The 288358-nt window shown below is 35.9% G+C and overlaps 2 protein-coding genes and 1 long non-coding RNA gene across 4 annotated transcripts; 1 reads left to right on the top strand and 2 right to left on the bottom strand.

Moving 5' to 3' along the window:
* Window positions 1–108564: 108564 nt before the first annotated feature.
* On the bottom strand, window positions 108565–229404 carry LOC148657464 (uncharacterized). 2 transcript variants are annotated; one of them, XR_015940975.1, is made up of 4 exons: window positions 228674–229404; window positions 192268–192438; window positions 146425–146498; window positions 108565–109872 (listed from the first exon to the last, which is right to left on the bottom strand). It is a non-coding gene; the product is annotated as an uncharacterized LOC148657464 (long non-coding RNA). The 2 variants fall into 2 exon arrangements; XR_015940976.1 differs by lacking the exons at window positions 192268–192438; window positions 228674–229404 and adding an exon at window positions 149953–150109.
* A 12692-nt stretch (window positions 229405–242096) lies between these two features.
* On the bottom strand, window positions 242097–287829 carry LOC148657462 (protein disulfide-isomerase TMX3-like). The gene is made up of 16 exons (XM_088643760.1): window positions 287740–287829; window positions 287426–287480; window positions 286299–286338; window positions 283781–283904; window positions 281365–281410; window positions 279256–279336; window positions 274824–274923; window positions 272976–273053; window positions 271238–271304; window positions 260439–260537; window positions 257865–257922; window positions 257628–257681; window positions 248727–248783; window positions 246286–246415; window positions 245791–245859; window positions 242097–244512 (listed from the first exon to the last, which is right to left on the bottom strand). Exons 1-16 carry the CDS (start codon window positions 287771–287773, stop codon window positions 244234–244236), a joined length of 1371 nt encoding a protein of 456 aa, XP_088499886.1. The 5' UTR covers window positions 287774–287829; the 3' UTR covers window positions 242097–244233.
* On the top strand, window positions 262984–266996 carry LOC148657463 (uncharacterized). Its single transcript, XM_088643758.1, has 3 exons — window positions 262984–263126; window positions 264632–264731; window positions 265122–266996. Exons 2-3 carry the CDS (start codon window positions 264707–264709, stop codon window positions 265514–265516), a joined length of 420 nt encoding a protein of 139 aa, XP_088499884.1. The 5' UTR covers window positions 262984–263126; window positions 264632–264706; the 3' UTR covers window positions 265517–266996.
* Window positions 287830–288358: the final 529 nt, after the last annotated feature.

Below are 288358 nucleotides of genomic sequence, written 5' to 3'. Positions count from 1 at the left end.
GATTTGGACTTTTCTTTCATATTAACATACAATAACTGTTTGAAAATATGTTGTGTGTATTCACCAAAGTGGTTTGGTGATTTTTCTCCTTTCCAGTAATGCATTTCAATTGTTTTATGTATCATATCTTTATTGGCTGTTTATGGTCAGCAACACAAAAAGGAATACAGTAGTTTCAAATTTCATAAGATTACATATGTACAACAATACAATTTATATTTATTTCAGCAAAATGATGAAAAACATAATTACTTTAGGATTTTTGGCCCCTACCCCTATCTTAATATCCCATTCACCTATCTCCAAATACAGTATATAGTGGGGGATTTTTATGTAGCAAGTAAGTTAAGTTTTTACATTTTTTTTATTTGTAAGAAAAATTGAATAAAACTTTAAAATTTAATTATTTATTCAAAATAAACAATAACAATATTAAATTAATTCACAATACAATTACTGCACACTAGAAGACTAATTAATTAAATTAAATACGTACTCAAACAGTTTCCCCAAGCCTATCAACAACTACTACTACTGTACCTTTTTATTGAACATTATACACTTATGAATGATCTATAAAACTGTGTGCATCCCTTCAATAAATATATTTAGAAACCTTTGGTTTGAATGAATGTAAATCTTAATTAAAAAGTAATTTTTAAGCATAATTTAAAACATTTGTTTCAAGCTGGACGCCAATGACTAACACTTTGCGGTAATCTGTTTTTTACTTTCACCAACTCTTTTTTGCTGAGTATTTGGTCCCTCTTTAATAAAAGTGAAATGTATTATGCATCTAGTACTTACTGAATTAGTTATGGTATATACTGTATTTTGTGTGGTGTATAACTGTATAATAAATACTGTTATGTATATACACTAGAGTATTTTCACAATATACACATTGTTTGTTATCCCTGGGTTGTTCAAGAACATCCCCCTCGAATAAAGAGGACTGAATATTTATGTATTTTGTTTTAATGTACTGTATGCATTTTTTCAGTATTTTTTTCTATTATTATTGAACGTAAAACTCACAAATAGCAACAAGTAAGTGATACTAGCTTAAAAATAATTAAGATGTTATTAAACATATACACCTGATGTTGATGGGTAAATTAAACTTAAATTAAATTAAAGTGCTCTTGTTACTGTCATTTGAAAGTAAACAAAAACATTTTGTCACATTACAGTAGTCTCATAAAGACATATACAGAAACCATCAGATCAGTTATGGAACATGAGTTATAAAACCATCGACTCCAGGGCAAGAAAGTTATTCCATTTCTAATTCCATTTTATTGATAAAGAAAACTAGTTATGCTTAAAATAAATGATGACTTCCAGGAAGTTTAACTTTTGAAGTTCTTCAGTATATAGTCATCAATATCTCCAGTGTAAACCAAAGAGATAAACATTTCTGGAAGAATAAACACAATTTAGGTGTTTCCACTCATTAAAGAATGCAAAAAAGTATGTAAAGATTTGAAAGTTATCTCATACAAGTTTGCATATTCTCATTGAGCATTTCACATTCTCATTAAGGAAGAGTAGAGGCCATTCAGTATTTCTAGTTTGGTTGGTACAGCAATACTGTTGTCTACTTTTTAGTTTAGTGCAATAACCCAGATAAAAAAGTTTAAATTGTAAATTTATAAATTTATATTTTGGTCACATTCCCATCATATTTTCTTACTTGATTGTGAATGTGTGGACATGGTTGAAGATTAAATTGGATTTTTATTGAGGCTTAAACTAACATCTGTGAATTTTCTGTCAGTGTGCATTCAATCTCTGTCTTGTTTTTTTTTTTTGCAGTGAATCAACATAAAGAAAATTATAAAATGGGAATGTTATCAGTTGTTTGGTTGATGCACACGCTAACAGATGAATACCTAACAATGTGGTCAGATTAAAAAAATGTTTGTTCTTTTAAAAGCAGATGATGAAAAGTTAAAATATATTCAGTATATACAGTCTTACAGAAGACAGTGGAAATTCACTCAATGAGTAGTCTCTTGAACTACCACTTTGTTGTCTTTTTACCTTGACGCTTGATTATCTGCATATCTACCCATACTGTAGGTTAAAAGAAGAAGCAAAATAATAAAGTAAAATACCCACATCTCCTCACAAAAATAACGCATCATATAAAAATATGTTATTCCCAGTCCTTATTCTAGTAAACATGTGGGAGGGATGCAGAGTATGGATGCAGGGCTAATTAATATAGCATATTTAGATTTACAGAAAGCTTTTGACATAGTTACAAATAAAATGCTAATTTCAAAGTTGAAAACTGTTGGAAATTGAATTAATGAATCCCATTGGATCAGTGTTGAAAACAGAGTACTTTGAGGAAGAAACCTCTAAATTCACTTGAAGTAATTAAAGGAATATTACAGAGACAGTAGCTTTACAAAAGAAATAACTGATAACAGTTTAGCAACCCTGGGTGATACTGTACACTTTAAAGGCCAGACTTGTGACACTAAACATGTTCAGAGAAGTACAATTTGTTTTTATTTACATTTTTAATTTGTATTTGGTCCATTTACGTTTTGTCCTCACTTCCCTCACATAAATAAACAATTGTTAAACTGCACACCAGTAAATTCTTCAACCACAAACTTTATAGTCAATTTAACCTTCATTTGAAAGGCAAAGGTTCCACATTTAGAATTTTTTTTAAATAGCTCTGCATCCAGGAGACACAGAGTCACTCCTTTATCAATTCTTTATTGCACAGCTAACATTTTTTAAATAAAAAATATGTTTCTATTGCATTTTACACCAACAAAAATACATGATGCACAACATAATATTATTTTTGGTGAAGTGTTTCAACTAAGAACATTTCTGAATATGAAAATATTTCCAATTCCTTTCCCATATCCGTCTCAAAGTGTCTTTACAATAAGGAGTAAAAGAAAAGGAAAGGGAGACAGCCATCAAAAACACTGATCTCTAGGAAGCAAAAAAAATGGAAGATCAATCATTTTAGGGTTCATCATAATAGCCAGTTGGTAACAGATTGAGATCTAGGGTTTAGAAGGGAGACTCAAAATCTCAAAGTAGTTTGGAAATGGTTGCCGATCTTTATAAAACTTAATGATGAATCTGCTAAGCATGTATCTAATTTTCTCCATTTTAAGAAACTGCATCATATAATAATAATGACAATAATATAGTAATAATAAAAAACTTTGTTTTGTATAACACCTTTAATAAGTGTTACGTCCCAGTGTGTGTTCTGTGTGTGTTTTTTCTGTTATGTCCACACTGCTGACCCTTGATTGTTCTCCCTTCCCCATTGGCCAACCATCACACCACTGTTTCAATATGATGTCATCATCAATCAGCTCTCAGTCAATCAGAACTCATTTTATTCACTATATAACATGGACGCTTTCAGGAAGAAAAGGCCCTTTCGTTTGACTTCGGTCCCGTTTGGTTTTGGTTATCGCTTCGCTTCACTTCTGGTTATTGCTTCAGCTTCGTTTGTTGGTTTGTTTTGCTTTGTGTGTGTGTGTATTTTCGTATAGCTTCGGCTTTGTTGTTTTGTTGGTTTTACGTTAGTTTCTTTGTACTTTTGTTTGTTTGTGTGTTCATCTTTGTTTTGTCATTACCTTGCCCCAGTGTTACATGTTCAACTTTTGTGTTCTTTTGTACCCTGCTCCTGTTGATTACTCTTGTTTTCCCTTATTTGTATTCCTGGTTCACTTGTGTTTTTGTGTGAACTTTTGTATATAAGGTTAGTTTAGGTTGTTGGGTACACTTACACACTTAGTTGATTTTGTATTAGTACACTAGTTTAGTACGGGTGAGTGCCGTTTGTATGGTTTTGGGTAGTCAATGCAGGTTAGCTAGGGTGTTGAAGACGCCGAAGACCGTGTGTTTCGGGTTTCCTTTTGTAGTCAGATTAGCTTTCCCTCACTGTCCTAGCCAGCTCCATTTTGTTTATTTTCTTTCCTTTGGCACCACTCTAGTTCCTTACCCTTGTTATCACGCTTCCTAGTCCCTCACCAAAACCCCCTGCTTCCAAAAGAATTATCCTAAATGTTACACCCCTTTAACCCTAGACACTTGGGGTCGTAACAATAAGTATACATTAAAACTCTGCCTGGCACAGATAGAGGAAGAGTGAACCTGAGCTAAAATGGACTCCCACTGGTTCTTTTGTTGAACTATGTCCAAGTAGTATTTTCCTGTAAAATTTTAATATTGATAAGGATAGATAATGTAAAGAAAGAAGCAAATAATAAATCTATAAATATATTAAATCTTTGTCTTCAGGTGAGAGCTCAAGAAGAAAATCTCTGTCAGTGTTAGAGGAGGTGAAGGGAACTCTGCCAATACATATAGAATAAACCACATCTACTTTTACATTTTTAGTTGCTGCGATATACTGTACAGAATCTTCCCATTCACTTTTCAATTTGCTACACCACCAAAACATTGATGAAGCCCTCCCTCAGGATCTGGAAGCAATTTAAACACTTCATCTAGTCTTTCTCATTCATTTTCCTCATTATGTAAACTGTTTATTAAGATGGTTTTCACAGGATAGGCTTCATGTTGATGACCTCATGAATTCGGTACATTAATCCCAAGTTGCATGTTGATGTGTGTCAACAACAAGGTAACATGGGTCCTTATACAGGTGTTCTGAAGCAGTTTGCTTAATAGTGTAGGATTGAGGGTATAGTGTTTATTGGGTCTTCATTTTTCCCATTAAACAGCTGGTGAGTCCTTATTGGGGTAGTGAAAAAATAAGTTGAAATACAAAAAATAGATGCTGAAGAAATAATTATATGTATATCGTAAAGGAAGCGAAAAGCAGCAGCACAAATGGGATTAAACAACCTTTTCTCGATTAGAATTTTGATTTTAAAGTTCCTAATAGAGCAATTTATAAACTACAGTTATGAATCAAAAATGATTTGATATAATTCTGGAAAAGAAAGCTCAATAAAATAAACAATGGATTTTGTGAGATAACTCAGTCATGGATTTGTCAGCAAACACCATTTTACTTGTGTAGTTAAAATCTTAATTTGATGTTTAGAAAGACTTTGTAAAAAATATTCTTATCTTCTTGATCACAAAGGACCATACTGCATTGTGTAATCAAAGGCATATGAACTGTTTTCAGTTGCTTCTAGCCCTAAGTATTTTACCTCAAACTTTGCTGCAGTTTGTTATAAATACACAGTCGTCTTTGCAAGTGCAGAAAAGAGTATATTAAATAAATGCAATAAGCTTAAACCGTGGATACCAATGATTTTTGCACTACCCTTCAGGTTATATTAAGCTATCCAATCACCTGTGTTCTGCAAGTATTCTGTATTCAATTGTTTCAGTAAGTTTCCCTTAAGACATTTCAATTGCTTTAGAAAATATCTGAATTGTAGCATTTAGCAGCAGCTAAATTATGAGATGGAAATTTCCTTGCTTTAAAACCAAGCTCAAACGGATATCATTCATAAGTCCTTTTGAAGTGTGCATGGTTAAGACCATTTTTGACTGTGTCAAATTAAAACTCACACATGCCACAAAAAGAAACACTTATTCTTGGTGCAGTAACCTCACAATACTAAAAAAAATACAGAAATGTCTACTATGCATTCACAAATGTATATTTTTTTATCCATATTTGAGTACACACAGATCTGTCATTAAGATGGAATAAATGTGTAGAAATGCATACTATTCAATCCGTTTTAAGAATTCAGTTGTTGATAATTAAATTGCATCAACTATAGTTCTGTAAAATTAAATGGGCTGAGCAAATATGCAATAGACATAGTCCCAGATTATACAGTATACTACTCTGTCAAAACAATCATTTTAGAGAATTATTGGCTTCAGTTCTTCTGTCTTGCCAGCTCTTGTCAATCAACATGCTTATCAATCACACTGTTTTTACCTTAAGGTGACTTAAATCTTTAAAAAAATGAATTAAAGCTGTATCTAGAGACTAATTATCGTTATAAAAGATTTACATTCACATACAGTATAGTTTCTTATTACAAAACAACAATTTTCAAAATAGAATCATTAAATAGGAATATCTGAAGTGATGTACTGCATATAAAGTGTATGTTTCAGACTAAGTATTTTGACAGATAGCACAAAAGGAAAATATACTGTAAAATTCTAAGATGTTATGTAGTGGATGATGCTGCTGCCTCTTATCTCTTAGAACAACCATGATATAATTAATTTATTATGCTGATGAACATTTATTACCTAAAAGGTTGATCAACGGGGAGTCTACTGTGAAAGTCACAGGCTAGTAGTATATGTACTGTAACTCCAGCTGGAAGCAATACAAGCTGTGTATCTGAAACTCCTACTTTACACCAAGTTTCAGGTGTTGTGTGGAATCCTGACCCTTTCCTGTCAAACAGCTTGGTTATGCCTGTTTACCAATCTGTCTCCCTGGGCTGAGGCTAGTGAGTAGGGAATCAATGGCAAACTGTTACATTTTCATTTTCCAAGAAAGTTGTTGTCATAGGTCAGACTAGCTCCAAAATCAGTTCAGTTAGATGCTCAAAGATGTCTGTTGAGATACAGTATGTGGTATTACAGTGCTCTTCTTAGCAGAAATAAAATCTGATATACTTAAGTTTTAATAGCTTTTTGGAGCTGGAATTCAACTTCCTGTTGGTAAATGTATCTGTCAGTCACTGCCTGTCCAACCTCAAGGCTATCTGAATTGACACATTCTTTACAGTAGGTTTGCTTTTGCCTTCAGCAATGTAACAGAGACACGTGCATCACACCATGCCTCTTTCAAGGTCAATCTCCTTACTGATAGCACAGCCTACTAAGAAAAAAAAAGTCTGGTCTGTTGGTTTTTTGTTACCACTGTTATACTTTGTAAACATGATTCACTCCTATAGAAGGCATTATATGGTATAGTATGAGGTATAGTAGACATATAAAGGATAATGACTTTATAATATTTAATGGAAAATGATGTAATTTAATCTACAATTTCTGAATTATATATCAGAAATTAACTTTCATCTTAAGCATAGTGTATAGGGGCAGCACAGTAGTGAACTGCTGCCCTACAGTGCTGGGGCACTGGGTTCAGTACGAGACCTGGGATGTTCTGGTTGATTAAATGGTTTCTGGTCCTGCAGTGTACATGTCTGTGTGTGTGCTGCGATGGACAGGCATCCCATCCAGCGTGTATCCTGCCTTGTACCCGTTGCTTGCTGGGCAGGCTCTGTCTCCACTACAATGCTGAACTGGATGAAGCATTTAGAATATGGATGGATTAAGCATACAGATACAATACGTACAGTAAATACATTTGTTACAGGCTATGGGAGATTGTTGCCTTCTGTAGCCTGGCTAAGGGACCTTCATTCATAAAACACACACTTGATTGTTAAAAAGATGTATCTTTCTTTAAAAATATAACATGACATTAATTATATGCACAGTCAGTATCCTGCTTACAACCTTACTGCAAATTCTAACCAAATTCCCTTTGGCTCTGACAAGCTTTCATATACAAGACTAATGTGTGCACCCCACATTCTAGACAAATAACAGTTATCATCAATACAGTCAGTGGATACACCCAAGAACTACTGTATATACTGTACAATACAACAAAACTTTGTGGACAATTCTGTGCCAGTCTCAAGGCGAGGTCTCACAGTTACTGAATCTATGTGTGGAGCAATATTTGGCTGTTCACTTGTTTGGAAAAATTATTTGCCTCTCTGTTGTTCTTAACTAAGATTATTTGTTGTTTATTTGTCCATCTTCAGTTACTCATTAAAGATGGCACATGGAAATCCTCCCAGCTAGCTGGCGACATCCCAGATTAGGAAATGGAATGAAGAAAATGATTTATTATATTTTATTATATATGTAATACCTCACTCCTGTAAATAGCAATGCTCTGTAAAGCCTATCAGATAAGAACAATTAATTATAGTGCTCCTGAAATATTAAGATTATCCCTGTGTACTGTGGGCCTGTAGGGACCCCCAATTGGCATATTTCTTGCTTTTCATTGTGAGGGGGAGTTCCTTTGTAACTTTTTCACCAAATCCCCCATTACTAAAGGCCTTTTTTTAAATCTCAAGTCTTTAACTTAAGTTATGTTTTAAAAAGCTACTTCTTATTGCACACTAACCTTTTCATTTCATTTTCTAGCTCATTCGATCTCAATGTACAACAAAGCTTTAAAAAAATGCTTGGCCTTTCCCATACCCCTGCATACTTAAAGAACTTATCAAGAGGTTCATTGTCTTTGTGATCGTCTTCCTTTTTTGTGAAGTATCTTGTGTTGCTACTACACAATGTAGCACTAAATTAAAATTGTATGATACATTTACAATATATTTGCAAGCAGTAATATTCTAATTGTAGGTTGTATACATTACATTAATACAGTTTACGTAAATATCTACTTCTTATTTTTAGAATGTATAGCTCCAAAAGGGTAGTAATATTTCCTTAAAGAAGACTAACATCACAATATGCTTTGAAGTAAGAAATATTTAAAAAAACAAAGGGACCCATTGGGATATATTTGATTAACTTATTATGTTCTAATTGGGTTTTTAAAACACAAGATTTCTTTTTGTTCTCCTACAAATGAAAAAAAAACTGGTTCATGCAACTGGGGGAAAATATCCTGGTGTGGTAAAATTTTATAATAAACACATTAGTTGTCTTGTCTCTGTAGGATATTACTAATTACTGCAAAACATCAGTTGGAAAAAAAATTCACTTGGGCTACATGTTATTTTCAGACTAAGAGAGGACTCGTTGAAATGTTTAGTAGCATTTCTAGAACCTCATTAGCAGCACTAGAGAAATCATATCTTTATTTTCTGAAAGGAGATGGTTTGACTTAGCATTCTATGCATTATCATTCAATAGATAAAATATACCTATTTATATAGTGTAAACACATTGCCAAAAAGTAGAAGAGAAAATTCTTAGCCTATTTTGCCACTAAATTCTCAAAGACATGAGGGCACTGAAGACATAGCAACTGTCACCTATTTAAGCACTATGAAGTAGAAAAGAAATAGAGCTTAAGCAACAATAGTCTCAGAGGTACAGCTCATACTGTCCCCATTCTATACTACAGGTGCCAAGTGAGTCAGTTGAATCACTTTTGACCTCCCGCTATCTCAAGCCTACCTAATCCTAGTATTTTGTCAATTTAGTGCCACAGATGAAGCTGCCTGCTGGCTTAAAATGATTTAGGACCATCAATTTCTAGATTGTGGAACTCACCCTACACTCCAGGTGAAGGGATTTACAGGAAGAGCCTCTTAGAACTCGCCTTATAAAATCTTCTGTTAAAAATGGCATTTCATACTATTATTTCTATTGCTTGAGATAGTGACAGTGCTTGAGATAGATAAAGTAAGGGCAGGATAAAAAAACAACAGAGAAAGCTACAGAAGCTCTGAATTTCACAATCCTGAAACATTAAGAAATCCAGTCACAGAGAGCTGCCATTAGGACCTGAGTAGCCTTTACATAGAGTTGATAAAACTGTGGTAAATAAAAAGCAAAACGGGGAGGAGATATCCTTGCATTTATATCTAGAGTGGAATCAATTAGTCCTCTTTTTCTCATTTAAATGCCAGTAACTAAATTATTTGCTTTTTCCTACACTCCAACTTCAGTAAAAGATAGTTTTCTTTGAAGACTAAGCTGAACTTTTAAGCAAATAGGTTAAGTCCAGGCAGGACTCAAACAGGGGTGTCAAACCCTATTATCAGCATTTGTGGGTGCTGTGCTGCATTTGACAAGAGATAGGCACCAAGCTGTAGTGCAGCTGACTGCATTACTGTACAGAACAAAAACCAATCTTGACTTCAAATCCTACGTCATCCTTTATTTAAATTATATTTGCTTTACATGAGAAAAATCTGTAAGGTTTTTAAAAAACTCACTATTGAGTACAACAAGTTAAAAAGTATACATGTTCTATGATATTATATATAATATAAACATTTGTAAAGCTGACACAGATACTGATGTATCCATAAATACATATGTGAAAAAAGGCATATCCAAATGCATGTACTGATTCTAAATCAAACATATCCAGTAATCCTTCAGAAACTGTTTAGATTCATTTGTTCATTACCCATTTCTTAAGGATAAAGATGATTTGGTTTTTTTTTATGAATGCCAAAAGTGTCTGATAAAGTCAACATTGAATCTGCACATTCTGGCACTTTGAGCAGGCATTCTCTGAGGAAATATCTACTGTAGCTGTGTTCTGCACAGTCTTGTCATGGTGAGTTTTCTGTGACGCTCTTTCTTTGCTGCCTAATTTTGATATGCAATCTTAATGTGATAGTAGTAAATTATCTAACGATAATTAAGTTTCACAAACTAGCAAAGTGAAATGACACCATTTTGATGAGATACAAACCAGATGTTAATGCACTGGTGTAAGTATAAAAATTAACGCCTGAATGATTTTCACATAACCAAGTCATGTAAGTTATTTTTAGTGAGGATATAGGACATGAACATAAATAGATTGTCCACAGCCACTCATATCCATTAGGAAATGATTTAGGTTAAATATTTCATTGGAAAGGAATGACATTTCCAAAAGCATTACATTACATGCTTTGACACTTCAAAATGAGGAATTATGGCATTTTGCTCACATACTGTAAACCATTTCAAAACTTGTCTTAAAATAGTGTAGAATGTGTCAGCTAAAACATATATATATTTTTTTAAATGTGTACACAACAATGTGATTCACAGATTCACTTATTAATCCATTCTCCCACACGTTGCAAAATATTTCTGATTAACTTTCATTTGTTAGCTTTTGTAGTTTACTACCACCTGGATGTGACAAATTAAATAATTATCAGAGTATTGTATCAGTTGTGAAAAATATTGTTCGATGTTCTCATTGAAGTTCTACATACAGTATACAGAAAAGTAAATTATCTAGAGCGATGACTTACAACGAATACTTGTTCTGTTCTACACATAAAAACAAATGCTAAAAATACATGTCCCTTGATTGTGAAATTTAATTACTGAGGGGGTATGGAAAGTACTGTACTTACAGTTTTGTAGCATAAAGCTAGATTTGAATCAAGGGTAAATCTTTGATGTACTCTGTATAAATAGTATTGTTACATCACATTTATTTACAGTATATAAACATTCTCAACATCATTGTGCCTATTAAACCCTTTACGCAGATTTATTTTTCCTGAAAACCCTGCACCACACAAGAATAAGCTACTGTATCTGTAACAAAATAGAAGACAGTTATTTTAAATTTTACCTTTCTTTTGAATGATGATTTACACATTACATAAAAATGACATTTTGTATATACATGCATAGAAATTTAACATTTTTACCATAATTTATGTGCACTTTTCACACAGCACATACTTATTTCAGAAGTAATTATCGGTAACAGATTAGAATCTGAAGGTTGAAAATGACATTAAGAATCCACAAATGAGGAGGCTGGAATACTTAAGTATGCATTAACAAAACAGTTATACAGCTTAACAGTCCGACCTTTGTAAACAAACGTATTAATCATTACTATGGATCCGTTCCTACAGTAAATGGTTATTAACATTTTTCCATCCATCCATCCATTTTCTAACATTCAATACATTTTTTCATTCCATAAAGGGTTGCAGAGGAGCCAATGTCTATCCCCTGTATCAAGGCAGGGTGCACACTGGATGTGAATTTAAAAATAATAAAACTACCCATTTTAAAGTGTTATTGAAATATTTCTATGGTAGATAATGAACATGTGCTATGAAAAAAAATAATTGAAAGATCACAATAATTCACAATAATACTATAAGAAATCATTTTAAAAGCAACATATTGCTGTTTTCACAATGTAGTGAAGACCAAGAGTGGAATTATATTGCAATATTCTCCTTGGACCAGAATGATTTGAAAGTCACTTCACTTTTAAGTTTATTTGTTCCACGTCCCATGTCAATCATACACTCATGATAGAGATTCATTTTAAACTTAATACAGTACATTTAGAAAATTTGTGTTCCTTTGGTGCAGGGGTTACCAGCCCTGTTCCCGAAAGCCCCACTCCATTAAGTTTCATAGAATGTTTTTTAAATCATTACTTTTTAGAGACCTTGAACAATTTGACTGTAAACAACTGTAATGATAATAATAATAATTATGACAGTAATTTAAAGGTCATTTGGAACAGGAATCTCGATATCCTTCAGCCCTTGAGAACCAGTCTTCCTTTCACTATGACATTAGGTCAATTATACATATTATTAATATGTTAAATTGTCATGTACAGTACATTCTGTATATATATTGTAGCGCATTCGCCTGGTGCTGTGGCCGAAGAATGTCCAGCTGGGGTATGCAGCAAAGGGCAGGATGGTAGAAGTAGTGGTCAGGGCGGGGACTAGGAAAGCCGCTGACCAGTGCAGCTGACCCACTCCAAAATGGGCATACAGTTTGGTGAGATCGCCCGGATTCTTGTAAATAGTTCCCTGGTTTCACACCCCTGTTATACATGTACCCAATTGCTACCCGATCCCTGTGTAACTACCCGAATAGACCCAGTGTGTTGCTGTCTCTCTCTTGCTCTCTGGCGCTCGCTTGTACTCTCTTTCTGCTGGTGCAGGGGTGCAGGGGTGCTGTGCTGGCTGTACCAAAATTCAATACAGCACTGTTTTCACTGTGTCTGAGTCACTGTGTCCGTCATCGCCGAACCCGAATATTCTACAATATATTTTTATAGTCCTTTGTAAATTCTACACAAATTAATTAGAATAAGAAAATTCCATGGAAAAATAATGAAAAAATGTTTCAGTACATGGGTACCTCAATTTATCAGTAAACGTTTGACATGTTAGTAATAAACATCATCCTTGGGACTCTCTCATGTATTTTTCATGTATGTATCTCATGTATTAACAATCATAGAAGTTTTAAAGAAATGCCATCTACAGTAAATATACAGCAATTGATAATCTCAATTCCTCCTAATTATGCTCCCATCTCCACCTCTACAGTATTTAGGTCTGTGCCGTAGCCATCCCCTTGTGGATACATTACCTTCATCCTAATCTCAATTTCTCAAAGTCGACCAGTTTTTCCCTTCCCATCTTCTATCCCTCTGCTGCCTCTGAGGACAACCTAATTAATTCCTCTTGACTTATCTACGTGTACCATCTTATCTTCCTCCTCTGCCAAGAATCTGTTGTGGATCCTGATCCCATTCTGTCTCCAGACCAACACACCTCTGGCACATTGCCGTTGCTTCGTCTTGTGCCACATTGACAGAACCCATACCTTCTAAATCTACACATCTTCTAGTTCAGGCCCTGGAATTCTTCCATCTAGACCATTCTACTGTGACTCCCTCTTGGCCAGCCTCCCTCCCTACTCAAACCTCTTCAGAAATATGCAATTATGGGCTTTTCTTCTTGCATGCTTCTGTCATGTTGCTCCATTATTCCAGTCAAACCAGCTTCCCTATTGCTCCATGTAATCAATTCAAAATCCTAATTTTCTCAACCATACTACTCCTGGCTCTAAACTCTCCCTACACCTTCTCTTTTCTCCTAGTCTCCTGCTACACTCTCTGTTACGTAACTAATAGTAGTTACTGTATTCACTGTAATACTGGATTGCTGAACCTTCCAACAGGTTGTCCACATTAATGCTCTGTACGTAATATTTTGGTTCTTATGGTTTTATTCACTGCACTTCCAGATTGTCCAAGTTTAATGTTTTATTTTGTGTATGTTTACCATATTGTATAATAATAATAATAATAATAATAATAATAATAATAATAATAATAATAATAATAATAATAATACAATACTTTAATAAAAAAAATATGCATTCTAATTAAGCATGGTTTGGAAAGGGAAATGTATAACCCAAAACAATCACTTAGTATAGACTGATTTTTTTATTTTAAGATCTTTCTCTCTGACATTGTGATGATAAATTCCAAAAGTGCTAATCTGTTCAAAAAGCAGTAATCCCTTCAAAATTGTCTAGATTCTGAAAATTAGTTTTTGGCAAAGCCCCAAAGAAAGCTGACTTTGGCACAAGGTCAGTACCTATCAGGAATACTCTTGATTTGCCAGGGATTCATCCTGAAAATGGTTAATCTTGAAAAAAAGGTCTAAAATGTGCAATTTACCAATACAGCTATTTAGTGAAAAGTTTACAGATCCTTCGAATGTCCCTGTCTGTCTGTTTCCACAAATTAGTTTTATATTGTATGTCTGATTTGTTTCATTGTGAATTGATGCGAGAGTACAACTGCATAGACAGTCATATTTGAGGAATTGTATTTTTTTCTTTGCTTATGGATTTTAGAAAAGTGGCAGCAGCTCACTAAAATAATCCTTGAGGTTTCAAAAAATTCAAGTGGCCTAATTATTACAGAGGAAATAAATGAAACTTGTTTTGTAAAGAAAATAAAAAATAATTTAGCAAACCTCTTGCAGCAAGTTTGTGGTAAATATCATGGTTATTTCTACTGTTCACAACCTTGGCAGATAAAATGGTTACGGAATGAGGAGGAGGCAAAGCCAGTCTGCTGTCTGATAGGGGGACACTCTACTCCTTTGGTTCGAAGAAGAAATTGAGAGACAAGGCGACAGGAACTGGAGCAGAATCTGCCAAGGAACACTGGAGTGAGAGAATGTTTACACTACAAGCAAGTGCTCACAGGTCCATGGATTAAAGGTAATTTATCCAATATCAGGCAATCACAAACATATTTTGATTCTTATGCTGGAGGTGAGCAAAAGAATCTCAGCTATTGTAGAACTGAGAACTTCCAACATCCTTCCATGGATGGTCCCAGATGAAGGACAAATAAATGTCCATTTCATGGAAATGCCCAAGGCATGTGTAACCTATAAAGTTCACCTATAAAGTTAAAATACCAGTGAAAACGCAGATATGCTTAATGTTTTAAACATATAAAGGTCAACTAAATCTTATTACAATCCAAACAACGCTACTTTACACCCTGGGACAAATACACACAAACACAACGCAAACTGGAATGGTGATGGACCCTAAAAAGAGAATACACAAATACAAACTGACTGAGTACTTGAGTACTTGACCACTGTGGAAAGCAAAAGGAGAAAAGACCCTGACAAAGTACAGGGCTAAGTGATTACAGCTTGGTCGGAGGAATTGGGTGACTCAGGTCAATAAAGCGCTTTGGAATTGAAGGGAACTGGAGGAGCATGCTGACATACAATAGGCAGTGGGTAAAATTAAGCCTTTGCTGTGTGGGCACAGAATAATATACTGGACTGACAAGGTTGTGGGGTGAGGGATGAATACTCACAAGGAGACTTGATAGAAAAGGTTGTGGTTGGGGCAAGAACAGGATAGAGGGGGTAAGCACAGAAACCAGAGACAAGGAGAGAAACTGTTAGGAGCAAGAACTCCTATAAATTCATATACATGTATTTAGAAAGTGTCAGGACTTTCTGAAAGAGGACTGGACAAAAGTTAACTTTTATATTTGGGAACGTGATCCAAAAGTTTGGTCAACAAGATTCATGAAGGTATCTTTGTATTGCAGAGGACAAGAGGGATTTTTAAATATGCTGTGGAAGTAAATATTGGTGTATTTTACATAAATGAAGGAGAGAGCGGGTAATCAGCTGAACTGAGTGACTAATCTTCTTCCTGAAACTTTACTGCAAGCTCCATAGAGTGCACTCATCAACTTTAGGACACATTACCATCTTTTTTGTGAACGAAATCCCAAGTTTATTGTTTTCTGTTGTTATGATTTTCTGTGAGTACCTTGAATTTTTTAAAATAATGTCAGGATCTTGAGAAATAGACATACTGTATCAAGAATTAACAACCAACATTCTTGGAGAAAGGAAAACAAAAGAAAACATCATAACTGTGTCAATTCTCTTTGCTGTTCTATTTTTGCTCACTTACTGTAGATCAAAAGGGAAAGGAGTATGATGTTCTGAAATTTTTTGGCATACGTAATACTTTTCCATTGTTTTTTACGATATTCTCCAGAAAAAAGAACTTTCAAGTATGCTTCTAAAAATCTTTTCATTTCATTTTTCACATTATGGCTGTCTTAGTTAAATTCCTCTTATGTAAAAAAACATATCTTAGAGAGTGGCTCCAAAAAGGAACAAGAAGTTTTACAGGCTTTCTTAGAGATGAAACAAGTTTAAATTTCAGAAAGCAATCTGATACAATATACAGTAGAACGCACACATGTAGAATTTTTACAAACGTGTACAGTACCTTTCTTCTTTACCAATACCACTGAAAATAATACTGTCAGTAGAGTTAAGCTGTATGAATGTTACATCAATGCTACAATATCTACATTGATATTGTAGCAATTTACGGTATATATTTTGCCATAATGTCACAAAAGAAATAAGAAAGAACTCTATATTTAAAAACACAACAGGGATATCTGTTACTTAAAATTATAAGGTTAACTGAGAAGATATACTTTTGCTTTTGAAACATCTTTCTGCCTGTACCTGTCTGGATCTGGGTAACTTGAATCCTTTGCAGTTGGCAAATCTAAATTAATTTAGGTGCACAAACTTATTCTTTGTTCAATTACAGTGGTTCTCAGGATATCCAAATAAAAACAGTAAAGACTCAGCAATAATGACCTGGAAAAGTTCAAAGCAAGTCAGGGACAAAATGACAAAGTGAAAACTATATTTCTGAAAATGGATGCATTTCCTTGTGAGTATAGTTGACTTTGTCAATCACCAAGAAATGGAAGGTGCATCGTACCAACAAGATAAAACCATCCCTCCAAACTCAGAAGCCTGAAAAGAAGGAAAATGCTGAGGAATGTCACTGTGAGGCCAATGACAACATTTAAAGAGTTCAGTGGTCGAAGATGGAAGAAAATGTGCAGCAATTCATGGTGAGTCCACAAAGCAGGCCTGTTTGTAAGAGTGGAAAACCCATCTCATATCCCATGTGAAGTATGCAAGACAATGCAATAATCCTGAAAAGCTGTGGCAGATGAGAGTAAATTAGAATTTTTTGGTCTAATTACACCATACAAAACGGAGTGCCTTGGGGTTTTTGGATGAAGCTCAGTATTTTGTTACCATAACTGGGTAATTGGAAATAAATAGGGTAGGAGGAGAAGCATCAGGGACCATGTTGATAGGGACAGTCAGTCTAAAGAGGATGCCTAAGAACCACCAAAGGAACAACACTACAAGAGTTTCATCCCTTCATTTGGTGTGGCAGAAAGAGATGTGCCAGGTCACTGACAAGAACTGGTTCCAGAAAATAATGCTGAATAATGCCAGAAAATAATGGACTTTTTCCTTTGGGACATTGGATTCACTAACTTGTGTACCTGTGCAGGTCTGGAGTTGTGCCCTTTGGAGATACGTTTGTATCTTGGATTCTGTGTTTTTGGATAGGCATGAATGTTGGAATTACTAGAAAATAAACAGGGCACTACTAGTGTATGCTGCTGGTCTGTGGGTGCACTGGTGATGCTGGGAGATAAAATGAACCAGTGGTAAGGGAAAAAGGGTCCTTTATAATTAGTAGGTGGCATAGTTGCCTACAAAGCAAAATACGTTTCTGTATTTAGGATAAAAAACGTTGACATTTTCCAGTTTCAGATTTAAATTATAATGAAGTCTTATATGATGATGAAGAAAAGGAAGAAGGGTTAATTTTGGAAAAAATAAACTTTGCTGAAATATATTGGAGGAATAAACAATAGAGGTGTCATCAGCTGAATCTGAAATGGAAGACATGGCTACAAACTCCTTCCTTATGTTCTCACAACTGCTTCTAATTTGTATAGTTTCAGTACAGTATACACGTATACCATTGGGAATACCTGATTATGGATTTAATTCTTTCAGAAAATCAAGATGGAATAAGGTAGACAGAATAGAGAGAACTATGCGAAGCATAGTTTGAAACTGTACAGGTAAGAGTCCAATATACAGTAAATAAGTTATAAACTGTGAGTATGAATGAATGAAACTGAGCAAAGGAGAATTAAAATGAGACAAGACAGATATGGAATCAGGACAGAATATATTTATATTCTGCTTGAAGCACAGAGTACCAAGAATAGGCAAGATTATAAAGCTGAGCCCTATATGATTTAATAAATCAATTAAGAAAAATGTAAGAAAGAAAAAGACTATACTGAGCATCACTTTGAATAAATGCTTATCGCTTCATATAATGAATATAAAGGAACATGATCCTTGTGAAGAAAATTGTTAAAACTGTAAGAACAACTTAAGAACAAGTGAAAGGACATTGCAGAATTCTGTACTTGGATCTGAATAGTTTTGTCACAGATGGTAACCCTTAAATGCAGGAACTGGTTTTCCTTTGCAGCTAATTATACCACCTAGCAGTTCTAAGGGTGCTAGGACTCTGTTGACAAGTTCTATTTATCTCCTAGAAACATCCATACACCCACAGACCAGACAAGACAATTATCCTATATATTTTTCCTTCTTATTACAGTCACTACACTATTAGTCTAACTGCCACGCAGAACACATAACACAATTTATTCACAAGTGGTACTTACTCACAGAAGAGTACGAGAAACCCAAGGACCCCAGTTACCAAAAACAATGACCCAAAGGAAAAGTCCAACAACAGTATTCTCCTGAAATCCGTTCCACTCAGTGTGGTGTGCCTCCTTCCACCACAAGAAGTGGCTCTATAGAGTGGAAGGTTGTCTCTTCTCATGGCCTTCTTGGTTCTGAGTTCAAATCCCATTGAAACCTGAAGTTTGTTTCTTTCCTTCGGATGAGATGTAAAACCCAGGTCCTGACTCTCTGTGGTCATTAAAAATCCCAGGATGTTTCTTGAGAAGAGTAGGGGTGTCACCCTGGTATCCTGGCACATTGGCCTTTACCAATCATGACCTCTTAATAATCCCCATTTATGAATTGGCTTCATCACTCTCTTCTCCCCACTGACAGCTGATGTGAGGTGTGTGTACTGACTCACTATGGCTGCTGTCGCATAATCCAAGTGAATGCTGCACATTGCTGGTGGTGGAAGTAAGTCCTTATGCAATCCCCACTTTATACCTGTAAAGTTCGTTGAGTGGAGTGTCCAGAAAAGCACCATACAAGTGTAAGCAATTATTATGATGATGATGATGATGATAATGATGAAAGGAAGGGATCAAACTTCATGAGGTCCTTCTGTGATTCTTAGGCACCCTCTTAGTCCTGGCCATTCGGAACCATGTGGTCTCTGTAGTGTGTCTGGTATCCATGTCTTCCCCAGGGTGCTGTGGTACAAACTGTGTTCCTCAGTTTCTTCTGTCTCAATTCTCAATTCTTTCTTCTCAAATCCTGTTAAGCCCTCCTGACTGGGGCTTTTAAACTCTCTCCTTCCAGCCAGGGATCAGGACTCCTTCATGTGGGGGACGAAGTGTCCTTTTGATGGTTTGGGTTTGGGCTCATTGATCAGCTCGTTGTAGCCAGATTGCCAGGTACTGTATAACAGTGCAAAATGTATTCGCACCCTGTTCCAGAGCTCACCTCCCGGGCCTTGTAACCTCACATATGACCTCTGAACTTTGTGGTAATTCCTCATCATCTGTATAAAGAGAGCCCTTGATCAAGGCAGGACCTTCAGAGGACAAGATGCAAATTCACCAACATTTAAACCCACATTGCCCATTCAATGTGACTCAATGTCAATACAGCCCCAGACACCTGGTGCCACCACACCCAATTTTCCACTCTGCTACTGTATTTAAATGTTAAACTGCTGAGGTTATACTGAGGCTTTGACAATGTTTTACTGTTTAAAATTAATGTTGCACTGTTTAAAAAAAGAAAATACAAAGGGTGTTTTTTTTATTAAGGAGCCGTAAATTCGTAAATAAAACTAAATTAAAAAATCTCTCATTTAATATTCTTTGTTGTCACTGATGTCAATGCCATTTCAGTAATCACGTTGTGATTTGCTTCATGTGTAGCACATATCCTACCGCAGGCAACTGCTTTCCTTAGGACCAGAATGCCTGATCTTAGGGATGGATTAAGAAAATTGATGTTTCCATGTGTAGAGAGATAGTTTTTTTTTCCACACACATCAACATTTCTTTTTTTTTCTTGTTTTTTAATCAAATGAAAGTATCCTGTTTGGTTTCAGTATAACTGTAGCACAAACACTTAACCTGTAAAAATGCTATTAATGTTGATTTTTTTCAGCTTCACTTCCTTAATTGGATTTGTTTCAAGTGTCAGTTCAGGTTTTAAGAGCTGACATACTACAGTATATAGTAAACTGATCAAACTGAGACTAGATTCCAGTCTTTATACTGTACAGAAACGTGGTTTGCCATAGTGTTGTAAACAACACTATTTACCCATGCAGTTCACAATCTAACCACATAAAAAACTGTAGGTAAGTGGTTTGTTTAAAAGCCAGTTGTTTTGTCAGTTTTTATAGTTATTCAGCAGTTCCTCTGGTAAACAGGCAGGATATTAACTAAAGCTGCCATGCTGGCAGGCAGACTGTTCATCCACTCAAGGACTGTCAAAACCTTTACTGTAAACAATGACAAGAGAGAAACCTCAAAGGAAAATGACTGAGGTATAAGAGACTTTTCAACTGTTAATCTGAGCAGGGGTATCAAGAAATATGGATAGAAATGTTGTGGGGAAGCATGACAAATATGTTCAAAAGTGCAGATCATTATAGAGGAATGTACAAATAAAGAGAAAACAGGGAGACATACAAATTGCTACAAAGGATATGTTGGAAAAGACATACAGCGTGAAACCCAATTCAAAATTTCTCTACTGATTATGTAATACCCACATTAGTGCACTTAAGAAAAACAGCTAAGATTATGAAAAAGGATGCATAAATTGAACTGCATATTTATCTACCAGCATCATGTGTTTATTAATCTGCCGGTTGCATTTTGGAAGTCTGAATATACATTTTCTAAAAAAAGGAACCTAGAGTACGTCATGCAACAAAAACCTCTTGCTTTTACAGAACTCTGTAAAATATACACAGTTACAATATGTCTTGGTATTCTCTCACAAACATACCTGTGAAAGTTCATTGTGAATTTTAATATAATGTTTGTGCCATGTTTGTGAAGCATCTTTTCACCAAACAGTAAAATTATCTGTCACTTTATGTCTGCATGAACAATTGCTGCATGCTAGCAAATACATTTTACTTATATAAATAGTAAAATAGAAAAAACTAGTAAAAGATTTCTGATAATTTGATAAGACCAAACAAACATGGTTTTATCTCTATTTCTAGCAATGATCAAGCTCTTTCATGCAAAGAAAAAAAGAAGCTGGTTGTAACTGAAATCAGTAAATATTATCTGACAGTTAATTTAGGTTGCAGAAAGCTGAAATTGCCGGGATTTGGAGGTTAGGCAATTATTGTAGAAAATACACAGAATTCCAATATCAGCGTGGGAATGATGAGACATCAAACCATGGTGTAATTACACTGACACTAAAGATGTGTTTTCAAAATATAAAGCCGATATGTGGAAGAAATGAGATGCGAATTTACCATAAAATGGAAAAAAGGGAAAAATACATTATTCAGCAAAATAAGGCAACAATATCCATTCAGATAGTATTGTAAAACAAAAAATATTTTTAAAAATGAGGAGCACATTAACAATTGTACGTAAGTTCCTGTAAATCATTGTTTTTTATATCCACATTCAGGTTATTTCATTTATTTTTATAGCTCTGCTTGTAATATGTCAAATGTTTTTAATCTTTGTTTATCTCTGCCTCTCGCCATACCTACAGTCAAGCATATTGACATTTCCATTATGTTGTGCCCTTTTCTAGGTCTTCAGTGAGGGAAAGGGATATCAGCTATTACCACTAACTGAAATCATACTACATTGGTACAGGACATTTAGGTTAGTCTTCATGATTACCTGACCTGCACCCAAATGTTGTGGGTGGTTCTGAAAGACGAAGCTGCAATTGCCTGGAAACATAATGTTGAAATGTACACAAAGAAGCTTTCATCAAAGAATCTTATTTAAAAAAAAGAGTCAGAAAGATGAATGAAACAACAAAATGAAGAAACTTTTTATAGCCAATCATTTATTAAGCAGTACTCGCTGCTGGTCGGTGTCACCATTGCTTTATACATACAGTAGTAGAGATATAATTAAAATAGTGTTATAGGGAGATTTTCAATTCCAGCACCTACTTAAGGACCCCTTTCAAAAATATTGACAATGACCACTCAACCTTGTACAGCAGATTGGTCAAAGCAGAAAAAGTGCTACAGAAGACAGTTATTAAAGAATAAAACAATTATCAAAATTTCAGCTCCAAGAGAAAACAAAACACAAAGACAAAGAGAGAGATCAGAGATTGTCATACACTGCCCTGCAAAACTTTTAAGACACTTGCACAGTTTTCAGGTACTGATGCTTTAAGATATTGTTGTTTTGAGGCTTGTAGTCACAACATTTTAAAGTAGGAATCAATATTTGTTACATCCACAACATAATCAAAACGAATAATGAGTTAATAGATAATTTATATGAAATGAAAATGGAAAGGGATGACTGAATTAGTGTGCCAGTAGAAAGCCCCCAGCTACTGCCTAGATCAGGCTGTCCCTCCAAAATGAGCATCCAGGCAAGGAGGAAACTGGTTGATGGATAGTTAAGAATGGTGCCATGAGGCCAATTGCCATCTTGAAAGAGTTACAGTGTTCAGTGGCTGAGATGGAAGAAAATTTCCATGGGTCAACAATACACTGTACAAAGTTGGCTTGTATAGAACTGAAAGAAAACATCTCAGAATCCTGCATGGGGTTTGCAACAAAGCACCTGAGTGCTTCTGTACCGGTGGGAGCATACTTCATGATATCACATCTGCCCATGGACAATGTTTTACATGGTACCTGTAAAAATATTAAGCTTGTATTCAATGATGACACGTTTTACACATCTGTCCACCGTAATCAGTACAAGAAACATCCTCATTTGGTAGATGCCTAGTATCCAACATTTTAAGCCAGCAGCCATATCACCCTGCAACTCACAACTGGCAGCCCACTGAAGCTAAGCAGGTGTGAGCCTGGTCAGTACCTGGATGGGAGACCTCCTGGGAAAAACTAAGGTTGCTGCTGGAAGAGGTGTTAGTGGGGCCAGCAGGGGGCGCTCACCCTGCGGTCCATGTGGGTCCTAATGCCCCAGTATAGTGACGGGGACACTATACTGTAAACAGGCGCCGTCCTTCGGATGAGACGTAAAACCGAGGTCCTGACTCTCTGTGGTCATTAAAAATCCCAGGGCGCTTCTCGAAAAGAGTAGGGGTGTAACCCCGGTGTCCTGGCCAAATTTCCAATTGGCCCTTACTAATCATGGCCTCCTAATAATCCCCCTCTATGAATTGGCTACATTACTCTGCTCTCCTCCCCACTGATAGCTGATGTGTGGTGAGCGTTCTGGCGCACTATGGCTGCCGTCGCATCATCCAGGTGGATGCTGCACATTGGTGGTGGTGGAGGGGAGTCCCCATTACCTGTAAAGCGCTTTGAGTGGAGTGTCCAGAAAAGCGCTATATAAGTGTAAGCAATTATTATTATTATTATTATTATTTTCAATATTCATTTTTTGATTATTTGAAGTTTGTAAGCCCACCCACATCTTAAATTATATAACAATATATGACAAGTCATATCACTGCATACACGTCCATTTCTTTGTTTCAGTTTTCATTCCTTCTGTACATAAAAGCTGAATTATGGTGCATGTCTGTTTGACTCTGAATGCACAATGTTTGCCATCTTTAAACTGGACCACCAAAAAATGGATGGCATGTTGCCATGTGTTCATGACAAAGCAAACAATGTATTACAGTGATTTACCTAATCCAGCCTGCTGGAGGGACATCAATTGATTGTAAGAGATCTTTATTTATCGAAACATACCTTTTAGTTTCACAGGATATGCTATTCATTTGCTTATCAGATGTGTATCTTAAGCTACAAATATAATATACAGTACAGATCAATTAAATCAATGTAAAAATCTAGAAATAATTATAATATTTATATTCAATTTAGCCAGTAAATCAACTTCAATAAATCTAATCAATTTGCTGTCCAGACTTATACTATTGGTTTTAATAGGAAACAAGGCACAAATATGTGTAGTAGAAGAAATACATAAATTAAATAGCTCACAAAAGGAAATTAGGAAGAATATTAAACTCTTAATGTCAATCACTCATAAATTCACCAGCTTACTGTATTAATGTTACCCTTTATCTATTTCATCCAGATGACAGTATCCAGTTGCTAATAATACAAAACATAAGGTTTAACAAGTAAAATGCAAGTTAACCTGAAACACAAACTATAATACCCAAAAGCATAGGTTCGAAAGGCGAATGCAATTTTAAAGTAATTTTGCTTTTTAATAGAATGAAAATGCCACCAAATTCTCTGAGAAAGGTGTGCAAGGAGAGATACAGTTCAATTCACAAGTCAGTAATGACTTTCATTCTTATCACTGCATTTCTGTTCAAACAGTATCTGTGGAAATATGAATTTTCTTAACAGTATTCTCAGATGTAGACTAAAGCAAATTATATTTATGCATAAAAATGGGAAAGACTGTGAGGCACAATTTGTCTGTTTCCTGCTTAGATGAGTAGACAAGGTGTTGTCAACATGAAATCAGCATATTTATAGGGTCAAGGATAGCTGATGGTTACAATTTAAGAAGCTAGTTATTTGCATTTAGTATGTGTGCTGGTGACATTTCCCATGTTTTTGGATGATAAAGGTCAGAACAGTGAAAATGACCCTGCTTGACTGCTTTGATCAATAGCCAGTTTCAGACTTTCAAATGAACAAGATAGAAAAAAACAAGCTGTAAGAATGATTTCCTTAAATTATATTTTATCATGGTGCTATGTATCAGTGGATCTGCAATAAAATGAAAACCATTCTGTACTTTTCATTATTGAACTGCTGTGGTGTGGTTTGATACTGGTGGGGTTTGTCTATATGGAATGTATGTATCAGCATGCATGTGTGCCTCTGTGATTGATGTATGCTGGCTCCCTGGTAGGTGGATGGGTTTGGCAGGGTTCCCCAGGAGTATGAGTAATGTGTTGCCACAGAGAAATCCCAAGTCTAATAGAGGGAAGGAAAACGGAAGGAGTCGCCCTTGAGATTCATTCAGAGACTGGATCAGCAATAAGAGAGACAGATTGCCATGGCCCTGTAGAGAGTGACAGAGACTCCCATGTGTCTGTCTGCTGTGAAAGACTGGTAATCCTGCTGCATCAATGTTTACTATCTTTCAAACCATTCAAAAGAGTGCGGGGGCAATGCTCCTGAATAAAAGCCCCATCTATTAATGGTTACCTTTTAACTGCATAAGCTACTGTATGTGAATGCCGTGACTTACAGTATTTTAACAAAAACACAAGGAGCAAAGGAATCCATTGGGACATCTTTACGTGTATAAACTCAGTAACAATTAACTTGTCTTAGGAGAATAATAAAAACATCATAATTCAGATTTTCTTTCCAATTCCAAAATGTCTTTACTGTGCTAAACCACAGACTGACATTGTTAATGTTTCAAACTGCCTTGCTTTGTAATTCTAGCATGAAAGGAATGAGATTGTAGGCAGAATCTTGGAGTCTTTGTAGCTTCATAACCACCATGCTGTTTCTTCATTTACACTGCTGGAAAAGCTAAAGTATGGTATCATCAAGGAGGTTTTGTAATTGAAGAAAAATCATTTTGATTCCAACAGAAAATTAATCATGTTTCTATTTGTAACTTTTTCTGACTTGTATTTTGTACATGCAATAAAATTATTTCTTCATAAACATTTGCCTGTCAAGTGTTTCATATCCATAAAGTAGCATTGCAACTGTTCATTTAATTGTGTCTTAAATATTAAATTTAGATAAAACTATAAGATTTAAAACTTACAGTATTTGCAACAATGCAAGATGGAGTATGCTGAAATGTGTGAATTAAACAAAGCTTAAAGCTTACAAATAGCATCTGACATCAATGTCACAATTTATGTGCTGGACAAATACTGTATAACTAGCTGCACCTCTTTCCATAAGAACAATTTCTGTGACCAAGTACAATATAAGGGTATCTTAGTCTTCACCCAACCTTGGAAAAGAGATGTTTTGCCTGCAGTCAGACCTGTGAAAAAACACTGTAGAGTTTTAAGATTTTTGCCTGAAGATTGCCATTAACTTTGAAATCAAACTTCAGAAACAGAGAAGGAGCAGTCAATGGCTCAGCAGCACATTTGACAGCATATAAGTCATTTGCAATATAAAGCATAGAAGCTGTACATTATTAGGAGAAAACTGGCTCTTCAAAATATCTTAGAAAGAGAAATAGTTTTATTTTTTAAATTAAAAGCAATAACAGTCTTACAGCAAGAGCATTCTAATGTTCTTTTTTTCATGTACGAAGAAAAATGGGTGATATTAGAACTCTTTTTGGTCTATAATAAAAATAATTAGTCTGTAATGAAAATTGTTGCAGAATTTAACATTAATGGAACAACCTCACATCACCAGCAACCACTGGAATATCATCTAAGCAAATTACCACTTCTGCAAAGACTGAGCAGCTGCCTTTAACTCCCGAGTAACCTTTGGAGAATCTAAAAGCTCAGTATGTTCTGGATTCAGCTATGGCAATTTCACTAGGTGTTAGCCATCTCTATTACTTGCTTCAGAAGTTTAAAGATGCAAATAATGGAAAACAATTATGGTGATCAGGGTTAGAGAGAACAACATTATTGCTTGAATAGTAACTAATCATGTTTTTTTTAGTTTCTTTTGTATATAAGGATTTCTCCTCTAACATAGGTGAGACTTCTACATACAGGTACTGTATGGTTCAGTTATGAGGTTTCTGTAATTATATAGTAATAGTAATTATAGTACTTTAGCTATGAAGAACATGAAATTATCACTGTTGTGATATAGAGACCACAAGAAAAGGTGTTTTCTCCTCCCACTTTTATGAAAGGGAAAGGTGTAAATGACCTGGAAAAAAAGTGCTATTGCATAAGTTAAATCTTCATTCTGACTATCACAGCTGGAGCATTACAAAATAGGTAATTGATTGCTCTGAACAGATTTGTTTGGAATATCCCTTCTGAATATTTAATTTATTGCATTTATGACATCTCTTCCCTGCAACACAACATCATTAAAAGTCATCAAAAGAGGCTTTTTACATTTTTTTTTAATATACAGTATCATACATTAAATTGTCATGAGTATGAGTCATGAGAAGCTGAATGAAGTTGGCTTCTTGGTGTTAAGTCATATTCTAATCAGAAACCTGTGATGCTGCTAAGGCTGAAGTCACCATACAGGACATTTAGTAGGAGGGTCTTGAGACAAACCCTTCCCAAAGCTGTGATATACAATAGTTAATGGCGCTTTTACAAAAGACAAAAGAGCAACAAAAATAAAGAAGCAAATACAAGCCTCGCTCATTGCTGGATCTACTACCTCACTTTGTCTTCCAACTTAATATCAAGAATAGTTATTCTGATTGCAGACAAGATGGAAAGTGTGGAAACTGGGACATGGCCTTCCTCTCCAAGCTGTCCCCTAAAGTATAATATTCAATTTCCTTTGTTTCTCAGTCCATCTCTCCCTATAGTGACACGGACTCCAGACAGCAGACAAGCAATTGGAATATTGCGGTATTTCTCTTGGCACCTCTTTTCAGTTCACAAACTTCTTGCAACAATCAACAATGGCGTAGCATTCATTCAAGCCTCTGTTTTGGCATATAGTGTATTCTTCACGTTCGATCTTGTTCATCCACTCTGCTGTTGATTAGTGCTTTCTGGAACAAGACACACCTGCGCCTAGTTTCAGAAACATCATGCCACCATTCTGGTGCAGTTATATCACAGTTTCTGTCCACAGCAATCTTAGTGCAGTCAAAAACATCAAACCTGACCTGCCTGGAAAGTTACATCCTTCTATTACCAGAACCCTAGGGGCATCACAATTATATTTGTCTGTTATGAATGGACAGAGATAATGACATAAAATAAACTTCCACAAAAAATCAACTTACCAATTTTAATTCTGAAATATGTTGATGTTGCACAAGTTGGTATTTTTGTTTGGCTATGTTTCTACCAGCTGCATTATATTTATAGGAGTAAGGGATGCCTATTATAAATATAAAATATTAAAGAAGCATTTGTGTTTAAAAACATCTTTTTTCATGATGAGAGAAAGAGTATTACATTTATAGAAATAGCAACTCCCTTGCAGCCACTTTGAAAACTTAATGAGCTACTGGTGTAGAAAGCACTTGGGTCGATTCCCCACACTGCCTCCTTGGGATTAGTTTTAATATTTATTAGGCTTTAATGGAGTTGAAATAATCTCTCCTCCAACACACATAAGAAAAAAGCACTTGTTTTCATGCGTTTGAAATTCCCAGTGATGATACTGTTTGTCCATTTTTCACTTTTTTATTGCCATTTATTGTTCTTCTTTTTTAAACACCATTATTTAAGTGCCAATTACAAAGTTCCATACAAGCCAAGAAGCAGCTCATGCCAGTAGAATGCAGACAATACCAAGACACAATACAATATCAATATCAATATCATAGCCATTCTTATTCCCATGAGGCCAGAGTACAAAAAACATGGTCATCACATCAGGCAGGTGACTGGCATAGCTCACATGTTTGCAGGTGTCTCACCATCAGCAGGCATTTCTGTTGAGCAGTAATTCGTCCTATACAGCCCTGACATTCCCTAGAGAGGTGTCAACCACAGTCAGGTAGTGACATATTTTTAACTATGGGTATACTTGAGTAAGCAATCTCCAAGTCATCGGGTAACAAAAGTGATAGTTGTGTTTTTTTGCCAGTCATGTTACTAGGAAGCCTAATTTCTTTTTGATTTAAATGTATTTTAACTACTGCTTTCAGCAATAGCTGTATACAAACACGAGTATTGTATACAAACACAATTAAAAATAATTTTAGAAAAGCAAAATACAAAAGGCATATTGAATTGGGGCTAAAATAAACAATGCAAGCTTGTTTCAGCTTTGATACAGCAAGAATAATGTAAAAAAATAAGTAAAACATCCCAAAATAAGAAAACGTCTCCAACTCTGAGGCAAACAGGGCAGAGGTAGGGAACACCAGGGACAGATAGCTTGGGATAGCCGGAGTAGAAACATGTCTAAGGACTACCAAAGAGTTACAAAGAGGACAGAACAAAAAAAAAACTTTGGAGAAAGCAAAGCAAGGAGGAACAGACTGCAACATTAGTAAGGAGCCTAGTACCCTTCTTGATTGCTAGGTGGATTGGTCATTCACAAGCAAGAATAATTCTTGTTTGAGAGGTCACCTTGCTGTTACACATACAATATGATACATTCAAATTTTGATAAAGTTTTGTTAAAATATTGTTAAAGTTTAATACTTACTCTCAAGCTGAAAGCAGTAGGCATTTAAGGTGTGTTTGGATTGAGAGCAAGTTGTTTGAAGATACAGAGTGTAGATATGGGCAAATGCACTGTTTGCAGCCTTTTAATTAATGGTGTACCATAGGGATATTTCCTAATATATTATCTATTATATGGATTCTGGTGTAGTTTGCAAACAACAGAGAACACAAAAGCAGAAAGAATGTTAAAATACTGCTAATATATAGTGTAAAAGGAAAAATAATTTCAGCCAAGGGCACAACTAGAAACCATGTGAATGTACATTTAAAGCAGAGGAAAACAGGCACTTTTATGCACTAGGTGTAGAACCCAAAACCCTAAAAATGCCTGGATGAAATGTTCACTTTTTTGTTTAAAATGACTTGTTTGGTGTTGTTTCCACCCTCAAACATTTATTATTTACCTTGAATTGTTTCTTATGCAAACCACCAAAAAGATCAAAAAGGGATTTCACAATATGATTATCCACTCATGCAGGTGGCAGGGGTGCCTGATTCAAAGTGCCTGATTCCCTTTAATACAGCCTAGAGAATGAAAAGCGATAACTTAATCTGCCCACCAGGTTTTGTAGTTTCAGTTTGGAGTGTCCTTTGCAGCCTTCTTGTTTGGTTCTTTAAATTAACATAATAACTTTAGAATTTCATCGATCTTACTGATGTACTCTCCAGAAAAGGGGTATGAATGATCTGTACTCTATAATGTATCCATAATTTAGAAGGTCCTGGAGACATTCCTTTAATTCCTAGTTCCATGTCAGCAGTCCTTTCCTTTTTCTCACCAGTGTCCTGGGGCTCAACATCTTCTTGTGAAATGCTTCTCTTGATCACATCTGTAAGTGCTCACAGTCAACTCCTTCACCACAATGTTCCCTTTCATTTTTTTTTTCAACAAGTAGAAAAGCATTAGTTTTTTTATGAATTCTGTATGCCCAATACTGACAGAGCTGACAAAGCAGGCTTTGAAGAAGAACAAGGAAATTGGAACATTCAGCTGCAAATTGTGCAGAACATCCAAAAGAAAACACATCAAATCAAACAAACAGTACAAATCAAGATAAACACCTATAACAGTGGAGAGTTAGAGACTATGTGCTCAATTTTTTGAGTGCTTAAGAATGTCATTGTTTCCTTAGATTTGATAGATTGATTTGTAATTTTGTTTGTGTGTGAATATTACACTGTCAGTGTACGATTTATTAGTTTCCTTATTATAATTGCACAGATTGGTTCAATCAATTATAGTGCATGTTGAAAAAAGTAACCCATATTCCATGAGTTCTCAGTAAAGAATATGGTTTAGAAAATGTAGTCAGAATATCTCATTCCATCCATCCATTCTTTTTTTTTTCTATATCCATTACTGGATCATGGAGGGAGCCAGAGCCTGAACTGGCAAGCAACTGACACAAGGCATACACCCTGGACAGGACACTAGTCCATCACAGGGCAGACACAAACACAAATGCCCACACTCACAGCAGGGGCAGTTTTTCAGAAGCGTCCAACTGCTGCAAGGCAGCAATAACTACCACTGTGCTGCCATGCCATCTAATTCATATAATGTACAGTAAATATGGTTTTCCAATTATCAATGACTGGTATAGATTAAGAGGTACATACTGAAAATAAAGAAAATAATGCAGAGCCCATAGCCCATTTAACAATCTTGAATTCATTTTGTTTATTCCAAAATCTTGATTAATAATATTAATAATAATAATTGCTTACACTTATATAGCGCTTTTTCTGGACACTCCACTCAAAGCGCTTTACAGGGAATGGGGACTCCCCTCCACCACCACCAATGTGCAGCATCCACCTGGATGATGCGACGGCAGCTCACCACACATCAGCTCTCAGTGGGGAGGAGAGCAGAGTAATGTAGCCAATTCATAGACGGGGATTATTAGGAGGCCATGATTGGTAAGGGCCAATTTGGCCAGGACACCGGGGTTACACCCCTACTCTTTTCGAGAAACGCCCCGGGATTTTTAATGACCACAGAGAGTCAGGACCTCGGTTTTACGTCTCATCCGAAGGACGGCGCCTGTTTACAGTATAGTGTCCCTGTCACTATACTGGGGCATTAGGACCCACATGGACCGCAGGGTGAGCGCCCCCTGCTGGTCCCACTAACACCTCTTCCAGTAGCAACCTTAGTTTTTCCCAGGAGGTCTCCCATCCAGGTACTGACCAGGCTCACACCTGCTTAGCTTCAGTGGGTTGCCAGTTGTGAGTTACAGGGTGATATGGCTGATTAAGTAGCATTAGCGTCCAGTAGCAAGTCTCCACTGGTAAATACTGTACATTAAGAATGGGACGGTTTATGTCATCACAGTTAGAGACCACTACTTACACATATACTCTATAGCACCTATATTGTCATTAAAATAATGCAGTTTAGCATAATTTAAATTCACTAAATTATTTAATATTCTAATTAATGTCCTATTTAGAGAATAATATATTCACAAATTTCATGCAATTATACAGAATATATACTGTACTTAAGTGGATCTGTGATTAATGGCCTTAGTTTTACCATGACTTCATATGTCACTGTTTGCTTTTTAAAGTCACATGATTTCATGGCAGCTAGAGATGATTTTATTGCGTGCTCAGAAAACATAGAATCATTCATTTCTGAAGTATTTTTATAGGACGCAGAGTAAATAATATAAAATGGTGGGGTTGGCACAGGCAAAATGCTACTTATTTTCTCTAAATGTTTTACTGGTCCATTTCACAAAATGTGTTGCTGTGCATTTCCTTTGTAGGAACAAACAAGTGCCAATACAAATTGTGCATTAGTTTTAAGCTAATTAAATGAGTGTTCCTTTAATTTTCAGTTATCCACTTTAGACTTTTTTTCAGTTAGATGCCTATATGCAGATTTAATTTTACATGTGAACACATTTAATAAAAATATGACAGGTTCATATAATTTGTTCTTTGATATGACATTACTGAAATCACGTGATGATCAAAACATCAGTCTGCCACCTGTTTATCCACTAAATTTGAGATATTTTAAGTGTAAGAACATGATTCACCCTGCTTTTTAAGTAGTTGTGTCTAAATACCACATTTCTCCTTTAGTGAGTGTAATGTACAGTACATACTGTATATAATATGTACAGTATATTATTGTGGCTGTGGTTTCTCTGTAAAGGTAATTTTCAAGTGTATATAATCATGAGAAACACCAGGATTCATCAGGAGAAACTCGCACCTGCCTGTGCTAGAGGTCAGCTGTCCAAATCAGACAATTAAGCATTGTTTTTATGGATGATGGTCCTCAAAGCTCCCAAAGACCGAAACAAAGTAAGGATTTCACAACTTAGTCATAAACTTCAAACTCATAGCCCTTGAAGGATCCAGGATCACTTGCACAAGGTGCAAACAATTCACATTGTGCCAAAGCAGATCACAGTTTCATAATAAAAAACATTTTGAACATGCATGTTTATTGTCGTTTGTGAAGTTTTTCTCTTCACATTATGTATAACATAGAATTCTGAGAAAGTTATAAGTATGCATGAGTTACTATTAATTTCATTCCCTTTCCTACAGTAATTTCAGCAGTGTTTCTGCAAACTGGAGGAAAATGTGATGAATTATACCTGCTGACAATGGAAAACACGTGATACTGCATGGATGTAGGATTTCAGCTATCTTTTTATCACACTCTAACAAAATTTATTTGGCCATTTATTACTCTGCATAAATGTAAATGACTTTCATCCTGCTGAAGTTTTTGTTAAACGACTTAATAAGAAAAAAAAAACAGACTGCATTAATTTTCAATCCAATAACAACTGTGATCAAGATTTATTGCTATACTTGTATTGAATACATCTTTTCCTCCCCCTCATATCTGATTTGTATGCTAATATTGTCCTGAAATGATGATGAATATATTGCTATTAAATTGCTGTCATTAGAAAAAGCTATGTTAGAGTATCATTATTATCAATAATTAAACTAATACATATTTTCCAAAATAACTTTCAGTAAATTTTGGATACAGTGCTTCCTTCACATAGTACCGGCACGGATAACAGCTTTGAATTTGACAATTTAGTGGCTGAATAAAGATGGACAGTGGTATTATATAGTAATACTGGTAATGAAAAGAGATGTGATAATAGCAATAAGGAGTCAACTGTAAGGAAAAACTAAAATTGACCCCTTCTGCTAACTTTAAACTTAAGCAGATTTTTTAGATTTAACTGTGAGTAAAGGGTGGTGTATAACTGAAAGCAAATTTCAAATCTTTAAACTAACAGCAAGCCAAGCTGCAAAGCAGTGACTGAAATAAAATATTAAAGTGACTGAATCAATAAACCATGCATTTGAAAGTGCTTCACCATAATATCTCAGCTAAACCAGCAATCACACAGCGAATTTCAGTTCACAATATGAAATGATAGATACATTATAGTATATGTATCACATTAGATATATTATAGTATCTAGTAGGTTGCTGTAAAACATAAATAACTATAAACAGAAATAAACAACTATGAAAGTTATAAAAGATATGGGCAATTTCAAGTAAATTGTCTCTGTAGAAATTTGGGTTCTTAACTTAATTTGCTCCTGTTACACATAACTTTGAGTCATACAGCAAAATACTTATTATGGTTGGTCATTTTTTTACAGGTTTTAAAGATTTTTTACATTTTTTTACAAATGTATTTATGTATATTTTACAGGTGCTTAAAACATTTAAAATTTGATCAGCATTTGAAATTGTATGGCTCTTTTATAGTGTCATATCAATATATTTTTCCAGGTAAAGTAAAATAAAAGACTAAAAATATTACTCAGACCTAAACCTTGAATTGCCAGTAGGATGACCATGTATCATCAGGTTTTAATTCTCGTCCCACACTGAATAAAATTCTCCACTCTCCAAAGGCAATGAACGAGATTTACCGGCAATTGCAGACCACTCCTACCTGTTAGACCTCCTATTGCTAAAAAGCCTTAAAGACATATTTGTACATATTTTAATTACAACTTTACATTGACTTCACCCCACTCTTTACCCCAGTCATCATGTCTGGGTATTGAATTCACTGTTTTCCCATAGTAGGTGTTTAAAACCTATTATGAATAGTTTATACATTTTATTATTAACCGTTCCTTACCTCCAAATTTACATTCTTTCCACAAGCACTTAAGACTTCATTTTACACAGGTTTTTGGGAAGCTCCAAGGAATTTCTGTTTTGTATTCCAAAAAACAACTTTCACATCTGGAGCTCCTGTTAACTCTAATTTAAAGCAGGAAAAATATATTTTATTGTCTGGCTACACCACTGCTAAGAATAACAGAACTTCCACATTCCCGTCGCTAGAAATTTTATGAATAATTAGTAGAGGGTTAATAATAAAATATACAAAACAGCAAACACATCTCACTATAGATACATTTTCACAATAATGACTCTTCAAATTCTCTAAAACATTACTCATATGTATATTGTTTTCATACATTTACAGTATATCATAATTTTAGGCACTCTGTTGCTTATGGTGCATAATGGAAATGAAGGAATTCATCTATACTGTAGGTAGGATGCCTATCTGACATTCTAGGTTCATTTCTTTGTGGAATTTACTACCATTTTCAAAATACAGAATCCTTAAAATATCACTTTTCATAAATTATCAACCTGAAGTGTGTGCAAAATAAAGATATATTTGTTGTTTGCGCACGTATGTTCCTTTACAATGGTACCTTACAAAGCTTTGTTCTTTGATGTTACTGTGGTATTGTGAAGATGCAGATTAGTCATTACTGTTCCAAATAGAACTACATCCCTGAAATACTATTTTGTCATTTACTCCATATTACTTTATGCAACCCCATCCCTGTTGCTATCAACAGATGAACATCCAACAGGAAAAGAAAAATCTTTCAGAAACTAAAATACAAATTTGCATTCCTTTCTGAACAACTGGTTGTGGTTCTATTTTATAACTCATTCCCATGAATCATTTGAAGGTATGCTAGAAAATAGTGTTTTGTACATATTTTTAATTGCAGCTTTACAGGATTTTTCTCATTGATTTTTAACTGTGGTTTAAAAAATAACATCAAAGCCATTGCTATTCCAGATGCAAATGTTCTTGGAAATCCTTGTACAGCAGCACCTCCTGAATTTTCTAAATCCTTTCCAACAATATTTGATTAACTGGCTTATGAATATGAATATAATGTTTAATTGCCAAGTGGAGGTGCTCAGAGTGATTCTCAACACTTAGCAGAAATACCATGCAAACTAGTAAGCACAAGTAACATCCCATAAATTGGAAAAATCCAGACCTTCCTTTTCCGAGTGTAGGGTAGAAAATCAAGCCAAGGAACTCTTGCACATGAAGCAAAAAATAAATGTATTTGTTCCATAAACCCTCCTTATACAGCCTCAAAGCTGAACATTTGACTACACAGTGGTAAAGTACAATGCATTATGGTATACATAGTTTTAAACTAAAGTTCATGTGGAGGTTAAACCCTAATCTCGTTCCTTTCCACTCTCCTGCATATACAGTACAGTACATATTTAATCACCAGAGGATAACTACAGTATGTCGTCTTCATTCAAAATCAGTGTTCACTGATACAAATAGACAGGTGAGTACTTGTACCAACTCTGCCAACTTTGTGATGTTAACTGAAGCTGGCTTAATGCCAAACAGTTTTCTGGGCCTTCATTTTGATTCTACATACAGTAGGCCTTCCACTGCTCATGTAATAATATTGAATCACTCTTTATTTATTACTAAAGATTTCTGTTCTGTAGCTGTGATCTGTGTAATGATACTGTATAATTCTTATCAAATTCAGTCAGAAAAAAAAAATAAAGGCAATGCAAGGTTAGAGTGGGAGTCAGACTATCTTTATTCATAAACGTAATCAGCATATTAAGTTAAGAAAAGGATCGGCACAGCACAATTTTCAGTTTTCAGTGATCTTCTAGGTTTCCTTCCCTGATTGCCATCTTTATTCCTTCCAGGCTACAGATGGTTTTGTACATCATACTACCGAATTCAGATCTTCTGAAAAAAGCCTGTATTTGTCACTTCTTGCCATGCTTGATACTTGCTTATAAGCTACTGTAGATGTTTTGACTGATAGAGGAAAGAAGAGAAGTAGCTTTTAATCATATGTTTGTGGAAATTGAAAATCATAATAACTGATCAGTCATCAACTAGAAGATAAAACTGGTCCCAGTTTCATACACAAATAGGCAATGACTCCCTGGATACTCTTGGTTGAACCAGATAGCAAAAAAATAAAATAAAGTGATTCTTATGAATTTTGAAAGTATTTTTAAGACCATGATATACAGTATGTGTTCTTTGTTAACTTTATTTAACCTCAAATAAAAACTCAAATGTTCTAGTACTGTAGGTGCCTGGTCAAACTTTGTGCTCCATTTTGTTTTGGCTGCACAGTAATAAAATTGATTTACTAAATTTGATGGCTGTGATTGAAGGTTAATCATTACATTGTATATATGTGCACAATGAGCTCACAGTGCCTTGTAAAAGTATTCAGACCTTTCCTATGTTGTTTAATTCTGTCAAATTACAAAAAGGTTCATGCACATGTTTTTAACCTTAATATTTTTTTCAAAAGTTCAATGCTGATACTTAAAACTTCAAATAATAATGATTAACGGCAGAAAAATTAAAGCAAAACCAGAATTATTATTAAGTAAAAATATGTTAATTACACAAGTAGCAAACTCATTATGGGGTGGAAGCACCTTTGGCAGAAATTATACCCGCGTATGTTTTTAGATAGGTTTCTAACAACTTTGCACACAAACTTGGTGCAATTATCACCCATTCTTTTCAGAAGATATGCTTATGCTCTCTTAATTTACTTCTGAATCAGTTATGGAGAGCAGTTTTCAAATGATAGGTGTATTTATTCTGACATTATGTGAACCACAATTATTATACACAGACAGTTAAGGTATTTTTTTTTCAAATTTAATTTAGGTTTGTCAGAGCAAAAGGATTTGAATACTTACAGTATGCAATCATGAGTTTTCTAATTTTCTTTCATAATAATGATCTATTTCTTTCTTTCTTTTTGTTTTTGCTTTGAATTTGTGGATTAGATTGTGTATACTTCAAAGTGTCATGACTACAAACGACAAAATGTGAAAACTGTGCAATATTTTAAATACTTTTGTAAGTTGCTAGATGATTTGTGATAATTTTTGAGAGGGTTTGTAATAGGTTCAGTGGCACATATTTTGGCCAGGGTAGGCAGACTGTTGCTTTATTTTCAGTTTTTATCTTTTATCACTTAAATTAGAGAAGTGTCAACACAGCATTGGTCATCTTATGAAAGACATGGAAATGCCTAACATAATGTGTCCATGCTGAATGTCATGAACGGTCAGGTGGTAAATTTAACAGCAATGCCCTCACATGCTCAGTTATGGAAACTGTCAATTATTTTACTGACATTCACAGTTACACATTGATTAACATTGATAAAGGGCAGTTTTAATTTAGAAAAACAATAAATTAGCAGTTTTCAAATGGTAGTTAAATATCAGATATGAGGGGGAAATAGCATAATTCAAAAATTATATTTTGATTTCAATTAATATGTGGCAGACACTTATACATTTCCATATTAATTAATTTTGCAATTTAATATAATGACATGAGCAAAGACCAGCCACCCACTGAGCCCTGTCAATGTTCCATACATTTCAGCCATATGCCATTGCCACAGAAAAGATGGCAAATGGATCGTGTTGTTAAGCTTGAAAGCTGGCGGGTGAATCCAATCTCCCCATGGATAATTTGCAGTTCAGGGAAATCGCTACATTTAACTTTGAGCAGGGAAAGGAGGCAGATCTGTGGTTGCTCTAAATTCTCCAGGGAAAGGTAAGAGATTGAGTTCTATTAATTTCAATTCTCTTCCTATCCTACACTACACTCTGGCCTCAAACCATTTATCAAGTCCAAAACATTTTGAGACTGTTTGCTGTGCTCAGGGTTTGGAATTATCATCCTAGAAGCCTCTTGCACTTCTGCTTTACAAGGCAGTTTTATTTAGACTCATGACTATAAAGTATTGTGCGTATAACACTCAAGGGCTAACACTGGCGTGTTCTAAGACACAAATTCTTGCAGGCTTTGGCAGAGATCCTTCTTATAAAGGAAAATCCTTCCCATTCCTCAGCTGTTATGTGTCCTATCTAATTCAGCCTACTGGCTTAATCTTCTGAAATGGTCTTAAATTCCCAGTGTCAGGCACTCATATGCGATCCCAGAAATGCACTTGAAAACCTGACTATTTATGTTATCTACTACCTTAGATGAGGTGTTTTAGTAACCTGCATCTTTGTGCTTTGCTCACTTTGAGGAAAAGATCTACCACACAAACCCCGCAAATAAGTTATTGCATGCTTTACTCATCAGGATTTAAATTATTGGGACACCTTTACCTTGACTTATATAAAATATACTCTTAACTATTTAACTTGTAAGTTTTTTTAAGGACTGTGGATAACATACTTTATCAAAGGTGAAAATGGCATTGTAGGGTTAGTTGTTGCTGATGCTCAGATGTCTGAGGCACTCCATTCTCCACTTCTTTGACCAAACCAAATATTTACGCTTACCTGCTGCATGTTCTCCATCTCAATGACCAAGTACTGTAAAGTGCTTACAGGGCAAGCAGAATTTAGACTACAGTTTTAAAAACAAACAGCACAGCCTCCTTTGAGAGCAATTTTCTCCTGGACCAAACAATTTCAGAAATAAACTGCACATGCCATACTCTCTCCTTGGATTCAAACTCCAGGATGCATTAGATCGTTGCATTCAATGAATGTTATACATGTAATAGCATGGTATAATATTTATTACTTAATACAGTACAGGTCAAGATCAAACCTTAAAGATGACAGAGTGTATGGAACAAATTTGCTTTTTTCAATTTGTATTTCAATTTGCTATTTCAGTTTGTAAACATGATCAAATAAATTCAAATTAAACAATTAGTGGGCCTGTGTTATCCAAACAGCAGCTGAAGCAAAACTTGTACAGCAGCAACGCTTGAGCTGAAAATATGTCAACAGAGAAACAAACTGTTACTTGCTGACAAGGTAAAGGTTCAGTAAGAAAATAACATGGCTGAAGTAAAGATTTGTTCAGTTCAGTTTATTTGTCATATTCAATGGAATGCTTGTGCCATTAATAAGTCCTGTGCATAAATATATATTTGTATATATATATAATTTGTTTTTGCATGCATTGTTTGGTGTATGAATCAATCCATTGTTCTGTGTGTTGAAATGCACTTCTCTTTATCAGAATGGCTATACAGCTTCTGTTGTAATGATATGAGTGACTCACACTCCAGTAGGGCACAGGCAAAACATGTACTGTAATTAAATATTACCTGATGCACATAACAGCTTGTTACATGAAGTAATTCAACAGTCATGCGCAATGCCTACATGAGTATACATACAGTATAAAAAACATGAGAACTGTTATCCCAGCTGTAACTAAAAGCATTTTCTAGACATGCAGGTGCCAAACCATGGGATCATTTACTATGGCAGCCAGATTGAAAGTCTTTTATCTGTCAATACTCTTGTATGCTCCCATGGATTTGTCTTGGTAGAATGATGGATTTTTTGGCTAGTATTAGCAAGATAGTCACCAAACTCTAAACTTGGTAGTTTCTCAGCATTTTACAGTGTGATAAATAACATCAGTGTCTACAGGTTGCACCTGTCAGTAATGGCAACATTTTATTTAGAAACAAGTAAAGGCTTATTCCATGTTGAAAAGAGAAGCAAAGAAACAACATTTTGGCTGTGGAGAAGGCTTATTAATTGTTCCTTTGCAGCCTACGCATGCTGACGCCACTACCTACTTGAACATTCTATTTAGATGGATGTTACTGTTCTTCCTCATATACTACTGTATATACTGTAGATATGACATAGAATAGGTTTTAAAAATGACTTTTACTGATTTAATTAATTATTAGAAAGAACTCCGTGATATGCAATACATTCATTATTGAACAGAGGCAAAAAGCATAATTAAATGTAAACATTTCATAGATCAGCAAACAATAACAAAGTCTACTGAAAAAACAATAGAAAACACATTCCATAAAAGAGATCCGGTCGATTTAACACCAAGGAAACATCAAAGAAGTAATAAGAAGGGTAAACAAAATGCTTGTATACAGGCAAAGAGTGCAGAATTCATATCTGTGGATGCTTAAACTGTAGAATGCCTTTATTAAAAAAAACTGGAAATACTACATGAAGTCCATGTTGGTATATTGAACAAAAGGCTAAAGAAGCCTTAATAAAGTGAAGAGAACACCAGTAGGACCAGTTTTGGTGAAAAGAGTTATATTTCTGGCACACTTGGTTAAACAAATGTTTATTAAAAATGACCATACACACACTAAATGACACACAACATAAACTTACAAGTTAATATATCTACACGTTTACAGACAAAGTTTCAGAGGCCTACGTCTAGACCCCACAGAAAAACTCCAGATTTCTACCAAGTATTCAAAGTAATAACACCTCCAAAGACCAGAATAAGATAAAGTGGCCCTCTAAACTAAATAGAAGTTTAGTACAACCTGCAGATAAATCTCTCTCTCTTTAAACCTGGATGCCACCAAATGAAAGGAAATCAATTTCCCTATTCTAAAACACATTCACTAAACAGGTAGAGACATTTGTAACAGAAGGATTTTTTACTCAGGAAATCAGAGTTACCTAAAAACTACTATACAGAGTGAGCATGGTAAAACTGCCTGCAGGTGATACATGTTTCCGGTCATAACATGTTTCTATGGTGACCATCCCTGAGTGACAGGTAAGTGGGGGTGTGGCCAGCTGCTATGGTACATTAGCATGTTCCTCAGCATTCCAGTGGACGTGAGCCTGACAATATTCTGTTTCTATATATGATTGTGCCTAGTGATTATATCAGTGAATTAAATATAAGGACACTACTGCATGTTTTTTACATGTCAATTTTTCACCAAGACTAAAAACTATGTTTTTGCTAAGAGAATTATCAAAGCATGGAATGCATACACTGTATACACTATTAAGGCAGACCTGCAGGGATTTTTCAAAGTTAGGCCTGACACTGTGATAGAATTACTTAATCTTGTAGAAATGTATGAGTCCTAATGGCCTGAATGGCTTGTTCTTGTTATTAACATTTGATGTTCTGTCTTTGCCTTTTCTTGGAAAGTTCAATTATTGCTTCTACAAATTCTGCTTTTTCACGCCCATTGACTTTCACATACTCAAGTTCTTAAGCACTATTTCTACTTCATTGCTGGTGATACGGATATTGCTTTTAGGGCATGAAGAGCTTTGTTTCCACGGTTGATATGATACAAAACATGATATCCTATAATACGATATAGAATGAAGCACCATGAACCTGTATTTTGCTCAGCTTTCAGCTTCTGATGCACCCACGCCTTTCAAAGACCTGCATGTAAGAGAATACCCCTACAATTTACTAAAATAAATAAAAATGTGTCTTTAAAACATTTTCCCACTGGTAACTTCAGGGCTCTTTCACAATAAATGCCTTATTGTGAATATAATAATATAATATAGACCATCACTGAGAAGAAAAGACGAAAAGCAAATAGAAAAAATAAAAATTGGACGTAACTAAAGACAGCAACATCCACAAGAAGGAATTTATGACTATCTTCTAAATAAACTTTTTTTTAATAATCTCTGGTGCATGCCTTTCTTATTGTGATCTTTCAGAGTGCAATATCAATATTAATGGTACTGAAACCTTGCAGGGTGTCTTACAGACCCTTACAAATGGTGAATTAAAGTAAAATAATTTTTGCTGAAGTTCAAGTCAGTAAGCATCCGATAGTGATTTTCCAAGTCTGCATCTAATCTACTTGCAATTTTTTGTTGTTGTATCAGTCAGTCTGTAATTACAAGATGTATTAAGATTAAACTCTTCAGGACCAGATTCCTGTACTACCTGGGGGAGAGTGAAATCTTTGATTATGCTCTTCCAGCACACCCACCTGTAGAGCCACTCATCATTTCACATCTTCTAAGGTTCTCAACTTGAAGATTGGCATGTCTCTCAGTGGATATGACTGCAAGACTGCAGGTGTCTGGCAAGTCACAAGACTCAGTTTTCTGAAATGCTGACCAAACCAATTAATTCAACTACATACCACAGGTACTCTCTTACTCAAAACTATGATCATGGCTAAAGAGAAAACTACTAAAAATTACAATCACAGATATTGAGGGAGGAACTTCTGTTCAGAATGCCATTTGTTTTAAGGGGCAGGACTTCCTGTGAAATACTTAAACTGATTGATCCAAAATTGATTAGACATACTATAAATCAAGTAGGTAGCTGCGTCATCATGCGCAGGCTGCAAAGGAACAAGTAAAGGTTTTCATTCCATATTGAAAAGAGAAGAAAGGAAACACAATGTTTTGGCTGTGGAGCCTTCTTCGGGTGTGAGCCGTAAATCCACTTAATACACATTCCTCAAAATTAGACTATGAAGTAAAAAAAAAACTTTCATTAAATGTTTAAAGTACTTCCAAAGCTTGTTTGCTAATGATTTTTTTTGTTTTGCTTGAATAAGATATACAGTATAATAAGATAGAGATAATGAGATTATTTGATGATTAAAATAATATCAGGAATATAATTTATATTATAATCATTTAGATTCAGAAAAGTAAATCAATTTCTATAAGGCCAGGTTATTTACAGTTAATCGTAAAAATATTTTCATGTTCTTACACTCTGCATGTACTGAACATTACACACTGCACTGCATGTTCTTACACACTGGCTTAACGTGTGTTTTGAATGCAATCGTCTTTACAAGACACACCTTACCAGTTTTGTTATTGATACTGTGACAGGCTGGCCTCTGAAGGCACCTGAAATCCTGATTAGAGCCACAACAGAGTGCCAAGTGCCACACAGGAGAAGAGTCATGTGGTTTTACAATAAATGTACAGGTACTTGTGTTTTAATTAAATTTTAACTAAGCAGAAAGGTAATTAATGGCACTTCTCAGAGAAAGCTGCAGTCTGAATCTATACAAATTGGATACAATTTGAGGCAGAAAGCTTCAAAGACTCTCAGATTACTGCTAAAGACAGGGGGCTTCTACTCAAAAGTAAAGAGTGTAGAGAATAAAGAGATTACCCTTTACTACATGTACAGGTACTACAGATGTACAGTATAGCTTTGGATCAACACTCCACCAGGCAAAAGGGCAGGTAGCCAGGGTGAATACTTTTCTGATTATTTTTACTAGCAACTAATATGCTAGAAGTCATGGATTTCTAAAACTACCACTTTATACCAAATACAAATTTAGTATAAAGGAAGGGAAATAGTCTGAGAAAGAGATAAACCAATTGAGTGGGGGAATATAAGACCATGGAATTTGATTTAACAGAGTGAGGCAATTTTACAGCCTCACTGATCTCAGCAATCAATGTAAACCCAATAGAGAGAGATGGACCCATCTCAAGCAAGGGTTCTAATTTATAGAGCCGTTGCTCTAAGATAAGCCCAAGGCCTAGTCGATTCAGCATGTACCGTAACCTTAGCAGCTAGGACATTGATGATCCCTGGGCAAATTAACCCTAGGAAACGTCTGCGCATTGCCTCTGTACATTACCACACACACACTTATACCAAGACTAATTTTTCCCAGAAGCCATTTAACCTCCCAGTATGTCTTTAGACTGTTGTATGAAATCAGGGCACCTGGAGGAAACCCATGTAAATATGAGGAGAATATACAAAATAATACACACACAAATAAAACCCCAGAGCAACTGCTTTACAAAGCAGCAATGCTCACCACTGTGCCACCATGCTTATCATATCATAACCTGTGAAAATCTTAAATTTTGGTCAATGTAATATAAAAAGTGCTGCTGCCTCAGCTCTCAGGACCTGAGATAATTTGCAGACTCGGGCATCTTTTGTGTGGAGTTTACTTGTTCTTCCTGTGTAGTCCACATGTAGCTGTGCGTGTGATAGGCTTGCATCCCATCCCATCCTGGATGTAGTGGGTGTAGTCCTGTATAAAGTATAGGCTCTGGGTTGCAGTGATCCTTATCAAGAATAAGGAGGGTTGTGATAGTGGATGTCTGATACTGTATATCATACCATAGCATACTATAAGTTTTACAATTTTCTTTTCTTTTTAACGTTAAAGTTTAATCTTTCAAGGATACACTGTCAAAAGTATTTTGAAAATCTAGTTATATTATGTCACATGCACCAGATTTTAGAAGTTCTAAATTTCCAAATTGAAAACAACAAAAAAAGTTAAAATAGGCCTACCTAATTTTAAACATGTTGGTTGTTGTCCAATGTTGACTGTGTAAATAATCAACTGTTTTTCCTTTTTTTAGACTCCAAGATTTTGCTTAAATTAATGTCAACATTATAGATCTGTAGTTTACAAGGTCTAATTTATCTCACTTTTTGTACATAGAAAATATAAGGCTGATTTATTGTCTAGAGGAATGCCTATTTTTACAGATTGATTGGATATGTAACACACTGGTTTAAAAATCTGTTCTCTAGTTTCCCTGAAGATACTTGGATTAATGCCTTCAGGTCCTGGTGATTTGTTTCTTTTGAATGATGCTTGCTGCCCTGGTCCTTTATTTTCTATCTCTGGTGGTAATATTTTCAACCTATTCAATTAACTGTGGTGTATGAATGTTTTTGCAAACACTAATTTGCTTGTCCTCCATAATGAAATTACCATTGCTATCATGTATCATACAAACTTCCTCTAGTTTTCTTTGTTTTTTAGCAATGTAGGGGGAAAATCCTCTGAGATTATTGTCAGTGTTTATCCCATTGTTTACAAATTCCTCTTCTATTCCTCTGTCATCTTATCTCCTTTAGTTTTGCCATAGCACTGTCTCAAAAAATATTACCACTATTAAAGTTTTTTTTTTCAGTCGATGACTTATTATATAGTACTTCATGCACTACCTGGTACTGCAAGCCCTTTTGTCTTCAATATGAAGTACTGTATGAGATGCATGTAAACTTTTTTTAAAGAAAATAATTTTATAACACACCCTTTGCCTTTCTTATTGTGATGAATAAGAAAGTCACTTTGGTTTTTGAAGGTTCTGATTTGTGATCTGACCTGATAATGTGATAACTATAATCTTGAATGTCCTTTCATATTACTTAAACATCAAAAACACAGGTGACGACATTTGCATGTCAGTCACAAAAATCAGAGTAATTTTGATTTTATTGGTGTAACTTTTAAGCCAAGACAGTTGAACAATAAGAAAATTGTATATACTGTACAGCCTCATCCAAAGGCAATGATGGCAGTTAATTGAATTATCTGTAATACCCTTTCAAGGGCATCCCTAAATATATTTTTGTTTTTTTTCCAATGACAGATTGGATTATTTTATTCTGATGCCAGTCATCCTCTGTCTTGTCATCTCTGTGCAGCTGTTTAGTTTTCAGAAACAAAGAGTTAAAACACATAATAATAATTACCTATACTTATATAGCGCTTTTCTGGACACTCCACTCAAAGCGCTTTACACACATCAGCTCTCAGTGGGGAGGAGAGCAGAGTAATGAAGCCAATTCATAGATGGGGATTATTAGGAGGCCATGACTGGTAAAGGCCAATGGGAAATTTGGCCAGGACGCCGGGGTTACACCCCTACTCTTTTTCGAGAAATGCTGTAGGATTTTTAAAATGACCACAGAGAGTCAGGACCTCTGTTTTATGTCTCATCCGAAGGACGGCGCCTGTTTGCAGTATAGTGTCCCCGTCACTATACTGGGGCATTAGGACCCACATGAACTACAGGGTGAGCGCCCCCTGCTGGCCCCACTAACACCTCTTCCAGCAGCAACCTTAGTTTTTCCCAGGTCTCACATCCAGGTACTGACCAGGCTCACACCTGCTTAGCTTCAGTGGGTTGCCAGTTGTGCGTTGCAGAGTGACATGGATGACAAAGTCAGAATTTAAATGACACAAAAAAGAAGTGAGCATTATCCTTGAAATATAATTAACATTACAAGAATAATATTCACCAAACTTAAAAAAAGATTTCAATCTCTATGTATGAATAAAATATGCATTTTCTTTTTTGGAATTGATGATGCTTTTAACTACGTTTCACCTGCAGTGCAAGTTTTGCATTCATTAGAAGAATGTAATTTCATCGTTGGTTTACAGGCTAGTTAAGCACCTACTGTAAAATATTATAATTGGGTTCAGGTGGGCATGTCCTCACTTAGAGATCTCTACTGGTGAAGTAATTTGACTAATGACTAGGCTAAATACATTTTAACCTTTTTGTTACCTTCATCTGCTACCCATAATTCACTTTAATTCTTTGTAAAATTTTCAGCATCGAAAACCACTGCAAGTTATCTGAATAACTCAAGTAAACATGACACCAAAGTCACTATCCTACTCCCATATTTGTCACCCCATGACACAACCATCACTTCTTTTTTTAGAAGTCAAGACCAGTGATCTGATAGTAGTCAAGACCTCATCTAATGTCAGGTCCTGGAGTGAGATAAATTTGTTTGACGATCTGCTGCTGGGTGGTATTATTTGAATAGATTGGTAAATCTACATGTATATCCTTTCACCACTGGAGACCACCTGAGCTTTTTAAAAATATGGAAATGTGCAGTATCTTGCATTTTGGACATGTACTGAAGTTTTAAATCTTGTAAAAACAATGTATGTGATACATCCATCTTTAAAATAGATGTGACTCTACCAATACAGGTGTTAGCTAGCAGATTTGCCCTATAACCATGCTTTGGTTAAAATATTTTCTTTTAGTTTAGCAAGACACTGTCCAGGCTAATCTAGTCCGCCTTGAATGCATGTTTGCTCCATTGTTCTTCTAGAACAGCTACACAGAAGAACTTAAACATTACAAATAGCAGTATGCCATTCATTGGTTGCAAATAACTTCAATTCAAGAATCTCTTCCACTTTTTTTTAAAGGATCCTGAGAATCCTTCAGCAGCATTAATGGACAGTGTTACATACTGCACCTCCACACCCCTTTGTGTCAAGAAGTGCCACCTGTTTTCACCATTAAATACTATCCATATTAGTTTCCTTTAAGGCCTTAGATCCTTGTTTCACTCTTTTTACTGAAAGATTCACTAATTTCACTTTGTCAGTACCTTTCAAGGTTTGCATTAAGTCACTTCAGTTTACCTATCTTAGTAATACTGTACATTGCTTTGATGCTAAGAATTAACCCTGTGGCCTTTCTTTGAAGTCATTCTACAGCAGCGATATTTTTTTAATGGTACACAGTATCCAAAACTGGGGTCATTGCACACTTACAGTACCACTGCATTGTAAAAGTTTAATATAACACCCCTTGATTTATGTTATACTGTACAGTATATCCTTAAAGTTTCATCAAATGGGGCCCTAGCCATTACGTCTGTACTACTGATAAATGTGTTTATTCCATCTAATAAATCAGCATGCAACACATAATGAAATTATAAAATCTTTATTGTTAATATTCCATATCATTTTATTAGACAGATAGCTCATTAAAAACGACATTTTATCCTTTCAGAAAAAAACAAAATTTTCACCATAATATCTGCATTATAATGACACTGTGTTGGCTGGCTTTAAAAGCAGTGCTTTGAAGTTTCATTTCAAAGGAACATCAAAATCAGTTAGGCAAGGCAATCCTTTTTAACACCACCATACTATATACTGATGCTCAAGCTTTTCATTTTGAGAAATATATAGTATGCAACTGCTAAATTACATCCCTTCAGTAATAAAACATTTTGTAAACACTGCTAATGCCCATTCTGTTTTTCGATAAAAATTGTGATAATTGATGTCACATAAAGGATAATGTGAATTTATTTCATAAAACTCACAAAGCAATTGTACAAATTTCCCCAGAGAAATCATGCTTAAACAACTGAGCTATTTTATACAAATATGAATAATATTGGATACCCTCAGGGTCAGACTTCTCTTCTGTAATTTTGATGTTTATAGAAGAATGAATAAATAATGTGTAAATAATATCTGACATTACTGGCAAGCTTTGACCTAATCCCTTAGTGAAATATATTTATTTATGGAGGATTTAACAGTGCTGGAGTTATCAAGTAATCATATATGTCCCTTTCTAATTAAGCAGGAGGAAAGTGCTTACCACTCTAGTTCTGTACCATCTTTCTCATTAATTTTAATCAGAGATATCAGTTTTCGTAACAAGATCCATGAATAGTATTCCAGTACAGCTTTGAATACATCAAAAGCATGTTCACTTGCCTTAAAGGAGAGTATTTTCTTTATAATGAGGTAACAAAATATTAGCACAACTTAATAACAGTATAAGATAATGTAACCACAAATAGCACTTAATGAGAACAATGGTAGGTAAAATGCAACAGTAGCACTGATTATTATTTTATTTTATGGGGAGACTAAATTAAATTGAAGGGCATGTTTAAACACACAGAGCTCTGCCATACAACAAAACATTGCCAAGCAGTGTTCTACTTTGTGTCCTGAGTGGCTTAGCTAAATCAGCGAAGGCAACATATTGTAATGCAGCTGAAGCCCTTGCATCCAGAAATTGCTGACTATGACTAAGAATTTTCCAAAGCAGCCCTCATTAATTTAGTGAAGGTATTGCTGGTTTACCAAGTAACAACAGCAGCCCAGGTCTACTACGTATCTGTGATCTCACCAGATTATTACTCACAGCTTCATTTGTCATCTTTCAAATGCCTTGGCTCTGTTGTTGGTGCTATGCAAAATGAAGATGGTTTAAGACTGCTTGTTTTTGTCAAATATTTACAAATATTTCTTTGTCTTGTCAGTACTATTGTGGGATTTATAATAGTCATATTGATTAAGACAATTTTAGTTTGCTGAGAGCTGACCTTTATCTGGCAGTCAAGAATGAAGACCAAGGTAAGAAAATCCATCTCATAGAGAGGGAAACATCCCTCAAAATAGGTGTCTGTAATGCTCACCAATTACATTCTGAACTCACAGGCCCTGTGCAAGCTGCAAGTTTTACTAATGCATAGAATACTTTGGAAACTGTGGGGTCACTACAAAAATTCTATACATTATTGGGTAATGACGATAGTAGTTTAGTATGGACACAATTTACACTGTACATTCAGAACATTTTTTACCAGATGGTGTATACCCTTTTTCTTTGACTCGGGGATAGATGACCTCAGTTCACAAGTCAGGTACTTGAGAAATTACTGCATGTAGGGTCAAAGAACAGCTCTCAAATTCTTCTAAATACAACAGAACCTAATAGAAAGAAAGAACTCTGCAACTATGACAGCCTCTATTTTAGGTGAAAGCTGAATCAGTTGATCTTCAATTTCTACTTGGCCTTCGGTTCCGCTAGAAGTAGAATACAGGTTGTTCCTTAGATAAGCCGTATGTAGGGCAAAAATCAAAGGATCAATTTTGTCATCTTTTTGCTTCTGTAAACTCCTTTAACTGCACAGTACTTTTAACATGGGTGGCAAGATGTGCAATTACCAATTAGAGTAACAAGAGGTCAAACATTAAAGGATAAACACAGTAACATAATTAGGTGATTTTCAGTGTCAATGATTTATTTTTATACCTAATTGTTATCCATTAAGGAAATATGATAACATCATCAAGAAACCTTGGTCACTTACAGTATACTGGAAAAATGCATAACAGAAATACAGTACATCCCACTATATAACATGCATTATACTCATTCCTCATTGAAGATATTACAAATACAGACAAACAAATCACTACCACAAACAGGACTAAATATGACAATGAGGAATAATGGCAATAACAATAATATGCTCTTGATGGGGGTCAGGTCTTATCTGGCCTCAAATGTAGGTAAAGGATCAGGCTGGCTTTAAAATAGAGCGCCAGTTACAATCACAGCTAAGATAGTAAAGATATTTAAAGATATTTTTCCATATTTTGGAAAAAAACATTTTAAAGTTCCACTGGTGTAGTAAAGGCTACTGTATGTGACTTCTGTTTAAATTCTGTGCTAACACTGCTAAAAACTTATTATATACTTTTCTGTAACTGGTCATCTGAAATATAGACTTTCAACACAATATAAACAGCCATACTTCTCCCACTTTTAGCTCCACTGCATCAGTTATTTGCAGATTGTGTACTGTAGGAGAGATTTTATGCATCTTTGTATCAAGACTGTACTGTTGAAACTTGAGACTAGAAATATACAGTGCCTTGCAAAAATATTTAGACCCTTCCTATGCTTTCCCATTTTGTGAAATAAAAAAAATGACCCATAAAAATGTTTAAACTTAATATCTTGTTTAAAGCCTGAATGGTCAAACAGAAGACTACTCGGAGTAAGAGAAGGTATATTAATAATCAATAAAACATAGAGAGTAAATAATGAAATGCATTGATTCCATAAGTGAACTGTCATATTTGTTACTTATATTTTCCAGATTCTGAAATGTGAACCATTATCATTTTCCACAGACTGAGGCCACTCAACTTACTACAGTATGGTTTGCCACAGTAAAGAGTTTGAACACTCTACAGTCATGATTTTATTTCATGTTAATTATATACTTCCTTTTCTTTTTTGCTTTGAATGTGTGGAGTAGGTTGCATATACAAATATTAATTCCTACTTCAAAGTTTTGTTACAGTGAGCAAAATGTGAAAGTAACAAATGTAAAACTACGCAAGGCTCTGAGTACTTCTTTAAGGCACTAAGTGATTTGTGATTTTAGAGAATGTTTTGGGGGGTGTTGTGGTGTTGTAGGATGACTTGTGTATTAGGTGGATTACTTTTGCATGGTACTGTATACAGATTGCAGTGTAGTGAACCTCACTACCCTCTAATCAAATCTTAATCTCAGCACTTCCATCTAATAAATCAGCATCTTCTTCTTTCGTCTTTCTCGGCCAGCTGCCAATTACCATATCAGTTTGTTATTGTTGTCTCTTGCTTTTGACTTCATATATACTTTACTTATGTAATTCATATTGCTGTTTGATGTACCCTGTATTATAGCCAAGGATCTTATTTTAGCAGTTGTTTCATAGAACCTTGTTAATTTTAAATTTTGTATTGTTATTTTACGGTAAACAAATCTGGTGCTGTAATTGTGAAACCACAATCTGAGCAGAATGTAATTATCGTTTCATTTATTTTCAAGAAAGGGCTCAGTAAGTGTACAAATACAAACAGATTTTTTGTACCATTTTTTTCTGTTCTACATTTTCCTTTTTACTGTTATTCTTTTATTTCGTGCTTGCAGAGATAATGCCAGTTGTGCATGAGTGTTTCCATTTTTGCAAAAGCAGTGTTTTGTTTTCAAACACTGTTTTCTAAATCTACATCTAGGCTTTCAGTGCACACTGCCCTACAGCAGTCATTAAGATAACCCATTTAAAATGAAAGCCTGTTCTTCCTACCTAAGTAAGTAAATGGTACTGTTATAAATGTCTCTTCAGCAACACGGCTCTGCGCCATTATTCTTCCAATTTGTGAAGCAAGAATTTGTTGACTGTCACCATTCACATGAAATGAATAAATCAAATACTTCACCTAGGAAGAATGGACTAAAAGGGTATATGGTGGGTGTTTTTTTATTTTTCTTGTTTCCTTGCTAATTATAAGTGAAAGAAAACAGCTCCACTAACGTACTGTATACCTGTACATACAATATGCTTCTTTGACTAATAGATACAGTGACTTTCGATAGTATTCAACCCTTCCCACAACATCTCATTTTGGTTAATTACTGTACACTTGATACATAGAGCTTTTTTATAATACATATTTTTAACTAAATCTTGTTTGAAAAAAATCCAAAACTAAAATATATTGACTGTCTAAGTATTCACTCTTTTTCTATGACAAACCTAAACGAGTTCAGGTACACAAAATTACTTTGGCAAACAACACAATAAGCAGAATGGAGTCTGTCTATCTACAATAATAGTGGTTTGTATGATTCCAGAATAAATGCACCTGTTTCTGTAAAGTCCAGGGATGTACAGTATTAATGCACATAAAGGAGAAGGTTTAAAAAATGAAAGACACTAAATATCCCTTTGAGCACAGTAAAACTGATCATTAAGCCATTGAAAGTGTATTGTACCATCCAGACACTACCAAGATCACACTGTCATTCCTAATTGAGGAGCTGGGCAAGGTGAAAACTGTTCACCTGCCTACCATAAGGCACTTGTGAAAGAAATACAAAATTCTGAAGCTGAGATGGGAGAAAATATCTATGAATTAACAATATCCCACATGTGAATTAACAGTCATTACAAAAAGCTAGCCTGTATGAAAGAGTGAAATACCTATTTCAAATGCATCTTGAAGTTTGCAAAAAACATTTTAGTGATTCTGCATACAGTACATGTGGAAAAAGGCATGCTGGCAAATGACACAAGCCTTTTGGTCTAAATGCAATATGTTCCATCTAATACAAACAAAACATTGTCCATCACCCACTCAGCATCATCCCTATTGTCACGTTTTGTGGCAATATTGTGTTATGGGGGTGCTTCTCATCAGCAGTGACTAGGAAGCTTGTCAACATTAAAGATAGAAAAAGTCCAGAGCAAAGTACAGCAGGATAATTACCCAAAGCAAAAGCTCAAAACAATACTGGAGTGGCATAACAATAAGAATATGAATGTCTGAATGGCCCAGTCTAATTTCGAACTTGAAACCTGTAGAAAATCTGTGGCAAGACTTTAAAATTGCTGTCTATCAACAATTGTTGACCCAGACCCAACTTGACAGAGCTTGAGCAGGTTTTAGGAAATAAGGGCAAAATTGCCTCATCTCAATGTGCTTAGTTGGTATTGTAATGTATCATATCCCAAAACACTCACAGCTGCCACCAAGTATTGACTCAAAGGAGTGAATATTTATGCAATTAACTTTTTTAAAAATATTTTGATATTTTCTTTTCTGTTTTTGTTGACACTTAACATCTCTAACCAGATTAATTTTAAGTGGTTCAGTTTATAATTTGAGTATTTCACTTTTATATAGACCTATTGTTATTCAACAAAATAGGGCCTCATTAGAAGGGGTGGAAACCTCTGTAAAACATTTTACCATTGACAATCATTTACTCAAAGCCCACATCATACAGAAGAAACTTCAAACAATTTTCCTAAAAAGTTATATTTCATGCAACTTTTTACCACATAAGTCACACAACCAACCAGTATGTAGCATTTATTTGACAAATAATTCAATTCAGATTTTGGTTTACACTTAAATTGTGCATATATTAATTGTATATAGTATATACTGTACACTGTATTTTTATTTTATCTTCATAATAGATTAAGTTCTCTTAGAAGCTGGTCCAGTATGTATTAGGTACTGTTAAATTGATGTATGGCTTTAAAAGCAATGCAGGTCTAGCAAACGTTGAGAGATCCATTCTTCCTGACGTGCAACACTCACATCCTGTGCATACAGTACTATGGGAGTAGATGACCTTTTTCAGAATGTTTGCAATACATGTCCTAAAGATTCTGGTGTTGATATAACCTTATAGGACTACTGATTATTTTTATAGTTGCAAGGTGTCCTTTTGGCTTGAAGGACAATGACAGAATCTCAGCTCAGTACTTTTTATTGATTCCATGTCGTGAATAACCTTGGATAATGAAGTTCTAACAGGTTTCACAATAACATGAGACTACCATGGTGACAACCATTTATTCTATGGTGGTGGTGTTTTTTGGTGTAGCAGATTTAAGCTCTTCAACTATGTACTGTAGCTCAGGACTGAGTATGCCTGAGAAACAGACTGACTCCAAGCTTAGGGCGAGCCTTCAATGCCACATTAAACAAAATGAGACGTGAATAGACTTTTTCTGGAGGTGGTCAGTTATGTGTGATATGAACATAATTCTACTGGACATTTGAATCTTAGAGAATACATTTAACAGTATAATGATTCACAAAAGGGCATGGAGCTCAGTGTTGCTGTTTAATTCATAGGAAGGAGTTTGATAAATATAGGAAAATAAGGAAACATTTCTAGAGACTGATGTTTTTTTCACAAAATGTCACACATTAGTATTATAATTATGGGGTTGTAGCAAGAAACGTATCACACAGGGACTCCTCCTCCTAGCTACTGTCTAGGGAAGAGGAGGATGCTACAAAATAATTGATGTAACCATACAATTTACATATAAGCTACATCATTCATAATAGATAATTTATCATTGAGAATACACAAAGCTAAAAATATGATTAACTCATTTATTGTTGTGTTTATAAATACTAATCATTCATTATTATTCCTTTTTAAAGTGTGTATGTTTCATGGTATTAATTTTCTGAAGTTTTTTTAAACTCAGCTTAATCTCAGTTGTCTTCACTTCCATTATCTCATTTCTCCATGGCAGTTTTGTAATTGCATTTTGAAAATTTTAAATATATATATATATGTGTGTATGTGCAGAATCAGATTTATCACTTTCTAAGACATACATTACAATGAGCTCCTGAGAGTTAATGATGAGCTTAAAGAGATTAAAGGAATTGGTTTGTGGCCACAAGGGTATTCCTGGTACTCTCAATGATAAATGAAAAAAAAATCCAGTCTACTTCAAATTAATTTTAAATTTATTCTTTATATTACTTTCCAAATATACACTCTTTTCCCATAAGGGAAAATCAGTTTGATTGAGGATTTAAGACTATTTATAATTACAATGGACAGCATTAGCTTTATAACTCCAACCAATTAAACTACTTAATTAGTAAATAGAATATGAAAAGCTTAAAACACAAACATTTTCAAATAAAGGCAACCAAATGATTTCCTAATTAAAGTGGAAACATACCCATTTTGTTTAGCAAAAACTAGTATTGTACAGTATGATAAGCAAACATTTTTTTTGTTCCTTGTTTTTCACAGAGTTATACTGGGAACAGAACGTTTGTTTTGTCTGTAATCTGAATGTAACAAACAATGACTATAGTCGCTTTAGCAGAATTATCTGTGCCTAATTAAATTTTATTTTGCGGGAGTATATTCTGCTAAGAGGATTGTTTTTCGAGGAGATAATACAGAAGGTTTGTTTTAAAATCTGAATACACCTACACCTATGATTGATTATAGAGAATGAAGTAACTTTTTTCTGTATCTGTGGTGTGCATTATAATAATAAACAAGACTGTCACATATCTGTTCTTGCGTTTTCAAATGAAGTTTAAAACAGGGAATGGAAACTGCAATCCAACTGAGTTCATTTAAGGTGTTGTAATACAGTACATTATCAGACAACTTTGAAAAGGTAAACAAGATGTGTTGAAACATCACATTTATGTCACTGCAAGCATTTTGCTTTGTTGTGTTTTGTCTGACAGTACAAGTATTCATTGCTATCCTAATATCCTTTGTCTTTCACCTCTTTTAGGTTTTACACAAAACTTTGAAATCCTAAGACATTCAGACTGATCAAGACAGTCATCAGCAAAATGTGGAAAAAGTGTTTCCCTTCAAATTTGTGCTTCGTGCAGTAATGCAGAGTGTTTTTAAAGACATTAATGTTCCATTCTACCATTGACAGTGCTGCTACAATTTCCAAATCTGCAAAGTGTCTTCTTCCCCCAAGCCTCTAGAAAGCTATTAAGGCCCATTAGTGTGAAAATACTAAAGCTCTGGATGAAGCATGGTAAAGGTGCAATAATTTTATTTACTTTGCTCCGGGATAGGCTCCAGGTAGTCATGGCCTTTATCAGAATAAGAAGCTGATATTCCACCAGAAAGAATTCTGGTAATGGACTAATTAATGAAATAAGAAAGGCCTGGAGATCACAATACACCAGTATCCAATTGTTCACCTTAGTAGAATAATCCATCATGAATTGAAAGACGTCAGTCCAGTAAAAGAACCAATGGATAGCATCTGGAAACACCTGCATTTAACACATTCCTATTTTCCAAGAATGCCATCCTCTTGGGTGTGGAATAGCATGTTATCAGCCTCCTTCAATGATTCTTGATGCTAAATACAGTGCCTCACTATGACTAGCAGAACTGATCTCCACATTATTGAAGACCATATCATGGCTGCATAACCCACTGATCATCATCTTATACAATAGCTCTCATGCACCATCCCAGTGGCATATTCATATTCCAAGATCATGATACCCAGGAAGACTATAGGTACACACTGTACATCAAGAATGTCAATTTCTGGAAAATAAAAGTGATCCTTGTTGAACAGTCTTCAGACCCTTTGCAGCAAAACAATGCTATATACTGTACTTACAGTAGTTGAAACATTTTCAAAAACATTAACCAAAACCAGAAAACCTGATACACCACCATCTCTTACAAGAATATGAAGCTGTTGTGAAGCCTACAATACCTTACTGCTAATAAACCCACTGATTACTGATGGCATGTGAAAAGTGAACTCTTGCCTCATCTGAAAACCCACAACATTTAGTGCCAGTTTTTCTTTAACATTTTAGAATGATATTCGTATCCCTTCTGTCTGATTTATTAGAATTCTTTGACTTTTACGTATTGCATATTTTGCAAAACGAGCTGGATAGCACCAATGTCTTGAGAAGTACAGTATGTCAGCCATTTACATAGCTTCTGGGAGAGGTTAAATACATGCTGTATATTTACAATTAAAATGGATATGAAGCACCTGATTACATTTATTTTCATTGCTACTTTATCGGGTGCAGTTCACAAGAACATGAGTATATTGTATTTGATCTGTAATAACAATCATGTTTCATTCTACTGATCACTATATGCAAACTTACCATTTAAAGCTTTTTTATATCTAAAATACAGTATACAGTAAATTGTTATGAAATGTAAACATTTAGCTTAGTCAAATTAAGACTTATACACTAAAATCCTGAAGTATAGTTCACATTTGCATTTGTGTGTATATCAGTAATGTGTTCTTTGTCTCCTTGCACATCTAATTATTAATAACATTTTTCTAAAAATAGGTGCTTTGAAAATAAGAAGTACAGCAAAATTTTGACCTTAAAATGTAATGCTTGTGTTAGGCTATATCAGAGCCAGCTGTCAAATTTTCTGTTTTTCCTCCAGGTGTTCTAGTTTCCTTTTATATCCCAAAGACATGCTGGTTAGGTAAATTAGTGTCTCTAAGTTGTCCATGTGTATTTATGTGTTTGACCTGTAATAGGCTAGAGTCCTGTACAGGGTGTGTCATTTGCTATGTTTCTTACCAAGTGTAAGAGGTTTTCTGATAATGTATGACTGGATGAACTACAGAAAGTGTTACAATGTCATAGTTTTTTTTAGTAGTCTGAACTGCACAGATAGTTATGACTGCTCTCCTACATCGACCTTTGGCTTGTGGTTCCAGAAGAAACTGTCACATTCTCACAAGGGCTCACTGTTTTCCAGGCCTTGCTGCCTCCTTCTGGTGATCTGTCTTTTATTAGTAATTATCAAATCAATTACTCGATTGCTGTTCTCTCTATTTAATGCCAAGGCACCTCTTAGACAGTGTTTCATCATGATTCATTTCACCCCATTTTTGTCCTGGTACAGTACTGCTTCCACTCTCTTCATTTTTCCAGTTTTGTGGACTGTAGCTCCGAAGGGCTGAAGCTTCAGCAGCTTCCTCAAGTAAGTATGCTGCCCTGGGAAAGCCAGACCTGTGCATCCTTTAGTTTGTGGGAGGCTGAGCATCCACGGTTCTGTTTTTGAGGGCTCTATACGAACTCCCTTCACCCTTTCGCTGAGCCAGCCTGCGCTTCTAAAGACCGCTGTTAGTCCTCCAGTGCTGCTGCTTCATGGCAGGAAAGGGGCTACTAGGCAGAGGGAAAGATGGCAGCTCCTTCCTGCACCCTGGACTCTTTTCCACTGGCCTCCTCCTGTGGTGTAGGACGCAGCTTTGGTCATCCAGGACCCCAGCGCTCTCTCCATACCGTCATCCTTCACTCTGCCTAGCAGCCCCTTTCCTGTTCTGTGGAGTCCTGCCTGCACTTTAGTATTTTCTCCAACTGCTCTTTCCTCTGAGGATGTGTTTTTCTCCAGACCGTTAGGTCTCTTTCTTTTCTCTCACTTTCTGTATTTAAGGCTGTCAGGGTCACCTTTTCTTTTTCTGTTTTACTCAATTTCTAACAACATTCCATCTCCCCAGCAGAGCCTTCCCCTTTTTCTCCTAGGGAGCCAGGCATAATGTTCCCTTTCCGATTGCCTGGTGAGCATCACTTCGTTAGCCTGAGCTCCCTGAGGATTCCGTTGTTATCTGGCTCTGACTTGCTGTCCCTTGCAGCTGTGCTGAACCAGGGCTCCTGGACTTGAGAGGGGACTAAGGACGGGTTTCTTTGTCACCCATTCCTTGCAGATGTTTCCCCCAGTTGATCCAAAGGGCCTCTGGGTATCCGATTACATTCGCACCAGGGCACTACTGTCGAACTAAGGCACCTAGGCGACTGAGCTGACAGTGCATGCCTGGCCTGGTCTTTGAGGAGAACCTGCATTAGGGCATGTGACTGGCTCCTGGGCCCTCTGACTGGATCATTGAGTGAGGATTTCTAGCCTTGCAGCTATTTGGTTAGATCCCTCCTCTCAGAAAAGCCTTTGTGGCTTTTTTCTGTGGCTCTTTTCTGTTCAGCGTGTCGGTCTTCTAGCTTGCTGGTGTGCACCACTGGCTACTCAAGAGGGCTGCCCCCCAAGATCTATGCAAATCCCTTTTTTCAGGGAGCTCAAAAATCAGTTCCATCCTTAAGCAGAGGCTCCCTGATTCTGACTGATGGGCTGTGTTGAGCACTTTGTACAACTGACATTTTGCCATGCTGGCCTTTTTCCTGTTTTTGCACAGGATGCAGGGAGTTGGTCTCTCCTAGGACTGTCGCGTCTCAACTGTTTTCTTTCTTTGCTGACCAGCTGGGGCAATCCTTGCTCTGGTGGCCAGTTCTTTTTAATTTAATTTTTCTATTCTCTGTTCCATTGATGACCAGCCTAGACTGATCCTCTAACCCCCTCCGGCCAGTAATCAATTATACTATCACTTCCTCTCTCTTCAGTTTCCCTTTGTCCCAGAGCACTTTGGCCCAAACCAGTCAGGTCGTTCTACCACTCTCCGGTCTCTTGTACTTGGGTTCTGACAAATCACCACCTGCATGGCTGTATCTGGCAACATCGTAACAGTAATCTTTTCATTCCTTTATATAATGCATTTTGTCAATGTCCATAAGATTGTCAAAAATCAGATTGTTTTTCTTAGCTTTCTCTGGTTTGTCTCTATTAATTTAACAAAAATAAAAAACAACATAATGATCCTGGTTAAAGCAGCATTTCTGTGCTCCCTTACTTTCCTCCTAAATCCCCAAGTTGAAGAGATTTCCTACAGCAAAGCATACAGTACAGTACCTCCCTTTTACATTAGTTAAGTTTTTTTCTGACTTTAGACTGTTCTCAGGCTTAAACTAATCACATATGATCAGGTGCTGAACAGAAGGGCTGAATGCACTTTGTGAAATATCTTCCTCACTGCCTTGCTGCCCCTTGCAAAAATTGTCCCCATTTCAGCCACAAAATTCACAGATATGCAGATGATTGTGTGAAATGGCATGTCTACTTCCATTTAGTGACAGGAAGGTAAAACTTGCCAGAGAAACCATTCACCTTGTGAAATACCCACTATCTCCACACTCTTCTGTATAGCAGATTAACTTTGAAATGGGTGGCACATTTACCAAGATCCACACTCCTTGCCTTTGTACTAAAGGTACTGTGGGCAATTATAGGAAAACTAAAGTATCAGTTAGAATGCAAGAATATGATTATGCATTATGATGACAAGAGGTCATTCAGCCCATCAGAGTTTAGCACTTTCTTATACAGTATAAGGGGTGATTCTATTATAATATCGACGCTGATCTCCAAATACCCATCATATTAGCCTCTACAGAGAGGAATCAATAATTTATTCAATGCATTAACAATGCTCTATGTAAAAAAAAATGCTTTTAAGAAATTTCTAATAACATTTTTGTTTATGTTCTTGCAAGTGCCTGCTTTATGTACTACCATCTTAACCAACATTTGACATCTCTTAGATTTATTTACATAATCGTCTGAGTTCCTCACTTTCTTCAGGGCATATTCTAACCTTTTAATGATGTGAAGTCCAGAAATATTCACAATACTTCTTATGCACAGCTATTCTCTTTAGCTTCATTAAAAAAAAATGTCTTTGAATGCTGACCTATCTCATTTACATACAGTATCTTACAAAAAAAACAAGTTTTAGCACAAAACCTGATGGGATTCTGCTTTTTACATTACCTGACACTCTTGATACTCCTATAATATTGCCTTTCCCTAAGTTTAACCTAGTTTTGTATTCATACACAAAGAACACCCTGAGTTTCTTTATGTTTAATAATTAATCACTCTGGAGGTACCTTGTCAAAATATTTCTGAAAATCTAACACCCCTATAGGGATCATGGCTTTTGTAACTTCTTCAAAATTCCAAAGATTTAATAAATAATATCTGCCTCTTCTTGCCATGACACCTATCCCCCATTTTACAGATGTTAAGAGTCTCCTGTAAATTATTGGTTATACTGTTTTTATACTCAACAGTTTCCAATATTTAAAGATAAAGTGATTTAATTAAATATCAAGAAGAACAGTTGGTACAACTTATCTCCACAAGAGAAAAATATTTAAAATCACTGTCAGTTTTCATTTTCTTTTTATTTATATAGATTCTCCTCTCCTATACCTTACAGGGTGATTTTCAAAGCTGAGCTCTCCAGAAAAAAGTGCTCCTGATTTTCTGAAAGTAATCATTAAAATTTAATGTGCCAGCATTAAAATAGCTGGATTGTAAAAACCACCAAAGATAAGACTGTTAGAAAAAGTTCTTTGGATTTATCCAGGGATGGAAGAAGTTGATAAAATCTGGCCTTTGATAATAAAACTTCAAAAATTGCTCTGTTCATGTCTCCCTCCCTTAATACAACTTTTAACAATAATATATTAATGTACAGTAGATATGTGTATTAGAAGGAATGTTTTAGCTTCTTTGATATTTTTCTTTTTCTCGTTCAATGTGTACAGTATTTGTCCCAAAGAAATTATTATATAGTGTATTGAATTATATACTGTAGTATTTACTTTAGAGCTCTCTCTTTTGTAAATCTAATACGGCATCCTTTCGTAGATTTGAATATTGGCTATAATTCCTGCAGAGGGACAACAATCGATATGTCAATTGGTTGTCTCTCATCATACTACAATATTAACTACAGTATATTATAAAACTTAGTACATATTTTGGCAATGGGCAGGTAAGGAAATGACAGTAAATGGATTTTTTGCATGCTTAAATTTAAAAAACTTATGGGTTTTATATGGGTATATGAGACCAAAATTGAACTTTATGTTTAGTGCAAACCTAACACAGCACATCACACTGAAAACACCTTCCCTACAGTGAAGCATGGTGGTGGCAGCATCATGCTTTGGGGATGCTTCTCTGTGGTAGGGACTGGAAAACTCATAAAAATAGAAGGAAAAATGGATGGAGCTAAGTACAGAAAAATTCTGGAGGAAAACTGCTGTAATCCGCGAGAGCACTGGAACTTGGAAGACGATTCATCTTCCAACAGGACAATGACCCGAAACATACAGCAAAAGCCACACTGGAGTGGCTTAAAACAAAAAAGGTTAATGTCCTGGAGTGGCCCAGTCAAAGCCTAGAACTCAATTCAATTGAGCATCTGTGGAATGACTTAAAAATTTCTGTTCACAAAGTCCCCATCCAACTTGATAAGCTTGAGCAATTTTGCCAAGAAGAATGGCCAAACATTCCAGTGTCAAGATGTGCAGCGCTGATAGAGACTTACCCAAAGAGACTCACAGCTGTAATTGCTTTCCAAAGGTGGTCCTACTAAGTATTAACTCTTGGGGGGGGGGGGGGGGGATACTAATTAATTTAGTAAAATGTCTGGACTACTTTGTGTTAAGTAGCAAAAATTCTCAGTTAAATACTGTACATCATGGTTCCATACTGTAACACAATAAAAGGTGAAAAAGTCCAAGGGGGGTGAATACTTTTGCAAGGCACTGTTGATTCAAGCCACAGAGATCTGGCCCAGAAGACTCCTTTACTTTGTTCTATGAGTCTCCACATTGCTTAATCTCCCAATGTAAAAGAGTTAAAATCACATTTCTCTTACATAATGATTGTGTGGTGTTCTCCTGAGGTTTCTTGTAAAATTTGATTTTACATATTTCCTTAATATGCCAGATTATATAAAAGTATCAGTATACTATATAATCAGTATCTGAAAAGATTTTTAAAGAATAGAGGAATTACAAAAGAGATTAATTTAACATTGTGCTTCTTAAGGGCTTTCTCTGTGTTATTGTCTTTAATTTGCTGTCTTCATCTTGGAAGCATCAGAAAACGACCAAGTGATGCATAGTTAACCTTATTTCCAAATTCCAAATCAATACCCCAGTAAGGTGACTGGTGCCATGGACCAAGGTCCCAAGGCACTTGTTGTAAGATGAGAAGTGTTAATGGTCTGGTCTACATTTTACTCTGGGCTTGAAAAGCTGAGGTTGCCCCTTAATTCAAATGATGAAATAATTTCTCACTACTCTGCATGTTTTCCTGTGAAGCAGGGCTAGAGTTGCATAATGACTGATACATGTCATCCATGTGTGTGCTACCCTTCAGTGGAATATAAAACAATTGTGACAGAATCTTTGGTAAAAAATAGAGGGAACCTATTCTGGAACTAGAATCATGCACAATTTATACCCTATGTACTTTTCTGAGCTTCCAGCCTAGCTTGATCATTTAGCTTTTTTTTTGTTGTTGCTATTTTAGAGTTTATAATTGAAGTTAATTAAGATGGTTACCAGGAGGGCTAATTGAACCCAGGTATACCAGGGGTTTGTTGGGCCCAGGCCCTGTTCATACAGCTTCAATGTAAAGTGTTTAAGGGATGGACTGGGAAGGGTTAGGGATTGGTGTTGTTTTGTTTTTTTTTGGAGATCAAGGAATGTTAGGGTGGTTTCAGCAAAGGTTTTATAATTGTTTTCTCATTTAGCAGTTGCTTATTAGTGATTAAGCTACCCAGTATTTATTATAAAAAGTCAAGGGAATTCAAGACCCAAAATTAGGAGTAGTATTCAGCTTTTAATAATAATAATAATAATAATAATAATAATAATAATAATAATAATAATAATAATAATAATAATAGCTTACACTTATATAGCGCTTTTCTGGACACTCCACTCAAAGTGCTTTACAGGTAATGAGGCTCCCCTCCACCACCACCAATGTGCAGCATCCACCTGGATGATGCGACAGCAGCCATAGTGCACAAGAACGCTCACCACACATCAGCTATTAGTGGGGAGGAGAGCAGAGTAATGAAGCCAATTTATAGATGGGGATTATTAGGAGGCCATGATTGGTAAGGGCCAATGGGAAATTTGGCCAGGACACTGGGGTTACACCCCTACTCTTTTCGAGAAATGCCCTTTTTTTCCCCCCTAAAATTATTTTAGTTAAAGGGACCTGAGTTTACTAACTCCTGAGGGGAGTGACTGGGATTCTGGAATTTTATTTGTCAACAACACAATGAAGTAACTTTTAATGGGATACTAGTATAATAAAGCAAAAATATGGCAAAAAATCTATACTGTATATGTAGTGCCTTGCAAAAAATAATCAGACTCTTCCTATGGTCTTTCTATGATACATTAAATGCCAGTAAAAATTAAGAACAAAATACAACGTTATATTGCAAAAGTATTCAAAGTATTTAATGCCATATTAGGTGGAATGAATTGGCTTCTTCACTTTTTATCTTCCCACCTCACTGACAGCTGATGTGTGGTGAGTGTAGTGGCCCAGTATGACTGCCGTCAGATCATCCAGTTGGGTGCTGTATATTGATGGTGGTGGAGGGGAACCTGCAAAGCACTTTTAGTGTCCAGAAAAGTGTCATGCATTATAAGTATAAGAAATTATTATACAATATATACAAGTGAACTGGACAAGAATCTTTAATTAAAGCATCCAAAACCTTGTGCTAAACAAGTGTCAGCTGCACATGCTACTAACCTGTGACCTTCATAGCAAGCTCACTATTGATAAATCAACCCTATTGATGACATTTGTTAATCCTCATTAAGAACGTACTTGTAACATGCCTGTTCTATAAAATGTCAGTGATCCTGCAACAAAAAAAGACTAATTTACATGATAAATTTGTGCATTTGATGCAGTTATAAGTCTTGTTTCGTTTGATGTTCAACATATTAATAGAAACTGGCAAGAAATTTCAATTTAGAGGATGTAATATATTAACTCCCCTATATACCTCTGCTTGCCATTATTCTACTTGACACTAGACTCCAGAATAAGCCTTTGATGAAATGTCACAGCCTCGGGTAACTGCCAGAGAAGACTGGCATAAGTAAAAGAATATTCTGTGAAACATTGACAGAATATTTTGAGCTCATTTGATAAATGGATGGAAATGAGAAACAGCTGCCTCTTGACATTACTTTTTCAAAAGGTAAAGCAAGCTCTTAAGCACTTTAGTAGTTTGAGTGGTACAAGGGATTTTAAGCATGGTACAAGAAAAGAAAATTTAAATCTCTGGAACCTTGCCATATAATTGTGAGAATACTGTATACTTATGGTGAGGATTAAAGACCATTGCAAGAATGAAGATAGCAAGAAAGATAAAAGACCAACATTTGGGATTTTACTACACTAATTAACTATGGACATCATAGATTTAGAAGCTGGAAGTGGGGCATCTAATAGAAACAAGTTAAGTGAAAGACATGTTGTATATCATAAATGTTACAGATAAAAAAAACAGGGGAGCTAATCATACATTGTAATGTTCACAATATTCCTCTTAATATGTTTTTTGAATTAATTCGGAATTAGCATTCCAATTAGGTACTTACTCATTTGCACTTCGCTAAACTTGGCTTAATACTACAGCTACAGTACTGCTTCACATAGGGCGAATGAGAAAGTGATGTGCTCCTCTGAAATGCCCAAAGAGCTGTTTCACTTACTGTATATCACTGCAAGCTTTCAGGTGCCTAGTATGAGCAAGAATTCACTCTTATAGTATACGAGAAGCTAAAAAAATCCTGCCTGACTGAAGCCTACCCTTGTCAGGAAATACATAGACAGCTCAAATTGATAGATTTTAAAGGTTTAAAAGTTAAAGGTTTTACAATTGTTGCATTGCCACCGTTCTCCAAAATTAATTGTCGGTTTGAAGGATTATGATTTTGTGAACATTACCAGATTAGCATAGGTCATACTGATCCCCTGTTGCTTGCATGTTGGGAAGATGGATTGAGATGTACAGCTTGGTGACCAAACAGTAAATTATTTACCTCAATAAAAAGGGTAGATAATCAATTTAAGATGATCACATCCAATTTTCAATGTACAGTTTGGTATACAGGGATGTTAATCTTCATATATTACTGTAGGTAAAGTCTACTTTGGTAGTGCACAATCTGGAGAATTTAAATTTCTGCTTAATTCAATTTGCCAGTTTATTTTCAAAACAACTACACAAAAGTAAACTGATGTTAGTACACTGGAGACAATTGTCCCTAGGGTCCCCGTATGGATATCTCTGGCAGAGGGCAACTGCACCCTGGTTTTGGTTACTCAGGAGATGATCCATCACATTTTTAAAGCAAACTAATTTACTGTACATTTGCCCACCCCATATAAAAGTCAACATGGTCCATGGATTGCTTTTAATGGACACTTGGTGAAAACCATAATTCAAAACACTGGAATCCCATAGTGTGCCTATCAGTTAACTACATACAGTATGAGTAACTCAACACATGCAAACATGGATACTGTAGGTTCCTGACAATGCTCATGTGTAGAATCATGCACCAATAATGGCTGAATTCAAACTGAATGACAAACCCCATGGCATTTCAAGGCAGAAGGAATAGGTTATTGAGATGTTTAGGATAGGAATGTCAATGTCCAGAGTAGGTGGCAGGTCAGCATGCTTAGGCTGCAAAGGAACAAGTAAATATTTATTTAAAAAAAAAGAAAAGAAACAACGTTTCAGCTGTGGAGCCTTTTTTGGGTGTGGAGAAGAAGCCTTCTTCTTCACACACGAAGAAGGCTCCAGGGCAGTCATACATAACCATCTCTGGAGGAGATCAGTATAGCCAATTAAGGTATTTCCAGGATCAATTTTGCCATGCCTACAGTATTTAACCAACCCCATTCCACTGGAACAGGAACAGGAGATGGAGTTGTGATGGTATAAGATAACACCCTGTCAGCCTGCCATCACTGGCTTAGTATGCCAGTCCATCACAGCGCACACACTCACACTAGGGCCACTTTTCCCAGAAGCCAATTAATCTACCAGCATGGTTATGGAAAATGGATTACCTGGCAGACACAGACATCCGCATGAACATGGGGAGAAAATTCTAACACTACACAGCATAGCACCTCAGGAATGGAACCCAGGGACCTAGCACTGCAAGGCAGAAATGCTAACCATTTGGCCGCTGTCCAACCCCATTTAATTAGCCATTTTAGTTTATTTTAAATCATGTTTTGGTGTAATATAGTTCTATAGATATTAAAGTTTTTGTTTATAATGTTGTGGAAAAATGCTGAAGAATCTACAAATAAGCATTACTAAAACATTGTTCTGTTGTCACAACAGGTCCAGTGATGGTGTCCTTAAAACGATGACTTACTGTAAACTCATGATGTATTTTGATGCCTTTTAACAGTTTTTGAGTGTTTATTAATATGTTGACATCCTGTGCAGCATTATGCAGTATAAGATTTTATACTTAAAAAAGAGAAGTGCAACTCTGCTGAGATATTACCACAATGTTTGCTAGTAATGTTAGAAAGAATTGACTCCTCACAACAATTTGTATGGCATTTCTTGGGGCATTTGCTTTATATTTCATGCCATTAAGATTCCAGTGTTGAAACTTTTTTCTTCACTTTTTAGAACAAAATTAATCTCTACTTGTTCCTTTGTGGTTTACATCATAACACAGTCTGCTTTAAAATTCATTAAACCCATAGGAACTCACCAGTTGTAGAGATTTGTTGCCCTACACACTCGTGGTCCCCATGCTAGCAATTACCTTATAAAACATGCTTACCCCTAAAGCAATGTACTTCTCTTGATATTGTGATCTGTTGACCTTTAAAATATATTCTGCAAATGTTTACTAGATCATCTTTCTTATCTCTACTCATTAGAAATGCTTCTCAGGAATATAAACAAAATCATGGACTAAACTTTTATCCATCCATCCATTTTCTACTAGTGCCTCACAGGGCAGATACACAGATACACACTAGGGCTATAACTAGAACTAGGGCCAAATTTTCAAGAAGCCAGTTCACTCACCAGTACAGTATGTTTTTGTACTGTGGGAGGAAATCAGGCCCCTGGAGGAAACCCATGCAAACATGGGGAGAGCAAACACCATACACATACTGTAGCACCCCAGGTCCAGAAATTAACCCAGGGCCAAATCAGCAATCCTACTATGTCACCCAAAATTATAATCATAATTTGGAAAATAATATTATTTTAAGCATGAGCAGTCATGTACTCTCAGCCACTCATTTTGCATTGTGCTTTTGGGACAAGCTCCAGGTTGCCATTAGCCTCCAAGCAGCTTTATAATAATGGATGAAATTAGGATATTTTTTATTACATTAACTGCAACTTTGATAGTTGAAGATCAGAAGAATTAAATAGCATGTTGCTCACCAAATCTTTGAAGCAGGGCAGGCATGCATATACACACACACATTTGTAATTATGAAAGAGCAATGGTCACACAGCAACAATATCAGAAGTTGGGACTCTGTATTAAATTAATTGGAATCACAGTGTGATTCCAATAGGAGATAATTATCCATAGAAGATAACGAGTGAAGAAGATGAAAAACAAACGAGATGAGAGAGAGGTGGCGAGAATGTTTTTTCAACATAATATGAAGGATGTTGTCTCAGCTACATTTCTTTAAGAATGTGGAGAATGACTTGCCTTCCACTGTCACTGACAATCTGACAATTAGGTTAGGTTACAGTTTCAAACTGCAAAGGCTTCCCGGGACCTGGTATATTTCTGCTATCAGAGGAAGAGAGCAGATCCTCTGATACAATATTTGCAGCACCAGGGTTAAAAAAGCTAACATTGTGAATTGTAAACCACAGCAGTGCTAGGTATGTGATACTGTACCTCCCAAAAGGAAGTACATCCTCCTGAAGTAATGACCAATGAGGAAAGGTTTAGAAGCCAAAGAATGAGCTAGAGACTGAGTAGTTTTAGTTGGTATTTTGATTACAGCTTCAGACTTGTAAAATATTTGTTTGCCTTACTAGAAGCAGCTTAGATGGCTTGCTTTTACTTAAGTAGGGAGAAGTGAGCTAGGACTCTGAAATGAAAAGGGTTTCATTATTGGGTTTTGCTTTTTACTATATTTACTTTGGCAATTTATAGCTGCCTCCAAGTGCCTGTTTCCCAAGAACTACTTTAAAAAAGATCCCTCACACCATACCACCCACATGGTGTCACAGTTTATAAATATTGTCTCATTACTATATTGCCACCAAAAGTTACTTGAAAATAAAATTAACCATGTTACTGCTATTGTCATTCCTTGGTAATGAGGATATTTTGGCATTTTGAAATAATACGTTGCACAAGATTAGACGTTTGTTTACGCCAGTGTTAGGATGAGTGTTTCATTTACCAACACCCCTTGTTACAGGAAAAAAAAATCATTGTTAAGGTCATTCTAATCTAGGAACTACTGGATGTCATTTTGAAGTTGTCTGTGTTGGTTCAATCATTTCCTTGCACATTCTAGTAGTTTTGACAAATTCATAGACTCACACAGAGCCAATACACCGACTCTCACTTATTTCTGAGGAAAAGAAAGTGTGCTGGAGTCATCCAGCATCTGTTTTTTCTGAAGTGAGGACTTAGAAGCAAAATCAGTGTGGCTGTACTGTATATTCAATACATTTAAATAACCGCTACAGTATGTGTATATTGTAGTGCATTGTGTTCAGAATTTAACTCCTGTATTTTATAATCACATTTGCCTTAAAGTTAGTGAAGTATTATTTTGGAAGATGAATGTTGTTTATCTTGAAAAGTCTGTCACATTAAGCACATTTTTGCTTCTATTTACTAAAGGAATTTGCTTAATGACCTTCCACCCATTGAGCACATTTAATGTAGATTGTATTGTAGGCTTTACTGTAATGATATGCCGAACGTATGGGTGTCTCTGAGCAGCACTAAAGCACTTACAGTATGAAGCCAATAGTGTTTAAAATTAGAGCTATGATGCTCCAATTAGAGATCACACTTACAGTATGTCCTTGAAATCCACCTGAGACATCCTACTGTAGCTTACAGGAAACATTAAAGAAACCAGATGTGTCCATTAGAAATATTGTTGTTAATTTCGTTTCTTATTTTGTGGTTTTTCTCTGTATCATCCAAGAACATGGTACTCATAGATAATCTTCATGTTTTATAGCCTTTTTCAAATTCTGTTTATATGTATTTTTTAAGTTTTTCCTTCAAAAAAAGAATTATTTTGCTGAAGGGGTTTTACTGTAGTATTTATCACTGTTTTTTAATTGATTTTCTCCACTCATATTGGTTTTTTTTTCTTTCACACCTGGATGCTGTTAAATAAGAACTGATTTGAGATGGTTTGCAATGAGGAAAAATCTAATGATGAAAACTCAAAACTTATATTTATTTTTAATAACTCACTAAAGACTCGATGGAACATCCAATCCACCCATTTTCTTACTGTTTTATCCAATATAGACTTGATGGGAAACCAGTGCCTACCCTGGTAAGCAGTGGGCACGAGGCAGGATACACCCTGGACTGGACACTCTATGGATTTTTAAACATTATTTCTAGTTTGTTTTTTAAATAATTTGTCTCTTTTGATTACAGTGGCCTCACAATTGAAATTGCAATACAATTCGCACAAAACTGTATAAACTGTAAGCATTATATATTTTATTGTGAATTTAATACCACTTCGTATATTTTACATATGTAAATAGACACTTTTCATGGTTTAATTTGCAGTGTTTTCACTCACAACGTATGTGAGGCAAGACCTAATGAGGTGTTAGGAAGGAGCAGGACATAAGAAATCAAAATACTGAAAATGTACATATTAATAATCTATTTATCTGTTAGCTCGAGCTGTTTTCACATTCCTGAAAAAATTCTAATTACTGTATAGTCCAAGTTTACATAGTTAAACAGTGGTAGATGGCTGTTTTGCCCTTAATATATACTATATCAAACATACTCGAATATGAAAAAGCATGTACAGTATGACTGGAACACATTCAGTTGATGACAGCATCTTTCATGTAGCAGATGCACTAACAAATTATCAGCCATATATGACATAGATACATTTATTATGCATATTAACATTTGTCATCAATGGGGCATGTGACAACCAGTGGAAGCAATACAAACAAGCTTTACCACTGTTGCAGATGCTGCGTTGAGCAAATTTGTCCCATTCCTCTTGTTAGGTCAGTACACTGGTATCTGAGCCTTAGATGACACAACAGCAAACATGTTCAATGGTGATCAAAGAGGAACATCCATGGCACAGGCACATTTTCATCTCACTAGAAAGTCATTGTTACACAAGCAGTGTGGGGTTTTGTGTTGTCTTGATGTAATATTTTCAGTTCAGGATGAGCCTACAGAAAGGGCAGTAAGTATTGTCATGTACTGTACTGTATGTACATGACAGTTATCACTAATCACTGTACAGTTAGTAGAGGTCTACAGAGTAGACATCCCTGCACAGGCCACCATACATGAATTTCCTACTAATCTGTTGTAAACAATTTAACATATTATTCCGCATCTTCATACATAGATATCAGGATGGCTCCACCAGTGTACAATCCTCCTGAAGTGACTTAGTCTAGCTTCCAAATGATTGAAGGCACAAAGGTATTTGCTCTCTTGGCATTCAGGACATACAGTATTGGTTTCTTTCTGTGTTTCTCACCACCTGTGTCTTTTTGTTTGTCCTTCTTGATTTTCACCAGAATTGAAGTGCAAGAGGTTAATCAACCTCATCACTTGCACCCATTAAAATCTCTTACTAATGACATGATTTAGTTCTGGTGCAACAGTCAAATCACTAAAGAAACATATTGACGTATTTTTAGGTGGTGTTAGTTGTTCTCTGTTCTTTTTGTGGCCTTTATGACTGAATGAATGTCAAGTCTATTATCAGAGCTCACCTGATACAAAACTTTTCTTGGTGATTATGGTTCCATCCTGATACAAATAACTTAGAGAAGTATTTCACACAAAAAATAATGAGAATGTGTAAAAATGTAATTTTAATTTATTGGAGTCAATTTTAATTAATAGTAAACCTTTTGTTGCAGGAAAAAAATCATTTATGATTATTTGTGGATAGATTTGCTGTAGATAGCAAAAACAATTAAGTAAAGGTCAGTGAATTAGGATTCATATTGTTAATCAATACCTTGAGTCTTGAAATTACACCATGAAATGATATGGACATCAGAAGCTAGTATTTTTGCTGGAAAACACCTTTGGGCAGTGTTTGGAAGTGATGACAAAACAAATACAATCTCTTAGCATCAGGGTGGTAGCACAAAACCTATTAAATTATTAAATTTACAATGCTAGAGGTTACATATGAGTCACATTTTATATTTCTGTGAGGTTAACAATGCTTAGAAAAATAGTGTTCTGGAATAAAAACAGGTTATTAGCAGTTACAACTCCACAATTGCAGTTCTATTTGGACCATGTGAGGCATAAAAGGCATTTAAAATGTATTTTTTTCTTGCTTTCCACTAAGGACAATTTACTTTTAAAAATGCACTAGTACGTGTTTTTCTTGTCTGACACATTTGCTGAACTCATTTTTGTCAAATTCCATGAGCAGAAAGAACACGATGGGGATAAAACAAAACAGAATTGATTACTTTGGACTTTCTCCATTTATGATGCTACAGTATTTTCAACATTTAAACAGCATTTTTGAGATATGCAGGAGTTATCACGCATATGCATTTGGAGTTATGGAAAGATTTTGTCATCTACCTTAACACAATCACTTAAAATAGCACTTCATGTTGCTATTCTAAACTAATTTGTTATATAAAGCCATCTGTTGAAGAATAAAACACTGAGATCAAGCTTATGCTGTATGTTTTATGCGAGACGTCACATCATATAACAACATATTTATTTGCACCCACAGTACATAATAAAGATGTTGCAGATTGTTGGCAACAAATTTCTAAATCACCAGGATGGCCTGCAGGTGCAGGTGAAATTCTCAAGAAATCATCATTACCAGCTTTCAATGCATGAGTACTGGTATTGTGTTGATAAGGAGCTGAGCCAAGAAAAATACAATGCGTGAAAGAACCTTGAAATTAATTCCATGATTTACTCTTTTAGCTATCGCCACACTAGCGATGCATGAGGCGGAGTAACACAACAGAGAAGGATTGTATTTACTCAAGATGTAGGTGATTTATAGATCTGAGATAACCACTGCCTTTGTATACTTCCCTTGATTTACTGATTTTATCTAAGGGCGGAAAATGAACTATAGCACACGACTACTCTTGTTTGCTAGACTGAAAAGTAGTAATAGTCTGATTAAAAATAAACAATGATAGTTCTCAAGATTGATATTGATTTGTACCATTAAAAATGTACTAAAATAAAACTATACATGTCCACAAAAATCCATAGAAAGATTGTGAAAATATATCATATGTACAGGTTCTATTTTTATGTTTTTTTTAGGATTTATTTTTCAGGCTTTTTCAGGAGATTGTTTTAGAGTCCTTGATGTAAATAAGCTGCAATGAGCTTTACTTGTGAAAGTGTACAAGTATAGTGTATAAACTTTTTCAACAGTAGTTTAGTATTTAGAGATGCAACTTTTCTTGTTACACGTGTAATGTTATTCTGTCATGCATCTTCAGATCTTCCTAGCCTGTGCACTGCTACAGACATTTTCATGGTCAGACCTTTTCTGTTCTCAACAAAAGGTCTTTCTTCTGCACAACATAAGACATTTTAACAGGCTTAATTTACCAAATTTCCAATATTCTCTGTGTTTGTATTTGATTGGCAGTTTAATTCAGGTAATATTTTCTTTGATTAAGAAAAAATGCTTTTACTATGTAACTTAAGATATTATTATCCGTTGTTGTTCTTTTTAATTGCTAATTCAGGAAATTCCACCAGAAGACTGGCCATCAGATTTTCTTTACCTTTTCTAATATTATTGCTGATATAACATCAAGGTGTCCAGTACACTAAAAAAGGAGGTGTGTTATAGGAAGATAAGAGATGAATCTTTTTAAAGCACTACTAAATCTTGTTTAGTCTAAGAACTTGCTACTCTAACAGGCATTCTTACTAATAGGACAATTGCATTATTTCTCAGTAATTTTGACACACTAGTTTCATTTCAATACTTAATGATCTTTTATGAATGGATTTTGAGGTTGAAGCACTGTTTTCTTAGTAGCAAATTTTGTGGAAATTAACTCAGACTCTAAGCAATAAGTTTGTTAATAAGTGATCTTCAGTCAGTGCTAAAAGTGATATTGGCAATCACATTGCTTATCAACCTATGAACATTAAAGAAAAAACACAGTATGGTTTGCCAGCATTCCAACCGATAAATTATTATATTGCAAAAATGCATTCAGCAGACAATATTCCACAGAGAACCAAAATATACACTGAGTGGCTGAATATGAAACAAAACTAGTTCTTATGTTTCCCTATAGAAAAACAAAAGCTATCTCTTAGGAAAATGCAGGCAATTCAAAAAGTCCTAGTAATACTACTGAAACACTTCCATTTTAGATTACTAATTGCTTTTTAAATATTAATTGTGGCAATCCAAATCTTAAAATGCAAGCTTAATTTCAGCCATTTATGGTTCATATAAAGCAAAGGCTGCTGAATATACTATAAGACTTTCTTAAAATCATTGGTTGCTTAGGAACAAAGATGTTAAGCTGAGAACTTATGTTCCTGTCATGAGGCAGACTTTATTGTCAAATCCAGACATTTCAAAGTGGCTGATAAATCTATTGCCCTTTTAAGGAAAATAATCCATCTGGCTTTGCCATTTCTGTAGAGGTAATGAGAATGCCTGTTGCCTTAAACACAGCCTATGGGGCTTTAGAATTTTCAGTAGAATTTGATCTGCACTTCCAAGTAGAATTTAATTATACACATCAGAACAAAATAACATCAGTGGTCATATGGGTTTGGTAAAAACACCAAATGATGTGACTTTTCCAATTAAAAATACTGGTTACTTCACATGTCTTTTTTTTAGTAGGTGCTGAAAAAATTACTGAAAATATTTTTCTAATGAAAAAAACTGAATAATGAATTATATGAAAATATTTCAGTATGCTGTATCTGGGAAGGATGCTTTCTACTTAAAGTAACACAAGACATACAGTGCCTTGCGAAAGTATTCGGCCCCCTTGAACTTTTCAACCTTTTGCCACATTTCAGGCTTCAAACATAAAGATATAAATTTTTTATTTTATGTGAAGAATCACCAACAAGTGGGACACAATTGTGAAGTGGAACGAAATCTATTGGATTTTTGAAACTTTTTTAACTAATAAAAAAATGAAAAGTGGGGCGTGCAAAATTATTCGGCCCCCTTGCGTTAATACTTTGTAGAGCCACCTTTTGCTGCGATTACAGCTGCAAGTCGCTTGGGGTATGTCTCTATCAGTTTTGCACATCGAGAGACTGAAATTCTTGCCCATTCTTCCTTGCAAAACAGCTCGAGCTCAGTGAGGTTGGATGGAGAGCGTTTGTGAACAGCAGTTTTCAGCTCTTTCCACAGATTCTCGATTGGATTCAGGTCTGGACTTTGACTTGGCCATTCAAACACCTGGATACGTTTATTTGTGAACCATTCCTTTGTAGATTTTGCTGTATGTTTGGGATCATTGTCTTGTTGGAAGATAAATCTCCGTCCCAGTTTCAGGTCTTTTGCAGACTCCAACAGGTTTTCATCCAGAATGGTCCTGTATTTGGCTGCATCCATCTTCCCCTCAATTTTAACCATCTTCCCTGTCCCTGCTGAAGAAAAGCAGGCCCAAACCATGATGCTGCCACCACCATGTTTGACAGTGGGGATGGTGTGTTGAGGGTGATGAGCTGTGTTGCTTTTACGCCAAACATATCGTTTTGCATTGTGGCCAAAAAGTTCGATTTTGGTTTCATCTGACCAGAGCACCTTCTTCCACATGTTTGGGGTGTCTCCCAGGTGGCTTGTGGCAAACTTTAGACGAGACTTTTTATGGATATCTTTGAGAAATGGCTTTCTTCTTGCCACTCTTCCATAAAGGCCAGATTTGTGCAGTGTAAGACTGATTGTTGTCCTATGGACAGACTCTCCCACCTCAGCTGTAGTTCTCTGCAGTTCATCCAGAGTGATCATGGGCCTCTTGGCTGCATCTCTGATCAGTCTTCTCCTTGTCTGAGCTGAAAGTTTAGAGGGACGGCCAGGTCTTGGTAGATTTGCAGTGGTCTGATACTCCTTCCATTTCAAGATGATCGCTTGCACAGTGCTCCTTGGGATGTTTGAAGCTTGGGAAATCTTTTTGTATCCAAATCCGGCTTTAAACTTCTCCACAACAGTATTACGGACCTGCCTGGTGTGTTCCTTGGTCTTCATGATGCTCTCTGCGCTTTCAACAGAACCTTGAGACTATCACAGAGCAGGTGCATTTATACAGAGACTTGATTACACACAGGTGGATTCTATTTATCACCATCAGTCATTTAGGACAACATTGGATCATTCAAAAATCCTCGCTGAACTTCTGGAGTGAGTTTGCTGCACTGAAAGTAAAGGGGCCGAATAATTTTGCACGCCCCACTTTTCATTTTTTTATTAGTTAAAAAAGTTTCAAAAATCCAATAGATTTCGTTCCACTTCACAATTGTGTCCCACTTGTTGGTGATTCTTCACATAAAATAAAAAATTTATATCTTTATGTTTGAAGCCTGAAATGTGGCAAAAGGTTGAAAAGTTCAAGGGGGCCGAATACTTTCGCAAGGCACTGTAAGTCTTCTGTCGCATTTAACTGTTTCAATTCATGTCTGCTGTCATAATTATTTAGTTAAATTAGCAAGAGTGATGCTAGGTTTTGGACCTGAGATAATTGTGCCTACAATTCCAGAATGAAAAAGCTTAGACCATTTGTACCTCTAGTGCAAAAAAGATAAAGCACACAGTGCTGGATACTTGACATTCTGTGACTGTTCTTACAGGAGGTGGACCCTCTACCAAAGGATGTTGTGGTACACAGATTTTAAATCTGAATTCTGAAGATCAATACCCTGCTGGAGGTGTATTCAAACTTCAATAATAACACTGGTCAAATACTGCACTTTAAAATCAACTTGCTCCAATGACCACACAAGCTTGTAATTACTTGAAATGTATGGACTACAAATGGGCAATCTAGCACCCTAGGACTACTCTGTAGTTAACTGAAGTGGCTTGAGGCTTTGTTAACAACAGTCATTTTAGATGTTGTAGTTTAGTAATCCAAAAATTTTGGAAATTGTGTGTTCTACTTTATATTAAAATTAAGTAAATGTCAGGAAAGATGGTGAATTCAACCAGTTCCGATTTTGCAAGATATAATTTTCTAAGGTTCAGTTTTAAAATATTTATAAGCATACACGTCTTATTGAGAGCTACTTATTAAGCCACTTTCAAGAGACATTTGAGGTGCTCTTAAAATAAACTACACTTCTGCTCGCTCTCCACCTCAATGTCTAAGTGAGTGTTCCCAAGGAAGTAATGTTGACAACATTAATAATATTGTTCAGCAGATACTGTTTGTTATGCAGTTTCTAGAGAAAAATATTGCAAATTAATAAATTCCATTCCATTATGATACTTTATAACATAAAACAGATAAAAATAAAACAACAAAAGCTAAACCAAAAGAAATATAAATTTTTTGAAATGGTGATAGCCATAACATTGAAATTTGCTCTCCCCAAATAAAATCTCCACTCTCACATCTTATTATTAATATTAAAATGAAGATTATCATGATAAACCTCATCAGTTATAATATTCCATAATCTGCATTATTTTGATATTGCACTAACAGATAATTACTGAATGTGATATTATAAAGTACATAACACTACTACAATTAATAAGAAGAATCATTCTTTGCATTTATATAATGCTTTTCATCCCAAAGAATCCCAAAAGCACTTTAAATTTATGAGTGTACCCACTTCATTCACCACTGAAGTGCAATACTCATCTGCGAGACTAGTGACAACCCCACTTATCTGACAACATATTAGATGGACTAATAACAATTCCAGTTCTTCAGCTGAATTAATGGGGATTTTTGGGATAGCAGTTTGTGCAAACCAAAAGTGAAATTTTAGTAAGACCTTATAAATGGTCAGTCTTGGTTTAACAGTCTTGGTTTAACATTTCATCCAAAGGATGAAAAGATGGCACCTACAGTTCTACGGCACAGTGCCTTAACCACCATAATAGGGTATTTGTTTAGATACACTTACTGTATTATGTGTCAATACCACTTACAGCAGCGACCTCTCTCATCGCAGTACTGTCCAGTCCTAACTCTGTTCAGTTTCTTTGATCTGACATCAGACATATCATATAAAAGCTGTCATATAAAAGTTATCCCATCATGCTGTGGCTGTGTGAGAATCCCAGTTTAGTGTTGTGTGTAACTTAGTGATAACACCTTTTTGTTGATTCAGTTACTAAAAGCTCCTCTCAAAAGTTCACTCTTGTGATATAAATACTTTGTGTAAGATCTCTACTTTTGCTTACAAAGACACAGAAGAGAACAAAAGTGCTTGTTTTTTTACCTGGGATATTTATACTACAGATTTTTTTTACAATCTTGAACATAAAGAATGTTTTAATTAGTTTTGTGTGGTGTTTAATTGCCCTAGGCTGGTTTAGGTGAAAAGATATTTCAATTATAATAAGGCTGACATGAAGCTGCTGAGAGGTGGCTACCTTCTTTTGCCTTAGTTTACAATGTTAACGTTATAGAAAATTCAAACATGACTTGCCCATCTTCAAACTTGCACAGTGATCTTTATATAATTAATCAATGGACAATAACAGCTTATTAACAAGCAATGTGACCTGTGAGACTGTATTTTCATGTACCAAGGGAAGAGTTTTATCTAATTAAAACTGAATGCAATAGATAATAGCCCACTATTTCAGAATTTCCTGGCAATTAAAACATACCTTTATTTGCTCTGAACAAAAAAATATGGAACGAATGTAACTTTAAGGGCTGATACACTTACTGTATTTCTCACTGGAATTTAAGTCATCTAATGATAGATTACAAGCTCAGCTTGCATTGTTACTAAGATATACTTTACACTGATTTCTTATGACTTGCATGGCATTTACCCACTACATTCATAATGAGCATTTGTTCAGGTGACTTACCCTTGATGCAACAGGTTCCTCCTTTTAATCTAAAAGGAAACGTGTCTTACACAGAATCTTTCTATTGCACTGTCGCTCAAAAAAACCTAAATGATGGAATAGCATTTTAATTGAAAAAAATAGATGTTCATCAGTAATGTTAAGACAGTTATTTTTATGATTGTTTAATAAAGCACTACATTAGTGCATCTTTGCAATTCTTTTTTTCCTTCAAGTTACCACTGTACTTTCTCTTGGCCTTCTACCACAGCATCATCTGGTCTTTTAACAGGAGATCAAGCAGCAAAAAGATGAAAACATAGATTATTAGTTGTTGAAGTGCGTTATGTATTTTCACCAAGCACAGAAACAAATTACACAAATGAACTGTCCAGAAAACTAAAAACTGTTAATGTTATATAATGAACGTATTCTTTATCTCCAGCTGCTATTTTATGACCCCAAAATATGAACAGTTATCAAAAGCTAATACTACTCATGCATGTTGTTTCATCAAATACAATATTTTTGGTAACACAATTGGTAAGGAGAAAATTTTCAAGCTGAGCCTTATTGTTCAGATATTGCCAGGACAAGTGTGTTCCATGTCTATAGGTACAGTGCCCTCCATAATTACTGGGACAATGAAGCAGACATTGCTAATTTTTTTGGGGTGCATACTCAAGCAATTCAGATTGGAGATGTAAAGACTAATATGAGCCCAAATTACAAAATGTCACCTTTTACAGTATATTTGTGTTTATATTTTGTACAATTTTAGAAGAACATCACCTTTGTGTGTTCAATCGCCACATTTCAGGTGAGCATAAGTATTAGGGTATTGGCTGTCAGGTGCTTCTTGTTGCATTGATTGTACACACAGCTGTTAAATGTGTGGTGTTGTATTCAGCTTTTGTTCGTCCCCTTGGCCTAAACCACATGAAGACTAGAGAACTGTCAGACAAGAGAAGACTAGAGAAAAGCAAGCAATTGGGATCCCGAAAGAAAACAGATGATGGACAGATGAGACAAAGATAAACCTCCACTTGTGGCATGGGCATGCATGACTGCCTCTGGACCTGGTTCACTCATCTTTACTGAAGATGTAACTAATGATTGTAGGAGCAAAATGACTACAGAAGTGTACAGAAGCATCTTCTCTGCCTACATACAAGAAAATAACAGACTCCTTGGCCTTCACTTTATCATGCAGCAAGACAATGGCCCAAAACACCACCAATACAACCAAGAAGTTAATCAGGAAATCAAAGTGGAAAGTCTATGACTGGATTCAAATCTTAGATTCAAGTCAATCTCCATATTGAAATCCAATTGAGCATACATTTTGCTAGCTGAAAAGGGTATTGAAGTCAATACCCCCTAAACCAAACAGCAACAGAAAATGGCTGCAGCAGAAGCTTGGCAAAGCATCTCAAAAGAATAAACCTTAAGTTTGGTAATGTCACAAGTTTGATGCAGTTATTGTGTGCAAAGGACATGCAACCAATCACTAAGTTCTATGCTACTTAATTTACTTTGATTTAATTTGTCCCAATAATTTGCTCACCTAAAATGGGCAAATGAAACACAAAAGTGGTATTATTGTAAAGTATTAAAGCATGTATGTGCAGTAATACCCAGAAATAAAACATAACATTCTGTACATCTGCATCATATTCATCTTTTCATCTCAAATCTGAATTGCTTGAGTATATGGCAAAAATAGCAATATTGACTTCATTGACCCAGTACTTGACACAGAGGGCACTGCATTTGTCTTCAGAATTTTGCATGTGGCTTTCAGTGTGTAAATATCTGGATTATTGTCATCTATTTTTTGCATGCTTTTTTATCAGAATGTATCTGGATTGATTCTAGAGCAGCAAATCATTTTTGTATTTTGGTGAGCAAAATTGAGCATGGGATTTTACTAGTGCCATTGATAATCTGAACATCATAAAATCATCTACACATTCAGCTACAGTATATAATTTAATCCAATGTTATGTTGGGCTGATTTATTATTTTCCAAAAAATCAAAATATTTAGAAGATAAAACATTTGTGCCATATCAATACCTAATCTTTTTCTCATACATACAGTACAGTAGTCTTGGGGTTTCACATTTTTTAGTGGTAATTTTGGTTCTTGCTACTTACATGCAACACCCGCACTTAGAAACATTAAATGCCATCTGCCTTTTTTTTGGGGTTTTGAATGTAAACTAAGCCTTTTTCAATTTCTCTCTTTCAATAATTTGTGAGTCCCTGTAGTACTCCATTAGTTATGTCATGCAAATTTAAACATCTAAACCAGGGATGGATAGTCCTTACCTTCTGGGTCCAACCCTTTAGGATCAGGACAGCCTCCTCCTTACCTGGAGCCTTATCTACCTTATCTGGAGCCTCTGTTTCCTGTCCATTAACCAGTTTTTAATCATTCTTTATGATGTAGTCAGGCTGTGAAACCCATTTACCAGGTGAAGGCAAGCTGACCGGAGAGAGTGGGGCTGACTAACAGACTAGCAGAATGGGCAGCCAGATAGAGGGTGGACAGTAGAGGGAAGCTGCACAGTGCAGCCAGGCAGAACAGAACAGGGAAGCTGTGGAGCCAAGCTAGTCAGGTTGGTTGCTAAGGAAGCCATGGACACATTGTAACAAGGACATAGACGGGGATCTGTCTGGCTGTCAGGTTCCGTCTCTGGCTCAGGATCAATGATTTGGATAGGTTTAGGCAGAGCACAGAACGTAATATACTGGCAGACTGGTTCATGCAAGGAACACTTCCATGCATCAGCAAGAAGCTCAATTAGAGAGTTTCTGACTGTGGAAAGGGCAAACTTTTACATGTAAATATCCTGGAACTAATGAGGTAATCACCCATTTAGTGGGGGCAGGTGGCAGAGACAGCAGCTCAACCAAGTTCTCACGGCACCAGGAGGTATCTGAGTCCACATGCAAACGTGGCGTGTTGCCATGGAGACCAGGGAGTGTGCACTCTGGCTTACCTGGGTGTAACAGTCTTAATGTTTATGTATTATCTTGAAAGCTTAATTTCTTCAATGTTACCATTTATTGTTTGAATTAGAATATTCGTTGTATTAACACTTTTATCATTGTGTTTTAATTGTTGTTAGATTTAACACTTTTTGTAAAAAATCCCTTTTCTTTAAGTTGTGCACACAGTAAATAGAATACTTTCTTGAGGTAACGAATCAATTATCTCACCTCAAAAAGAGAATTATGTCTGAAAAGACATAATAAGGGAAATCTGAATTAAGTATTTACGAGGTTTAGCAGAATAAAAGGGTAAGAGGGAGGCATGCAAATGGCTGTCTGTGAACATGAACACATACAGTAGAAAAAATGTAGTGAAGACCTGTGAGAAGATACAGAACATGCTTCAGAGAACTGGTATACAACAATACTGATTAAGAAGAAGAGAATACTGATAGAAGGCACAGCATTAACTTAAGGTTAGAGCTGCATTTTCCTTTTCTTTCCTGCAGGGAAGGAATGAGCCCTACCCAGTGGGGTTAGTATAATTAGTAATCTTAGATCGATTTATAGCAATCTCACTCTCCTCTGGTATTTTATTTTTTATCAGTTCTTATCTTTAATTTCTCCAAGCATCATTATACATTTCGTTTCTTATTTTGCTATTTGGTTTGGGAAGTTTTTCAACTTCTATGTGCTGTTAGAGACTGATAAGGAGAGGACATGTCATCATCTCCAGGATTGTGGAGAACAGACATGTGATCCTTCAACAGTGTTATTGAACTGAAGGATGTGCCACTTACAGGGAGCCTTCCAAGTAGCAGTAGATGTAACTGTAGTGTTGAAATGCGTCTCACAGCCGTACAACCATACCCTTATTCAAACGGATCACTGATCAGCAGCTTTTCCGTGCACCCAGCAGAGGAACCAATTTTAGTTGTGGAAGCTCTTACCCTTCTAAAAGGTGTAAGCATCGCAGAGTAAAGCTAAGGATTCTGAGACATCCTTTGGCATTATCTTGCAGTGGTCTTCAACTGCAAAGCTATATTTTATCATGCCCTTATCCCCACCTACGGTTCTCAACATATGATCAATGAAGTACACTGTAATAATTTCATGGGGGTTTTACCGGGGGTGTTTAAAAACAACTGGTTATTCCATTACATTGTTGTTGTGCATCTAAGCAAACAAGCTCCTAAAGAGGATAGGCTTACCTGTTTAGTTTTACCAAGATACAAACTGAAAAAAGAAGCACTGAGATCTGCAAATATCATAAATTAATGTTTCTTTCAATTTTTCTTATTGCACACACCTTTTACACCATGCCAGTGTCCATTATTCTTGTCAGAGGGATACATACCTCTGACAATACATACAATAAATACATACAGTAAAAAAGGACAGACTTATAGTTTTAAACATTTATCTCATGCTGGTAGCATTCTCATTTGCTTTATGATTTTCCAGATTTTATAATAGAACCGCTGCTGAAATTCTGAATGCTTTTACTGAAAAAACATTAGCATGCCAACTGTGCATCTGCCAAATTAATGTCATTTTATGTTCTGATTTTTGAATAAAACATTGTTTTTGTGCAGCCGCTATTGGTAAGATGTAATAATTGTTTCATTAAATGAGCAAATAGCAGGTTTCAAAATATTGTGCTTGCCCATATGTTGTTACAATTGCTTACATTACCTTTATTTTATGTCCCCTATTACAATTATGACTGTTTTGTTTGAAGACTCATTCCTTTTATCAAGACATCTTGTCTCAGTCATTGCTTTCTGAACAGAGTCCCTTTAATATTCTCAAGCTGACCTATTCAAAACACGTGCTTTTGCTGATTAATGCCCACTTTCCTGAACTGGTTCAACTGACTGAAAATTATATTAGTGATTGGAGACAGAATCTTTGACTAAAAAGGGTATCTTGATTTTTGTCTATTCAGTTTTCTGGGCAATGCAATTTTTATAAACTGATTTAAAATCAATTTCTTGTATAAAAATGGTGGTTCAGCAAAATGATCTTCTTAGTAAACCCTTGCTGGGTCAAAATGGGGTTGTAAATTAAAACTAAAGAAGAAAAATATTGCAATTGTGGCACATTCTCTACCAATTAGCTACCACAGAAAATGTCAAATTCTTTATTCAACAATATTTTTTTCTACCTTTTAATTTGTATGAAACACTATTCAAGCAATCAAAGTTATTGTTGATTGCCAAAAGCCAAAGAAAAAGCATACTACAACTTTTTACTTTCTTAAAACTTTGTAAGATACATGCCCGATGGACCACATGATTTCTTGTACATCATTCTGAGTTTAAACAAGGACAGAGTTGAAAAGTGGAGAACTCAAGCTCTGCTGGGAATCAATGCTCTTTGTTATATCTTTTGAGTGAGTCTTCTGAGCTTAGATTTGCCTTTTTTTAATAGAACCAAATGATGGAATTAATTAAATACGCATCTGAGGTTGGTTTGACACATCAACTATAGACAATACAAACGTCTGATGATTAAACTAGTATATAAACAAAAGCTGTGGTATGCATTTGCGTGTGTTATTCTTATTTGATACAAAGTAAAAAAGCTTGTATGAAAGAATAGATGCTGTTAAGAGCAAAATTCCTGTCACTTTCTGAAAAGGAGAAAATTAAAAACGCCTGTGTAAAGAAAGGAAGGTCATTGAATTATGGCATATGAAACTTGCAACCTTGAAAGGGTTGTGAGAATGCTGCTTCCTCAGATTTGTGGTGAAATAAGTGCATAAGGATAGATAGAAATATCATATTCAATGTTAGTGGTAGTACGCTCAGAAGACTCACTCAAAAGATATAACAAAGAGCATATTTTACTATACTGTTCTCATCTGTATTTAAACAACACTATCTTCCCAAACTGTGATGTTGTTCCGATAATTTATTATCGAAGTTTAGAACAACGTCATGTGTTAAGTAATGGAAGATTTCAGACATTTGTGTATGTACAGTAGCTCCCACTCTAAAGATACAGCAGAGATATTCCCTGGTTACTTTTGGGTCTCAATCCACTTTTCCTTACTCTTGATTGTTTCCCATCCTAATTGTTTGAAAAGAATGAATAAATACAAGTATTCCCTCTAGAAGAAGTTATGACAAACTGAGTAATAAAGCTGTCAGTAGCCATATCTACCATTTCAAGTTGAGATGCTGACATTTCTATTTTATTCTACATTTATTTGACGAAAATTAAAATCTCACATGAGAGCTACTTCTTTACAGATACATCTCAATTTCATCATTAAAAGAATCAAGTATAATTCATATCTGATATTGGTTGTCTACATTGTAGTGATGTGAGGGTTTTAATTTATAGTAACAATCAAAAATTGTAAATTGTAAAAAAGCAAAAATTGTATAATTGCTTGAGTACTTAACGACTCTAAGGAATCAATCAAACATAACAATTTACATTCTAAGACATGGTTTCTAAATATACAATAAAATGATATAAAATCAATCATAACAGAATATTATGTATTTTCAAAATGATCTGCTGGTACAAAAGGCTGACTTTCACTAAGCAATAACAAAGAGAAGAGTTCATATCTTCCGAGTTAATATACATTGACTACATACAGTACATATAATACATTGTATTACACTGAAACTCATAGATTTTATCAGTCTTGTATACAGTAATTACATCACATTCATATTCTCAGATACAAGTAAATATGCATTTTCTGTCATGAACTAAACAAATGTTTTTGGAATAATAGTTCTCTACAATTGTAATGTGGATAAAGACATTTTGTATTCAAAAACCTGTTGGCCAAAAGCCCTTGATGAGTTCAACTTCCCACTGAGAAGATGGGGATTAGCTGGTTTGGTCCATGACTTTCCAGTTGCTTGCTCTAGACTGGGAGTGCCTCAATTCCAGAGAGAGCTTTGCCTTGTGTTGGGGTTCAGCAAGCAGTGTTGACCCTCAAGCAGCTCTGCCAGAAGTTAGTGCCTTGCTGAAATTCAGTCTTTAAATGTAATCAGTGCTCAGTTTGTCTTCTTGTGTACATGGCCGCAAGTAGAAAGGTGGAAGAACTTGGTTTGTCCTGGCTATAGCTTGGTACTGAATATGGTCAGATATTCAGGATGTCGACAAAAAGAAAGAGTCCAACTAACTTATTTCATTGATCAGGCGAAAAACAACAATGGCTTAAGGTTAAGATTTCTTCTTTTACAGCAAGAATATCCTAGGCATAAATCTGTACTTTACTGACTCACTTTCTTGGCCTGGCATCTTGGAAAAATGTGTAAGTCCTGTGGTTGGAAAAGTCAAATTGCAAGTTAAATTGGAAAGAGATGAGGAGCCAGTGAGTTAACCAATGAAAAATGTGTTGGGTTCTTGCTTTAAGGTGTGACATCCCAGGTGGTGATTGGTCAGGATATTATCAGATATAGTTCTGGTACCCACCCTTCATTGGTGGATCTTCCTTTGGATGATGAACAGCAGACCTGATGGAGCCCATATGCACTGTATATCATTAAATGATTCAGCCTTGATATACAGTAGCTTTACGATGTCTCTTATCAGAGAGCACTCTTACCACATTCCTTTGCACTTACAGAGGACCACCAAGCTTCTTAGTCAAGGCAACACAAAGATTATTAGAAATCTTTAATAACACTTGATTCCAAGTGTGATATTAGCCTAGTCACTAAAATAGCACACTCTTAACACTATATCTTTTGATTTTTTTATAAGTTTGTCCCATAATGGCTCTGAGACTTGAGGTTATCAAGGTAAAGCACTTATACTTGAAAGCTATTTTTGATGTGCTGTCCTTTCCTCTGCTCAGTATTTCCAGTCATTATAGACTGATTAATATGCACTAATATTTATTATTTATCATCACAATCCCCTGCTAGCTATTTTTCAGTTACTACAGTTGTATCATACAGTAATTTTATGATAGTAGAGTACCTTCTATTTTTAAATGTTTGTTTCTGACATGTTCTAATTTGTTTTGTTGGTCTCTCTTTACCTTTAACCCTGTGGGTCTATCTTTATTTTTTTTAGAATATCCTCCTTTCCTTTCTAGTTTAATTTCTTTTGTGAAGAAACAACTGGCTTACTAAGGCCCTACTCAGTTAACTGTAATCAATTGTCTGTACAGGTGGCCTTTACCAATTAAGGTTTTAAGATGGCCACAAAAGCTAAAGCCATCTTCAGCACACCATGTGTTACACTGACAGTTCAGTTTTTGAAGTTCACTTGAGTCTCTTAGTAGATCGTCTCTTCCTCTGCTTATTAGGGGGTACAGAATCTCAGTGTAAGAGGAAGAGTGGAGAAAGGAGGTGGTGAGAGATGGGTGACTTCAGATTAATGGCTCCAGAGTGGTAGGCAAGACTTTTTAATTAGATGTATATAGCAGCAGAGGCATTGGAGGGACTGGAGTAACATGAGAAAAGTGAGGAAGAGAAAAGACAATGAAAGATGGAGAATTCTGAATGAGTTGGCATGGACAGATGGTGTCAGCAGGCCCAAGGCATAGTCTAGGCAGACGAGTATCTGTACTAGGAGTAGTTTAGAATTGTTGTTAATAATGTAGATGAAGACTCTGTAACATTGTTGAAGTAGCAGCATCAGGAATGTCCCATAAAACATGTTACAAATATGTAATATTACAAGTATGAGAAGGAGGAAGGAAGTATGTGAATGTATCCAGGAAAAGATAGCTGTGAGACTGACAGAGATATATGGGGAGACATTAGTGTCTACAGGAGGAAAATAAACCATCTACATCTGGTCTTCATCTTATTTATTAATCTAAATCACAAGCACTCTCTCTCTTAATTGCATTTACCAATAGCTGAATATTGATTAAATCACATAAAAGTATAGTTTATATTTTTAGTATTTTCAATGTATTTCCTACAAAACCAGTGCTCTAGGAAATTATTCAAAATGATCTTTTGTGATGGGGAAAATGCATTGTGAAAGATTCTCTTTATTTAGTCAAATCAACTTTGCTGTTTTTTTTTATATACACCAAGCTTTTTACTCATTAATAAAGACATTTTGTGCACTGAATTTAAGTGCCACACTCTAGAACATTAAGCACTGGTGCACACATTGCATGCTTGATCTTGCTAGACCTGTTATTACCATTAGTACTTTAATGTTTTCTGTTTCCTGATTGTTTTCAGATTTAGAACAAGAGTAAAGTATTGTGCAGCAGAATATAGCAAGTGCCTGCTGACAGCCATGACAGCCAAGAATGTGATGAAATGAATAATTGAAGTAATAAAGGCAAAGCTCCTGGGAAAGCAGTGCTCTCTCTATTAAGATGGGTTTAACCCAGATCAACAACAAAAAAGTATGATACAGTAACTTCTGAAAGCATCATGAGCTACAGGAGAAAAGAAAATTGGTGCAGAGTTCCTAATGACGTCTGCATCCTACTGTAGTTTTAGGATGATGCTTTTTCATGATTAATAATAAAACTGCTTTAGATAGGTTAGGGTTTTATTTAAGTGATTTAATCTCTGAGTATGCTTTCATCCATCTGTTTTATTAAAATTTAAGGACATATTGTGTTTTGTATTCAGCAGGTTTGTAAAGGGGTTTGTTTGGTATGTTATACTGTCACCTTTCAAAAGGAATGCTCTTATGTTATAATTTATTTCCCTCATATCAATCTCAACACCCATATTTCATTTTTCCCTTTTGTGTTATTTATTAGCTTCTCATCTATCCATCCATTATCAGAAAGCTGCTTGTACTATACAACATACAGTATGCATGAATATCACTCTTGGACTTAGTGTATGGTTATAGTCAACAAAAGCAGTGTTATTACCTTCTTGTGCCAGTCAGAGCCTGGTCAGTAATGGGAGGAGGGAAACCTCCAAGGAAATAAACTTGCTGCTGTAAGAGGTGTTGAAGGACCATTAGGTTCTTATCCCTCTAGCGAATAGTTCTAAAGCAATGACCCATTATGATGACTAGGACACAGATTGAGATCCTGACTGCTTTGGTCAATAACGGCACTGTTCTTAAGAGTACAGGTGTTAACCCTGTATATAGTACAGGCAAACGTCCATGGCCTTATGCAATCTGGCTTTCCTAAAAGCATTTTTTCACTCTACCTAATCTTCTGTGTAATGCAGGTGCTGGTATATCATCAAACAGATGTACAGTACAGTAGATTGTTAAACGCTTTTCCAAAAACTTGTTGGAATCCTTTGGGATAAAAAGCACTATATGCTATAGTATGTATTTTTTTATTCATGCCACCATTCAAAGCATTTAAATCTTTATGTATAATGTTAGAAACAAAAGAAGAATATGAATTTATACAGTGCCTATGTAGTTACCACAAAACACTATAATACTTCTTTTTTCAAGATGAAAAAGTTTTATTGCAGAAAAAAATCTGAGTGGGGATTCTGTTGTGAAAGTGCAAAGGAAATCAACTTATGGAAATGGAAATTTGATTCTTTTTTTTCTATGATGTACCAACAAATTTTGACAGCAAAAACTGTTTCTGTTTCCATGTACAGTAATTATAACCTTTCAGGATACTTTCAGAATGGCACAGTGAATCATGGTTAGCGTTTCTGCCACACAGACCTGGGGTGTTATCTGCATGGAGTACAGTATGTAAGTTCTCTTTGTATTTGCTTGGATTAATTTGAAGTGCTCCAGTTTTCTCCCATAGTTCCAAAAAATACTGGTAGGTTAATTGGCTTCTGTGAAAATTGGCCCTGGTGAAAGTGTGTGTATGTTTGTGTTTGTGTGTCTGCCCTGCAATGGACTGGATGGACACCCCATTCAGGGTGTATCCTGCTTTCCACCCATTGCTGGCTGGGATAGACTCAAGCACCCCTGTGATCCTGAATTTGAAGTCACAGTTAGAAAAACTATGGATGAGATACCTGAAACCAGGTGACAGGTCAACATTGGAGTGATTACAAATTACCTAACACTTTAAACAGCCAGGATCTGGGAATCAGTTAAAACAATTTGGAAGTGACCAGTCAGACAATGAAAGAAAAGAAGACTAAACAACGTCAAATAATAACAATGAAAAAAAAACCCTGTATACAAATATTTTGTGGACAAATAGTATGCAAAAAGCTGAATTGTAGAATATATCATTAAATCAATACAATATTAAAGTTGAATTTTCTATTATATGTGCTCATAATCCGAGAAATGACCCTGTCCTTTTGCTGAGGGAAATAATGCCTCCCTTAAATAAATGCTGCATGCTGTTGTCTTTGTAGTTTCAGGGAATATTGTAATGTAGGTAAACAGCATTGCTGCCCAAAGCTTTAAAGATAAATAAAAACAATGAAGGCAGAAACACTGAGCGATCTTAATGAAAAATCCACTTTCACTTCACATTGGTCTCTCACAGAACTCAAAGTTATCATTCCTTTGTTTTATACAGTTAAATAAAATGAATTCCAATTTTATGGCATTTTCATAAAATAATCTATTACATAAATACATTATACAAATGGATTTAAGAACAACAATGGATGAATATGTTTGAAATATGCATGATGTTGTGTCTTGGCAAGACAACAGACCCTTTTACCCTAATCATCAACATTTTGGTACCAAGCTGTGAAGTGACATGGAAATGTACAGTATTGTAAGAGAGCTCTATTAAGAGAGCAAAAAATAAAACCCTTAAAAACCCTTTCAAATCCTTGGATGACCACTCAGTCCCCCAGGAGGGCAAAGACCAACAGATCGAGTGCGTTGTGCAGATACTGTAGCTTTGATGATCTAGCCAGCCTGTACTTGAAGTGTGCCCAGCTCATGTTCAGAGCCTGAAGAAAAAAAAACCCTAAAACTTAAAGACCACAGTACAACAAAAGTGTGTGTTGTGTACCATGACAAGGCACAGAGACTGAAAAGCCTGTTAGGTATCAGTCAAATTGGAAGAGAGGGAAGGCCCCCAGCATTACCAGCAGGTTAATGCTGCTGTAGAAAGCTAGGGTTTTAGGCAGCAAGGCTAGGATTGGCCACGACGGTGACCACAGAAAGGGTAGTAGTCACGAAAAATGAGGAAGGACTGACCATAAAGCATCAAGCTGATGTGATGGCCAGAAGCATAGCAGTCAATATTCACACTAGGCTATTTGTAAAAGAATGAAAGAGGATTTGTAAAATATAAAAGTGAAAGGAAATCACTATATGGGGATAGTGGAAGTTACAGTGAATTTCAGTGAGATGTTTATTTGCTCTGCCTCAAAGAGGATGCCATATGTTATCCCTGCTCATCCCACACATGATCAAAGGTGTTCATGTTTGGTAAGTAGGGCATCCACAGTAAACAGTCACATGCTCATCTTGCAAGAAAGGTCTTGTTACAGAGTTCAGCATGAGACTGTGTACTGTCTTACTGGAATGATTTCAAGTCAGGAAGGGCAACAAGTCGGGTACCAGGACTGGACCACCACACTCACTCAAATCAATACAAACCTTGATTCAAAATGACTTTATATGTACTTGTTCATACAGTGTAATATGTTGATTCACAGTAAATAATTCTAGCAATGTAATATTAAGATGTTTAATAACATTCAAACTTGGTGGAAAGTGTGTTCTTTAAACTGCTAAGTCATTAATATTCCAACTTGGTGAGGGTTGTTTCAATCTAGATTGAGTATTTTGTCAGATCATGAATCAGTACTCTTGCATCTTTCAAGTGTTGCTCTGTTTTGTTTGTTAGACACTACATATTTTCCCTCTTTTAGGTTATTATTCAATTTTTTGGGGGGAAATACAAAATAGAATTGAAAAGGACATTAAATAGACTGTAGTCCACCAAATAATTCAGGTGACAGGAAAGACATTTCTTTCACACTGCCAATATCATACAGTAACAGATAAAATGTGTAGGAATAGAGCTTTGAAAAAGGACAAAAATTACTTTGATTAAACCAGCAGAGATAGCAGTGATGTATTTATTGTGAGTTGTATGCTAGACAACTTTCAGATAAGGACCAGAAGCATTGAATTAAATGTGACTTGCTATACCAAAATGAGTTTAATAACAGCTAAAAAATAATAAAAATTATAACTGTTGTAACAGAACAAATAAGGTTCTTGATCCCGAGATGAAGTAAAACAGATGAGTTTATTGCATGCAAGGAACAATAAAGCCAAAGTCTTGTTTCCCGCAAGAAACAACAAAACCGAAGTATTGTTCCCCGTACTGTTACAAACTTTTGGGTTATATAGTGTCTTCTTCTCTGTTTCTGACGTCACTCGGTCTGATGGTAAAGAGGGGGGTTCATGGTATTTGGCCAGTTTACGATGTTCTGGACAAATGGTCAGTTTAAGATTACACCCAGGGGGGTTCCTAGCTTGCATCTGCAATCCTAATCAGTTAACCCCCTTTCCTGCCATAAACCCCAGCTTGTGACTTAGAAGTCTAAACCCCCTACAGAAAGGATTAAATTCAAACCCCAGTCTTCACATCTTTCTTCATAACCAAAAGAAAACCTTGAGCGTTTTACAAAATATAGCAGTTATTCAAATAAACAAGAATAAAAAACAACTGACAAATCATAAACTCTATGTGTACTCGATTGTTGTACTTTCAAAAGGAAATACCTGAGGTTTGTTGATGACCAAGTGTCTCTACAAATGCTAGGGAAAATAATGTACACATTAATGTTTAGCAGTTTAACAGAGGAGGAGTAATGGTGTGCGGGGAAATTAATGCTATTTTCTGATCAGAACAGTTCTGATCATTACTGGGTAGAATTACTGACAACTCTATGTGAACAATCTTTATAACTTTCATTGTCAGTGCATCACAGTTCATTTTTCAATGCAAAAATTCTTGAAACAGCCAGACTTACACAGATATTGATGTGTACACCCAGTTTTGGAGTTTTGTATTGCCCAATATGAATCCAATAGGATGCATGCAAGATGACTTTGGTTGTTCTTTCTGACAGTATCATTCATCAAAGACCGACACCAAGCTCTTGCAGGGCTTGCAGAATCATTCTAAAATTAGTCCCTGGTGAGTAACTGACAGGATGAAAACACTGCAACATGATAGACAAGTTTAAATTTTACGGTCTGTGACAGCAATAATAATAATAATAATAATAATAATAATAATAATAATAAAATAAAGGACAGGCTAGGGTATGATGGCATGAGGGTATGGAAAATAATAACTAACAAAATTAAAGATACATAGAATTATCTTGTACTAGAAAACTATACATTCAATCTTAGACACAAATGTGACAGACTTCTGTTTTAAGGTCACTCAGGGTTTCAGATAATGGACTCATAAAAAGAAAAAAATCTTCTTGAAGAGTCTTCACTCTTACGGTCACAAGAGAACTAGGATCATACAAAATAAACAAAGAATAAGGTAAAACAACAAAAAGTAATAACATACAGTAACAGTAAACTAACCATGATCTATCTTTCCTTTTTATCCTTAACATGATTTCGGTGCAGTGGCTTTGACACTGTCAGTTGTGTCAAAAGAAATTGTGTTTAGGGGTAACACCAGCATGAGCTAGCAGTTCTTGTTCAGCAACATAGAAGAGGTAGAAGTGTTTTTGATACTCAGAACAGTCAAGATCTCATACAAATCTCTGGAGACAAAGGTCATAACCATGCAGTAAAGAATTGCTAATATAATGCCTATCCGTAAAAACAGTGACCAAACTGAACTATGTAGTTATAGACACATATCTGAGTTTTATTTACATGCAGTTTATCACTATGAAAACAATTAGCACTAAACTAGAGCTTCACCTCTATGGAAATAAGGTCACAGGGATTAGTCAGCATGAATTTAGAAAAGGTAAGTCTTGCTTAAATTACGCATTTGTATTCTTTGGTCAGCAAAAATGAGCACACACATACTGTAGCATTTTAATATTCTATAATTTTAATATAGAATATTAAAATTTTCAGATGAGTTTGGATTAAATACCTCCTCAAAAATAATTCTCAGAGTACAGTACAAGTGGTGGAGATCTGGTCAACTGTTTAATTAACATATCTTCCTTATTTATATAATTTGTTTAGATTCTTGTATGGTTGGGACAATTTCCAAACTAGCAGGATTAGCAAGCAATGCAAGAGCAGCAACAAATTCCAAAGATTTAGAGTAGATAACACTCAGGACTGGACAAAAACCTTGCAGTTAATGTTTAAGTGCAGATTGTTACATGAAGATACCAAAAACAAAAAACTATAAGTACTGTAATAGTGTGGGTTTGCGTGGACTGCCTGAGCACCAGCAGAGTGCTTCTTTTCCTTAGCCAGGGAGCGAGTGGTGTGCAGATGTATCATAAGTCAAGACTTCTTCACTATATACAAAGAAGAATCTTTCCACTAAGGGGAAAATAATTTCGTAGCTGTTTTGTTAGAACGTTAGTTCAGAGCTTGAAAAACGTCCACAATCTTGTGGGGATCTTAAATACCAAACCTGATAAGCCTCAGGTGCTGTAGCTACACATTCCCACAGACCACGGAGTATGGATAGAACTGGGAAGTGTGCTCCACTGCCACAGTACATAAATGGGAAATACTGAGGTTGAAGAGGATCCCTTCAAAATGTCAGAATTGTACAATACAATAATAAGACCACATCATCACATTATAAAATATATATCGATTTCTAGAACCAGGGCAGAGAAGAATATCTGGGTTTAAAGAAATGGCCTATACTGACAGATTAAAAAAGCAGAAACTTTCTATATTGTACTAGAGGACCTGATCAAGCATTCATATTCTTCGAAGGCAAAGACAAAGCCTTTTGACCAATACAGCGAAATGTGGATCAGAGAACACAAATGGAAACTACATGAAAGTGAATTTAGTATTATGAACAGAAGATGCTTCTTTATGCAAAGGGTTTTGGTTTACATTCTTTTAAAAAGATAAATACATTTAATTGATAACAGGACAAGAGCGCAATGAATTAGCAAGAAATAAGTATGGTACAAGGTACCCAGGCATAATAATAATATACCCTACTTTCTTTCTAGAAATGGCTGGATGAGATTCTCCAGACACTAGATGAACTGAATGCCTTCCTCTTCTTTATAAACTTTTTTTTTAGCTTTTCATGAATCAGACAACCATCTTGAACAACAGAGGAGAGACGTATGAAGGTAAACAGTCCTATCTCTGGTGGTTTGCTAGCTCATAGGCATACAGTATCATCCATTGCTTCATCATATCAGGAAAATTCAGTGAATGTGGCTGGGTTCGGTTAATAACCATGTATTAACATGCATTGCCCTCTCCTCCGAGTCCTGTCTTTCAGGACTTGGTGGTAATATCAAATTATATCTCATATTTGCCCACTAAGTACTTTATTTGCATTAGATAGTGGTTGACTATCTAATACAAATAAGCAAAAACAAATTACTGGCTGGCCAAGTAGAGCTCCATTCCAAAGGTTTTTCCGAACAAGAAAGACAGATGAGTTCAGTGATGTAACGCTGCCAGGTGGCACAGTGAAGACTTAAATTTTCCACTGCCCACTGGTGTGCTATCTATCCAGATCAAATGTACGTGGAAAAAAAAGAAAATAAATGATTGTAAACATGTAAAACTAATAAATATCACTAAAAAAAAATTGTCAATAAAATCGAGATCAGGTAACTAAAACCTCAAAAGGGTATTTAGAATGCTGTCTTTTTTCTGATAACCTAATGAATGGGGCAGTTAAAATAATTTATGATTTGTTTGGCTTCTGAGAAAATGGTGTGTAGTGAGATTTAAATACTTTTATAAAGTGTGGTGCTCGTGAAAAAAGGTTGCACTAGTTACCTTAAGCGCACACTGTAGCTGTGTGGTAAGCAGACAAATAGGTACTATGGCGATTCAAAATTAAATGTTATGGTTAGTACTGTACATTTTTGAGCTGATTGTAGCAACACAATTTTTCAAACTCACAAAAAACAATAATGGTACCTTTTTCTTACAAAAGTAACATGTAAAATGCAAAATAACATACATTTGTGTACTGTAAATCAGATGATATTTCTATTTTTTGTGCAAATCAAACAAAATAGATTAAATTAAAATACTATTAACTGTATTTTAGACAAATACATTTGTAAGTAACAGTTGACTTGAGGGTAACACAGCCAACATGAGAGTAACAGCTGACAACAGTAATATTTTAGTTCAAATTAATTTAAAAATAATTCATAATTGAATATTAAAATTTGCACAAATGTTCAAGAAAAAAACAACTTTTCATAATTGAGGTGATATGTAATTAAGAACGTAATCAATCAGAGAAGAAACCACTAATTTTATAATAACAGGTGGCTCTGGAGAAAGCAAAGTAGAAGTCTAATTGTGAAGCCTGAAGCAATCACATTCTAGCACTCGTTGAATTGAGCACAGACAGCTCACATCTCTATATGTAATCTTCTCTGAGATAAGTGTTGATGAATCTGGATTGTCAGGAGTACAAGTGGTAGACTTGAGGCTTTGTCTGCAGTGTCCTTGTCAATGTACTGTAAAATAGTTGAGCCTGCATCACTCAATACCCTGAACAAATGGACAGTTAGAATATTCATTCCTTGGCTGATCAATGTCTCAGTTGTTCTCTTCTGAACACCCCGTACTCCATCAGGAGCCCTTTGGAATGACTCAAAGTTTCAGGCTCCTGCAACTTATAAATAACACTGTTCCCCACTAGCTTGTTATTGTGTCCTGTGTGACTGTAACAGTTTGTCAAGAAAACTCTTCCACAGTATTTCTCATTTTTTCAGCTTCCCAAAATAACCGTAAAACATACATCTAGATGTCCTGTCCATTTAGTACTCGCAAAAACTACACTTCCCAAAGAATCACACTTCTGCTTCTTTGGGTCCTGCAGGTCACACCCAGCCATATATAAATCATATATTGTTTATTGTTTTTAATTTGAACTTCGCAATTGGTCATAGGAAATGTAGTTAAAATCAGCATGTTAAAAAACTTTCCAAAAACCATAGCAAATGATTGAGTTCAAAAATAGGTGAAATTTTGTTTTGCACATATTTTTTTCATTTATTTTTGGATACCACTACTATCTACATACAGTAGATTATATTTATATTCATATATTAATATAATTAATTATATTCAGAGACTTTATTGTATTTTGCTTATTTTTATTTTCAACTACCAAAAGTAGTCTTTCACTACATGAAAGTTACAGTACTGTACTTCAAAGTACCATACATAGTGGTCTAATACAAGAGCTTTCAATTTAATGGATCCAGGCTCCATTCGTGGCATGTAATCCCCTTTTCACATTAAAAATATGTACAGTCACGTTACATTTTAAAAACGGTAGCTAGGCTATGTATTTTAGGTTTATATAGAGTTGAAAAAAAATGAGTATCTCATGAAGAAAAAGATTAAATGAAGCTACCATTTTGGTAACATCTAATGCAACACAAGTGCCACCTATTGATCTGTTTTGAGCTGAGAAGGGCTGAAAGTGGTATGCCGGACAGGAATGTGATAAACCGCATTGTGCTTTCTGCTGCCATGAATGTTGGTACCTGTTCTAAATGGCTGCATCTGTATGTATTACATCACCCCTATTGTTCCCCTGAGGATAGAGTTTTCAAGGTAAAGGGAAATGTTTTTTTGTCCAAGACCTAGTCACAAGTAAAATCAGCAATGCTCCATAGTCTGCCATAACACACTGTTACAATGGCTCGGTTAACATCAAACATGGTCCTTGCCTAGCGTGATGAATCTGCTATTTATGGTGAAGGAAGTTTTATAAATGCGGAGCACGTACATTACGCCATGTATATAGATTCTTTGTACTCATGAGCATTTGCTGGAGTTTAAATTGTGTTGTGTCTTCTCTGGCTTATTTCAAAGATTGCCTCTTTTCTTCTGGGATTTTTATTTTGCCGGGTTTCACAGTGTTGTGTCACACTAAATCTTTCAATAAAGTCTTAACGTCTACGTTTTCGGTTACAGGTCTCCCTAGGTGTTTTAAGCTCTGGAGTCACTATTGCAATGCAGTGTAGTCTGTATATGCAGAGACATATGGCTAGTAGCACGGCTCTCTAATATTGGTTTAAAAATAGGCTTGCAGGTAGATTGAATTCTTTTTTATAATGACTACACAATCATATTAAACGATTACAATCACAATTTAACATCATTTCTATTTTATTGAGGTACCTGGCATATCTTACAGGCATATACAAAATACTGTATAGTCTCAGACTAAATCAGAGCAGCCTTGCTTCCAGAAGACCTTGCTTCCAATACATGAACTCAAAACTCACATTGATGAAAAAAGAGTATTTCATTTTTAGCTTTTAATTCCTTGTAGTTTGCCTTTTTTAATGTATTAAACTGTCATAATAAAATTGATTGAATAATGAAATAAAAACCATTAATAATAATGAAATATAAAAAACAAAAGTGGAAACAAATTAAGAAATGTGTGCATTTAAGCTGCAAGGGATTGGCGTCCTGTCCAAGGGTGTACTCTCTGGGTCACGGCGATGCTGAATTTGATGAAGCAGTTAGAAATTGGATTTGAGGATGGATGGATTAATGGTGTGCATGTAGGCTCAATCATTTGGTTTCAGAATGGCAACCACTAAACACAGTTCACAAATGTTCCCAGTGTAAGTAAAAATTGTGGATTTACAGTGTTTCCATGAGCGTGTCTTCCTGAATTCTTGTAACACCATGTTAGCTAAAAGCTAAAAGTTACCATTTTTAAGCCTCTAAATTACATTTAATTTTGATAGAAAAGTTTTAGACTATTGCAAGGCTTTGCAGATATGCCTAGTTCTGATAAATAGGAATGATACACATCTGTTGACAAACTGACTAATTTGTCTAGCTCAGCTTTAGGAGCAAAAATGATGGTATTGCATCAGTTTAGACTGAAGACAATGTGAAATTATTTTACAGTGTTAAAATTTGTTTTACAGAGTGGAGTTCACATACAGTATACATAAATAGGTTCAGGTTTTATCTTTTTTGTAAATCACTTATTGATATTCAACATGGTACAATAATAAAACTCTTGGCAGAGGGAAAACAAGGACGGTGTATATTCCTATCCAGCATTACTACTCACAATTTGACAGACTAGTTACACCATTTAACTAGTATTGGATAACAGGTTTAGTCTTAAAAGATGGATCAGTGCAGCTCTCACTGTCAAAAATTCAAGTTCACATGTACATAAGGTTGATATTGCATGGAAAGTCAAGGTTACCATTACTTAACAGCCAATCCCAGTGATGTTCAGTACAGAATCTACCCATCAACACCAGGACTGTACAACTCAAGAAGTATTGCAATCAAAAACTTTAATTGAGCTATTTTGGACCTGTTTGTGAAGCTTGTGTGATTTTTAAACTTAAGACATTTCTAGACATGTTTATCATTTTTCTTTGCTTTTCAAGGATCTGACCTAACTATTTGATTTAGTGTGGAACCTCAAGGCACTAAAATATTCTATTCATCCTTCCATCTTTTAACTGCTTTATGCAATAAAGGGTCCTGGGGAAGCCTATCCTGGTAACAGGCGCAAAGCAGGAAACACCCTAGATGACACCCCCAGTTTCAGGCAGTCTACACAGATACTCACACACACACAACTGGGCCAATTTTCTCAGAAGCCAATTAATCAAGCACTAAACTTTGAATTGGTAGGAAACCAGAGCATCTGGAGGAAACCCAGGAGACCATGAGGAGAACATACAAACCCACATAGATAGCATCCCAGGAACTGAACCCAGGGTTGAGTTCTGCAATGCAGCAATGCTAACCACTGCACTACTGTGCTGCAAGTTGTTTTACCTATTATTTTGCCATAATATACAGATTGAAAAAAAACACAACACCTCCTTCTCCACACTCTGACCCTCCAGTCTGTGTGGAACAGGCCGAAGACTAACTCAATCGTGAAGAGGACCTGATGCTACTGCTGACGAGTCGGTTGTAGCCTCTGCCAGGCCCAAGCAAGTCCAGCGTGACTTCTAGGAGGTATGAGCAGAGGGCCTCTGACAGGTCACCTTGCTCTAAGGCCAGAAGCATGGAGCCTCACTGTCCTGTCACTGATGCGGGCATTGTGTCTGCCGGCAGTTTCAGCAGCAGTACGGGTGGCAGATCTGAAACGATCTCTCAGATGGACCAGTCTGATGTGTCGGTTCCTGCTCTAGTGTGGTCACTTGGGGGTGACTGGATCTTGGACGGTCATCTGTCCTGCCAGTCTGCTGAAACGTTCCCTGCAGTGGGGACACAGTGGAGTGGCTTACTCCATAGTGTCTGGCAACACTTGCACATGACATGCCTGTCTGCAGCATGCCAATGCCCCTCTCCCTTGCTTCTGGTGACATTCAAGGCATTACAGAATGCATAGAAACCTGACTAAGTGTGGCGCTTTTCTTACAGTAATGTAAGCTTCGAACTAAGGCCTTTTTAAAGGTGACCTGATCAGGCATTGTTCCACCTGAACCTCGTTGGGTAAAAGGGCACCTAACGAGCTTTCGTGTAATTGGCAAGTTGCAATGCCTCACTGCACAAGCTGTATTGCTGGTCAGAGGGCTTAAAACAAATTGACAACTTTTTGTGAAAGTACATAAACGACAGTATAACTATAGTATTCTCATTCCAGAAAATATTGTGTTTCTTTTTTCCCCATCAGTATATATTTTGCCTTATGAACAATTATGGATTCAAAATTATGACATCCATTGCTGCTTTTTTGCTGAAAATGCTTTACAGTTTTGTAAGGGCTCCCTACCTATTATCATTCAGGCTTTCTGTGAATCAACCGGCAGCTCTTGCCCAATATATTAGCTTTAGTCTTATCCCAGATTTACATACAATACAGTATATACCTTTTTACTTATTGTCATAAGTTAAAGTAGGAGTTAAACATATCCATATTTACTGTATATATTCTTTGTATAGGCCAATAATTCAAAGATAGCTGTAATTTCCCAGTACATTTCAGCAAACATTTCCGAGTAATCCCATATATATAGCCACCTGTGTGTATAGTTTAATTTTTTCTTGCCTAGTGTTAGGGTATACTATAGCACTGCATTTTAGAAGGAAAGCAGGGATAAAACTACATGTTTTTTTCTGTTCTATTTAAGCAGCAATTACACAGTGTTAAGCAGCTTGAAAGCTTCCTACTGTATATTATAAAGAAAAGCATAGCTGGAATTATTCCAAAACAGGGAAGATACAGAAATTCCTTTTGCTCAGCCTGAAGTGTAAGGATGAGAAAAGTGAAGATATAATAACAGCTGCACTTGAATAACCTTAGATAATTACAAGTTAAGTGTTTTCAGGTGCTGTTTTTCTTCTCCCCCCATTGAAACCTTACAAATCCACATGAGTTTTTCCCACATTACCAAAAGTCTTTCAATCTTTTTACCTTCTCAAATTCTTTTTTTTAATTAAAAATACTTACTTTATATGACCATCATTACTAGAAACCACACAATTTCTGTGAAATGTAATTTGTATATAAAATATGTTTTAATTGTGCACTGATTCTATGATTCACATTTTTTTTATTAACCTTTTTTATTAAGAGAAAGTCAAAACAATAGCTTTATTCTGCCCTGGGTTACATTCTATTAGCATATCAGGCCAATACTTTACAGCCTGCTTATGGATCAACCTTACAAAGGGGTAAATGGGAATTTGTGAGCAACTCTTTGAGCTGCTCTTGACAAACACGTGACAACACCCAGACAAAGAAAGAACTTTTTTTCATTTCCCGGAGTAGCCGACACTGAACTGTCCTTTACGATTGTTTACAGAGGTAAATTGCTGCATTATTACTACATTATAGCAGATTTCCTGTGATTTTTCTATGTCTATGTCAGACAACATTTAGCATTATACCATTCCCTACTGTCTGTAGCATGCGTTGACATACAGTACATCTCCAAGCTTAACCATATTTTTTATCATGATGGAACACCTCATAGGACTGACCCCATTCTTTCCTCCATGGCATATATAAAATGTCAGTTTTTATAGTCTGACTTGATGGAACTCATAATATGTTTCTCCGTGGGAAAAAACACTGCAATGCTGCCATATTCAATTTTTTTAGAAATTAATTATTAATCGAAAATGTCAGGGGCTCCAACAGAATGTATTCTGCATGGAAATTGTGTAACAGAAGAGGTATATAACAGGCACCAAGACACCAAGACCAAGCTCATAAACAACTTATCTAAATTATCAGAGACGGAAACAGAGACAGTGAGCTCAGGCTGCCTTAAGTGCCATTTCTCTCTGGCTCACAGCCTCTGTCATCAATCATCTGGGACTAAAACTAAAACTACTGTAACTGGTGCTTCTTTTATCACATAAAACTGTGTTATTAGTCGCATGGGGAGCAGAATGGGGCCAAACCCACTTGACATTAACCACCTGTCCAAATGCATCCTAAATAACACAAGATTACAAATATTACAGAAAAAAAAAACATCAGAGCCATGATTAAGCAGGGAACCCAACCCACCACAATTATGTAGCACTCCCAATTTTTTACTGAGGTATCACTGTGTGAGTTATAAAAAGATAAGCCCCAACAAGGCACATGACATTTTGTTAGGCCTGAAAACCATCAATGATACTCCACCATCTGGAAACCACTGACATGTTACTATACAGTCACATTTGTTGTGTTGCATTAAAAAAGCAATGAGAAAATAAATAATTACAGTGATCTTGTATTATGTAGACAATAAAAAGGTACAGTACATCAGTAGCAAAAGTTAAATATAATTGTAAATTCTTATATAGTAATTAACATTTTCAAATCAATCACCCTGCAGTGTTAACAACAGCTGTGTATGCCTTGAGACTAAACATGGATTCATATACAGCTTTTCTTTTTCTTTTATTTAGCTCTAAAAACTGAGAATTATTTTTAATTTTGACATTAAAATCAATTCTTCTAAATGCTTTTCAAAATTTATGTCAAGTCTTTTTCTACTTTTCTTTGACAGCTAACTTGTACCGCATTGTAATTTTTTTTCTTTTTAAAAAAGCCCAGGAGAGAGAAGCATAAGCTTTTTTTTTTGGTTAATCTCTGTCCCATTACACCATCAAATTAGGTTAATGAATTATCAGTTTCTATTTGCAGGACACTGGGTAATGCGGTTTTTATGGGTAAAAATACTATAAAACCATTACAACTTTTTTTTCTAAGTATCCTTGCAAGTATTGTCCATCGTTTTTTTAATTATATTATACAAGTAGTAAATCAAACTTTCTGTGATATTATACAGTACAGTATCATTTATTACAAATGTTATAATAGTATTATTTGTAAGCTGTTTATATTCAACATGCTTTTGCAGCACAAACCTCTGGTATTGATGCTTTTTCAGATCACATTATTAATTAGCTACAATTGATATTAAATATGAAACTTTACATTATAATTTTTATCAACCAACTAATTCTTAAAATGTTGAGTGAGAAACTGGCAATAATACTATAATATTTTATAATAATACTATAATATTTTTTTCCGGTTCCGGTCGAGAGGGAACGCTGGCACATTTGGCTGCCGCTCCTCTCACCAGTTTTTCATTTCTATCTACTTATTTATGTTTTTTTCCCTTTTTCTCCTCGATTGCACTGATTTCTAGTTTATCTATTTTCATCCGCTTCACGTTACAAGTTCACGGGTGCGACTTCCACTGCATTGTGAACTTACTCAACTGAAGATTTTCACCTCTTGCTACCGCCTTCTCTGGATTTCCTTCCCGTCTCGTTTCATCAATCATGTCTCTGAGGTACACTGCACTGCAACTTCTTCAACTAAAACAAAGCTACTTCCTGGTCAAAGACACATTCGATTACTGCCGTTTTACTGGGATTTTACGACCGACTCGCTACATCCATCGCAGCACAGGACACCGTTCTCTACGTTCGTCTGCCTGCGGAGTCTCTATCCCTGCCTTTCGCCGCACGTCTGTAAGTCCATCACGTACCGGCGCCGATCTAAAAAATCTCCTCTCACTACCGCACCTGGACCGCACTCCGCTTCCCCCCGCATCCCCGAGACTGGCCAGATCAGCGCTACTCAACACCCGCTCCGTTAACAGCAAGGCTCTTCTTTTATGTGACATTATCAAAGAAAAACAACTGGACCTTCTGTGCTTAACCGAAACATGGCACAAACAAAACGATGGACTCCTGTTCAACCAACTAGTTCCTCCTGGATATGGTTTCTTTGACCTTCCGCGTCTTTCAGGCAGAGGCGGGGGCATCATTGTTATTTACAACCTTTTTTACAGTCTAAGTCCTATAGCTATACCTCCTCCCTCTTCTTTTGAGTGTCTTGTTTTAAATGTTTCTATCCCCCAATCTACTATTATTGCCACAGTTTACAGACCACCCAAACCCAGTGGAGTCTTCTTAGGTGAGTTTGCTGATTTTCTCTCATTCTTATCCCTTACATTTAAAAGGATCCTTATTCTAGGGGACTTTAATATACACATTGATTCAACTTCCTCCAGTCTGGCTAAAGACTTCCTTTCTCTTTTGGGATGCTTTGACCTTGCTCAGTTTGTTTGTACCCCTACACATAACAAAGGACACACCTTAGATCTAATTATTGCAAATGACTCCTTTGTCTCCCACTGCTCCCCCCTTGATCTAGGCCTCTCTGACCACTTAGCCATTCTCTTCAATCTGGAATTACCTGTTTCTAACACTTCCCCCTCACGCTCTGTAAATTTCCGCAACTGGCGATCAATTGATCACCCAAGGTTTGCAAATTCTGTTCTGTCCTCCTTATCCTGTTTCTCTTCCTCTGACCCTCTAGAGGACAAAATACAGTTACTTGACAATGCTCTTTTATCTACCCTCGACACCTTTGCTCCTTTAAAAACTCGAACCATCTCCTTCTCTCGCCCTGCCCCCTGGTACAATGACCATCTGCGTTTCATGAAGGCAGCCTCTCGCAAACTTGAGCGTAGGTGGCGTCTTTCCGGCCTAAATGTACATTATCAGGCCTGGAGAGATTACTTATCTGATTATAAGGTTACTATAGAGTCTGCTAGATCCACCTACTTCTCTCACATCATTGAAAATCACCAAAACAATCCCAGACATCTTTTCTCCACCATCAACAGACTGCTCAAGCCAAACTGCCCCACCACATTACCTGCCTCATCACAACTTTGCAACACATTCTTAGATTTCTTTAGTTCTAAGATTGACAACATCCGGCATCACATTCTCTCCACTACGGATATAATTTCCACACCTCCTCCCTCCTCATCCAACTTCTCTGGTTCCCGTCTCTCCAGCTTCTCTCTTCTTGACTCAGCATCCCTAAACAAACTAGTTACGCGCATGAAACCCACCACATCTATTTTAGATCCCATTCCCACCACTTTATTCCAGTCCTGTTTCTCTTCTCTCTGTCCCATTGTCCTCAATATAATACATGAATCCTTGAGCACCGGCATTGTACCAACGGTCCTCAAAACTGCTGCTATTACCCCAGTGCCAAAGAAGCCTAACATGGCTCTCGACAATCTTAACAACTTTCGCCCCATCTCCAACTTACCCTTTCTCTCTAAAATTCTAGAACGTGCTGTCACACTTCAGTTACATAACCACCTCATGACAAACAACCTTTTCGAACCCCTCCAATCTGGCTTCCGTCAACTTCACAGCACAGAAACCGCCCTAGTCAAAGTCACCAACGATCTCCTAATAGCTTCTGATTCTGGTTCTCTTTCCATACTCATCCTTCTTGATCTCAGTGCTGCCTTTGACACTGTTGACCATAACATCTTGCTTTCTCGTCTCGAGACTGTGTTTGGAGTCTCTGACACTGCCCTCAAATGGTTTAAGTCTTACCTCACTGATCGCTGTCACTTTGTCTCTCTCAATGGGTACAGGTCTGAAACTGGTCTTGTCAAGTCTGGTGTCCCTCAGGGCTCAATACTGGGCCCCTTGCTCTTCAGCATTTACATGTTCCCACTTGGTCAGCTTTTAAGATCACATGGCCTCAGCTTTCATTTTTACGCTGACGATACTCAAATATACATCCATACCAAACCCGACACTGATGTGGCTGTCTCTATTCTATCTAATTGCATCTCTGACATAAAAATTTGGATGACTCAAAACTTCCTTCATCTTAACTGTGACAAGACTGAAGTCATGCTTATTGGTACCCCCCATCAACTTCGCAAAGCCAGTCCTGTAACCCTGTCTGTAGATGGCTCTGTACTTGAGCTCCAATCAAAATTGAAAAACCTTGGGGTTATATTCGATTCTGGCTTAACATTCGACCCACATGTACAGCATACTGTCAAAACATCTTTTTTTCACCTTAGAAATATCGCAAGACTACGCCCTATGCTATCATTAACTGTGGCTGAAAAGCTGATCAACATATTTGTATTCTCTCGAATTGACTACTGCAATGCTCTGCTCCCTGGGGTATCTAAATCTACTCTGAACAAGCTGCAGTATGTCCAAAATTCAGCAGCCAGAATCCTGACCAGATCTAGTGCAAGTGTTCACATTACTCCTATCCTGGAGTCCTTGCACTGGCTTCCGGTCAAATTCCGCGTAGACTTTAAAATCCTCATGCTCACCTACAAGGCTTTACATGGCTTGGCACCTCAATACCTGTCTGAACTTTTATCGCCCTACTCCCCACCTCGCAACCTCCGCTCTTCAAATTCTGCCCTCCTTACTGTCCCCCAAGCCCGTCTACATTGTATGGGCGACAGGGCCTTCTCCTGCTATGCCCCCAAGCTCTGGAACTCCTTGCCCAAGGATATTAGAGAGTCACCTTCTCTAAACTCCTTCAAATCCAGACTCAAAACCCTCCTTTTCAGAAAAGCCTTTACTTAACTGGTTCCATTCTTCACCCCTCTGCTCTTCTTAATACCATCTTCCACGGTCTCCTCTATTGTTATTGTTGTATTGCTGTAATTATAATTGTGTCCTGTCTTGTGAAATTTTTCTTATTTATTGTTGTAGTCTTCTTATTTATTGTTATTGTCATCCTGTAAAGCGCTTTGAGAAGCCACCTTTAAAGGCGCTATATAAAATAAAGTTTATTATTATTATTATTATAATACTAAATACAACTTATACTTTTATATACACCTTAGAACATTTCATTCAAAAAAGGAAAAACATTCAAAATTTACGATTTGAAATATTTTTCTACCAATATTTTTCCACATTTGAAATTTACATATGTGACATACTGTAAATATCAGCAGAGAGACCTCCTCTACCTACTTCAAAATGCAAATCTTAAACTGCAAACACTTGACTAGCTCATCTGCGACTCTAATCTGAGTATTTTCAATCCTGATCCGAGAAGTTCTTAACTGCCCAATGGCACTAATTGTCTTTAATTTGTACGGGAATAGCAGTTTAACATCTTTTCCCATGTCTTAAAATGTCAGCAATTTAAAGAGCCTTATAAAACCTGCTGGTCTACAGTCTTCTGGGACCATGATTGGACAGTTGTGCTCTTATTTCTTTGTTGTTAATCACTTCACTCTAATCCCTCTGTTGCAAAGCTGTAATGTTTTAAAAGTGAAGTGAGGAAGACAGCATTTGACAGCCAGAAATGGGATTTGTCTGTATTTTGGCTAGTGGCTGATAAGACATTGTCATCTGGTCGCTAGCAACATATCTTCCTGCAGTACTTTGAAATGGCTGCACTACAACATGATTAACACGTTTCTCAATAACAAAATATTAATAGGTCATACAGTATGTGTTGACAATATAAAAATGGAACAAGCTATTTCTGTCTCACCTGGTGACATTAAATTAACATTTTAAATATTTCTTAAACATTTTTGCAATTGTAGTCAACCATCAAAATTTTTTTTCATGAAATGGGATGCAGGTCTAATTAAAGACTGGCAATACTTTTTCAGGTTTAACACGATTAATAAATTAAATACGGTTAAGAAATGCAATGATTTTGTGATATAGTTAATTTCCCATAATGGTGATTCTTTTTCACAATAAATGCACTTGGCTGAAATAATTCCTGGTCAGGCTTAATTGACAACAAAATGAGTTTAGCTTGCTGGCTGACATGTTATAATCAATTTTCATCTCTAGCCAAAGTTTGAGAAATGCAAAACTTCAAAGATCCATCACCATTCATCACTGTAACTTTAGTCTTGCATTTGTTAAACATTTTTCCTCATCATTCTTAAACACTGTGCTTTTGACCGCTGTCACAAATGTAAAACTACTGTAACTGTTCAGATCATACCACCCAGTTCCATTCTGTAGCTTCAATTTTGCAGACCATGCTACTGTATTTCTTTTTTATTATTCTTTCCAATTATACTGTATACGAGTTGAGATGTTACCTGTTCTTTTTAGACCCAGGGCTACTCAGCTTTTGAGTCTTTAAAATTGCTCAATTTTAGAGTTCTGCTACAACTAGCTCCTTAGTTATTTTATCAAAAGGATATACAGTAGCAATTATGGACTGGTTGTATTAGACTAAGACTCTATGGCCTCTCTTTCCTAAAATACTAGCAATTTTGTCATGGTAAAAATGAATAAAATATTGTGCCATATTTAAAACATGATTCATAACACCATAAAGTGGGTATTTTACTGACCAGTTAGGACCTGATATAATTTTTTCTGAATGTTTTGATATAGCGAATTATCAGTTACTGTACCTACTGTAGGTATCAAAGGCATATACTGCATTGTACGGAAAAAATATCTTATGTCCTTATGAAAAAACTACAAATTTATGTAATTCCAAATAATATTAAATGTTAACCTACACTTTCCACTAAGTCTGTCTTTATGTCACATACAGTAAATGTACTGTAGCATGGATGGCATATTAGTTAAAAAATTTGGGTTTAGCCCAAATTGGGGTTTACAATGTTTCCAAAGGACATTAAGCAAAAAAAGGGGGAGCAAATGAATTTGTCTTACCTTGTTTCCCTACCCTTAATTAGTTTTTTGAAAATAGCAATGTACCATAAATGTGAAAATAATTAATCTGCAATCGGAGCAATAATTCTTCTGTGAAGCATAGTACTTGCCATTTGTCAAAACTGTTCCCAGGGGAGTAGATGGCTCCTGTTTTATTAATGGAAGGAACCTTTCTTCTGAATAAAAGTCCACACTATTAATTATTACAAAACAAATCTCTGGAGTTCTTGTCATGTCTTGCCTATTTAAAGTGCTATTCTAATCCATCCAACTATGTCTATCCATCCATTTTCTAACTGCTTCATCCAATACAGGGTCATGAGGGAGACAGAGTCTATCCTAGCAAGCAAAGGGGCAAAGCAGTATACACACAGACATGCACCCTCTCACACCAGGGCCAGTTTTCCCAGAAACCAATTCACCTGCAAGTATTGTAGGAGTCTGCATCTGAGTCTTGTAGATTCCATGTAGGCTTTATCCTACTGTAGGTCAAGAATTGAATCCAGGGTCCCAATCCTACAAGGCAGCAATACAAATTACTATTTTCTGAGTTTGATCACCCACTTAAGTGACAATCATTTTAACAACCTAAGATGTACAGTTGATTTGTTTAATGTTACAAAATTGAATACACAAGGAACTTAAACAACTAGTGCTCCATTGGCCTAAAACTTAAAGTGTACCTACAGATGAACCCTGAAACATGAGGAAGAATATATAAAAAAACAACAGTCTGATAATCTTGCATGCGCCAACTTTTTAGCTGTTGCATTTTTGTATGATAACAGACAAACCAAACAGTTTACACGGCAGCTATGAAGACCGTCTCCCCCCCCCCCCCAGGGGCCATAATGTACAATATGTATTCTCCATTTAAGATGTGTTTTATTCAAGCTCCATTGTTTTCAAGCTCCATTGTTTTCTGTGAAAAACTAAAATATGCTATTATTGTCATCCTATTTTTCTGTCATCAATTCAAAAGTGAACTACTTATTTTTTGTTTTTTAGATAAGTTTACATTAATACAGTAAACATAAGCATACAAATGTGAAAAAACTGCAAACTAATACAGTTATAACTGATTTTTAGAGATACTGTATGTAAATCCTAAACTTGTGTTTGCTGCCCTGAAATGCTAAGATGAAAACAGAATGTTAAGTTTATTCATACTTTTCTGATTTTGTTTCATTATTCTAGAGGTCTGGGATGCACTACCCGAACAGCAAGTGATGACAAGGGGATTATTGTGCCCCATTAAATCTTTCCCTGACCATATGCAGCCCCACAGCACAAACAACCTACGAGAGGTAATGGAACTTGTTAAGTAGGAATAGGCAACAGGAGTCAGCTCAGGGCATCTCCATTGGCAATTGTAGATCCCTGAAGCTACAGTAAAATCTACTTGTAGTCTGACACAGTCAAAGCCACTTTATCCTTGTTTCCAGATGTAGTAAGCTAGAATGTTCACAGAAGTTTTGTGAGAGAAGGCAACCTTTATTTTATTAACATTTAGAGTGGCTTATTTTATTTTTCTGTCTGATGTCACACACTCTCTATGAGGCAGAACAGCCTCTCCATTGATTGTAATGAATTACTGATGGTTACTAGATACTGTATATCAAAGAACGAATTCTTCTTCACTGTCCCAGTAGTTGCAGACAAGATATTAAAAGCAAAGATTGATTACAATTTGTAGAAACTGAAGCTTTTCATTTTAGGAGATTAACCATCTGAAACTAAAATTAAGGTAATCACTTTTAGTACACCTTAATGTTGTTAAAACAAGAATAGTTTGGTACTTGGACTTTTTTATATTAAAAATAAGCCATCCATATAGTTTTCAGACTTGTGGTTTTACAAAACATGTGTCTCAAACAAATTTCCATTAACTTGTCTGTGTTATTTTGATACATTCCTCTGTAACAGACTTCCAGCCTTAATAACTGATTTCCAAAAACTATAATACTGCTTGGTGTCATTTTTCCTATTTTTGGAAAAAACATTGCCCCCCCAGTAATTATACTCTACATACTTTAGTATACTTAGCAGGGATTTTCAAATGTGGTACATCAAAGAACAAAATATACGGGGTGGGGGGTGCAATTTAGTGTAGACATTTAGCTTTAGTCTGCGGAGGAAATGCCAAAAGTGATGTTGTTGCTCTGCACTTTTTTATCACTGAAATAAATCTACTTTTTAGACTGTACAAAAAAATCTAAATAGCTTAAATGCCTGTATACTGTAAGTAGGTAGACATTACAACGAAACAATTACCATTTTTTGAAAAAAAAAGTACTAATTATGAAATAATGTGCATGTGCATGAACATTTTCAAAATCAGTTAGATTTTTATTCGTGTTACACTGTATGTGCCAGGTGACAAATATAACACCACTTATTGCACGATTTTACATTCCACTCCATCACAATGTGTTGCCTCTACAGTAAAGGAAGAGGTGCCATGTGGGCTTGGCAAAGACTTGTTGTGGGCTTGCTGTGCTAGCATTTTAAAATGTTGCCACATACAGTAGCAACTTTTCAAAACTGTTAATTGATTAAAGTCACTATAGTGCTAGAGATTGACAGCAGGGCATGTGAGGAAGCTCAGTACATTGTGTTTCAGCAGACAGCAGTGACTAAAGGCTGTGAATATTTACAACAGTCATCTTTCAAGCTGTTGCCTTCCCAGTTGCACAATAAGCATTCTAGCATTATCATGAAGTAGGAGGACATTTGTAGGGACATTTCTGAGAAACCCTTTTGAACAACAATGTTCAGTATTTGTGCACTGAAACCTTAACTGGTAAGGGAAAATACTTTATCTGTTAGACCAAGTATATTATAAACAATTCATATGCCAGGAAAGGTATGGGAGATGTTGCCTAGTCTGGTGACAAATTTGAGGTTTTACAGTAGCTAATTGTTCCATGTTTACCAACTATTGTACAGTATGTGGTGAAATAATGCTCTTCTACTTCATATCGTACCGTTGCAGATTATAAACTGTAAAGTTTGTGCTCAGTGGTTAGTGCTTTCAGAGCACTGCATTAGCTTTCTTGTACTGCAAGTATTTATTGCCAATCTTCTTGAAGGCTTGTACACTAGTTTCTTAATTGGTTCTTAAACAAATCCATTTGTCTGCATGAATGATTCAGTCAAGTCATACCACTGCTATAGGACTCTGTCATTCATTCCCCAAAATCTTGGAGAAAAAATACAGCTTATTTCTCTTCAATCCTCTTAATACATTTACTGCTTAAGGTTATACTTCCCATAAATATTTTTCATTCACAGCCTTCTTAATCACTTTCAAGTGAACGATAATTGACACTCTGCATAACTAAGAGAATAGTACTGTCATGCAGTATCTGCTGCTTTAAGGTGAAACTAAGTGGCAGTCTGATAAATAAAGTGGTCCCACATGCAGGGCAAGAGAAACAAAAAAGCAGCTGCAAGCAGCACAGTGTGATAGCAGGCTAGGGACACAAGCAGAACATAATGTAGGCAAACAGTGCAGGGTAATTCTTCAAAACTAGCAAGGTTCAAAGCTGAGAGACACAATAGAAGCACAAAGGGATTATCCGGGCGACAAGGTCAAAGCAAGCCAGGGTCCAAGCCGAGACAGACACTATAGAGAGTAACAAGCATAGGGGTGATCCAAGAGATATAGTAGAGAAAAAAGCAGGATCAGGAATCAAAAGCAAGCATGAGACAGGAAACACAGGAAGTATAAACTCAAGACGCTCCAAGGAACTCGCAGAACGAACTCTATACCAGAGCCATGAATATTCTGAGAGGAGACCTTAAAATTCCTTAAATGTCCTGAACCACCTGAGGCAGGCATGGTTATAAAGTGCTCACAGGTGATATAGGTGTCCTGTTAGAACACTTTTTTTGGCATCCATCACAGACTGGTGAGTGGAGGTGTCTGTCTGACATGGCAACACTAACTCACTCGGCAGTGTTCCAGTGGGAACAATACACCTTAAAGATTGAAATAGAAGTGACAGATTCCCTTCTTCTACTAACCTGCTAGATACTTTATATAATAAGAAACCACATACTTTCCTGATAAAGCTAAAAAATATTTATCTCGTATGGATAATCTTGATTCCATTAATAACATGTTAATCTATTATCCACACGTTTTAAACAACAAAGGTGGAAATATAATACTGCATTTTTTTTAAATGAGCAATTCTTTATCAACTTCAGACAATCATTACACCTCACTGTGAGAATTAGGACCTGTGAACAAACTCCTCCAACATAACCACCTGTCAGAGTCATTGTCATTTGTCAAGTTTGTAAGGAGATTCTTAGCAACTACTGGCAAAGTGGAACATCTCTCACTGATTTCCCTGCAGGAAACTGAAGTCCACCCAATTGCACAACTTGGAAAATTCTGGCTATAGCCCATCAACCCTACTGAGGCTAATTGTAACGGAAGAAACAAAATGAGCATATGATTAATGACACAATAATGACTTTATTTAGCTTAAACCATTATCCAAAATGATTTTATTTTGATTTATACAGCAGGGTATTTGCTAGAGCACTCAGAGAAGCATTTTGCTCATGGGTACAATTGCAGTGCCCACTTGGGATGTGAATCCAGACCCCTGCTGAAAAGTTAAATATCTGATGTTGTGGATTATGTAGTGTCATATTTACTTTCAACACAATACATAAATTCAGTCTTGGAGGCTCCATTGAGATCTTGTTCACTTTGGTTAGCTAGTGAAGTCCTAAAATATACTATATGAGACTAAGAAAGTTTCAGTTTCAAGCAAAACAGAAGCATGCAGCTAAATAATTTGCAATGATAGAGGCAGATCATGCAATATTAATGTATTCTCTACTTACTTGCACAGACCATACATGAGTTAGAGGGTCAGATGTCTCGTAGCACCAAAAGCAGATGGCAATCTGTCTTTTACTAATGGTTCTGTCCCACACACTACTCCAATATCTCTTGAGGGCCTCAATAATGTTTTCAAGTAGTAATTCTATTTATATCTTAATGACTTTACAAATTATACAGTAAATGTTTGTACAGACTTAACTGTTAATGGAACCATGAAGCACACTATTAATTCTGTTGAACAGTTGGTGTTATGTTAGATCCCACTAGAGACCATTTCATAGGTTATATAAAACTTTTTGTTTTTCTTGCAATACATTTAAGACTATTTTATAGAAGTTCTTTCTTATTCTTCAACAGTGTTTAATTTTCTTGGCATCATATTATGCACAAAAATCTTTAGAATTGCTGTACTTGCATCTGCTATGAAGACGTTTCATTTAAAATCTACTGTAGTATACAGAACAATAGAGTATTTTATGAACAAACATTTCTAAAATAATTGGACAACTACTGTATTTCTTAATGAGCCCCAAACTTTCTCCAGTTGTGTCTTTTTAAAATGTAAACTTAAATGTAATCCAAACATTTGTGAAGCTGCCCTGGCATTTAGAAATGTATCATCAGTCAGGGGCTCTGCAACAAATAGGCCTGTTTATGTCATTCTTTACCATACTTTCACTTTCTCTGACCTGGCAGAAAATAACTAGTTAACTCTCAGTTCTTTTCAGTCATCACGTCTGAAAGGCTTTAGTTAGTTGGTATTTTAAAGATTAATTTAAAGATTCAACTTTCCAAAGAAAGTTAAATATTTAAATATTACATTTTTATCTTTAATTTGGAAAGGATTGCTTGATGTTTAACATTTGAACCAACTATTTTGTGCATTAAATTCACAACAAAACTATTAACAGTGCAATAAGTGCAGTAAGATGGCTATGGGTTTAACTTTTGGGCTCAATTTCTTTGCCAATTTCACCATCTGATTATCTGTGGCAGAGTCAAAGTTCACTAAGAAATGTATGTGGATATTGTATATAAGAAATGAGAGAATACTTCAACAAACATATTAAAAAGAACAAGTCTGAATATTTTAAATACAAATTGATTACAGTACACTCCCTCAATTATTCACAGCCCTATGCTTTCCCCGTGAAACACAACATGAATAAGTTACTGATAATTAAGTAGCAACCATTTCCAGTGCTTTTTTTATTCTACTCAGAGAATTTCAGACTATGTAAACTCTAGCAGGTTTCATACAATTGAAACTTTAAAACCTCATAGTTTAAATGACTGAATTTGTACCTCAATAAGTGTGAAAATCTGTGCTTGGCTATTTCAGATTGTTCCGGTCCTGCACTGGACTGGTATCCCATTCTTACACTCAATGCAAGTACGATAGGATAAAGAATGAGAGACCTTCTGACAATGGATTGATGTACTGTACAGTAAGGTTATTCTAACTATGCTATATCATTGATGACACCCCAGAGAGCTTTTAGAAAAGATCCTAAAAATTTTACAAGCAAGGTGTAGGTTATGCAAAATAACATTTTATTTTTGTGACTCCTCTGGCGTTTTCTTGAGAAACATGTTCATAGTTATGTACTGTAGGTTTGTCACAGATGAATTTAAGAGTTGAAATTCCTTAAAAGGGTTTGAAAGCACTAATATACTGTACAAACTGGGCTCAAACCAGGGTCAATAGGTAGGCATCAGTAAATAGGCTACATTACTGTGAATGGTTTAAACATTTACAGTATTTGGGACTGTGGTGTAAGCTTCTGAAAATAAAATTGTGCCCTTCGTTACTTTACTATGGTGTACCATAGATAACCATAGTCATCATGCCCTTTACTCTGTTTACAGAGTTCATAATGATATCAGCACCCCAGTGAACTTTCAGTTTCCTGATGCTTTATCTGATTTCCCGTATAATGTAGAATCCCAGGCATTTAAAAAGTGTATTTATTAAATTTGATCCTCTTGGTAAAAGTGCAGATGAGTTATAGTTTGTATGGTCTGTTTTGATTAATTTGGGGGCCCCTGTCATTGCTGTAGACCAAGCAACTAATGGTGTTTTTAGTACCAGAAACTCACGTTGAGAAAGGGTTTTTGGATTAAAGTGCCTCATGGGATGTTTATTATTAGACTGCTTCTTTTACACACTGTGCGCCTCCAGAGTAATATAACCTAATGCCTGGGGTAAAAAGCGTTGCTGTCATTGTATTTTCCATATCCTTTTAAGACTGTTTTCTCTCCAGCTGTGTGCTGCAGTCTCCAGTCCCAGCATCACTTCTCAGTAGAATTTGTTTCTTTGTATGAATTTACATCTCTTTTTTAACAAAAATACAACCTGAACTAGAAAAGAGTGCTCACTCCTACACATTAAAGTGTCTGTACACTTTAATTTCACATTAAAATACACATGCTGCAGTAAAGGGGAAAAAAAGAACTACAGTTGTATTGTTTTATTTGATAAGGTAAGTTGTTGGTACTCTGTGTTGAACGTAGTTTGTAATAATCTTGAATACACTTTCTTTCCACAAATCTCTCCTGACAGTTGCTTCAATGTCAACTGGATCCTTAAAGAAGAGTGACTTTTTCCAAGTGACTTCACATTTTTCTAAAAGAAAAAACAATTACTTACTTTTCAAACTTCAACTTAACCATTAAAATGTGGAAATAAAGAATAAATCTTGCCCTCATAATGTGATGCAATTCCACAGCACCAACACAACATTAATACTATCTTGTACTTTTATAAAAAGATCTTTTAGATTATTGAACTAGCCAAATTTATAGCAACACAAATGTCTTTTGATTGCTGATCCCTATCCAGTCTCTCAATTATTTCCATTTGCTACCATGGTTATTGTTTTCAGTGATTTCGTAGCACCACCCTGAGATTTTTTCATACATTTGGACCTATGATGGATATTGATTGCACAGACAATGAACAATGAAATATAATAAAAGAGCATGGGCTCACTACAACACAAAAACACAATCGAGGCTTATTGGAGAAAATATTAATAAATTGAGGGTTCATAAACCGGTGAATAAACAATGGGAATCATTGATCATAAAAGGGAAATGCCCCTCTTCTATATTATCCCTAGCTAAGGGTTTACGTAGATTAGGGTCAGATTATCATCAAATAATTAATGCAACCTTCCCCTCATTTGAGCAAAAAATATAATAGGGCATCAAAATATTAGTTTGAAAAGACTAAGCAACCTTGCCAAACCAATGAAAATGTATCAGCTATGGTACTACAAATCCTAACCCTAGCTATGCATTAGGGCAGGTTAAGGTTAGGGTTCAGGCTTTCTTCAAATAATTAATGCAACTTTCCACTCATTTGAGCCTAAACTAACTCGGGGCATCAAAATATTAGTTTGAAAAGACTATGCAACCCTTCCAAACCAAAGAATTTATCAGCTATGGTACAATTTGTTTCTTGACAAGTATTCCATTATTGGAAATGTTGTGTTGAATGGTGTTCTCACGGTTTCAGGGTTAAATAAATTAAGAGGAATACCAAAGAATTTTTAGCTGTATCTGTTAAAATTGCAGTGCATTCAATGGGAAATGCAACAGTGTAAAGTTTAACCACTTTTTTTAATTCCTGCTTTGACGGCAATTAAGACAATCCCATGATGGGCAAAGCAGTCTATAGAGCCATATACTGTATGCAAGAAAAAAATGTAAAGATAACATTGAAATATCACTTTTCCTAAATTTTATTTCTGTCCTACAACACAGCCATACCATTAAACATTCTCTATGTTGTCTAAGAATCCTAACCCTAACCCTAGCTTTGGGTTTGGGCAGGTTAGGTTTAGGGTTCAGATTTTCTTTAAAGAAGTCATGCAACTGATTTGAGTGGAATACAGTATATATCTCAGGGCATCAAATCAATCAAGTTTTTTTCCCCAAAGTAAGGCATTTGCTAATCCACCTCTCAGGTATGAAAAGTAGGACAATTGGGAACTAAAAACATGTCTTTTGTATAACAATTATGTTTCTAAAGTTTTTTGAAGGTAGTCAATGGGGGTTTAGAATAGGCAAATCTTCCTACTAATTTAGCTTTAATTTTCAATAAACAGCAGCAATGATGGATACAACCACATAATGCAGTACATTTATATTTGATAAAGGTCCTCATTAAGAATAATTCACAAGCTGCAGGCAAGACATTCAAGGCTTTAGTTATCAAAAATCAATAAAGAGTAAACAAATTTAAATCCGTGTACCATGGAGGTATGAAGAAGGATTTATACAATGTGATCTACAGGGTCAAACTACCTATTTAGCAAACAAAAGTCAAATTCACAGATTCATACTGATTTAGACAACATTCTAGATGGGCAACCACTTGGGAGATGACATTTATCACAGAAAAGAGCAGTATCACATGCAGGTACAGTAGCACAGACATGCAGTAAACAAATTTGAAACAGTGCTTGAAGAGGCTACTTATTCTAAGTACTATAAGTTACAGATATTTTGTTTTATATTTGTTTTATGACAGGCTTTACATCTTCTGGACAATGTGAAGAAACAAAATATGACATACTGGCTTCTTTAAAATAAACGTCTGTATATCATTGGATCACTTTTTTGCAAGATAAGCTACTTTAAATATTCCAAACAGTTTTTCATTTGTAACTTTTCCCTACATTTTTGTAATATTTAATAGGCTGATGGCGAGGTGAAACGTATAAATGAATGTAGACAAGTGCAAAGAATTACAAGCTAGTAGCAAAAACAAATTAGAGACAAATTGGGAAATAGTAAACTTGCTTATAAAAAAGAAATGTTTGTTGAAAACCTTACAGTACATCTTCTACATACTGTACTGTATTGTGGGGAAGCAATAAAAAAGTTGTGCATTGTTTTAATGCATGATTTACATAAATTGTTAAAATTGGCAAATGCACTAGTAAGATCTCATTTCAATTACCGTTTGCAATTTACAGGCTCAAAGGAATGTCTCACCCTCTTTCACTACAGGCTTGGACAAGTGAATCTTTCTAGTTCTAAACATAGAAGGCTACCAGAGGATCTGATTTCAGTATTTAAGATCTTCTAAGGAATGGACAAAGCTTCATTGGACTTCTGAATCAATAGTGAAACTTGAACTAGATTAAATAAATGGAAGCATATATTTTTAAGTTGGAGCAGGATAATTATTTTTTACACCAAGAACAGTAAGTTAATAAGGTATCCCATGCTTGTTGAAGCTTACTGTATGAACTGTACAGTAGGAGATGCATGCCTTAACTGACTATTGTAACAATAACTGCATTGGGTCCACTAAAGCATTGTAAAAACCTTTCTTCGCTGGCTTGATGCCACTCCAGTCCTGATGAGGCTCAAAGTATTAGGGAGAGAAGAGGCATTCTACTGTAGCCTCACATTGACAGTTCTCTTCAGTGGGACATCCAGGTTAGCGTTTAGCTTAACTAGGACAAACTCTGTGCACAGGGTTGACTGCCTGGCAGGGCGTGTCACAAATACAAAGAAACTCAGTTTGATACCAGAATAGAGGCTACTGTTGAATAATGAGTAATTCAGGCATGTTGATGAAGTCTTCCCGTGATAAAGTGAAAGCACGGTGGTACTGTAGGCACTTCAGAGGTCATGAGGTTTTGCTGCAGGATAGACCTTGAAACAGAATCTGTCTTACTGTATGTAGGACTTTCTCAAACTCAGTGCTTCAGGCAAAAAGTTTAAGTTCCAAAGCCTACATACAGTAACAAATAAGAGTAGGCCATTCGGCCCATCTTGTTCATTAACTCACCAACCACAACCCAGGAGTATGGCAAAATTGAGAAAACAGATTTTATGGTACAGATTAAGCTTGCATGTGAAACAACTTGCTGTTTATTCTGTAGTTTTTGATACAGGTACTGTAATTACTGTATAAAAATTAGTATCTGAAAATGTCCAGAGTTCCCCACAACAGCTACATACAGTATATAAAAGCATTAATGTACTGTACATTTTTCTGTATTTTTATTTTAATTTGGCAGGACTGATTATTTCAGTATATGTTTATAAAAACATCAAGAAGTTTTAATCATGGTCTGCTAGGACTGTAATTCATTAAAATGAATGTCCAAAAATGAATCAATAATTCAGAAACCCTGCTTTGGAGACACTCCTGGACAAGATTCAGGAACTGAAGGGAATGTGAATTTTGCACTGACGCTCTGAAAGCTGTAATATTTATCACACCATCTCTAGACCAAACAACATCAAATAAACTATATTCAGGTTAAGAATTATTAAAGAGCTTCTTGTTCATGTATGCTTAAGCTATTATAGAAATACTCATAAATCTTTGTCACAGACAGCGGTCTAAAATATCAGGGTAGAAAGGCTGTTTGTTTTAATGTTATCTTTTACAAAGTTAAATAATATTGATAAAATTTGTAATACATAGCATGAAATTAATTTTAACAAAGCTTTTTAATTGTTATTTTTTCTCACAGGCAAACAATTCTATAACTTTACTGTGTTAGTGCCAAGGATCACTGCACAGATAAAAGTTAGGTTTTTCAGTTCCGATGACAAATTTGATGAGCAATTCCCCATTAGCTTAAATTTCAAGCTGCTTCTGCTTTTAGGTATCCCCACAGGTAAAATCAAACTGACTCAGTGGTGACTCGGATCAGAAACAAGGGGCTGAGTCATTCCTCCCCCATGGTTATTGGGCATTCTGTTTTAAAGACGTGAAGCATCAAATGGGTCTCGCAAAATGTCCTTGGTGCAATGGAAACTTCAAAATCTCCATTGAAGGATTCCCACAGTTCAATTTCAGAATGTTGTATTTTATTGTAGGATACTTGTGCTCCTTCTGGAAGAAAATGTTTATTAGCCAGATAATGAAATGCAACAAAACCACACTCAACAAAAAATTTGATAAAAAAAGATATCTGTAATTGTTTAAACAGCTATTCCAGTGGTCTGACTTTAAACACACTGATATACTACTGTATGGAATAAGCTTGTTGAAAGCAGTATAAATTTGATGATTATGAATCTGATGGGAGATGCCAAGAAACATGACTTCAGTCTTGTCAGTTTAAATGAAGGAAATTTCAAGCCATCCAGGTTTTTATGACGGGGAATGCAGACAGCCACTTCAGTGTCAGGTTTAGTATGGACGTAAATTATAACGGTATATTCCCAGCCTCCAGACTGAGAAAGGGTTACTTCTGCCACAGCAGCCACTTTGACAAAGTGCAAGCTCACTTCTCCCCTCCTAATATAGCCATGGACCTGCAGACCTCAGGCTTATGGCTGCTTTACAAGTCTGGGCTGAAGAATGGATGTGCTGCCACTGCATCAGCCACTTTAATGCAGTTTAGATTGTTGACCCCACAATACATCACAAGGTATAGAAGGACAAAATTATCCATAGCACCTTCAGCACACACACGAATGTGTGACGAATCTACAGTGACTATCTACAACAGAGGACAATAGGATATTGTATACAAAATAGATTAACTAATTTTTCTTGAATTACTAACTTCTCAAACAAATATGTACAGTAAGTATTTGCAGTTTTGGCCAAAAACAAAAAAAAACTAACTCTGAGAACAGTATTTGCTTGCTAACAGACATTTGAAATAAAGGCAAGAAGAAAAACCAAAGAGACCCTTAAGAACAAAAAGAAAAAATGTTAACTAAGGTTCAGAGTCAGCAAATCACTACATACAGTAAACCACTTACCTTAGATTTTTCTTAAACTGGCAGGAAGTCCGTCAAACTACCTGAAGCACCAAATATTACCATGATTAAGAAACATTTCTTCATAACAAAAGTTTGGGGTGTGGGGGGGATAAAATCCAATTTCAGCTAATCATTGGCTCTAAGATGCAAATACAATGTTCATTGCACAACCTCCCTCACCTCATCACTCTGACCTCTACAGAAACCTTCTTACTTACTGTATATAGGCCTCCATCTGATTTATCTATCTATATGGCAAAGCTGTTGGCCTTCCAAACAAACTGGTTAAAGTCAAAATATTAATAAAGATTCATTTCTTAATCACAGTAATTGAATTTGTCCAGATCTTGTGAAAGACTTTTGTTGTCCAGATCTGGATACTAGTAATGTAATTGAATAATTGAAAGAAAAATCATTTATTTCATCTACTGTTGGTTGCACAAACAGTAGTCAAGGAAAGTTGAAATGTTTGTCCTTATTGACAAATACTATGAATTCTAAGATGTAGAAAAGTATTCCCTGATGAAGAAAATGTTTACATTTTAAATTTAATAATGGAATATAATACAGCAGAACTGTCATTAGAAAGAAAAGTAATTTAAGCACTCATGAGCAATTGAACACTATCTTTCAGTCATGCTTAATGGAAAAAAAGGTTTGCACTCAATTGTCATAAAAATAAAGTCAAAGATTTAATGACTATTTGAAGAAATGAAAAAATGCATTAATGACAGTGTAGACGGCAGGGGGAAAGTCTAAGTACATTAAAAATTGATCAATCATAACTAAGATTAAATAATTACCCACAAAAATTAGTTCTTTTTTTATTACACTAAAGGACATGAGTTCAAAAATGCTGTGTGTATGTTATAGTGAGACAAACTGGCAATTGATTTTTGTCTGAGAAACTAAGAACATTTATTACAACTCATCCCATATTGCATATGGACATGACGTTTGCAAGAGAAGACCATGTAGCCAATGTATTGTAGCTTATTTGATTTTAAGAAGCTATTGGATCCACGGATCTCATTCAGCCATTTCTTGAAAGAAGTGATGGTAACTGAGCAGTGTAATCCATAATTTTAATCAATCCAGAATTATTTTAATCAATTCCTCAACCATTTGTGCAAAAAAAAAAGATTTAAAACGCACCTACTGTATTCGTTTCATCTTGAGTCCACTGGTCCATGTTTCACTGCTAATTCTGAAGAAATCCATTAAGTTAACTTTGTCAATGGCCATTAGGATTTTGAATCCTTGAATCAAACCCCTTGATCTTCTTCTTTGTTCAATACTTAAAAGGTTTAGTTCTTTATTCTGTCAGTCTAGGATATTCCTTTAATCCTAGGAATGTGTCTTGTTGCTTGTCTCTGGGGTGAGTTTAGAGCAGTAATATTTTTTATCATGATGGCCAGAATTGTACACTATTCTAAATGAGGTCTTACAAGTACAATGTATAATTTGAACACCTCTTAATTTAAATTATGTGCTTCTAACTGCATAGCCTAACACACTGATTGCCTTTTTTCTTGTTTCTACATATTATCTAAAGGATAAAAATTGTCTCAATATAAAATCAACCAAAATAAAGTATTTCAAAACCAGTTTGAAGCTCATTATTTCCCATTATATACTGTATTTGCCGTTTACAGTATGTTTTTACTACCTGCATGTAACACTTAATGCTTGTCTATATCATACTGTGTATCATTTTTCAGGTTTTGAATTCTGTCTAAATTATAATCATGCATTAAATAATTCGATAAAGTTATATTGTGTGCAGAGTTAAAAGACACATCGAACGTACCAGTCTAGGTATAAGAGAGAATACCACATTCAATAAGCAATTTAAGTCATTTGCTGTTTAAAGTTAGCTTGGTTCTGCTAATACAAGTAGCCTTTCAACAGTTCAGTTGTTTCAGCATAACATTCTTTGTGCATACTAACTTACAGTGCAAGCCAGCACAGATTGTTAAAACTTCATATTAAAAGATCACTTCACTGTTATAAAGTATACTGTAATTCAACATTGTTCTTGATTTAAAAAAAAATCAGTATTTTAACTATTGCAAAAAAATACAGATTTCTTTAAGACATTAAGAATTCGGTCTTATCAAAATCATATTTGCTAAAACCTTAGTTTTGAAAATAGCTAAACATGCTAAAGGAGGCAACACTAATTATGCGGTATGTAAATATTATGCTACTTATGCAAAGAAATTACAAAAAGTATAGAAGAATTGTATTAAAAAAGCTACATCAAAATTATTTCCAAAGCAGCAGAAAACTGTTACAAATATAGCTTTTACCTTCAATACTTATTAACAAATAGCTAAAAGTTAACCAGAAGTAAAATAATAAACAATCTGTGGAATCCCGATAAGTTCTAGCTCAAACAAACTGAACTATCTTGCAGAGTTCTTGAATATAACATCAGTTGTTAAAGTGTTCTGGATCTTAGTGCAATTTCCTGTATTCTATTGCACGTTTTTATAAAATAAAGCTCAATTACTGACATCATTAAACAGAGAAAGAAAGCTATACTGCCCCAAAGAAGGAGCAGTACACGAAAATGCAATAAATAATTCAATATTTGAGATATTAGAAATAAACTGAATTTATGCTGAAACAAGCCTTACCAATAAAGTGTATACTCATCAAACATACAAATCTTCAAGTTCTACATCTCACTACCCATAATATCTCACTGGGATATGCAAATTAAATCTGCAAAGCCATGTTCACATTGTTGATGATGATGGATTCTTTCGTTGCTAGGCAGTGTTGTCTGGTGCAGCTGCTGTTTAAAATCAATTACAGAGTTCCATAACCCTGATCCATTTGCTTTGAGCTGGCATCATTCCACATGGACATCATGTTCTCCATCTTTAACATTATAATTGGCATTGTGATGTTTCTGAAGTGCACTAATGGCTATTCTCTGAATTCTACCGTAGCCTGCTGCACCTTGTTGGGATATTCCAACTTGAAAGAATATTTAGTACTTGACTGTAGTCACTTATCATGGCAAAATCTTGACATCTTGAAATTATGCAGTCTGCCCCAATTAATGCATGTTTTATTAAGTAAATGAGTCTACAGTTTACACATGCAACCTAAGAACTAATGTCAAACTTGAATGTTTTGTCTCCAGTTTTCATGTGAAGTAAATATTTGGTCATGGTACATTTTCAACATAAAGTTGACCGTTTTGTCCAGCTACATCATATGGAACCCTTTGACTTGGGATGTTGTGCAGCAAATTAATGTATTTTCTTTTTGTTTTTGCAATGGACCCTGTTACATGCCCCAAATCTGTGAGCTCAGCTTCAATTACTAGTCAGATTATGACAGTATGTTGAAGATTCCCAGTTGATGCTGTTGAGCAGGAATTATTGTCCCAGACTAGACCTCTGGCAGTATATTTGGCTAAATCTTTCTTGCATAATCTTTCTGATGGGGTTGCAACTATCCCATTAGCTTTGTACTTCTTCATGATGGTCACCACAAAAGTTTCCCTGTGATGGAAAACCACTGAATGTCCAGCTTCCTTTCATACCCAGTAATAGTCAAGATGGCATCAAGAAGTGACTAAACTTTGTGAGACTTGTGAAACTATTACTTTCTAAAGTATTAGAGGATTAAATATGCAGCATTTCATTTTAAGATGTTTACAGGGAGAAAGTGAAACAACAAATTGTAAGAATATGCAATTATTTTGAGCATATTGTGAAACACTTAGGGGAAGATTGTTAAATTATTTTATTTTGCTTAAGTTGGATGTTCACAACACTAAAACTCCAAGATCCAAACAGAAATAAGTAAATAACTGGAATCTGCAGGACCTCATCTATTGTGTGCCTGAAACAAAATACAAGCCAAAACCACCCAAACAAAAGGAAAACCTAGCTAGCATTTTTTTTTATTGGTTTACTACAAGCAGCTGGGAAGCTAAATTGTATACCAGCATGTAAAATCTACAAGACAATACAGAAAACAAATGCTTTACCAGATGGTTCCTTTCAATTCTTCAGTTTTTCTTTTCTCCCTTTTCCAATCAGGGTCAAAATACAGGGCAAGTTTCCCTGCACAGGAATAGGTCAGGTTTCCAAAAAATCTAGTTACTTCTCTCAAAAACATTTCGGGGTTTGTTTTCACGGGTAAAGTAAGGTAAAAGGGTTCATCTGGGAATTATTTCCTTTCCTGACAACTCCATTACACTTAGTCTGCTAGAATTATATCTGCCCTCTACATTTTTTCTCCTTACAACGTTTTCATTTACTTGCATTTTTTCTAAAACTGACTTTTAGTGACATAGTATCTGGAGAATTAAAACATTTTGAAACTACTGTATTTACTATTTACCTGTTGTGTTTCTTGACCAGATAGTGGTACCTGTAGTTAACTTTATACTTTAACTTTATTCATGCACAGGGTGCAAAAGGAGCTTGGTTTTTGGAATGTCACACCGTGTTGGTAATATGTATTTAATCAAATGTACAGCATACAAATGAATACAAGAACGTGGCCATTTTCTAAACAAAACAGTGATACAACAGTAATACTGACAACAATGCCTGAAATTTCCTTTCAGCTTGCAGAACATCACAACAATCACTATAGAAGCACAGCCATGGAGCTACAGTATCAATTCTGATGGTGAAACTGTGTTAAAAGCTAACGTTCACTTTGGGGAAAAACAAAATTACCCATTCTCTGGGACACCTTAAATAGGTGAATAATATGATTCCCCCCCCCCCCCCCAAGTAGAAACACCCACTAAGGGACAGAGTGGTACTGTACATTTGTAATATTTAGAAAGGCAACATTCTTAAATGCTACAATATACTCAAGACTTCCTACCTCAATTATAAAATTACTTTATATAAAATACACTTAAAACCCTACAAATGCTACTAGTTCCAGCACATTTATTTGTTGCACTTTTAGTGCATCTCAGTATACTATGGTAAGCTCTTTTCTAATAAAACCAAATTATATTTATTACAGAAAGTAAACTATTATGTCAGCATAGAAAAAAACCTTTTCTAACAAGCTTCTTAAAATCTCATTCTCAACTGCAGCCTACATAATGTTGTTTAAATGTCATTTTGTAAACAGAGGCTTATATTCCCTTGGATAAACAGAATTTTGCACACTTTAGCAATACTCTGGATGTCACAGTAATTACTGTCTGGACAACTTTATTAAAGTTTTATGATGGCAAATTATGTTGGTTCGCCATATGTATACAATTCATTTTATTTGCTGATATTCTGTGGTTTATAATGCTTTGCCATATCTCCCTATGATTCAAATGGCTTTTTCCATGATATACCACATAATACAAAAGAAACAGACAGCATTTGTATGGTTATAATACCTCTCAGTATATCAGAAAAGTTCTGCAAAGAAATGCTAAATCTTTAGGACTCACTATTTTGTGAAGCCTCATAAACAGTACCTCTGATATATTGCAGAGAAAAGTCTTAAATATCACATTTGCCTTCTTCCAACAAATGTGGAGTAAGCTTTGAGAAAGACCATCTCCATGGTGATATGGCAAAACAGAGGTCAGTGAGACCACTGCTCAACAGAAATGGTAATTGAATTAATTTCTGGGAAAAGCATTTTTCTGATATGATGCACGATAAGAGACTATATTGAGATATGATGCTAGAATTTAAATAGAAAAAACACCTATGTGATTTATAAATGAAGTGAGTGAAGGAAAATTAACTTTCTGCTGCAAAACTGAAAATATATTTTCAGAAACATTCTGATTAAATTTGAGTCTTTTCTCAGAAGTGAGTGAGTATTTGACTTAAAAGCACTTCTAGGCTTTGTGACTAGAATACAACTGAATTCTCCTTGTACATAATATCTGGTTAAAGTAAATGTATTTTTTTGCAGGTATAAATGCTGTATATTCAGTGCCATTTACAGTATTATATACCCCTATATACACATTATATTTACTGCATATCATAAAAGAATGTTGCCAAATAACTAGGGACTGCAAAACCTATTGATTACTAGCACTACTGACTAAAAAAAGAATAGTGATGCTTCGGTCATAATATAAAATAAAGACAACATGTTTTCTTCTGTTCCATCTGCATCCTGACATAAAACAGTTTTCCTTCTATTTAAGAATTGAATTCCCTGTCTGAATCATTGCTTTAATTAACTCCGTTACTGTGCCTACAGTGGTCTTTGATTGATGTCAATGTCAACGTCAATATACAGTATGCTGAAGCTTTTGTGGAATTATTAATTATCTAAGGAAAAAAACAAATGTGATCATGAGGATGCTTATGACAGACTTTGACTTTCAGCAGAGGGCTGGCTTTGACCTGCTAAGCTATTTCAAAAGTCTTCTTAAATTTCAGAAGATCTCAGGATGAGATTTACAATGACCTTCCTACTGAGGCAATTTCCATTTATCAACATTTAATCTGAAAAAGATTGACCATGTACAGTACATTAGGTCTGGGTGGTGAATTTCATAATGCTTTATTTTAGCCATGAATAAGGGATTTATTTGTGACATTTACATCTAACATGTAACATTTGAGATACCAGTCAGGCCTTTTGGTGACAGTTATAATGGTATCCTTTAAGTCACATATTGAAAGATAACGAGTTGAGTGCTAATAAATACAAATATAATGTGCATATACAGTATAGAGCATAAAAAATATGCTTTTTATAATTTCTTGTATGTTGTATTTATCAGCAATGTTGGACATCATGATTTGAGCTAAGAGAAGTAAGCCCTTAATGGTCTATTTTTACTCTGCTTTTGCAGAGTCCCCTGAGCGGCTTATTTTCTTAAACGCAATAAGTAAAATATCACCAAATGAGTTTTTAACGTTTCTGGTAACCATAACAGTTCTGTCTCTTCTAGACTCATACTATTTGATTTTAAAACTTTGCCTTTGCTTAGCCAGAGGCATTTTCTGAGTTTTTTTTTTTCTTGGAATCACCTGAGTGAAACATTTATATAGTATCTCATCCATTTCCCTTACATTTAAAAAGTTCTCATTATTGCAAGTGTTTAAAAATACAGTATGTACTGTAAGTACTGTACCTAATGCTGAGGTATTCACATTTCAAGGAAACCATAAACAAGGAACAGATGGAAAAAGATAGAGAATAAATAATTTAGAAAATGTCTGAAAAAGTTGCCACTCCTTCCCTGAACTATGAAAAAAAGATTAAAACCAACAAATGTAAATGTTGACAAAAATGTTTATTGATATGACACGAAATAAACTAAAATAAAGCATTTTAAAGCTGAAGAATTTGAGTCTTGTAACAAAATATTTTGTGTATGGATCAAGAAAATAATTGCAATATTTCATAGAAACCCATTGAAAAGCAAATAGTTACAGACTCGTATCTTAGAAACTACTTTTCAGACTAAATCTAGCTTTTCAATCTTTAGAAAATACTGAAATGTGATTGAAGATCTCTGTTCCTGATAATTTAGTTCCTGTATTCTCATGAATGTGATTTCCATGCAACCAAAATGTTTGCAGAAGACATGCTTGTACTGTATATGGTATTGTAATTTTACACCACCTGTTGAAATATTTGTCATTGATGTGAATCTTATACATAAAATTAAGATATATAAATATTAACAAACATCCTCATGCAAAGCAGTATGAATTGCTTCTTACATCCGTTATAGTTGTTTTTATATCCATTTTTGAAAATTGGATGTGTTTGGGACTTGCTTATACTGTTAAACTTTAGTCATTTCAGTAGTAACTTCATGAATCTTGACATTTCATCCATCCCATTACATTCTTGGAAAGACCAATCATCTCCATTTGCTACACAAAAATCTTATGGTCCGTACCATGTAGTACTGCAACCCTCCTTTGATACAGATGCAGCCATTCAAACTTCACGGTACAAGCACGTACTGCACGCAACTACCCACAAGCCACCGCGGCGTACCGCAGTACGTGATTGGCTGGCCAAAATGACCGACAGGGTCACTCATGGCGCATTGGTCAGTAGTGAAAAGATTTAATCTCTTTACTGTGTACATTTTAATCCTCTTAGTATTGAATATTTATATGGAACTTTATAACTAAAGGGAAATTTTAGTAGCTGAGCATAAAAAGAAGAGGAGCATAACGCATCTGACGGTCATAAACGATATTAATTTAGGACCATAAACATTATGTAAACTGTATATAGCTGGTATTGGTATTTTAAAGATAAAATACACACCAGTATTCCACTTTCTTCCTAAACATTTTAAGCATCAAAGTCTTACACGTGGTTATTTTGGAAACGTTTTTACGTGCTCCTTCTGACCACATTAAGTTTATATACTTTGTGAAAACTGATAGTTTTAACCTTTTTCAAAAGTGTCCCTGATCCATTCACTAAGAAATGGGAGGTATTTGAAATTGTTGCACTGTGATATTTAGTAGGATCTACAGAAGAGCAAGAAAACAAAAAAAAATCCAGAACGGTGAATGCTAGAAAACCTAGTGACCCAACATATTAAAACTTATACAATAGGGGGAAAAAAGTATTTATATATACAATCTTATACAATGGTTCTTATGATTCCCCCCCCCACTGATTTAGGAGCTCCATGTGACCTGATGAGTACCTCAGGTTTGTCTAGGTTATTGTACAGCTGGCCTAGTGAATGGCTTTGATAACTTTTGTTTTCCTGATGGCTTTATTTATTTCCAAGACATTTTCCACAGCCAGGTGTAGAATGGTGATAAAAGCACAAATGGGATTTATTTGTACAAATGCCATTATCCCCAGGGTTTAGGTTTTATATAAGAAAACGAAGCATACAGCTTACTCTGTTTAACCCCTGGGAATGTTATCATCTCTCCGACAAACCCAGCAACAGTTCCAGCTCTCAAATGTCACTGCTACTGATTTGTATTGTCGTCATTTTGCTACAGTGCCTCACAGTTTTCTGCAGATGCACTCTGAATTAATGCATTACGGAAACTGTTACTCTTTCTATTTTATTATCTCAGTCCTGATAATGAGAAGATGCGTTGGAACACCTGGATGTTGTTTTAAAATTCAAATTCATCAGATAACTGGAGAATGTTCACATTTGCTTCATCTTCTCCAATGAAAAACGAAGAAAAAACTTTACATGCACATTCAAAAATGTAATGACAAAAGCAGATTGGGGCCTAGTTACTGAGGCCATGATGCTCAGGCAAACTGGAAAGTGAAACGCAGAATTTTGTTTCTCAATTCCCAATATTGTACACAGGCCCTCTTATCTTACAATCTGAGGCAAGTAACAATACATGGCTATAAACAAATGCACACCTAGACAGTCAAATGGCTAAATCTACAAATACAGTTGTGTTCACAATATTTCTTTTATTAGATAATATTGTTATAGACTTCTACATACAGTAGATACAGAATAAAACAGTGTATGAGGTAATCAACAGATAGTCAGTTCTGGAATGAATGATTAATTTTTTAAGGGAAAAGATGCATATGCATTTTAAATGAAAATGTATACATTTATAAAATCACCCATTTTCTATTACTTCCTAGTTTAATGAAAGGTTGTAGTGTGGCATTGTCACACATCCCTCAGGAGCTCCAGAATGGGATGCCATTTCATTGAAGGACACACACACATGGATTGGACAATTCAGAGATGCCAACTAGTCAGCATATCTTTGGACTGTAGTAGTAAACCAAAGCATCTGACAAAATCCCATGTGAGGAACATTCAGACTTTACACAGAAGTCACCCCAGGTTGGAATCAGTAGCAGGACCCAAGAACTTTGGAAGGCAGGCAGACTACTACACCACCCAGTTGAAACAGTAACATGTAACACTGAAAACTGAATACTATGGGTTTTTTTTTGTTTGTTTGTTTCATTTTGCTATAGTTAAAAGGAATGGATTTTCCTTGCTTTTGTTGTCTTACTGTAAGTCTCCAGTGAGTCAGTGTCATATTTGTGTCATTTGTCATATTTGAAATACTTTCATTTCAAAGTGGCAGCATATAATTATGCTTTAAGGCTGTCATGCAAATTAACTGTAATTTATCATTTTTAAGCACAATTTATTTTTTCAATAAATAAAATAAGGCTTCATCTAACCTCTCACAGGAAGCTATTGTCATATGAGCCACTCAAGTATAGCTTAATGCACAACAGCATGGTTTATGCAAGTGAAAGAGTCCATTTGTTTCCACACTATTATGATACCTGTTAAGGTTTTTATTGGTCCACTTTATATATTTTAGAGATATTAGATTGGTTTCTTTACAAATTCTACATTACTGAATTGTTCAGAATCATTAGTGGTTAAAGAGATCAAGATCAATTTAAACTGCCTCCATTTGTCAGCATTCAGGACATTGCATCCTTCCACCTACCATATCAATGTCATCGGTGTCCTTACAGCTGCTGTCTGGTTAAGAGGTTTCTGCGTAACCTATCCTGATAATCACTTTGGAGCTAAAGAACACCAATAATTGCTTTTGCATTTTTAGACATTTAGGTACCTTTTTGTTTCAGGGGTTATGAGGGGGGAAAAAAAAAAAAAGTGAAGTTTTGGGCAGCAGTCTTCACACCAAGTACAGATGGTGGAATGGCCAGTCACCATCTACAGTATAGAGAACTGAAGATTTGAGAAGTATTGTTTAAGGATCAAACTAGGTAAATCTGAAAATTATTCTCATACCCATTATGCCGTAATAAAAAAACATTGCTAATATACTGTACAGTGATTTTGTACTTTTTTTCTTCATCACATTTTTCATTAATGGGCTGTCAAAGTTTAAAAACCCTATCTGTATAACAGAAATTTAACATTTGAGAACAAAAAGCAGCTATATAATAATTTAAATTTAATGAATATTAAATATTGAATCATTTCTGTTTCAAAGGTAATGTTAAAATGCACAGGTAATACTTTCACTGTATTCATTTGCTGTGCAGGGTTTCTGAAACAGAAGATAATACATGCAGCCATTGTTTTTAATCCATTCTGTATGTTAAAATAATTGACAATTTGTACTTTAACAAAATTTCAAAAACTGCTGCAATTTACAGTAGTGATCCATTACTTACCCTACCTTTGCCAAACATATTAAGCAAAATGCTGACACTTGTCTCAATTTCCTTGATTGTTTGTTAGGTATGTTGATTTGTCCATTAACTTCAGGTTTTGAAAAGTATCTCAAGTTATTTTTTAATTTTGTGAAAAGGTAGAAAGCTGAAAGGAGATTGATGTTTTGTCATTTTATTTCTATATGCACAAAGGATAGACATTTTTCAAAAATGCAACTAAGGAAACTTAATTCAACTACTCTGTAGTGAGCATTATACGGTAAGTAAAGCAAGAAAAAGTAGAAAATACAATAAGCCTCTTATGGGAATGTTAATCTAGTCAGAGTACTAGAGGTTTTGACTTCACACCTTTCTTCACCCCTCTCCACTTTGCACTTCCTGAGTGGCCTCTCCCTTTAAATGGCCAGCTTTTGTTCTCCTGTGCCATTTAAGCTTCACAGCCAAAACGTTGCATTTCCTTTCTTTTCTGCATGGAATTTAGAAGATAAGGATGTCAGGATACTTTCTAGTATCATTACCATAGACAGTTGTCCAGTACAAAATGCAAGGCTTGTACAAATGTCATTTCTTTGGGATAGGACACATTTTAAAAGCTTGGCAGTAATGTTTACAGCACTTTTAAAAAAAATCAGGATTTGTTTGTTACTTAATGAGAGGTTTGTGATTTATTGTAGAAGATTAGTATTTATTTTAATAAGCACAAATGTAGGAGTTGATGGATTGTGGTCAATTGCTTTAATTGTTTAAATCTGTGAAAGCTGTAAAACTGAACTTTCTTGAAGACCAATTAATTTCACCAGGAATAACACCACCCAAGAATTAAGCATATTGAAAGGTTTATAGAGTGTTTTAGGCATGGTTAATTTGGCTTAACACACCTGGCTGAGGGCCAACCTCCTGGCCATAAAACAATCAGGCTGGGACCCCCAGAGGGAGTGAGGAGTGACCAAGGGGCAGCTGCAGAAGTGGAGATGGGGAGGAGGAGGAGGAATGAAAAAGATGAATGTGAGGCAGACGGAGGGGATTACATACACTGTAGTATTTATAGCTTTTATGTGAGGAAATGACATCAGGATTATAAATTACTGACAGCTGAGGCTGATTGAACTTAGCTGTTGTCATCCCTCCCAAACTTTCATTATAGACTCCGTTTACTCAACAAAAATTTAGTCAGTGAAGCCTGTTATTTTAAATGGTCCCAGAGAAGGAATGTTCTTTATATTTAAAAATTTCTAGTCTACAACGGGACTTTTCACATTTCATTGTAATGAAATGTTATGCCCATCTGCACCAGTCCTCTCCCATTAAAAATACAGAATATTATAGCATGTAATGACATTCAGCTGGGAAATGATTTTCCCATACAATTTAACTTCAACAGCAATTAAAACAAGGATTATACCCAAGATTTTCAGACTTAGTTTCAGTGTTAATTGACAGGGCTACAGACTTCAAGATCACCAGCTGTGGCTACAGTATACTGTATGTCTATATGTCAGTGCTTAAGGAGAGATTTTTCCAATGAACTGATATCATGAAAATACATCACAAACTTGATTTACAAAAATCTAGTAATGCCACTTATTCATTTTATTTTGTGTAATGGGTTGCTTTGTGACTACTGTGATCAACATCACTATTATTGTCTTATAACATTTATCTTTAGATGTGTATAAATTGATTGCATGTAATATAAGGAGGTCATTTGAACCTTTTGGGAGAACAAAATGATACCATTATAAAGGAGCTTCACTGGAACCTTCTGACAATGTGAGGACATTTTTTGCCAGTTTCACAAATAAAGTTCAGACATTTCATTTAAAAACATATGTATACAGTTTATATATTTACATTCTGCTTACTAAATCATTTAAAAGTTTTCTTAGATGTACAACAATTTTTCACTAAGGACCACTGTAAAAACCATAGATGAGGCTGTAGAAGGCTGCACTTTAACTCTGTCTTTTGCATAATCACTATACTAATCTGACTATAAGCTTTTCATTGGATATAGTATTAGCATTTCCAACTTACTCTTTTTACCAAGGTCTTTCTCTTATTTCTTTACTAGGCATACCTGTTTTTAATCTAATTTAATATAAACTAACATTTTCTCAAGAATAATTGGTTGGACCTGGCAAACAAACTAAAACCCAGTCAAGCCTTCCAGAGCCTAGTAAAACTCAGGACATCCTCTGCTACTTTACATCTTCTTCAGTTTAGCTACTTTTCAAGCTCGCCACATCCCACTGTTATCCAGTCTAGTTAGGGTCTAGTTACCCATCTATCAAGTCCTCACTCATTCTCACTCCCAGTGATCCCATTTGGTCAGAGATGCTCCTGAACAACAAACACAGATGTCTCTCATGTGGCAGTAGTCAGTTTAATGTTTCCCTGCTGGATTTTAGGTACAGACCAAATATCTCATAACCGGCTGCTCTTGTATAAGCCTCTTAATTATATTCAAATGCATGGCTAATACTGTGTATAGCTTACCCTACTCATGGAATTCCATTGACACAGAGTGCTCTTAACTCATTTAGCCTAAGGATTTCTAATTCTGCAGCTTCTTTCAATTAAGTGTCCTTCAAGCTGAAGGCCACAGAACTAAAGATGTTTTAAGCTTCAAAAGTGGATTTCCTAAGTGGCCATCTCCCACTGCATCACACTCACTCTGTTGGTTAGCTATTCAGCCTTTGTGTCCATGAGTGCTTCATTTTAATCTTGTGATAATTTTGAAAGCTGAGCTACACACCTTTGGTTTTGACCAATTTTTTGTACAGAACATTGCTTGCTCCAATCTGCAATAAACAGTTGCAAATCTTTTAGAAATGCAATCTAAAAAACAGTAAATACCCATTGGTACCATGTAAGGCAGATAGTTCATATAAGAGAATTCCTGCACCATGAGCTGTAATTGATGCAATTCAAATATCAATGAAGTTTCTATGGCCACCTGTTACTGTCATTTTCAGATAGAAAAGCAGACAGTAACAATTTTGGGGAGGATTAGAACTCAATCCTTGTAGCATGTAAACCAAATGAGTGTGAATGCAACTTGTTTCAGATTGATAAATTCAAAGATGCATTTCAAGTGCACACAAGATAATACATTTAGCCCCTAGTAATAATAAAATATTAAGATGAAGATGTAAAGAAAAGATGGATTGAGTAGTCAGTTATCCAAACCCCTAATTCTAACCCCTCATAAAATATTTGCTGTGAGTTGTGCTTAACCCTTATATTACTTCATACTGTATGTACAGTAATCTTACAACTTAGTACAGAAACATCCCCAATCAATATCTAAACCAATCAATGGTTCCAGTGTAAATAAATAAACTAGTGCAGGTTGATGATGATGCCAAAGCAGAATGATTAGAAAACACTATAGAAGCAGCAAAAGAAATTCAAAAATATTCAGATAAAATTCAAGATGGGGCAAACACCTGGTATGTGACAATAAAAACTTAGCTTGAAGATGCTACTTCTTAAAACTGACTGCATAAATCATCACTCATTTTGTAATATTGGGTAAAATGTTGGTCAATACATTTAAAAAAAATACATTACCTCTCAGGAATGAAAACTAAGGAGAACAACCAGATGCAGTATATCACTTAATGAAGTGTCTAGATAGAAGGCCTTAAAGAACTTGAACTTTAGTCTTGATTTGGAAAATACTACATGGAGACTAAAGTTCATATTCTCAAGATCTTCAAGCCCAGTGACGTCAAATCAAATAACTTCTTTGGAATCAACAATGAAATGAAAACATCATTGGGAGCCATGTGAAACTGTATTTAAAAATGACAAAAGGAGGCATCTTTTACTCAAAGAGTTGTGGACATGTAGAACAAGCTACTTTCTATAGCCATGTCATTGAAGTAGATGCCCTGACTCAGAATTGTGGCGATATTCAATTTGTTTAATCACTGTTACCAAAAAAGCTAGATGGGTTAAATGAAATCCTTTCATTTGTAATCTTTATGTTCCTACGCTAAACATCATGGGTAGTACTGTAGTATTACAAGGGGTTACTTAGAGTAGGCTGAGCTGTGCTTAAAGTGCTTCAGGTATAAATAGTATTTCACCAGGTGTTTCCACATTTTGAGGTATCCTTACCAAATGTAATTAACAGATGTTTTTTTATAACATTTCTCTTGAGAGTGCTGGAAAACCTGTCATGAAATCTGTTCACATAGGTTAAAATTCAATAGATTTAGTCTCACTCTGTCAGAACAGCCTATTGCACAGGCATTCACATAAGGAGTTTTATTACCATCACTAATGTGCCAAAATCTGTGGCTATATGAAAATTGACCATGTTTGCTTGGAAGACATTAGAATTCTCAAAAGCAGTACTTGTTTGAATAAAATACATTTAAAAGTTGAACAAGGTTTATATTATACATGTTTCCGTGTTGCAGAACATTCTTCTCTAAATAATTACATACTGGTAGGTACATCTGTCTCCACAGAATCATCTGGTTTCATTCCTAATCCTCCCAATCCTTTAATTTAAGTATGGTACAGTATTGGCCAAATTGAACAAATTAATAACTGCTCCAAGATATCAACCAATTGATTTATAAATAGCGAGTGCTTTTATATAGATGCACAGTATGTATTAGTTTTAGGCATCTGCTACAGCCGATTTGTAAAATCACAATAAAAGAAATGCAGTATCACCGTAACCTTATATGATCCTTCCTTATTTTAGAAAGCTAAATACTTTACCAACAACCCCTTTAGCTAAATGCCACATTAGTTCTTAAATGTCTTGTGCTAGACCACAAAGTCAATATGACTCAAATTCAAAATATAAAAACCAAAACATTCCTCATATGATACTTATAAACCTTTTTACATTCTCTACACTGATCATTGTTTATTGTAAATGCTCTGTAGTGGGACTGGGGAATGAAAACTATGCAGGAAATATTTAATTGAATCTTACAAATCAGATATAAATTGAGTTTTTAGCAGTGCATACAGTCTTTCAGTTTCCTATTCATATTGCAGGAGGGTGACCTCCATGTGAAGGCTTTATTTTCCAACATGAAAGAACCCCTAAACAAAAACTGAAATTGTAAGGAAAACCAGGATGTTTCGAACACTGTACTGTGTTGACCTTGACTCCATTGCAACATTATTGAATTTACTTGTTTGGAGATTAACAACAAGTCCAGCAATAACAAGAAATATCAGAAAATTGAAGGATTTGACTGAGTGGTCCAAAAATGATACTGTGATATGCCTATAGCTTGGTTGAAAAACACTGGTCTCTAATGGACAGAATTGAAAGTTTTAAAAGTTTCTCAATATCTCCATTAGTCAATTTCTAACCACAGCTTTCAGTTCAAGGTTGAGCTGGAGCTTATTCCGGCAAGGCAGGATATACCCTGGATGGGACACCAGTCCATCACAGGGCATACACACTCAAATGCCGAGAATTTTACCTAGTAGCCAATTAATCTACCGGCATGTTTCGGAGAACCGGAAACCCATCCGCACATGAGAACATACAAACTCCACAGAACTAACACCCCATGTCCAGAATTGAACTCAGGACAACAGCACTACAAGGCAGCTATGTTACCCACTGCACCACCATGCTCTCCTTCTCCACATTTTTATCAAAAGATCTTTGGAAAGTGTTTAATTTGTCCAGTTAATTAATAAACTTGGAATCATAGTTTGCATTGTTTCATTATTTTCACTCAATTTTCCTTCATTAAGCTAACAAATAATCCTGAGAGGACTATTTTGAAGTACACTGATTCTACTTTTCGTTCACAGAATCTGTATGTTTCTTATGCTCTCAAAAAGAGAACCAGGGTATTTTTCCTTTTTGCTGATAACACAATGCTTTTTTTTTTTTAATTGGGGCAAATGTTAATGCAGTTGAGATGAGTGAGCGCATGTTCATATATGTTTCTGATGTTAAATTTAGAATATTTAAGAAACTTTTTCCATTAAATAATTGAACAATTAACAGTGCAGCCAAGAACTGCAATTTACACTTTTTGTTCTATATGTTTTACCAAGATTGCCTGTATATTCAATTAATTCTTTGCTTTTATAAAAGTCACAGAATTTATTGGGTATTTTTTTATGGATAAAAGGGACTGTGATGAAAACAAATAATTGTCACTAGATACTCATGTTTGAGTACCTTTTCATCCAAGTCAGGGTTGCAGAGGGACTGTATCTTGGCTACCAATGGGCATAAGGTGGGATACACCCTAGATGAAAAGGCACACACTCAAGCATTCACACTAGGGCCACTTCTCCCAGAAGCCAATTAACCTACCAATATGTCTTTGGAATGTGAGATAAAGCTGGAGCACTTGGAGGGAACTGGAGCACCCAGACGAAACCCAGAAGAGCACAGGGAGAACACCCAAAATCTATGCAGATAGCACCCCGGGTCCGGAATTGATCTCAGGGCCCCAGAAATGTAAGCAGCAATACTTAACACTGCATCACCATGTTGCCCCTTGAGGAAAAGTGCCATATAGTAATAATAATCGCTTACACTTATATAGTACTTTTCTGGACACTCCACTCAAAGCACGTTACAGGTAATGGGGACTCCCCTCCACCACCCCCAATGTGCAGCATCCACCTTCCATGCAGAAAGCAAAAGTGATGGAGCATTTAATACATTAAGTTTCATTTGCTTTCATTTAACTAAACGCAAATGTAGGTGTAATCCTTTAATCCTTTGATGCATTTGATGCATCAGATTAACATTAGTTGTAGTGTTGGTTGAGCAGTATCCAGATTTAAAAGTGCTATGAAATTAGGATATTTATCCATGTTAAGTGTACTATGACACTTTTATTTACACAACTTATATACTGTACAGTACAGTAATTATTTTACTTCTATACTTTTAGGGTATATGAATACTATTTACAGTATATAATTATGCAGTTTGTGCATGTATTTAATACAAGATCATTTAATACATACATTTTCTAAACAATTATTTACTAACACATTGCTAAGAATAATGATATAATTATAAATTCTGGATAATTACACTAACAAGTCATGGGAAGCAAAACACACTGGATGAAGTTTCCAAATGAAAATAAGAAAAACTTATTGCAGTAACAGCCCATTACACCAACTGCACAGAACTGTGTTTAACCTTTAAAAAACTGTTTAGTTTAGTTCTATTACTGGTTTGATAGGTCAGGATGAATGGAATCATTTTACAGATTTGCTATTTGTTGTGCATTTGTGTTTACTATTCATGCATGTTCTGTGTTGTGTGTTAAACTGTGGTTAGCATTCTAATACATATAGCATAACTTAAGAGATCTATACAGGAGAGCTGAATAGACGCAATACATTAGGGAGACATCAAAACTGTCAACCAGTTTGGGGAGGGTTGTGCTTAACTGTAAGGGGGTGTTGCACCAAGACAGTTGGCTTCTTGAATCTTTAGTCAGAGCTTTACTTGTTTTTATAGCTTTTTGCAATATGTGGTGAAGAACTTTCTAGTTCAAGCTTACATTGTTACAGTTGCCTTTATCCAGGTATTGTCCTGGGATATGTACCTTCAAGTCATCATTCATTTATGCCTGGTTAGTTCTAAAGCCTCTTGCAAAAAAAAAAAATCCATTAACATCTTTAAATTATAGTGAAATAAATTAAAACAGTTTAGAAGACTTAAATGAAAATCACATTTCAAAGATGTAAATGAAGAAGCTTGTGAGACTTTTCTCTGTCACACCGAAACATCTTTTTAACATCTTTCACTCAAGTTTTCTTTCTAACCAGAACACATCATTCATAGAGCTCAGAGGAAGTGTGCACTTGGGTATACCACTACAGAAGTAGTTCAATAAGCTTCTCCTTGGCATTGCAAGATACCTAGAACACAAATGCAGATTTTCATTTCTGTTGATGTCTGCTTTCTGTCATGCTAGATGGCTTTCTGATTGAATCTTGCATTGCTGAGATGGTCTCTAATAAGAATAAAAATACTTTTTTTCTATTTTGTTTTCAGTCTGCTGCTTTCTCTATCCCTCAAGCTTAAATCCTTTGAAACTACATGTCCTTTCTGCTGTCACATTTTTCAATATTTTAGTCATCTGTGAATAGAAACACTAATCCTTTCTAAATAAACTAAATAATTTAAGTTAAATTTAGAATTAAACATTTAAAAAGGAAAAATGAAAATACTCAAATTATTTTTTTAAAATAGCTAACCCCAAGCAATGGTAACCTTTGTATTCAGGAAACGCATTATTCTTCATATGATTTTCATGTTTGTAATTTTTCATGGCTCACCTCACACAATTCAAGCCTTCAAGGCAAGTATACAATGAATCCTGTCAAAAGATAACAAGGCATTGTTTTATTAGATGTGGATTGAATTGGATTAAAGAAAGAAAAGGTTATTTTATAATATTGTGAACTGGAGATGAGAATTAATGAAACTCCATAATCAAGTATATAAGCTTTGTTTGCCAAATACTAGACAAAATTAAAGTCTCTTTCTCCCCGATACAGAGAAAAAAAGAGTCCCTAGTGTTCTGCCTAACAGAAACATACAGTAGATGATCCCTAATAAATTCTCTTACACTAGAATTCATTCTGGGAATAATGCTGTAATGCTTTCACTAAGCAATCTATGTATAATAAAAATATTTCACCATTCCACCCAAATATTCCTGGTAATGTCACTGCCAACTGTCCATTACAATTTAAAGTTTCCTTTATAAGACATTACTTACTTGAATTACCTTTACTAGGTTATTATATTTCTTTGCATAGTAACTACAGAGACACTACTTACACTGTACATGATTACTTTTAAAATATTTACTCCACTCCAAATGTCTTGTTAATTCTAAAAGGTAAATCATTCCACAGAATAATGAATATTTAGAGTATTTAGTACTCTAGATAGAGGTTTTTCATGCCCAAGAATTGAACAGTGTGTAACAAGTTCAGTCAAGAATGTTCAAGAGAAGAGTACTTTATGGCTTGTACTGCTAATTTTCCACATAACATGCTAATTTGTTTCAAGAATTGCCATTGGTTTACATTTTAAGTTACTATTAAAGAAACATTATCCAAGTTAGGTTAGCACAGTTTATGTCATGTACCACTATGCAACACTCAGTTTGGCTTATATTTTCTGAAAGTGAGTATCGGGTCTGTCCCTTATCTCTATACAGTTAATTTCCATAAGGAAAATTGTTATCCTTTTTTAAAACATGAAGGAATGTCATTGTACTACTCTACTAATTTGCAAAATTTGCATACTATTACCTTCAGTCCTCATTGTCTTGGTTATCTAATGGATGAATTGGTTCCTAAAATACATTATAAAATGTGAATTTTCCAAACTGCATGTTTTGAGAACCTAGTTGACCAAAGGCAGATTTGGTGACAGGTAAATTAGCAGAGGATTAAGTCTGATGTTATACTGTAACCATGACAATAATGGATGACAGAGAGGTAATTCTTAAAGAATTAAAATTTAAACATTTCATTTTGTTAGAGGTAAAACAAAAAACAGCAACAGGAAAGATTAAAAGAAGGCACTGAAATAGATTCATGGAAGCGAGTACAGTTTGTATACACGCAGATCAGTTTTTGTCTGGCAAATCATATTAAAATGCATCCCATTTGCACTTGGAAACAAACCACAGCATATTAAAAATATCCAAAACAGCCGGAATACTCTTCATGGTAATTCCAATCATTTGAATGTTGCATTAAAAGCTGTTGTACCATGCATGGAAAAAAAACAGTTATCTAATGATTTGGTCATATTTCTATGTTGTATAGGCTTAAAAATGGTGGGCTACAATTTTAACATATCAAAGTTTAGTAACTCATTCATCAATTATACCTTTTGTACAGTAAAGCTGTTTATCTTCTTGTTATCCGACAAGGGAAAAAGTTGTGCCACTGAAAAGTAAAAAAGAAAAGAACAATATTGAGGCAGTTCTGCCTTCTTCAGAAGTGAAGAAGAAAATCCATTTTCATTTTATCTTAGCCAGTCTAACCTAATCACAAAATTGCAGTGATATTTGAAAACATCATGTTTTTTGTTAGGCAGGTGGTGAATTGCAGTTCAGCCTCTTTTTGAAATTTGGAATTGAGAAAAAAAAAGTATGATGTATGATGCATCAGGTTTTTTTTGTGTGCTATATCAATTATTTGATAGGAGGATTATTTTTGGAGCAATCCCAGCAAGCATCTACCACAAGGCAGGATATGCCCAGGACAGGACACGAGTCCGTCACAGGGCACACATGGACCCAAACATGCACACACTCACATCAGGACCAATTTTCCCAGAATCCAATTAACCAACCAGTGTTATTGGACTATGGGAGGAAACCAGAGCATCCAAAGGTAACCCTCACATACACAGGGAGAACATACAGTATAAACTTTACATAGATAGTACTTCAGGTCTGGAATTGGATCCAGGGCTCCAGCACAGCAAGGCAGCAATGCTAACCAATGAGCCCATATACCATCCAGCTTTAATTACACAATATTTTCACCAACATAGAATCCAGTTATTAAAAGTTGAATTCTATGGCTATGCCTTCAGTACCTTATATTTGCATAGAGAAAGCAAGCAAGCCTTTGTGGGGATGCCACTATTGTACACCTATAAGAGCTAACCATTGTTTTACATGTTCTGTGCTCAACAGTGCCCTACAAACGAGTTACCACTGAACAGAGAAGCAGAGCATCTATCACTGGTATTACTGCAAACTTGCAGACACCTAAAACTCATAAGAGCAAGGCCCTAGTAGACTAATATTTAGCCTACTCTGGTGATGCCAATTAAATGCCGTTGCGTGAGGGTGCCTGGTAAACATTAGCTATTGACATTGCCCAAGCTCACAGCAGCAAGGAATTTACTACGCTGTAAATCTGGAATGTATTTATAGACTGAGTAGACAAATTGTGTACTGTATATTTATAAGAAGCATAAAATAACCAGTTCGCAAGGAAAAATTTCCAGTAACTAATATAAATGTAAAAAAACAAAATATACTGTAATAATCCAAACTAAAGTAAAATGCATGGATTACATATTAATGTTAATGTTTTGCAAAATTGTGGAGAGTTGGCAATGTGATAAACTGAAACCTTTAAGGTCTAACATCTGTTAAGAAATAGGTGCTCATAAATAATATTAACATATAGAGTACAAGAAATTTCACAACAGAGCCTGTGAGGTCACAGAAGAATTTAAAGTGGACTATTCCTGAGTAAATGCTTTAAAAGCAACAATAAATATTTAATTTGGAGTTCCATTGAAAGAAAATGGAATTTATTGATCTGTGTGCTTATATTGCCTGAAGTGAACATGTGGTAAGGCTCTAACAAACTAAGCAATATATTACATATTAGTTCCATGAAAGAGAACAATATTTTTCAAAAAATAATTTATGTTACTGCTTCATTTTTTTCTTAATAAAAGACAGCTACTGTATAGTTGCATTTAAGCATACTAAACTTAATATAACTTCTGTTCGAAACAAGTTTTCCAAAATCCCAACCCACAAAAATAAAGTATTCCAACCATGTGTCTTCAGGATGTTACAAGTTACTTGTCAAAGATCTATTTGAGTTTCAGTACCCTGGGAGTCTGTTGATTTGAAATAGAAACCTTCGGGTTAAGGGACACATGCAGCACATTGAATGGAATGTTTTACTTGGTTAGATAATGTAGATACATTTTATTCTCAAAGTAAAAAACACACAACCTGTTTCTTTGTTTAGCTTTCAAACTAAACATGTTACTTAGAGCACCCTATGCGCATTTTGTGGTTATTTAGTTGCAGTATGTGACACCTTCTAAAATTACAGTTAGTCACAGAAGTGGTAAAAGGAAATTATTAAAATAAATGATAGTGTTTTTTTCCCTGTGCGAGAGCGTGGGAATGCTGACATGCATATTAATGTCTTTACTGCTATGTAACGCTCTTTGTCCCAGCTGTCATGTTATAAACACTTGATCTACACCTCCATATATTTCTCATATTGCTTTCAAAAGGCTTCCTGTTGAATTAAGTGAAGCTTTATTTCAATAGTTATTCAAAACAAAATGATGTGTGAGTGTTTATATATACATATATACACACTGAAATGCTTTAGAAAATCACAATCCATATACAGAAACTCACCCAGTGTTAATTCAAAATGCAGAGTTGAAGTAACACTGCATGATTTGCTCTGTACCTTCTCACCTATGCTGATTAATTTATGCTTATTTTATAGCCATACTAACTGATTAGTCTGTTTGAGTATGACATTATGAGAGGCTATAATATGGCCAAAACACCCAGGTTCAGTATTTTAAATATTGTCACATGGCTTAGCTTAATGACAGAAGGTACTTTGGATTGTTGCTCAAGGAATATTGTAATGCCACATTCCAATGGCAATCGGATTAGATTATATTCCTCTACCTTCAGTATACTGTACTTACACATTAGCACTTGTGATTAATCCAGATCTAAACATTCACACTGAATTAAAGGAACATCATTCTGGTCCCTAGGTTAAGTCTCTCCTGTTTATACCATGCTATTTAAATGCTTTACCTTCTCTAGTTGCTAGACAAAGTTACCATCAATCACTCATGGCGAAGTCTCTACTGAATGTACTATATCCCATTTAAGGGATTTCTAGATTGTTTAATTTAGGATAATGTAACACAAATGACAGGGGGTAACATTTGTCTTAGAGAAAATGTTTGATGATGGAAAGGTATTACCAGGATTCCTGAATAAAATGCTCAGAGTGCAGGATTAGCCTCATAATCCAGATGACAATACTTTGAAAATAGCCTGTATTATTCACTGAATATTAGTGTTGAAGTCTGTTTCCTTGAATGAATATTACCATTTTAATTGGAGACTTATAATTTAAATTTAGAATGTATCAACATGTTAAATTCAATAATGCTGCATCATGTTGTTGCAGAATATTGTTTCCAAATGCATTCTAAATTCTTCAAAACAAGAAACCAAGATTTTAATTTACATCATACACAGAGACACAGTGATACTTAACTTATGGGGCAAAACAATGTTCAACATACTAGAAGAATTGAACTGTTCACTTTCTGATGTAACTCCTACCCCCTTACTACTACTCTGTAACTATCCTTTTGTTCCCATTAATGTCGGAATATTTTAAATTTCTCTCTCGCATCTTTTCAATGTGTAGAATTTCTTAAGTGATTTGTATGCTTATACTTGTTTCATGATGAAATAATGAAGGGAGATGCAATGTCACATATCAAGGGATGTACAGTACGTGTACAGTTATTAACTCACCATCTATCCAGTAGTTGCAGTACCTTTCTGGTAATCCACTTAGTACCCCAAGAATTTCCCTCTTTTATGGAGGACTGCAAGAGCAAGCAGATCATACATAGGATGAATACTCAAAACAGGAAGAATCCCTGCATGAGTTTGATTTTGTTTTTTGTTGCAATATACAGGATAATTAAACAATCAAAGGATGTAAAGATGTGTAAAAAAGATTCTTTAAAGATACTCACCTTGTAAGATGTGAATACAGTGCATTATTTTATATGTTACTGAGGTTACCTTATCCATGAAAACAGTGAAATGCTGTCCACAAGTATTGGATATCTACAATTAAATGGAAGCATTGTCAATGCTGGAAGCATTTGTTTTTCTTGGGTGATTTGTTTTTAGTTAATTTATACTTATGACTCATAGGTCTTCAGCTGAGCCACCAATAAGTCTTTTTAGATGAGAGGTCATTTAGACCCCCCTTTCAGCTACTTTATATACAGTAGTTACTGAAGCTGAAGCTGAGGACTTCAGCTTCAGATTTATATTTTTTCCAATTGAAAGCAAAGCCTTGGAAGAGTAGCCTGAAAGAAATGCCACAAACCCTTACACCATTACAGAAGAACATAAAAGAGGAGGCAATATCTTCTATCTAGCCCATTTGATAGTTAGAACTTAATTGATCTGAAGACCTTTCTCAGTTATTGCTTGAAAGAAGCAAGGATATCAGGTTCAGCAATATGGCCTTTGTATAAAATAGTGCCTTGTTTTTTTCAGATTTGAATGCACTCCCACATAATTTCCACTTCAGGTTCATGTTTCGCTATTGATACTGTTCACCAAGTAGAGGATTTTGATTTCTTGGTTCAGAATATGCACTATTCAAATATCAAATGGATCACACCACTGAACGTCTTTTGCAATTCAAGTGAATACATTAAAAATAAACTAAATTATCCCTAAAAAATCATTTGTTCATTTTTTAACAATAAGAAGGTTACAAAAAAAATCAGTTCACTACTTGGATTTAGTGTCTTCTCCTCACTAATAGAAATAAGCCTGTGAGGAAAGACAGCGCCAGAGACTGTGGAGGAAAGTGTTACAGAGAGCTCTAGAGAAAGTGCCAGAGAGGGAAAAGGAGACAGAGGAAGGGGACAGGGCCCAGAATAAATGACAGAGAGTTGTGTGTGCATAGGGCAGATGGCCTATGAGATACACTAGGGAACGCTGAAGAGAAAGCCATAAGTAAAAGACAGGCCAGTCAGGAGAAAGGGGAAATGCCAGTCTCTGTGTGTTAAAGAGGAATAATATGTGAAGTAAGAGACTCCACATGAGATGAAAGTACTGTCTGTGAACAAAGTGAAAGTTGTGAGTGAAAGACAGATCGATCAGACAACAGGGGAAATGCAGACAGCTACATTTTAATAGGAGCTATAGAGTGAGGGAATCAAGATGAGGTTAAAAGGCCGCCTGCCAAAGAGATTCTGCAGTGCTGGAACACCGGTGTGTTAGAGAAGCTGCAGTGTGAAAGGGACTTCCTGTGCTGTTCTGAAGTCTGAGAGGACCCAGATTCAGAGTGAAAAGACTGTGTGAGTAACCACCACAGAACTTAATAAAGAATTGCTTGCATTGTGGGAATGCCTGTAAGCAGCTACCCGCCCCACTTTTTATGCCCCTGGCGGCATCACACTACCAAAATAGTTGACCACTGTCCCCGTAAAGTTAATCAGAATTTCAGGAGGTCAAATTCCAGTCTTGTCCTTTTTTACATAAAATCTTATGTCCTGAGCACATACTTTGTACATCTTTTCTACTACCCCTCCTCCCACCCCTTTTTCACTCTTGCAGCAGTAAGCCTCATTGTTACAGTCAGTTTGCCATTCCACCAGCCAGGTGAGTTACACCAAAACAATTTTCAATCCGGTTTCATCTCTAAATATCGTAGCAAAGATTAGGATTTGACTAAACTGCTGAAAAACATTTTAAGCATCATTACATTAGTAGAAAAATCTTAACTGTAACACAGAGGATATGAGCAAAAATAAGAGTCATGAGGTGAGGTTTATCTGATACAATTTGAATTCACTGGGAATAACAACACTCAAGAATAAAGTGATTATGGAGCGCTTAATGAAAATTTGGCTTAACCCACTTGGCTGAGGGCTGATCTCCTGGCCACAGGATGAGGAGGCCGGAACCCCCCATGCAGAGTGAGGAGTGACCAAGGGGTAGCTACTTAGGTGGAGATGGCGTGGAGGTAGGATGCAAAAAACATAAGCGACAGAATGAAGGGAATCACATACAGTATTTATAGTTTTTTTATGTGAGGAAATTACATCAGGGGTGATTGTTAGTTACTGACAGCTGAGTCTAATTGAACTTGGCTGTTGAAATCCCTCCCGAACTTTCATTACAAATTCCATTTAATTTGAATGCGTACTGAATTGAAAGCCGGGAATCCATCAGACACCATTTATCCGTGGCTTCCAGTTTCCCCATACAGACACATTTGTGCTGCACAAGCTTCTGTTGCAAATATGTATTTTGTGCAACCAATGTGTTAGACATGGCTAGCTGACATTGATATCTTTTGTTGTAAAAGATAAGGCTTACAGGTCCTGGCTACTAGTCAAAATACACCTCTTCCGTTTCTTTCAAGTTTCACTGTGGGTTCCATCTGCACTTCCACCATGTCCCCATTCCTGGACATTGTCACCTCAGGCCTGACTGTCAACACTAGTACCCATGATTGTCTCGGCCAAAGCACTCCTATGCTGCAATTTCATGACTGCAATTATCTGCATCTATGGGAGGTACAGTACTGTAATAGTGGATATGTTATTCTTTACATTCCTTAAGTCTATACATGAATCTTTTAATATTGTGTGTTGGTTCAATACAGTTTGTTGAAGCCTTGGATGGATTTTGCTTTATTTCCTGGACTTTAAATTCCAACCCTTAAATGTCATTGTCTTCTAATAATTTGGCTACAGAATTAAATCCAAAAGTAGTGTATACCATTACTTTAGGACTAATGAAATAAAATAGTAATGTCTCACACTCACACGTAATGAAATATTTAGCTAATTGGAGGTGGTAATAGAATGAAAATTGTAAATAACTGTGTAGCATATCTACAGTACTATAATAACAAATGAGAATTTTTAACATTGTAGGACTTTGTTATGGTGTTTTGATCCTAAATAAACACTTCAATATGAGGTAAATATAGTAGTTACAGCCACCCACTACCATACTGTTGCTAAAAGTAGAAGGAATAAATAATAGAGATGACATTTACATGTATTATCTCCTTGAAAGTCTCTTTCATTCCTAATTCTATGAATAGATTAATTGTATTCCATCAAGAATGTAGAATTTTTATATTTGTCTAACAAAAGTTAATTTGAATGATACAAGGTTAAAGGTGCAATAGTTAAAGTGCTTTTGACTGCAACTGCACATGCTTGAGGATATTATAGCCAAGACAGCTACATAATAAATCAATAGATTATTTTGAGAAGAATCTACTTAGTATCTTACCTTGGTTATAATTTTCAGCATGTAGGGAGAGCACAAAAGAAAAAACAAATAGAAAATCAAGTGTGAACTTTTTTTACAACTTATTTAGAGCTTCATGTAGTTAAAGACTTTAAAAGAGCATGGAAGAGCACCCCAAAGCCACCATACCACAGTGTACAAAAAACAGTTGAGTATGTTGAAACAGAAACACCCTCCTTGCAAACTCTAAAAACTGTACCAGTCATGTGATGCCCTGACAAGCTCCAATGCACCTGCACCAAATTCCATTCCACATTCCACCTGTGGAAGGAGCTCATCAAGATCATCTCAAACGATATCAGGCCGGGCTTATCAACCTCATTAAGGGAGCCTCAATCATTATTTAAGGCTCAGACATTGAGTTGCAAGAGCGTGAGTAGTTGTCCCCCCCAGGACTGTCCCTGTCCCTATTTTCCTTATCACTCCATTAATTATCCATTAAACCCATAAAACCTTCACCTCTGAACTGACTCTGACAATAATTAATTTGCCACGCCCTATTTTCCATCCACGGGTGCGGCCTAACAAATAGAATGCCTATGTAATGCTTTCCACAGCCTAATCAACCTAAAATTGCAAATACACTACTTTTTACCCCAGATTTAAGTAATGATACAAAAAGATTTGGCTAATAAAACACCAATCTAAAACGAAATTATCCTGTAAGATTTATGATTTTTCATCATGGCCATTGATGGCTCTATTTATGGTACATAAAAATAGGCACATAAAAATATAGAATTGATCATTACATTTTGAAAAACAAGTCACTAAAAGTCAAGAAAGCGGTGGCTTAAGTGATTTAATAAATACCTTAAGGAAGACAAACAGGAAAAAGAAAACATTTTATAGAAAAGACAACAGGATTTCATTCCAGAGATTTCAAAAAGGTATCAGGAAGGTTGAGAGAATAAATATTGTTCTGAAGCCTAAAACTAATATAAGAAAGAACTTTGCAGTATTACAACAGCGAAACGACACTAGAATGATTCTAAGATGACAATTCAAAAGACAAATGAGTTAAATTATTTTTTTAATCCACCAATTTAAAAATTAATGACATGCCTCAGGTAAAAGAAGTATGCAGTTGAGTATTGAACTGTCTTACTATATTGAAAGCCAAAGAGCTACAGGGACAAGGAGTCCTAAGAACAAATGGACCTTATAGTAATTTTCCAGTTACACTCAAAGAAATGAGAGGTGTTATTCATTGACCAATAACCTGACTCTTTCAATAGGCTCTGTACTGATACTGTGGCAACTTTGACAATGTTACTGGCAGAGACATTTCCCGAACACGTTTCCTCTGTCAAAACAAAAATTAGTATTTGTATAGGTATATTTTTCCCATTACTCTGGTCTACATAAATCCAATTTTATAACTGATGTAATCAAAAATACTATTAACTGCAATATCTTTACAAGTTTTGAGATTAACATAATTTATTGGTTATTTTATTGTTTGACTGACAGAACAGTACAATTTATAATCTGGAAATCTACAGTGCATTGTCTGAATGCTTATGCATTCAACATATTTGAGTTTTTCTGTTTAGTTACTGTACTCTTCAGAGATACTAAAGTGTGCAGTTTGAGCAATCTGGTTTTCAATAAAATTCTTTAAACAAAGTTTAAACAAATTTGCATGCATCAGTTTGTAATTTCACAAAATGGGACACACTAAGAAGTATCAGCATAGTACTGTGGAGTATTTTGTGTACTGTATAAAACAAAAAACTGTTACTTCAAAATGTCATGAATGCAAGCTTTTAAGTGGGAAAACTGTGCAAAGAACTGAATATTTTTGCAAGGTACCGTTAATATTTAAGTATATGTATACAGTATATTCTTACTTCTACAAGGTTTGCAGATATACAAGTGTAACTAGTGACCTTTATCTTTAATACCTTGACTCATCCTTTTCAGTGAGCAAAAAAAAAATAGATTGAGCTTAAAAACAAGCAGTTAACTTTTTAACTTTTGAGGCTGTTCCTGTGACCTGGACCCTCATAATCCAGGCTAACTCTCATATAATACTTTCTTGCCTCACCACCAGGATCATAGTGCACGTTCCCTCAGGCCTTGTAAGCACAGGCTCCTTGACATTATTCAGCATTGCTACAACCTACATTTTACTGTTTGAGTTAGCTGGAAACCTTTAAAGAAAAAGTAGTAAAGACATGACGGCAGAAATAAAGTACATTGCCAAGTCTAAGACCCTATTTATTTCTATGCAGTATTTCAGATCAGTATATTCACATTGATATTGTTATTTAGAATAGTATATATTGTATACAGTATATATGTTGTTAAAAGTTACATTCATTTAGAAATGTATTGTTTTCTTTTTAAAATGGTATGCACATATTGAATTTAAAGAGATAATCTGATAGTAATTCATCACTAAAATTAAACCAAGAAGTTTATCCAATACTGTATAAAACAATAAATCTGAATGGCACCCATCTTAAAAAATAAAAAACTACCCCACCGTATAGCGTAGCAAGCATGACCCAAATTGGTTTCTTAGTGAGGTAAAATGCCACCACACATAATTTTATTGATCATAAATAACATAAAATAAAATGCAGAACCAACACTAAAACTCACATCTGATCAATTCTGACCTTGAAAGTGCAGGTGTGATCAATAGCACCTTTTTGGCTTTTAATTATCTCAGTGAGTTTTCTGTTTGCTCCTGTCTCAAGAATAAATGATGTGGCCTTTCTCGTTCATATAGCTGATTTTATTATTTTGATGAACTGGAGTACTGCATGATTTAACAGATTCTAAAAGTAAAATATTGCAAAATTAATATATAAAGTATAATGAAAGTAATAATTCCATTCATCCCAATAACATTTTTCATCTAAAAAATGTCAGAATGCTTTACTGTACTCATTGGTTATCATGCACCACTGAAGTGCAGCACCCACCTGGTAAAGAGCAGAAAGGGGAATATAGGAAAGTAAGATAGTACAAACCCAGAAAGGAATTTAGCCAGGATACTAGGGTTAATACCCCTGCTCCATTACAAGTTACCATTGGAAGATCAATTACCAAATAGTGTCTTAACTTATTATCACCAGACTAGGGCATTGGTTTGATCATTCTGTTCCCCTCCTCTTAAGGGCGCTCCAGCCCTTCCTAGTTCCTCATTCCCAGCACCTGTTTCTTATTCCAACCCCTTTTCAGTTCCCCCTTAAAACCCAGACGCAGACGATAATCGGGGCTCTACATTGGCTCCCGTTTCACGTGAGCCCGGGTCCTGATGCGTCTGGCTCCGTTATGCTTTTAACTTTCCGTTCTTGTTCCTGTTCCCGTTCCCCCAGCCGGTTCCGACCCGGTTCCTGTTTTTAACCTCCTGACTCAGATGGATTGGCTGGCCATGGACTCATGCTTGTTCTTATTTTTGGATATCCCTTTGGACTCTTCCTGGATTGTTTGCTTCGGCCACACCTTCCCCGTACACCACTGCACCAAGGACACGCCCCCTGTCTCCATCCCTGTCTCCTGCATGACTTTTCCCCCAGTGTTTTCTCACTACTCTGGATTGTGTCGTCTGCATAGGTCCCGGAAAGAACTGTTCGTGACAAACAGAAGTAAGAGTGCTACCTTCTGGCACTCTATCATCAGTCGCAGTAGCAACCTAGTTTTCCTTTGAGACCTCTCATGCCTGTACCAACTATGCCCAACCTTGTTTAGCTACTGAGATCTGTTTTAAAAACTCTTGATGAAAACCAAACCTATGCAGCTGATGCCTAGGGTTTAAGGCAACTTTGCTCCTTTACTGCTTCAGGATATATTAAAAACCAAAGTAAATACACTTCCTTTTGTCTTTCATAATTATAATCATCTAGTTTCAGACTGTATATATATTTTGTGTAATTCAACAATTACCCCAATGGAAAACCACAGGTGGCTTCTGATTGATGTACAGTACCTTGCTTGTTAAGGAGACCTCCACCATATAAAATAATGATAAACAGTATACTGTTTGCTGGTTGATAAGAACCACCTTAAATAAGGGCCTTCTACCTGTAACCCATCTCTTTTCATTATTTACCAGGGCCTTTCTTTATTCCCTTTTACATAACAGTAGAGTGGAAAACCTTTCTCAAGAAATACTGCATATTAAGTTATGGCCCTGTTAACACAGAACAATAACAATTTAAATACAAGTTCCTTTATTACAAAGCATTTATAAATCATTATTTGTAAATCTGTAACAATGAAAATGTTTTTTAGAGAAGATTAAAATGATGTTTCGACATAAACGCATACGTAGATCCAGACATCAAATTCTTTAAGTACAATGTTTCTCATTTTATATGAAGACTTTATGTTTATGCTACCTGTATATAAAGCTCTGCATGTCTAAATTTAATGTCATTTGCCAGGACTCATCTTGAATTTTCAGTCTTTTACAATTTCCTTTACAGCTTTGACAGTTTGCTAATCTTTATATTTTTGTATTATCAGAACAATAAAGCAGCTGTCTATCTTAGCCATTTTTCTCAGTTTAAGCTACTGGTTTAAGGTTCACTTAGGCCAACAGCAGAAGGCTGCACATATTATACAGAATAAGAGACTGCCAGTAATTTAGCGCAGGGCTCTTGAGCGAGTCAAGGCAGGACTGAAAAAAAGTCCACACATATCTTCTTCAGAAAATGTCTCCAAAAAATGATGTTGAGACCTGTGTCATAGCAACATTGACAGTGCAGAGTCAAGGTTCGCATAAAGATCAGAGGGTAGATATAGTTGCTCTGTTCTTTATAGATGAACCACAATTGCTTATTTTCTGCCTAACCCTTCATGTACAAGGTCTTAAAAAACAAGATATTAGCTAGGCTGGACATTTCCAGTAATATATATATAGTAATTTAAAGGTTTTGTGCTCAGAAATATCACCCTGTGGTACTGTACCAGCCCATTTCATGTTGTTTGATCTGATTCATCCAGGAAATGGCTTCAACCTGAAGTCAACTCAGGAGCAAAAGCAGTTAGAGTATTAGCTATGTACACATACAGTACATCAGGATTCTACCTTCTGACTTGATGCAAAATATAGAGCAAAGGCTCTCAACATGGTTCAGGATTTCATTAACTTTGTGGAGAGATGCCTAGCCACAAAAGAACCCCAGATACCAATTCACCAAAATACAGAGCAAACAAAGCTTAAACCATTGGAATACACTCTGCCTATGGGTTTACTGAGAAACAAGGAACAAACAGGGACTTTATTCTAGTCTGTAATATATGTTAAGAATGGGGGCATAGTTCCACAAGATGTCAACACAATAGAACCAATGCACTGCAATTTCACCCAGACGCAGGAAATAATAGCATATACTATACCAATTATTCAGGCCATTCAAGCACATGGTTATTCAAAGTAAAGTCAGGAATTAACAGGAAAAGTAACAGGAAAATAGTGTAATATCTAGTAGATTCTTGCAGGGCCTTGACTTTTCTTGCATAGACTCTGGTAGAACACAAATTAAACCACTCCCAAACTAGGAATTAAATGGCACACACAAAGATGTGAGGTATTTTGCCTTTGCTACAGTGCCTGTATGAATTCATCACATACCATAGAATTGTCTATTGTGTCTAGGCTGGTCATACAGTAGGTCTTCCATGTTTTTCAAGCTTTATAATAGTGAATGTTTCCTAGAAATAGAAGTTGGAAGTGCAATATCCTTTTTCTGATGAGCTGCATGGACCTAGCAACAAGACCAAGAAGAAAAGGCAAAAAAAGTCCACCCTTTCTGACTTATGGACTAAATTATGGCCTAAAGAGGTGTCTTCTCAGATGGAGGCCAATGACACCATTCAGGGATCAAGTACAGAGCAGGATGTTTCAGTTATTTGAATGGTGGCATAACTTACAAAGATCAGAAAAATTACAAAAGTAAAAAAAAAAATCCAAATACAGTAAATGCAGAACCATAAGTAAAATATTCCATTTCCATAACTGTATGTGTTCACAGGCACAGACCAAAATATTAGATAGGAAACACGACACCTCTGACTAACAAAAAACTCTAACAAAGCTTTTCCACAGGATCACTAACCATGAGCTTGTTTTCACGAGAAAGTTAAGAAAGTGCTAGATACTATTATAATTAATACACAAGATGCAGGCATGGAGACTCTCTCGTGAAAATATTAGGTAGAAACTCTGAAATGTGAGGAATGGAAAACAACATAGAGGTGAGTATACAGTAAGTAAACTCATCAAGAAGAAGGAAACATATCAAGGAGCATAATGGAGCATATGAATCACTTGGATTCATATTACATGGAAGTTTCTGACCTATGACACTGGTATGTGAAGAGTTATAGCTGTAGACTATAGGCTTGGTGTTAACACCCAACTTTTAAGTAGTAGAAAAAACATACAATGTCCATTCTATTTTCTAAGCTACTGCAGTGTCAGTAGGGATTCCTCACCAAAGAGTGAAAACATTCGTAGTGCAAAAAAAGTTTGAATTTTACAATTTTTTTATTAGTGAATGAATCTATAAAGCCAGCAGCTCTGCTTAGACTGGTTTGAGTCATTTATAACTGTTTTCGTTGCCAGTTACACAGCTGAGTTGCAGCTGTGTAGGATTTCAGTTTTTCTTTTAGTTTGTTCACATAGAACCAGGACATGTCTCATAACTGCATTAAGTACCATCTTTATGCACATTAGTACTGGTAGTCCAATTTTATTACATAGGAGTTTTGTTCACATTCTCACTACTAAGCTACACAAGTTATGCATTTGGATAAAGTATAGTCTGTACCTTTCCCTTTGTTTTCTTTTTAATTTTCTATATGATAATCACATTTTAAATTCATATTTCACCTTCCCACTCACTGAAAGCAGTGGTAAGTACACAAGCTGAAGGGTTGTTCAACCAAGTTAACCATGAGCTTAATTCACCTCTAACACACTTAAACCACAGATGAGGATCATAATACATAACTGAAATTTGAGAACATTATAAAGGGTTGTTCTAAAGCAGCACAAAATTAGTTTCATTCCTAACAATTTCTGATAACAAGACCTCAGCACAATATGTACTGTACATAAGCCAGTGTATGTTTTGGCTACAGAGTCAAACATGCAAGTCTTCCCAAACACAAAAAATACACAACAAAGGGTTACATGATATCATTGCATCACATGAACTGTGACAAAGTCTTCACAGACTCCAGCACTGACAATGCCCATTAACAACTCAGAGATATACAGCACATCTGTCATTACACTATGTGGTGAATGGGTTACATTTTGTGCCCTTAGGTTTGGCAGTGTCAACACTTCAGATTAGGAGTACACCTTTCAGTTTTCAGCACCCCTCCAGGCACCTGTGATGTACCACTGGTCCCCTTGTGGAGACACCTACACAGTCCCAAGACCAGCCCATTTCTCAGAGGCATCATTTGCACGGTTCCTCTTCCTCTCCTGATCCCCATCTTCAATGTTCAGAGAAATGCCAGGAAAGACCAAAACAGAAGCCCCTTTTAAGGGTCCAAAAAAAGACCCCTCCGTTCCAACAAATTCAGTATTTTCATGTCCTGGAACACCCTGCCATGCATAACCTGGCTTTGCTTCGTTCCAGTCAGCCTTTCTCTGGAAACTTTCACATCCTGTGTCTCATTGGAAACCTTCTGGTACACATTACCCAGCTTAGCCCCTTTTACACCCAAATCAATTCTACTCCCCTCTGAATTATTGTCACTAATAGAACCAACCCAAAAAGAAACGAAAATCCTTGCAAGTTGTCTTTTAACCTTCTCGGTGTTGCAAAACACTAACAATGAGACCTCCAGGTGGTCTGCTGATGGAACACAGGAATCATAAGATTTCTCCTATGCTATCAAAAAACATTCCATTTCTACCACCACTACACTCTCCCTGGGGAGCAGAAACACTCCCAAGCCTCTCCACAGCTGGCTACTAATATACCCTAAGAGTCAATCCTGTGGAATGTTGAATCACCAGCTGGACCAATCACTTCTATTGATTATTTTTCCTCCAGTGGAATTCCAATACCACAAGATACTAAATAAACAATTAATCCAGGTGTGTCCAACCTCCCAGAGGAGGAACTGGCCAAAGCCTTACTACTCAAAGTAAACATGTTTTATGGAAATACCATGAAGAAAAAAAACGTATACTGTAGATCAGTCCCTCTCATCTCTCTCCACAAACCAGTATTGCACAAAAGTGCACTGTGTTTCTCTCAAATTGTCATTATCGGTATTCATGCCAGTCTTCTGTATGCCTTTCTGCATCAAGCTGTACATGATATAAGTCCAAGCAGGTGCATCTCTTCCAGTTTGAAGTTTGTGTCATAATGCAATTGTATTTCTTATGTATATTGTAAATGCAGTTCATTGCATGATAAGACAAAGTGAGCGGAAATGTATCCAGGCTTCATGTTTTTGGTCGATAAAAGTGTATTTTTGTTTTTTGGCTTGAATTATCTAGCATATTGTTTCCTATTGTCAATACTTATTCAAGTAAATGCATCAAATTATTCCTGCACTGAAGCACAACTGTGCACCTTTATGCTGTGAGGGTGAAGTTTTGTAGATTTAATCAAAATCCATGTTTTGATCAACTTTAACCTCAATCAACTAAGAACTAACAAAACAATTCTGACAGAAAACAATAAATTTAAAATTTGATCACTCAGTTATACTCCTTGAGTAGCGGTACCATTATCTGGAGGTGAAAAACTCCAGTCACAGTAAACTGTGGTGTTTATGAACATAACCAATTTTACCTAATGCATCTACTGTACACTGTGGCTAAGGATCTGCACCTATGGCTGGAAGGTTGCCGGTTCAAATCCTGCAGCCGGCAAAGAAAACCTTCTCCGTTGGGCCCCTGAGCAAGGCCCTTCACCCCAGCTACTCCAGGGGCGCCGTACAAATGGCTGACCCTGCACTCTTACCCCAAGCTTCTCTGTCCCTGTGTGTCTCATGGAGAGCAACCTAGGGTATGGGCAAAGACAAGCTCCTAATATAAGAAATTGTATATGGCTAATTAAATGATCTTATATCTTATCTTATACATGGATACACATAGCTAAAGTATTGCGGTTTAGCAACACCCTTATTTTTACATAAAAGGGTTTTTACTTGTGAATAGTAAGGTCAGGGCACTACAAAATAGTAACAGAAGCCAGAAACTTTCTTCTAGACTACAATTCTACAATTAATGTGGTCTTCTCTGTAGTTAAATTCAATGTTTCAGAAGCTGGTCACATAACTAGTGGTGTACTGTATGTGGCTTTCCTCTCGGACTCTGACAAGATTTTCTTTCTTTCTGCATGAGTGGATTTTGTGACAGTGATTTAAGCTGACATGCATTTCATGCCCCAGGAAACATGTCTGTATATCTCAGAAGACTAGATTAGAGTATAAATATTAATTATTTGTTTATGTGCTGTTACAGTACTTCTGCGGTTGCTATTTAAATTGTGATTAAGGTGGTTTTGTAACTAAGCTATGGCAATTTCCCCAGTAGTACCATAAACAAAACAGCTGGAATAACGTGCAACTAATACCAACAAAACCACACCATATTTACTTTTAGTTCTGCTATCAAAGTAATTCATACAGTACTTATATTAACCTTATTTTGTGTCTTGTAAATTTTTTTTCTTAGAAGTGATCAGACATCTACTTCACAAGCTTTGACATAGACAAAAATAATTCCTAAGATAAGCTAAAATGTGAATGGATATTACAACTAATAGAATAGGAAACCATCTAGAAATATATTGATTTTACATGAACATCGTAAACAAGACAATTCTTAAATTGATCTGTGCATCTTAAAATTCCTTTGTGTCTGCTGACATTTTTCCCATATGCAAGTTGCAGCACTGTACTGTATAATATACTGTATACATACAGTACAGTACATAGAGATTTTCTATACAGATATTGAGAAACAGAAACAGGAAGGTTATTCTCAAAATCATCATGTCTGGATAGATTGGGGTTTCAGCTTCAACCACTTCAATTGTTAACATGATCAAATACTGTATATACATCCTCTCAGAAACTACATACTGTACTATAGTGGAACACTGTGCAAAAGATATGTCATGTACAGTACAGTAATGTTCTAAGTGCTTCAAGCCACATTTTAATGCAACATTTTACCTAAGTTGCTGTCAGCACTGATTAAATATACAAGTTTGGGTTTTTTTGTATAGAAGTACAGTACTACTGTAATTAGTGCACATGGAAGATGTTACCTATAGACCAATAAGGCCCATGAAATAGTATATTGTAACGCAACGGGGGCTCAGGCGGGCGCCCTTGCCGCATCTGGTCGGCCCCATCCCGACTGGAGGCTCGAACCCGGGACTTCCGCGTCTCTCTGCAGCGACCTAGCCCCGTGAGCCAAAGAGAGATCTCTCCACAGCCCAGTAGCTGTGGTCCTGCTATCACAGGGAAGGGCGGTGACGTCACCCGCTCTGGTACGCCGGCTCTTACACAGCGCCTGTCGGCCGTAAGCGTTACACTCTCCCCCGCTTAAATCGCCGTCCCCGGCGAAGGGCTATCCCGCCCCGCTTCTGACACCAATGTAACGCAACGGGGGCTCAGGCGGGCGCCCTTGCCGCATCTGGTCGGCCCCTGCACCCTCCGGGGCTCGAACCCGGGACTTCCGCGTCTCTCTGCAGCGACCTAGCCCCGTGAGCTAAAGAGAGATCTCTCCACAGCCCAGTAGCTGTGGTCCTGCTATCACAGGGAAGGGCGGTGACGTCACCCGCTCTGGTACGCCGGCTCTTACACAGTGCCTGTCGGCCGTAAGCGTTACACTCTCCCCCGCTTAAATCGCCGTCCCCGGCGAAGGGCTATCCCATCCCACTTCTGACACCAATGTAACGCAACGGGGGCTCAGGCGGGCGCCCTTGCCGCATCTGGTCGGCCCCATCCCGACTGGAGGCTCGAACCCGGGACTTCCGCGTCTCTCTGCAGCGACCTAGCCCCGTGAGCCAAAGAGAGATCTCTCCACAGCCCAGTAGCTGTGGTCCTGCTATCACAGGGAAGGGCGGTGACGTCACCCGCTCTGGTACGCCGGCTCTTACACAGCGCCTGTCGGCCGTAAGCGTTACAATATTAACAGATGACTGACCTTGACACATTGATATACTGTATACAGTATCTCTCTTTTATCTCTTCCTAACTATAAAAGTAAGAAGTAAGAAATGTAAAGGTTTTATAGCAAGAATAAGTACTATCTGGGTGCCCAAAATTATTTATAAATCCCCATTGAAATACAGTCAGCATTAAATCTGACTCGGCCATTAAACATTTTTAAACTGCATTGTGATCTCCTGCAAAATTAAAATCATAACCCATGTAATTCTACAGTATATAATGTAATACAATGTATTTAATGAAATATTTCCATTTTATTGTATTAAATTTTGTTTTTGTTAAATATCTAGTAACATGAGCTCAAACCATTGCATCACATTTTGTTTCATCTCTTACAGGTGTTACCTTTTTTATTTACAGTAGCTATCAAACCTAATTTCATACAGTATATCCACATGACAGTTGGTTATTGTATGCCATGCTGTACAATAAATATTAAAAGGTGTTTTTTTATTACAAATATATATTTATTGTAGAAATATGTATTAGTTGTAGTGAACCATGCATAAGACATAAGACACATTTGTTTGCAGGTAAAAGAGATGGGTCAAAGTGATGTAATTTGTGTTTTATTTAATTCTTGCCAGATTTTTTTCTTCCCTCTCATGTCTTCTATTATTTTCCTCTGTTTTTTTACAGCATGTATCTTTTTTCCTGAAAAGTACAGTAAGACATGTTTTTGACTGAATTATTTTTGACTGACAATTGACAGGCCCCATAGGTTTATTGATTTTATCAGGGTATAAGAGTTATTCTGAAGCTCTGAAAATATCCACTGTAAATGCAGCAATTTTGTGTGACCTTAAGTGGGAGCCCGTTGAATATAAACTTTTCAGAACACTCAGCTCCAGTTCTCTTTCGTTTTCTTCTCCCCACATAGAGAGCTTACAAAGTCACAATGCTCTTCTTAAAAGAAAAAAAGATTTTAATTTTAATTTCATTTTCAACATCTGTAATAAGCGTTTCTAGTTGGATTGCCATTCTCACACTTGCATAATTGTTTTTGGCAAAAATGATCAGATTCTGCAAAATACTTTAAAAATCCCTCATTAATCTTGTTTCACTATTCTTCCAATGAAGAGTTTTCATGATCAACCTTTTTCTGCTGTGATCGCACCATTCAAACACAAGAGTAATGAAGATGGGATAGCTGGGACATGATTGCTTTCAGGACTCGAAATCTCTTCATGAGCAAAAACATGGTTTTTCAAAAGGACCAGAGTGTAAGGTTCTTTTTATAAGAGAAAAAATAATTAATTTACAGCATATTTAATTGAAGGCAAAGAAAAATAAGGAAATGACTGTTTGGTCTGAAATAATCTCCCTATTAATCACTTGAACATCTATGACAGTTTGCAGAACATATAGAATAGAAATTAAAACTGAATTTAAACAGTGCAGCATCCTTACTTTAGAATTTACAACCAGATCCATTACCTACCCGTGATGAATTGCTGGTGTCTTGCCCAGAAACCTATGAAAGAAACAGACATTCTCTTTGAGAAGACCAATAAGTTCATTTATAGTTAGAACTCTATACAAAAGATATCTCCTCTTTTTTAACTTATTTAGACTCGTGTGAAAAGTCATATGCAATCAATGAACTCCCATTATATTGAATACAGTAAGTACTGAATATATTTTAATATTAAAGCACACTCTGCTCCTTTTTTAATTCAATGGGAAGATATCTTCATCAAAACTGCAACCTTGAAGGGTGAATAGCCTTATTGCTTTCTAAGGATAGTAAAAATAGTATAATTCATCAACAATTCTGGTAGCCTTTAACAGCACTGTTAGTCAGCTTGTTCCAGATTCATACAACTGTGTGTAAAAAGTACCTCCTTTTCTCAGATATAAATATGCTTTTACTTGTCCCCTCTGGCTCATTTTTCACTTTTAATCCTAAAGAAATTTAGATTAGAAACTTTATTAATGCCTTTGAGGAGTTGGAATACTTCAATCAGGTCACCTCATAATCGTCTATCTTCTTCTTCTTCTTTTTCACAGCCTTAGTCCCAGACTGTCCTGGGGTCAGCTGCTTTGGTTGCTCTTCTCCACTTGTCTCTGTTAAGCACATTTTATAATCTCGTAATTATAATAATCGTCTATGTTTAAGAGTAAAAATATTCTGTTGTTTGTAAGTGTAAAATATTTCTTTAAGCCTGTAAATGTATCTAATTTCTCTGTAATAACACTTGTTCAAAATATTCAAAATAAAGTGTTACAAGCTCATTTGTTATTCACATTTTCATTGTTATTATGCCCATTCAATTGTGTTCGGTATTTAGATTTAGTTAATACTGTAAACTGCAGTGATAAACCGAACAACTTAGACCAATTTGTATTTTTTTATCACATTAATTATTTTTTGTATATGAGAATTGATTCAGCAATCATATCCTGTGGTGTGAATATATGGGAATGTTTATAACTCAAAAATTGTTTTTTTCCCTCGGTTTATTCGCAGATTAATAATATGCTGTGCATTTTAGCCATGTTAAAATGTACAGTATTTGTACAACATTTCTGGCAGCTTGGTTCTACTGTAAGACTTACTGATGTAGAAATGTGTGGAATTTCAGTTGTCACAACACCAGCTAATTGGTGTTTTAGACCCCGGGCACTAATGAATAAATTCAGTGCATTCAGTGATCCAGAGTGTACACACACTTCAAACTACATTGAGAAATATTAATGATGCACAATCCGGCAAAACATAGCCTTGAAATATGAAAGAATACTATAGTTCAGAAAAAAACTTTTCATGCTTGTTAAAAGTAATTGTTCTTTTTTACAAAGGAGAAGAATTACCATTTATAATCATAATACTAGAACGTGCAAAATCAAAACCTCAGGAAATACATCATATTTATATATTATTTGGAAAAAAGAGTTTAGAGTGGTGCAATGGTTAGCATTGTTGCCTCAAAGTGAAGGGGCCATGGGTTCAATTCTGGAGTGCTATCTGCATTGAATTTGTATGTTCTCCCTGTTCTCCCAGTGCTCCAGTTTCCTCCCACACTCTAAAAACATACTGGTAGGTTAATTGGTTTCTGGAAAAAAAATAGCTCTGGTGTGAATGTGTGCATGTTTGTGTTTGCAAGTGCTCTGTAATGAACTGGTGTCCAGTCCAGGGTTTATCCTGCCTTGAGCTCTTTGCTTCCTGGGACAGGCTCTGGCTCACCAGCAACCCTGTATTGGATAAAGCAGTTAAAATAGAAAGAGATAATGTACTGGGCAAAACGAGGTCTTACTTTTAATGAGAATTGCATTGCTTTAATGGAATGAGAGTACAATTAGGAAATTGCAGCATTTAAATGACACATACCTAATAAGAGTTTAATCCTTCAAAACGGCAAAATTCATCCAACGTGAGAAGCAATTATTCATTCTTCCAAAAGTATATTCTTTAGACGATGACATTGCTGACCCAGTTTTTTCAATAAAGTCAGTTAGCTTGTCTTTTTTTTATTAAACTCTGGCTGCAGATGCAGCAATATTTCTCTGGTATTTCAAAGTAGATCGAACTAAAGCTGACAGGTCTTCTTGAAGATTTAAGAAGCTTGCGATGGCTGAAATTCCCACAGATGTCTGGTGTATGACAATGTCATGCTTTGATGAAGGGGCACAGAGACAAATACCATTTTGATGAAGAACAGCAACCCACTTTAACTGACACTGCAGATATATATAATCATAAACGTTTATTCTCTGTGAAAGGTATGTGTGGTTTTGATAGCTTAAAAACATTTTTATGAAACTGAAGTAAAATGTTTTGTGAGTACATACAGTACAATACACTCACTCAAAGTGATGAGTACATACAATCACCTAATTAATACACCACTAAAAGTTGACACAAGGAACTCAGAAATGGCTAGTGTTTTGTAGTTTGCCATAATGTATTTTATTTGTAATTTAATTAGTAAAATGTGATTTTTTTTATTTACAAGCATTGAACAAGCTGTTATGGTTATGGCCTACACCCAATAGTATTTTTAGTGATTGCAAAATTAAGGTTGGCAACACTGATCAGGACAGGTAGACCAACAGATTTCTACAGTACCATTCCAGCTCCAAATTGGAAACTTTTAATCATTATGTCACTATGTACCAAGCAACAGAATGCACACTTTTAACATCCACATTACTGTTAAATAAATCATATAGAGATGGTAGAATTGCCCACCTTCACTGTTTTATTTAGTTGTAAACAGATATGTTAAAAGCTGTATATGATACATATACAGTATGGTTGCATAAATGTAGCAAATTATGTTGCATTCAACATACTGTACCAGCAGTCCTGGGTTTATTGTGATGTTTTTAATTATGTTAACTAGTATGAGAAGTGGATATCATGTTAGACAGTGCTAACTCTTCAAAATCCTGTGTCACTTAATACATTTTGGAACACATAACAAAAGGAAAGGAAGTGCAGTACAAAATTGGCTTTATTTGGCAACTTACTGATCTTACTGTAGCTCTACAAAACTATGGATCTCTTCATTAAGAGTGGTTCTGGGTATAGTTTGTGGCAATACCCTAAAGAATTCCTTCTGCCTTTTTACCCCTAGCTTTTTCTGCTGTCTCATTTTTCTGCTCTTCCCAAATGTTCGAGAATGGTACAATACAGTATGAGTGAAGCATCCTATCCAAATTACTGGTATATTCCATGATTATCTGGTTATGATTTATAGAATTTATGGAGGCAGATTTTGTATTTTGCCAAATATTATCATAGAAAATATGCACATTTACATACAAGAACCAGCAACCTCTGTTTCAGTGACCATTGCTACGGGTTTATATGAAGCCTGTAATAAAACCTCATAAATAGAAGAAACCAATTTCTTTTTTACCCTGATATAAAAAAAAAAAACAATATGCATTAGTTGCAAAGACAACCTTCTTCCCCCAGTAGAGTGTCAGAGACATATTTTGCAGAATGGAGATGTATTGTAAATATAGAAAATAATAACTCAAAAGTTCACATGGCAATTCTAGAATGAATGGAAACCCATCATCATAGAAAACAGAATGTGAATGTAAGATAATGTGAATTCCTTTGGCACTTCAATGTTAAAAAGAGAAAGTAAGATTGTTCTTCAGGTGTTATGAAAAATAAGAAAATGGGCATGCCACAACTTTTTTTTTTTGTGAGTCTTTCTGCTGAACACCAAATTATAAATTAATTGTGTACTTTTTGGGCCAAAACACAATCTACAACATTTCACCCTACAGTATACAATGAGACCCGATTTTCAACTGGATGCCAAGATAAAGATACAGGTATGTAAGGGTGTGGAAATAAAATGAGCTAATGCTGACCTTTCATACTGTAGAATTGAGAATTTCATTTAAAATATGCTTCTTTTTCCATAAAAATGTGAAACTCTTGAATGCAATACTTAAGGGAAGCACATGGGGAATTATACATATTTTCAACAGGGCTTTATTATTACATTACTGAAGAAAAGAAAAAACAGTGTTGTGTGGTTAAATAAAAAAAGGAAATGTTGATAGTTCTTTGTAAAAGTGAAACAAAACCTGGCTTGCTTGATTTTCATGCAACAGGTATCTACTTTCTAAAGACCAATAGCAGTTGTAGAAGCGAATTTATAATGAAAAATAATATTTATTTTTTTTGATCAATCACCAATACTTTCAAATAATATTCCATATTTTCTTCAGATAGTTTTAAACAAAAAAAGCAGTACTTCCTTAAGAAAAATAAAAAAATGGAATTTCCAGTTCTGTATTTATTTCATTACACTCAGATTTTCTTTATTCTTTAACCTACATTCAGAACTTCTTTTATTTCCCTTTCTGCTCAAATATTCCCATTTCTGTTTTTTTAAATGTGTACTGTATGTTGTGTGAAGATCTGAAAAAATAAATATGCTGCTTCAGGTTTACAAAAGTCCAAAGAAATTAATTTGCTGTTTAGATTTAGTGAATAAAATTATGCCAGAACAAATCAGCAGCACATCAGAAATACTATGGTAATCTTGTTTAAAACTGATTTACAGGGGTATATTGCTTCTGTAATTTCAAAATGGATTGAGAAGACATTTGGCAAGAAATGAATTATTAAAATAGATAATCCAAGGTGAGTTACGCTCCTATGCTGGATGTTTGACATCTTGTTTCAGCTTTGACCTTTCACAATCTGCCTCTACTGCAATAACATGAGCAAAGATATTTGAATGACACTGTTGGTAGCAGAGGGGAGACCTTATGTTTGACAGAAAAAATTAACATTTGTCAACTTTTATTATACAAATCAAACAGCATCTCCCAGAATCTGTGAATTTCTGGGATGTAGTTTAATGTATTTTTTTCTGAGTATGATGTACAGAAATGCTGGAGGTATTATTTGAAGTTTTGATTAAAAGAGGTCTGTAGGTCATACATGTACATAACACATTATCACTTGACACAATTGCTGTTTGCATGCCAGTATGCAACAACAACTCCTAGTATGCAGCAGCTAACCACTGTGGAAAAAGTCCACATAGGATGTGACACTTTATTTTAGCAACAACTTTCAGGTAAATACAGCAAGGATAGAAAAATTCACCTCCTTGATTAACCATATGAAATCTAATCACTGGGTGATGTTTAAAAAAAACAGATTCTAGACATTCAGATTTTTTTGTAGCAAACTGTATACTGTACTTGTAAAACCCAGATGATTTTGTGGTCAGTAGCAAACTTTGGAGAAAGTCTGCAATATTTTAAATCAGACTTGGTAACTGGGAATATAAATGACATTGAGTCACTCTGTGAAAAGCAGCACTATTCAGAAAGTCAATAATCATTATAAGAATGTTGCACAGAAACCACCAGAGGCAGATAAAGCACAATATCCAAGCAGATATTTTAAAGTCGTATGAGGACAATGTTATTTTTTGGTATGCAGCTATATACTAATCTGCACAAATTGGCTAGAATGTGTTGGATTGATATAAGAGATTGTTTCCATGCCTTTATATTCAAATAATTTCTTTAAAAATGGGGCAGAGAGAAAATTTTCACCAGCATCTATCTTCATTTCCGGTGATAAAAAGCCCAATGTGACCCCATTCTCATTTTGCATGTCTTTCTGAGGCAAGTCGAAAACATATTTGATTGAATTAATTGATGGATTAAAGATTGGATGGGATTAATTGCAGATTTATTGAAGCCATGTGTAAATCATATCACCTGAACATACAGTAGATAAACATATTAATGTAAGAGGATATCCAAGCCTGTTTGATATGCCTGATAAGAATTTGTTTAGGAAATGCTTCCGGCAAAAAATACCTCAATTTTAACAGGTGGCACAGTTGCATGATGATCAGTGCTATTGCCTCACAGCTCCAGGGTCCAAGATTCAATTTCTCACAGATTTGTTGTTTGTTTTTGCCATGTTACAAACTCATACAGATTAAATACCATTCCCTCAAGAATGTCCCGTTCAGTGGAGAATTGTCAAGGGTGGGTTTGTTCCAACTACACCAAGTTTTAATTGTAAAATCAGATGTTTCAGAACGTGCAACCAAGTAAGGCTGAAAACTGATGTTTACAGTATACATAAGTAGGTGGAGGTGGGTGAGATTAAGGTTTGACCTTCTCACAGACTTCGGTTTAAAACTCCATAGAGAGGATATGTTTTATATATGTTACTTTATGTCAAGCCAATATACTGTAGTATCCTTTTAGTAATCTTTTTAGAAAGATCTGTGGTTTTGGAAATTCTGTCTAGCATTTATAGTAGGTCAATTTGTTATGAAAACCACTATTTATGGAATTGAATAGTTTTTGTTCTTGTTAAATGTTTCTTTATTGATCTAAGAGTGATTAAACTATTTGGTTTAAAGCTTTAATATATTTGTATAGTTTATAGAAATTGATGTACTGTATGTGTCACGATCGTAATCCCTCCTCTTAAGGGCACTCCAGCCCTTTCGTATTTTAGTCAATTTCATGCACCTGCCCCCTGTTTAGTCCATCTTTATTTAAGGCGGGCGCTCTCTCTATGCCTGGCTCTGCATTGAGAGATGGACGCCCGGAAGCCCACCTAACAGCGGGTGCAGGAGAGACCCAACGGCATAGGCTTCATCACGGCGTCCTGACCATCTGAGTCTGGGGCTTGGAGCGTCTGGCCTTGTTTTCCTGGTTTTATTCCCTGTCCCTGTTCCAGATCCCGTTCTGGATTTTAACTGTGTTTGTCTTGTCTTGGATTGATCACCCGGTTTTGGACTTTGGACTGTGCCCTGGATTTTCCCCTTGGACTGCCTGAACGTGGTTGCCATCGCCATGCCCCCCGAGCACCATTGTCACTCTCCCCCCTGTCTGTTAACCTTTCCTGATCTTCTCAGTCTCCTCCCCTGACGTCCTTCTCCACTTACGTCTGGATTATGCCATCTGCATAGGGTCCTGAACTACGCTTCGCGGGAGCCTGGACCGGCTCCCATTACAGTATGTGCCTGTGTGTAGCAATTTTACACAGGCACATGCAGTGTAAATCTACATGTATTACCATTGTATTCTTCAACTTCCCTGTCGTAACACAAGTTAATCAACCGAAAAATCGGTTGTGTCTTCAACTATTTGTTCATACAGTGAAATAATGATACATTATGGAGTTTACAATGAAAGTTCAATTTCATAATCATTCCTGATGTCATTTCCTTAGATTAAAAATATAAATACTACATGTAAGCCTCTTCTCTCTTTCACATTCATCTTTTTCATCCCTTCTTCACCTTTCTACCTTCCCCTGGGACTCCTCCATCTACACGGGGATCCTAGTTTATCAATTAAGTTTATTAGATTAGAGTTTGTCTTGGCGATCTAATCTACTGTTTCAATCCAAGCTTCCAAAAGGTTAAGACTTCCATAAAGCTGTGATGTTCTATGAGTGTAAGTATGCTTTATGTAAACTGCAAACGGAGGCAAGCTATTTCATATTGCTCCCTCCCTACAGGAGCAAAAGGTCAGTTTCTAGTTAAACTTCACAACATAAAATGCAGGATGACATGTCTTAACAAGGGGTAGATTAATTAGAAATAATGAAAGGTTTTTTTACAAAAAAAAGTGTATTTAGTCAGCACTGGACCATTCTCCATACGCAGGCTGTATATCTTATCCTGCTCTGCTTTTGTTTGTTTTTTAACAGCTGCAGTCTTTTAAGTTTCACCTTTAGCCTCATATTAATCCGTTCAAATGAGAGCACCAAAGAGGCTGTATGTTGCACTGGAAAGCTGCAATTATTTCAATATTACTACTGCTAAATACTAATTACCAACGAATAATACAGGCAGAATACAATTATTTACCTCTATTTAGTGCTTGCTAACATAATATTGACTTACTAAGTGGTATGCTTGTGGGACCTGTGTGTCTAATTGAAATCCTAACAGCCTCCCACTACACATTAGAAAAGCTTACTTTTGATAAAGAGACATAAAGTCTGCACTATAATGGGTAGATGTATTGTAGTATTATACTCCCTGTTTGATAGCAAGAAGCAAGCAGAAGACAGCTATGTCTTCTACAACTTGGTTGTACTGTATGTACTGTATGCATGGCGAAATTATAACAAACAGCTTGGCAACACATTATTTATTCATTCCTAAACTGTATATACTGTAGTCAATGTAATTGCTCTTTACCTTGCTAGGGTAAAACCATTACTATTTTATGAGAAAAAATTACTAGACCTGCATTGAAGCAAAGAGCTTTTCTGGTAAAATACAAACCCATGCAAGCACCAGCCAATGCAAAGACCTTACTTGATGCAAATAGTGTCTTGATTCACCAAGATCTGGGTAAGAAATTGATCATTTACACCTTCATTTAATTTTTCACAATTATTTTACTTTTATTGTGAATTCTGTCCACCTTAAAATCTTAAACAGGCTTTGCATCTGAATATTTGTGCCTGCCTTCCATTGTGGAAGATTTATTTATTTGTAATACAGTATACTGTATAAAAAGCTGTAAGGCTTCCATAGTTTTGAGTACATTTTCATTTACTTCAAATGGACATTATTGGAAGTTTATCTAAATATTGGTGTTATTGCTGTAGAAAATTGCATTTACTGTTTACTTTAATTCAGATATTGTCAGATCTTGCACCTTTATAAATGTTGGTTATGTACAGCCTACAGTGTGAAAATATTCTATTCATACGGTATATTACACAAGGGGAATGAAAACACAGCAAGTTTTATCCCTGCTATTTCATAGTGCACATACATGTTATATGTAGTGCCTTGCAATCGTATGCACCCCCTTCTAATGGTGCCACATTTTATGGAAAAAGTGATATTTATATTGATATTATATTTAATCAAAACATGCTCAGACTGAAAACATTTATAGGATAAAGATGTTAAAGGTTAAAAGTCTATAAAAACTGCAAAGAAGAATAAAAAATAAAACCCTGATTGTGTAAGTAACCATCTTCTTTGCTATGGCAAACCTAAATCAGTTTAGTTGTACAAAATTACTTTGACAAATAAGAATGTAGCTGTGTGCAATAATACTGGTTCATATGATTTCTAAATAAACAAACTTCTCCTTAAGGTCCTCAGGTAGTGACTTTCAAACAGATTTAACCATGGAAACTCAGGAACCTTCAAAACAACACAGGGATAAAGTTGTAGAAGGGCATAGATTAGGAGAAGAGTATAAAAACTTCAAAGACACTAATACAGTACATGTACAGTATCTTTTTGAACACTGTGAAAATCAGTTAGAAATGGAAGGTTTATCATTCTACCTAGACACTGCCTAGATCAGGCTGTTCCTCCAAACTGAGCAGCAAAGAGGAAGCAGGCTGGGTGCCACTGAGTGGCCAAAGACAATTTTGAAAGACTTTAAGAGTTCAATTGCTGAGATGGCAAAAATACACTATCTGTGAGTCATGATATTCAAATTACTCCACAAAGCTGAAGAAAGCCATTTGTGGAAAACCCACTTCCATTCCATATGGAATTTGCCATAAAGCCATTAAGTGATACTACAAACAAGTAGCAAAAGGATTTGTGGTCAGACACGACAAAACCAAAACCTTTTTTGTATAAATGCAAAGTGGTTGACCAAGAAGAAAGCCAATGTCCTTGAGAGACCCAAAGTGATTTGGACTGAATCTGATAGAAAATCTGGCTTGACATAAAAATTACTGTCCATCAACAATCCCCACCCAACAAAACTAATAATGAGCTCATTAGCAAAAATGAATTGATAAAAATTGCACCATTCCTGTGTGTAAAGGTGGTAGAGAATCACTCTAAAGGTTTTAATTTTCAGACTGTTAATGAACCTTGTTAATTGCAGTTGAACACCTACGCATACAAAGTGATCGTTCATGTAATTTCTTTATACAGTATCTGCATTATTCTTCCTCAATGCTTACAAATCTATTAATTCAGCTAGTTACTGTATCTCCTTTACAGTTCCTGTCGTTGCATATAGTGTATATTAAAACTATTGTTCCATCCTCGCAGTTTCTACTTTTCTTTTTGTTTATACAATAATGAGTATGTACTGTAAAGTCAAGCCCTCAAGCACTATATTTTTCCCAATATTGTATATTCATTTCACAGTATTTACAGGGTCCCTTGTAAAAGGCAGGAAAGAATCATAGCCAACCATTTTGGGAAACATTACAGAGCAGTGAGGATTGCAGATCTCTCTAAGATAATAGTTCCCCATTTTACCTCTCATTGTCATGATTACAGTGAAGCTAAAATTATCATTAAAATTGGTTCACACATATTCTAAACAATCGACCTCAACTAATCTATTTCTCATCTTGTCTCTCATTTACAGATCATTTACATGTCCTTCCTTCTCTATGCATTTTCATCCTAATCCTACTTCTGATCTGTTCTTCTCCCACTTACACATCTGTAAAATCTTTGTGTATTTTGCTCGTTCTTACTTTTTTGCATGGAATTAACCTCTATTTGATCCTTTGATGCGTGCATGCTGAAGTAATTCCTGCTCAAATTTAAATAAACACAATACTATACAAAGCATACTAATCTTTATATAATGATGATATGCTTTTGACATTTTCTGAATAATTAATTCTTCAGGACTGAGTGTGATAAGCTCGAGTGACTTTAATGTAAATCACCTAATTTGTGAGAGGGTTGATTGGTCAGAGGTAGTGGAATGATTTCACTTATTGAATATCATCCATAGGGAAAATCAAGAGAAAAAAATACAGAAAGGAACCAAGGAGCCTTTCTTATATAGAGAACAATGCCTTCATACGGCTGTATGTTAGAGGACAGACAATGCACTGTTGCTCTCCATCTAGGGTGCTCACAGCAAGCCATTTCTAATTTAGGACAAAGTCCTTAAATAATTCTTCATGCACTGGGAGACTATAGGAGACACAACATCTTACCAAGATCAATGGGGAGTAGCTACAGAACTCTGCTGGTAGTGGTTAATGGCAATGTGACTGTCTGATGCTACAGATCCTAGGGCCAGCTAGGACTTGACTTGCTGCCATTCCAATTGGGTTTCCATACTTCAGCTTAACAGTGCAAATCTTCATGCTACCAGTGAAACAATGGCTTTTTTGCAAGATGAGAATGTGATAGTTATACAGTGAACGCCCTACTCATCAGACTTAAGCCACATTGTTAATTAGCAAGATGACCTTGTGTCAACAGGCCGGACTGTATCTAGGACTCAGAAGCCAATGAACAGGCACATACAGTACTTGCCCAGGCTGTACCAGTGAAACTCCACAGATTCCAACAAGTCAGCATGTATGACCTCGTGAAACACAAGTATTGTAGATGTACAGCTTGTATCCCTTCCATCAGTGGCCATTACACTTTCACAGTCACCCCCCTGTTGATTGCATACAGTATATTAATTAACATAATGGAAGTACCCACTGTCGTGGAATTTTATCAAAGAAGAGCCAGGAAAGGTGTTCTCATTCACTCAGTAAGGTCTTTATTCATATTGCAATATGAGAAAAAGGCGTCACCCGTCTGTGCAGAGAAGTGAAAGCTGATTCAAAAGCAAGCAGCCCTTGTTTTATATCTGTTTTTTAAGCTGATGCAACACTTCAAGGACAGGCAAAGCAGTAATTTTCCATTCCTTACAGGTTTTTGCTTTAAGCAAAGAAGAGCAGTTATTCAAATAGTTTCTCATACTCCCTTTTTCAAGCAGCAGTGATAAACATTATTAAAACATCCCCTGATCCCTTGATGAGTTCGGTGCTATCACACTTTGTTCTAAGTATCCAGCTGTTTCTGCAGCACAGCTCTGTCCGTAAACAACATTTTTAGGATAAAACACTTTTTCTCAGTAACTTTCCATTACACCACATCATGTCAAAATATCTTTTTGTCATTTTACTAGCAATAACTAGCAGTTATAAGTTTGTTTTATTACTCAGTATAATAATTGTTTGCAGGGTGAGATTTGCAGTGTGAGACTGTAAATCAATGATGTAGGGCCACTGGTGTTCATTATACTTAAAATTATCTGTAAGTTTTAGCCCAATCTTCATATATACAAATAGAAGAACATTGATACAGATCAGCTTATGATTGATAAACCTATCGCTGGTTTCTATAAATGAAATTGAAGAACTAGTGTTCCTGAAGTTTCCATGTTGTTTCTTCCAACAAAAGGAGCAAATGAAAAAAATATTTTCAGGAGGTAAAAAAAATGAAAAGCTGATTTTTTTTTTCCTGAAAGTAGTCAAATGAAAAAAAAATTAACTGAAAGCCAGGAGAACAGAAAATTGATAAGAAAATGAACACATGGATGCTTCAATAAATAATGCATAAGAACATACCATACCACTAATGCATGTTTACGTGCTATGTAATATGCCTAAAGCTATTTCCTAGACTGCCCAAGTAATCTGTGAAATGTTGGACATTAAAGTGTAATGAATATTAATTTTCATATTCATATTGATTCCTCTAAAATTGCATCAACACCTGGTTCTTCAGTCTAAGGGGTGAATTGAAAAGGCATTAAAATTTCCCATATGTTAATTCAAAGTTAAGTACATTAATATCTTTTTTTACACAGATGTCTACTATATTCCCAGGGAATGCATAACTGTAGGGGGAATGGTCTCCTTATTTTGTTTCTGCTGCATGCATATACAGTACACTGCCAAAGTATGCTGTACAAAATGTGCTCTGGTTTTCAAGATTGAGCTTTGATACACAGAACAACGAAAATAAGTGACATTTAATATTGAAATAAGAATATGAAATATGGAGGAAATATTCTTGAAAGCCACTTACAATTTGTATGAACACTTGAATGCCTGGTAATATGCGGTCCCTTTCTTGAAACTCTGTATTGACAAATTGTGTTGTCAGCTCTGAAAGTCTCTGGAATGCGTCATGTATTTATCCATAGAGATACTGTAGGAGGTGTGGTTTGATTAGCAGTTTGTCATTCACATCCAGCTCAAAGAAACTTAATGTGACTGAGATCCAGAGTTGAGAGTATTCACAAAGTTATCCTTAGAGTTTGTGTTCTTTGTAAGATTCAGGTTTCACAGATCATAAATAAATAGTGCTTCTTTAGCTCTTCAGCATAATGAAATGACCAAGTGAGGAACCATTTCCCCAAAGGAAGTCTAATTCAGGACTGTGAGTTAGACTTTATGGTATTGTCAACTGTTGCTTTCATTCTATAATAAATTCCGCAGTTCAGTCTTTGCATTAATTTTCCCAAGTGACCACTTTTCAGTATTGTATTGATGAACTGTATGTGTCTGTCACTGTGTGTGTTTGTACTGGGTCTCAGGTGAAATGCTCAATTTGAAAAACAAGCAAAAAAATCCAGAACTCCAGCAACTGATGTGCTCTTCAACATGTTCTGGTTTAAAGAAAAGCTTAAGTAAATTACAAAACCTGTTTCTTTCTTGAAGGAGAATTCTTTTTGAAAAAAAAAGGCACTTAAGAGATTACATGAGAAAGGAAAGTTCATGCCTCAACAAGCTTAATGGAGGACAGTTTTGTTATCTTGCTTTTGCACATGCTTTTTACTTGCCTGGGGTACATTTCTTATAATGGTGGATATAAAACATATGGCTGAGAGGAAAGTAACAGCCGTTGAAAACAATGAACAGAAAAAAAGTCAAATTCCATACACTGGTATGGAGGACTGCCAGGAAGTCAGTTTCATTAACCAACAAACTATAATCAAACACATTAAAAGGAGAAAATGTTCCTGTAATAAACTGCAAAAAAGTAATATCTTAGGAGGGAGGGATATCAAAGGACCTGTCGTCAATATGTACAGGTAAATGTTTTGTTCATTTTTTGTGTTGAATTCTAGTAATATGTAAACAATCAATGAAATAAATTACTTAAACCAATATTTTTCAGGCACAGAACAAGAATGTAACTTCCTTTCCATTGCGGGCTGCAACCAACTTTACTTAATAATGAGTACTTTACCTACATAATTTGTTACATTTACTGTAACCTCCAACATACAGTGTGTGTCAATGATATAACAGGAGTGGAACATATGACATCCTAATTATTAGTAAGTGGTTAGAGAAATATTGTGCAACAACTTGTTTTCTTGATTTCTAGATTTCTAGACAACATTTAGTCCTATACAGCACATTAAGTCTAAGTCAATTAGCAGCCAACATATAATCAATATGCTTGCTACTGTATATGATAAGATTGGATTCAATGTAAAATGATTCACCCATTGTTATAATGTCTCTAACTATCTTTATTACAAGTCACTCAGTACATCTTTTTAAATAAAATAATCAAAAGGCATACCTTTTGTTTTATCTGACTTTTAATATTTCTAAAATCTGTTTTTTGAACATTGTCATAACTGCTCGGTTATGTTTTTAAACATTGTCATAACTCTGGCCATCTCCTTTATTTGGATCTTATGCAACATTGTTAAGCTACACAGTAGATGTTCAATCAGTGTTAAAATGACCTATTTAATCAGTTTTTAAATGACCTGAAACACAAATTTCAATCATAGTGAAAAAGCATTAGTCTCATCACAAGTTGTAGAATTTACCAAACTTGTATACTGTATGTACAAACGGCCCATTTATTTTCCTAATAAAACTCTGTTTTTTGCATTTGTCAGTTTACAAGCCAGAAAAATCAACTAAACAATTTATTGGATCCAAATAACATTAAGTATAATGAATATTATCACTTAACCTTTAATAGCACAAAACAGATATACTGTATACTATAGCAGTGTGAATAGACCAACATATTTCTCCTTGTAGTACATTCACATTGTGGAGTGTCTACACATAGTCGTTACATTTTACCATTGTTTGAAAAGGTATTTTTAAAGGTGAAGCCTTTTTAACTGCACAATTAAGTGCATGTGTGCCTTATCATTTCTGTTTGGGAATGGTAAGGTACTTTCTGACTTATTTACCTGTTGCTGGGGACCAGCTATTGTTTTGCATTCACAAGAGCAGCATTTTGTGTTATTCTTCTTGTTGTTCTGCTTCTTCTCAATTTAAATTCTTCTAAATTGACCAATGATAGCCACAATTCTTAGTGGTCACTTACGCATTTCCTGGCTGGAGCCAGCTGGGTTAGCCTCAGTCTGCTCTGCAGCACCAACCACTGTGGCTTGCAGTACCATTGAAGAAAGCTTTACCCCAATCATCAAATCAGAAAATCGTTTGTAGACTTACTGTATAACTGCATGTTTTAACAGATACATCTCCTGTCTGCATCTGTTATTTGGATGTGCAATTATTGATCAAGAAATCCAGTTTGAGCAGTTGGAGATGAACAGAAAGAATGTAGCAATTTAAATTTAAAAAAGCTTCACAATCATATGGTTTAATGCATATGCTCAGATGTATTCCAACACATGTCAAAAACCAATCATCTTGGTATCCATGGGTTGAGAAAAAAAGAACTTCAGTAATGTGCAATGAAGGATGGGTGAATACATCTGAAAGGAGAATAGTTTAGACATACTTTAAGGCTCCTGAAAACTGCCTGGGGGCTCCACTAAACCAATTTTTGTTCAAATTTATCTGCCTTTTGAAATTACATTACAATATTTAAAGTAGGTGTAATTTTATTTTTATAAGTAGTAGTAGCATGTTAATTTGTTGTTAAAGATGCTACTGCAAGATTGATTTGCTTAGGCTGTGAAATCCTTTTATTAAGTGTAACATTACAGAGCTTTAACAGAATTGATAACTGCCATCTACTGGTGATTAATTGCAAAAGTATTAAGTAGCTATTTGCTTTTATAAAAGCTTTAATAATGCATATCTGAGTATTAATAGATTGCATTACACACACTTATAAAATTAAATACTCAGCACCTAAATCTTAGACATTACTGTTTTATTTGTGTTTATCTTCCTTGTTTGAGATTCATTGTGAGTGTATCTAACTTTGTGTAAGTTGGAGAACACTGTGGTATTTATTCAAGTGTAACCACAAACGGTACAGCATGGAGCCAGCTTGATTTGTGCTTTCAAATTGGGAGATAAAAAAATTAGAAAAATATCAACTGTAGATTTTCTTTTCTAGATTGTCTTGCCTTTTGCTGCAGAGCAAACTTGTAAAAGTTTCTCACAGGTTGGGATATATTCTTCAAAGATCTATCTTTTTATATTTCTGCTCTAATATCTTGCCATGCTGTCTGACCCTTCCAGGTACTCAGTGCTGACCAGAATGGTAGATGTTTACATTACAAAGGGATTCTGAAGTTCTCTCTGCTCTTTATACAGTATACAGCTTGTGGTAAAAACAGCCAGCAGAATAACTATATGTCTCCCATGCTGGCTAGAAGTCCCTTTAACTTATGAAAAGGTGAACATAAACTAAAATTAGTATTCTTCAACTCACTTGAAGGTCCCGGAGACTATAAAAATGGACTTAAGTATCTTCTTCTTGTGTTGTTATCTGTTTGTGTTGCAGATTCATTTCCACTAGTAAACTATTTTCTTTATGAAGCAAAATTACCATGTTATTAATAACTAGAGTGTACTTGTATTGAAATCGAACCTATTTACCCTCCTTAAACTTTTTCATATCTTATTATGTTACAATATAGAATTATAGTGTATTTATTTGGGAGTGTTTGCCATTAATCGATAAAATAAAGGCAGAACCTACAGATCTTCATAAAGTAATTATAAATATAGAACAGAAAATAACTGACTGCATACGTATTTACCCCTCTTGAGTCAATATTTGGTAGAGGCAGATTTGGCAGAAATTACAGCCATTAGTGTGTGGTGAGCATACTGGCACACTGATGCCATTGCATCAGATTGCATCACTGCAAATTGGTGGAGGGTAGGGAAGTCCCAATTACCCATAAAGCGCTTTGAGAGCACTACTGTATGTAAGTGTAAGGAATTACCAGTAAGTCATTACCATCTTTGCACATCATTAGTTTTTTATCCATTCTTGCTCTCTAGGATTTTAAAGCCACCTTTCATATTCACATTAATCACGATACCTTTTTGAACCATCTGAACATTTGTTTTGCTATCTCATACATGTCTGTTGTTGATTCAAATCCTATTTATGTGACACAAAGCAATTGGTCAAAGCTTATGGTTTCATATCTGTTTTCTGCCAAGCATTTGCAATTTTTCTCAGTTTCAGTTTACAATGTCATAGAGTAAGTGTCTGAGAGTCAGCGAAGGCAACACTACACATCAGAAAGTAAAGCTAATCAGAGACATGGAATCTTGAACATCAGTAACATAGGCCACAACAAATTATCAAAGCCAAAACAATGAAACAACGAATGGAAAAAATACAGTAATTACACTCATCACTTCTTCATTTGCTTATGGTTCTTCCGAAGAACTACAAAAAAATAAGAAAATATTTAATATTGTCAGAAAAGAGGCAAAGCAAAAATGTACCTTGTTCAATCGGCTGTGGATTCAAACAATGATGTCAGTCATACTTCGTAGGCTATCTATTTTTAGTGAAAAGATAGCATTTTGACTCACTAGAGAAAACTACTACTCCTATTATTATTACTTCTCTACTTCTGATTCACCCACTTACTCTGAATAATGCACCCACTTTACAACAGCGATCCTGTTAGAATGGCCCTTTATGATGCACTCCCTCATAAAATGGATTTTAAATGGGAATCACTGGTTAAAATGTAACATACTGTTTAAAATACTATTAAGTCCTGTTAATGAAGAAACATCCATTCTGCACGTGCATTTCCATTGCAAAGGGGTTTCTACTGCATGAGTGCTAGGGATGTATAAAGCAGATGTGGATGAATATTTCAAGTTACCACTTGAAGACAAGTTTATATTCTAAACTATGATATAAATAACAATTTAATAATAATCATTATATACTCATTTCATATAAAGGATGTAGAAATAGGAAAAACAGCACATAGTGATCTTCTTCAGTTCTGAAGGAAATTGTTTGCCATCTTATCAAGAGAGAAAATAAAAGAGCTGTATAACTGCATGCCCCCTCATTCAGCTGTGGCAATGTCTCCAAAGCCAGCCTGGAATTTAGACCACTTCATACAGTATAAAAAAGAGGCACAAAAGAGGCCCTGGATTGGATGCTTGTTGAACAGGTCCTTGCAACTGAGATAAAATCACAGATCATGCATTCACTGCTGTTGAGTCCCCCCAAACTCTCAAATCCAAATGGATTTCAGGCAAATTTGAAACAATTAGCCAGTGCTCCCACAAAGGAGGTCAAATCAATATTGTTTGAAAATCTCTATCCAATCTTTGCCATTTCTGGGCCCCGTTACAGTATTGTTACACCATAACATGCTGAAGTGATGACATTACCCTCAAAACAATATGAGGACTGAAATCTGCCAAAAAAATATCATGTATCTGAAACAAAAACTGTGGAATCAGGCAAAAATAAGCACAATAAGGGGTCATCAGAAGAATTCAAAGAAAAAGGAGAAATTGGCAATCAAGAATTTTGTCATTTGAATGCAGTAATGAACGTCATGGTATGAAAGATGACAGTAGTGACAGTGAGTCTAATAGTGATAACTATTGATTGGCATATGGTGATTATTACTATGATGAAATAGTTCTAAGGTTGATTGATCCAATGTATCAAAAGTGATTGTTGTCTGCTTGTCACTTGAGCACCCTTGACAACCTTGCTAATTATGTGAAAGATGATTGGCGTCACAATATGTACAGTAGCCTTAGTGAAATAAAATGTTTTTTGCCAAGTAAATGCTGTTTGATAGCTTACTCTCATGAGGCGGAGTGAAGTTTGCATTATAATATTATAGAACATAAGAACATAGGGAAAGTTGTAAATGAGAATACCTACAGTATTCAACCGATCTAGCGTGTTTTGTTGTGTTTAGATCAGCGATCATACTGTAGGTTCTCAGGCATAAGCATATGATGCATTATATTCAGATTGTCAAAAGTCTTTTGATACAGTAGTTATTCATAAAAGATTAAAATCTCAAATTCTAAGCAGTAAGGACATGCATGCATTTGAATTGATTAATTAAAATAAGAGTAGAGATTAACGCTCAAATCGTAGTTAATTAGTGAAATACCACAATAATCTGTATTAGTTGCATTGCTCTTCCTAATTATATCAATGATCTAGATTCTGGTATAGTTAGCATGCTAGTTACGATCAGAGATTGTGCTAGAATAGGTGAATTAACAAACAGTGGAGAAGCAGAAAAGGAAATTGGCAAGGATTTCAATAGATTTCTGCCAGACCTGTTTGTGGGAGCTCTGCTGAATAGCCTTGTCCTACCACAGCAGCTGGTCACACCTCTTCCACCTGTCAGTCTGGAAGGCTCAAAAATACATTTAGACAGAAACTCAGCTTCAACTATGGGCAACTATTCCCCTTCACCCCTGTGTCCTGGTGAAGCAAGCTATTTAAGGTTGGCCCAAGCAGTGCTCAGGGCTGTCACATACTTATCTCTGAGCCTCTTAAGTTCCAAGTTCCCTGTTTCCCTAGCTTCCTTCCCTCCTGCCTCAACACTGCTGTGCTTTGACCTTGTCTCTCGGATTTTCCTCAAACTGTGTATTGCCTGTGCTACGAACGCTTCTGCTTCCTTTTGACCTTGGCTTGTTGTTTTCCCTTTTGATTCATGTCACCCATCTTGGGTCCCTGCCTACTATGACCATCGATTCTGAACTGTGTTTTGCATGTTTGCCTCGCCTGTTGATCATCTACTTATTCTTTTCCAAGGATTCACACTTCGATCCACAAACCACTATTACACTTTCATCTTAAGTAGCAGTTTATTACAATATCAAGTCTGGACAAGTACCTGTCAGGTGGTATTTACTGTAACATAGACAATGTAGACAAAAAATAAAATCTTTTTAACCTTGCACATACTATGAAAGCACTTGATTCAAGAGTTGAAAATCCTCAAAGGCATTGACAAAGTGAACTTGAGTTCAGAATCAACAATGAAGCCCTACCTAGAGACACAAGTAAAAACTACAGTATGAAGAAACATAATTAAAACTAAAAACAGGAGACACTTTATGCAAAGTATTGTGGGCATATGGAAAATGTTAACCTGCCAAGTTGTGGACACTGATAACCAGCCTTATTTCAAGATGCTAGACTGCGAGAGAACTTGCCAGAGTATGCAACATTCTTTGAGAATATGTTTAGTCCAAAGACACCAGAAACACAGCTCTTTCAGAGAAAGGCCTCATTTGAGAAGACAGAAAGTTAACACAATGGTCACCACAATTGGTCATCGGTTGATTAAGACATCTGCATAATAGGCATCACAGTGAGTGTTTTACCCATTGTTCTGGTCAATTATTATGGCATTAAAAGTATGATTAATTGGGGAAGAAAGTTCTTTAACATAAAAAGGCATATTGAGCGCAACTGTACTGTTCAGTGATGCGTGCACTAAGACCTTGCATTAACAGTTTAATTAGTTGCACAAATCAGTTCAGATATACTTTTTGCAGCTGGACAATGTGAGATGACACAGTTTAAGAATTATAATGGTACAACTTCAGAAAAACAATGAGGTCTTAGCTTCTCCAACTTTATGTCCCGATTTTAGTTCAGTAGAACATCAATAGCACCAAATCTGCAATGCCGTCAAGAAGTGACACCAACCAACAGCACAACTGAAAGCAGCACAGAACATTTCAAAGCACTTTATTAGAAAGTTGATCAGGGCTCCGCAGAAATCCTATCTGGATTGTGTTAACATAATCAATGTTTTAATTTTATAAATAATGGTATACAGACACTTATAATGATTCTTCAATCTGCTTTCTTGTTCATGTGTGTTTTTGTTTGACATGTACGGTAAGTTTAAAGTATTGATTAAGCCCTTGGATGCGGGTGCTGCATTTCTTTTGTGTATTCCATTAAGAACTCCATAAAACACTTCTGGTTTACTAAAATGTCCTTGAATTGCATCATACAGCACATCTTACTGATATGTTATAAGCCAAGTTTCTTCAACAGAAATGAAAAAAATAGCACTTCACTGTTAATTTGTAGTGTCAAACTCAAGACTGTATAAACTGGCAAATGTGTTAAACTGTGTTTTACATTTAATCCAAAGTGAAATTATGTGAACATTCTTTGTCAGGCAGTTAAACAAGAACACAATTTTCCTGGTCTTAGCCTGTGTGCCATCATAGAAATTAATTCAATGCAAATGGTGATGAACCTCCAACCCCTAGAGTTAAACAAGACCTTAACATGTTCCCAAAATTCAGTTAAATTACAGTACACTACAAATTTCCACTGACATAGCACTGCCGTAATCAGGTTTCAAAGACCTTTGTGCTGGCCTTGGAGGCTAGCCCTGGATTCAAAATTCAGAGCTCAGTTTTATTTACTGACTAAACAAAGAACTGATTCAGCTGTTCTGTACTTCCACGGGCATTAAAATGCAGATGCAAGACAACATTTTAAAGTTAAGTTGTGAAAAGTCAGTCCTGTTACTTAGTTCTCCTTATTCCTGTATGTATACCAGCCTCATAGTTTTAGATAAGTAATTGATTACCATATTATTAGTTATGAACTACATGTTAGGCTAAGTACCATGTGTGAAGTGTTGCTGGGGCTCCTTTTTTCCATTTAATTAATATTGGTTATGAAATTTGCTTTCTGTGTCTCGTGGAAAAGCTCATCCAAAATTGATTGCTGTGTGTACAAAATTGATGGACTTGGCCAAATACAAATCCTACCATATCCTTGTCTGTCATTTTGAAAAACTACTGGATACAACCAATATCCCCAGGAGATGCCACACCATTGCATAATGGAGGGCCCTTCCTAACAGCCTTTTCTTCAATATAATTTGTTAAACTGTTCTGTACAATCCCACATTCTATACTATTCATGCAAAAAATGTGCCTCTAAACTTTGACTTTGTCTATGTTTTTTGTGCCAATTGCAGTGAAGAATTACCCAATGCAGCAGAGCCCGTCAATTATAGGGTGTTGAAAATGTGAGAAAATAGCAATAACAGCAGGAGGTCCTGACAAACTCAGAGCTCTGCAGAATTACATACATTGTTGCACATTACTACAGGTGTTCTAAGCAATGGAGGCTAGCATAAAATACACATAAATAAGAACATACAATGGTATTTCAGATATGCAGTACAAGTAGCACATGGTAAGTGCTAAGAATATTGTGAATATAAGGCACAACACATCTGCCCTGGGTTCAATTCCTGACATGAGGTGTTATCTGTGTGGACTGTATGTTCTCCTCATATTCTCATGGGTTTCCTCCAGATGTTCCTCTCACAGTCCAATGATTTACTGGTAGATTAAATTGCCCCTGGTGTTAGTGTGTACGTATTTGTGTCTGTGTACCTTGTAGTGGACTGGTGTCCCACCCAGGGTGTATCGAGCCTTGTACTAATTGCTTGCCATGTTTAGGCTCTAGCTTCACTGTGACCCTGTATTAGTTAAAGCAGTTAGAAGAAGGAAGGATGGATATTACAGTCTGAAACATTTTATATTTTAAAAATTATCTCAAAATGAGAAGTGTATATATCATTGTGCACTGACTGAATTGTAAGTTTAGAATTTAACTACGAAGGGCTTGGCTGTCATTTAAAAATGAGATGAGTTAAAATATTCCTGTCAGACAGATTACCTACTTCCATGGCATATTTGCTGAAATTAAGCTCATCTCAAAGCCAAGCTGCAAGTACTGCCAAAATGATTGTGAGAACGAAAAGAAGTGCAGAATAAATGCTTACCATTCATTTGCCTTCCATTGTTTTCAAAACTTCATCAGTCTCAGTAATCTCTTAATTTCACTCAGTGGATCTGTTGATAATAGCAATTGATCATCTATATGTTGGATATTAATCATCCACTATCCAGTCTGTCTGATGTAACAAAGCATATACAGTAGACTGATCTTACAACTTTGGAACAGAAATGCTAAGTTGATAGTCTGAATCTCTTGCTTTTTTGTTAGACAAAAAGATTCTATTTTTTCTTTAATGAGTAGTTTATTGCCATATGTACAGTACACACACATTGGAATTCTTAATCGTGCTGATCTCTCGAGACATACTGTACACAGTACAACAGACACCACCACACAATGTAGACAGTACATTACAGACCTAATAAATAATAACAGGACCAATAAGTCCACAATATAAAACAATGTTTTTTGTATGCAAAATCCCTCTGTTAGTGTGTACTTGGATTAATTTGCATAGCAGATGATCTAATGCAGTGAAAATGGAATATATGCGAGTTGTAGTATTCTAGCAGAAGAAGGGCCTGCTATTCTGTTACACTTTAATAAATACTACCATACTGCCAAGGAGAGTTCAAGCCAACTGTACATCCCCATCATTCCATAGAAGAAATAGTATTGATTTGCATCTGGACATACAGTGTATCAGCAAACTGAGTGAGATACTGTATGTGTAGTAGCTCTTGAAATACAGAAGTTTCAAGTTAGAATGTTTTTTCCAGAAACCCTATAATAGTACAATATACATGCATGATATAAAATGGTTCATTTCATCACCTGTATGTAAAAATCTCTTGATTATCCCCACCTCAATCCCCAGAATTGCTTTTATTGCTCATAAGACTTAATATTTTTTGGTATTGTTAGGAAATACCTACAGACAAGTCTTATATATTTGTTTTAATCATTGAGATTACTCTTATTCACAGGTTACTCAATGTCCTTAGACATTTCTCAAAATAGGACTACTGTACAAATTTAATTCCGAACAATGCTATCAGACCTACCGTACCTGAAAAAGAAGGTATTTTACTCTTGGATAAAGTAGCATTATTAATCTTAAGAGTTTCTACTAACTACTGTAATATTAGTGACATTTTAACAGTATTTGAAAAGGTTTAATAGCAAATATTATATATGGAAACTAAGTTAAAATATAAAATGTCTTCAATAGCTCATGTCATTGATATGCAGTTTCATGCAATTTAGAATATTGTACACTGAAATTAAAGACTCAAATTTTAAAACATACATGTATGATATATGCACAACTTAACAGTTACAAAGCAAAGTGTAAAGATGTAATTTTAAATAATTCAATGAGAACTTAAGAATTCTTTGATTTTTTTTGTGGGTGATATTTTAATTGTTTCTATGCAATGTGGTGCCATTGGGGTAGCTGACACCACATTGGGCATGGTCAGGCTCTCATTCTCCCCCATCATGCCCCTTTATAAACTCTTTTGGGTTCCTTTTCTCCTTTATCTTAGACGCACTTTCCTCCAAGAGTGGTAATCACAATGACCCCCTCATCGGGGCAACAGGATATATAACTCCACATTCCATTACTTCCGGGCCCTTTGACTTCAGAGTCTAAGGTTCATCCTGTTGTCCTCACTGCTAGGAGCTTCCTTCTCATACTCCATTAGGACACTGTTTCACACACAGCCAGTGCCCCAGGCTCCCAGGTCTGCCTCCAGCCCCGACATCCTCTCCCTAAGCCACCAGGTTGGGTTACACAGACTACCTACATCACAGAGTCTCTTCAGCACTACACACCGTGCCAAGACCCGACACACTCACACTCACACACTCACACACCTCACTCTCGCGCCCTTAGATTGTGAACTCACAGCTGCCAGCACAGATCACATCATGCCCAGCCACCAATGCGTTACACCCTGCAGCTGCCAGCGCACCTCACTATCTCCCAGAAGGTTCAGCTAGATAGATCCTCCTCACTTCCCTGATACCATGTATTGCCAGGGGGAGGGTCCCTCTACCACACAACCAACTCTGGTCCCCACTCATTAACTCATACAGCGGACACGACAGCCCTGCTGTCACACCCTAGCAGGATGTCGTCCCTTTAAATCTTTCGATGATCTCATAAAGCTCCGTTTCTTTTGTCAGTCTCCTCACAGACTGACGTTTTCACTTTTTTCCTTGCAGCCTGTTCCTCACAATCCCCTCCGGAATTGTCATTCTTCTCCACCCTCGCACGGGGTTACTACAGTGGCCAATCAAGTCTTTGTTCACTCATACACAGCGGCACGCTCTTCTAACATCGCCCTGACTAGTAGTGTCACACACCCGCTACTGTCATGCTTCAGCCCGGCTCTCTCACTGCAGAGCCTCCGCAGTTATACTCCACTGCAGCTACAGCAAGACTGAGGTCCTGCTAGATCTTTCCCCCTCTTTAAACCACTTCTACACCTGCCGTTCATTCCTTATTCACGTCAGGTGTGGTTTCCACGGCAAAGCGTCTTCCTTAATCCGCACCAAACACTCCCTGCATTGTACCACAGCATTAAACTTAACATTGTTCTATCTAAAGTTCTAAATGTCAATCCATATCTCTGGATGCATAGCACTGAGTTGCACTGAGTTGAATATCATTTCAACAGTATTTTAAGAAAAGCTACAGTACATACTGGAACCTTCAGCCATTGTGAGTTATGCCTCAGAATTTTGGTCACTTAACACAAAAATAAAACAATCCATCCTTCCATTCATTATCTAACCACTTTATCCATAACAGGGTTGTGAAGACGCCAAAACCTATCAACAGGACACGATCTGGATGGGACACCAGTTTATTGCAGAATAATGACTTAATTAAATATTGTCTAGGTATCATTTTTTTCTTGAGTAACCAAAGACCCACCTTTCACATTTGGTGTTCAAATAAGATAGAGGCCTCATACTGAGACTGGTCATGTGGAAATTGTGTGTGGTGCGAATATCAGGTTTTTCAAATTTGATGGACATAAAAATCAAAAACCAAAGACATCTGAGAGCTGCTGAGCAAAAGATTCTATGTTTAACTGTCATCAGTTCATGTCAGGTTGAGGAGATGCACTTGGAAGCAAACTTTCTAGCGGGTGACCTGGGTTTGTGTGAGGGGGGGGCTGTGTGCCACATTTTTTTTATTTTCATGTCAGTACACTGTGGGGTGGAAAAGTTTGCGAAGCAGTAAACTAAATCAAAGGACGATAAAGCTACAAAAAGATAGGACAAGAAATTTGAAAAGCATAGTCTTTTATCATTTGAATGCATAAGCAACACAATATTCTGAAATACTAATTTAGTTTAATTTAATTATACAACCAGTAACAAAATGATCAAATTATGGAATACAGTATGAATTATGTCTTTCCAGGAAAGTTGGTTTGCGAAACCTTGGACATGGCTCTCTTAGTTGGCAATTCTTATCTTATTCTGCTTACAATTTGATTGAAATTTTACAATGATCAACAAAAACATACTATCGATGGTCAATAGCAGACTTCCAATTAAATGTAATTTAGGTACAGTACTTCAAATTCAAATCAACATCTAAATCGATAAGAACAAGGCAGTTATTATAAAAAGAATAAAAATTAATTCAAATAAAGCAAATTATGCGAAGAAGGTAAAGTTATATTTTATTTTGTAACATTGGGTTTACTTTCAGGGAGAGACTATTGTATATCTGCATGATATACAGTTGGAAAAGCCTGTCACTCTTTCTTTATGCTTACAGAGATAGTCTGGCAAGTTTTCAATGTCATAGGAAATGCTGCATTCCATTGCTATTACAGCAATTTGTAGTTCACATAAAGTCTATTTAAATGGATGTTTTCCATATGTCCATATCTTCTTGGTATCTATCTTAACAGATAGACCACAATGTGGATAAGCACCCAAATGAATTTTTGTATTGACCTAGAAACTTATGAATATGTTGAACATGATTGCCAACAAACCATTAATACTTGATAATGTCATTGAAATCAGTATGTGTACAGTATATAGGAATTCCTTCAGGCAGTTCCTTTCCTGTAATGATCCTGTGTAGTGGCATCACTGGGGAGGACATCTACATGGTGATTACTGGTACCACTATCTTATAGATCCAGGGTCCTGGCTTTAATTGAAGCTTCAGGCACCTGGATTTTTCATACTCCCCCTTGTATGCATGGGTTTTTGGAAGGCAGCCCAGTGTCCTTCCACCTCTCAAATGGCATTTGATTGGTTACAATTGCCTCCATTTAATTCAACCCAGGGTTAGATGTTGTTCTTAGTACAGCTAAGGGGGCATTTACAGTATGAGCAGAACTGGCTACATGACTAAACTAGATTCAAATTGGGGTCAATGGTCTCTTTTCATTTTTAGCTGTTCTGTATTTCTGTCTTCAGGCTATATATAGTATACAATAGGATTTGTTTGTTAGATGGGGTCTAAGTTAATAGTAAGTGCTCTAGTCAAGTCACAGTGAACAGATAGACCACAAATATGACTGTTCTCTGTGGCAAATATGCACAAATCACCTTTTCATGTGTAAACCTTTGAATGTGCACACATTCCCACATGTGTTATTTCCATATCTGTTACTTCATACTCAGGAGATAAAACAATAAGAGGCTATGAGCACTTTTGTACATGCATATTGCGCTGAAACAGGTTCATTGATTGATATTTCATTAATAATAAAAGACCTGTCTATCTTTAAAGTTCCATTAGACAGATGTTAAGTGGATTTTCCTCTTAAATCTGTTCAATTATTGCTATCATGATTGAAATATTTAAGCAGGTACCACACAATCTTATACAGTACATGCACCTTCTCAGGTATTACTCGCACTCACACAAAGCATTTCAACAACAAACGCAGAGTCTGAGAATGCTTTTATTTGGCAACAACAGCAAGTCTTGTGGGTTCTGAAAAGAAGCTCCCCCCAGAAATACCCTTAAGGTAATGAAAGTAAGCACCGTCGTTCTGTTTAAAACCTGAAGCACTGTGAAACAGAAGCAAGGATCTCCCTCTTAAGAGCAAGTTTTGCAGTGATGTTGTCAGAATGCACTGGGAACAAAACTGGTTAATATCTTGAATCAACACTCTAAATGAAAATTAAAATGTTTGTGTATGGAAATGTACAATATGTGTTCATACATAAAAACACAGTATCCTTCACATCTGTGTTGCTCCTTAGTCACTCTGAGAGAATGTTCTAGAAGTTCCTTTAAATCATTTTAATGACATTTGCATTGGAGTGCGTTTTTAGAAATTATTTCATAACTCAAGGGCAATCTTGTCTTCCTCATTTTGCCAGGCAGTGAATATAATTATATATTGCTGAGTATCAAGCTTTCCATGTCACTTTTGAATAATTCAGAAACAAAATGGATGGTAGCTTTTCTTAGCAAGGACTTATAAATGATAGATTATTATTATTAATTTATTTGAATGATGCTGTTATTTAAGGAACTTGGAGAAGTTACAGTACAATTACTGATGTTTTTACATAAAAATGGGGGTATCTATTTACATAACTGGATCATCTGGGCTAAGTACCTTACACAAGGTTACAACAACAGAATCCACACCTGTGAATAAGAGATAAAAGTCAAGATCCTATAAGAATCCTGATTATTACTCTAGTTAGTATTTGGTGTACAGTTTTTCAATATTTTCCATCTTAGAAATAGAAACATTTTACAAATAAATGCAAATAAAGCTTGATAGAATTGCTTGTTGATTTTAAATCTTGAATTAGAAACGTAAAAAGATGACAACATTAAAGAAACTTCCTTATGGACATTTTCTGAGACGTCAAATTGAAAATTTCAGAAACATTGCTTGCAGATTGTGTTCTCAGATTACTTATAGAAAGTGCCGAAAGATAAATATTTAATATTATTTAAATGCAATGTGTTAATATGTTCTCCAAATAGAAAAGTGTGATCTTTCACTACACAAAGAAAAACACTATCACATAATATTTACAGATGTTATTCATAAAAACGTTTTAAAATACATACCAATGTTTACTCCTTATAAAAATAAATTGGAAGACATTCTTGACAGAACAGATTCTTTGAACCACAAAACAAATGATTTTGATATATCTAAGGAATATACCGTACCTTGTAGGTAATTAATAATTATAATTTAAAAAGAAAATAACCATTTACTTTGTATGCTAGTACATGTATGTTGTGGAATTTATTCTCCATGCAATTTAAACTACAGTATGTTGGCAGACATAAGGAACAACATTAGTACCAATTCCAGTTAATAATCTTGCAAGCACAAGTTGAATAAATGAAGTGTGTTCAGTCTTCAAGATACTTTCTATTTACTGTATATTTAATTAGTGGTATAGACATTAGCTCAGAAATGTATAGGTTATGATCAAAGATCACTCCATTTAATTTGGAGAGTTATACTGATTGTCCAGGTTGCATTCCCACAAATATGTCCCACTGTTTTCTTTTTATGCAATTAAAATGAGACATAAAGAATTAATATTTCCCATTTTATAATGCCCATTTTTTTACTGATTGTATACAGCATCTCAATTTTAGTATTACTGATTCTCACACTGTTTTATATGTTGCATTTATTATATGTTAAATAAGCTTTTCATACCAGATATTTTCAATAACTTCTACATAAATAATTTAATTCTATAGATCTCTACATGTTTCTACTAATGAGAAACAAACTTTGTTACTATAGGAACACATTTAAAAGTTTTACTTTTGGAATGCAGATTATTGACACCAAAAACAATGTTTGCAATAATTTATCATGACAGAGTTATGCATATAATAGCCAGTGTTTTGTTGAGTGTGTTGTGTTTATTTTACTTCTTTGGTGTCTACTTCCCTTTCCACTTAAGCTCGGCCTGCTGCCCAAACAACAGAAGGCAGTCATCACAGATGGAGTGGCACACTGTTTGCTTAGACACCTGTCAATTGGCACACAGTCAGAGGTGACACATTTGATGTTTAGGGGTGCTGAGCAGGCAGGTCCCAGACCTGGAAGAGAGGAACAGGAACGAAAATAAGGAGACTGGAAGGAATGGCACACTTGACCTGGGCCTCCATTAATCTGAGTCGTTGGAAGAGATATAGATGTTATTTAAAGCAAAAAATTGTCAATCTTAAGAATTCAAGAATCGGTTTGCAATACAAATTAGAGGATGCTGAAAGATCTTGGAGAATATTCACAATATTAACAGACTTAGAATAACCTGCTAGGGCAAGTGATAAAGCTGGCCATTGAGTTAAGTCTTGGTTGTTTTTCCAAATAGGATATAATTCTTATGGAGGTCCTTATGTAATTCAAACCCGTGACATTGATGATAATTCTGAAACATCATGAGATTCATATTCTGTCAGTTACTGTATGAAAAAGTTCATAAATGCTCAGCTCTAATCTTTTGCTATTATTTTACATTGAGGGATGATCCACTTTTTACTGAAACAGCTGCACTATGTTAAAGCACATTTAGTCTGTATATTACATAAACAAATGTAATTTCTGTTGGAAATTGTCCTCTACATTATTTCTTCTTCCTGACAGTTTAAGGTTTTCCAATGAGCTGAATATCATACTTAATAAAGAAGTATGACAATATAAATCATTTGTTATATTTCATCTTTGTTAAATATAAGCCTTTAGAAGGATTTTTGATTGAAATGCCAGTTCTGTTTATGAAAGAAGTACAGTAAATGTACAGTATGTGCAAGATTGTACTGCATGTGTTCCAAAAGAATATCAAATAATATTTTCAGGAATACAAGTAACACAAAACAGTATAAAGTTGGCCTATAGGTCTCTATATAAATGTCCCGAGTTTGCATATTGCAAAAAAAAATGTTTTTGCATAACACCCACAATGAAGTATGAAGATTTTCAGTTTGTTTTCTATTCACATCCAACAACATAATCTGCTATACTACATTGAAGCTGTTAATTTGAGAAACTTGTTAAAGTTATTATTTTAACATGCATAAAAATAATTTCTGTGTCTTTCCTTTTCATTGGAATACCTAAACAATCAGAGGCTACAAGTCCAGGAAAGGCTTTGCTTTACAATTTGCATTACATAATGACAAAGGCCTAATGTGATAAGGTGAATAGGAATACATAGAAATAAAATTGAATATGTCATTTATTACTATAATAAATAAAACTGAGAACAAAATCGCATTGATGCAAGTCAAGGAGTAGTCACAGCAGTCATAAAGTACTGCCTCCTACTGTAAGTCAAAAGGAGGTGCAGAACAAGTGTCTATTTAATAGTTCTACATTCTACAGATCCTAGACAATAAACACATTGATACTGTCTTTACACGGAAACTACCACTTGCAGTTTAAATTCACGCCTTTAGAAGACAGACAAGGTAAAGTTACCAGAACTAAACTATGAGTTACCCAGTCACCGTCAGGTTAAATAGCCTAAGCTCAACTCCCCACTTACCCCCGATAGAGAAGTAAAAATCCATTTTAACCAGTCTGTAACCTGACACAAAATGGCAGAATGGGCAAAAAAGCAACAAACTCTACAATGTAGAATTATTGTGGATCCACAGGGACAACAACTAGTACATAAGAAATAATTAAGACAAAAGACAACAGCCAGTATACATGTAAAAATAACAATAATAATCACAACAAGGAAGATGCATATGCTAATAAGGTACTGTTACTGTTCTTATACAGTTGGATAAACAATGTTTGTATACATTCAAAGCATCACAAGAGGCCTGCTTGAAATCATGGAACAGGTCATTGTCACAGTAATATACAGCATACAGAATAAAGAGCATGGTACATACTGTATATAACAGTGAAATAAAATACAGCAGATGTAGAAATTAATTGAAGTGCAAGATCTTAAATGAGGAAAGAAAGACAAATGCCCTTCACACTACAGCTGTGAGACGGAAATACATATAATACTTAGCGATTTATAATGTATATTGTGACTAATTTAATTCAACTTAATTTAATTAAATTCAGTTTGATTCTGTTAGCTTTACTGAACACTTATAAGACAAATATTTTCCATTTAACAAGTGTAGATCATTTTTTTGGTAGCTACCCAATAGATTTTTCAAAACCCTCTTTTATGATTAAGTATAAATATTATGCATATACTGTAAGATCTGATCACATGAAATATATATATATAGAGAGAGAGCCTCACAAAATAACCAGGCTCTTCCTATGGTGTAACATTTTGTGAAATTACAGAATGATGCATACACATTTTAAAACTATAATATTTTATTCAACATTGAATGCTCAAAGTAAAGACAAGTTACAGGATATGTCAAAAGCAAAAAAAAATGAAATATGAAATGAAATATACTGATTACATAAACCACTGAATTCAATATTTGCTGGAAACGCCTTTGCCAGCAATTCCAGCCACAAATCTTTTTGGGTAAGTCTCTACAATCTTTGCACACCAGCTTGGTGCAACCTTGTCCATTCCTCTTGGACGATTTGCTCAAGATCTCTCAAGTTGCTTGATGACCACTTACAGTATGGTGAGCTATTGTCAGGTCTTTCCACAGAAAGAAAAGCTTCATCATGACTTTAAAACTGCTTTAAAAATACACACATTAGAAAAGTAAAATCTAAAGAATGACAGAAAAAAATGGTTCTTGTTTGGCCCAATTCAGGTACCAGCTTTTCCTTAAGTTTTCACTGTGATTGCTGAGCTATTCTTGTCTCTCAAAGCACCTTGATCCACCTTAAAGATTCATTACAAATACTTCAGTTCAAATCAAGGATTAAGTTTGAAAAAGAGAGTGCAGGACAGTAATATTGCTTTCAATATGAGTAGAACTTCAAGATTTGGTTTTCATAGCTTTAATAACAATTTACACTTTCATTTCTGGGGTATAAATAAGACATTTTTATATTATTGTTTGGAGATTATTATTCTATCCAACAATATATATCTCAAACTCTTATAAATCAATTTCACTTCCCCAGACACCAAAGCAAGTTCCAAAATAGGCAATCATAGTTGTATGTTTTTGTCATATTTTCCCTGAAGGTACTTATAAGTTCACACTTACCATTTTGAAAGAATATTTAGAAGTCAATGTTAATTTGTGCCTTGTATAATGATAGATTTAATTGCTTTCTTACTTTGACAGCCATATCCTCAAGGAAACCATGCTTCTCACATTACTATAGAGCCTGCTCTGCCAGTATGCTCAATTTTTGACACAAATGTCAAGAATTCTGTTCATCTTATAAAAAGCTTTTCATGATTTTCAAAAAAAAAAAACAGAGCAGTGTCCTAAAATAATAAAATGATTGCAATAATACATCAATGTTAATCAAAGAAACTTTGTACATATGTTAAGTAACTAGTAATTACTGCCTCTGCAATGAGTGACTGTAAATGAATCAAACATAAAAGAATTGTCTGGTTAAGATAAGTTTGCATCTTTATGATTTTTTTTCCTCTAAGGTGATAAGTCAAGTGGATGTGTTTGTACAGGAGATCACTCACCGTTCTTTTACCAAGATATGGTCTACTTTGAGTACTACAAATGGAAGGTGTTGCCACATTTACTTGGCTGCTAATTCTCTCGTGAAAGCCTCCGAGAAATATTATATACCATATTTGAGGGAGTGTTCCTCATGAGTGCCTTTTAGTAATAGAAAATGGTTGCCTTAAAAGACACTGTCCTTGAAAGACACTGGTTTTACTCCAGCTCAGTCCTTAACAGTAGTGCTTTTCCATACAGACACAAACTCTGCGATATTATTGGATGTACAGTATGCAGATTCTTATGCAGAAAACACAATTTATACCAAAGGTTCATTAGCTTTAGTGGGAACAGGTTGATTTGGGTGAGCTCATTTTAATAAATAATGGTTTTATGCAATAACATGGACCTCCAAAAGAGAAGTGTGTTGAAGAGCCTCTTGAATTATTGTTCTCAGTCAGGATGTTAATGGCACATTTAAGCTCTTATGTGCACAAACTAGTAAACCTGTGTTTGTTTTATATACTGTAGTGTTACTTGGTAGTAAGAAACTGTGTTAGAATTGGAACTCCTTGTTTGGTTTGTATTGTAAAATCATTTTATGCTCTTCATAAGATTCAATAACCAGAAATCAATACAATATGCAGTAACTGCAAACAAAAAAAGTGAAACAGAGAAATATGGGAAAAATGAAACAATAAACATAATAGCAGTACTTACTTTGAAGACATTCTACTTCATACAAAAAACATTTATTTAATGATAAAGTAGACTAACATAGACTCTAGTACATTTTTATATGCATCATTATCAAATAATATTGTAACGCAACGGGGGCTCAGGCGGGCGCCCTTGCCGCATCTGGTCGGCCCAAAGTATAGGTGGCTCGAACCCGGGACTTCTGCGTCTCTCTGCAGCGACCTAGCCCCGTGAGCTAAAGAGAGATCTCTCTACAGCCCAGTAGCTGTGGTCCTGCTATCACAGGGAAGGGCGGTGACGTCACCCGCTCTGGTACGCCGGCTCTTACACACACTGCTTGTCGGCCGTAAGCGTTACACTCTCCCCCGCTTAAATCGCCGTCCCCGGCGAAGGGCTATCCCGCCCCGCTTCTGACACCAATGTAACGCAACGGGGGCTCAGGCGGGCGCCCTTGCCGCATCTGGTCGGCCCAAAGTATAGGTGGCTCGAACCCGGGACTTCTGCGTCTCTCTGCAGCGACCTAGCCCCGTGAGCTAAAGAGAGATCTCTCTTTAGCTCACGGGGCTAGGTCGCTGCAGAGAGACGCGGAAGTCCCGGGTTCGAGCCCCGGACGGTGCAGGGGCCGACCAGATGCGGCAAGGGCGCCCGCCTGAGCCCCCGTTGCGTTACATTGGTGTCAGAAGCGGGGCGGGATAGCCCTTCGCCGGGGACGGCGATTTAAGCGGGGGAGAGTGTAACGCTTACGGCCGACAAGCACTATGTGTAAGAGCCGGCGTACCAGAGCGGGTGACGTCACCGCCCTTCCCTGTGATAGCAGGACCACAGCTACTGGGCTGTGGAGAGATCTCTCTTTAGCTCACGGGGCTAGGTCGCTGCAGAGAGACGCGGAAGTCCCGGGTTCGAGCCTCCAGTCGGGATGGGGCCGACCAGATGCGGCAAGGGCGCCCGCCTGAGCCCCCGTTGCGTTACAATATGAAGCATACCAATGCGAGTTGGTCCAGCTCTAGTAGCACTTTCACTGGGTGTTCAAAGATGTCCATTCATAAATCTGTATGAGATGAGAAGTAGCGACCTGCAGCATTTCAGAACAAGGCACTTGGACTTCCAGGAATGGTGTATACGGTGATGGCTTGATTCCAAGGTTACAGTGACACTGTAACATTGGAATCAAGGTTCATCACCATATGGATAAGTTTTGAATATTATTGAGTGGCCCTGGTTATTGCGGACACTGCTGTGTTTCTCAGCATAGAAACATTCTGTTCACAATAATCAGACACCCTTTCAAATACCAGCAGAACATATAGTATTTCAGTATTGACATGTCAACTAGTGCCATAAACATGGACACATATTCTAGTGAGTCTAGATATTGCTTCATAACTTGGCTCTTTCATCAGTGAAACAGTGAAACAAGAAATTTGTCTTGCACAGAACCACTAAAGGGGTGAAACGAAGAAGCAGACGGTGCTTCAAATGCTCATGCTTCTGCAGTTCATGGCACATGGCTTTTAAAGTTTTTCAGGTACACTCAGATAAAGTGAAGTATATCCCTACCAGTGCTCAACTTTTCTTTTTGATTTAACAGTCTGTTTCTGCTCACAAGATATTAAATCATCTGTTTTCCTTTGATTCAGTAGCATCATGGGACCTCTTGATGTTATATTTTTATTCATCAACCACTACTCTTGAAGCTGTCATGTTAGACATTGACATGTTAGACAGGTGTAGCCTTTCCTTTAGTCATACAATGCTGGGGTGTATACTTTTTTTTCAGAGGGACTGGTCCTGCATGAAAATACAAAGGGGCAGTAAGATATACACATACTGTACTGTAGAGTATTTTATATTAAATCATTTATACTCATTTCTTATTTTTACTCAATTTTCTTTTCAAATTAAGACGCACCTCCCTGTGTTTGATCCTCAGCGTTGTACAGCTGACCATAGTCAGGTGCATTCCCTACATTCACAGAGAATAGGTTGGCTAATAATTTAAATGTTGTTTTATCATCCTGAAATTATGAATCTGTACAAAAAGTCTCCTGCAGTTCTTCTACAACCAATGCTTGGCAGCTCCAGTCCTGCATATCAGGAAAATCTTGTGATGTGCTACTGTAAGTCACAGACCCAGATGCAGTCTTCCATCACAATTGCTTTTATTCTCTTTTCCTGTAGAGAGGACATGATTTCATTTGCTGGGCAAAAACTCTTTTCAAAATTTTCTCATCTAAGCTACTTGACATCAGTATGATAAAGGACATCGACCTGTGATACACTGATGGTTTCTAAAAAAAAAAAAACTCCTGGTTATTCACAGTGCATGAATGAAGTCCATTGATGATTGCTAAAAGTCCATTATTTCTTTGAATTTTAAATACTGTCCACACAAGACCCCCTGGAGAATAATACAAGAGCAAATTCTCAGAACAGTAAATCAAAACTGACCCATGATGCCACATAGTCACTGCAACCGTGCAAATACAGTACTACCGTTCTTCTGCATTTCCTGTTGTTGACAGGCAGGCACACAGCTTCACAGTGGTATGGTACTGCATAAGCAATACATACCCCGATGTATCCTCTTAAGTGATCAATAAAGCCATTGATCTCTCCTTGCATATTTGGGGTACCATCTGTAGTTAAAGCCATCAAGGCCACCAATTTATCTCACTGTAAGTTTAAGTCACTAGCAGTGTCTTTCAAAGCACTGGAATATATTTTTTTTTTTTAATTTGTGACATGGTTAGTTGTGCTTTTAAAAAATTTACAAGAATTAGCTACCAATGCATCACTGCATGCTCATTCTCGAGAGCCTGATGTTCAAAGAGGTTTGTGAAAGATTGACCTCTTGTATAGGTCAGAATATGCATCATATATACACAGTAATGCAGATGTAGGTAATACAGTACTAGAGTAATGTAGTACCAACAGAAGAATCATATCATGACCATCAACCATGCTGGTGAGAATATAATAGTCTGGGGGTGCTTTGCTGCCTCAGGACCTGAACGCCTTGCCATAATTCTTGGAACTGCTAATTTGGCACTGTATTAGCAAATTCTGGAGGTAAATGTCAGGCCGTCTAATTTTAAGCTCCAAATAAGCTAAAAGTGGGACAGGCAGCAAGAAAATGATCCTAAACACAGAAGCAGATGTACAATAGAATGGTTGAAACAAAATTAAATTTGCTGCTTTAATTGGCCAAGTCAAAGTCTGTGCAAGGAGAGCAAGCAAAGGAAGCCATTCGTGCGAGGAAATGTCACAGATGTGAAGCAGTTCTAGAAGGAAAAATGGGCCAAAATTCTTAAATGACGATGCAAGTGACTGATAACTGTTAAATGAAGTGTTTGTTGGGTTCTGTTTTATTTATAATGCTTAGCCTTAAGGGGAATCAGAAATCATTGAAGAAAGAGCTGGAGTAACAAAAACCAACCTGTGTTTTATTTTATGCACAACAACACAATATGGCTGCCTGTCCCATAATACTACCCTCCAGTCTATGGCAACCGACAAACCATGGTACACAGCAAGTTCACATACACTTTCGCAAATATATCTTATGTCTTTGTATTACATGTTTAATAGGGTTCATTATGCTGAAGATGGTTTTCATGTTTTATTAAAATTTTCTAATTATGTTTTATCTTCAAAATACACAAAAAGATGGACTAATCTAGGGGGTACACAAGCTTTATATGAGCACAGCAATTGACTCTGTGACAGTAATTGATTTCACACTCATGTTTGCATCATTGTAACTCATGACAAAACTTTCAAATACTGCTGTTTCCATTTTACACAGATCAGATTGTTCAAAGACACATAATATTTCGCCTTTCCTTTACAAAATTCTGACCCGTGTCAGTTAAAGCAGAGGACAATGTTAAAGGCTCCGTTCTTCTTGGGATTACTACAACTCTAATAACAGGGCAAATATGTTGATCTCTTAAAAGTAGTACTTCTTGAACTATTTAGGATCATGCCAAATAAGTGTCACGGACATCCAAAGGGACTAACCGTGGGGAGCAGGAGAGTGGAAAAAGATCCATATGCGTAGCGGCGAGACGGGAAAAAGGCCCGGGCTCATTGGTGCAAAGAGTTCAGGAATGCCGTATAGAAACCTATGCCCTCAGGGAGCGGACGTGGGGCGCCCTGGTGCTAGGCGGGTCTCAGGACATCTGAACGTCAATGCTGAGCGAGGACAGAGTGCAAGACCCGGAAATTTGCAAAGTTGTGGAAAACCAGTTTTCCTGGATGACTATCTCTAGAACCAGATGTTTACTCCATTCTGGATTTTTGGATCATTTTCATACCTTATAGTTAATCTGGTGAAACACCCATTAAATTGTACTTTTAAACCTATTAACTCTCCAGCACACTCCAGTACTTAAAATTTGACAATTTGTTATCCACCTGCTGAAAGATAATCACAACACAGTATGAGGTTAAGGCTCCTGAAAACTATAATCAGAAAATGTGATCATCATCCTCATCATTTTACACTAGGATAACAGATAATATTATGAATAAAACAAAATCTCTCCCTGTTTGTCTCAATTAATGTAAGGCCATACGAAATAGAAATGTTTTCTGCTCAGCTAGACCAGTAATGCAATTACTGAAATATGCTTCAGTGTCAGCTTTCCCATGAAAATGCATGCATTCCTATGCATATCTTTGCATTTCTAAATCATAAATGATAAAAAGGAGGAAGCATATTTTCATTTACTCAAAACGGTATAAGAACCAATTCCATACAAGAACCACGTGACAGTCAGCTTGTCAGAAAGATAACAAGTAGATTATTTTACTCATTAACTGCTTTACAGAATGTTAGTTTTGAAAGATATACTGTATGTAATGAATGGATGAAATATGAGTATATGTTAAAATAAGCCTGAAATTAAATCATGTTTCCATATTGAGGTGTAGCATCAAAGTTGTGATTATGTTTGCAATTAATCATTTAGGAATGTTTTAATAATAATCTTTGTATATTGCCTTGAAATAAAACCCTGGACTTACTTAGCTCCTTTGAATCAGATCCTAAGGAATGTTGCTGATAAACTGGTTGCCGTCACTCAGTAACACAAGCCAGGCCAACATGAAACAACACAACACAAATTGGGATGATCCTGTTACTTCCAGTGACGGAGACAACTCTCAGCCAAAAGGGAAGCACATCTGGACTTATACCCCAGCTAGTGGACACCGGCCATAAATGCCCTGACAGGGTCAGAATGAAGAACATGCCACATGAAGATCCCCAGTGCACCTAATGATGACATGACCGATCACCACCTGGCAAATTGACAGCAAACGAATCACATTACTAATCACAGTGATACCAGCACTGCCTGGACTGCAATTGCAACAAAAAAAATGAACTGTTGGAATGAAAGACCATTCATAAACAAAAAGTTTTCCGAAGACTTTCATTGCAACATGAAAGCTTCCCAAATCTAATTTTGCCTCCTGATTGCCAAAATATTGCAGTTAGACTTTTGCTAGACACGAGTAAATAAAAACAAATACAAACTATAGACAAGAAGATATTCTTCCAATCTAAATGTCACGTGTCGCCAGTTTTCCTGTCCTGAGACTGTTTGCATCTTCCTGTGGAAGCTGTCTTCAGCATGATGAGCTCTTAGCTCAAAGTCACTGGATGAAGACTTGAAAAGTTTTGACAGAGGTCCAAAGCTCTCTCTGTGGGCTTATTCCAATAAAGACTGTTTAAATAAAAAATTAATTCAGGAAAGTAATGACAATTGTGTTAATGTGTGATTGCATACAGTATTTGTTAGTAGATTATCTCGTAATTGTGAGTAAACAGATTATCTTGATATTACGAGAGATCCACGTACTTAATGTGATCACGTGATAGCACAAGTTGTCATACTTCACCTACATCATGATTATCAGCCTTTCTGTTTTAAGCAGTAGAATCGATTCCAGAGTACACTTGTTCTTGATTGAGGATATGTGTGAGTGTCCTCATGGTTAAAACTGTTCACATGAGGTGCAAACTGTAACATTTCATTACGAAAATAACCAAAAGGAAAGTCAGTCTGTGCGTATTTCACAGCATTTTACATTGTCACTGTCCTTGCAAATGCAACAGGTAATTTAAACACTGAAAATATGTAATTACAAGAGAACTCAGAAATTTATTTTCCTTGGTGGCATCATTGCACTTCCATAGTATACTCTATATATTTATTATTCTATATTTTATTGTATTGATAAGAATGTATATTGATTTTTTGAATATTTGTTTATATTTCAATGTTCTAATTGACTGATTTCACCTAGCCATTAACTGCTGTCTGAATTTGTTGTCCTAATTTCTGATTGTGTAACTGAGTTTAAACCATCAAATTACTACAAAGGACATTTTAAACACCTGTTTGTCTTATCAAAAACTTCAAGCTCGATTTCTTTCTCCTGCCAAATAGTCATGGTGGAGCTGTAACTACAGAGCAAGATAAAGCTGTTCATAAAAATAACAATCGCATCCATTTGAATACAACTACTCTATTTGTTTTGTGTGTTTTCTCCTTCATACAGTAGGTCACATCTATGGGAAGAAAGGTTCCTTCAAGAGTCAGAAGAAAATTCTGATTTTGGTTCGTGGTGACACTGCAACGTGCCAAGTCACTTTGTTACTCTAAAAATCTTTTCCACATGCAATTCTGTGCCTTTTCACTAGAATGCAGTCACTTACAGTATGTATTCAGAAAGCAGGCAGATGTTTTCTGCTTGCCTTGCAGAAGCTTCCTGTAGTTCAAAAGAACTAACAATGAAGTAATGGGAGAGGACAATCTAATGGAAAATTTTCAGAAATATCTCAAAAACTCACACCTGCAATCAATGTTGTTTAAGGAGGCATTTGTTCACCTGATGAAAGAAAACGAGTTCCAAAGAATCACAGCTATCAAATTCTCAGAAACTGCCGGTATGTGAAAACAATATGCTACAAAGATTACATTTTGCTGCTTTATCTGGCTAGATTAGTATTGCATTGCGAGGCTATGGTGAAAGACCAGGAGACAAAGAAAGGGAAGCATTCCAGAACTGGGCTATTTGTAAGAAAAAATGTATTATTTTGAGAAAAAAAAAAGATTTGTGGAACTTTTTGGAAATTTTTGCTGACATTTTCAAATGCCAAAAAATTGTTTATGACACAAGCTGTTCTAAGTGAAAATGATTTGTGCATAAAATCCAAAAATATATTAAAGATTACTGAAAATGTTAGAAGGTGGTTATATGGTATCATCTATTGAAACCATAGGAGTCATTGGAACTATTCCACATTGCAACATACCACACACAGTACAGTATTATGATTGGGCTGTTCCCATATAATCATACGTTTATATGTAATCATATACACTATTTACATAAAAAATGGTGAAGCTGGTTCTTGTTGACGTTGGGCTTTAAAGTTAAAAATCACACCGGATTTAATTTTTATTTTTCTCAGACATGGTGCATCCCTCGTATTTTAAAAACACAGAAAATATATTGAAAAGCAATAGAAATTTGTTGAAATGAGTCATGATAGACATGGAGATGGAAAAATTAATCAGTTCCTAAAAATGCTGTTAGAGCACTTCTCACAAATGAAACAACTGTACAACATCTGTTGTGTGCCAAGCTGCTGGCTCGGGATGACTGCTGTGTGCCACCCTAAAGGGTGGTGTTATACTTCAGTTTCTAACAAGTGACTTCTCTTTTATATGTAAAGTGCTTTGGGATTTGTCTGCATGAAAAGCTCTAAAGTAGAATGAATTGTAAAGAGCTGTCAAAGTCTTAGAGGTAATGTGAAAGAGGTGAGGTAAAATGAAGAAAACAAAGCTTGTGAACAGAATGGCTTGAACTGTACTTTCCCTCTTTCAGTCCCACACAGATAGCGTATATACTGTATACAGTACACTAAAGGACGATGTGAAAGATAATGTTCCCAGACTGTTCAGTATCTAGAGTGCAAATCCTTTTCACACTGCCATAGCAAGGTCTTGACTCAGTGTCAGTAGGGTTGATTAAGGGCTTTCACAGTGCGCTTTGAATAGGTTGGTAAGGCATAGGAGGACTTAAGCAAATACACAATTTGCAGACAAGAATGAGGATGGAACAGTTTAACTCTGTCTAAAACTGTAACCAGCATGTCTATTATAGTGCATTAATATTTCCCAAGCAGCTGAAACCAGATTCAATTTAATTGCTTGTGCACCACCTATTTTATGCAACACAGCACTTTGAAGATTCACATGTGCTTAAAAGATAAATACAATTAAGGAAATACAGTGTCATCTTTAAACTGAATGATTGCGTCTTTTTATTCTGAAAATGATCTTCAAATATACTAAAAGACAAGTACTGTGCATATACAGTAACAAAACAAAATGCTATTTCTATGTCTACTCATTTTCAAAAAGCCCCTTACTACTGGTAAGGGTAGTGCTGACAACAGGGAACAGCCAGCAAAAACCCACACAGACATGGGGAGAACATGTAAACTACTGTACATTGGAGGTAGTCCAAACCAGAGTCAAAACCAGGACCCAGGATTTGTGAGGCAGCAGCACCAGAAGGCCACTCCAAAACCCTTCTGGCCTTCTCAATTTCAAATTTAAAATGATCACCGCTGGAGTGGTGTGTCTGCACTATAGGCTATTGCTGGAGCGCTGCAGTGTCCTCTGGCCTTCATTTTAATAAACCTCTCAGTTACATAAATGGTTTAGTTGTCTGGTTAGCTGAATAGTTCCTATACTTCATTCCAAGCTCCAAAATACCACATTTAACTTGATGGTCACGAGAGGCTGCCAGATTTTGAGTGGCTCTTGTTTATCACTTGTTGCAAATAGGTCAATCACCATCTGAAATGTTTTTATTTGTCCTTAATGATTATTTCAAAAGCTACAACAATTTAATCTGTATATCTACGAATTGTAATATTCAATAAAGACAGTTGACTTGATTTGGTATAAGAATGTTATGGAATTGGAGTAAATTGCTCAAACAGAGCAGTATGTAATAATAATAATTGCTTACACTTATATAGCGCTTTTCTGGACACTCCACTCAAAACACTTTACAGGTAATGGGGACTCCCCTCCACCGCCACCAATGTGCAGCATCCACCTGGGTGATGTGACGGCAGCCATAGTGCGCCAGAACACTCCCCACAAATCAGCTATCAGTGGGGAGGAGAGCAGAGTAATGAAGCCAATTCATAGATGGGGATTATTAGGAGGCCATGATTGGTAAGGGCCAATGGGAAATTTTGGCCAGGATGCCAGGGTTACACCCCTACTCTTTTCGAGAAACGCCCTGGGATTTTTAATGACCACAGAGAGTCAGGACCTCGGTTTTACGTCTCATCCGAAGGACGGCCCCCGTCTTATGGTATAGTGTCCCCATCACAATACTGGGGCATTAGGACCTACATGGACCGCAGGGTGAGCACCTCCGGCTGGCCCCACTAACACCTCTTCCAACAGAAACCTTAGTTTTTCCCCAGGAGGTCTCTCATCCAGGTACTGACCAGGCTCACACCTGCTTAGCTTCAGTGGGTTGCCAGCTTTGAGTTGCAGGGTGAAATGGCTGCTGGCAACTGTAGATTCAAGATATACTGTACTGTAGTTTATTTTTGCTTGTATAGTAGACCTGTTTTTCTTAAATGTTATATCCACTGTTGATCTATTTTTTTCTTAAGTAAACTCATAAATGAAACGTTTTAATGACATTACTAAACTTTCTTCCTTAATGAAATGTGCATCTTATATTCCATATCTTTGATATTTCTAAATTTATGTTGATTTGCTAAACTAAATAAGGTATGTTTTCAGTCTTCTTTCCTTCATAGAACATTATAAAAGTATCACATACTCTTTACAAAATTAACAGAGCCTGTTTCATTAATGTCTTGTGATTATATAATACTTTCTTTTCTCAATGAATCCAAAAAATACATTGAAATACAGCCACAACCTGTGTGAAGCATAGAAGTCATTATGCCCTAACAGCCTCCATGCAACAGATTAGGTAGATAAATAAGAAATTGCTTCACTGATCGACATTAAGAAGGTCAGATTTTGCAAGCCTACAGCGAGATTGAGATTTAGCAGGGCCATCAGGTTAACACCTCTAGTGTTTCAAAAGGTGCCATGGGACCTCTAATAACCATGAAATCAGGATCTCAGTTTAATGTCTAATTTCCAAGAATGGCACCTACCACAATACAGCATCCCCAGTCAGCTTTGCTTAGTATCTCAGATCTGTCAAGATCAGGCTACAAAGTGGGAATGAGGATTTTCACACCCCGTCTGTTTTCAATAAAATTGAAATTAGAAAATATAAATGAATCTTCAAAAGCAGGTGGAGGATACAGAAATAAAACATTCATACCCACATTGAGGTTTAAGTACTGTATGTGAGTCCTGGTAAGTAACTTCAGACATAAATAATGTATGAAACAAATGTCATGCATGAGATAATTAACAATCAGATAATTAACCTATAACTATTTTTATATAAAATTAGTAATCATTTTTTTAAAACCTTAACTAAAAACCCATATCCAATGATGTGTTCTATCGAGTACATTAGGCATAAATGAAACAGCACCAGCTGGTGGAATCAGCATTCATTATATGTGGCAGTTGTTCTGGTTTTTAATACTATTGATAACAGTTTGTGAAGGTGAATGCTCATTGTCAGAAATGAGTCTCATTACCAGCTCACTCAGACCTAGACTGTATGCACTCTCTATCCTGCTTATCGAGTGCAATTTGACATGGACTCTAAATTTTGAGCTTCTGATTGATGTGTGAAAGAAAGACTTTATAAATTACTGAGTTTCCAAGTGTAATTTGGCTTTCAGCTTTAACAGCAGCTGAGTAGGATAATAGAACTGCAAGCTGAGTAGACATGCACAGAACAGAGAAAAAAGTTTATGAACCTCCCACATAATTATGGGAAATACAATTTCTTTACCATGATACACATCTAATTAAAATTAGTCTTTAACTAATCGAAAGGGTTTACATTTTTAAACTTTTTTGATACACAACGCTGCATGAAAAAGTAACAATGAATAAGTCGAAGTGAGTGTGAAATAATAAGTAAACTTTTCGTTTAATTAAGTGGATAATTAGAATGTGGTGGTAAAACTAGTAACTAGTAAACAGTAAACAAGGAGTTTGGGAAGCCCAGCACTGTAGAATGACAAATAAATAATAGTCAGAAACTTTGTGAGTTTTGTCTTCATCATACATGTACAGTAATTGGAAAAATGTCATGCCATGATCAAAAACATTTTCAGAGAACCTCACAAAAAGAGTTGTTGATGCTAATCAGTCTGGAGAGGGTTACAAAACAATTTCCTACCATTTGAAGCTCTATCTATACCCTCTTTATCAGATAGTGACGGTAAGTCTACAAATGGTAAATATTCAAACCCATGATGATTCCATGCCCAGATCTACCAGGATCTCCCCAAAAACATCTCAGATAATCATCCAGAAAGTCATAAAACACAAAAGAGAAATTAAGGCCTCTCTTGTAGCCTGTGCCAAGTGTCAGCTTTCAGGAAAAGACTGAGCATGGATGGTTAGTCAGGAAGAAACCAATGCTCTCTAAAAAGAACAGTGACATTCAATGTCAAGTTCATGAAAGAGAGCCTGCATAATCCACGATACTGCTGGAAGATCGTTCTCTGGACAAAAGCAAAAAGTTTAACCTTTTGACCTCAAAAATGTTTATGTGATGAAAACCAAACACTGCCTCCCAACAGAATAATCTTATCCCAGTGGGAATTGTTACAGAATATTAATGAGGACCCTATGCAGAATAATCAGGATAAACTTCAGAGGCGTAGTCGATTCAACAGTCCGAGGCCAGAAAACCGAAGGAAAACAAACCGATGAAAAAGTACAAAATCAGAAGCGGAGCCGTGAGCCGTGAGGAAGCCAAGAGTCTAAGCCAGAGTGATAATCAAAGAAACAAAACAAAACCAGGAGACGTAGTCGGAGAACAAACCAGGGTCAGAAAGCCAAAAACCAAGACGCAGGAAGATGGGGTAGCTCTAGCCAGGAAAACCTAATACTGCACCGGGAAAAGTGTGAAGCATCATTAAATAGGCTGGGGTAAAAGGCTTATTGGGAACTGTGCTGGAATGCGAGATGGAATGCCGAGTCCTCCGGAGGCGTGTCGTAACAGGAATATCATAGTTTGGGGCCGATTTGCTGCCTCAGGATTCTGAGTGCAATTATTAACAGAACCATGAACTCAGACCTGTATCAGCACATTCAAGAGGAGAATCCTAGGGCATCAATTTGTCAGCTGAAGAAGAATTTGTGGAGCGTGGATTTGCCATATCAAAGTCCAGACCTCAATTCCAACTAAATATGTTTTGGCAAGACATGAAGTGAGCTCTTCATGCACGGAAACCCTTACATGTTACCAACAAAATTCTTACAAGCTAATGCGAAGTCTTATTAACAGTTACAAGAAACAACAAGTAATTGCTTCTGAAGGAGGTGTCATAAGTTACAATATCTACAGATTCACATACTTATTAGCATTTACTGTTGGATCATTTTTTTTAATTACATAATCCAAATAAATCTTATATCTTTTTGTTATACATTTAAAAAAGTATCTTTTTTAAGACATTCGTGAAGATTTAATCTAATACACATTTAGGTCTAAAATGAACTAGAATACGGACCAATTTAAGGTGTTCACTAATTTTTGTGGCACTGTTGAAACATACAGTACCACACCTGTCTGAACAGTTCCTATTTCTTTCGATATAAAATAAACCCCAATACATTCATGTGTAAGAAATAACCCTTTGAAAATGATTTAGGTCACCATTTATTGTCCATCTCTAGATTTTCTGGAGATAAATGAACATTTATTTAGAATTAGTCGATTAGAATTAGGAAAACATTGTGTAGAATGTTCTATGTAGTTACGGTCAAAAGACAAATTCCAAGAAGGGCATGAAAGATGAAGGGCTGCAAGCAGCACACCAATGAAAATAGTAGATAGTTCTTCAAAAAAAGTAGTTGTGGGTGTCTGAAAAAAATCTCTGTAACTAATTCAAATATAGAACTTATACAATTCACCGCATTTCCAATTAACCTTGTAAAAATGAAAACATTACACTATGTGGCTGTATATGCTACAGTATCTCTACTTAGCAACAGATTTGTCCAACAGTGTTGTGATGGTGAACATTCACTGTCTATCCTACTGTATATATTTTTCAATTTAAATGTTTTTTTTATTTTCTAGCAGTACATTTGATTTGCTTCAAGCAGATACCTGTTTTGTTAAACTTATTTTGTTTTAATATCTGTTTTATAATATTTATTATATATTTTATATTTAAACTACTCATTTAAACAGATCTGTCCATTAAAAGTGCATTTCGTCTTGAAAATGCTACTCTATTATAAAAACCTACAATCATTCACATTAGGCATCAAGAAATCAACAAGAAAAGGGCAAGTTAGAAATTACATTAGGAATTTTGTTTTCCCTGGTGTTAAATGCATTCCATGTGCTTTTTGAGTCTCATGGATTTAACAAACCATGATGATGTGCTGAACATAAAAGTCTCGGGTTTCATTTTCTTTTCTTAGTTTGCAACCCATTTTATTTATTCTGAGGCTCCCGCAAATTGGATTCCAGAATTCTTCATTAATGGCATACTTCAGACAGCTCTCATCTCAACAAAGAGGAATGTGTAAAATGCACATTTTGCTTTGAAATCTGAAATCCTGGCAAGACAAGGATACCCCTGTCAGTTGTGCACTGTTGTTGGGGAATTCAGATCATTCTTGGCTAAAGTGAAGGTCCAGTTATTCCTAGGCTAGAGAAACATTTCTATGAGCCATCTAACTACAGTATAATACTGAATGGAAATAATATATTTGATAAGTTTGAAAACGCAAAGCAGCTAAGATTTCTTATGTACATACAGTAAAAACCTTATTTACTCTTATCTTTATTTCTCCATCTTTATGCAAATGTGTTAAAAAGATTAATGACACTATTATACAATAGTTTCTCTGAATGTATCAAACTCCTCTAAGTTATCAATTGTATACAGAAGTCAGTAGTTTTGTTTTATTTAAAGAAATATTTTTTATTTCAAAACCTCAGTCACTACAAATAAACTAAGCATGCAAATATTTTAAAAATATATTAATAAATATCTTTTAACTAAAATAGTTATTACTCCAAAATCAGGAAAATATTTTTTATAGCAGGTGCCCTGACACTACTTAATATTAAATAAGACACGATACAGATAAATTTATGATAAATAAAATTTGTCATCAAAAGGGCTGATCAATAGGTCTACTGTGAAAGTCATGGGCTAGTAGTGTTATGGCTAGTAGTGTATATGGCTACCATTGGAAGTAATACAATTTGTATTTGCTCTCCATGGTTTTCTTCAGGTATCAGATGATGTCTTGCAGAATGATGTCCCATTCCTCTTGTAGAACCAACAGGATAAGTTATTGCCTGTTCACTGGCCTTTGGGACCTAGATGCCAAATGTTATCCCACAGATATTCAATGGGGTCTAGTCTGGTGCACAGGGCATCCACAGCATAACTGTGAAGAGGATGAGGATGTACGCTGTCATACTGTAATATTGTTAAACGAACAAGAGTCCACAGAAATGCCCACAAGTGAGGTCCCAGGATTAAATTAAGGTAGTGACATGTATTCATTTTGCTGTCAACCACTAGAGATGGAACTCTGCAGCAATTAGACACTCCTGCCCAGACTACAGTACAACACTTGGATATCCCTTTCAATCTAGATATGCTATCGTGATTTGTAATCTCCCAAATCATACAATGATACAAAAAGTGTTTGACTGTAACGTCTTACCAAAATAGAAACTGCTGGCTGTGAAATCCCCAGACTGCAAGCAACAGTGTGCTGGCTTAGTCCAGCCTCCAGAATACAATTGGTACAAAGGCATTGTTCTGTTAGCAAGTGGAGCATATTGGTTGCTTTGTGTGTTTTTTTCCATGACTTTCACCAGCCTTGACATTCAGCAGATTAAATCACATCATAGACTGTACTCAACCACCTCTCTCACTAACACATTGACTTAGAGCTTATGCAACAATAAAAGTAATGTAATTGTATAATTTCCCAAATTTATTTTCTAAAAGCATACATGCATAGAATGCTGTTTTTATATTGGATATAAATACATATGAATTTATACATCAAGGCACCTTCTTTAAAAGTTTCAGTTTTTTTTATAATATAATCAGAGACATTTCTTCCATCAACATGTACTGTATGTTTTAATTTTTCTTTTTACATACAGTATACTATACAAAAGAAACATTAATTTTACCAGCAAAGTTTCATCATCTGTCTTATTATTCTCGAGCAAATATTTCTTCAGTTTTCTCCCCAACTAGATACTTAAGCAAATATCTGCACTTTTAAATAAAGGATTCAGCTTTCCAATGAAGTTTATTATTTGAGAAGCTCAGGTGGGTGGCTTTTCAAAAGTTCACAAAAAAAATAAAACTTAAAGTCTTTGCAAGGACAAGGTTTGTGTGTACAAAAATAAGGAAATTGTGCCAGTGAAGCTCAGAACAATCAAAATGCTTTAATGAATTCTAAATACAAATTCAAATGCAAAGGTGCTTTTCTTTATTTTAAAACCAAACTCCTTAAGTATAAAATTCTGGAGGCTGAACACTAAAATAGTCTTTTAATGAAAAGAAAAAAAAAAGAGGCATATTGTACATTAAATAGAGCACAAATTATCAAGGAAATTGAAGTTGACAGAAGGGCAAAGTGTCATGAAGCTCTTAATATTAAATAAGGAATAATGGTATTGTAGCCTTCAGCTATTTGCTTCCACAAAACCCCACACATTCAGCAATGTTACTGTATAAGTGGTGTGCAAAACTGACGATTTCTCAAACTTTTTAAAATCTCCATGAATCAATGCATAGTACTTTCACAATAATAAAAGGAAATGCCTTCACTTTGCTGCTGTTTTATAATGCTAAATAGTCTTATATTATTTTAACCTGTTATATAAGTACCATTTGTCTTAGGGCAAATGTATGTACAGTACTGTATGTACTGTATGTTTACAGACAGCAGCAGGGGAAAGTATTAGTACCCTTCTCTGAATGTTAAATTGGTAATTGGTCAAACCCCAATTACAGTTGTGTGGCATAAAGTTTATTTGGTTAGTACATAGTGGCAGGAGTGTTTATTGGGATAGTGTATTAAAAGTATATTTGGTATATTTGGCCAGCTGCCATATCACCCTGCAACTCACAACTGGAACCCACTGAAGCTAAGCAGGTGTGAGCCTGATCAGTACCTGGATAGGAGACCTCCTGGGAAAAACTAAGGTTGCTGCTGGAAGAGGTGTTAGTGGGACAGCAGGGGTTGCTCACCCTGCGGTCCATGTGGGTCCTAATGCCCTAGTATAGCGACGGGGACACTATACTGTAAACAGGCGCCGTCCTTCGGATGGGACGTAAAACTGATATGGCCCTAAAGTGATCAGTTTAGAGGAGTAATAATTATAAAGAGACTCAGAGGTGCTGACAAAAAACTTTCAGTATTGAGTGTAAGGACCCTGATATAACTGGCATGTTTACTTGATTTTTATTTCCAGGCAGAACCCCTGGAAAATAGCAGAAAAAGAGATTAATTTTGAGGACAAGTGGGAGCCCAGAATGATGGATGGGGTCTCCACTGGGGCTGCAAGTGGATGGTCATGGTTGTGAGAGATAGTTGGGGTTTGACACCACACTCAGCTAGATGCCAACAGGGTGGGAAACAACTATGCACCTGGGGGGGTGAGGACTGTGAATGAGGCACGGACTACATTGGGAGAATCAGAGATTGGGAAGGCATCTACAGGGACAGTACAAAAGGAGGACTGCTCTAAAGGAAGAAATGACAACATGAAAGACAAGACTAGGGGCTATAGGTGTGGTGGTTTGGACACTTGATCATGAAATGGGCCAGAAAGAGAGAAGGAGGGAGAATATTCACAAAGTAGGAATCGCAACCAGAAGGAGAGAGCACAAGGGTAGGGACAAAAGCTACCCCAGGGACAATGGTTGTGCCGGAGCATGAGTTAGGGGTGACAATATCAGTGGAAGTCAGGAAAGAAGAGCAGACAACAGGGCGACAGCAGGGATCTGGTTGACATCTCTGTCCATGGGAAGCAGTCTGCACATTTTTGGAGAACCGAGAGGTGTTTGGAAAATACCAGTTTAATTGAGGAAAATGAAAAATGGTTTATTCAACTATGCATAATATTTCCAGCTTTCATGTTTGAAAATTGGTCCCATGTTAAATGTTAGTTAATTAAATCATATTAAAATTAGCATTTCTGTTTCCAAAATTTAGGCCTATAAAATCTCAGTTGTATTATATTATGCCTTTCTTTTCTATTTTTAGCAACTGGTACAATTTATTCTTTATCTAACAGCTCTCTCAGAAATTGTACAATATAAAGTAGATGAAAAGTGCTGGACTTTTATAGCAAAAAGTAAATAGTCAATGGCATCCCAAGTGACTTAGTCGGTAAAGACATTTGTAATGCAGGTTGAGCTCTACAATCCAAATATCACTAGTTTTCAACCCGGGCTATGTTGCTAGCCATCTGTGACCAGGGTTCATTAGACATGATTCAGCAAACAGACAAGTGCCAGTGGGGCTAAGTCAGTTCTAGTTGGCCCAGCGTATGTTACTTGTTCCAGTGTATGTTTAGTCTGCTCTGTAAAAGTGACCCTTGTGACTTACCGGCACATGTGAACCCTCACTGTTTTCCCAGAGAGCTGAATCACTCAGCCAATTAACAGTAACTCTCCTTTTTAAGTATTGTTGGACTCAAAGAGCACAAATTGGAAAATGGCATGGATAATTGTGCCTGTCAGAGGAAATTGCACACTCCCTCACTGCAATGTCAATTATGATGCCATGGCAAGCCATGTGAATTAATTGACTATTCTAAATCACAAGAGTATATATTAAAAAACAAAAAAAGACTACTTTAAGGAAACAAACTACAAATGTACATAAAGATTAGCTTAACCATCAAATGAGGATTTTTTATCACATGTGTAAGTTTTGCCTGCAAGGAACAAAGGGCACATTTTAGTACATGTTTTGGACGTGCCCAAGTGTTCTATTTCACGTTTGTGCTGGATGATGGCACTAATCTAGGACTCTGGCAGAGAAGCGTTTCTGACAGGCTGGTCTGACATCAGCTAAAAAATTGTCGGTGCTTTGTTGGGAGCCTCCAGGCTCAGCTGGGTCCTGGCCCGTCTCATAATAAGTATAAAAAGAACCTTTCAAAGCCAGAATCCATGGTGTCAGTGGAGGAACAGTGGAGGTTCAGAGTCCTGTTGCTGATGCAGTCAAAACATTCTTACTTAGAGGTTCCATTGTAGTCATTTGACTGGATTTTAGTAGCCCTTAGGTAGGAACCTGGAAGGGAGCACCACTGAGGCAGTGGGTGGGTGTGGGGGTTCATGTGGGTTGAGGATTGGTTATTTTTATTGTACTTAATTCTTTTTGCTTTACCAAACTCAGTTTTCTCATGAGAATATTATTGTATTTAAGTTTAATACTTTGTACTGAAAACGGCTTTTATTGGAAAATATACCATAATCTGGCATATAAAAATAAAATACGCAGATGTATTTAGTATCATTGTTGTTGTGACATTTACTGCAATGCTGGATTTTTTATGAACAAAATGGCAACAGGGATTTGAATTGTCCAGCCTAATAACAAGCCCTCCTGATTATAAACCATACAGTAATATTCCTACTAAGATAAGATCACTTTATGACCCATAACCCCAACTTGCTCTCCATGAGACACACAGACAGGTAAAGAAGGTTTGGGTCAGACATTGTACAGCACCCCTGGAGCAATTGGGGTTAAGGGCCTTGCTCAGTGGCACAACAGAGTAGGAATCCTCTGCTGGCTGTGGGATTTAAACCAGCAATCTTCCAGCCACAGGCACACATTGTTAGCCACAGAGCCACCCCTTTCAAGGAAGGGTCTGAAGGCGACATCCCATACGTACAGTACAAGTTTTTAAATATTGAATAAAAATCAGAGAGAACTTTTAAGGGTTTAAATTTGCAGATTTGTATTTATATTTTTTTTCATTGCTGATTTAACACCTTTTACTTTCTGACGCCCCTATTGTGACACATGGGCTGTGGTAAAAAACTTATTTGAAGGCCATGATGTAAAAGATTCATTTCTGACACTGCACAGCTTTGATGTGCCAGTGTTAATGCAGAATTATCAAAGTCACATTCAGAACCTTTGGATGTTCCTGATTTGACTCATTAATTCACAGGCTTAACAGAATAAAAAATAAGCTGGGATTCACCAAAATCAAATTTATATAATGTTCATGTGTGCTGTATTTAATAAAGACAACTCCACATACAAATAATAATCCATATAAAAAGCACCCATGTGTCAAAGCTGTGAAAGCTGATTTTATAGCTTTTTAAATAATCAGGGTCTCTTCCAAAAATAGCCTAAAGCTGCATGTATTTTTATATCATTCTTTTTCAAATATTAAATGAAAGTCACTTTCTACCCAAGTCTGACTTTGATCTTTAATAACAGAAAGAGAAAATTGTTTTCAGGAAAGTAAATAAGAAATCAAGTAATGCATTAAAAACATTTTAAATAAATTAAAAATGTGAATCAACTTTAATTGAATATGTAACTAAAGTTTTTTGGAAAGTACAAACCTGTCTCTTTTTCTGCAGTCTAAAAATCATCTGTTTCTGAATAAAAATATAAAAATACAGATTTCATTTACGCGTCAGCCACACTGAATGGTGTTCAACTGTGTTCTGGTGTACATGAAACCAGAAAACCTAAAGCCTATTTGCTGTACGGTATATTTTAATTGTACACAATTACAGTATGCAATCTTCCTAATGCGGCTATTAATCAAGAAATATTTTAAAAATTAACTGCCTTGCTCATCTTTTTTTAATACTGTGTACATTTAATTTATCTTCATGGAGGGGGAAAGGTTATTCTTAGTTAAATAAAAATCTGGGAGAACCGTTTTCTTTTTGGCTTTCCATGAAGTAAACTACACTTGGGCCACTTGTGTGAGTGTTTTAATTATACAACTGTGTGACAGAAAAAAATAACTGAACAGTAGGATGTGTGTTTTTAAGCACTTGCAAAGTTCTCATTATCAAGAGTATCATCAGTGTCAGCCTGTAGTGTGTCACACTCCCCACTCTCAAGTCATAAGAATACAGTATACTGTAGCAAAGGGGAATGCAGACAAGAGGAGGTCATCTGGCCCACTAAATAATTTGGTTGCCAATAGCTAATAAGGAGTATCTTAAACATTTTTAAATAATGGTATCGACTTCTGCTGCATGGCTGAATATGTTACAGAAATCCATAGTTATTTGTGTTTTTTTAATTTTGAATCCATTTCCTAATAGTATCCATTTGTGTCCTCTGGTTCATGTTTTGCTGGTGATTTTGAAGAAGACTGTGGGGTTAAATTTGTCTATGCCTTTGAGGATTTTGGATGCTTGAAATAGATCCCCTCATGATCTTCTCTGTTTTGGAACTAAAAAGATTTTAGCTTGTCAAAGTAGGGCATTCCTTAAACCCAATTTATGGATATTGTGCCTGGCTGTTCCTCTTTGGATTCCAGTGGAGCAATATTTTGTCTTTATAATGTGGTGACCGAACTTGTGCTCATTATTCCAAATGTGGTCCTACTAGTCCATTGAATAAATTTACCATTACTGTATATCACTTTACTTCAGTTATGCATTCTGTTTGCATTTTTTATTGCTCGTCAACTTTGTGGAAAACCACGTGAACAATGTGTAAATATAAACATCTACGTGTATACATACTGTATATACAGTAAGTATAAACACAGTGTTACATGCAGGTGATAAAAATATAAACTACAGTATACACATATAGCATAAAATGGGAAAAATAATATTGAATTACTAAACACTAAGGTGTTTATATTGTTACTTTATTTAAAACGGCATCACAATGTTAGAAAGCAGTAAAGAAGTGAAATAAGAACAGAATATATAGTTAGAACCATAGAATTTTAAACAAGTAATGTTACAATTCCAGAATGCAATAGTAATACCAAAAGTAGTAGAATTTTGGTCACTCTATTACAATTAACTAATAGATATCACATGGGTTAAGTAGGGGCATCATGGCCTCCTCACTGTAACATTTTTCCATTCTTAAGTTCAGTATAGCATTAGCTTGCATCAATCACATTTTGATTTAGGCATTGTAATATTCTGTTCTTGTTAAAACATTTATATAAGATTGTATGTGCTGCTTGTGAATGTCTGTGATGCTGATGGTGGATGAGTTAATGCGTACTTCTATGAAGATTCTGTAGATAAGCAGCAATAAGACAATGTGTCAAAACTTTCTGAGGTGTTGTCCTTCTTTTTTGGGAGTAAACATATTGATCCAGGATTTTTTTCCATTTGTAAATAAGGACATGTCTTCGTCACACATCTTACCTTTTTTTCTAATATTCTCAGTAAATAAAATTACTAGGAAAGAAATTGGCTGGTGCACTGAGGATTTCACCCAAGTGTTCACTAAGGAAAAAGTCAACAATATGCCTCAGGCAAAAGACGGACAAATTTCTTTTTTAAATAGTATCAATTAGCAACTAACTTCCATATCCTCCTATCAGACTGAATGGCCTTCTCTGATTTTGTGACCACACATGTTCTTAGGTACTATCATTTGGGGGTCGCCCAAGTGGATCAACTAGTACATCTGTTCACTGGAGCACAGACTAAGCTGTTATTAGTATTACCCTGAGTCATGTTACTAACTGATTGTGACTTGAATTATCCAAACTAGGTACAGTAGAACTAGTCAGTCAGGCCTCTCTCAGCTTTCATAACATACGACTCCAGCCATTGCTCAACAATACTGCATGGTGGGGGCATGTTTTTACCACCATGCCATGATCACTAAATATCTAGGTCTATTCTGAGGCACAGTCAGACAAATATCAAATGTTCAATAATAACCTTGAAAATTAACATCATATACTATATACATGATTCATTTTATTCTGATAGTTCAGGTGGGTAGCTGTGTCAGCACGTGTAAGCTGCAAAGGAACAAGTAATAGGTTTATTCCATGCTGAAAAAAAGAAGAAAGAAAACACTGTTTCGGCCGTGGAGCCTTCTTCAGGTAGAAGGCTCCATGGCCGAAAAGTTGTGTTTTCTTTCTTCTTTTTTTCAGCATGGAATAAACCTATTACTTGTTCCTTATTCTGATACGGCACTGTACTGCAAATAAAAAGGAAGACAATGGGTTATACAAAGTGAAAGATGTCATAAAACAATGAAAATTGTCCAGAAGAGAACAGTTTTCAAAATTGTGATGTATTTTTCATACATTGGTTTCCCTTTCACACAAAAGCTGACAAAATCCAGAGGGAAAGAACTTTGCACCTTAGGTGTTGAAGCATCAAAATAATGCTGTTTATCCAACTGGGTCATAACACCAGCGGAAAGAAATGTAAAGACACGACAAAGAGAAATGGAGAAGTTAATTGTTTCTCAAGCTCAACAATCACAAAATACAGGGCAAGCACTAGCAACTTATAGCCTCTAACAAGAAAGTTTTAATTGAAACCCTTGCGGCAAATCAAAAGGCTTTCTTTTTAATGTATGTGTAGTTTGAAGCAGAATGTGATCATTATGAAGGCTGCATTGATTGGTGTCAGGGAGAATATCAAATGACTGTATGTGGTCAACAAAGATAAAATTTCAAAGGCAGTTTCAAAGGCCTATAAAATATTGATCTTAACATCAAATTCAAATAAACATGAGGTTCTGGAAAATTTAAAATGTTTATTTTTAATGTTATTTTTAAAAATATTTTAGGGAAGAAGCCTTCTTTTGATGATTTAATCTAATGGCTTGGCTGGAGGAAATTCACTGGCACTTTCTTTTTTAAACCAGATTAATTTCTGAACCTACATATTCCTTCAATTCATACACTATTTACACCATACAGTCCTTCTAGAGATTGAATATATTTGCACAAATAAATGAATGGCCTGGTAACTACCTAATTGGAGGGAAAATAATACTTCTATCAGTTGCCACATGTTTTTACAATTGTGCAATATATTATTTCCTACTTCTAAATAAGGATTTATAAATATGTGTCTGGCTCAGCAATTCAGCATGTCACTACGGAGAGATGTCAGTAAGAAGTCAAATGCCACTTCTGCTCTGTCTGGCATGAATTGTCCATCTATCCACGCAGAACGTCTAGAATTGCACAGCGATAAGGTATGCTTGACGAGCCCATCAGCCACACCTGGATTTAATCAGGCAGTGAGGTGACCTGACAGGAAGTCTGATTGAGTAATTGACCAGCATACGAATGTGGCTGCATTCTAAGACAACCACTCAATCAACTCCCTTGGAGGTGCCTCCAGTCTGTTCAAAAACTACGGGAAAATAGCAGAGCCACTTTTTTGGCTGTTTTTTATTTTATTTACTGTTTCCAGTATGAGTCAATTTATTGAGCTGGGCAGATAAAAATTCTCCTCTTACAGATAAAAAGCCCGCATTCTTCCATAGGAAACTCCTGTTGTTATCTTTCATATACAGGAGATAACCCATCATTTTTTATATATTACAGTTAAGATTGACTCTCCCTGGTAAACTCAGATTTAGACTTTAAGGATGGGACACCAAGAGGTGATGAATGAGGGCTTTGTAACTAAAATATCCTTGAAGCTTTCAGTTACAATTCACAAATGCATTAAAGTCATTTCTGGTAGCTTCCCAGCTAGAATTGAAGGGGAGCTGAGATGCTTGCATATCTCGTAGACCATTGCCTACTTTTCTTTTTCTTCTTAAATTAAGTCTAAATAATGTTTCATGCAGCTTTTCATGTGAATTTAATATGCATGTCTTCAAGAAGTGCGTTACCTCCATCACAAAGCCAAAGATAAAACGGTTTTGAAATGCTTTACTCAGCAGACTACAAGTGTAGACACCAATCTTTTCAGTAATGACTCACAAGGGGAACTGCCTTGGCTTTCTGACTCAAAGCTCCCTTTCCTGAAGGACTTTTTTGTGAGCTGCCTCAGGGCCTCTCTGAAGGCTGACATCTTTGGCGTAGGATCAAGTTGGCCCTTTGATACTATATTATACTAATTTTTCATTGGAGACTGGCTCTTTTCAAAGAGATCAAAAATAAGCTCTAATTTCTTGCTTCTTCTTGAAAAAGGCAAAGACCAACTAGAATGCTCTAGCAACAAGCCAATTTTAAGCCAAAAGTAAATCATTTAATCCAATGGCTGGAGGAAATTCTGGACACTTTTTTAAGCCAGATTAATTTCTGAACCTATATATCCGTCCAATGCATACACTATTTACACCATACAGTCCTTCTTAGTCTTTCTAGAGATTGAATAAATGTGTCCAAATCAATTAATGGTCTGGTAGCCTGGTATTGTCTTCCTAAGCAGATGGAAACTTATATTTCTCATCTATTCCATCAAGACTAGATAGGACTTTTTATTTACTTCTGCTAACATACAAGGTGTATTTCACTTTCTGAAACAAATTGCATTGAAGACAATGGCTTGTGGCAATGGCAACAAATGGCATTTCAAGATCTGAAAGAGCATTGTTTACTCCCAGTATTTTCTTATTCTATGTTTCACTCAAACATGAAACATGTAGAAAAGTTTGGGTTTTTAGTTGCAGTAAATCTGGATTAACCAACTTGATTGAGGGCCAATCTTAAGGAGGCTGGGACCCCCAGGGGGAGTGAAGAGTTACCAAGGGGCAGGTGCAGAGGTGGAGATGGGAAAGAGGAGGAATGCAAAAGACCGAAGTGAGGGAGAGAAGAGGACTATGTATAGTATTTCTAATTTTTATGTGAGGAAATGACATCAGGAAATTATAACAAAATAACTGAGAGCTGAGGTTGTTTGAACTTGGCTATTGTTATCTTTCCCAAACTTTTGTTATAAACTTCACACCTTAGACACTTATACCTTATTACCTATGCAGTGCCATAAGACACAACTATACTCTTCCATCCAATGGGTGATCTAAGTTTATCTGTAGTGACTACTTGGTCATTAGTCCCAGATCTATACAACCATCCACCCTCCCTGTTATTTTTAAATGTAATGGAGAGCTAAACAAGGACATGGATGTTTCGACAAGACTGTAGTCTGGGACAATACTTTTTCTTTCTCTAAAAATTTAGTAGACATGATCATTATTTTTAAACTTGCACATAGAATCCATACTGTCCGATATCAGATATTTTTCCCCAACTCTCCACCACATACAGTATACAATCAGGGCATGGCAGCTACCTACTGTACACATGTTGTGGCAGTGCCCCGTGAAACAGCATTTCTAGGTGTATGTGAGTAATGTGCTGTTGGATGTGACTGGTGTGGCAGTGCCATTGAATTCTCAACTGCACCTTCTCACTGACAAGTCCCAGGTAACCATCAATCATCTGGTATGACATTTCTTTTTGCTGGCAGGCCTAAATGCAGCTAAAAACCTATTCTGTCAGTTTGGGTTGAGACTGAAACACAGTGCCGTTGAATGGTGTGGCATGCATTCACTTGCAGAAATTGTTCATAAGGAGACAAGTTACAAGTGGATGGCATTGTACCCATGTAAAAACGGTCAGCTTGGATGGACACATTCTTTTATTCATAAGATTTATTTCCCCCAATTTTCTATGTGTAATTGTGATGCATTTTTTATACTATCTGACACTTCAGTAATAGTATAAAACCACTTTATAACTGCTCTGAGTACCGATGTTCTGAAATCTTTTGGTTTTGCATATAACCTAGAAATATTATCTTAAATAAACTGAATTGCAAATCTTTGCTCAAGATTAGTACCTCTGCACTGGTAAAGCTCTCTGCTTCTAGTTTTCAAACTATTTCTGTTCTTAACGACAGAGCAAACAAAAGGAGTTGCACGACCTATTCTCTTTTGCATGTTCTATTCTCTTTTTATGTTCTCTTCCTGCCTCTAGAGCTGTAATTAAAAAGTGTATAAATTAAATTACTAAAATCACATCAAGGAAAATTTGATCACATCAATAATAATTATTTTTAAACTATAAGGAGGATGTGATCAAAACACAAATCCTGTTTCCAGAAACTAAAATACTCTATCTTGAGAAATAACATCTTAAATTTGAAATTGCAAAGGAATAAAGCACACTAAAGTACATTAAAAAGGAATGTGTATATACTGTATAGGAGTAGGCTGCTACATAGCACCAACTGGGACAAAAAAATAGTCACTCAACATGCCCCTTTTCCATGTAGAGAGTGAAAAGAGGCAGAGTGAAGCCAATTTTGTTGTTAATGGCTTTGTTTAGTCAGCATGAGAGGCATTTGAAGACAAGAAAGTTCAGGAGACAAACATCACATGCTGGTAGCACCATGGATAATTCATTGACTACACGTCTCTGATGATTTGGAAATTTCAGGGTTGAGATCTCCATAGATTTGTCTTCTTAGTTGTTATTAATACACAGTAGTCTATTTTACTGTTATTTTTTCTCTGTAATTCAATTACTTTAAATTGTTTACCTAAGTGCCTGTTTATGAATTTCAGTTTCACAGCTCCAACCTATTTCATGTTCCCATTATTTTCTCTCTTTTGCAGGAAATATTTTATAATTGCTACACTTAATAGATAATCATTTTGATTTTTAGACTAAATTATAGTGGAGCAAAATCCCATTTAATTTTCTTTTAGCTTTACTTAATAGTCCTGTCTGGCAAATAAATGACTTGTAATTACTTTGTAATTGAAGTTAACTTAAAACATTTTAACTGTGGAAAGGAAAATATTTTTTTCCCCATAGACAATTATTATATATAATTAATTTTATAATAATTTTTTACTTTCATCATGGTGAACACTCACTTTTTATATCAAGTTAACATACATTGAAAACACATTTAAAAACTGTATCTTGTAATGCATCTTCTTATATCTTGTGTTGCTCAAATATCCTGTGGATGCAATAGATATAGACCAGTTATGCCCATGTTAAGAACTAATATTCATTTCCTGGTTTCTCATGGCTGAAGTCGGTAATTAATCAATAATAAAAGTTGCTTCTAGTACCATGATCTACCCAGCAGAGCCAGCCTAATGTAAAGAATCTGCTGTTCCAAGTCCTAGCAGGGTGCTCACCTGATTCTTCTATCCCAAGCACAAATGCCCTACTTCTATGCCAGAGGAGTCAAACTGAGTTTGACTGATTTAGGCTGCATTCAGTACTTTCTCTCTGCAGACAGGTAAAGTTTATTCTAAAGCTGCACAATTGTAGTTTGTCTGAATTCTTGGCAGACCAGACATCAAAATCCAACCCGTTTCAACAAAAATGGAGCTACTGCTCCTACGCTTTACCAAAATGTTGGCCTGGGGTCCTAAATACACTTCTGCTATCCATAAAATCAGGGCTTACCCTTGGCTTAGGTGAATGAGGTAACTGCCTCCCTCAGACCAAAATTCCCTCCAGTTGGTCATTCTGTTGTTGCGCCAATGCTTATCAATTCGATTCATATGAGTAATGTATTTACTTTTGAGTAGCTAATGTAGACTGATTAACGATGGTATAGCCAAACAGTATACTGGAGTATATTCTTTGTTTTGTATCTGTGTTTTGCATCTCTTCATGACTATTTACTGTACCTTGCAATTTGATAACCCTCACAGTAATCTGTATCCAGGCATATGTTTTATATGCACAATTTATGTATTAAAAAATGTATCTAGTGTATTGAATCCATGTGTGTGCGTGCATCGGTCATCGATTGATTTTCTAATATCCTTAACACATCACCTCCTTAAATAAGTTGTCCCAGTAAATTCACAAAACCCTACAATTTAGGCTGTTATAAGTTATAACTTGCTGTTGCTACACCGAATGCTGATCGTTTAATTGCGTGAAGTAGTAAATGCTTGGTTTAAATTTAAACTCATGTAGCTGCAACTGTTAAAAACACATCATCCTCCAAAAGGACGTAGTGGGTACTGAGAAGAAGGAAGCACATAAAAGAAGAGTAGGATAAGCAATCTCAAAGCAGAGGTATGCCAAATCGAGTCACTGTAATAATGCATTTGTATTTCATTAGGTTTAAAGTCTTATAGATCCATATAACTAGCAAATGTTATTATTTCAATGTTAAAAAATACATTATCTTTGTAAAATATGTGCTTCTTGTTGTAAGCTTTGATTGTTCTTCAAAGCTGATTAATGAAAGTCTTCTAGTTAATTTACATAATTGATAAAAACCGTAAAATAGGTTTTGGTGGGAGACGATAATAGTAGTGTACAGTATGTGCAATTTATGATCTGGAGGGACCCCTTTGCAAGATCTTCTAAGGCCCCCAGACAGCTAGGGCTGACTCTGCATAAAATGGAGGCTTCCTTCAGATTGCAGAGAAGTTCTTGAAACATCATTTATTACACAAGCTCTTTGAGGTTGGAGTAGCATGCAGTTATGGCAGCAACGTAAGTATTTCATAATGAAATCTGGAGACGTGGGTGCTAAAAATACTATTTAACTAAGAAAAATGCCTAAGGGAACAGCATCAACAGCATGTCTGGCCTCCACTGTGAACATTAAAGATGTACTTGTGAAAGGACCTGGATGTTTCCGACACATGTTTTATAGTTACCGGCCTACATACTGTAAGTAAGTTCACGTCTTGCTGATAGAACAGCAGAATTTATGCGAGTTACCTCAGACAGCCTGTACCGGTGATGCAGATAAAAACTGACAGAACCTTGATAAGGAGTGAAGAGCAACCAGAATATAAATTGAGGGCAGTGGTGCAATTAATACTTTATTCTCAAGAATACAGTAAGTGTTGTTAAAGTGTTCTGTAAAATTATAACCTTCTGTTTAACTCAGTTCCTTAAGCAGCACAAAACAGCTTTTAAACAAAATTAAGCACATGAACACCCGTGGCTGTCTCATCCATTAGCAGATATTTGCACACTACAGATCAAAGTTTCCAATTAAGAGATTGTGGTTGGGAGGCAGTAGTCAGGTGGTTTACAGGACTTCTTTGCAATTAAAAAACTATTTTGTCACAGCTATGTTCTTATTTTGAGTCATTGTATTTTTCAGCATTGTGGAGCTCAGTTTTAAATGCTTATGACTACACATCTATAAGTGCTGTAAGTAATTCTGATAGTTCAGATTTGTTTTCAGAAGTAATGAATTCAAGATCCAGTAGTCACTAGTGTCCAGGGTGGTGGAGGTATATTGAACCATAGCATTTTTTGTGTACCTTGTTGGAGTTCCAAGAAATTGTCAGCTGAGTTGTATTGACTTTCTCAAACATCCATTTAAAACATGATTACCAAGTACCATATCCAGTTGTACAGAATCATCTGCTTCCTAAATCCCAATAGAACAAACGCATCAATTTTGTAGGCATCTGCTATGATTTTCCAGCTGCTCTGAAACCGGCACTGCCATGTGCAACCTAAATAGTACTGATGTGATTCAAAATCCTACGAGTAAACCATTGGCACAAGAAGGATTTTCTGAAGTCATCCATTCTGCTGCTTCCTCTAAGCTTGTCAATACCACAGGGTACACTCTTTAAACAAGCTTCGCAGCTGCACAATGTACCAGCCATCTCACTGGACAAGTAGTCTAAAAGAGTGAAGCAGCTTTGTATTTTCAGTGCAAATCATGGCATTTCATTTCTGCCTGACATGATGGATTCCAGACATACTTAAATCTCCATCATGTCTTTGATCATGCAGGAAGGATAAAGGGCAGCTGGAAAAAAAAGTAGACTTTCTTGTAGAATATTTTCAGTGGTTTTTCCACATAGATTAAGAGCTTTGTACACTTTACACTTTGTACAATAATACAACCACTGGTACCAATAAAAAAAGTACCCAGAGGAATGTTTTAACCCCCCACCAGTGGACGACCACTATAATATAATATATAACTATAATATAGCAACTCTGGTTCAAATAAAAATCCCAACCCATAAACACTTCACTCCAAGAATTAAATTAATTTAATTGCTTAACACAGGAAACTCCAGTAACATGTGCCAATTGCTAGGCCATTCTTAAGACAAGAGTGAAAAGAAAAGAGAACACATCCTTTAAAAGCATTTAGTATTTCAGGTTATCAATGGCCCACATTTTGTGTTCCATCACCCCATTTTACAGTAGGTGAGCATGGGTGCTGCGATGGTCTGTAGTCCAAAAGAAGATCCAGAAATACTGGTTAATGAGGCAGCAAGGAAATCCAAAAACACGGTCAAGGGTACAAGTACTGTATGGGTCTATACACAATTGGTCGAAGCAGGTAAATAAAATTAGGTCACAAGCGAAGCTTGGAAGCACTCAAGGGAAAGGAAGGCAGTATTGGAGGACACACAAGAGACTCAGGGCAACAACCAGGAAGACTGAGAACAGAAAGGATGAGGCATAAACACCAGATGGATAATGAGGTAAATATATATTAGTTAGAGGCATGGGGCACTGATAATTGCCTATACCGTGTATAGATGATCCAGTAGCAGTTTGAGCTCACATAGAGATGCAAGTAGTTATCACAGCAGCATGAGGGTATGAAATGGAACTTACAGTACACAGGTTTTACACTAATCACTTTATCTAATACAGGGTAATGGAGGAGCGAATGTCTATCCCGGTCAGAAACAGACAACGCAGGAAACTAAAACACACACACACCAGATCCACTTTTCTGAGAAGCCAATTGATCTACCAGTACAATATGCCTTTGGACTGTGGGAGGAAAACGGAGCATCTGGAGGAAACTCACCTGAAAACAGGGAGAACATACCTGCGATAACACCCCAGGTCCAGAATTCAACACAGCCCCATTGCAAGGCAGCAATGGTAAGACCTGTACCACCATCAACCTGAGTCATCTGGGGCTTAGAGACTTAGTGAGCAGACAAACGTTTGTCTAGGTTCAGTAGTCTCTAATACCTGGTACAACACATGCAAACCACCCATCTGATACCTGGTAATAATAATTGCTTATACTTATATAGCGCTTTTTCTGGACACTCCACTCAAAGCACTTTACAGGTAATGGGGACTCCCTTCCACCACCAATGTGCAGCATCCACCTGGATGATGCGACGGCAGCCATAGTGCTCACCACACATCAGCTATCAGTGGGGAGGAGAGCAGAGTAATGAAGCCAATTCATAGAGGGGGATAAAGGCCGATGGGAAATTTGGCCAGGACGCCGGGGTACACCCCTACTCTTTTTGAGAAACGCCCTGGGATTTTTAATGACCACAGAGCGTCAGGACCTCGGTTTTACTGTTTTTACAGTATAGTGTCCCCGTCATTACACTGGGGCATTAGGACCCACATGAGTCGCAGGGTGAGCGCCCCCTGCTGGCCCCACTAACACCTCTTCCAGCAGCAACCTTAGTTTTTCCCAGGAGGTCTCCCATCCAGGTACTGACCAGGCTCACACCTGCTGAGCTTCAGTGGGTTGCCAGTTGTGAGTTGCAGGGTGATATGGCTGCTGGCTATACAAAGCTTGCTTCCAACACTGGCCACACAATACCAGTCAGTTTCACATTTTCATCAACCCTGTTTTTACCAAATGTTACATAACAGTGTGGGAGTGGAAGGAGTCATGACGAACACAGGTAAATGCCGACGACTCATCCGAGGGGGTGAAGGCACCAGTGTGAGGCTAACAAGAAAAAAAGCACACCCCTTTGCACAATGGCGTTCCAGACTTGACTGTCCCTATTTATTGTGGTCCAATCTGGGGAAAAAGAAAGACTACTTGGAACAGTGGTATCCACTCTGGACTGTCCCTGTTTAGCAGGAAGACTGGAAGAAAAGGAGCAAGGCCAGAACAAAAGAAAATTCAACCTACCCCAGCGAATCCTCGCAGCAGGACAAGAGCCTTAACCCTCCAGTCACCTCCAGTCACCTCGCTGGATGTTTCTCCGTGTGAGGGTTTGCTCATTCCTCCAGGGAGGTGTTCAGTGTGTCTTAAAGGGCTCCCACAGCTGCGGCTCGTCCTTAATTAGCTTGGCAGCTGTGGTAGCTAAGGCAATGCATCGCCGTTTAATCCAGAGCTCCACCTCCACACTGAACACACCCCCATAATGCCACAATATTGAATTTCTGTATCTCATATTTGTTCAAGAAATACCAGAGCACCAGTTACAAAAATATGTTCTCACTCCCTTTTTGAACACTTTTGATGCTCAGGATGCACCTGTCTCATAAGGCTACTCTCACATCTTTTTAAAATATATTAGAAAATCTGATCAGTAACGCTCAGGCCAATTCTTGAGAACATAAATAGAACATGATCATTTTAGTTAGGTTTCAGCTTTTGCAGATATGGTGATATCAGTCATCTTAAAATTAATTACATTACCGATACATACTGTATGGTAGCTATAATATTGTTACAAATGGGGGTTACGAACATGGTGAAACTCAGGAATCGACCGAGCGGTTTAGTTAATAAGTAAAATAAATATTCATAAGCCCTGACTTCTAAGCGATTTCTAGCAATATTACCCGAGCAGCAGGTATAATTAGAGGCACACGAATTCTTTGTTCTCTGTCACAGCTTTGTTGAGGGGAGTAACAATCCAGACACACTTGGATAAACAAATATGTATTACAATGACAAATCACAAACTACACTACACACAACATAAAGTTACTTTATGTACAGTATTTACAAACAAGGTGTTTCAGAGACCTAACATTCTGGTCACCCAGGAAACCCCAGACTGCTAGAAAGCATTAAACTTAATATGCCTACAGAGGCCACACAAGAGATGAGCTGCCTTCTAGCTAAATACAATGCAACTTACAGTTAAATCTCTCTCTCTGCTAACTGGGTGCCACAAAATAAATGGGAGCCTATATCCCCATCAATAAAAATGCACCCTATGCAGGAAAGACGTTTCTAACTGAGGTATCTTTTACTCAGAAAACCAAAGTTCCCTTGAAACACAGAATAGCATGCTCTCTCTAACAAGGTTCTAATACTTAGCTCCTGTCAGGTTTGATTAAAATGATCGCCTGATGCAAGCTTCAAGTCCCAACTCCTCCAGACTCCTCTCTCTTCTTCCATCTTCTCCTTGTTTCTTCCTTCCTCCCTCTTGTGCTCTTAATGTGATCTTATACTGTGTATGTTAGTACTGCTCCTTGACAATCATTAATCCACAACTTACCTCAGTATACTAAGGTAAACAATACAATTGTTTCTGCTCAAGGGACCCCCCCAGACCTCAGCAAACATCCCCTCTTCTTTGAAGTTAGATATGTTTACTCTTCCAATTGTCACAAATTTTATCTAAAATCAAAGAGACACTTCTCAGTCACCTAAAGTTGTAACAATATATAACAGTTACACGTATTATTTTGTTTTTAATAATAGTCTAGTATAATAAAAGGCACTAAACAGAAAAAAGATTACAAATGACTAGAAGTCAGTCTGTCTATGTTGTTCATTTGCTTGCTAGTACCTTAACTACAGTACATTTCTTAAGTATCCCACAGTCAGCTGAAATCACGTGACTAGGAAGCATAAAGAAGTGTCTTTTTTCTAACTCCTGTTCTAATCATTGAATGCAGGGCTTGCAGACCGTAGAACATGGCAACATATAAATGGAAACCATGGTAAAATTTCAAAATTGTCATTCAAATTTACCAAAGGTCTGGAGACTTGCGTAATGTGGAGTTATTAATCTTGCAAATAGTGTGACCTTGGCTGGGTACCAATAGAATGTGCTTCAGTGCTCAGGAAGAAAAGTCAGCAGGTGTTGATTTATTAAAACTTACATAAGACAGCAATTTACATTATGAAGGTTATTTATTGTGTATTGAGGTCACTAATCCTTCCCAGTATTCTAAATCCAATGTGCTCCTGTCAGGGAGGTTAAAAAGGCTCACCTCCACAGCAACGCAATTAACAACACATTCTGCCAAAGTCTTGTTCTCTTCATTACTGTCATTTGCAATTTTGACATTGCTACTATTATGACCATTACTTGTGTATTTTAGTTGGAAGTTTATGCATTTTATTTTGGTCTTAAACAAATAGTAGATTCTTTTAAGTGCTGTCAAAATACAATAAGCACAACACAAGGTACAGTCCTGTCCAGTAGGCGTAAAACATGCACACACTCACACCAGGCCCAGTTTTCCCAGTAGCCAATTAACCTGACAGTATGTCTTTAGACTGTGGGAGGAAACTGAAGCACCAGAAGTAAATCCACGCAAGCATACTGTAGGGAGAGCAAAGAAACTCCACAAAGATAGTTTTATTTTCTAAAATGTAACTTTAAATAGCTAGTGTGCTCCTGGAAACTTATATTTTTTCCAAGTTGAAATCTATTTTCATGTTTTTTTTTCTTTATCCCCCTATAGTTCCAACATCTTTATTCTGCATCTGTAGAAAAATAAGACCCTTAGTATAAAACATGTATCACAACTACAAATCATTTAAAAGACAGTAATAAACAAATAATTTGTTCCATTTAAAAAAATCTGTACACAATACAACCCAATAACTTCTGCTCGTACAGGCAACCAGACTGTAGCTTATATTTATCACCTTGTTACATACTAGAATGGAGAGAATGAAGGAGCAAACAAATGTTTTTTTTTTCCCCATTTGTTCCATTGATTAACGCTTCATTTTGTTAAAGTCAGCTTTATAGTCCAGGCCCTGCCAGATTCAAGCATTGTCAGAAATGATTGTGAATCAATCCCTGCAGCTCGCCCAGTGCCCATGGGTTTGCAGTGCTGTCAGTCACATCTCCCCTCCACTGGTGATGATGTTGCAGGGACCGTGAGCTCACAGTGTGAATAAGAAGCAAACACTTGAGACTGCACATTCCAGAGGAAAAAATGTATTCGATGCTGGCATGAGATTCACCGCAGCGAAAACAAGTTCAGTCATGATTGGCAAGTTCAAATCTGGACACAGAAAGAATTTCTTGCTGTTTGAATCTGAAAAAAAAAAATTTAAACGATACTGAAGTGATACAATGTTATAGCCTCCAGTACAAGGAGATGTACTTTGTACTATAGGATGTACTTTACTATATTCAATCAGCATTTTTTCCCATTTAAGGTATAAACAGACAGTAGTTGACAAAAGAAGTCAAACCCAGAGTCACAAGACATTCTTAACACAAGAGGATTTCTTTGATTGTGCAGAAGCTATCCTACTTTGTGACACAACAATGCATTATAAACAAAATGCTCCTGCTGAAAAATGAGATTTCCCTGGACAGATCGCCAGTCAGGAGGCAGGGCTCACTCACAGACATAGACAGACATCACACCAGGGCCAATTTTGTGCACCACTGTGCCGCCCTGAGATTTATTTGCTCAGGAAAAAAAGGAACTGTGGATTTTATCAAGGCAAATAAATCCACACACAGAAGAACATAAAACAATCCTTATCAGTTTAATTGTGTCTCATAAATATAAACATATACTGCACTCACTAAAAAACTGCATATAACTGCACGTCTTCCTTCTATGCACAACAATGTTGGAAGAATGGCTGCAGGATATCAGGCAAATTTGTCACAGGGAAAATGTTACAAGGATGGAGGAATTGTTGCCTTGAATGAATGAACAGTTTCCTTCATTTTAATGTCCAGTCCACAGTTAAAAATTAATAGTGCAGGAGTTAAAATACATTTACAGTGGGCAATTAAAGCAAATAATAAAATAAAAATAAAAATAAAAACCTGAATTTACATTGAATATATTTTGAATGTTGTTGTTTGATAAAGTATGGTAAAAGATCAAGGGAACTGCATGAGCAGATAAAAGGATATCAAATCTCTTTTCAGAGATGTGAGGTACAATGAAGCAGATGGCACAATATTTCAGACTAAAACATTGATGTATTCAACAACATTTAGACGAAAAATGTTAATGGGTACTTACTGCAAAACAGTGTTTCAAAAATGTGTGTATTTTTTTTCTTCAAACACCTGCCCTCTTAGGGATTGGGAATGTTTAATGTGTGAAAGAACTATGTTGATAAGATCCCTTTTATAAATCTTTGCTAAGTACGGCATGTACTGTAATAAGACACACAATGCAAAACTGCTATGAAAATACTGTACAGTAATTCTGAAGAAAAAGTGTCATATACCCCAAAAATACAATGTGTGCTGTTAATATTTATTGTAATTATAATGCAGCTGCATTATACTGTATGCAGTAAAATTGACTGTACAGTCTAAGACGTTTTATTGTTAAATGTGTTTTAAATTTTTATATTTAAAATTTTCAGATATTTGGGAAATCAATTACACACTGTAGCACACATTGAGAAATCTGTACTATTCATTGAATTCTTATTACAAATTAGAAGAAGAGCTGTCTGAAAGAAATAGATACCGTTTTGCTTTTAACTCAGGAAGTCATAAGTGTGACTTAATGAAAGATTCAATGTATCGTTGAAAATCTAGATCGCTGAACATATTTGAAATATCCACATACTGTATCATAGGATGTAAAAATCCTAGTGTTAAGAATAACTAAAACTATATAGAATTTGTGAATACATTGTTCCTCAAAGTCAAAACTTGAGTTAATTTTTAAAACTCACATACAGGGGGAGGAAAACATAAACAGAGATGATTTTATAGAACTGAGGAATACAAATGAACGAAAGAGAGGGTATAGTACAGCAAAGGCCACAGGGGCATGTGTGGTTGAGGCAATGATCATTCACCAGGAGGATAAGCACAGCTAATAGGAATTACCAGTTTGTCCATGCGGTGAATATTTCTGAGTGGAAAAAAAACTGCAGATCACCGAACGGTAATAGAAGGTGGAGCATTTTTAAAGGTTCATAAAACAGGAGGTATAGCCTGAAGAGATGCAAAAGTCAGAGAGTTAAGACTGTAACTTCAAAACATCCTCATCAAAGGATTACGATTTAGATTTTGGTGGAACCTGTGAACGTTTCCATTTTCAGAAGGGGTGGTTCTAAACCAAAGGACCAGTAGGGGTAATGCACAGGAATTTGTACAGCACAGTATATTTAACTTGTTGGATTGATGTGTGGGAGCATTTTAGCCAACTGGAATTAAGTGAAAACAATAATAATAATTAATTATTGCTTACACTTATATAGCACTTTTCTGGACACTCCACTCAAAGCGCTTTACAGGTAATGGGGACTCCCCTCCACCACCACCAATGTGCAGCATCCACCTAGATGATGCGACGGCAGCCATAGTGCGCCAGAACGCCCACCACACATCAGCTATCAGTGGGGAGGAGAGCAGAGTAATGAAGCCAGTTCAGAGATGGGGATTATTAGGAGGCCATGATTGATAAACGCCAATGGGAAATTTGGCCAGGATGCCGGGGTTACACTCCTACTCTTTTCGAGAAACACCCTGGGATTTTTAATGACCACAGAGAGTCAGGACCTCGGTTTTATGTCTCATCCGAAGGACGGCGCCTGTTTACAGTATAGTGTCCCCATCACTATACTTGAGCACTAGGACCCACATGGACTGCAGGGTGAGTGGAAGAGTGTACAGCACAGAGATCTCCGAGACTCTTTATATCCAAAACACAGAAAGCCACATAAACATATGCATATGTAAATACAAACATAAGCCAATGTGTTGTTTGGGTTGAGACCAAATTTTGAGAGACTGTTAGATTCAAATAATAGAGAGAATATGAAGAGCACAAAAGTGGCAGTAATGAGGTTCCCTTCCAAGAAGTATATTCAGATATTCAAAAAGAAAACTTAGCCATACAGTATGAATCTTGGAGTCTTATTTGCTATTGAAACTGTATAAGAAACATTTTTTTTGATGAATAGAAATATTGATAGTGGGATAAAAAACAACATTATATGACATAAATTACATTTATCACATACAGTATGTTTTGTAAAGTAATTAAATAGATTACTGTTTAAATTAGCCAAGCAAAGCAAACCAGAATGTCAAGTTTTGTCAGCATGTTTCATTTAGGGAGCAACATAATTATAAAACAGCATGTTAAGATTAAAAGGAAACACTTCACTTCTGTGAAGAGTTGGGTTGTATTCTGAAACATTATCTAAATGATGACTGAAGGAATATAAAAAAAAATAGGTTTGGTCAAAGAGAATACAAGATCTCATCCGCCCAAAGAGAGACCATATGTTTCTTTCCTATTACAGACCACACATTACTCTATAGAAAACAACTGTTGTTTCTGTAACACTAGCACAGGGAGACAGATCACAGCCTGGTCCCAAGCCTTAGCTCAAAGAAAATAATTCAAATTTAGCATAATTTTCGCAAATTGAATCACAGTGGGATGTGTATAAATATTTACCCAGGGAATGAAAGTGTGTCCAAACTAAATTTATGAAGTACTAGAAAGAAGTCATCCCCACTTTACATTAAAAGGCTCCAGTGTTGAGTGGCCTCTCGATAATGTAAAATAGATATGTTGAAAATAATATTAAACTGAGGCATCAGGACAGAAAATGAAAATCTTTGTTGGATTAATCTAGCTCAGACCTACGAAATAAAAACAGAAAAACTATTTGTATAATAGGGAGAATCATTACATCAGCATTTACAAATGAATCAGTGGCTAAGAACTGCATTCTAAGAATCTTTTCTTGCAATCAAAGAATTTAAGCAGAAACAACTCAGGTAGAGAATTATTCACAGACAGGTGCGAAATAACATTGAGTGCAGAGCTGAGTAAAGATTTTTTACAAAATTTTATGAAAAAGTACCAGGTACAGGAGATTTTCTGGTCTAGATAAAATGTATAGTCTTCATAATTTTCTCCACTATGAACTTCTGGAGTTATGAAGTTCCATTTGTGGAGGGAATTCAAAGTGAACAAATATTCTGTAAGTGATGGATTACTGAGGAGTTCAAACATACAAAAGTAGAATTAAAACAAAAAGATAAACTTTGTTCAGTTGCTAATGCCACTGTTTTATTTATAAATCCTGTACCAATTCACTTCACATTAAGCACACTTGTCTCCTCAAATATGTGGAGAAGGCAAAACTGATTCCATCTACCATTTTACTCTGATCTAGGTAATATAACAACGGGAAGGTTACAGTATGTCTTCCAATTCGGAAAACTAATAATCTAGTACATGATTGCTATCTGTGAGATTAATTAAATTAACAAAAAATACAAATTGAACAGCTAATATTGATAGATACAGAATAAACCAACACAGATGGCAGAAGGTTAAAATACTATTCCAAAAATGTTTGAAATTCAAGAAGAATCCAAAAGCTATTTGTAAGGGAACACTTATTCTTGTAAGCTTAATAGCTTTAAGCTATTAATTTTCTGTGCAAGCTAACAACATAGTTGGATTTCATCAAAATGACAAATATCCTGAAGTAAAATCCATTTGAGCAATTGCTCTGTATATGAGAGCAACAAAGGTGGGGAGACTTGAGATTGTTGAAATATCATCTGTGGTACAATAAATTAACAGAGGTCAGGCTAAAAAGTGCTATTACATCATGGTGGTATCAAAATTTTAAAACTTGTAAAATTGTAGCACCCCATTCTGCAAGTTAAACAAAATGGGAACTGTTTTAGTTTTTACATTGCCAACTTGTCAAATCTTCACACTTGAGACACAATAGCTAAAAATCCAGATAACCACGCAATTGTGCTAGTTTTAGTTGGGACTAAACCATCCATCCATTTTCCAACTACTTTACAGGGTCATGGGGGAGCCAAGCTCATCCTGGCAAGCAACAGGCGCAAGGCAGGGTACACCCTGATCAGGACGCCAGCCCATCGCGGAGCACACATAGACGCACAGTCACACCACTGTTTTCCCAGAAGCCAATTAATCTACCAGTATGACTTTGGTAAACCAAAGCAAATAGAGGAAACCTAAACAAATATGGGAGAGCATACAAACTCCTTGCAGATAGTACCCCAGGTCTGGAAATTAACTCGGGCCTCAGCAATGCGAGGAGCAATGCTAACTACTGCACCACCATGCTGTCCAGGACTAATCTACTGCTGATAAATCATAATCTCAGACTTCATGGGGGATGTGACATAGGAAAAGTAGGCCTCAAAATAGGATAAAAAGACTATAAGGTAGCACGAAGAGTAGAGAAAGACAGAACACATATCAATACAATAATCTCTTGGTATGATGCTTATTTGATTCCACTGCATTGTAAATCTGTCCTTATAAATTTATTGGGTGCTTCATCAGAAATTAAGGTGTTGAGATGTCATTTGTTAGCTGTGAGTTGCTGTCTTGGTAGGTAACTAGTTTTATGAATAATGGATCATGATCAGAAACTACAGTCCTATGAACCGTGAAACATTGGACAGAAAAAAACAGGTGTATTGTCAAGAAAAAAGTAATTGATCTGAGAGAATGAGTGATGCACTAGTGAAGAGAGCAGTGTTTCGGATTTGGATGTATCACCAGGAGCTAGAAATGTCATAGCTCTAAGAATGATTGAATGCCTAAAGATTTGGATGGTGGCACTTGTTTTTGGCAAGAGTGATCTAATATAACATTCAGTAGTAGTAGTAGTAGTAGTAGTAGTACAATTGTATTCTTAGACTTTGAACAAATAAAGAGGGGCCATTTAAACCATCTAGCTTATGAAGCTGTTAGTTAATAAATCACCAGATGATTCTATCCAGCCATTTTTTTTCAAAGAAGCCATGCCATGAGCTTTTACAATATGGTTAAGTATCTTGTTCCATATTCCCACAATCCTTGATGTAATGAGGTTATTTTTTGGTTTAAATGCACTTCCACAGTTTGCCTTCACCTTATGGTCATTGTTTCACTGTTGATTCTAAAGAAGAAAATTGCACTTTGTCAATGTCTTGCAGGATTTTGAATACTCAAAACTGATTCCCTTTCTGTCGTCTCTTTTCGTGATTCAGAGATGGAAAAGAGAATCGGATCAATCTTTTGGGCTGTCAAGATTGGACATTCCTCTAAGCCTGAGGATATATCTGGTCGCTATTCTTTGGATTTATTCCAGAGAGAGATTTGTACACAGTATTCCTAACAAGGTCTTACACCAACATTCTTTTTATTGCTTTCTCAAACAGACCACAAGATGAAAATGATGTGCTTACTTAAACACCTAAGACTTTCATATACTGTATGTAATCAACTCAAGCAAGATGTTTTCCATTAAATATACTTATAGTTTATTATAGTGCAGGGTGTTGCATGCATTTACCCACATGCAACACCCTGCAGTTGTTTACATTAAATGGACTAAATTTTCTTTTGCCACTTCTGCTTTGCTTGCTACTCCTCGTCTAGCATGTGCAAACTTGACAATGCTAACTACTATATACTAGAATCCAGAATATTAATATAAACTAGTCCTAATACAGGTCCCTGATGTGCTCCCACAACTACCACACCAATATTCAAGCATTTCCTCCATATCTGTACCCTCTGTTTCCTGTTCATTAACTCTGAACTAAAGTGCACGAACCCTATAATCACCAATATGAGAAATTATGAGAAACCTAAAAGAATCAAAAGCTCAGTTTGTATCCATTACTGTTGGTGCTCAAAGTACTCTAATGTTATTTAACCAGAACTACCATTTCTTCCCAAATACAAATTATTTTCTTTAACATTTTTGATGCTTTGATTTTTTTTTCCCAGTGAATATTACCCCTGTCCTTATATTGCTGGAAACGGTTATGTAAATGGCTTATGAATAACATCTTGTTTCCTTCAGTATAATTGGTATAAGAGCACCAGGCTCTAGAGATTTGATTCATCTTAAGTCCTTCTAGTATCTCTAACACTTATGCCTCATCTATGCTAATACTGTTTAATATAGGACTTTGTGTTTGCTCAGCCTGAGGCATGTTGTCTGTTCTTTTGTAAACACCTGAGTGAAATATTCATTTACAACCCATTTCTTATCTAAAATGTCTAACTTACTTTGGAGCTCATTTCACCCTTCACTTTTCTTACACTGTTGTAATACTGCAAGAAATAGTTAAAGAAATTGTAATATTCCGCTCTGTACCTAATTTCCTTTATAACCCACGCTTTCTTTTACTGTTAGAAAGTATTTTCTTTTTTCTTATATTCTCCTTGATTTAGCCTTTTGGGTCACTGTTTTCCTGACTTTTGGGACACTAGTTTTGTGCTTCAAGCAGAATTTCTTTAAAGTGTTGGCATTACCGATTTCATATTTATCATGCCCCATTCAGTGTCTCTTAAGATCTGTTTCTTTCCTTGTCTTCTATCCCAAATCTGTAAATATTTGTTTTGGAATCTACCACTCCTTGCAGTCCCTAATTTTTGGGGAACAAAATAGAAGGCCAGCACACCTTTGTTGGCTTTCAACTGTAAAGAAAAAACAATGAAATATGAATCCAGGTCTATATCTGCTTTTGTTTCCATCTTCAACCTTCTTGTTGAAAGACATTTTTTAAATAATCTCTGTATACAAACACATTCTAAATGAGTAACTTTAAACAACATATAATTCAACATTATTTAACGCTACTCAGTACCAGGCACAAGAACATTCACACCAGATCAGCCAAAGCTGGAGCTGAAGACATCACACAAGTATTCTCTGAAGTAAGCATCTTCAAGCAATCAATATTGTTTTGCACTGCCAGCCAGAATTGAAAACAAGGTTTGTGTCCACGGAGAGATAGGAGATAGAAACAGCCCTGTGGTACACAGTGATGTCTGTAGCCAAGGATACCCCATGTATCTAACCCCTCATCCCTAGTGGTGCTCAGCCAATGGTGCTTACCCACATGTGCTCACAGATATCACAGTCCGCTTTTGACAATTCCTGGATTAGAACAGGCAACATCTAGCCTACAGTGGTCACCACTATAGTACAGTATATGCACTTCATTTAATACAGTACCTGCCATTATATCATATACTGTACTTAGAATCAATAATCTGAAGGACAACATACGTAAACGCAATGTTCACAAAGTAAAACATTTAAAGCACGTACAGAAAAAAACATTCAAGAACTCCAAAATACACATCCCATTCTTGTCTTGAAATTTTAAATAAAAATATGCATGTAATCAATGGATACGCCCCGCTGGAGAGCGCTGTTTCATAATGAGATGTTCTACAAGCATCTAAAGGCATTCACAACCATATCTCAGCTTTTTAAAACAGGCTTTTTAAAAGGAAAATTTCCATGCAAATTAAAAACCTGAAATGCTATGTACACTTTGTCACTTCAATTTCTTTTTTATTCTGTATATCCCAAGTTTAATGTATGCCACAGCAGTGGATTCAAAGAAATCTTTCATTTTCCTTCTTGGTTCATTAAGCCTTGGGACTGCTAGTTGAATGTTTCATGATTTAAAATTTAATATTAATATATATATATATTTTTACATCTGTGTAAGAGCAATCTGGGCACTCAGCGTGACAGCAGAAGCATTCAAGTCACAACCTTCCTGAACCCCACTAAGTTAGCAGGCGATGCATTTTAGGTTTCAAATTTGAAAAAAAAGAAAAGCAATATATCTTAAATTTCTCAAAGAACCTGAAAATTACAACCTTGGAATTATGCCTCACTGAAGAAGCAAACCACAGCTAACAAGAATTCAAGTGAGCTAAGATTTTTGTTTGATATATTTGGGATTATTGTCCACCATCCTTATAAAAATGTTCCATTGTGAATAATTGTATTTCCTCAGAAATTTAGAACAAGCATGGCTACATGACTGTTATATAACTTAAACACCAGCATTACAGTTACATTTGCCTTTGTATCCTGCTCTCTATGTGTAATTTGCACATACAGTACAGTATGTCCAATTAAGAAAAGACAATCACTTTTGTGATTTGAAAAAAGCTACAGCTACAGCACAATAATACTCAAAATTATTATAACTTTAAAACAGATGACTGATTGGTTTCTCGTAATCCCCAATTCCCTGTCCCCCCATGTGTATGTGTGTCAATTTCAGGTACCATTTGGATTCGTGTTCAATAATGAACACTATAGTAATCTACCACTTCTGTCAACGTCATTTTGAAGGCAAAACAGTTAAATGCAATCTCTCTGTCATGTTAAAAAAACAAAACATAAAACTACACTACAAGTTTGAAACATACAGCACTTAAAACATCTTTCAGATGTTCAACTGTACATTTATCAGTCAGAAGAACAAACTTTGTCATGGGCCAGATGTCCATGAGAGTATTTATTACAAAATAAATTGCTGTTCATGTACAATCTTACCTAAAAGGTCTTTGTGTGGAAAAATGTACAAAAAAAAAACTGGTGTGGGGTACTAATATTATTTTAATCAATGGATGAAGGAATTTTAACAGCCCATTTCTCTTTTGTTGACCAAATATTTCTGGCATAGCTATGGACAATACACTGAATTTGAATATCAAGTGAATCCCAATTCACTTACTGGATACTGCAAAGGTAATGCCAAAATTTGAAGGCGCTAACCTGTCCTGAAATTACACCATTAGTTTTAAATATCTTATTCAGTAAGGTGCACATCAGTTATTTGCCCAATATGGTCATCTTTACATCTTTTACACAATTTAATAGACCCAATGCAGAAATCAGAAGACACCAAACATTTTAAAAGCATTATTAAACAAATTTCTTTCTGAAGGTTTTTACCAACTAGAATGGCAACACATTGGTGAGCACTGTGGTCTCACAGCTCCAGGGTAGTTTTATTTTACTTAAACTTGTTATGAAGCTTATTTATAATAACATTCCTAGTGTTTTGTTTTATAATTTTGTCTAATCAAGCTCATAGACCATAAGTGCATAAAACATTTGCCCCCTCATGTCTTACAGTCCTCTCTTTGGTGTTGGAAGAAAAAACAGAACATTCCTGCTGCCCCCAAAGGCAAACTATTAAAAAAAATGGGTGCCCTGAATTAAAGGGGTCATAAATCATCTCTCTGGCAAATTGTAAAACAATGTGAGACTTTTTACAAAAGCACAGTCATAAAAAACCTTCCAAAATACACAATAATGTGATAGAAATATCTACTGAAAGAAATTTAGTTAGGGAGGTTGAAGAGTTGGGAAAATGTATGGCTTTGTATTGCATGTCAAAACCATACTGAAAGATCACTGAAGAAAAGCAAATCATTTTTCTCATTTTCTTCATTCTCCAAACTACTACAGACGGATTTCCTTTTTGAACTAAACAACTGATAAATTGCTTTGGGGATGAACAGTGCAACGTGAGGAAACACTTTCTAACTTGAATGATTTCTTCAAGAAATGAAAACAATTTATACGATAATCCCTCAGTCAAATGACTTCAAGAACTTTTAATAACATTCAAACAGTAATGAAAACTTTTTTTTTTCATTTTGATTCCTTTCAAAATATTGGAACAGACTGACATTTTACCACCATGAAGTGGTAAATTCATTCTTTTTACCAAGGGTAAAACAGTCTTGACATGCTATTGATTCATTTCATGCTAGATTTTTAAAAGGGATTCCCAGAATTTAGAAACAGTCATAGTATGTTTGCCACCAGGTGCGCACTTTAAAAAGTGACAGTAAACTGACCACCAAGCACAGCATACAAAACCCCTTGTTATTTCCCTTGAGGACATACTGTATTATAGGACACCCACAAAAAATCACTAATAAAACATCTACCACAAGGTTTTCTGGCAAGATGTTATTCTTTATCATTATGGCAAAGGCAATACAAATTTCTGTTCTATCGCACAGAGGACAACTTTCACTGTCCACCATAGTCCCACAGATATAAAACATTATGAATATTTCCCAACCTTATGCCTGGAGACATAATGAATACCCTTCAATTTTTATCCTTAAAAAATTGGATGAGGCAATAAAATCCCAGTACCCAGTAAATCCCAGTAAATCCTAGTGACCCAGCACCAACTGCTTGGCTTCAGAACTAGTCCCATGTAAGTATATTGTTTAAATGAACAGGTGTCTGGAAATACAGTGTAGTCCAATGGTAAGAATGCTCATTATAAAGAGGACATTATATAAATATAGCTTCCTATGTCTGTATAATTATTTAGCAGCTTAGGCTGCATTAATCAAGTTGAAGTCCTGCTGGCTTCATTAGCTCCATACCTAAAGTAAGGTATTTCTGAATCCTTGGGCAAAGAAAACTAAAAAATATGCAAGGGTAAAAAACTGTTAAGGTTTCAATTGAGTAATTAAGTGCTTGATAAGATAGGATGTCCCTTGGATCTGGATTGGAAGACATTAAAATATTTAGATATCGGTTCGCTTTAGTTGATATGTTACACAATATCAGTTACGATTGGCTTGAATATCACAATCCTTTGTTTTACTACACTGAAAAAGTTACAGATTTTTCCCCCACCATCTTGCTAGTTTCATGTTTCTTCCTTCATCCTTCAGTTCCCTTCCTCTCCACTTTCCACTTTTTTTTTCTTTCCTTAAGGTACGTGCCACTATATTGGGACTTGCCACACAATAGCTCAGAAATGAGGATTTTTCATCTTGCTAACCACTGTGACAACTGAGTGAAAGCAAAAGAAATCCATCTTTTTCAGTCCTGTGCACAGATGTCCCCGATGCTGTTCTCTAAACTGTTTCAGTCTGGAGAGCGGAGGAGAGTCTCTTATAAGAGGGACTGTCACATATGCGAGGAAAAAAATATAAAGGACAAATTGAAGCAATGTTAAGCAGCTGAAGTGAAAAATTAATTTAAGCATGGCTTGAAACAGCCCCTTTTGAGATAAGACTGAATACCTCTATAGCAAAGGAAGGACAATCCCAATGTCAAAAATCATCTGCAAGAAAATCAAACATTTAATTGTGATGGGGTTCTTTTCACAGGATTTTCCTTATCCCTCAAGTGCATACCAGTTTCGAGGTTATCCTCTGATTTGGTTAATGTCAGTGCATTAAAATACATTTTTACAAAGTCAGAGTGAAAAAGACACTTGCATTTATACAGCCAAATTCAGCAAAAAAATTGATAACAGAATCCTGCTCAATTCAGTTAAGAGCTACCTGTAGAATCACAGCACAATAGGGACCTACACTAAAAACAAAGTGGAGGCAACAAGATGGCTTTTGCTTTCTTTAAGCAGTGCCAAAAGGCCTGCAGCTCCACACTAGCTATATAACATGAGTTTATCATCAAATAAGGGAGAATCCTGAGTCACAGCAGCAGTGTTATGGCAAGTGCTTACCTATCCAATTTCACATCACTTCACCCCTCTGCCTAAACACCTGTAACAGCAAACCCCCATTTCATAAAAAAGTCAAATCAATCTTTGTCATGATTGTGACAGCCTGATAAATGTAAAATATAAATAAACTTTGTTTTGGAAAACAAAATCCTAGGGTTTGGGTGAGGGGGGGGGGTGTACTTCTACAGTACTTCTTCAAGCACTGTGTGTTAAAGCTAGACTGTTGTTAATCAATCTTCTTCTCAGTAGAGCTCTTCTCCTCGTGTTCCCCCTCCGTGAGGGCAGGATTCTGTTTCCCTAGAGCCTCTCCGTCGTTGCCGTCATCTGGCTCCTCGTCCTCGCTGCCCTCGTCGCTCAGCTCCCTCCCCTCCTTCTTCAGAAGCTCGGCGTCCTCCGAGCCATCGTCGGACTCGGCCGTGCAGATGCCGTAGCACATAATGCTGATCACCCCCAGGGGTAGGCCGAACAGGAAGCAGCCAAGGATAGGAGAGCTCTTAAAGACAGACTGAAAGGAAAAACAGAACCCACTGTCTTCTTTCTTTGTCTTATACACTCCTATAAAAACATCCAGCACAGACATATAGGTATATGTTTATTTAATATTCAACTAGATCATAAGAGCATCTGTTCTTTGATTAGGGGGTTGTATACAGTTAGGAGTTATATTCTCCTTCAAATATATGAAGGAACATTTTTTAAAAAAAACAGGCACTGAACTTAGCTTGGTGAAAAAATGCAGGAATGTGTTAAAAAATCTCAGACACATCGCCAGTGTCAAAAAGAGCAAACACATAGCAGCTGCTCTTACACAATGCAGGACTTTTACCTTTTCAAAATAAAGCTTAGAAATAGTTTGTAGCAGTGGGAGAAACTCATTCTGAATTACTCTGAGCTCCAGAAGAGTGAAAGTTTAAAATATGTTGCAAATTAAACAATATAACTTAGAATTTTGCTCTCTTTCGCCATCCATAAAGGTAACATATATATTTGAATGCATTCATATTTCAAATATATCTGAAACAACTATCCCTATAATATATTCATGTGGAGACTTTTCAATGAATCAGAAATATATTCAGATAGGCTTTTATGTACTGTAAAAGAATGCCATGATTATTCATTTAGAAGACAATTTTGATTTTATGTGCACTCTTGAGGACAGGTTGGGAGGGGAAAATGGTAATTATGTGCCTCTTTGCTATGAGGCATGGGCATGCTAAATTAACATTCTGACATGAGTAGATTTACTCTCACTAATAAAGCACCTTTCTGTCATATTTAATAATAGCAAAGCATTTTCCAGCATTAGATTAGCTGACGCTCAGCACACCTGATGAGGAGCTTGTGATATTCCTGAAAAACACATACGAAACAGGATCAAGAAAACATTAAACTAGAGCAAATGGTTGGAAGGAGACCCTTATTTTGTTCAGCCCTTTACTTTTTCAATTAATCTGCTGTTATTCAGGCAGGCAGTACTTGTTAAAGACAGTGAGGAGACTTGATGAGTGAGTCTTTTACCTCATGAATCATTAATGTTTTCACCATCAATGTTGAGTATGATGATGTGTATTAGGTTGTCTTCAAAACAAGCTTTGTTTCAGAAAACATAGCAATGACTGTTAATAACAGTTATTATATTATTAAAATATAACAGTTAGATGTTATTAATAATGCAATAACTTAACTCATTGGGATTCTTCTATATTAACAACCAGAATCTTGATAAGTGTTAAAGTAAGGAATAGACACAAAAATTCTTATAACAAGGAATTATACTTACAACAACAGTTGACTTTGCATCATATGCAACTCTTCTGATGCGCTGAATGATTCCATCACCACCTTGTGCCTAGCACAAAACACACGCAACACATTTTTATATTGTTTTAAATTGAGCCAGTTTCAGGACTGAGCTCATTTCAGGATCATATACTGTATCAATATTCTGTGCATGCATATACCTCAGAACAACTTTCCATCTATTAAGACATTACTATTTAAAAGGTACCCAACATAGCTTTAAGTTTTAAGATATCAAAATCTTGAAATTTCCAAATTTCTTGGGAAACTCCATTTTTTATTCAGACATATATTTCATTTTAAAACTTCATTGGAACATATCTGTAAATGACTCTTTCAATGTCTTACTGATCATTTTGATACCTTTAACAACTCTTGTAGATAGGCTATGAAGTTTAAATGTAAATAATTACATGGTTCTTGGGAGGAAATGCCTGTCAGTATTATCAGTTTGTAGTAAACTACAGAAGCTCACCTCTGCTGTTCCATCCAGGACTTGGTTAATAAACTGAACGAGATCTTCAATGCTGTTTATGGCTTTATTTGGGAGGAAATACTGCTGGTTTGAAGTGTTAAGGACGATGATTGTGGGAACAGACACCTCACTGTCAATTTAGAAAATAAATACAAATTGACAACTTAAAAAATAGGGTTACCTTTCCTACACTTCCTGTTTCAAAAAATGTTTATAGACTTCTTGTTTATATAAAACATACCAGCTACACAGAAATAGAACAGAAAGGAGGATTTTTTTTAGACATTACTATTTAAAAGCTATACACATTTTTTTTTAAAGTGTATAGCTGACTACATCTTTAGCAAAGCATAAGTAATTAAATAATTAGTCTGCTATTGAAGATAAATGCTGCTTTTTCTGTATGGAGTGAAAAGGGGTAATCAAAATCAATAACTCTGTTAATTCATCTGTTTCATCAATACAAGAGACCTTTAAAAGCAGGAAGTTTTGGCAGTAATAAATATCTAAAAGCTACCAGAGCTTTACAGACAATTGCTCCCAGTTCAGACGTGAAAAAAATTAAAATATTGTATTCCCTCTGCTGCTAATTAAACACAATACAACCATGTTAATATCATGAGGAATGACCACACAATACAATAAATCTCAAAGATATGGTTGAAAATAATTAAATATGCACAAATTGTTCTAAGAATGTAACAAAACAGAAATCCACCAAAAGCTTAGACTAAAATATTTACTGAAACATAGGACAACCTGTATGATATACTTCAAAACTGTACGATATACATAGTGAAACTATGTAAAATATGTTTGATAAGGTTTTCACAACATGCAAATAGGTCTGATTTCAGTCAGGTTTTTTACAGAGTATGATATAGCATTGGGCGATCAGTATCTGTCATTGCAAAGGAACACAGGAATAAAAAAGCTACTTATATCAGTAGATCTACCTCCTACAGTACAACAACTTATCCTTTGCCCAATCAGGAACAAAACTGAGACACCTGATATTTATCCATCTTTGTCATGTTTTTTTTATTTCATTTTCAGTCAAGACTCCATATGAACTATACTGTACTAACTTTACAAAATAACGACACATACTATGTGAGTCAATGAACCAATACTTCCAGTCTCATCTGAACCTCTGAACTCCCAGTATCTCTTTCTCACTTAACCTGTAAAACCCAATATGATGTTTATTTTCTACTTCTACAAAAGAGTGTTAGATAAGGGGAAAATAAAGTTGAATAAAAATTTTAGGTAAATGGCAAACTGTTTCAAAATATTCTGTTGAAGGTGAAAATTACCCACCAAATAGATTCCAAACTATGCTATAGAATACTGCAATAAAAGACATGCCTTTTAATTTAAGGTATATTAACATTTTATCCTGTTTAACTATTCAAACACGTTAGTATTTAGAAATGTAATGTTTTACAAGCATATTAAAACTTTTACTTATTTATATATTAATTTTTAATAATATTTTTCAGGAAATTCAAGTGTTCAACATTTTATCCCCCCAAAACTAAAAAGGCATGTGTTGTTCTCCGTCATTGGTACAGTAAGTGATTTGAAAACAATGAATACTGAAAATAATCATGCCTAAATACACTGAACTATAAGAATCTATCGACTCAAGGTAGTTTCTTATATGGCAACCCGTGCATCGGGAGGCACATGAAACCTTAAAAAACTGCCAGTTGCCAGTCTAAACTCTTTAATTCCTTAATTTAATGCCTTTAAATTATGCTCACACTCAGAAACATTCCCCTTTGTTTATAGATATTTTTATGAAGGACTCTTTGAACTTTAGAATACCTAGTATTAGCAGCATGCAACACAGAGTCCTCTTTGGTTAAGACTATTACTGGGTAGAGAAAGAAAAGAAGGACTGGAGTAGACAAGTCACATCACCAATGAGAAACCACTTGTGCAGGTAGAACAACACCTTACAAACCATTCACAGGAGCAGCCCATCTACTAAGAAGATGATAATTCCAAATTGTCCAAAGGAAGAAATAAAACAGGCCAGAATTTATAAAAACCATCTGGATAATAATGGGCTTAAGATCCCTTTTCTTTTTCACAGAATGATGAAAAACTTCATTTATTTAAAATACGAATTCCACTAACAAGTGACGTTACAGTATATCAGACTGATCCAAATAATCTGTATCTACAATGGATAGTTGAGGCCTGAATTGGCTTCTGTAATACAGAGTGTTGACTAAAAACTGATTTGAGCAGCACAGTAAAACTTATTCTTAAATTATAAACTAAGGGCTTTCGACTCAGAGAGAAATAAAAGTAGGCCTTTTGGCTCTGGTAGTGCAGTAGCTTATTGATCCAAGGATCTCATCCAGCTGTAGCTTGAAGGAAGCCAAAATAAGAACATAAGAACATAATTGTAATGGAAAAATGAAACTTACTCCATTATCAGACTGTTAATGTAATCATTGCCATCCATATGGCCAAACTGGAAGTCTCTGTGAAAATAAGAACAAAGAACCACTTAATGTCAAACGAAAAGAAAACAAAAGCAACTCAATATGTTCTCAACAGAAGCAGTAATTGAATATTTAAATAGAGATTTGCTTGTGGCAGCATTCAGTTTAGAGCAGCGATACCAAATCATCTACTGCCACTATTGCAACCATCCATTTTCTACCCGTTTCTACCAATTCAGCGCTATGAGGGAGCTGGAGCCTATCCTGGCAAGCGACAGGCACAAGGCAGGGTACATTCTGGTCGGGATGCCAGTCCATCGCAGGGCACACACTCACACCAGGGCCAGTTTTAGAAGGCAACTGACCTACCAATATGACTTTAGACTGTGGGAGGAAACCAGAGCTTCCAGAGGAAAATCCCACAAACAGGGGGAGACCATAGATAGTACTCCAGGTCCAGAATTGTCCCCAGATAAAGAGAAAAGGCATGTCTTGTCCTATCATCACATGAAGGTGCAAAAATCTGAGCTAAGTGTTGCAAATATGTCTGTGATTATTGCATTTTGAAATTTTATAACGGCTATCTTCAGTTTGTTTCAAGACTACTTATTTTACACATTGCTGTGTTAGAAAAGAAATATCCTCTGGATAAAACAAAACCACTAAATACCATTTCAGACCCCCAATGACTTTTAAAAGTGTTGCCTTTTTTCTACTGGACAAAGGTAAGACTGGGTGTGCATGAGTGCCTTTTCAGAGACAATCAATGCAGACATTTTTTTTCCTACAAAAACACTTAGCTTGATTCTTGTTACATACTAGCTCCTGGGGTTTTGTGGTCTTGGTAATGATTTCTCTTTGGAAAGCCCCTGACGATGGCTCACTGCGATAAGATGCAGGGAAAATTTGATTTGTATTGCATCATACACAGAGGTGGAATACAGGACTGAGTGGCATAAGGAAAACTGCAATTTTATTTCTAGGAAATCTCAGTATGCGACTGTTCAAAGAGACAACCACACATTAAGTCCTGATTTGCAATACACATTAATAAAGACAGTGGCAATAAAAATGTAAATACTCTAGAACTGCAAACACCAGCACATGTCACAAAAGATGTGAAAAAGTTTAGAATTTATGTTATGAATAAAAAACAACTTTGAAAAAACAGTGCTGTGTAAAAGTCTTTAAAAATCAGGAGTCACAAAATGCTTATTATGAGTATAACACTTCTCTCCCCTAGTGCTTTCTACAATTGTAATCACTTACTGACTTAGTTAATACAGCTTAGTTTGAGTAAAAAGGAACCAAGCTTGTCATATAGCACTATAATTCACCATGATTAGAATTTAAAAAAAATGTAATCTAAAGCTAAAATATGAATACTCAGCCAATGTGAAGTGTTTGAAACTGTTACGATAATAATAGTTCAAAAGAACAAAAAGTTCTAATGGTGAAATTCATGCCTCAAACTGCTCATGCCTAACATTTTTGTTGCTTTAAGCTTATCTACATCTCAGGATGGATACTGATATTGCACATGATTTGTTGGAAGGCATTATTAGAGACCAGTATTCAGAAACACTTTGAAATCCTTTAATTTTAGATAATTAGACTATTATGTATTTGGTAAAGATGTATTCAGAAAAGCTGATAAGAGAAGGTTTCACTATCAGTCTTACCCTCTTATTTTTAAAGATAAGCGGTGATGGATTTTTTTCCTGTAATGTGCATGTCAAAGACAGAATAGAAATTGCTGTAAAAATTACTGAGAAACATTTCTTGTGCATATGGCCTGAAGACCATTGAGCTTTTAACAGTTAAGTCGCCCAATGTCAGACCATGATGAGTTTCTCGGGTAAATGTTCTTTACGTAGGAACTGTTACAGCAAACTATGCATGGTTAATCTAATCACAAGCCTCCACCTTCTTCCTTCTTTTGGATGATGCTGGAAAAACAGCAGTTTATCTTGTGCAAAATAAACCTTGCTCATGAAAATACAGCCAGTGTTTCATTCAACCTGAGAAAAATTGCTAGAGTAGTTAAAATATGCATGGAAATGCGAACACTGACATCTTTTTGACCTTTATTGAATGATTCATCCTTGCAAAAAGTAGCAGTTCCTGTTATAAATCAATCTAACCCCCATGGAAAAGAATAAGATATCGCTCTTGGGGATGATCTCAGATTGTTACTGTATGCCCATTTTTATCCAGTGCCAAGTACTGTGTATAATAGGGTTCTCCAAAACTATGCAATCAGAAATGTTTAACATCTTGTAAAAACCTCCTGGCATTCATGTTAGTGAATTAATTCCCATATTCAATGCTATTCCAAGGCAGGAAACAAGAAAACATGCAAGAAATCTGTTTAACATGTGCGATCGCCCCAGGTGTCCTCATGAACATCTAGTGCAGGTAGGGTATTGCATGCACAGGTTTTGTAGCAGAGGAGCTGCCCATTAGCAAAGAGCTACCAAGGTACCAAGACCACAGAACACAGTGTAAGGAAAATGGGGAATGAGCCCTCTTGAGAAGAAAGTCTTGCTGCAAACTATACATGGTATTGTGTAGGTGTGGTAACAAGCTCAGAATGCTTTAGTCTGCCGTATACTGTTGTCAATTCTCAGAGTGTCAACAGCAACGTGATGGAAGTGGGCATTGTTATTCTGCTTTGGACAAAAGCTCTCTATTTTGGGAAGGGCACCATGACTGCCAGCACGTCCTATGACCAGGTCCCATGCAGTGGATGTTAATGACCAGTGCACTGTTACCATTCATGGTATTTCAAGACAATAATACACCGTGTCAATTAGGAAGGAAAGGAACACATGGGTTCAAGGAAAATTATTTTTGGCCTCAACCTCCTGGGGTTAACTGGAAAGGCAAGTCATGAAGAAATAGCCAATGACTTCTCTCATTTCACAAGGAAATGCACTATGTAGTTCTGGGGTATACTGGATTCACTCTGGTCCCACAGAAACAGAGACCACAACAGCAAGAAAGGGTAAAAAGTATTCTCACTGCAGTCTGTTTTCATCGCCCATTAATTTTCTCCCATCTGAGCCACTGAGCTTCACAGCTCTTTTAAAGCTGTTGTTGGTTTCACAGTTCACAGCGGCATCCCGCACCAATTTCCTCCCTGCAAATCTATTGTACTAAGTTTGGAAAGTTGACCTTGGCAGTATCTGGGTGGTATGATGTACCATGTATTTCCTGATGATTAAGTACCGTACTTAGAGGAATATTCAGGGATTTTGAGATTTTTTGTACCACAACTTGCTTTGAAAGCTCCTTAGTCTCCATGATTGAGTTTTCATTTTATTTACATTCCTTAACCAAGGAACCTCATAGAGATGAGAGCTTTGATTCTGAAATCATGAGAACCACTATGCTGCACATATACAGAGGCCACTTAACTAATTATGTGGCTCTTTAAAGTAAGTTTGTGGATCTAAATTAATTTTGGTTTGCCACAGCAAAGTGTTCGAATACTTGAGCAATCATGACTTTCATTTTTCTTGGATATTATTAACTTTTTTCCTCTTTGTTCGACTGAATTTATGGAGTCGGTTGTGTATATGAAAAATATTAATTTCCACTTCAAAGTGCCATGAGTGGGATCTTTAAAAGCATGTATATGTGAAAACTACACTTGCCAAATTCACAAAGTTTCAGAGCAGCATAATGAATTTCTGACTAATTAACAATTGTCATCTACAGCGTTTATTAACAGAGTGCACTTTTAAACTCAAACGCTACTGCTATGTGTGGCTCCTGGTGGAAACAGTCCAAGCTGTACATCTGCAACGCATGCTTGACATCATGTTACAGATGCTGTCTTGTAGGATTCTGTGTAAATTCCTCTTGCAGAGCCTGGGCAAGTATGTGACTGTTCACTAGTCCCTGCACCTTAGATGCCACATGTCACTTACAGTACATACAGATGCAGCCATTCAAAATGCGCGGTAAAAACCCGCGGTACAGTAACCTACCCACAAGCCACCGCAGGGCACCGCAGTAAGTGATTGGCTGGCCAAAATGACCGACAAGGGCACTCGTGGTGCATTGGTTGGTAGTGAAAAGATTTAATCATTTAATGTCTTTACTGTGCACATTTTAATCCGCTTAGTTTTGAATATTTATATGGAATTTTACCACTAAAGGGAAATTTTAGTAGCTGAGCATAAAAAGAAGAGGAGCATAACGCATCTGAAGGTCATTAACGATATTAATTTAGGAACATAAACATTACTGTATGTACATAAACTGTACTGTGTATGGCTGGTCTTGATAGCTTAAAGAAAAAATACACACCAGTCCTCCATTTCTCCCTAAACATTTTAAGCATGAAAGTTTTATGAAATGGTACCCAAATATGCGATTGCTGTATAGAATGAATTTTAATTTAAAAAAATTATTTAACACGAAAATTAAGCTGTTTACATCTTCCGCCTGAGAACAGTCACCTGTTGCTACCCAACGCAGAAACACAGCCACTAACTAGCAAAGAGAGGACATTAGCTAGCCAATATGATGAAGAAATAAATGATTATTTTGTTTATTTCTTTTGCACATTTATTTGAACATTTCCATCGATTGTACAAGCACTTGGAAACTGTCCAATCCCTAGTTCATCAGGCATTTTCTTTTACGCTGCAGGCATTCTCCCGGTCTGGCGCCGGTCTGTGTCTTCTAGGATATAATGCCAGCGAATTCTTGTTTTTATGTCCACTATAACAGACAATCTCCTTTGCTTTTAACCGAGTGCTTAATAATTTCCTAAAATGAAAATGATTTACTTTATTTCCCTCACGGGATCAATAAAAGTATCTATCATCTGTCTAAACTATGGGACAGAATTCTGGGGTCTCCCCATACCAGAGATTATGGTAGGGCTTCAGAATGGTGATTGGCTGACACCATCTGACACCCCTCTGATTGGAGAAAAAAGACGTGCTGGTTTGCTATACATACAGTACTGTACCAGGAAGAGGATTTCTTTCTATTCGAAACGTGTATTTTAAAAGTTTAAGAAGTAAAAACCTTACAGCGTACACAGATTTCTAAACTGATCAGGATCGTTATCTTTGTCTTATGCATAATAATGTTCACCGCTCTGTCCAGCAAATTAATAATAAACTTTATTTTATATAGCGTTTTAAACGAATAAGTAATTAGATTGCTCATAAACCTAACTTATTCTACATAAACACAGCGTAATTGCTCTCTGAAAATGCTTTTTCTTTTTATTTAGGCTCAGATTTCAACTATAGATTGGATTATTAATAACCATAATAACAACCAACCAACAAAAACAACCATATAAACATAATACCAACCAAAAACATAGATAACAACCACAATACAAAATCAAATATATCAAACCATTATACTCTCGCAAATTCCTCCAATTATCATAATCCCAGCCCTTATGCAAAACCAAACCCTCCTCCCATCCCAGTTTATCCTCTTTATCATAAACAAAATCCACCTAAATTTTCAACATAAAGCATTACACAAAATCAATACCTCAACACTCCATACTCAACAACGATAATTCACAAACAGCCAGAACATGTAACTCCACATTCCCAAACATACCTCATTTCCATAGCCCCGCCCCTTATGCAAAACCAACATCCCTCCCCTGTTCTCTATCTCCCCTGGCGTTTGTAATCATTTTTATTTTCAAATAAATTTTAGCAAAGTCATGTATTTTAAAAATCTTAAGATTTCTATATTTATGTCTTTATTTAGTGGTTTCATTAGTGACAAAGGCTAAACTTTCTTGGAAAAATGTATTTTATGTAAACCATGTTTGCTATTAATTCATTCAGGGCTAAAATATGTTCATTGTCTTCCAATGAAAGAAGGGACATTAGAAGCTTGCCACGCCCGGACTGTTACACCAACGTATTAGCATGTTAAAGTGATTTCATTGAGGAGCCTAGCTTTCTTAACTATTAAGTACTGTAGTTACTGGGTTTTTGAGAGGGGGGGGGGGGGTGTTTTTCGCTGGAAATCTCGCCGCCTTCTACTTTGAAAATACCTGTGAAACCGGTTTAATTCGTCACAGCCAGCACTCCTGCAGAGAGGGGGGTTGTACTTGCAGTGTATACAGTAGATGGGAAAGCCAGAGCCGACTGCTCCGCCGCCCACGTGTTATGCTCTTCATTAATGTCTAAGCCGGAACACATCATTATCTCATTTTGTATTTCTTAAAAAAAAATCGTTGGCCCAGCCTAACAGTATTGTTGTTATTGTTTTTAACCTGTAAAGCGCTTTGAGGAGCCACCTTTAAAGGCGCCATATACAATAAAGTTCATTATTATTACTATTGTTAATTTGCTGGACAGAGAGGTGAACATTATTACACAGAAGACAAAGATAGCGATTTACGTTGCATTGTGCTGCTGTAATACAGTTTTAAATAATTAAAAGTCTAAACAGTATCAGCTTTATTTATGGGTTTTAAATAAAGGCGATTTAAACGCGATTTAAATCAATATAAATGTTTATATTGTAACGCCTAGGTGACTATTCATTGTTATTAAAATGACTTAAATTCGATCATGTTGTGATATTTAGAAATATAAATTTGTTTGGTGCTAGTGAGGTTTTAATTAATCTCTGACTCAGGAAACGTTTCATTTTTTCAAAGAAATGTTTGTTAAAAAAAAATTCATTGCTCCAGTGGGATTCGATCACAGACCGTGTGAGGTGGGAGTCAGGAACCTAACCCACAGCGCCACCGGCAAGGTCACGTGCAGAGTGCTGAAAAAGCACTACAGAAACATTATCAACAGACAATGTACAGCGTGTACTATTCTTGTGTTGCGATACATGAATATAATTATATAATTATTAATTTCTTTAGATACGCGATTCCATATTATATTCCCTTTTAATCAAATTCTAAAAGTATGCTTGTTGACTACGGTATCGCGTTAGTTAAAGACTTCGATGCTTAATGTTTAGGGAGAAATGGAATACTTGTGTGTATGTTTTCTTTAAAGTACCGAGACCAGCCATATACTGTATGTTTAAGTTCCAAAATTAATATAGTTTATGGCCTTCACACGCGTTACAGTATGCTCCTATTCTTTTTATGCTCAGGTACTAAGATTTCCCTTCAGTGGTAAAATTCCATATAAATATTCAATACTTAAACGGGCACAGTTAAGACATTAAATATACATATACATACTGTATACAGTACAGTTTGCATACGGTAATATGTTTATGTTCCTAAATCAATCTCTTTTATGAGCATGTGAAAGGCATGGTGAATCGATTCTCAAAAATTACTGTACTTTGCATGATTGGAAACAAATGCGTGATTGCGAAATGCTGTGGTGTTACTTTTACAAAGACGGTCAATGAAAAAAAGAATGTGGACCAGGGCAATACTTTGTTTACAGCTTGTCCAAGGTCATTCATTATTAATACTATTAGTAATATCTTCGTTAAAGACGTTGATGGTGACAGCCCAAACATGAGAGGTTGAGCTTTATTAGCTCCACCTTGCGGAAAATCCGGATACTATTATTTTAATTGCGGTATCATAGGAGAATTTACGGTAACTCGCGGTAGACCGAGTAAAGCGTACCGCAAAATAATGCGGTATCGCCCGCGCATTTTGAATGGCTGCATCTGTAACATTCAGTGAGGTTGAAGTCTGGTGTCTAGGCAATCTACAGCATAACAGTCATATTCACACTGGTGTAGATTACATGAACATGAGGATGAGATCAGAATGTTGCCCTGCTAAAATGCTGGCATTTCAGAATGAGCCCAAAGGAAGAGCAGCAAGTGAGGTTCCAAGATTCAGGCGGTTAGTAATCAGGTTATGATCAATCACTATATATAGAATTCTACAGCAACTAGACACTCCTGCCCAGACCACTGTACTCAAACCTTACCATTGATCCTGGCATGGCGTCATGATTCATGCCTCCCACAGGCCTGTCATTGACAGACTGCGTGTGTCTTGCCAGGACAGTAACTATTGCCTGTGAACACGGTGATTGAGACTCAGAAACTCAGACTTAGTTCTGCTTCCAACATACTGATACCGTGATGGTGTTGTTCTCGGGATAACAAAGGGTATGTCTGTTCCTTTCTGTGTTTTACTTTCATGATTTTCACCAGCCTTGACATTCAACAGATTAAATCACCTCCCACCCTGTATTCAACCAGCTCTCCTACTAATAAGTTGCCTTAGTGCTTATGCAACAATCAAAGTCACTCAAGTGCATCATGGTCATTCATGAATGATTTATTAACCAAAAGGATAGAAAAACATTTTATCAATATACTGTATGTATATTTTCCTAAATAGACTGATAAGTTTTTTTGAGGCTCCAAGCATATTAACTGATCTGATCTGTCTCATTTGTAGGATTTGCAGAATTAAAGGTTCTTGCAGACAAAGTGGGATAAAAATGTAAAACATAATGAAGGGAGCTGGTGAGATCAGAAAAAAAATAGTCTGCTTGCAGACAGACCAGTACAATTTTCCACTGGCTAACGATAAACAAAGGATGGAGACAGAACCAACCAGACTTGCTGCAGATATTGAAAAACTACTTACTCATGGTTTACTGCATACACAATGTTTCCTTTATGGATGTTTCAGCATTTTCTTATACACTACAGGCATCTAAACAGCTTTTGCAATTCTACAGTTCTAGAAAGGCAAATAAGCTTTTAAGCATAAACAACAACGGAAAACTGCCCATCACACAGATTACACTGCACAAAGTAATACAAATAGGAAAAGGCAGATAGCACACATATATATATATATTTCTTTTTAAAACAATTGAACATTCTTTTATGACATTCTTTTAAGACAGGTGTATTAGTAGCCATTCTCACCTGTTAAAATGATCCCTGTATTCTTTTGCAACTCTCTGAATCAAAGACTTCAACCTGTAAGACAAACACAATGATCTCTCAAGAGTAAACTCAAGGTTTCTAGCATAATAAAGTACACCATATAATAGCATTGAGTATATTCTAAATGCTTTTAGTGTTGTTTCACTAAAACAGATGTAAACACAAAGATTTAAAGTGTGTAACCAACTAAGCTGTAAGGAATACTCAAGAATTCACCTGGTGCTCTCCTCAGAGGCGGTTTTCTCATCAAGGACAGCAATTGCCACCAATTTGCCTATTAGGAAAAAGACATTATAAAATACCATGAAATATGTTTATAGATAAAACAACAGGATAATAAGGAACCAGCTCATATTCCTTGTTTTAGCTAAAAGATTTAAATTAAATTCAAGCAAATGGATTCTGGGAAAAACCTTATAATTTGTATTGTACAATGTTAAAAAGTCAAAGATTGCCACCTACTGGTAAAAGTGTATATGTTTTTTTTTTCTAGCAGGTGGAAACAATTATTTCACAAAACATGCTGCTTTATTTTGCATCACCTATCCATTTTTGTGGTAAACTACATGTTCTAGACCGTATTTTATCATTGTGATTAGGTCTTTTTTTGAACTGCCTGGCCTACTTGTGCACTTCAAACTGCAGAGAAAGGAGGTTTTATGCAAATCGCTTTCTGAGATCCAAGACATTATGAAGCAGCGGGCTGTGGGAACAGAGTCAATGATGGCACTATAATCAGCAAATACCACACAATGAAAGCTTATTCTCCAAGCCCCTCTTAAGAAATTACTACATTAAACTAGATAAAATATTAAACATTGCTTCCTGAGTTCTGAATCAGACTGTGTGTTAAGCAGGGGGGAGTTTATATTTTGGAAAGCTGCTCCTTGTATCTATAATATATGTTCAACATATCTGACAAAATTCGTTGGCACGAAAAAGTGGTTCGTATGGCACAAATATATTGCCTTGTATTGCATTATGTTTTTTTTTAATACAGAGGTAGTGATATGGACAAGTTTTCTAATTATTTACCTGCGGAGCAAGTAACAGCTTAGGACAAGAAACCACATACGTGTGCGTTGGTGTCTGCTCCATTACATGCTTGGTGTTATGCAACTGACATTTTTTCTATCTGTATCAAAGCTGCACATATTAACATGGCAGTTCTCTGCATGTGAGGCCAGCAAACAGTTGTAGAAAAGGATTGATTTCAGTTTTACTGACCAGCATCTATACTCAATATGAATAAAATGTTGTACACGCCTAAAATAATCTGATATCAGATATCATAATTACTGGTCCATATCCTCATTGCTTTTCCCACACATTTCTCTGAACATTTCCAAAGATTAATTTTAAACAGATGAAGTATGGGACCAATTCCGGGAAACAGGTGATGAATGAATTCACAGTGTTTTTCTTGGTTACTTCCTCTTGTAGCATGCAGAAATAACAGCATAAACAACTAATCATTCTATAGTGATATCTTTGTGTTGATGTATACTTGAAGTCTGAGTCTAAAAAGACTCTTTTTCCCCATGCACCAAGTTCAATACAACCCCTCAGGCTTCTTACATCTCATATGATAACAGTTCTAGTCCTGTTTAAAAGGCTCACAGTGGGATATTAATATGATATAGACTAGACCTGAGAAGCAGGTAGCTCTCTGCCTATTCAAATACAAAGACTTATTTTTAGTACAGCACACTGCTGGTTTATCTCAGTCATCTACTTTTCTATCTACTCTGCAGAATATAGCTGACATATACTAGGAAATCAGAAAATCACAGATCAATGCATCAACCTGTAGTGCACCCTCAAAGGTATACCCAATTTAAACTAAAAATGGGGGTTCCTCTGCCTTATTAACCAGCTTTTCACCTGTGAAGCAGATGTCAGTTATCACCTGAAATGAATTGGAGGCACTATGTACAATATTGCACTAGGAAACAGGTTTGAAACTGAAAAGCAAAGGGTATTTAAATCAGTGTTATTTATTCGACATTGTATATTGACTTACATTAAAATAGCTGCAATACACATCATTCTTACAAAAAAACACCCTCAAAAATTAGCTGATACCTGATTAAGATAATCATGTGCTTCAATTTCAAAAGAGATGTATTTTCACACTACAGCCTTTTTAATTGATTTGTCTTCATCTTCCAAGTTCTGCTTTTCATTTATAATATGAAATCTACCTTTTAATAACTGGCCATGCCTCTTTAATGTGAACACAATTACACATAGTGATGGCAACGAGGCGTATCTGGACAATTTGTTTGATGCTTATATCAGTCTCTTATTAAAATATTGTGCTCTGATTTGCAGTTTCTGCATACTACTTGTGAATGAAAAAACCTTGGCCAATTTCAGAGGACAATTTAGTTGTTACACAAGCAAAGCAATTTTAAATCCATTATGCAGTTAACATAAGGAAGACAGCCTAATTCCATTTTATGACTAATATTTTATAACAGGGCTACTCAACTCTTCTAATCCACATCTGTTCAGCATTTTGATACAACTAGCTCCTTAAATAAGAGTCTTAAATCTCCTTAAGACTGATCCTGCTAATCATCAAATCAATCAATAATTAAACTGGTTGTATCGAAATTGCACAGCGGAGTGGATATGAGAGGCCACAGATTGATTAAGACATTTAATGGCCTTCAAGATCTATAAAAAACAATTTTCTAACTTGCCTCTTTAATAATAAATCAAAACAGTAGAAATTAAATCATGAAGACATTTAAGTATGTACTCCATATACTCATGCCTCAGTACCTGTTTCTCCAAGTTCATATAAAGTGAATCCATCAATCTGCAGATATCCAAGAAATCGTTCCCTATTAACCCAGGAAGATAAATCGCCATCTTCATATTCTGAAAAAAAATCAAAAACAAAATATGACAAAATTAATATTTTGAAAATCTGAATGGCTGTCAAAATATCTTTGTGTTTCAAATCAATATAGCTGGATATTAAAGTGGGTGAAATCACTGACTACGAACCACCGTATGATCAGGAAAGGAGTGAACAGAAACTTTATAGAGAAAGTTTATAGAGTTTATGTGAGTCATGGGACACTATGGACACTGCTTCCTTGACATTTTAGTTGGTTGATCCTAATGGCGGGCAACCAAGGTTATATGTTTTAAAATGAATACATTTAAGTTAATTTCTGAATGAATGCCCAAATAACTTTGTTGTTACACTGTCCAATAAGTTTGTACACTGAACAACACTGCTCTGGCCATAGCTCAACAGATTGCGCTCTGTTCCCAAAATGAGAGGAAGCTGTACTCCTCACACTATGTACTTAACTACACTTGCATAAAATAAAATAAACTTTGCAGGATAAAGAAGACAAGGAGGAAAAAAAGGAATTTTGATCCTCAGAAACATGATCCTGGAAAACGGTTACATTTACCAGAATCAGATCCAAAACCTGATGTTTATCAGTTCTCAGCTCATATTACAAGAAGATTAATTTTACTGTATGGTTACATGGTTATCTAAAAAACATGTTGTCCTTAAGTTCACCTGGCAGGTCTGTAAATAAGCTCTTGTTTTGAAAATTACAAAATGTTTGGGTCGAACAAAAATGCCACAAAAATAAGTACGCAAATAAATTAAACAGAGAAAATGAAAGGATATTTACAGTAATGTACTGTACCTAGTATTTTACAGAAAGCTTTAGAGATCACAGAATGTAAGTGACACAAAATTCAAAGATGCAACTGCCCATACACAGCGCTGATAAAAGTCTCGCAATGTTTAAATGGAAAAAGACACACAAAAATCCAAAACACAGCCTCACTGGAACCTAAACTAACATGCAATACGAAATCTCAAAACAAATACCGGAATCTAAAGGACAACTGAACTGCTCTCAATCTTAAGACTGAACCAATGTTTTTTTTAACATGCACTTTTGTCATAATGCAGATTTTCTTAATTCATTTGGAACTGTCCCCTCAATATAGCTAGCTTTAAACTCAAAATATAAAGATTGGGTTTTTATTACTGGTTACATTGGCTGCTTTCATAAGGAAGTTGGTAAAAAAATGTTTTGTTCAATTATTTTAAAAAGTGACGTAAACATAATATCTGAACGTCTATCGTTTGTGCTGTCCCCCATTATCACTTTTGTTCACATCTGCTGATGAATACTGCCTCAGATGCTTACTTGGTAAATATTTCAGTTAGTCATATGGTCATGTTTTTAAGCCAAGACCAGTACCTCTAATCTCTAATCTTTTAATTCTTTCCTTGAATTGAATCAGAGCCTTCACACAAAAAAAATGCCAAGGATCCTTCAAAAAGCTTTTAATAAATATTTCAGTCTAAATAAATATTTTTGCAGCCATTTCCTTTGGAGAAAAAGGTCCTGTGTATGTGGTCATTATAGCTCCTACAGCAGTGTTTCTAAGAGCAAGGAGTTTAAGGGTGCAATGCTAAAGAACAGACAAGTCGTTACTAAAAGAAATTGCAGATAAACCTGAAAGATTTAGGGGCAAACGAAAGTACTTCCATTGCTCAAAGAAATTGTAAAGATTCAAAAATGATTAATCCTTTTTAGACTATTCAGTATTTGTTTTAAAGTATTTTAAGTAACAAAGTCTATGACTAAAAGTAAGACAAAAACTGTGTTTTCCTATAATGCCAGTTTAAGTGAAAAGACTTCTTGGTTAATTTCTGACCTGTGACCAACAGATTGTCACTGGCTCTCAATGTAGCTTTCAGCGTATTCCTCACATACACAGGCAGCATCCATCCCTGACTGCCCAGAAATACAGGGCACAAGACTGGACTGGGAACACATGACTGCACATCGAGTACATAACAGGACCATGGAGAGTTTACAACACCCGGCCAATCCCATTCAGCATGTGTTTGAGAAACCAAAGGCAGGCAGGTACCATGAATGATTTTTCAAATGCACTATATAAGGGACTTCAATCAGACAAGTACTTATCCACCAAAACTGGCCTAACAAGGAATGAGATAACTGGTTCAACACAACCCACCTTAAAATGTAAAATGGGCTAGAAGGAACTAAATTCTCCCCGTATTGCCAATATCGAACTAGATATAGACATTACAAACAGTCTGTTCTGAAAGGTCTGAAATAAATGCTGGTCTGCTGTTTCACCCACCAGAAACAAAGTTCTGTTTATTTATGACTTATCATATGTTCTGTCTATAAGCCTGTCATCTCCTGCAGGTAGCCTGATATTTACAAAGTGGGAGGAATAAAAATCTTTAGGACATGTCACAAAGGGGTGACAGTATATAGACATCCTCTTACTGAAGGCCACTTAACAGTTTAAAAAGACAGCAGAACTTGAAGGAGCAAAGACGCAACTTTGCACAAAAATGTGTATTCCTGATTTTTCACACAACTGTACAAGAAACTGAAGAATAACTATGAGGGAGCATCTACGTGCATCACGGACCATTCTTGGCAGGTATTTAGGATCACTGGCTAGATGATTTGTTCATGAATGGAATACCATCTGATTACAAGGTCTGAGGCAGAGACGGTCACAAGTTCATGTCGGAACTTGCACAGACCTGTAAATCTGCAAAGATCTTTACATATGAAATATTTCAGCTTTACAATTATTTGTAAATGCTGAATCCCATTTAAATATTAAAACTTCTTCAGAAGGCTTCAATGAACCAAGCATATTTTACATTTTTAATGGATGCTGGGATTGTTGTTCCTCAAGAACAACTGTAAATGATGAAACAATATGTAAATAACAGCAACTGTAAATTACAGAAAAACTGAAAAGATGTTGATTTTCCACGTTCTCAGATTATTACTGTTTCCTTCACTGTTGAGTTAAGATAAAAATGAAAGACCTAAGTACAAAAAATAGATACCAAGGACGTCTGAAATAACATTATTTAGGATGTAGCTCTGTTTAAGAGTACAGTACTTGAAAATGGTTTATGAATATAGCCAAAAGCCAAAAGTGTCAACCTTGAAACGTAAATGTCAAGTCACTTTGTCTTAACCTGTCATTAAAACATTGAAAACCATGTTTCAAAAATAACTGATCAGTATATTTAAACTAGGCTGCTTTGTTGTACAATTACTGCAATAAAAATACAAATTTGAGCTTACCTAGAATATAACCTGTTTTAGCTAGCACGGATCTTTCTGCAGGCTCACCAAACATGACAAGCAGGTTCCACAAGGCAGTGTGGAGCTCTCAGATCGCGTTTTAAACACTCTGTTTGCTTACAGGTGTATTTGGTATATCTGAAGCAACCCTTCAAAGCTTGAACTGGTATAAATTGCTAGTTTTCATGTATTGTAAATCCTCTTTAGTAAATGCCGCTGTCCTCCCTCTCTGTACTTTAATTTGATGCTAAATGTAAAGTAAATTTAGAGTGGTTTTGCTCTCGACAGGTAAAATCTTTGGTGGTTATTCTGCCACTGAAGCATGGATTTAATTTTACAATAATGTACTGTGCATTTCAACTATCACAATCAGCCTTGCATGCCTAAGTAGAATTTAGCTCTGAAGGAGAAAATTAAGAGAAGACTATTACATTAGAATACTCTGGCTGTCTATGCTATTACAAAGGTTGCAGTACATTGCTTGTGATAGTTCTGAATATGGTTCTCCATATACAGTATGCTTTCATGAATGAAGTTTTGTTTTGTTTCATATAATTGTACAATTACTAAAAAATAATATTGTATTATCTCATTACAATACGAATAAATAGAGAATGCTAAAGAAAAAACGTTATTTACAGTGACTGGAACTTTTCTAAACTTGGAACAAATGCAAATAATTGTCCTTTTGGGAAACTTTATCTTATCAGATGACTGCAAACAACAGGTCTATGTGAGGATTTAAGAGAACTGTTTAATTACCCAATGATAAACTCTACATACAGCCAGTCTGCTTACATCATATGCAAATACAAGCTCTACTGTTTTTTTACACATCAGGTATGTTGAGACATCAACCTCAAGGACAGGGCACATATAAAAGCTTCACAATAGACACAGCTATATTTTTCACGAATGCCTTACTCCGTACAGCATAAAGGTAAGCATTTTAACATTAAAAAGCACTCGCATGACAAGTGTGTCTGCGTGGAGCAACAGAATAGAAAAAGATTAGAAACACTCAGTGTGTTTTGTTCATCTTTTGATCAAAGTTTGAAAATAATTTTACTACTACAAATAAAAACTGAGGTAAAGGCTTTCATCTTCCTTTACCATTTAGAAAACCAAATTTGTGCTCTGAATAACCACTAAAAAAGCAGATGGCAAAATGAGTGAACAGATCACCCATATTACTACATTTAACTTAGAAAGTCAGCAAATTAAAATAAATGAATCATTTGCATGACCTGCTCTCTTTATAAAAGTTGTATTATACGGCGAATTATTGTTTTAGCAGTAAAACGTGACATCCTTTTTCTCTCTATTTAAGAGAAGGATCATCGGTACAAAATGGCTGCCCCTAAAGGCTTGGACATTCTCTCCATCAAAGTGCTGGAGGATGACTTTGAAAGCGCAGTGTTTGTGGTTCAAATTAAGTGCCACAACCCAGTGCTTCTGGCATACTGGCAAAGGAAAATGTTTTTCTACAATGGTCAAGTGCAGCAGACGGATACAATTTGCTCAGAAACCATGGACAGTATGGAGTTTGTCCTGAGGGTTCTACACCGTTCTGATAGACTTTCAAATAGCGACTACTGGAGCCCGTTCATTATTGCCATCTGCCTGGATGCTCTGTACTTCAATTACCAGCTTCCATCTCACCTTGTCTGGAATGGTAACATTAAGCAAGTAATGAAGGAGAACACTCTGTTTCTGACAAGGTGAAAAGGCTGAAGCAAGTATTCCCAAATCCTGTTGCTTTAACCTTTTCCATGTGTCTTTAGATGCGTTTGAATTCTATCAAGCTTGTGTCTGAATATCCTGATCTCACATCCAACAGATGCGTCTATTAAACAGCGAAATCTTACCTGCTCATATCAATATGTGATGGGAGACATTAAAACTGCAACAAATACCATTGGTACCAATATGCATCTGTTCAAATACCCATAAGTATATGATTTTCTGTCTCTCTTTATAGTGCTCTTTATTCAGTAAATTGATAATGCAGCATTAAAATAACTTGTATTTCCTTGAGATTCTTTTTGCGATATAATATGTATCTTTAGGTTTCCAGTTTATCTGAACAGTAGAAAAAGATTTTGGAGCATGTTATTATTCAGCAACATTACACTATGCCATCTGTGCTCATGTAAAATGCAGATGCCATGATCACAGAGTCATTTGCATGTTTTTTTAACATGTTATGGTCCTATGAAAAATGTGACCAAACTGCTGAGCAGCACGACAGTCCTGTTGAAAAGGGCAAGCCAGCATTTTCATACTTTTAAAATGGCTTTTGAGTGGTTTATTGTGTACCTCAATGCACTGTATCAGAAAGCATTACAAAAACATTAATATAGTGAGAACCATTACAAATGCAACAAAAGCAATTGGTTCCAAACCAGTGCTCATTTAATGTCTCTCTAATGTTTCTCAGTATAAACTGGAATAAAAAAGCTCCACCTGAAGACAGAAACAAACTAAAACAGTATTAATGAAAAGATAAGATTACATGCACTTATGAGAAGCATTCTTTAGATTTTTTTTCTAATTGGTGCTGTAAAGAAAGTAAAATTAAAGAGGTAAAATACGTTCCCTTTTGGTGGGTTTATGCATAAATGAAGAGTATGCAACCCTGGTCTCTGTCCCACAGTCCTTCATTTTTCAAAGATATGTTTAAAGAGTGATTGAGTAACATGTGGTTGTGCATTCTCTAAAAACAAGAACTTTTCCAATGAAGGCATTCAGAGCATATTATGAAATTAATTAAAACCATGTCAACGCAACTTCTTCAACCCTCACATTTATCACAAAGACAACACACTTCTGTATTATGTAAGTAGTATTTATCTGAAATCATGTGATCAAAAAATATGTTTTGTTTTTAAGTTGTTCTTTAAACGCAAAGAAAATCAAAACAGTATGAACATTTGGTGGAATCTTGTTTATTTTTTTCAGCCCACAACAAAGTTAATGAATTCATAAAAACTGGACAGAATAAGTTGAACTGTTATAGTCTTTGCTTCATGTAAACATACAGAACAAAACTGGGTTTATGGGGTAATTAACACATCCTAAAAACTGAAATGAATATTACTCTATTTGCTTATGGTGCAGCCAGCCAAGAAGAGAAAATATTGTTAATTGTAACTTTTAATTGCAACTATAATGTTATCTAAAAATAATAAAATCTGTAAATGTTTTATTTAACCCTTTATCTTTATTTATATCTTGAAGTCTTAGACACACCTGTATAAGAAGTATAGGCATCTAAGCTACAAACCCTCACTTTTAAGTTATAAGACACAGTAAAAGCATAATTGTGTGAAAAATGTGAAAATGCCTTTAAAATGCATTAGTTCTCTTTCAATATGTTCCTATATTGCTGAATTACAAATGATGGAGTCATTTTAAAGTTAATATTTTTAAATTAAACACCCTTCGCCTATAAAACTGTTCAGTTTGAGTATTTGGGATTTGATTAAAAATATTCACTTTAAAAATGTGTATACTTCAGTAATTCTACTTGTAAGAGCATGTAGCTCTGAATTTGTCCACCCATCTAATTTCAAAGAACTTTTTCCAATTCAGCGTCGAGGGAGAGCTCGGTCCCGGAAGGCAGTGTGAGCACAAGGAGAGGACACCAATCCATCGCAGGGCACACAGACATGCACACACTTACACCAGGGCCAATTTTCCCAGAAGCCAAATAACACACCAGTAGCACACCAGTGCCGAAATAGCTCAGCTGGGAGAGCGTTAGACTGAAGATCTAAAGGTTTGATCCCGGGTTCCGGCATTTTAACTTTGTTGTGTGCTTTATTATTTTGGGGCGGAGCAGTGGCTCTGTGGCTAAGGATCCGTGCCTGTGGCTGGAAGGTTGCCGGTTCAAATCCCGCAGCTGGCAGAGGAATCCTACTCTGTTGGGCCCCTGAGCAAGGACCTTAACCCCAACTGCTCCAGGGGTGCTGTACAAACATTACACAGATAGCACCCCAGGCCGGAATCGAATCTAGGGCCCCAGCGCTGTACGGCATAAGGCTAACGACTGTTCCAACCCCTCTAAATTCAATTGGCCGAAAACAATCTTGATGCATTTTACCTGCAGGACATTTCTCCCAAGCTGCCACTAGGAACATAGTTTTCACTATCTTCGGAAGTTCCAGCTACAGTGTACAACTTTCACATCGTAATTTTTTCCATCACTTAAATGAATTAAACTTGATAATTCTGTCAAAGATAAAGCTGGATAAAAACACCACAGTGGATGGACAGGAAATACATTGTTCCACCAGTACAAGACAATTTTGTGGACTAGATAAACGTGTTCTGATCTATAATGAAGTTTTGTGAATGCCTCCTAAAAAGAGCAAAACAATGCCTGGATCTAAATTAATTAAAAATCAATTATGCAACACAGATCCAAGAAGAAAAGGTATACTTGCCCAGCAAAACCAACAGTTTAAACTGGTACCTACATTTTTTTTTCACCTAATTATAAATAGATGAGGCAAGGTGAACATTAACACTATACTTTAATGATCATTTTAGATCCAATAAGCAAAAGAACAACCATTTTAAAAAGCATCTGTTTTGCTGTGGTTTGTACAAATTCAACTATATTAAACTGTCTGATTTTATCTGTCATTCAGAGAATCATTTGCAGTGGCCTGAATGCTTCTCACACTTGAGCAATGCTCAGAGTATTTACTGGGAGGACAAACAAGATTAGAGGGGAAGCTGAAAAGATTACTATGGATGGAGGCAACAGAACCTTTAACTCAGAAGTGACAAAAGAGAGGTGAGAGGTTTTCTACATGCACATGCACTGGCAATAATAAAAATGATCAGGTTGCCTGCTTTGCTTAATGCATTCCTTAATTTCCTAATGCACAATGCAATGCAGCTCTGAGAACAGTTTTCATGAGTACAGTGCAATGTCATGTACAGGAAAAAGCAATGTAAGGTAAGACAGGACATTTGCATGTAATACGGAAACAGAGAAAAATGGCAGTCAACATACTGAATTATGACTGGCTCCACATAACAAAGGGTCACACTGTCACAAGAGTGCACTGTGATCTGATCAGCAAATATTACAACACATCACTGTATGTTTTTCAAACTCTTGTGGCTTCTCATTTTTCAGACATTTATATTTTTATGTTAACATATCTAAAGCAAATTGCCTTATATAACTTATAAAAATATATTTTTTTACCACCTTCAGTAAGGGGACCAACAACCAATTACAATGTTTGCCCCCAAGAGCATTTTAAAACGCTGAAGCCTAAATAAAGTCTGCTTGTGCAAGAGCTCAATGTTGCAGACAAAATACAAGAATGGAATATTAACTATCTAATTACAAACCCAACACTATTAGCTTTTGTCTTACTGTTCTGAAAAAGTTTAAATATCACACCTTTTATCCCACCAAAAGGTTTCCACAGCCTGGTATGCTAGGCAATGTAATTTTAAAACAATATCTTGGATGGAGTCTGCATAGGTTTCACTGCATCAAGCTATGTATTCATACAGCTGAAAATAAAGATTAATGGCTACAGATGGAATGTAATACTAAGGTGATGCAAAGTTGGTAACAGATGACCGCAACAACAAAAAAACATGGCAAAATTGCACTGAAAAAAAAAATTACTATTCAAGCTTTTGCCCTCTTAGAAGCATTGCCATTAACAAATACAAGAGTTCAATGTGCAGTACTTCCTTGTGGGCTATGTCTTGAGACTGGAACAAGAAAGTACATAAAACTTTACTGGAAGATTATTCCACAGCCAAAACATTGCATTTCTTTTTTTATTTTAGCTTGGAATTAACAACTACTAGTTTCTTTGCAGTTCAAACACTGACATGGCTTTCCACTTAAATATCCATGTTTTGAGAACATCCCATCTCGCCAGACTGCAAATTACCACTTTACTGCTAATTATAAATTAGCGTTGCTATGTAAATATGGGTTCTCTACAACCTAATAATATATTTCTCTTAAAAAATCCCTGTTATCATGATTATTTCATCACTATACTAATTTCTTTACATATAAGAACATAACCATCCCATCCACGTAAATTAGACACATGAACCTACAGCAGATAAAGAAAACTATAATCAGCTACATTGGGTCAAACAATGTTACTATACAACACTAAACTGGTTCTGAAAACGTCAACCTGTATTTCATTTATTTCTCCATATTCAAAATGTCACACAATCAAAAGCTTCAGTAATATCGCACAGAATTAAATGTAATATATAGTAGATATATAAACGCAAAAAACACATTCAGAACCGTTTTGAGACTATTGTTACTGTCATTACTTTAAAACAGACACAAACCTATTAAACACATTATTTAGATAATGACTTTCATGCAAGCAATAAAAAAGGCAAACAAAATGTTAGGATATACTGTTAAAAGTATACAATTTAAGTAAAGGAAAATGATCTTAAGATGTTAGAATGCTAGCAAGATGTCTTTTAGCAATCTGTGTACCATACTGGTCAAAAGATATTGCTGCTCTGGAATCAGTCCAGAGAAAAGCAGCCAGATACATCACTTGGATTAAAGGAATATCCTACAATGACAAGCTGAAACAAAACTAAAGCTTTTTAGTCTTGAACAGGGAGAAGACTCAAGGGCAAGGTTATGAGGCAGGCTGATTCAAAATCTTCAAAGGCAATAGCAAAGTTAACCCAGTGGATTTCTTTACATAAACCATAGAATACAACTGGAAAACTATTTGGATGTGAATTTTAAAGGCACTTCTATACACAAAGGGCTGAGAGAGTATGCAATAAGCTACGAAGTTGTCGAAGACAATGTATTTGCTACTAACCAGCTACTAACCAGAAAATGGGCTAGATGTTCTTACTGAACAGATGTGACAAAGATCCTGACAAATGTATTATGCTGATGAAAATTTTTTATCTTAACATTTTACCATTATCACTGAACCTAATCATAAGAGCAGCAGATTCTTATCTTGCACTTGCATAACATTTTGATAACATCGTTTATGTTTTACATGTTGTCATCAAACATTTTCCTCCACAGAAATGGAAAACGTATGATTACCTGCACAATTATGAGCACAGTAGCATTATGCTAAGGAACATGTAACGGTTTATTCCATGCTGAAAAGAGAAAATAAACTCTTCTTCTCTTTTCATCATGGAATAAACCTTTCCTTTGCCGCCAACGCTTGCTGATGCAGCTACCTACTTGTACTTCTCAAAGGCAATACTGTACTTCAAGTTCCCCATCTATGCTATTTATGCCAGGGTTGTCTGCTGCTATTTTAGGAGACACACAATAATACCACTGCTACAGATAAATTGCATAAAAATAGGCAATACAATAAAATAAAAATATTAAGTCACATCTACTAATACCACCCAACAAAAACAAGGCAAATCTAGACTCACCATCATACAGAAAGTAGGTTCCATCCTTGAAGACTGCTACTGCAGGCAGCTCTTGTAATGTTATGTGCTAAACACAAAATAAGAATGCCTTCAGCTGACATGTGTTGGGCAGATTAAACTGTGCAAAACTGACTATTACACACAAAAGAAATTAACATTAGGCAAGTGCAATGTGAGTTTGACAAATCTGGGGATAAACACATACAGAGAAATCTTGAAATAATGTTAAGATAAACACTGCAACCTAGACAGCACAAAACAAATTAAATACTATTTGTTTTTACAAAACTGTTTCAGCTCAGAAAGATGACAGAGCTGTATTTATAAATAGAGATCCAACACATATATGAATATCCTGGCTTGAAAGAAAAAACATCCATTGTACACATAGCACTGGTTAAATACTGAGCAAAGTTAATGCATAGAAGAGCCTACCTTAATTTTATACAAGGCATCAAAATGTTTACAAATATCGATGGTAAAATTATAAATATAGGAATATGATATAATGGAATAAGATATTAAAATGTGTTTTGGTGATTATTTGGATGCAGCACAGCTGCAAGTTCCAGACACACTACCAGTCATGTTGTTAGGATTGTTCTGAGGTCTAACTTCAAGAAAATGTTGTCTTCTTGGATGCAGTCGGCCGTTGTCTAAATATGGCAGAGATGTCTAAATATGGTCAAAGACTTTAAGCTAAGAAGCTTCCTTCGCCAGCCAATGACTTATCGTTTTATAATTAATTTATAAATATTTAAACATATTTCTAAGCCTTCAAATATGTATTAGGTGTTTGTGCATTAGCATACACAAGGTCGGGTATTCTTAAATTATCATTTGTGCCTGATAAGTTCCCCAGGAGTTAAAAGTCAGTATAAAAGCAGCACATGCAATTAATATTTACAGATGATACCACAAACCTGCTCTTTCCACATCTCCTAGCACCTCCTAGCATCACTTTTAGAAAGAGCCCAACCTCCTTTGACCCATAATGGCCATGATTGGACATACTGTATGGCATCCTACCCTTTTTCAAAGCCCTCTACAGAGCGTCAAGGCTATATTGCTGTAAAATGTTAGAATACATCACATATTACACAGCAACGAAGAGGAGCTGCCTCACATAAAAAACAGCAGATGGCATGTAAGCATTAAATCCTTTGTATTTCTATACTGTGGATCAGGATTGCAGTGTTAAAGCCAGTTAAGATACAGGTCTTCATTCTGTGTATAAGTGTTGAACTGTAACAAATAATTCTGAACTGTAACAAAAATAAAAGCACACATACTTTCAGCCCCTTCACATCTACTCACACTGAGCTGTTATTACACAGTGTACTTCACCTCTGTCTAAATGCAACTCCACTGAGCTTTTCATTTCTTCTGTTAAATCAGTTAAAATGTAATGTAAGTGAATGGAAATGTATTCAATGATTCAAAGGTACATTACGTGATTCTACCTCCCACATTTCCACAGTGCAGTTTCTTAAAGTTAGTAAAGAAAATTACTATAATCTGAAGTTTATTAAAAGATCTTTAGATAGACATTGGTGTATAAATTACTGTTTAAATAAGTTCAGAAACTGTTTAAAACCAAACAATATTAAATCTAACACTTTGTATATTACATTTATAAATTGCAAAAATGCACCCATTTATGAGCCTTTGATAGTCCAAAAAAAGTCTCCCTCTGGGAAACTAAGATAGCTTTTACAAATTCTGCATACCAACATACCTTTGGCAAAACGTCTTCAGAGGCAGAGAAGAAGTATGTGTAAACAATCAATTCGGATGCCACTTCAATGTATTTTTCCTGAAAAAAACAAAATGCAGCAGCTTTTCACTTTGCAATAACAACAACTCTCACATTCACTTTTAATGAAAGCTATCTTATTCAGTTCAAGATCTGAGGATGTAGGTTACTGTTTAAGCTTTACAAGTTTACCATTGTAAAACTAATCTTTATTGCACATAAGAGTATGGTTAGCACTGCTTAACATTTCCATGACTATTCTGAATGATTTTAACCCTAATCTCTGAATTGCCCCAGAACTGTCAGGCCAGAGTGAAAGAGCTGACCAAATATTACTTACTGATATTAATAAGCAAACATTCACAAGAATAACAATAATAATACTAATAGTTTTGAAAACAAGGATCATAAACTGAATCTACATACATTTGTAATAGAATCAGTACAGTACAACAAGTTAGATTGAAACATTATAAACATGAATGAAACGGATTCTCACATCTGATCTTAAAACCTTTTCAAACAAACCAGGTAACTCATCTTTATTCCAATCAAAAATGCACAACTGGGACTAAAATGATTATTTTTCATTTGTCAAGCACAAGGCCTGCATTCTGGAGAAGGAACAGTCTCTAGCCAGAGAAACAAATGTATTTCAAAAACCTCTTAATGTCCTTTAGTGACAAAGAAAGCATCCCTGAACAAATTGCTATACTTCGATAGTTGATAAAAGCCAATAAATGTAACCCAGCTCAAGTTCAGAGAACCCTGTCCTCACATAATAACTAGAATTTGCTCCATTGTATTAATGCTGGACAGAATCCCAGCCACTACTCACATAGTGATATAGAAATGTCATGTCAGTGACTAGAATTCACTTGCTCTCTCTTATTTTACCAAACGTTTACAGAAACATATGTTCTGTTTGAGCATTTCTTAATAATGCTTTATTTACTTCTGGAAAAACCAAGAGCCATTTACAAATGCTATTGTATGAAATGTTCAGTAGTTTTACTTATTAAATAAGGACACAAGATTGGTCCTGCAGCACAAGCTTACAAAATCCATATAACCTCATGGAACATCTATTTCGTCCATCTAAAAAAACAGTATTTGAAATGTAGTTACTGCTGCAGTGTGTAGGTATACAATAACAGATAGCGCTGAAACAGATGACAGCAATTATTAGCAAAGGTTAAAACCTTTAAAACCAAAATATGTCTTACTTGGAACTGTTTGAATTATTAAATTATTAAATTCAGTCAAAACATTTGTCATTTGAAAGTCATATCTCCAAAATTTATTTTTAAAACCATACTTCCCTTGGTTTAGGACACTTAATTTTGTTTAATATTGTATACAGCATAGCATTTTTTTTTCCATCTTGCAAGTATGACTTTCACCTATCCATTCTAGGAAAACCTCTCATTCCTGATAAAATCAATCCATATAGAATAGAGTACAAAGCAGAATATTTATTTGTTTTCTTTATATGCGATAATTGCCGAAAGTCACGTTTTTGGTTTCAGCATTGTACTCAACATCATCATCTCTTGACATGACGCCAAACTAAATGATACCTTTCTGGAAAAATGTTCTTAGTAGAAGCTTATTTTTTATGCAATATCCACCGTTGAAGCAAAGAACAAACAACCCATTTAAGTTCTTACACAAACTTTATAAAAAAGACTATATGTGTACATGTGGGGAGGTTATCTGTTAAAGGGTCAACACTGCAATTTCTGTATAACAGTAATGGCTCTGGGAAGAAGAACCAATCACAAGAGCTGACGTTTCAGTAGGCAGAATATTCAGAAAAGGTTCTCCTACCTTGAGGGGCGATTCACCTCCAATATACACAAAAAGTACATCATGTCTCTTAAATACATGTTCAAACATCTGCTGGCTGGGAAGAGGGCGAACAAGAGGCCTGGAGGGGGGGGGGGAGAAAAAAAAAGATGAACAGAGCTGTGTAACTGCTTTCAGCAGCGCTTTGCAAATAAAAGTTAACAGCACTCCAAAATTCTTTCGAGGCAAAAAAAATTGTCATGCAGCATTTTTTTTTTTTATTTGATATGGACCTCGTTCAAAAATCAAAGCATACTTAACGCAATTCTTCTAGGTGTGTCTGGGGTCAAGATCTTTTGCTCTTTAAAATTTAACCCCACCAAGTCTGTTCCAAGTCTGTGCAGCATAATGGCTTGAAAATGTGTTTGTGCTCATGCTGAAGATCAATCAGACCTGACACCTAACTTGAGAAGATGACTGAGAAGATCCTGCTAAAAAAAGCATACAGCTTTTTAACACTGGCATCTACGATGTGTGAATCAATGCTAAATCAACAAGTTCTAATGGAGAAAAACACTGAAGCTTTCAAAATTACTGGTTGAATTACAAAACATCCCTAAAAGTATTTTTAAGTATTACGTACGTTTGCTTCAAATGATGTAGCATTTATTTCTATTTTTATTTGAAAAATAAACATCAATGTCATATTTTAAGTGCTGACTATTTTTGCCCTTTATTTTGTTTTATCTTTGCCAACAATATATGTCATAAACAGCTTAAAAATAAAATGATTTGCCTTTACCCATGTCACTGCAGACATTACATCTGTATCAGTGACACAGTGAAATTTCAGACGTATACACCATGGGTTATTGAAACTCTTACTTGAGTTAATAACTTTTACATCCAATAGACTGTTATATTAATATGTCTGAGACAGTTATTAACATATGTTATCATTTACTCTTTTTAAAAAGGGTGCTTTTAAGCTGGTGTCATTAGCTTTCTCTAAAAAATAAATCTATTTAAACTGTTAAATTAAACTCCATTAGATCTCCCTTTTTGTCATGTAGTGGTTAATTAATTAATTAAAATGTGCTATCAGTTATTATCTGGTGCAGTCCTAAAAAAAGATTAATAATATGGTATGCTTTGCAATTCTTAAAAGCAGTTGATTATATTCTATACCTTCACTTTACCGCTTGTAAACACTTATTTTAGACCACTCACACAGCTCCACCTAGTGACCAAACTGAAATATGACAGTCATGTTTCATGTTCTCACAGAAATTCCTTTTCCATAACATGTTGGGTGAAGATGTTTAACTCCATATTGCAGATAATCTAACTATGTCCTACAAAATCATGTTGGGAAGATCACAAGTTCATGAATCTTACAAAAATATATTTTCTGCTATTAATTGACGATTTGCAATTATAGCTTACAGTTATAATTAAAAATGTATTTTTTACAGAATAAATCTGAATCTTTACCATTATTCCAGGAATTATAATTTTGTATTTGTAGAAAATCAGATTCCTGGCTGTTCTGAACTCAAGTTAAATTGAGAAGACAAGTTACTTCAGAAAATGAGCTTGAGAAAATGAAAGCTGCATTTTGCTTCTATCACATAAGAATACTTCCTACAGCTTTCTTTTCTCAACCTTAGAATGCTCTTGATACAACTAAATATAGGCTGGGTGAATGAAACTGGTAGATTTACACACACGATCCTCTTCTAATGCTATAAGTGGCTGGGCATGAAATTTTTCACTCTGGAGATTCCACCTTTAAACCATACTGGCCCCTCTTACAGAATACATATATAATCTTCTGCTCCAAATATATTTATTTAAAAGTTTGTTTGGTATGTTACAAGAAAAAACAAGAAGGAACTTAGCAATTCACAGCCACAGACGAATTAGAAAACCAGAACCACAATTTTAATGGAATCTTTAAAAAATCCATTCTGAAGCTGTGAGGGACCTATCTTCAAATATGTCCCATTCAACCTGATGCTCTGCCCAGATCTATGATCTTGAGAAATGAAATTCCCCTATTATGTACACGGTTTGCTGCATATTCAACTAGTGAGGCATCAAAACCAGTCACTATAATAAATGACTAACACTTATGTCCCACATTTATACAAAACTGTATTTTTGATTTTAAGCTTGTGTGCTAAAATGAGGTGAGGCACAATTAGCAAGTCCAAGGACACCGAAAGTTTCAGAGTCTTTCTGTAAAACATACGGCAAAACTCTTCCATCTGACAGCAAGGCCCTTGTGAAGATATACTATACTATCACAGCCATCTCAAGGTAAAGACTTTCCATGTTATGATCAATAAGAAATAAAGTGAAGCGACTACTAATAAAAAGCTTCTTTATATAACCCACAATGCCTTTAAAATTTTATTTTCAGCGTTTCTTACAGCCAAAGGAATACTACTCTGACATTTCTCCCCATCAGACCACAGAAGTCCTGCAACCAGTAATCTCAGTGCCCAGTGTACCAGTTTAGTCATTCACTTAAATAACTAGACTGTGAGAACCTAAAGCTTCAGATATAATTTGCTTTCATTCCCAGGCTTCTGCCAGCTCTAAATACAAAACCATACTTTTATGTCTGCTCATGCCCAGGCCAGCATTTATTCCTCATTTGACATAAGCCACATTTTAACAGTCTTCCTGAGGTGAGAGACTTTAAACACCATCTGTCCAAATAACCGTCTTCATAACTGGATAGAATGTGACGGGGACACTATACTGTAAACAAGCACCGTCTTTCGGATGAGACATAAAACCGAGGTCCTGACTCTCTGTGGTCATTAAAAATCCCAGGGTGTTTCTCGAAAAGAGTAGGAGTGTAACCCCGGCATCCTGGCCAAATTTCCTATGCCTCCTAATAATCCCCCTCTATGAATTGGCTACATTACTTTGTTCTCCTCCCCCTACTCCGACGGCAGGCGGAGCGAAGCGCCGGTTGAATTATTCTCAGTCGCATTTAATGGCAACGTCAGCTCAAAGATTTGGTTCAAACCACCAAATGGAGACTGGTGTGCCGACAAGTGGACCCTGCTGATGCGGGATTAACACTAGGATGAGAGAGATAACTGGATAGAATGTATCATTGAAACTGCATTTTAACTGTAATGCTTCCCATGCAACAAAGTTGCGTTGCACTGTTTAAATAACAAACCTCATGCTTGTTTTTATAAATATAATTACACAATCTGTTTATTCCAAATAGATACCCTGGATAAAGTTTTGAAACACTGATAACATAGTACATTTATTAATGTGAAAGTTAAATCTGCTTTTATACTTATTTGGACACAGACTAATGTCTAAGCACTACGTAGGCTGTAATACAAAGAACATCCATCTGTATTTAATTTGCCAACATCCAAATGGCTCAAAACCCAAAGAGTACAGTTAATTTTCTGTAAAGCCTTAAAAATCTTTCTTAAACCGCACTGCTTGTTGCTAGATTAGGGTTATTAGCCACTCATTTTATATTTAAGGATTAAGACACAAGACTAAAGACCAAATAACAAAATTTCCAAGCTTACAGTAAGATAACAAATGAATGTGTATTAATACTACCAATGAATTAAACTTCTGTTGTTTAAAAGTCATGCCTCAATATAAGCAGTGTGTCATTTCTGCACTGTGCAAAGCATCACACGCGTGTTGAAAAACAAACCGCACTTTCAGGCTGCACAGTGTTTCTACTATGATAGGCAGCATAGCTAAAATTTGTCCACAAATGTAGGCAGGGTTTTTTCTTCTTAATGTAGCACGATGTGTACATTCTTACCCATTCTCTTTAACCCTTTAGCTTAACCTGAATTAAGCAGGTGTAAAAGTTTAAAGCTTGTTTAACACTTTTTGTATAACAATTTACATTCTGTGGTTGACGAACATAGTGTTTCCAGCTTGAGAGTTAAAATCTGTGTAAGCCACTGTGTATGTACTTTACTAGTACTCGAGTACATAAATAGCACATTTGTGATAGGATAAGATCAATTTATTAGCCATATACAATTTCTTGCATTAGGAATTTGTCTTTTCGCATACTCCAGCTTGCTCTCCATCAGACACACAGGAACACAGACAGGGAGAGAGAAGCTTGGGGTCAGAGCGCAGGATCAGCCATTTAGACGGCGCCTCTGGAGCAGTTGGAGTTGAGGGCCTTGCTTGGGGGCCCAACGGAGTAGGAGTCCTCTGCTGACCGTGGGATTTAAACCAGCAACCTTCCAGCCACAGGCGCAGATACTTAGCCACAGAGCCACCTGTCTGGTGTGCCTCAGCTGTAGCACTCTTGATACAGTACGTATATGTTCTACATATTGCATGTTAGCATATTTGTCTAAAGGATATTTGTGTTATCCTTTCATGATATGCATGACTGTGTGCTCCTGTGACAATCAGCTCATTTCTGTGAGAGAAAACAGAAAATGGAGCTTACCCAGATACTCTATTAGCGAATTCAACGATGTCATCCTTGGTTCTGGGTCCTTTGTAATTGTATGCCAGGTCTCCCTTCAACCTTTGAAAAAGACAGATCACTGTACCACACTGACACTCTTTACAGAACACATATTACACCAAGCCACCTTATAGCACAGTGGGAAACCAAAAATGTATCAGCTGTTATAGACACTGCCCTCATCTATTTCATTGCTAAACATTTGCATGAGTAAAAGAAAAATGTAAGAGGAGCTGTAAGGCTGTAGAGGGGTTGGGGCACTTTTATGAGATGCAGGCTGCTGAATAAACTGTACAGATACAAAAGGTTTGCAAATATTAATATTATTACCACATCTGCACAAATTTACCAAAAACAAATTAAACAGCATGAAGCACATACCACCTACTGGCTCACACACAAAAGCCTGCAGCTCATAAATAAAATGAATTGAACTGCCTTGTCAAGGAATTCTATTCTCATTCCTGACACTAGCAAATGTAAAGGATTATTTTTACCTGAGCACTCTGCATTTTGCTTGCAGCTTACAGTCTATAAAATATATTCATGTCTTCCAATATGGTTATTATAGATTTGCATGCACATATTAAAATCTCAATTTCTTTGCCATTTGTTTCCGTATTTGTAAAACTTTAGTGGCCTAAAAACTTTGGCTTTTATACCAGTCCTTGCATTAACCAGAACAATGGAACAATGCAGGTTTTTCTTTAAAATGTCCCAATATCTCTCTCCTACCACTCACTGCACCAAAGACCATTCGCCATTACACAGAAGTTTAATGAGTTTCTGTAAATGGCAACAATTCTAATTAGTGTGGAGTCTCAGACTCCCAGGACTCCAGTCTCCTCAGCGCTCTGTCTCTAAGGCTACTCAACTCTGACTTAAGATACATGCCTTGGGACTTTCAGCCCGAGTCTCTACAAAGAAAATTTGAAGTAAAATCAACATAAAATGATCCAAGGCCAAATCCAATACACACGGTTTTGAAGTTCAAGACACAGCACTAAGGCCTTTCACATTCCCAAGAAAACTCTAAACTAAACTAAAAATGAACACAAAAAAAACTAAAAGTGAGATCTTGAATTTTGGTTTTAGCAATAGAAATAATTAAATGTTTTCAAAATACCCATTCAATTTCTAACCACTTCTTCCAATTCAGGGTCATAACGGAGCCAGAGCCTATCCTGACAATTAATGAGTGCAAGGCAGGGTACAAGGAAGGGATGCCAGTCCATCACAGGGCAGGAACACAGACAGACACGCACACACTCAAACCAGGGCCAGTGTTTCGAGAAGCCTTTTAACCTACCAATACGTTTTTGGACTGCTAGAAGAAACCCACCCAACCAGAGGGAGAATATACAAACTCCATGCAAACCGCACACCAGGTCCGGTATCGAACCTAGGACCCCAGCACTGCAAGGCATCAATGCTAACCATTGTGCCACCATCCCGCCTTATGCAAAATATGTTGTCATTAATTAATTCATTTTTCACAGCTGATTTTCAGAAGGACCTTTAAAAGAAAGTGACAATTCTTTTAAGTCCTTGTGAAGAAAAGTTTTTTTCGTCATTTAGAAAAAAGCAGAAAGACAGTATGTGAAATACTTCCACGTGGTGATATCTCTTGAAAAATGGTTTTGCTCACTGTAAAGTGTTTTTAATTTTTGTTTCATTGCGTTTATCAAAGCAGTTTAAAAACAGGCAGGAGTCCACAGGAATTTTATGTCAGTTGTCTATAAGAGTTGGATAGTTTAGCAATAGCAATAGTTTAGCTACAGGAAAGGGCTACCTACTTTTCATTCGCAATCTTCAGTTAATCATAATAATGTACTGTTTAGTTCCAAATCATTTAGAGAATATTTTATTATACATTAATGCAAAGGAACAGCTAAATGGGCAAGTACTGTTGTAGCTAAAGTACAATTGTGAGGTCCTACAACAACAAACTCCAAGGATAAAATGTATCTGATTTTATTTAGTAGGAGCTGTTGAAAAAGTAGTGAAGTTTAATACAATAAAATTCCACATAAAAAGGAATATTAATAAATCTTGTGAAAAAAAATAGATACAAAAGTAGATACTCACAGTTTTATAGTGGGATAACCTCTTACTCCAAATTCTGATGCAACACCTAGGAAGGAAAATTAGTCAGCTTCAAATTACTCATTCCTCTTCAAATGTTAAGTAGACAAGCATAAGAATAAGGGAAACAGGGCTCAAACTGTAAAGGTACTTGCTCAGAGTGCAGTTTGGGCCCAAGTCATTAGGTCACTGGCCAAGTGTAACCTGATTTTCCCAAGAAATGGTGGAATAAAAAGCATTGATGGGGAACTTGTACTGCCTTTGAGAAGTTCAAGTAGGTAGCTGCGTCACCATGCGTAGGCTGCAAAGGAACAAGTAAAGGTTTATTCCATGCTGAAAAGAAGAGAGAAAACAAAGTTTCGGCTGTGAAGCCTTCTTCAGGTGCGAGTTCTTCACATCCAAAGAGGGCTCCACAGCCGAAACGTTGCATTTCTTTTCTTCTCTTTTCAGCATGGAATAAACCTTTATTTGTTCCTTCTTGCTTTGAGAGCTGCGTTATTCCTTCAATCCACGCTGAAAATCCTTTTATGTCACGTCGGAGCTCACAGTATCTCAAATGCTGAAAGGCTAGTGAGTAAGTAACTTGAGAGTGTTTCCAGAACTCCAGTGCAGGTACAGGTCTTTCATCAGTTAGTCAAATGGCATAACCAAATGGGTTCGTGATTCAGAGAAAAAGGCTCATTCTACCCAAGTAGACTGGAGAATTGTTGCACTGAGTGGAGTTTAAAATAGGCTAATTCCACATAAAGATCATAAAATAAAAATAAATGGTGCTGTTCTTTACCATTTGTTTCAAAATGTATATATCGAGGGGTTTTAGGGAGAACACAGAATCAGTCAACTTTGTACTCTCTTTAGGAAAAGTGTGAGATTGCTGTAAGGTTATAACAGGACACTTTCTAGAACTAATTTATGTTATGGACACACAAGGGAATCTGTCACACTAATCATACAAGTGACAGGAATAAGGACTGTCATCTGAAACAACAGTGTAATCCCTGGATGTCATTGTTCATTCATTTTTTCATGGGTGAACTCAAGCCCCTTTTCCAAAAGAAAGACGGTACATATCACATGCATGTTTTAATTTTTTTAAAAAATATTCCAGGCTGAGCCAACAGTCTCCACCTACCTCTACCTAATCTGGCTAAAGTGACTTTAGATCCGTCTGCCTTAGTTCAAAACATTTCTCAGCAGCCACCAAATCTACTGCATTAGGCAGGATTTTGTGCAATATACAACAGGTACTGCATATCTAGTCCCTTTTGCCAGATAACATTATTGGACTGCTTTTATAAACCAAAAATCAATGCATCACAATTTTGATTTGCATTGACATTAACCATTCAGTACTATTTCTGTTTTGACAATAAGGAGTAATGAATATTACTAATAAAGTCTCTGGTATTTCAGTCATTTACATTTAGAATACATGGCCGTTTTACTATGAACCTAAAATAAAACAGCCCTGGCTGAGGTTTACATAAGCTACGACTGAACATTTCTGCTCATTTATAGATAGAACAGAATAGTGTAGTGAAAACTGGACTTTAGCAGTGATTTTGTCACCAAGCTTTCTTTCCATGGGAAGGAAAGGGTTGTTAGGTGGCCTTCCTTTTAATCTTCCAAAAACGGCACTATGCATGACAGCTAATCCTGCTAGCTATAAAAAAATTGAACAAGCTCTCTCTGGCCTTTGTAAAGTGTAATCCATAACACAGCATTAAATAACACATCTGAGTAATGCTCAGGAGCCCTTTAAGTAAGCAAGTCAGGCACACAAGTATTTCCAGAAGAGATAGTTTATCCAGGTCTTGATCTCACTTCTGCAAGGCCAGTATATAAATAGCTCTCATTAGAAGCTGCAGGATCCTCCCTCTGACCAGCTTAACAAACAAGGCTCACCCTAGCCACAAACAAAATGAACTACCGACAAAGCCACTTAATTAACCCTCCTGAGGAACAGAGGAATTAAAAGATTTAGTCATGAAAAAGTTATTGAAAATGTCTAGAAGGATAACACAGCTCCAGCCATCTGGCCAAAGGAATTAAACTAATTTATAACCAACAAAGGCACTCAATGTGACATATACCAATAAGTTTACACAACACAGCAATTAAAAAAATCAGCAGGTGAGCTTTAAATCAAAATGCAATCCTTTTAATAGGCAAACAAAATAATCAGTATCGATCAGGTAAATTCTGAAAGTAAAAACTGGGCATGAAGATGCGTTACAAAATTGCCTGATTCAGAAAATGTCAATTTAGAAAAAGAATATTTTACAATTGTTAATCTTTCTGTACTGCACTTCTGTTAAACTGCACTACAAATCCAAATGCTTCACATTGCTCTCCATTAAACACTTTCAAAAGCAAGATCCTGAACTTGGAGGTGGAAAGCTCCACTGACACAACTTACTAGAGTAGGCGGTGGCATCCATCTTCCCGACTCGTACAGGAGAACCAGAACTTCTCATTTCTGAGCCAACTTCATGCCATATGGGCTCCAGCTTTTTACAGTGTCCGCACCAGGGAGCGTAGAACTAGAAGGTTAAGAAATTGCATGAAAACTCCAAAAAGATATTCGATACCTTAACCTTTCACAAGTTCAAAATGGTTTCCCTGCTTCGAATCCAACACTGCTGACCTGTGTACAAAGCCTTTTTTTAATGAAAACAATCAGCCTCATTAAAGAAACGATGATCTGTAAAGAAGAGTCTTTTAAGGAGCAAGATATTTGACTGGACTTACATGATACTGCTTCTGCTCCTTTGTGCTACAAGATAGAATACATACTACACATTGGACTGTGGTTGCATAAAGCATTAAGAGCATTTGGTTATGTTTAAATTTATTTTTGTTTCATCTATGTTTTTGGCATGCACACAAAATATATGTGAAATGAAGAAAATATTTTAAATACCTAACTTTTGATTTGAATTTCTAGGATTTTTAGTATTTTTTTCACTTTTTCAAAACAGATCTTGACAATCTGCAATAGCACGTAAGCACGCAATCTTTAAATAGCACGATTCAATAGTTTTTCAATAGGTTTTAATCTTTTCCCACCGTTTGCAATACTTTACAAATCACAACCTACTGTTAATAAAATTACGTAATATGAGCCGTGTTCTTGCATATATGAACTCCATGAAATACTGTTAGTGTTTTGCACATTATGACACTGTTGAGAAATACCGCCAGGAACCCTTTTTCCCCATTGGCGAAGTGCTAATGAACTGACATCTCTTGAGATATTTACTCTACACATGAGACTAGTGTCATATCTATGAAACGGTACCAACAACTCACTTTTCCTATTAATACACATTTTTACATCCTAGACTCCTTCAATAACAACTCCACAAAGTGGGAGGAGAAGCCACCTTTCATTTTAATATTTTGTAGGTCATGAGCAATTGAAGAAGCAGTTTTTAACAACAAAATATTAAAACATTTCAGAAATCTGGATTCACGTGTAATGTTGTTGGTACTGGGAGTTGAAATAACAGTGACGTTTGAAGGAGTACCATTAAAAGATATAGATATGTTTATATTTCAATTACAACTGACAATGATTCTAATGGTTCATCACATTTTCCTCATACGCTGCATTATGGCTATTTATTGTGGAGGATCCGGTTTTGGTAAATGGTACAATGATAAAATGAAAACAAGCTATATCCAACAGGGCTTTGTAAAAACAACATGAACTGCACAGCAGTCTGACCCTCACCCACCAGAGACTGCTGAAAAATAAATAGAGCAGGTTTCTCACTACAGCCTGAACTCACTGCTGCCCCACCTGCTGGACACTGCAGGAGACAATTCTGGCTGAACCAGAAACCACCAACAGTGAGGAAAGAACCTATTTAAAATAGCTATAACAGGTTGTGAAGTTTGAGACTGTTATTTTCTTTAATAGACTTTTTAATGTGCAGTTTACCCATCTATTTAGCCGTGTTACAAGTATTTTACACATCTCGATTTTATTCCGATACTTTTTCAATGATGTGTAGCTTCTGAAATGCAGAGTCTGAGCAGTTTCAAATGAAGAAAATTTTGCACCATACCAATGAAGAATATTTAAAAAGTTAGCTTTTTAGGCAACGTTTAGGCTTTGCTTGAGAGTCTACTGGAAATAATCCGCAGTTGGGTTACACAATGGATTACAATAGATCTAAATTGCTGTTGTTTACAGAAGATATTTGCTCTTCTGGCAGCAGTACATTTTTGTCTCATTCAAGAAAATGTTTAAATTTAACTTATCACAATTTGAATTCGTCATCTAACTTCAGAATTTACACTGTCATATTCTGAAGCCTAGTTTTGACAGATTTAAGAAAATTCATCGTGCATGTTTCAAGTTAGCTTACAGCACATCTTCTAACATCGTAAATCATAATTCACAGTTCTGATAAACTTGTTCATCATTCATAATATTTAGCATTGGAATCACAGTGCATGCTTCTATTACTATGTTCAGAGTAGACACTCATCTTAACTTTGTGGTTTCTTTAAAATTCTAGTTTTAAGAAGACTGAGCCCAATGTTTGACACTGACTGTCCTAGGTTTTGTTTAAAACTCTTAACTAAGATTTGTTTTAAAAGCACTTTGGTACATTTTGCAAATAAAACAAATTACTACATAGCTAAGAAAAACATCAGAGCTGAATTTGTGATACAGCCTATAACAAGGTGCTCACTCCAAGCCAGTGAAATAAACCAACTTGTGTGAATATGCCAGTTCAATTTGTAAGGGCTCACTCAATATCGCCAGAATAAAACTTGTATGCACGACTGCTCTTTCTCTAAATAAACAGCAGAGTCTATACTGACTTCCAAAGGGGATAACATGAATGGTGTCATCAGGAAAATTCAGAAAATCAGTTTGTCTACTTTGCCTGAGCAACCATTGTTCTAAAAACATTACTTACGTCAACTAGCCACACATCATCCATTCTGCTTGCTTTAAACCTAAAAAAAAAATAATTAATGGAAAACAAATTATGAACAACAGCAAAATGTCCATTTGTGTGCCATATGGAACATGAATATGGCATAATACGGCACACAATCAAACTCAGGTTGTTTTTTTTAAAGTTCTTACCATTTTCTACAAAGGCCACACATGCATACTGTTGTACTTGCATACTGTCTCTTCTGGAAAAGTGTCATATAAGAATACTCAAAGTTTTAAATGTACAACTTTAAAAACCTCAACAAATCAGAAATTAATGTTTCAGAGAAACAAAATACTAATCCTAAACAAACTGTAGCTTGTTTCCTTTCATTGCTCTTATTTAAACTATATCATAATGTCACTTAACATTATTTAAGCCTTAAGTTATGGATGCTTCATAACCACCAAACACATAAGGAGATTACCATAGGATTCAATATTTTGTACTATATCACTGTAGATTTTAAACATTAAGTCTGGCAAACTCGATTATACTCATAACAAAGGCACAAGAATGTAGTAATAGTTCACACAAAGATTAAAGGCTGTGACGATAATGCAATATTACCTAAAATGTTAAATATTGAATGAACGTATGGTTTCAATATGGTGTTCCACCATATTTTCTACGTTACAATGTATAAATGAACAATTAGAAAATATCCAGATCTTACAGAGAATACAGTGGATAGGATTAAGGGGAACTCCTTTCAGACACTTTTATTATACTAACTTAAATACAAGTTACTGTAAACTTGCCTCACTTATCTTGCAGGATCTTTAGACGTTTTAAGTAAAGTCGGTAAGCACGTGGTGTTTCTCAAGAAGCATTTAAGTGACATTTAAACCTGCTTTCCCAGGTATTAGACATTCACCGACGCAACTGGATTCAAGCAGTGAAAACCCCTTAATTAGTGAATTAAAGAAACTGTATGCGCAGGGTAGTTCTGATACAGTCTAGCTTAAACGCCTCATTCCACATATCTCGTGTTAACGTTTTCGGCAATTAACCACGTACCATCAGCAACAATCAGAAATGACAGACAAAATTCACGAAAGAAAATAATAGAAATAATAATTGTGCGCTCCAGCATCACTTACGAGTCATCCAGATCCTCCACATAAGCTACTACCGCTGTTCTACACAGAAGAATCACTGCAAATAAACAAAGAAAGCAACTAAGAACAATTGCTTAAGGAAAAACATCATATATTGTTAGAATATCAGACTAATAATATGGACTTTTGCAGTCAAATAAGTAAAATGAAATTATAAATCTTTTTGCAAACAAAACAGTGTAGTGTTTTAGCCTAAATAAATGCAAAACTACACTTAATAAATATTTTGCAACGGCCGACATAATAGATCATGTGCATTATCAGAGCTGCAAAAATGATTTTTAAAATGTTTTTACCCGCACAAACCAAACTGATCTTTACTTCTGCCATCTTTGCAATAGGAAGCACTAAAGCAGGAAACACAAAAGTGGGGGCACTGCGGAGCATGCGCGGCACCAGGGGCACAGACACAGGAAGCCAATGTAGTTGAAGTGTGCAGAGGGAAGTGTTGAAGTAAATTGTCTGCCGGAGGCTTTTGACTAAACTTTGCATCGTCAGAAGACCATAGTGCTTTGTGTGTTTTATGCCAAAGTTAATAACTTCATCTGCTTTTAAGCTTTGAGAAAGGCTGTCATTCCATTTATGTCCCCCTTTCTTAAAAAAACGGACAATGTTACCAGGATCCATAAAAACACCAATTAACGTTTCACTCTGAGGCCAGTTCCATAACAGTAAATGCGCAATTTTGCTCATCACATTACGACACATTAAGAATCACCCTCATCTTGCCACATCCATGAACAGTTGACTGACTGACACAGCATAGACCCATCTAAGTGCCAGGTATGGTATGCATCTGATCTGATGATTCAGTTCAAGTTCAAAGTTTACTTATCAAATGCACATCATTACAGCGTACAGCAGTAATTGAAAAGTAAACATTTATTTCTCTGACCATGTAAATATTTATCACTT

The sequence above is a fragment of the Lepisosteus platostomus genome, chromosome 8 (genome assembly GCF_059453375.1).
Source record: "Lepisosteus platostomus isolate fLepPlt1 chromosome 8, fLepPlt1.hap1, whole genome shotgun sequence".
NCBI classification, from domain to species: domain Eukaryota; kingdom Metazoa; phylum Chordata; class Actinopteri; order Semionotiformes; family Lepisosteidae; genus Lepisosteus; species Lepisosteus platostomus.
The sequence above is the reverse complement of the archived record's forward strand: the minus strand, read 5'-3'. Positions and strand labels throughout refer to the sequence as shown.

Bases quoted from the DNA above. Each gene is read 5' to 3' on its own strand.
- LOC148657463 (XM_088643758.1), top strand. From the start codon at position 264,707: ATGCCTTACTCCGTACAGCATAAAG. The intron at 264,732-265,121 runs GTAAGCATTTTA...TCTCTATTTAAG, and splicing joins TTACTCCGTACAGCATAAAG to AGAAGGATCATCGGTACAAA.
- LOC148657462 (XM_088643760.1), bottom strand. From the start codon at position 287,773: ATGGCAGAAGTAAAGATCAGTTTGGTTTGTGCGG. The intron at 283,905-286,298 runs GTAAGTAATGTT...TTAACCTTCTAG, and splicing joins ATGATGTGTGGCTAGTTGAC to TTCTACGCTCCCTGGTGCGG. The intron at 246,416-248,726 runs GTAAGTTTCATT...CTAAATTGACAG, and splicing joins ATTAACAGTCTGATAATGGA to TGAGGTGTCTGTTCCCACAA.